This window comes from Theropithecus gelada, chromosome 6 (genome assembly GCF_003255815.1).
Source record: "Theropithecus gelada isolate Dixy chromosome 6, Tgel_1.0, whole genome shotgun sequence".
Classification (NCBI taxonomy): Eukaryota; Metazoa; Chordata; class Mammalia; order Primates; family Cercopithecidae; genus Theropithecus; species Theropithecus gelada.
The window spans coordinates 115,810,901-116,047,348 of record NC_037673.1 but is presented as its reverse complement, the minus strand read 5'-3'; the positions used below and the strand labels follow the sequence as shown (position 1 = coordinate 116,047,348).

Here is a 236,448-nt window from a genome sequence, read left to right as displayed (position 1 = left end):
GAGTCTCGCGCTGTGTCACCCAGGCTGGAGTGCAGTGGCGCGATCTCGGCTCACTGCAAGCTCCGCCTCCCAGGTTCAGGCCATTCTCCTGCCTCAGCCTCCGAGTAGCTGGGACTACAGGCGCCCGCCACCACGCCCGGCTAGTTTTTTGTATTTTTAGTAGAGACGGGGTTTCACCATGTTAGCCAGGATGGTCTCGATCTCCTGACCTCGTGATCCGCCCGCCTCGGCCTCCCAAAGTGCTGGGATTACAGGCTTGAGCCACCGCGCCCGGCCGGATACTAATCTTTATAACCTACCTCAGAGGGTATCTTAGCTGAAGTATCAGATGTTGGTGCAAGGTCCACATATGCATTTGAAATGACAATGTCTCCAGTTTCTTGGACCTCAGGAGGAGAAGAAAAAAAAAAAAGATTTATTCTGATTACAATGGAAGTGTAATTTCACTGTGAAACAGTACAAATTCTAAAATTTATATTTTTTCCTCATATGAAAAAGAATATAATAATCCAGATAAAATAAAAGGCTGATAAAGTAAATGTCAAGATGAATAAACACAAAGGCTTTCTGATTTCATACAACTGTTATTAACCCTGGCTTTATAATCAACTGGAGCCCTTAGAAAAAAAAAAACCTTGTGAGGTCCCATCCCCCAAAATTCCAATGTAAATACACTGATAGAGACTGGGCCTTGGTATTTCGGGCATTTTTTTAGGGGGAAGTGGGGATCAGGGGATGAACTCTTATAAATAGAATTCAGTCCATGCTGAATCCTTATAAATAGTAAAAGGCATAGCACAATAGTCACATGAGGCAGTGGTACTCAGAGTACATTTGTTCTGCTAATATAGAAAAAAATTGGCTAGGAATAAACCATAATAGTGTTTTTTAAGTAGTAATTCCAGGTCTTATTTCAAGAGGAAGTGTACACAGCATAAGTTAAATGCCTAAATAGGCTTTTATCAAAATGGTCATTAAAGGAATTCAAATTCTGATTCCTAGTCCCTCATTTCAAATTATTCCAATGGCTATTCTTTCATAAAAATTGTGGTATTGCTACAAATGTATAGGATAAGTTTCTAAAGTTTAAGGTAGCATTTATTAAAACTTTGATTTTTAACAATCAAGAAGATCATTCTCTTGACTACATCTCATCATATTTTGGAGGAAAAAAGACCTTTCAAGTAATTTGTTCTCTTTACTTCAAATTACATACATTGAAAAGCATGGAAAGAGATAATTAATTCACAAAATGCACTTTAGTAAATTATTGTTAAGTCAAACAAATCATTTTAAAACACTGGTTTAAAATGTTTCTTATATCTTAAGAATAGAAAGGAAAGGAGGAATGGAAGAAGGGAGGGAGAAAGTGAGAAAAGGAGGAAGGGAGAGAAGGAGTCCTAAAACTAATAGAAAAAGAATATCGATAATCACTGAAGAAAAATATAGCAAATATGCTGAAAAGATAAAACAGCATGCTTAGGATTTAACAAAATGGCAAGAATACTTTATATTTAGACATTTAATCATTTCTTAGCCCTTCAAGTTTGTATCCATAAAATTATTTACATACTATTCATCACCAGAATTGCAGGAAAATAAAAATCTGTAATATAGGCATGGTCCTTAACACTTTTAGAGTTCATAATCTCAATCAAAAAGCAAAACTTACTCATACAAAACAAATTAGAAAATGTGAGGGCTCCAAAATATGTGGCACAGATATTAGCTGCAAAGGCTTACAGAGAACACTAATTTGAGTGTATGTATGGGTAGGAAAGTGGGGAATAGTAAGAGACTGTCTCTAAGAGCAAAGTGGAGCTTGAACTTAAGCCTAAAGGACAGGAAGAATTTGAAAAGTAAAATAAACAATATGTACAGATTAAGCAGGAAAATGATACTGCAACCAACAGAAAGGAATTAGGAGTAAGGCAACCATGTAAGAAGAATTTTGCAGAGTTATCTATTTGTGAAAGAAAACATGATACAAAAAAGATATTTGGGGCCTGGAATCAAAGCTTTGAAGCCATGCTGATCTGGTTTCTATCCCAGCTCAACCACTTGCTGTGTGACCATGAGCAAGTTATTTAGGACACCTAGATTAGATCTTCTTAGGAACCTAGATTTTCTTATATTTACATGCAGATTTATTATGCATATTAAAGAAAATACTATTGCCAGTTTATAGGTTCTCAATAAATGAAAGCTAATACCATTATCATTGGAGTTGTTTAATATGCTCTATATAGCATGAAATGATCAAGCCAAAAAGTATTACCCTGGTCAACTGTGTTAACAAAAACTGTCTTTCAATAACTTGCAAATAAAACAATGATTGCATGTCCTTTTAGTATTTTACTGGAGCATTGCTAACAGCCTCACCCCAAAATAACCTCACTCTATAGGGAGGTACACCTTTATTTGGCTTGTCACTTACTATTTGCTAGGCCCAGACTCTGTGATGTACTTGTTAATTTGTGGATTTTTGTGTAATCATGCATACGATTTCTGTCCACAGAAAAATCATAAAGGGTAAGATTTTATTGTTCTGCAGGATATTAGCTAATTTTGTCTCTAACTCTGCAAAATTATTTTAGAATGACTTTCCTATTGGACCATATAAACATGTTGTTCTAACTGTGTTTTGAACATATTTTATCATATTGCAAGATCCTTCATTAATGAGTCAAAGATTTCTGTCGTGTTTTCACTGTCTATCTGTCTGAGTCATGCCTTTAAATTTTTTAAGATGGTATTTTGACAATGACTTGATTGACTAGTTGAGCCAAAAAGACATGGTTGGTTGGGTTTTCAGAATATCTGGGCCACTGCTACACAGATAGGTACCAATTTAGTTGAAAATAAAAGAGAAAATAAAACACAAGGTGCAAAACACTTCTTTTTTCTTTTTTAAAAAAGTGTTGCTTGATAAATAAAAACTTTGAAAATCCCAGACAAGATGTATCTTATTTTTAATTAAAAGTTACAAAAAGAAATTTTCTATCCATAGTACTAACCAAAAAAAAAAAAAAAAATGATAAGATGGAACACAAAGACAAAGCATGTGAGAAGGGTGGCAAAGCAAAATTCATACCTTGGTTTGAAAATGAATTCTGTTTCCTTCCTTCCACATCTCAGTTTGTAGAGTTTGTCCTGGATATACTGGTTTTGCAAAACGAGCCTTTAAAAAAGAGTTGTGGGGTTAAAAATGTTTTAAAAGGAAACTCTTTTACTTGTAGGAGAAAAAAATTGGAAAGCAAATTAGAGAGCACAAAAGAAAAAACAACTCGAGGTTTAAAGATATTTAAATTCATAAAAGACCTAAATATAATATGAAAAAAATAGTAAAATAAAGATGTAACTAGCATAAGTAAGCCGATTCTTTATCTTTCAAAGTATGGAATCAAAAAATAGTGTTTTTTATCTTGACAAATCAAGAAATAAAACCATAATCATATTAGGTAAAGTTATATAGGTACCTCAGAACAACTTAAATAGTTAAAAGTAGTACAAATTAAGTCTGAGGAATGAGGCCTGGGGTGAGGATATAGGGCAAAATAATTCCACTTTTTATTTCATAATTGTCTGTATTATTTTCTCTGTGTATATATTACTGGATAATAAAAAATAGTTGTAATAAAACGAAAAGCATGAGAGTAATCAGTGCTAACAAAGGCAATGCACTGCTGCATGAAGAATAAATTAAAAGCTTTCGGAGCTATTTGACAATGCCTTAAACTTTTTTAAGCATACATCTTTTGGCTTAAACTTACACAAAAATAATGTGGGCATGGATATTTTGTTACTTATAATGGATAAAAATTTGAAATCAACTAAAAAGTACAGAGTTAAAACAACAAACAGTCATTATATTGCTGTAGATGTATGTTTATTGGACTTAATCAGCCACTTAACATTTTTAATTAAATTAAGGAAAATGATAAAACAGTTTAAAAAAAAAGCAAACCTTGAGTTTTCAAGGCATATGTACTGATACATATATATATATATATATGCACCTAATTAATTTATAAAGCAACCCAGCTGATGTTAAAATTGCAACTGTGCATCCTTCCTGGTGCATGTGCAACAGAGCCATTTATAGCTACAAAAAGAAAGTGTGCTGATTGCCAGGTCAATGAAATAATAAAAATGTACATTGCTGTAGTACAGTATCTATTTTAAGTTAAATCAGTAAAACCCCTTTTCTTCTCTAAAGATAGAAAGAGGAAGTAATATTCAAATTATATAATAATATACATTTACCTTAATTGCCTTGAATCTTGACACATCATTATCTGCAAACTGCTGTAAAATACGCCTGGCAGAAAATCCAAATGTACATAATCCATGTAATATGGGCTTGTCAAAACCTAGGAAAGAGAGAACACTGAGTTAGATATACGTTCCTTTAAAGTTTAAAAATCAAGTATAGTTAATTCAGGACTTTAAAAATGTCTTTAGACTGCAGTAGCATGAATTATACCATCTATTTTAAGAAACACAGTAGATATTTTTTAAAGAGTATTTCCTGGAGGAAATTATAAAATAAAGAAAGAAAAAACAAAAACAAAAACAAAAAAACAGGAAAAGAATGTGAGAGATCTGGAAACACAATTGTTTTTTTAGTTTTAGTTGTAACCATGAAATCATCCAGGGTCCTCTCAATATCCACATAGGTAGATGATCCTTCCCTACCTTTCAGTTCCTTGCTTTCTCTCCAACGACTTCATGACACCCACCCTCATGGTCCTATCCTAGACCTCGCACTAGCAGGAACTTCCATCCACCATAATCTGAATTTCAAGTGCACTATTTTCTGAACGCATTTCCTACCTTTCCATATCCTTTGCATAAATGTAATAAATAACATTTTTAAAATGTTACTCAAACTACCAGTCATAAGTAGTAGTGTCTTTACATTATTTAGTTAATTAAATATCGAATAGCTAATATTTTTCATTGATACGTATTATCGGCAGCTCACCTGCTAGACTAGCAAAGTTAGGATCAATGTGTAAGGGATTCCAGTCTCCACTGAGGCGGTACAAAGCAGCCTGTGGAGAAAGCATAAACATAACTAGAACTCAGTGTTTTCTTAAAATATATTAGATGAAAAATAGGAAACATGGCTGGTTATTGGTATAAACACTGTATCATAATGTACCTGAGGCTCTGATTTTAAAAATAATTATTTGTAACAATAAAGATTACATATAATGAAATGTTTTTGTAACACTTGCCACTAAAATCAGTGGGAGGGAAAAAAATGTAGAAAGGGAAGCCAAGAATTATATATGGGTAAAACACTGTTACTACTGCCTAAGGAGACATTCACAAAAAGAAGTCAATCAGTCTACTCCCATTTACACACAGATAAGGTAAATGTTTATAGTCTGTTCTAAGCAAGCAAAATTTATGCCAACTTTCTTACTAGGGTGTTTTAAATTGAAGCTTCTAAGACCATATCAGACATAGAAACATCAAAGACTTCTCACTAACTTTCATGCTGCTGGTACACTAAATCCTGAACATTAGTTCACCCTGCAAGAAAACTGACTGAACTGATAGCTTGCTACTATGATAAAACTTCTGCTCAGTCCAGATATCCACATCACTGGTTTACTTAGATAAGGTAGGATTAGCAGTGTGGCCTGGATAACAATAGGGAAAAAGTCACCATACTTTCTGGCATTTAAATGGTACATTCTTCCAAGTTATAAAGCACTTACCAGCACTGAAAGGAAGAAATTCACCAAACAGCTAATAGTAAGTGTATTTAATGTATCTGTAAACTTGACCCTTCTAGGTCAGCCTCAAGACTTCTTCCCTTTCTCATTAATTGCTGTGTTGTTTTCCAAAGACTACTGAAATGTGGTGTAAAGACTAGCCATATATTTTTTAAATTACTGATCTTTTATTACTTTTAAATTATTATTTTTAACAAGTTTTATTTATAGAAAATACTCTGTAATTCATAAGAAAACATGATTTTCTTTTTAATGCTTTGCATAAATCCAATAAGCTCTTTTCCTTCCCCATCACTCCATATAATGGTTCTATAGATTATTCACTTTCTCAATGACTCAATATTCTTTCTTTTACAAGTCTTCTTAATATAATGAAATAAAATAAACCATTATTGAATACTGGTGACTTGCAAGATCCTATAAGAGATGCTAAGGAAGTAAACAATAATTTTTAAAAAGCACTTTATATAATAAAATGTTAGCAAATATATATCATGATGTTGTATACAAATGAAAGAAAGACACATTTCAGGGCCTGAAATTGTGACAGGAAATTGTCAAACACATGCTAGATGATGGGATTTGGTACCAGGCAGATCTCGATTCAAAGCCAGCTCTACCATTAATGGGCAAATTTCTTCACCACTCTAAGCCTCAATTTCTCATTCAGAAACATTTAGAGGCTAACAGAACTTACTCTCACAGAGTAGTTGGAAAAAGGTGGGATAAAGCTTACAAGGTATTATATTTGATACATAATACCTCAATAAATGTTATTTTTAAAGATTATAGCAACAATATAAACAACCAAGTTTCTAAGATTAGTACTAGTATTTTTATCCCACATTTATCATTCCTATAAATGAAAACAATGTTCTAAAGAAATCATATTAATACGAAATATCTCACATTATTTCAATGATGGCATTGCTTTCTATAGATAACAGAGTTAGTTAAACAAAGACAAAAAAGGCTCATTATGAGAAACGACAAAAGCCAACTGACTAGATGTTTGACCCCTTCAATCATAGCACAAAATAAGCACCGTTCAATTAATAATGACCACTGCCAAAGCTTATCTTCTACATATTTTGAAGAAAAGGCATATTTCAGAAGGAAAGCTAAAAGTTTCTTGTTTTGTTTCATTTCTGCCTAGAAATGTCATTATAAATAACAACCACCAAAAAGTAAGAAAAAGACAAATAGCTATATATTATATTGCATATTAAAAGTAGGTGGGAGGATAATCTGTATACAAGTAAACTATTTCTTAATTTGATTTTTTAAAAATTGTACCATTAAGTTAAACTAAATGCTAAATAAATAGGCTCAGGAAACTAGTGCTTTCTAAGTCCTCATATCCTCCAAAAAAATATACAAATAACGAGAACAAATAAAACTACACAAATCTCAAGCCTACAGTGTAACTATAAGACAGAGAACACTGCAAACTTCAAATTCCAGTGAGTCTTAATATAAACACCACTTTTCTATCACTGCTAACTTGTGAGCACCCTCTGAAAGCTACTGCAAAGTGGCAGGGCTGGGGGGGTGCAAAAGCAGTGCATGGAAGAGGGAAAAGGAAAATCACTCCCAGATAAATCCATCTTAAGAGCAAAAATACTGAAATGAATCCTGGAAGATTAGAGCACTGACTACAGTGAAAAGAATTAATAGTACACCAGCCTTCCAGTGGCAGTCCCAGAAAGGTATCACTTTCTGGGAGAAGAATATAAAACCAAGATATCCCCTTTGGAAACTGGATGGTGAAGAAAAAAAGAAGCAAGAGAGGAAATTAATGATCCTGCAAGATAATTTATTTTTATTTTTTTAAATAAAACACCTCCCCACAGTGCCCCTTCTTTAAAGCCACCCACTAAAGAAATTGCATTTTGCTACACAGAGAGAAAGGGCAATTTTGAACTAAGAATCTTGGAAATCATCCCAAACCACAAAATGCACAGAGGTAAATATTCTTCATCTATACAATGCTACCATAAAACTAAAACTGAAAATGCAAAACAAAACCTTTTAGCAAATGAATTCCACCACCACCCCCCCGCCGAAATAAACAAACTACCAAACAGAAGAAAACTGTAACATAACACTCACGCATTTGGGGACGTGAAACAAACACTCTGAATCCAAAATCCAAAACCTAAGAAAATAAATAGATGACATACATGAAGAAATAAAAGAGTAATGATTACATTCAAGAAAGAAATTGAAAGAAAAAATCAAAATCATATAAGAAATGAAGACTAAATTATAAGGTACCCAAAGGAGAACACATTCAAATAAAAATCAAATAAGGGGATGGCAGAAAGGGTGGAAATGAACCATGAGAATGAAAATGAGATCAAGAAGGAACTAAAAAAGAACAGAAGAAAAGTAGTTGAAAGACATAAAAAGATCCAATGTACATATAAATGGAGTATCCAAAGAAAGAAAAACAAAATAATGAGAGAGAACTAATATTTAAAATTTTAATACTATAAAACTAAAAGACCTGAATATACATATTAAAAAGGCCCATCAGTATATAAAGAAGGCTGACCTGCAACATGCAAGACTGAGACATATCCCAGCAAAACCATTAGACTTAAAAGACAAAAATAATCTTGAGGGCCTCAGGGTAAAGATCAAGTAACTTACAGGGGAAGATAATTAGATTGGCATCTGACTTTTCAAAGGCAACATACAAAGTAAGACAACAATGCTGCACCATTTTTAAGAAATAAGATTTTATATCCAACAAAGCTGTCCCTTCAAGTATCTAGGGTAAATAGTTTTAAATAAACAGAAACCAAGGCAACACTATACACATGAGCCCTTCTTGGGGTACCTTCCACAGAAGGAGCTTCATCCAACTAAGAGCTGACTAAGAAGCTTTGGCAAAAGGGCTGACATATTCAATTGCAAACATAAAACTGAAAGATGCAGAAAAGTAGAAATAATATATAAATGTTAAATGCTCTAAACAATAAAAACAACGCATCCCCCAAAATAGGAACAATAAGAGGGGAAAAAGGAAGTAAAATAAGCTCTTTTGACTGTTATACAAGAAACAAATGAAGCCAAGGGACAGCAATAAAAACTAAAAAACTAGACAGTCATGGATTAAATGGGAAAATGAGACACTAAGGGCTTTAAAAAAGGCATATACGACTTTTGCTTCTGGCCATAATATAGGACCAGGAATGGACTTATTCTTCCACCATAAACAACTAGAAAAATTATAAAGAAAAAGGTGGGGGTTACCACTGTTCCTAGACATTGGACAGCAGGCAATGCAGGACTACAATTCTTTACAGAAAAGAAACAAACAAGATGAGCTCTGCAACTGTACCGCTTCCTTCTGACAGCAGTTCCCAGAATGCAATTCAGAAATCTCGAACATAGCAAAGTGGTCTCATTGAGTTACAAATATAGATTAGAATTCTGAAAGGATGATGCAGCTGAATTTGTGTGTACTGAAGAGGAGGAAGTTACACAGAAAAATAACTCCAGAAATCTAAATGGGGGTCTCACTGGGGCCATAAAAAAAGGTCCTGGAAGATGATACACCACATGAAGAAAGAGGCCATGTGGGGAGGATTCGAATCACCCCACCCAATAGCTAGCACTAAAACCCTGGATATGCAAAAGAAGCCATCTTGGAACCTTACAGCCCTGCCCAGCTGCCATCTAAAAGCAGATACACCATTTGCAGCAGAAGCCCTGCCCAGCTGCCATCTAAAAGCAGACACACCATTTGCAGCAGAAGCCCTGCCCAGCTGCCATCTAAAAGCAGCTACAACATTTGTAGCAGAAAGATCACCCAGTCAGCCCAGAGTCTTAGAAAATAATATATCATTGTCAAAAAAAAAAAAAAAAACAGGTAGTAGTTATAAATGTATGGTAATTTTTTTGGTTTCTCAATGATTTGTTTTTGATTCCCAATGATTTATCTCAAACTTTCACCCACAAACAATCAGTGAAGTGAAGGTGACACATACTGGAAACTAAAGACGATGGGTACTGTGGCAGCCTAGACAAAAAGTTCAAAGGAGTCTTCTGGAGCCGCGAGTGGGACCTAGAACACGGCTGTCAGCAATAGCTCTCTCAGATTCTGAGACCAGAGGATGTCCAAGAAGTTTTTTCTTGACAATTGGTGTATCATACTGTGATCGTTTAGCAGAAGCAGAATTATAAAAAATTATTATAATATTCTAGTTAAACTAAATTAAATGCTGGGACTCTTCTAGATGAGATGAATGCTTATGTTGCTTTGATTCTTAATGACTTTACATGAGTTCTTTATGGTCCTAAAGGTCCAAATAAAAATAAGAGAGAAAGAACACTCTAGGAGATATGACTTGGTATTTGCAGCATCTGGAATGCAATCAGTCTCTGCATCTAAAATACAGAGTTGATCAGCAGTTCACTTTAGATGATCCCATCAAATAGTAAGTACTTTCTGGCAGTTATGTGCAAGCGACTCAGATGGTCCAACCAGCATCCACGATCTTTCTAACAGCTTTGTGGCCCCAAAAAGGGGTGTTCTAAATCTGCAAAGATCTCCCACTGGAAGACCTGTTTTTGAGCCTAGGTCTGTTTTCAGTTCAAGATGACAGTAATTGTAATAAAGAATTATATTTTACTGGACACTAGCACTGATATGCCAAATATTAACTTTACTTAATAGGATATGTTTAGTATAAGGTATGTATCTGGGGAAACTATGGATATTTGTTCTCATTTTCCTCAAATACAAAGCCTGACATCTGGTATTTACTTATTGTTTGGTCTTTCTAGATTATTGCAGTGGAATTGTCTATTAATAATTATGAAAAACTACAAAGTACACTTGTATTGTCATGCTCATTTGTTTTGTTATGTTTTGTTTTGAGACAGGGTCTTGCTCTGTTACACAGGCTGGAGTGCAATGGTGCAATCATAACTCACTGCAGCCTCGATTTTCCAGGCTCAAGTGATCCTCCACCTCAGCCTCCTGAGTAGCTGGGACTATAGGTGTACGCCACCATGCTCGGCTAATTTTTTATTATTATTACTTTTAGTGGAGACAAGGTTTTGCTGTGTTACCCAGGCTGGTCTCAAACTCCTGAGCCCAAGCAATTCTCCCACATCAGCCTCCCGAAGTGCTGGGATTTAAGGTGTGAGCCACTGTGCAGGCCTGCCATACTAGTTTGAAGATGAAGAAACTCTCCTGAAGACATTATAAACAGACATTCCAGAAGTGATACTGGTAGAATTAAAAATATATAGTTGCCAGTTTTCTTAATGATTGAAAAGTTACTAAGTTAATATAAATACCTAACATAAAGTTTATGTATAATGGCATAATTTTTCCTCATTTCCATTTCTCTTAAAGATCTGCCCATGCACAATCATCCTACACTAGTCTCCAATGTGAATGCTCTAATTCTTACCCTTATACACACATCATGCTCTTCTCCTCTCTTACACTCCATCATTACTTCTCAACACACTGCGAGCCCTACATACCCAGAGAGAGAACAACCCATATACCATCTCAGCGAAGTCCCATTTTTACTATTGAACCCTTCTATATGTCATTCCCTAATGAGTATCCCTTCTCTGAATGTCTGTTACACTTATACTACAAATCAAAGCCTTGTATTTAAACATTCATTGCTTGGAATAGGTACCCTAGTTATTTCAGATATCTACATCTTGAGTATCCAAGTGTTCCTTCCATTCCTTGACAATAGATGACATTTCTTCTAAGTGACTTGTATTTCTTATAGCATGGATCCAATTTCAGATGTCCCACAAATTCCCTGAAATTTACAACAAAGTTTTATGCAAAATGTTTTTTAGGGAACTGGTATATAGCTTTCATCGTATTTTCTAATTATCATTCAATACAAAATGGCCATGAACTTCCGCCAAATGATGAGTGCCCATTATTCACACAAAAAATATTGTTGATTTAAAAACTGTATTTTGTCATGCAGCAAAATATTAAAACCTACCTTAAAACTAACAAAAAGTTTTAGTCATCTGAAAAAAAAAAGAAATAAAACCCCTCTACTTACTGCGTGTAGAAATTCAAACCTTGTAAACTATTCAGCTTTTATTTACAGCAGATACATTTTTTACTTCAGTATAATAAAGAGGTATTTCTTGGGTTTTCTAAACCATGAAACCATGAGCCTTTTCTGTTTTTTAGTACTCTAACAGAATTAGTTTCTTAATTAAGCCTTATGTAAACATAAATATGAGTGCATTCTTAAGAAATTGATAAGAAACCATAATGGATGGAAAAAATATTTAAAGGCAAGAATAAAGCAATGTTCCCTCCATCACCTGATTATATGATACAGAAAAAAATTACATACGCACCAACTTTAATTCTCTCTGGCTCATGAGATTACATTTCTATTTGCTAGGAAACATAAGTCCTGCGAAGTTTTCATAGCAAACATACCAAAAATATTTTCTTAACTTTCAAGTTCAGGAGTACATGTGCAGGATTCTTACACAGGTAACTGTGTGTCATGGGGGTTTGTTGTGCATATTCTTTAATTACCCAGGTATTAAACCTACTACCCATTAGTTATGTTTCCTGATCCTCTCCCTCCTCCTATCCTCTACCCTCCGGTAGGCCCCACTGTGTGTTGTTCTCTTCTAAAATACAACCGAAAAAAATTTTAAGTGAACTTTATGAACAATTTGTTGTTATTACATGCTCACACACTGCATCACTCCAGAGGTTTAAGGATTTTATGCTATATCTGCATGGTTACTCTGCTGGCCATCTTAGAGAAGAATCTTGAAGTCTCTCAAAAATAAACTTACTTTTCTCACTTTTATGGTTGCTTTTTGCTTCTTAAACAAATTTTTCTATGCTCACAGAATTTGTGAACTGACAGGATATTTTATCTCCACCAGAAAACAAATTTTTTATGTCAAACGAAAAAGATTAAATCACCTACTGCTTCTAAGATGCTTTATTTGCCTGTCCTTTAAACTTGGTATAAAATAATCTGTTTCCAAGCAGTGTGGCATTGCTTTCTTTCCCAAAGAGGAAAGGATGACTAATACTTGCCTTTTAACTATTTTTTTTCCTGCACTTACTCTGAGGCTTTCATGAAATTCTTCACTCTTAAAGTGGGCAGCCTCTCCAAAGAAAGCACTCCATTACCAACAACATGCAATGCTTTTTAAATGGACTAATAAAAAACCATTTTATATTTTATTTTGGTATCTAGTGGGAAAACATTAATAACTAAAAATTTACAAAAAAATAACTTGCAATCACAGGAAACATGTCTTTATGTTTATTATGTTGAACAGGCCCTACTTTTTAGATGCATAATGTTATACAGTATCAGAGTTACAAATTAACAAGTGTCATCAACCAGATGGATTTATCATTTTTCAAAAATACAATCTTACCTGATTAAGAGAAGTGGTATCTGTAAGTACAGCATCAGGAGGTCTATTAGGTATGGCTACAGCTACCTAAAATTAAGACATTACATGTTAAATCTTAAATGCAAATTATCATTATTCTCTTTAACCAAACTAACATTTGATACACAACCATGTTTCAATACAATAAATTCTGCAAATTGGATAAAAGAACTTTAAAAAAAAATTCATGTTCAGGAAATAATGATATTTAAAATTTCATAACTCCTAGCTTCATCTACACTATGATTTGCCTGAAATGACCTTTTTAAATGTAAAGAATTATGTAATCAGATTCGTCCTCCAGGCCACAATGGAGAAAAAGTTAAGGACAGTTTTTCCCTATGTAAAAGAAAAAAACAACTACAAGAATTAGACATACAATTCACATCTAAATTGATTCAGTCTTTAAAACTGGTCTTTTAAATCCTTGCATATTTTAATTTGCCATCTTAACAACAGTCAGTTACCAAAAATATTTGAATTATTATGATCCCTTAATGCCAACACTTAAAACTCCTTTTTGATGAAAAGTTTGCAACATCTACAACGTAAGTATCTGAGTGCCAGTTTATGGTTGATTTAAACCAAAGTAAACATAAAAAATTCAAGTAGCTAATATCTACTTTTCAATAATTTATAACAGAGGCAAAATTTTGTTATTCATTTATTCTCAATTAGGTAAATTTTCCACAATAAAGTTTTTGTCCTTGTAAAGAGTTAAGAAATTAGTGATTTTTCATTACTAAAATGCCACGCTTAGACATATTCCCAAACTTATCCTCACAAACCCCCTACACCCAAAACATAAAAAAAGATCATGGGGGAAGTTGCTGCTTCTAAAAACAAACAAAAGGCAGCCTGCTGTTTTTCAAAAATCCTTGCATGAATTACACTCCTTTGCTTCAGTTGTATCCAGTGTATTTCGCAGGTTTTATCTACATATTTATTTTCAATGCATTCTACTAGGTTTTGGAGGACCTGACTTCAATCTATAGGTCCTGAGCAGTCTTTTAAAATTTCTGAGTACCAAGAGTTCTCTGAACCTGTCTTGATTCTGAGGGCTGCCTGATTAAAAATAAATAAATGAAAATTAAAAATTAAAAAATGTTGAGTACCTTTTATTCCACAAAATCCATTGTATGCCATGTATACAAAGGGCATTGAAGATGGACAGTGCTGCCATGGTAGTTTTACTGTTAACAGACTAGAAACCCGTTTATGGCACAGGGCTTCACCATGACTTGACATCATCTCTGATTTTTTTCTCAAAGCAACAAGTGATACTTGTGAAAAGTGCTCAGAGAATGGTATCTAGTTTAGATTATTTTCTGGTCTACAATAATTCATTATTGCCCAATATTAAAAAGAACATAGAGGGAGCCCAAGGTGGATAGGACACCTGAGGTGAGGAGTTCGAGACCAGCCTGGCCAACATGGTGAAACCCCATCTCTACTAAAAACACAAAAATTAGCCAGGCATGGTGGTGGGTGCCTGTAATCCCAGCTACTTGGGAGACTGAGGCAGGAGGATCACTTGACCCCGGGAGGCAGAGGTTGCAGTGAGCTGAGATCGCACCACTGCACTCCAGGCTGGGCGATACAGCGAGACTCCATCTCAAAAAAAAAAAAAAACAAGAACATATAGTTAAAAAGGAAAAACAAATAGCATGTTATATTTACTTCATCTAATACAGCCTCAGACTTGTATTATTTTACCCTTTCTAAAATAACATCTTCACTAAAAGCTTACAAGTTTTAGGAGTGAATATAACATTTCCAAGCTTTTCATTCAGACAATGCCACTGCATATGTTTGTGCAGTGCATAACTTGCCTTAGGGTTCTTAACAACTCATAATTTGCTACTGGTGAAAAGATACAACCTCACATAAATAATACTCAGTTAATACCTGTCCAGGTAATTTTTTCACATCCAAGCAATAAGAGAGTACAATTTTTTTTTTAAATGTGGGCCCAGGACATTGTTTTCATATAGTATTGATCAATATTAATTTTTCAAACAGCTTTACTGACTCAATACACGTATAATTTGCCCATTTAAAATGTAAAATCCAGTGATTTTTAGTACATTCGCAGAGCTGTCCAACCATCACCAGAATCAACTTAGGCACATTCTCATGTCCCCAAAAGAAAACCTATACCCATCAGCAGTCACTCTCCATTGTCTCCTTTCTCCTCCAGCCCCTGGCAACCTCTAATCTACTTTGTGACTCTACAGATTTGCCTATCCTGGGTATTTCATATAAATACAGTATGTGGTCACTTGCTATCAATCTGAAGAACTTTCTTTAGTATTTCTTGTAAGGCAAGACTGCTAACAACAAATCATCTCAGTTTTTGTTGTCCAGAAATGTCTTTATTTTGCATTCATTTTAGAAAGATCATTTTGCTGCTTATAAAATTATTGGTTTTTTTTTTTTTTCCTTTCAGCACTCTGAATACATTAGCCCACTATCTTTTGACTTCCATTGTTTCTGATGAGAAGTCAGAGGTCAGCTCTTAATCTTATTGGGGTTCCTTTGTAAGTAATGAGTCATTTTTTCTCTCATTATTTTCAACATTTTCTTTTTGTTTCTGGCTTTCAACACTTTTACTACAATGAAGAGAATATGGATCTCTTTAGATATATAATCTATTTGGGGTTGACTGAGCTTCTTGGATGTATAACGTTTTTCATAAAAAGCCATTATTTCCTCAAAATTTTTTTCTGTTCCTTTCTCTCTATCTGATACACCCATTATATGAATGTTAGTGTGCTTAATGATACTCCACCTTTCTCTAAGGCTCTTCATTCTTCTTCCTTCTCTTCACTGTGGTTCTCTCTGTTCTTTAGTTTGTATAATCACTATCAATCTTTAAGCTTTTTTGATTCTTTCTTCTGTCAGCTCAAATCTACATTTGGCCCTTCAACAGTAAATTTGTCATTTCAGTTATTATACTTTCAGCTCCAAAACTTCTATTTGGGTCTTTGTAATAATTTGTATATATTTAGTAACATGTAAGCATGGTTTCCTTTAATTCTTTGAACATAATTATAGCAGATGGTTTGAAGTCTCTCTACTAAGTCCTCTCAAAGGCAGTTTCTGTTGCCTGTTTGTTTTTTCCGTCTATGCATCACACTCTCCTGTTTCTTCCATGTCTAATAATTTTTTGTTGCTAACTGGGAATTTCAGATAATAGATTATAACAACTCTAGACACTAATCCCCCACCCCTTCCAGGGCTTGTTGCTATTGTTTATTTATTTAGCAACTTAGCTAGACTCTTATATGTGAGTCTATTCTCCCAACAATGAACAGCCTCTGATATTGCTCCTCAGAGGGTGCGCCTTGAGTCTGTGCAGTCACCCTAGGATGACACTGGTTTTAGCAGGACTCTCTTTGACTGTCTCTCCTTGGTCTCTCTGTTAAACTGTCTGCCTCTTTTGGTATCATACCCAGTTGTTAGGTTCCATTAATTGCCAGATGACTGTTCTATTTTTTTCAACAGGGTCCTGGGGTATAAATTGTTCAACAATCTGATCCAATTAAATTCAAGCCTCTTTGCAAGGATAGTCGTTGAGGCCAGTCTTTGAGGTTTGTTACAATCCCAGGAGGGCTTTTCTTAGCTATCTCTTTCCCTGGTTCTTTCTAGTAAACGTCTAGCTAGGCTACACTTTAGCTTCTGCTGTTATGGAACTAGCAGCCTTCTCTTAATTGCTTATCACTACAGTCACACCTTGTTTTTGAGGGCATCCTTGAGCTTGAAATTCCAAATACTCAGTTACAAAAAGAGTCTGTTTCCTTGAGAAGAGGGTCAGAGCTTTGTGTTACTACAGGCTTCCTCTCCCTCTAGGTAGAACTTCTGCAGGAATGCTGACATACTTCTCTCCAAGTGATACACTTGCTTTACAAGAATGAAGCAGGGCAGGTGTAGTAGCTTCTGTTCTTCTCAGCCGGCTCTCCAACCATGGAGCCTCTATGCTACGGGAAAGCTAGGGGCAAGTGCAATCAGGGCCCCAGTATTCTTAGCCTGCCACAGGTAGGGTAAAGTTTCCACTCTGTAAGTAGTGGCTGGATGGAGAAATAGAGTCTCACAAGTCAGTCACTTTTACCTGGAATAGAGCATCTGCAATTCAGAGCTAGTGAGAAGGATAAGAAAAGTTAATAGCCTGCCCCTCCTGGGAAGACAGCACGGCAGAGGGCTCCTACATTCTTGGCTGCAAACGCCTGGGGTACAGTTTCTGTCATGCTCAGCCAGGAGAGGAAGAACAAAGGGAGGGGTTGTGGCTCAAATGCCACACAGTCTCACTGTTCTTACCAAAATATAATAGATTTTCTTGAATAAATGTTTCTTTGCTTGCTCTATACCCTTAGGACAATTTCCAGAGACATTAAATAGCTGTGTTTTAAAATAACTTTTTACAAGTCATGGTTGTTTCACTGACAAGAAAGTTCAAGGAGCTTCTTATGCCACCATTCCAGAAGTCTTTTCCCAATACTGCTTTCAATAATACTTTATTTACTACAGAAGAATATTCACTACAGTATAATCTTATTGCCACAAATAATTTAAAGGTAAAGCCAGATTAATGTGAAATCCAAATTATTAAATATTGTTAGGAAAAAAGTTTTCAGAATCTGAGAACAAAAGAATAACCAGAATTATCTTGCATAAGAGAAATACTTAGGTCCGTTAATAAATGAAGGTTTTAATCCATATAAGGATCACTTGTGTTCAATTTTTCTAAAAACTTTTGGGATCTGCAAAGATTATACAAGAAAATAACAAATATTCCCACAATTATTTCAGATACATTATACTTAACTCAGCAAGGCTTTTCTACGTATAAAATATGTTGTATATAGAATACATAAACACGAACAGCACTTCGAATTCAAGGAATGCACTCTAATTCAAAGTACGGATTACCAAGTCTCTACACTGTAAGATTACATATATGGTAATATAAGATCAATATACAGTTGACCCTTAAACAATGTAGGGCTTGGGAGCACTGACTATGCAGTCAAAAATTCACATATAACTTTTGACTCCAATAACACAAACCATCAATTGACACATATTTTGTGTTATATTATTATATTCTGTATTATTACAATAAAATAAGCTAGGAAAATGGCTGCTGCCTCATCCGAAATCAGCACATCCATGGAGGAAGGAGTTCTGCTTTGCTGCATCGTCTATCCCAGGGTTTAATGTTGGTAAATGAGTAACTCTAGCATTTGTACAAGGCTCCCTAGGACTCCTGCAGCCGTCGACCAAGCCCAGGGACATAATTGAATCTGGAGTTTCCTGGGGCCTTGTTTTGAAAAAGACTTGACATACACATAGAAAGAAAGGCATAGAAATAAATGTTCACTTGTCTCTGCGAAAAAAAATAACAACAATAAGCTAGGAAAAAGAAAATGTCATGAAAATCATAAAAGAATGAAAGAATATTTACTATTCAGTAAGTGGAAGCAGATCATCATAAAGGTCTTCATCCTCATCATCTTCACATTGGGTAGGCTGAGGAGGAGGAGGAGGAAGAAGAGGGGTTGGTCTTGCTGTGCCAGGGGTGGCAGATGTATAAGAAAATTTGCCTATAAGGGGGCTCATGCAGTTCAAACTCATGCTGTTGAAGTCTCAATTGTATAGATAAGAATCCTTAACTACACATATATTTTGCTTCTAAAGCCATAGCTTACCTTGACTTTGTCTGATGTCCGTTTTCCACCAAAGCCTCCAGAGCCAACAAGAAAGAGAGAAAACTGATTGTGGCATATAAGTTCCTTCTCAGAATAAGAATAGACTGAAAAGTAAATAAAAGAAAAAATAAAAGAAGTTACTACCAAAAGACATAACTAGTTAACCAAGATAGGTTCAACAATTCCTGTCAAGGTTTCAAAAACAAAATCCAATTACTGAAAGAGTTCAACAGGTACAGGTGTCCAAGTTTGGATTACAAAGCATTCATTTTAATCCATTCATACCAGACTCTGAAAGGCAGAGAGAAGAGGAGCTTCAAAAATCCTTTCTTAACTATGAAATAGCAGTTCTTTCACTTTTCTTAAGGCTCTCCAACTGCTATTCAGATTCCAGTTATTTCCACCTTAAACATTTCAAATAATCCCACTACCTGTACTTAACCACACTCGAACTTACAAACATTCTGCCAAAGCAGTCAAGAAGAGCATGGAGAGGAAATAAGTGGGAATGAAGGTATAAGCCACATGAGGGCAGGATCATGGCTGTTCTGCTCACTCTTTATTTTCCCATCAACTAGAATAGTTCCTGTGCAGAAAAAAGGGCACCTAATAAGTGTTTATTAATTAATAAATCAGTGAATAAATGATATGAGTGAGCAAGTGAGCAAGTAATGAATAAGACAGCTGTCCCTCTATTTACTAACTTACTAGGGACAGATTATTATCTGTTTCATATCTAGCTCAGCAAACGTAGAAATATGATTTTAAATTGCATACTAAAGAAAAATCTAATTATAACCAAAAATAAGGAAAGGCATGTCAATGTATTTCAAATAAGATTTTTATTTTTATCACACAGGCAATTGAATAACTAATTTCACCTATACTTTGTCTACAAATTCCAATATACTAAGGACCATTACCAAGTTGTATTTCAACAAATGGAACAGATCAAGAGAGAACAGTAAAAATTAAAGCAAGGTTTCTGCAGGACTTTTTTTTTTTTTTTTGGTATATTACATTTGGTACAATGGTGAGAAGACTAAAAGAGAACTGGGAGTATAGTAGCCAAGTGTTGGCCAACGTCTGGAATGACAAGTATGAAAACCTAAAAAGAGAAGAGAAAGGAAGAGAAAAAGGAGGAGAAGAAAGATAAAAAACATACATAATATTTAAGAGCATCAAAAATGTTCTCAATTGATTATTAAGCAAAAATAAAGTAAGTTCCAAAACAGCATATACAGTATAACCTCCTATGTATTTACAACAAAAATGATAAACTTATATTCCAAATATTAAATAATGTCAAACTTTATACTGTTCTTAGTTGCCAAAATTACTGACAACAAATACCTACTTTTTGGTTCTTAAACTTTAAAACTCGTAAATTTTAAATTTATAAATCTAAATTTAATTTTTAAAATTTACAAATTTTAAACATCGTATCTTTACCTTATGTTTAATTACTAGTATTTCAACATTTATTAAACTACTATAATCTTTTTTCCCCACTGCAAATAAAATGTGGCTGTGGTGTTTAAACCACATCATAAGTTCAAGTCTAGAAACTTATAAAAGCGTAAGTCTAGGAGCCTAACTACCATTTATAAGAATAATTCAGTGGTCAAATATGTTCCAAGGTCCAAATAACTAACACATTAAAGAATACCTAAAATACAGCCTAACTGTCAAGTGAGGACTATCTAATATTCCTTCCTGCCAAAAACATACTCCAGCAAGCTTAATTCTCCTCTACATTATCAACACAAGCCACATTTCTCACCCTTGTGCTTTGGTTATGTTGTTTTAAATCCAATGAAATGCCTCACCCTTCCCAGCCTGAGCCCAGAAATTCCCCTCCTTCTTCATTTTTCTTAAAGAGTTTAAAAATGCTTATCTTGTTTTCTTACAAATTGGAAAACAAATACTAACTTATTAATCAACTTCTATGGTGAAGTATTATGTCATACACAAAGCCTATCAATCTAATAATATTATAAGAATTGTAAATAAATTACCATCCATAATAATCACTACACCGGATCCTTTATCTAGGACATCAGCAACAACTGCTTCACATTTTAATTTTCCTAGAAAGAAAAGTAAAAGAAATACAGTGTCTTAAAAACCAAAGATTACTATAATAAGCTGTGAAAGAATTTAATAGCATTTCCACTGTAAGCTCAGCAAAACTAAAAAACTATGGTTTGAAATAATGTCCCTGAACAACAGATGCTGGAGAGGATGTAGAGAAATAGGAACACTTTTACACTGTTGGTAGGAGTGTAAATTAGTTCAGCCACTGTGGAAGTCAGTGTGGCGATTCCTCAAGGATCTAGAACTAGAAGTACCATTTGACCCAGCAAACCCATTACTGGGTATATACCCAAAGGATTATAAATCATGCTCCTATAAAGACATTTGCACACGTATGTTCATTGCGGCACTATTCACAATAGCAAAGACTTGGAATCAATCCAAATGTCCATCAATAACAGACTGGATAAAGAAAATGTGGCACATATACACCATGGAATACTATGCAGCCATAAAAAGGAATGAGTTCATGTCCTTTGCAGGGACATGGATGAAGCTGGAAACCATCATTCTCAGCTAACTATCACAAGATCAGAAAACCAAACACCACATGTTCTCACTCGTAAGTGGGAGTTGAACAATGAGATCACATGACACAGGGAGGGGAGCATCACACACTGGGGTCTGTCAAGGGGTGGGAGGAAAGGGAGGGATAACATTAGGAGAAATACCTAATACAGGTGACGCGTTGATGGGTGCAGCAAACCCCACCATGGCACGCGTATACCTGTTTAACAAAACTGCACGTTGCGCACATGTACCCCAGAACTTAAAGTATAATAAAAATAATAATAATGTTCATGAACTCACTAGAAAAAATAATTCAACATTAAAAGCAGTCAGAATACCTGAATCACTAAATTTCAAACATCAATATTTCATACATTAGATTTTTTTAAATAACCATTGGCAATGTCAAGGATCCCTCTTGGTCTCTTTTGACCCTGTTATTCAACAAACATTTGTTGAGCATACAACCAATACCATTTACCCCATTTCTTCTTAAATTTCTATTCAACACAGTACTGTAAGTCCTACCCAGAGCAATGAGGCAAGAAAAAAAAATTTTTTTTAAGACATCCAAATAGGAAAAGAAGTCAAATTATCTCTCTTCACCAATGATATGATTCTATACCTAGAAAACACTAAAGACTCCATCTACCAAAAGGCTCCTAGAACTCATAATGAGTCAAGTAAAAGTTTCAGGATACAAAATCAATGAACAAAAAAAAGAATAGCATTTCCATACACCAATAATATTCAAGCTGAGAGCCAAATCAAGAATGCAATCTCATTTACAATAGCCAAAAAAAAAAATAAAGTATCTAGGAATGCATCTAACCAAGGCGGTGAAAGATCTCTATAGGAGAACTATAAAACACTGCTGAAAGAAATCACAGATAACACAAACAAATGGAAAAACATTCCATACTCATGGGTTGGAAGAATCAATATTGTTAAAATGGTGGTACTATTCAAAGCAATCTGCGGATTTGATGCTGTTCCTATGAAACTACCAATGTCATTTTTTACAGAATTAGAAAATATTATTCTAAAATTCATATGGTACCAGAAAGAGCTAGAATAGTCAAAGCAATCCTAAGTAAAAAAAACAAAGCTGGAGGTATCACATTATCTGACTTGAAACTATACTATAAAACTACAGTAAACCAAAACAGCATGGCACTGGTACAAGAAAAGTCCAGTGGAAAAGAACAGAGAACCCAGAAGTAAATACACACACCTACAACCATCTGATCTTTGACAAAGTTGACAAATACAGGGAATGGGGAAAGGACTCCCTATTCAATAAACGGTGCTGGGATAACTGGCTAGCCATATACAGAAAAATGAAATTAGACTCCCACCTTTCATCATATACAAATATTAAGTCAAGATGGATTAAATATTTAGATGTAAGACCTCAAAGTATTAAAATTCTAGAATAAAACCTAGGAAATACCATTCTGGACATCAGCCTTAGGAAATAATTTATGGCTAAGTCCTCAAAAGCAATTACAACCAAAACAAACATTAACAAGTAGGACCTAATTAAACCATGAACAGAGTAAACAGACAACCTAAAGAATGAGAGAAAATATTCTCAAACTATGTATCCAACAGAGGTCTAATATCTAGAATCTATGAGGAACGTAGTTCAACAAGCAAAAAACAAATAATCTCATTAAGAAATGGGCAAAGGACATGAACAGACACTTCTCAAAAGAAGACACACAAGTGGTCAACAAACAAAAAAAAATGCTTCACAACACTAATCATCAGAGAAATGCAAATCAAAACCACAATGAGACACCATCTCACATCAGTCAGAATGGCTATTACTAAAAAGTCAAAAAAATAACAGATGCTGGTGAGGCTGCAGATAAAAGAGAACATTTACACACTGTTGGAGAGAATGTAAATTAGTTCAGCTACCACGAAAAGCAGTCTGGAGATTTCTCAAAAAACTTAAAACAGAACTATCATTTGACCCAGCAATCTCATTACTAGCTATATACCCAAAGGAAAAGAAATCATTCCACCAAAAGACACATGCACTCATATGCTCACTGCAGCACTATTCACAATAGCAAGGACAGGGAATCAATCTAGGTGCCCATCAATGGTGAAATGAAATGGATAAAGAAAATGTGGTACATAGATACCATGGGATACTACACAGCCATGAAAAAGAACAAAATCATGTGCTCTGCAGCAACATGGATGCAGCTGGACATCATTATCCTAAGCGAATTAATGCAGGAACAAAAAACCAAATACCACATGTTTTCACTTACAAATGGGAGCTGAACTCTGGGTACACGTGGACATAAAGATGGGAACAACAGACAATGGGGACTACTAGAATAGGGAAAGCAAGACCTGAAAAACTACCTGTTAGGTACTATGCTCACTACTTGAGTGATGGGATCTTTCATATCCCAAACCTCAGCATCACACAATACACCCACGTAACAAATCTGCACAGGTACCTCTTAAATCTAAAATAAAACTTAAAATTACTTTTTAAAATAATAAAGTTTTATAAAACCAAAAAAAAAACACAAAACCAGACAGAAAAGAAAGTACTGCTGTGAGGTTTCCTTCACTCCTTCTAGTGGTTATTTTTAACATGATGAGGGTAAGTCAGCCTATGACACTACCACTATAGCCAACAAATGAGCCATTAAGAGATGTTGCTATCAGTCTCCTGATGCTTGACACTCTATGCCTCATCAATTTGTGTGTTTTGTAAACAGTAGTAGATTATAAACAGTAGTCGTGACCTTGGTTTTCTGCAGTTTAAAAGGTTCCAAACCACAAGCATATCATATTTTAAACATTCACATTTACTAGTAAATTTTAAAACTACTTAAAGAAAATGCACAGGCTCTACTGAGAAAAAATAATTCATGAGAAATATAACTTGAGGCTAAGGAGGTAAAAAAAATTAAAAAGTTATTCTCTACACCTTCCTATTCACATCACTGTTCAGTTATAAACACTCTGGAGTACACATCTAATTTCTCTTTTCGTATTTTAAAATCCCGAATAGCAGAAACCTATCTTACACATTTCTACTTCCCTTATAACAATGGTTTCCAAGTGGATCCATAGGGCTGGTTACATATGAAACCCTAGTCACTGTCACCAACACCACCACCCCACCACATACATACATGCACACATACACACACATACACACACACACACACACACAATTTCCAAGGTTGGGATTGAGAATCTACATTTTAAATTAACAGGTAATATAATGTAATAATTCGGGTGATTTTTATATGCTGCCAGGTTAGAAAATTACCTACTACCTAATACTGTGCCTTGCAAATACTGGATATCCAGCAGATACTTGATCAATGTACAATCACCACAAAGTGTACTGTTTCACATAAAAAGAGCTGTTTTGAAAACTTACGCTATAATGCTTACACTGAAATAAAGCTATGAAGCTTCAAGCAATAAAAATCTCATTTTTTTTAGAAAAATAAAAAGGTTTAAGAAAAATATTCAAGTAGGATTCTAGCTACTTGCTGACTTCTACATTGTATAATGTGAAATGACAAATATTAACAAAACATTCCTTTTTGTATTCTACCACCTTATATGACCAGAATATAATTAGACAACATTCAAACATCAAAATAGAGAAACAAATATATCAAATTTATAAATAAAGAGATTTACTAAACAAGATATTATTGAGAAAAGTAAAAATGATTATTAAAGCAGACTTGTTTTTATTTTCTCCAAAATAGAAAAAAAATGAATTACAAGAAATTCTGTATCTTTTAACATTGTTTGCTTTATGAAAATCAGTATAAATACCTGAGAAAAGAACAATAATCCTAAGAACCATAACAGATTATACACAATCACTAAGTTTAGAGCACACACACGAATGTTCCTTTCAGTTGTTAATAACATATACATCAACAGAGATAAATTATGAAATAAATTTTTAAGACTATTAAAGGACAAAGCTTAAGGTGACACAAAACAGGTACTAGTTAACATCAATCTACTCTAATGGCTCACATGCGCATAATAATTTGTGATATGTTTTATTAGGTCACTCTATACCAGTTTAACACACTGATGTTATTTAGAAGGTTAATCAGGAAATAAAAGTATGGTATTATGGAATTGGTATATCAATAACTCACCTGCTCTGGGAAGTGGTTTATATAACTCTAAGTATTGCTCTCCATGAAGAACCTAAGTTAGGGTAAACAAAATTTCATTAGCAAACTTTCTTGCTCCACAGGTTCTGCCTGTGGATACTGCTACTCGCCAGTGACACTTTACTGTCCACAGGTTCACATTTCTTCCCAAGTTATCTATCTCCGTTTGTCTTCTTCTTCTTAATCATGTGATTCAAAAATAATCAATCCCCCAATCTCAAGACAGTCAGCTCTTCTGGAGCAGAGAAGATATATTTGTGTTCTTTCTTGGCATTCATAAAGTCTTGTTGACTGTTAATTACATATTATTTGCCATGAGACAATAAACTAGGCTGTATTCCCAGAACTTATAACAGTGCCTGGAACACAGCGGCCATCCAATAAATATTGATTGAATAAGAGTGAACAAATGGGCCAGTGCTAGTAATTTCAGGTCACATATACCAAATACAAATGACACAACTAAACACAAAGAAAAACCTTACAACCATGTTCAAAATGAAAGCACTGTCAATGTGAATATCCCTTTCTTGTAATACTTTGTAAATTATCTACAAAGAGTAGATACTAAGGATACTGTGTAACTTAATAGCCACTTAACCTCAATGTATCAAACAAAGAATGCACCAAGGTATGTAGGAAAACAACAGGACAGGAAAACCAAAACCTGAAGCATACACTCAAATGACCCCACTTTCACTGCAGAGGGCCAGTTTTCCAGTCTTCCTCAGAATGAAGAAGAAGAAGAAAGAAGAAGAAAGAAGAAGAAAGAAGAAGAAAGAAGAAGGAGGAGGAGGAGGAGGAGGAAGGGGAGGGGAGGGGGAAGGGGAGGGGGAGGAGGAAGAAGAAGAGAGAACAAAGAAGAAGAAGAAAGAAGAAGGAAAAAGGAAGAAGAAGGAAGAAGGAAGAAGAAGAAGAAGAAGAGGAGGAGGAAGACGACGAAGAAGAAGAAGTGGTTGATGAGAAGACAAATGAAGGTCGGCCTTACTGTGTCACACAGCCTGAAAAACTCAAGGTAAGAAGACTAGGATTCAACTTCCAAGATGTATGAACACCATTTACAATTTCCAATTGTTAGGGGGAATTTTGAAACATTTGTTTTAACTTTTTGCATTTACACTGTTCAAAGTATACAGCAACTAACCATGGGAGTGTGAATGAAACAGCAAACTGCCCAGCACATATTTCTTGTCTTCCTCCCAACTTCATGAAACACTCTAATAAAATAAGTGGCCATCAACTTAGAGCAGCAATGAACTAACTGATCCACCAGTAAATAGGTTCTCCAATCAGTCAAAGTTACAGATACCAGCTCACAGCCCCATGATTCAAAAATTATTACCAGGCTCATGACCTGAATCTTACTCCAAGAAATAAAATATACCCTATCTCAAAGAACTTCTCACCATTGTTCACTCCTCTTTCTTGACACACTTTATTCATTTGGCTTCTCAAATACCCCATTCTCCTGATACTCCCCACACCTCATTAACCATTCCTGTTCAGTCTCTTTTTGCTAGTTCCTCTGCATCTCTTCACCCTCTCAACATTGCAGGGCCTCTAAACTCAGGCCTTTTCTCCACTTACTCTCACACATTAGGTGACTTCATCTAATCTCCAGTCTTTAAACATCACCTAAATGCTAAGGACCCAGTTAGACCCCTCCCTGAACTCTAGACTCATATATATTCAACTGTCCATTCTTATATTTCTACTTAAATGTGTAACAGGCACCTTAAACATATTTAAAACCAACTCCTGATCAACTCCACCTTAAAATAAATGTGTATGTATAAATTACACATAATGCCATATGTAACTACTATACATATTAAATACACTATACATAATTATACATTACATACAGATATGTGTAATGTATAATTATATACAAGGTATATATATGCACCCACATATGTGTGTATATATATATCATTCCAGTTATCCAGAACAAACATCTTCATCCTTGACTCCTCTTTTCTAACCCTCATATGCAGCACTTTTACTTGGATTACTATAATAGACTCTTAAGTGGTTTCTCTGCTTTCATGCTTGGCTCCCCTATAACCTGTTCTCCAACAATAGCAAGCTTGAGCCAGTGTGTGAACATACCCAGATCATGTCACTACTCAGCTCAGACTGACAAATGGTTTCCCATGTTCATCAAAGTATATGCTGAAATATTTACAATTACTCCATGGCCTTCTCCTACCATTGGCCCCTTGCTCACTCTATAGCTATGCTGGCCCTATTACTGTTCCAAAAACAAACCAAGTATGTGCTATTTGCCTTACATACTCCTCCCTGGCTTGCTTCTTCACCAATGTCATGAGGTGAGAACTATCATATCCATTTTATAGATAAGGAAACTGAAGCCTAGAGATGTTATTTGTCAAGTAAATGGCAGAGAGAGGATAAATAACATTATGCCAGGGTTATAGGACTACACGTACTTACTATTTTCTTCTTTTTGCTGGCATTTTAAACAAACTCTCCCCTTTTTCTTAAAAAGAAAAATCAAAAGATATGCTAACCTAACCACTATAAATAATTATATAAATATATATATGCACACTACACACATATACATATAAGGTATGACATTTATGAATAATATTTACAGAAATAGAAAAGCAAAATAAAGGTTTCTTATTAGGCATACCTTTGCAAAGTTGATTGAAAGCCCAGGAATTTCTGCTAATCCTCCACCCATTAGAGACTTCTGACCTATGATAACTCCGAAGGTGGGCAAACAGGAGAAATCAGAACTTCCCTCATAAACAAATTTCAAATCTTTTGGATCCTTGATTGATGCTCCCACTCCAAGGGCATACATAATAGCTTCTAGTTCCGTATAAGCATAAGAAAACGGAGGGAGTTTCTGGCCAATAGCTCCAGCCTACAGGACAGTTTTAAAAAGTAATTTATTTCATTGATAACTTTTCAAAACTATTAACTTCTTACATACCTAGTTTTGTTTTTGAATAGATGCGAATACAATGTCAGTGAATTTGATGGAGCATAATTATTGCAATTATATTTGATTTTTTTAATAGAAACTAATTAAGTAATCTGTAGAAAAGGACTTCTTTACAATTAAGAACTTTTTTATTGCTTGCTTCTTGCTAACAGATAGTATGCCTCATACTCAACTTTCCTGGCTCTTATTCAGCAATTATTAGCTACCGAACAAACTAAAAAAAATGAATTTTTAGCTCATAAGATCTAATGTATAAAATTCGCTGTAAACAGATGAGTAAAACGCTGCTTAATGAACGTAAATTTGATTGCCTCATAATGGTTTTGGTTTGTTTGTCTGTTTTGAGACGGAGTCTCGCTCTGTCGCCCAGGCTGGAGTGCAGTGGCGAGATCTTGGCTCACTGCAACCTCTGCCTCTCGGGTTCAAGCGAGTATCCTGCCTCAGCCTCCCAAGTAGCTGGGACTACAGGCCCATGCCACCACACCTGGTTAAATTTTTTTTATATTTTTAGTTGAGACAGGGTTTCACCATGTTGGCCAGGCTGGTCTGGAACTCCTGACCTCTTGATCCACCCGCCTTGGCCTCCCAAAGTGCTGGGATTACAGGCGTGAGCCACTGCGCCCGGCCCCTCATAATGTTTTAAAGTAAAATAAAATTTAACTTGAATTTCCTTCCCAGGAATATCCTTTGTCTAACTGGATATTGTCTTTTTCTACTTAGTGATAATACTCGTAGCTAATAAGTGAAGTACATATTGGGTTATAAAAGAATAATGTCCAATTTTTCAATCATTTTTATTCAAAAGTAGAAGTCAGCAAACAAGCACTAAGAGCTAAAATGGTTTATATAGGTTGACTAAAAATAAGAAAAACAGAAAGAATATGTAATAGAACACAAGCACTGTGCAGCCCACAAAGCCTAAAATATTTACTATATGGCCCTTCATCAAAAAGGTCTGCCAACCCTTATTTTAAGGAAAAATCACATTTATATACTGACTATATTCTCAGGCTTAAAATTAGAATTTTAATTTTCTTTATCACAATGCCTACTATAGGTTACAAAACACCAGAATCTAATATGGCAAATGACTTACTTCCTCCTATTTATCCAGTACAGTTTTTTTTTTAAGAAAGGATACAAACAGGAACAGTAAATAGGCAAATTTCACATGAGCTATAATCACAATCGTTCTCAAATTTCTGACACAATGGGAAGCATTTTACTTGCAGCCATGTTGAAATAGTTCTAAAATACTATATTGATGCTTCCCTTAAAAGAAATGGACCCAAAAGAGCACTAAACTAGATAGATATCCTTTTCTGAAGAGTTAGAAAATGTTACTAAAGTAGGATTATTGATGGTCAAGAAAAAATAATACTTGTCATACAGTTAGATACAGAAATCTAATTGTACTGAAAAAGTAAAAGTTTAATATTTGAGCTTATGTTCAAATTCTATCAATATATAGTACATATTTTATATACAGTTTTATCATCACTCATTTAGCAATAAATAGCTTAGAAAATAATTTTTGTATGTGAAAAAAGTTGCAAAATTATTTACATTTCAAACAAAATGTTGCTGATTATAGGCACTTCACTTTCAACATAGAGGTTTAAAGCCTTGTGTGCGTTAGGCAAAGGGGTAAAAAACACAACAAAGAACCTGGGAGCATAAAACCTCCAGGAGTCATGGTGTCATAGTCTCCCCTCCCAAATACAAATTCCCATACAACTCAAATCTACCTAAAGTCAATTTAAAGTTATCCTTAAAGAGATAAAGAGCTATAAATGGGTAGAATGAGAAATGTATATGGAAGACAGTCCAGGCAGGCATAGATATCAGGACTAGATATCAGTTTAGCCACCAGTCATTTTATCAACAGTTGAGATAATCCCTTTTTTCCTCTTCTATCCAGTACCTCCCTGAGTCAATTTCCAAACAGCATTGCAGAGGGTGAAAATGAGGTTGGCTAATGCACCACTCAGGCAGCTAACTTGATTCGTCACACCCCCTGATGGAGCCTACCAAAAATTATATGTAACTAAGGAGTATCCCTCTGAAAAGTTCATAAGCTTTCAGCAGCTGTTTCTAACCAGGAGAAGAAGCTGAGTGGGTTACCTCCATTCTCCAAGCCCCACTCAGCTACTAGGTAAAACCTTGGAGACTGATACCCAATCGCTCTGATCTCCTTTCCCACTAGGGAAAAGAAATGTATGGTATACAGTCCAGAGAAATCCAAGAGAGGGAAAAGGAGAAATTAAAAAGACGAATAAAGTACTCCGGACAGCGTTAGAATTCATCCTGAGCCACCTCTTCATGTGGCTCAACCATCCTGAATTCTCTGTATGTTGAAACCAGGCTGTATGCTATAAAGTCAATCATAAATGATTTCTCAATAAATCCTCTATTTTAAATTATCTGTGCCACTGCTTCTCTCCATTATTAGTGACTGAAAGAAAGTAACTGCGTCCAAAAGAAAAAAGAAAGAAGTGGGAGAGGAAGAAAGCAGGGAGGGAGGAAGGGAGGGGAAAGTCTCCAGATAAGGCAAAGGCTTTAGGCTTTTTTCCCACTTACAAATCCTGATGTTGCTGTAGACGTTGCATGACTAGTATGATTTGCTGAAACTCCTTCTGAATCTATTTTACTTAGAACTTCAATTATACTGCCAGTTGATTCTAAAATTAAAAATGAAAAACAAAAAAAATAAAGCTTTGTTAAAGATGTGACTAAGAAAAGCTACAATATGCTACATAATTATTCCTATAACATTCAGCAAACCTGCTACAGAGCCTCCATTGCCACTCATGAACTGAATGTATTATGATAAGACTATTGAAGGAAAAAAACTGCGAAAGACTGAAATTGACCAAACATAAATGGACATCTTCAATGAAATACAAGGCATTGTCTAGCATATCCTTCCCTGGTTATCTGATTCTAAGGGGGCTCTAGGGCTTTCCAAAGTCTTTAAGCTATTTTACAACCTTTAAAGAGAAATACTTGTCTATAGACATGCAATTTGTCTGGAGAGATCACTGATTCCTCTTCTCAACTGATTTCCATTCTTTCCAAGATGAAAGAATACTGAGATTACCTCTTCACCCCCGCTCCCAGTTCTCTGTACAAGTAATAGCTCTGAAGATAGTACCAAAAATTCTTCCAGAGAAAATCATCATCAAAACCAATGACTCCAGACAGGGATCAAAAGCGGCTGTTCTGTGGGTCTAAAAGGTTAACAAAGGAGGCTCATGGGGCATCCACATACCATAAGATATTCTGAAGGCCCTGGGACCTTTCTAACAAACCTCAGTGACATGGGCTTCCTTCTGAACTCAGACAAAACCATAACCAAGGCCGGGCGCAGTGGCTCACCCCTGTAATCTCAGGACTTTGAGAGGCCAAGGCTGGCAGATCACTTGAGGTCAGGAGTTCAAGACCAGCCTGGCCAACATGGTGAAATTTCACAAAAATTAGCCAGGCATGGTGGCACACGCCTATAATCCCAGCTACTTGCGAGGCTGAGGTGGGAGAATCGCTTGAACCCGAGAGGCAGAGGTTGTAGTGAGCCGAGATCACACCACTGCTCTCCAGCCTGGGAGACAGAATGAGACTCCATCCTAAAAAAAATAAATAACCAAACTACAGAGTCTGAGAAGACCAGAGATATCTGCCATTCCTGATGACAGCAGTAGAGCAGTTTCTTGCCTATTAATCTTCCCCCTACCATTCCATTCATACTGCTACCTAAAGGGAAGGCTATTTATTTGAAAGGCGCCTCCTTTTAGAAATAGACAACTTGAATTACTTCTTGGCTCAAACAGTGGCTAGTTTAGTTTTTCTGGGATTTAATTCCATCATCTGTAAAATAAAAATACAAGAAGAGATGCTCTGAAACTTCAATTCTTATCAAAAAGATCATTTTTTTAAGTTGTGCTTCAGATAGAGGTATCTTTTTACTTATAATTAGTTATAATAATTCAATTAGTTGGCTTTTTAATAAGTTTAACACTTTTGAGGCAGAAATACTTTTTGAGATAGATATCAGAGGAAAGCTTTTACTATACTTTTCTTTCATTTGTTTTCATGGATAAGTGACTGTTATTCATAGAATAAATTTCTCAAATGTCTAAATATAAAATACAAAAATGTTACCATTTATGACATAACAATCATGTTATCATCTGATTGAGAATAAGTATAATGAAAATTTCAATAAGTATTCCAGTAGGTAGGAAAGTATCAATAAGGAGAAAAAAAAACAGAGTAGTCATTTTTCAAATATATTCTTCTATCAAACTTTAAATATTACATCACTATGAGAAAAAAAGGTTTTTTTAATAAAATGACCCTGACTCATGATCTTTTCAGAAAAATATTTCAAATTTCATATATTACATGCATATGTGAGTTACACTAGAAAAAAATAATCTGACTTTTATTTGGTTATCTATTTCTGTGGCATATTATAGGAGATTAAATAATTCAAGTTAATAAGCAATTATTAAGTCCCTTCTATGAGTTCAGCACTATGCTAACACCAAATATATACAAGAAGTACATACAATCTCTGCCTCAAAGGAACTTACCAGGCAATTAAGAAACCATACATGCATGAAACAAAAGAAGTGGAGAACAGTTATAATTAGATGCTCAAGTGCTAAGAGTTCAGCTAACAGAAAGATCAATATACCCTAGACTAACTGGGCAGGTTTTGTTGAACATCTGGGGCTTGAGTTTTTCTAAAGAAGCATTAAGATTAGCAGAGGAGATAAAAGGTAGAAATAGTATGTTAGAAAAGCAGAGAAACAGTAGCAAAGACAAAGCGCTGAAACAAAGCCACATTTATGCCCCAAACAGAAAAGAGCTGAGTCTAAAAAATAAAAAGGCTTAATCTTTTTGAGAAAGAAAGAAAGAAAAATATGGTAAGATTGGGAGCATATGAGTAGATAATGGAAGACTCCAAAACCAACCACCAGCGCGGATGTCAGTGCATTCAGTACAAATGAGTAAACATTTTATGCCATCCATCCCCCAATCACACATAAACCCAAAAAACAGGATAATAATAAAGCTGAAAAATTGACAGTGAGAAATAACATAAATATCTTAAATGTGAAGAGTTCTAATACCTACTAGAGCAGAAAATATGCTATAGATGATTCAAGTGTCTTAGCACTACAGTTAACATAGAAGACAATTCCATAAGAGAAGAAAATGCTTGCTGCCCCTGATTCGCCAACCAGAGCTAACTGATGGGGACGCTCTTTACCTTGGATACTCTGAGGCTTGCTGGCATTCTCAAAGTCACAGATCTTCTTCCAGTTAGCCTTCACTGCCTCAGGAGTCATTGGGTGATTCTTTTGTCTTACAATAGCTCCAAGAGTCCTCTCCCAGCGTACTGGTTATAGAAACAAAACTAACATACTGAGCACGTAGTTGAGACACAGAAAGTAAGACGCATAAGAACCCTTTCATTTTTTAAGAGAACGGAAATTCAGAAAAAAAGGGATTCTAACTCCTAAAGAGTTTGACTATAACCCTTAAAATGAAATTTTCCTAACAAACGCATTAGGATAATTTAAAGATAAATTTGAAGCCGAAGGGAAAAATTTCTCCTCTAACTATGCTAGACAGTACTAAAGGTAGAATGTTATGCTGTATGTGAAAAGGTTTAATTATATAATAATCACATCAAAAGACGGACTTTACGACCACAGATCCCCCAAGTAATATACTTCATTCTTCTTGTTTACAAAATGAAGATAACTGAATAGAGCTTTGCTGAGTTAGCAAACTGAAGATTAATAGTAAATAATAGGTCAAAGACTTCAGTTAACAAAAAATTAGTGTAACAGGTGGCCCCAAATAATTCTCCCTTACCTTCTCTTTGCTCTACCTCTATTTCCACAAGAAGTCAGTTAGAATGCACAGATTCATAAAAACCATTACTGCTGCATAAGGAGAATTTTTAACATTGTTTTCTTTTTAAAAACCAGAGGAATAAATAACTAATAACCTTATTTAAACATAATAGTCAGACATTGATGATTGTTAAACTGAAGATTTGTCTTTGGGAATGACAGAAATGCCTGTGTCTAGAGCTTTCCTATTGATAAAGTGCCAGATATAGCTTTTACTGTAAAACCTTATGTTCCTTTTTTAAATGAATGTAATAAGACACTCAAAAATGCTTCAAGAATATAAGCCACTTTAACAGAGAAAATGACCATTAATTCTAAAAATATTATACTACTACAGCAATGCCCTCCAGAGATAGCAACTTTTTAAATGATTCAGTTAATTGGATTAATTTTGATACCCATAGCCAACTAAATATAAGTTGAGACACAGACATTTTCACAATTTTTTTTTTTTTTTTTTTTTTTTTTTTTTTTTGAGACGGAGTCTCGCTCTGTCGCCCAGGCTGGAGTGCAGTGGCCGGATCTCAGCTCACTGCAAGCTCCGCCTCCCGGGTTCATGCCATTCTCCTGCCTCAGCCTCCCGAGTAGCTGGGACTGCAGGCGCCCGCCACCGCGCCCGGCTAGTTTTTTGTATTTTTTAGTAGAGACGGGGTTTCACCGTGTTAGCCAGGATGGTCTCGATCTCCTGACCTCGTGATCCGCCCGTCTCGGCCTCCCAAAGTGCTGGGATTACAGGCTTGAGCCACCGCGCCCGGCCTTCACAATTTTTTTAATGCCATAAAGCAATTCTCAAATTTGGAGCTCACAAGGTTTGAGAGATGGGGTAGGAGAGGGTTGAAGCCAAGTAAATTTACTATTGGGCTAAAGCGGAATAATTCCCATAGATCAGCTGCAATTTCTGTCCCAGAAAGTTGTCCAGTGTGATTCCTCACTCCCCTTGACATCTCCTACTTCATGGAAGAAAATAATTACATGGGAAAATTGGAGAACTTGCCTGCTGCTCTAGAATAGGCTCAACCCATCTTTTTCCAAAACAGCTTTCCCTCCCACTCATTTCTCTGCTGAAACAGCAAGAACAAGCATGTGGGAAGTCAAAGACATGGGAGGATGATTATCAATATATGCTGTCTGAAGGAATAGCCAGTTCTGAATAAGACAGGACAAGTCCTGAATAAGGACTGCCTACAGGAAGAATAGATAGGGTCTTCAAAGGGCCACAGACCTAAAGCACAATCACAATGTTTAAAAATAACTGTTGCTATAGCAATGTTTAAGTTTGAATGTGCAAGCACTATATCCAATGGTTAGGCATTTGACAAAAATCTTACCTCAACTAGATATGTAGGTTTAAAGATAAGGAAATAATCTATACAAACCAAAAACTGAGAGAGACTTACATTTTCCAATCCATCCTGCTCCAACCTACCAAAAAGAGGGGGGAAACATTATACCATCTAATGTGAAATCACTAATACAACTTTTTTTTAATTAAAAAAAAGTCAGCTCCTTTACTATTACAATTCAAGGTGACGGGAGATGAAAATAATACAGCTCTATAAAAGTCCACCGGTCTCCATGACTTTGCACTGTTCATGTTATCAGAGCACAAACATAAAACAGCACAATGAAGTAGAAATGCATGTAATAGAAAAGAATGAATCTGATGTCAGAGACCAAGACTTGACACAAATTTGTCTGACTACCCTGGCCAAATTATGTGACCTACCTAAATCCAAGTTTCCTCAAATGTAAAATAAAAATGACAGTACATATTTCATGTGGTTACCATGAAGCAAACAATACAAATAGTACACTGCCTAGCATATCATGAGATCAAAATAAATGTCCCTCTTGAAGGACCTACTGAATTACAAAAAAACCAAAACCAAATAAAAAGAGCATTTGACTTAGTGAACTACATATACTCATTTTAATGAAACATCTGTATGCACAGATAAGACAAATGCCCAAATAATAACTGCTACCCAGGAAGATCAATTTTTCACTTCTATAATTTTTTCTAGAGATCATTCAAGAAAAATCCTAAAAAAAAAAAAAAAAAAAAGTCTGATGTAAAGAAAATCTGTTTGTCATGACTTCAAACACCACAACTACAGTGTGCCCAAACTTACCACAAAAATGTCACATGCATAAGATAGAAGAAACGTATCAGCAGACATCTTAGTGGCTCTAAGTTCAAGGGTGTGGCTTTTCATCACCCTTTGCCTCTATATTAATATGCCTACATCTTTTATGATACAACCAGTCAGCCTTGATATAGTTACAGTAGACAAATCAGCAGTGGTTTTGATATCAGGCAAAATAACCACCACTTTTTACTGTATTTTGGAAGTGAAGTAATAAGTTATAAGCTCCTCTCAGGTGCTAAAAATGATTGCTCCAGCTGAGCCAAAAATATTTCTATCTGCCACTCTAGATATCTATCAGAACTTCAAAAAGTGGCAATTTACTCCCAAGGTTTAAATCAGGATGTTATGCACATCTCGTAGTATATTTTATCAATCATGCATGCCAAATGTTCCTCACTAAAAATGTTCACAATATAGTAAACGAAAACAGCAACATAACAAAACTTCATCTGCAGCATGATCCTAATTGTCTGGGTGTTTTGGTGTATAAAACGCCTGTCTAGGCCGAGCGCGGTAGCTCACGCCTATAATCCCAGGACTTTGGGAGGCCAAGGCGGGCAGATCATTTGAGATCAAGAGTTCGAGACCAGCCTGACCAATATGGTAACCCCGTCTCTACTAAAAATTTAAAAATTAGCTGAGCTTGGTGGTGGGTGCCTGTAATCCCAAATACTTAGGAGGCTGAGGCAGGAGAATCACTTGAATCCAGGAGGCGGAGGCTGCAGTGAACCAAGATCATGCCACTGCACTTCAGCCTGGGCAACGGAGCGAGACCCCATCTCAAAAAAAATAAAAATTAAAACACATATCTAATAAAAGACTGGAAGGAAATACATAAAAATATTAATACTAGTTCTCTCTGGACAGTGATAATGTAGGCAATTTTTATTTTATTTTTTATATGTTCTTATATATTTGAAATTTTCACAAACAGCACATACTATTTTTCTTCACACAGTTAGTAATAAACATACTTGTAAAAGATAAATAGTTTTTAAAAATTCCTTAATGAGGTAAAAGAACAGCAGGCAAAATTTTGGATTACAGATGCCTTGATATTATTAAATTTTCCTCTTCTATAAAATAGAGTTGTAAAGTTCTTTCTACTTCTAATATGCCACAATTCACATTCAATGAGTCTGATTAGGAAAGTGGAGGTGCATATCTCTGCTTAGAGATATGTAGACTGTTTTTTTTTCCTTAACTTACCCATCAGCTTTTCATTCAAATGAAATAAGCTAATATATCCCTCACTTTAAATTGAGCCAAATTTCATCAAACAGTGAACAATGGATCTCACTGCATGATGGGATTATGTGCGGATAATTATTTTTATAATAAACATTTAAAGCTTTGAAATAAAGAAAAATAGAGAAGTTTACTTTTTATGTAAAAATAAATAATGTTATATTTATTGACCTATCACACAAGATTAAATTCCTGCTATACTGATAATTAAAATTGGTGGGTGGTGCTATGTATTAGGCCCTATGCCAAGGGTTTAAAATATGACTTGTAGTTATCACAAGGAACCCCAGAAAACTAAAGCTCAGGAAGGTCAAATCAGCAATTCCCAGAATAAGAATTCAAAATCTGGCCTGGTTAACTCTAAACTCCAAGCTTCATCTTTCCACTTTATCACTCAGCTTCTTAAATAATGAAATTTCCCACATTTTGACTGAACACATCAAACCAGCCACATTTCCATTTGGTAGGAATGTTCCAAATGTAGAACTAAGTGAAAACAGAATTTATAAAGTTGCTATTACTTTCCAAAAAATGGGTATTAGTCACCACTTTTAATTATAACATAGAGACAATATTTTAAAATATACAAGTGATGTCCACTGGTGCAGATTTTTACAAATATAAGCAACTGGAGAAAACTAATAAGAGAAAACAGGAAGGTGCAAATACCTCAAACAAGCCACCATTCTCCTCACAACTCTCGTGACAAAGCCAAAGGACAAGCGGTGCCACATACTCTGGCTTCAGAGCTTCCACGAGATCTGAAATAAAGAATATACACATAACCTTATCAATCATTTTACTTTCTAATAATTTCTTATAAAAATTATAGGTAATTCAGAGACCTTTAAAATAAGAACAAAATTAGTATGTACATAACTAGTTTAACATTTAAGGCTTTGGGAAGAACTTTTTTTAATCTCAACTGAGCCATTTCTAAAGGGCTCTCAAGCTTCTAAAATTGTAAGTATCAGACACACCTTTCCAAGATGAGTAACATATCAACACTGTTCACAAGAAGAAAAGTTAGAACTGCCTAGACAAAGATTGGTGAGCAAAACTGTATTTAACATGAGAAACTTGGGTACCATTCATTCCCAAAATTATTCTATTCTCCCAGCTATTAACAAGAATCTAGAAAATCACAAAACAGCCTAGACCACTATAGTGGCAGAAAATGATTGAGAGTGCTGAATTCTAACCACTAGACCACCAGGGAAGGCAGATAATGATTGAAATAGACCTTGCAGATATCACTGATGAGGGCACAAAGTGTAAAAACTACTTTCCCATTGCATATGTTACTTTTTTGACTTTTTAAAAACTAAAATATACTAGTTATACATATTCTGAAGGTACATGTGATATTATGATGCCTTATACACTGTGTAATGACCAAATCAGGGTAACTGGTATATCCATCAACTCAAACATTTATCTTGTCTTTGGGTTAAGAACATTACAAATCTTCTCTTCTAGCTATTTTGAAATACACAATAAATTATAGTTAACTATAATTTCTCTATTGTACTATCAAATACTAGAATTTATTCCTCCTATCTAACTCTACTTTCGTAGTCCTTAACCAACTTCTCTTTCCCATTGCACTCTTTCTGTGAGTAGCTTGGTGAAGCAGAAAGGTGCTACATGAGAACATGAAGAGTTGGATTCTAGTACTGAACCTGCTATGCAAGCAACTTAAGAACATGAGTCCATCATTCAACTTCCCTAGGCCTCTATCTTCATTAATAAGCTAGTAATTTAAATACTTCCACTTGCTATTCCACTAAGCTGTTCCAAGGCTCCAATGAGATACAATTTGTATCTTTCAATACCTTAAATACCATAGAATTTTATCTAAAAGATCAAATAAATGCAAAAAATGTGAAATGACAAAATACAATTTTGTATTAATGTGTTAAAGTAAAAAAGATGGTGTATATAGTCCCTGTAAATTAAAAAGTAGTTGCAAAAATTCTTCACTTTATAGCCTCTAAAAGCTCTCAAAGTACACAAGCATTCCAATGGCACCCTGTTTTCCATTTTTCATCATATGCATGAGGAAAAAACGAAAGGAAGACTCCAGCCATCTCAAATTGTACAATGAAATAAATTATTAACTTAAATACCCATTCATCTCAATACATAACATTGCTCACATTTCCCATATATCTATTGGCAAAACTGAATGCTAAAGGATATTTATGTACAGGGATTTGGATATTTGAGTTGACTAACTTCAAACTGAATGCAAAATAAGCACATCTATAAAATGCAACAGAGTATCTATTACCTTAGGTGAGAAAAAAGAAAAGAACATAAGGCACATAGAAAAAAAATATGTCTGTCTTGCAGTTTATGTATTATCGCTAATAATATAAGCAAATATTCTTGCTTTCCAGTTCATTCTCAAACTCCTAGGTTAGCCAGCATCTATTAAACTCAGTTTTATAAATAAAAAACCAACCTCAAGAGAGTAAATAAAAGATCAGAGAAGTTCCATAGCTATTAAGATACAAAGTTATATGACACCAAAAATAGAAAGGTTTACTTACTTAACCCAGTGTTTCTTCCACAATACTAGATGTCAGGATATCTAGCATTACAGTGAGCCAACTACTCTTGAGGAATGCTTCTGCTTCCAGAAATGAGATCCTTTTAAAGCATTACTGAGATAAAAAAGGTATCCTCCAACCAGGAAAAAAAAAAAAAAAAAAAGAAAAGAGTCCCTAGTGCCTAAGAATGATACAAATAACAGTACTGATACCTAGGTACTCAGAGGTAGGCCAGCATCAAGATGGGGTCCTAAACTTAAACTGTTCTACACTGAACTTCAACTTTTAAGGAAGACTGAAGCAGACCAAAATTGGCTATGCCTCCTGGTAACCAGCAGTAGCAAAGACAGATCCTCTCTGAAGAAAACATTGCCAATTTAGAACACAGAACAAACACGGAATAAGATCAGGTAAAGAGCTAGTAATTAGAAATCATGAAGGAAAGCCACTATGAGAAAAAGTTAAAGAAACAGCAGATTTAAACTACAATGGAATAGAAATGTTGGAATTTAAAATATAAAGAAAAGTTAACTATTAATTAGCATTTGTACCCTTCCTGACTCAACAATTTTACTTCAAAGTACATATCCAAGAAAAGTTATTGTTCTTGTTATCCAGAACACACGTACAAGAATAAAAGCAAATTAATTAAAAAGCAACACATATGTTCATTAATAAGAATTAAATAAATTCACATAATAGTCTTGCCGCAATAAAATTGAATGAGCTACAGCTATATATAAATCTTAGAGCCCTAAAATTGCATGGAAAGACAAAGTACAATTCCCAAAAATTTTTTTAAATGACAAATGTCATAAAGATCAAAAACAAGAAAACCAAACAATAAAGTGTTTGTCCATGTAATTTTTATTTAAAAAAAATTAAAGGTAAGGGAATGAATATTCTCTTTAAGTGATTACCTCTTTGGGGAGGAAATGGGGTGAGGTAAAAAGGTAACGAAAATAGACACAAGTTATGGAAATGCTCCAGTTGGGGGGCCGCATGACAGCATGTCATCAAGATGATCTTCAATGACTCCCATGTCCTTTAATTTATCCCTTGTTGTAGTCCTTTTTCACAGTGTACCAAGGCTAGTCTGTGTGATCAATAGGATAGGACAAACGTGATGGTACATCTCTTCTGAAATAGGTTATAAAAGACACTGCAGCTTCTGTCTTGGTGGCCCTCTCTTTCAAATCGTTAGCTCTGGGGAAAGCCAGCTGCCATGTCAAAAGCAGTCCTATGGAGAAGGCCACATGGTGAGAAACTGAGGCCTCCTGACAACAGATAGGAAGGAACAGAGGCCTCTTGGCAACTACCATGTGCACAAATGATCTTGGAAGTAAATCCTCCAAGCCAAGTTTTCAAATGACTACAGTGCCAGCAAACATCTTCATTAAAACCGCATTAAAGACCTAGAAGCAGAACCTCCTAGTTAGGCTAAAATTCCTAGTGACCCCAGAAATTGAGTGAGATAATAAATGTTTGCTGTTTTAATCCACTAAGTTTTAGAGTAGTTTACTACACAGCAGGAAATAACTAAAACAGCTTCGAAAGTTAGTTTCTGGATACTCATTATAGGGTTTGATTTTATTTCATGTAAGAAACATGTAAGTTATACACATTATTTTTCATGTATCAAGTATATTTCAAAGGGGAAATGAAATAGCAAAAATGTCTCCATACATTACTCATAATATCTGGTTCTTTAACAAATAATTCCTTTAATTGCCCATAAGGAAATATTTTAGAGGAGGAGAAGAAAAGCTTCAGGTCAAAATAAATTTTCAGATATTCTAAACTGTAAAAGAGTAAGAAAAAAGCAGAATAAAAATAATGGAATTATAGGACTAGAAACAATAGTCCCAAAATTAAAGGAAATTTTAAAATGATCTATAACTCTCTTACTTTGTGGAAGAGAAAACAGATCCAGAAAGATTAAGTCATTTGTCTAAAGTAGACTTTATTTTCTAAACTTCTTTTACTACAGCATGGTAGGCATAAAGGATTAAACATTTACTTAACGGTTTAGTGGTCCAGATCTGTTCAAATAAATGGCAGCATATTCCCAAAGAAAAACAAATTTAAAACCTAAAGTTTTAAGTACTTTCTTGAAAATGTACTGCTTCCCAAAGAGTCTAGAACCCACAGCAAAAAGTGACTAAAGGTAGAAATCTAACAAAGGGATGATCAGCACAAATTCTAACTAGTGGTTTGTCTCTTGATATGAAGCAGGGGGGTAGAAAGAAGGTACAAAGTTAGATGCAAGTTACTGGCAATGTTCCAATTCTTGGGTTGAGAAGTGAGTTTATGAATATTCGATACATTTTTATGCTTTACTTCTTGTATCTATAACCTATACTGTTTTGTGCCTATATAGTATCATACTTAAAAGGAAACAAATAAAGTGTATATCTTTCACATAACATGATTCTTTAACAAGAATTCCTTTGACATGACCATGAGAACATAAAGAGTTTTTAAAGAATACGAGGCTTTAAAAATGGTTCTGCTGTCAAGGAAACGGGAAAAAAATTAGATCTCAGGTCCAAATAGGTATTCTACACTAAAGAAAATTGGTTAGACACAGCTCTTGGCAAAGGCTGCAAAGTACTGCTGTAGTATTACAAGTCCCAAGTTCTAAAATGAATGTTAGTTCAAATATGGAAAATAAATGGTACTGTAAGTATTTGCGTTCCATCGAGTAGCTAATTTTAAAATAATTCCATCAATTATTTTGTACCATTTCACAGAAGCTACTTTTAAAGTATTATGTAAATCTTCTTTTCAGAAATATATAAAAACCAAGAGTACCAAAACCTACAGTTCTCCATAGTCAACTAAGATATATATATATATGTAAAGAGAGGTAGGCTCTCAATTATCCATTTAAATTTTTAAAGAAAGTTGAAAGACTTACACTATCTCATTCCAAGACTTAATATAAAACTAGAATAATCAAAACATCCTGATATTGCTGAAAGGACAGGCGCACAGATCAATGGAATAGAACACAGAAGCCAGAAATAGACCCAGGGGTAAGTATTCGATTGATTTTCCACAAAGGTGCAAAGACAACCTAAATCAAGAATGAAGAATAGTCTATAGAACAAAAGAACTAGATTCTTGAACAAACAAACAGCTTTTTTTCTTTTTAAGGCACGGTCTCAGTCCTTTACCCAGGCGGGAGCGCAGTGGTGCAACCATAGCTCACTGCTGCCTCAAATTCCTGGGCTCAAGAATCCTTTCACCTCAGCCTTCCAAGTCGCTGTGACTACAGGCACAAACCACCCTGTCCAGCTTGACTTTTTTTTAAAAAGGGAAGATGAACTATTATGCGTTAAAGGAAACTTAAGAGCTATAACAACAAAAATGCCTGTGGACCTTGTTTGGATCCTTAGCGGAATAAACCAACTCTAAAAATATCTCTTTCAAGACAACTAGAAAATTTTAATATGAATTTGGTATTAGGGGATATTAGCAAGTTATTTTGTTTGGTTATGATAATGGCATTGTGGTTACGTGTCCATATCTGTTAGATATTCATTTCCAAGTGTTCATTAGGTGAAATACAATGTCTAGGATTTACTTTGAAATACTGCAGAAGAAAAAGGAGAAGGTGATCAAAAAATGAAACAAAATTGGCTGTTGACCATTTGCTGAAGCTGAATAATGGGTACAAATGGTTCTTAACTTTCTTTACTCTTATGTATATTAGAAAGCTACACAAAAAAGTCTTTTTTTACACAAAGAAACTATGACCATAAAAAGCATTTTTTTTAATTATGGAACATGAATAAGGTAAAATATAATGCAACCATTAAAAGATACCCTGCACTATTTTATTAAATGGGAAAATGTTCATGATATGGGAAAAGAAAAGATAATAATAATTAGACTTCCAGTCTGCACTCCAACATAAAAAGAGCTTGGAAGTTGTTACTTCCATCCTCAAACCAAGATAAAAGCTTAACAAGCTAAAAATCAACAACTCTGCTTATCGGCACCAGAGAATTCAGGTCACAGGGCAAATCACCATCGGGAAAACTGGAGACACAGGCAAACGCAGAAAACCCAGCTTCCTGGGAACAGAAGCCTCCAGAGCCCAAGCAGTTAGAACACTTAAACAGTAACTGATAAACTGCTAGAGGCGGAATGTGGACTTGTTTCATCTTAGGAGGACCCAAACTTAGGAGGGGACTCCAATACTTCTATAAGTTTTACCTCCAAAATTTCCCCCTACATAGTGAAGATCAGAGAAAAATCCCCTCATGCTTTGGAGAAGAAAAGGGGAAAGAAACCATTCTGAAATATGCCCAGAGTATTCTGTTCCACTTAAGGCCTGCTCAAGAGACACTACTTTACTAGAGCCTTGTCTGACCTAGGGGAAGAGTGATTAGACAATTGGAACTTCTCTAGCTTTCCCATCTCAAATACGGGAAGGAGAAGAAAAAAAAGCTAAAAAACTCTTCCGAAGGTACCAACCTAGGACTCTGACCCACTAAACAAAATGGAGATTTAATAATAAGAGTATACAACACTTCCCCTCCCCAATACCTTTCCATTCCATCAACAGGGCTCCAGTATAATAACAATTACAAGTGAGAGCTTCAAGATACAAACTCTATTTAACAAAGAGTTTCTAAGGAAACTCAAAGACAACAGAGTATAAAAAAACAAGAACAGAGAGGAAGCAGAAGCCTCTGATACCCATAGCTATAGTAAATAATAAACACGGCCTAATTCCTAACGAGATAAACATAAAACCTCACACTAAAGGCCTATTAATCTCACTTGCTATTACTCAATAGCATTATTTTTTACTTTCAACAAAAAAATTGCAACCCATGTTAAAAGGCAAGAAAAAGCATAGGCTAAAGAGACAAACATTAGAACCTGATTCATATATGGCAGAGATTTGGAGATTACTAGACAAGGAATTTAAAATAACTATGATTACTATGCTTAGGGCTCTAATGGAAAAAGTGAATAATACACAAGAACAGATGGTTACTTTAAGCTGAGAGATAAAACTCTAAAAAAGAATCAAAAGAAAATACTAGAAATCAAAACCACTGTACAAGAAATGAAGAAAGAATCACTGAGCTTGAAGATATGTCAATACAAACTTCCTGAACGGAAACGCAAAAAAAGAATGAGAAAAATGGAACAGAATAAAGATCTAAGAACTGCGGGACAATTACAAAAGATATAACCTGCATACAATGAGAACCCGAGAAGAAGAAAAAGAGAATAAGGAAAAAATATTTGAAGGAATGATGGCTGAGAATTTTCCAAAATTAATGACACGAATCTCAGAGGATACCAGGCAGCATAAATATCAAAAATCTCCACCTAAACACATCATACGCAAACTGCAGAAAACCAAAGATAAGGAGAAAATCTTGCAAGAAGCCAGAGGGGAAAAAAACGCCTTACCTATAGAGGAATAAGGATAAGAATTATGTCACACTTCCTTTCTGAAACCATGTAACCAAGAGGAAAGTGATGTGAAATACAGGCCCATCTCATTGTATTATATTCCACTTTATTGTGCTATGCAAATATTGCGTTTTTCACAAACTGAAGGTTTGTGGCAACTCTACATGAAGCAAGTCTATCAGCGTCATTTTTCCAACAGCATGTGCTCGCTTCATCATTTATCCATATTGGCATTTAACAATAAAGTGGTTTTTAATTAAGGCATGTATATAGTTTAGATCTACACATAATGCTCTTGCACATTTAATAAACTACAGTATACTGTAAACATAACTTTTACATGCACTGAGAAACCAAAACACTTATATGACTTGTTTTACTGCAATCTTAGCTTTATTGTGGTGATCTACAACCAAACCTGCAACATCGCCAAGATATGCCTGTATTTAAAATGTTGAAAGAAAAAAGCCACCAACCTAGAATTCTGTATCCAATGAACTTATCCTTCAAAAGTAAAGGAGATTAAGAGAATAGAAAGACAAGCCACAGACTGAAAAAAAAATTTCTAAAACATGTATCTGATAAAGGACTTGTTTCTAAAATATACAAAGAACCCTTAACATTCAAGAAAACAATCCAATTTAAAAATGAGTGAAAGATGTGAATAGACTTCTCAACAAAAAAGACAAATAAATGCCAAATAAGCACAGGAAAAAAATGCTCAATACCATACGTCACTAGGTAAGTGCAAATTAAAACAAGATATCACTACATATCTATTGGAAAACCTAAAATCCAAAGTACTGACAATAAAAAATGCTGGCGAGGATGTGGAGCAACAAGAACTCTCATTAATTGGTGGTGGGAATGCAAAATGATACAATCATTTTGGAAGACAGTTTAGCAATTTCTTACAAAGCTAAACCTAGTCTTATCATCATAGCATCCAGCAATCACACTCCATGATATGTGCCCAAATGACTTAAAAACTTATGTCTACACAAAAACCTGCACATGAATGTTTATGGCAGCTTTATTAATAAGTGCCAAAAACTGGAAGCAATCGAGATCTCCCTCAATAGGTGTATGAATAAAAAAAACTGTAGTACATTTATACCATGGAATATTACTGAACGATAAAAAGAAGTGAGCTTCAATCTCTGAGAATTCAGGAAGAAAAGGGGAGAGAGAAACAGGTGAAACACAGGGGATTTTTAGGGAAGTAAAACTGTTCTGTATGACACTATAAGAGTGGATACATAACTATATGCATTTGTGAAAACCCATACAATTGTACAACACAAAGGGTGAATCCCAGTGTAAACGATTAACTTTAGCTTATCATAATGGTTCCATACTGGTTCATCAATTGTAATAAATATACCACTCTGACCAAAGATGTTAATAGCAGGGAAAACTGTGGGAGGTAAAGTATATAAGAATTCTCTGTACAATTTTTCTGTAAATCTAGAACTGCTCTAAAAAATAATCTATTTTTACAACAATTATTATGAAACAGGAAGAATATTACCCCATTCCATAAAAAAAAAAAAAAAGACTATCTATACAGAGAAAAAGAATGAAAGTTTTTATCAATGTGGTAGAATTATGGGTCATTTTTTATTTTTTTCCTTTAGGCTTTTCTAAATTTTCCACAATGAACACAATTTACACATAATGCTTTTGAAATTGAAAAAAATAATAATTTTTAAGTATTCAGAAAATTAAATACTTTTGCACAGCTCACTCCACATAGATTTGTAAGTAACAGCACTGAAAAATATAAGCTTGCTTACTAACCTTCAGGCATAACTGTCTGAGTCATCCGTGATCCAGCATTAGGAGCAATGGTGTTACAATGAATGTTGCTTTTTCTGCCTTCAATTGCAAGAGAATTTGCAAGGCCCAGAAGACCCAACTTTGCAGCACTATAATTTGCCTGGCCAAAGTTGCCATATATTCCTGAAGCTGATGAAGTCATAATAATTCTAAAAAGAAAATCAATCTCTCAATATCATCTTTTCCATAATTTGATAACATTGCAACTCCAATTCTGTTTTGGTACTATTGCACCTATCAAAAGCAACTATGTATACTGTCATTAGTTTCTTACAATCATGATTCATGTATCTAAAATAATATTAATATATAAGTAATCTCTCAAAATTCAACTACAAGATTTAACTGTTTTAAAAAGATTTTCTGGCCAGAACCAAATGATCTTACACTTACACTTACACTTAAATGTAAGAATGTATATTCATTATCTATCAAAAACAACAATAAATATTTATAACCATAAAATAACCTGGTAACATACAAGTTAAAATTTTAGCAAGAAATATTAAATCGAACAGTTCTAATTTTTCAGTCCTCATCACTTTGCCTCTCTCCCTTTCTGAATAATATTAAATGCCTCGTTAAAACAATCATCTCAAAATCTGACCCAACCTCACTAACTCTACTTAGGCTAAGTAAAACAAATCATGTCATCTATTCTCAGAAACTGTCAGGACCAGGATAAACTAGAAATCTCCAACAAAAACAGGCATCACAAGCAATTTGCTTCTATTAGGTATGTATGAGCCCTAAATTAAGAGGAATGACCTCAACACTAGAGTGCAAAAGAGAACATGGATTAAGCGTACTAGCACTGCCACAATGAGTTACTTATCTAGGAGCAATCATGAGAGGTCCTACAGTTCTTAAACAGTTGATAAAGACTAACTAATGTCTGACTAGTACCAGTCAGCAGGAAATAGCCATTCATCTCTCCCCAGTTGGGAAGACATGAAATAATATTCAGGTTACAGAATAAGGTATAGCCGAATCCTCAATGTGTGTACTACCTTCTAAAATGCCAGAAACTAAGGCAGGAAGATCACTTGGGCCCAAGAGTTTGAGACCAGCCTGGGCAACAAAATGAGACACCATCTCTACCAAAAAATTAAAAAATTAGCCAGGTGTGGTGGCACATACCTGCAGTCCCAGCTACTTGGGAGGCTAAAGTGGGAGGACTGCTTGAGTCCAGGAGGTAAGGCTGCAGTGAGCCATGTTCATGCCACTGTACTCCAGCCTGGGCAAGAATGAAACCATGTCTCAAAATAAAATAAAAGTTGCCAGAGAACAGCAAGAAAATCTTTAATAACAAAAAGAGGTAAAAAATAAATATAAAGCTGTCCAGCTCAGCCAATCTGTGACTAAGTGATACCAATTTAATGAGGGTATGTGTCAAAACCATATGTTAAAAGCCATATCTAAAGATGTTTTCCTCAATATCATAAATCATTTCACAACACTTCACATCATCTTTCCCTGTACACAAGAACCCTCAGACACAACATCTTCAATCCCCCTTGACAACCACATGCAACTCTACCTTCCGTATTTCTGTTTCTTCATGTGATCCCATGCTGCCCGTGTCACTTGGAATGAGCCCCGCAAATGAACTCTGTGGATTATATCTAAAACAATAAATTATTTTTATTGAATATTTTGTAAAAACTTAGATAAGCATGTCTGAGAATCAACATAAGCAATGTTGTATTTATACAAAGATGTTCATTTTATACCTAATGTATAAAATCACCTACTGTCGCACCCCAATGAGTATTTTGCCTTTGTTTCAGTTATGCTACTAATCGATAGTTCACACCTAGAACTACAACAGCTTTCCTCATAATTTGTAAAATTAATGGAACACCTACATCCAAATATAATGCTATGCCCTTAATTTATGCCTACTTTATATAAAAATTTGCTAATATAAAATCCAAGATTTTTACAAATATAACTGGCACTCAACACTAACATCAGTTAAAGCATAATCATAAACCACATAGCTCATTAAGAAATATTTACAAAATATTCACTAGATCCCTACTGTTACCGTCTGCAAATGAGTTTGTGAAAGAGGCCTGTTTTCACAGATTTCGATCTAATGAAGCACTTACAAAACATTCAGACAGACAACTCTAGATTTTAACTGTCAAACTTTTTAAGCATTCTTAATTTTGTTAAAACAAATGTTTTCCTGTGTATATTAGAAGAAGAATGTAAGAGTGAAAAAAGGAACTAAAAAAAAAGAGAGAGAGAAGGGTAGTCAGGAGTAGTGGGCTTAGTAGGATGGCATCAGAGAAGGAAATACCTCAGTCCCATCGCAGCACCAAGAAAAGCACCAACATAGGCCCCCTTTACCAGCAAATCCTATCTTTCTTAGCTTCTTTTTTATCCCAGTTGTTACAAAGGAAGCAGAAACTAAAAGCTCTTCTTAGCTTAATTGTAAATCAAAGATATTAATTCTTCTTTCAAAAGACAGTCAGGCAATATTCCCCCAAAACACATTCTATAAACAATGATACAACTGTTTCACCTCAGTTGCCATGCCTCCCACTGTCTCAGCCACCACTCTTCATTTTAGTTCTGATGGCCAATGGAAGTAAGGACAAAGAAGAGCAAAAGAGAAAAAAAAAAAACTCTTAACTGTGATTTGTTCATTATCTAAACTCAATCTTTCCAATTCAGACAGAATGGAAAACTTTCCTATTTACTAGAAGCTTCAAAATTATATCCAGGTTTTGTCCTAACCTGTTCTAAGATCGCCATCATTTTTAGTACACTAGACTCCCTTACATATCCTGCTCCTGCTCTTGAGAAAGATTCACACATCTGGATAAGCACATTAAAGGCTGTTAAGAGTTAATACAGCTAGAAAATGCTGACAACCTCTTAAGGAGAAAAAAACGGGAGACGGAAACCTGAAGAAATAAAATCCTTTTAGACAACTTCTAAACAAATGATTTAACATTTTTTAAACGTATTAAATATTTTCTAAAAGAGGCTACTTCTAACTATTTATTGTTTTCAGTACACAGCTTACTCATCATATATACTAGCAGCAAAAGTAGGTAGAAGCAAGTTTTTCCTTAAATGTATAAATTTATCAAATATTAAAAAGGCTAAATGGATAAGTAAGTTCCACAGAGACATATTAAAATCAACTTACCCCAGTCTTCATCACTTATCCTAGCAAAAGAACGATCCCTCAGAATTCTAAAAAATCAATGTTGTATAGGGTAAGAAGAGGAAAGTTATATTTTTTTAAAAATTATATGCACATCACTAAAAATGAAAAAGAAATACTCACCCAGCATTGTTGACCACAACATCTACAATATAAAAAGATCCAGTCACATATAAAAGCAAGCATAGTAGTTTGCATTTGCTTACAACTCACATTTCTCTCAAAACTGGCTTTTTTAACCATGAAAAAGTAAATATAATAGGTAGAGTGCTATTAAAACAAACTCTATACCTACATCAAAAAAATTGACTCACAAAAGCCTAAGTATCACATTATATCAAGCACCTTCCTCTCAAACTAATATCTATAAATTTTCCCACCTCTCTATCAAAATTCTATCCACTTATTTATAGAATTAGCTACTGTACAACTCTTAGGTTCTAAGGAATCAGAATCATAAGCCGTTCTACACTTAACCTCAGAATTCACTTAGCAAGTTAAAGTTAGATTTTTTCCTTGCCACTCAAAAGTAAAAGGCCCAAAAAGAAAACCATTAGAGTTACAAACTGATGCCTTATCTTGATACATAATTATTTTCTCACTATGAATGAAAATAATTACTTTTTAAGGTTCAGCCCTCTTGTGGCTATTTTCACCCTATGATTTCATATTTTTGTGGTTTCTATCCCTGTCAGATGATATGTGAACATGGTTCTTATGAGTTCCATCAAACATAATAAGAAAAATAAATGTGACAGACCAAACAAAAAAGGGGAGAGTACATTCAATTAAGAATAAGTAATGTTTTTCAGATTGTAAACATGTTGGGCTTATCTTCTGTGATGTCTCCATCTAGCAGTTAAATAATCTATTAAGAGTACGTGGGACTAAACTGGGAAGATTAGCTAGAGAAATAACAGACTAAACAATTTATTTCAAATATTTCTTAAAAATTAAGATTTTTATTACAGAGAAATCATCATAAGTAATTTGCAAGATATTGGATCATTTTAATCCAAATTATTATAATTATCCAAAAGAATCCACTGGGTCCTCTATTGCCAAAATATTGGTTTATTTTTTATCTTATAAACATCTTTGAGGTTTAACTGAATTATTTAAAAAAGGACACTGAGTAAATGTTTACAAGTTTTTTAAAGCACTTAAGGTGCAAAAAAACAAACTCAACACTATAGCCATAAACTTGCCACCTCAATGAAGCCCTTTTTGAAATAAGTAAAATAATTAACTTATAAATCAAATTTTAAAATGTGATTATGAGGAAAGAGGTATCTGTTTAGTAAATAAAAGTCAACTTAAAAATATTTTATTAGGAAGGTAGAAGTTGCTCCATAAGAGCCATAACACAAAGAAACATCACCTATTCTTCCAAAAGCATCCAGTGCTGTCTTCACAACCTTCTCTCCTTCTTCCACTGAATCTGAGGGAAATGAAAATTTGTATGAAATTTCAGCAACCTCCCTTCCAAAGGACTTCTAAATTCTGTGGGTCAGAGTACACGACAGATGCTATTCACCCAACAGAACTTAGAACATATCCATATCTACAATAATTTACTAATTATTGTATGTGCTCACTAAGAATTGTAATTATTGTGTGTGCTCACTAAGAAAAATAGTAAACAACAGAACAAAGGTTAGAATCATGAAATAGTCTACATCAAAAGTGTTAAAAATTCTCCCATATATAAAATACGTAGTCAGAGAATTTTGGCAGACTTAGAAAATCATAATTACACTGGAATACTGAGATATTTGCTCAAAGATTATTAATGTGGCAAACAGCATTAGTTGAAGGAAAATAAGTAGTATAGTTCTCTCAAATACCATACCATAGCTGGCCACTGCTTTTCCACCTCTCCTTCTTATTTCTTCAACAACCTTATCAGCAGCCAAGGAGCCTTTACCAACTCCTTTGAAGTCCCCTCCCAAATCATTCACTGTAACGCAAAAACAAACAAACAACAATTAATTATTTTAGACTTCCAATGTGTGTGTGTGTGCGTGCACGCACGTGTGTGTTGAAAATGAAATTCTAATTACTAGCACTTCCCTTCAGTCACCTGCCCAATTCCTTCCTACCCTATCCCATCTTACTAAACACACCACAGGCATTTTCAAAACATTCCTCTTCATTTTTGAATACAGACATAAATAAACAGCAAAAATATTTAAACATGGGTTCTTCTCACGACATTTTTAACTATGCAGTGTTTTTCCTCTTTCAAAAAGTAAAAAAGCCTGGGCATGGTGGTTTATACCTGTAATTCCAGCACTTTGGAAGGCTAAGGTGGGAGGACTGCCTGAGCTTAGGCGTCCAAGACCACCAGCCTGGGCAACATAGCAAGATTTCATCTCTACTAAAAACCAAAATAATTAGCTGGGCATTATGGCATCTAGCTGTAGTCCCAGCTACTTGGGAGGCTGAGGTGGGAGGATTGCTTGAACCTGGGAAATCAATGCTGCAGTGAGCTATGATCATGCCACTGCACTCCAGCCTGGGCAACAGAGCAAGATCCGATCCAGAAAAAAAAAAGGAGCAGGGAAGAAAAGTTAAAAAAAAAAAAAAAAAAAAGATTCAACCCACTTTTCAGCAAAAGAAAAGAAAAAATGTGAAAATCACTTTAAGATTAAATACACAGGAAAACAAAACTACTCTAAAATCGATCAATCCTACTTCCACGTCTTTATCCAAAACAACTGAAATCAGAAGAAAAACTGACTTGAAATTCTCTTCAAATATCAAAGGATATTAGCACTCCAATGTTCACTGCAACACAATTCACAATAGCTAAGATGTGGAAACAACCTAAATGTCTGTGGATAGATGAATCAATAAAGAAAATGGGGTATATACATGCAATGGAATAGTATTCTGCATTTAAAAAGAATAAAATACTGCAATATGTGATAATATGAATACATTCTGAAGACACTATGTTAAAAGAAATAAGTGAGTCACAAAAGGACAAATATAGGCATGATTCTACTTATGTGGGGTATCTAAAATATCAAAACTCATAGAATCAGAAAATAGAATGATGGTTGCCAGGAACTAGGGAGATGCTGGAAATGGAGAGTTGCAAACCAATGGGTATAAAGTTTCAATTACATTTGGCTGGGTGTAGTGGCTCATGCGTGTAATCCCAACACTTTGGGAGGCTGAGGTGGGGGGGATCACCTGAGGTCAGGAGTTCAAGATCAACCTGGCCAACATGGTGAAACCCCGTCTCTACTAAAAATACAAAAATTAGCTGGGCGTGATGACGCACACCTGCAATCCCAGCTACTCAGGAGGCTGAGGCAGAAGAATCGCTTGAACCCAGAAGGCAAAGGTTGCAGTGAGCTGAGATCATGCCACGGCACCCCAGTCTGGACAGCAGAGTGGAAACTCTGTCTTAAGAAAAAAAAAAAAAAGTTTCAATCATGCAAGATAAATAAGTTCTAGAGATCGGCTATACAACATACCTATAACAATACTATATTGTACACTTAAAACCTTGTGAAGAGGATAGATCTTGTAAGTATTCTTACCACAATAAAAAAGTTTTTAAAGATTAAGCATACAATGTTGAAATATCTTCTCCATAAGAAAGTCTTTATGTATAAGAATGGTGATTTTAAAAGCAACAGGCATGAGCTTAAAATATTAAAAAATAGTATTTTAAGTTTTTACAACATACACAGTGTCTAAAATGAAAGAAATAAAAACTATTTATCAAAAGAGGTCAAAAATTACATACAGAACCAGGACATGTTTAGTCACTAATTTATACCATAACTCCATGTTCGTATGTTTAACACCTGATCACACTTACCATATAACATCTCCCTATATCCAAGTATATATTTACAAACATTGAGAATTTACTACTTGCAAGAAAATCTACAGAGGAACACACAAATGTGTAAGAATGGTGTTTGCCCTCAAAGAGTTTATTATTTATTGAAAATTAAGTATGTGACGGTGACAGTGATACACAGATTTTAGCATAAAGCATATATCCAAGCCAACATAATCAAACAAGAACAAATAACAAAGTTAATTTACACAAGAATTTATGAAAAAATTTACAAAATAACATGCAAAAACTAATAAAAAGATACATAGACAAATGCCAAATAACTTGGAAAAACAGAACTTAAGAGAATTATTTGAAAATAACTTGGAAAAACAGAACTTAAGAGAATTATTTGAAACAAAGAATCTGCATTGTGAAATGATCTTCTCCATAGGGTTACTGCAGAGATTTTGAAAACTATATCAATAAAAAAGTTACTAATTAATAAACAGCAGAATTGTATACATGAAAATGTAATAGTTATGATTAACACAATTTTTTGAAACAAGATTTTTTTTTCTTCTGAAAAATTGCTCTTTTTAAAACTGGAGTGCGGGTTGACAGTGGAACTGGATAAATAGGTAATGGGATAATATGGAGAAAAAGCCAATGCCTAAAATCAGCTAAGGCATATATATTTTCACTTAACTTTTTGAAAACAGGAAATGAGTTTTTCAAAATGCGGACTGAGATTTTTTTCTGACAGTATAATATGATGTCTTATTGCAAATAAAAATGTTACAAAGACACAAAAATAATAGAAAGAGGCTTATATTACCCCTTAACAGACGGAAAAAAGTGTTAGGATTCTCAAAACACTGAATTCTTATTAACTGTTCATTTCAATGCAATTATTCAAATGACAGGAAACAACCAGTTAAAAAATATCAAGATTTTAAGACGGCTAACAGTCTTTTATGACCCTTTTTAAGCACAAGAAAGTTCAAAAGCAAGTTAGAATATGTGATACTTAAGTGAAGAAAGCATTGTTTGATTGTGCAATGAAACACTACCCCCAAGTGGAAATTTTACAAACCGCAACCAGGCAGGCAAGCATTGAAAGTTGGATAAATAATTTATTGAGATCAATCATGGGCAGTTAAATAATATTGAGGTAAATTTATCTCAAACAAATCTCCACATTAGAGGCCACTAAATTGACACTGACCCATTCAGCAATCCCACTATCACCAGAGCAAAATCACAGAAATTAAAATCTTAACTAGAAAAACACTGGTTAGACGTCATCAAGATGGCCAACTGGAGGTGCCCAATCCTTGTCTCCTCTGCAAAGAAGGACCAAAACAACAAATAACAGCGCTTCAGGCAGAATGTCTAAGGGAGAACATGACAATTCAGCAAGGAAGTGACAAAAACCTTCTGAGGCAAAGAAACTCGGCATGGCAGCTTAGAGGGGGAAATGAAGCCTCCAGATGTAATCAGCTTAGAGCTGAGAGGGACTTCCTATTGTGGGTAAAAGGTTAAGTGGGAGATACCTAAGAGTCACCATTACCATCACAAATACCTGCAATCCTAGCTACCGAAGAGTTCCACAGTTCTCACAGACCCTGAGCTCAGTAGAGGGACCTTCCTGGAGTATAGACTGCTGAATTGCTCCTTAAAAGGAACACAAGCTGAGTCCTCCCCATCCCATGAGACCCAAGCTGTTACAGTTCGACCCCATTTTAGGAATGGAACCACTGCTGGTGTGCATTCTGACCTGGAGGCCAATAACCCAAACATCTCCATATCCTAGGGGTGCCATCTGTCATCATCCCACCATGCCCACACAGAAGGCTGCAGGATCATGAACCCAGCTAGTTTCAGTGGTACCACTATGACCTCAGTCCATGTAGCACCCTACACTCCAAAAACAAAAACAAATATTCAAGTACAATGGGGACACTGCCACCAGGAAGAGAAGGCTGACATATGCATTCCCCAGAGACTAAGAATTAGCCTGGCCAGCATCTATCGCCTCAAGCAACCATGATCTATCTAGCAGTAGAGAGAAACCATGTGCCACATGTGCCCCATATGGACCAAGACAACTGACACCACCAGCAACCCTTCCCCCTCCCATGGAGGATCTACCATGCACCATGCTCACTCACCAGGGACTGAGAACTAACCCATCTGGCAATCCCTCTTCCCAGCAAAACCGTGCCACTGTCTCCACAAACACCAAAGTCAAGGCCACTGAGGCACATACAGACATTGCTGATGTTGATTACAGCCAAAAAAATCACAAGGCAATTATACTTCTGTGCCCAACCAGAAGCTAAACCAAACACCCAACCTAACTGATATACAGAGAAAAAAGTCTTTCCCTACAAAAGTTACTTCATAAAAGTGGAAGATACGACTGTTCTACTAGACACACAAATATCAATGTAGGAACAAAAGAAATACGGAAAAACAGGCCAGGCCAGGTGAGGTGGCTCACGCCTGCAATCCTAGCACTTTGGGAGGCTGAGGCAGGTGGATCACTTCAGGTCAAGAGTTCGGAACCAGTATGGCCAACATGATGAAACCTCATTTTTACCAAAAATAACAAAAATTAGCCAGGCGTGGTGGTGGGCACCTGTAGTCCCAACTACTAAGGAGGCTGAGGCAGAAGAATCGCTTGAACGGGGAGGCAGAGGTTGCAGTGAGCTGAGATAGCACCACTGTACTCCAGCCTGGGCAACAGAGTGAGACCCTGTCTCTAGGTAAATAAATTTAAAAAAATAAATAAAGAGATACTTTTATTCAAACAATTTTTTTAAGTTAAAAAAAAAAAGAAACATGGAAAAACAAGGAAACATGACACCTCCAAAGAAACACAACTCTCCAGTAACAAACTTAAATAGAAGAAAATCTACAAAATGCCTGAAAGGTAATTCAAAATGATGATCTTAAGGAAATCCAGTGAGATACAAGAAAATATAAATAGATAATACAAGGAAATCAGAAAAACAATTAATGATCTAAATGAGAAATTCAACAAAAAGATATATATATCATTTTTAAAAAAACAGAGCTTAAGAATTCAATGAATAAAGTGTGATGATTGAATGTTCACACTTATGTGTAAGACGTGCCTCCCTCAAACTTTGTCCTGAAACAAGCACATTGCCCATCTGATAGGAAAAAGAAAAAAGAAAAAACAAGAATTCAATGAATGAAATTTAAAAACACAATTGAAAGCTTAACAACAGACTACATCAAGCAAAAGAAAGAGTATTTAAACTCAAAGTCAGGTGTTTTGAAATAACCCAGTCAGACAAAAAAAAAAAAAGAAAGAGGAAAACATAAAAAAGAATAAAGAAACCTGTGGTATTAATGGGACACCATTAAGTAAACAAATTTTTACATATTGAGAGTTACAGAAGGAGTGAAGTTGGGCATAGAAAACATTTTAGCTGAAAACTCCCCAAGTCCTGAAAGAAAGATGGACATCCCCATTCAGGAAACTCAAAGATCTTCAAACGTATTCAACCCAAAAATGTCCTCTCCAAAGCACATTCTCATAAAACTGTCAAAAGTCAAAGACAAAAAAAGAATATTAAAAACAGCAAGAAAAAAGCATCAAGTCATGTATAAGGGAATCCCTATTAGACTAAAAGCAGATTTATCTGCAGAAACATTATAAGCCAGGAGAGAATGGAATGATAACATTCAAAAATGCTGAAAGAAAAAAAAAAAACCTACCAGCCAAGAATACAACTCCAGCAAGCTATCCTTCTGAAATAAAGAAGAAACAAAGTCTTTCCCAGACAAGAAAAAACTGAGAGAATTTATCACCACTAGACTAGTCTTACAAGAAATGCTTATGGGAGTCCTACATCTGAAGTGAAAGGATAAGTCTTACAAGAAATGCTTACGGGAGTCCTACATCTGGAAGTAAAAGGATGAACTACCATCATGAAAATATATGAAAGCTTAAAACTCACTAGCAGAGCAGATACCCAAATGAGAAAGAGAAAAGAATCCAATTTTATCACTACAAAAAAAAAAAACACAAAACTGAAGAGATAGACAATAAAAGATAAAGAAAGGAACAAAGAACATAAAAAAAAGAAAACAATTAACAAAATGACAGAAGTTCTTACCTATTTATCTTGAATATAAATGAATTAAATTTCCCAGTTAAAAGATAGAGATTGGCTGGATAGATTTTTTTAAATACTCAACTATATGCTACCTATAAGAAACTCACTTTACCCATAAAGATACACATAGACTGAAAACGAAAGGATAGAAAAAGATATTCTACATAAATAGAAACCAAAAATAAGCAGGATAACTACATTCACAACTCAGCATATACAAGGCATTTGTTCCAGGACACTCCATGTGCACCAAAATCTGTGCATACTCAAGTCCTGAAGTTGGCCCTGTGAAATCATGTATACAAAAAGTAGGCCCTCCATATATGCAAATTTCACATCCTATGAATATTGTATTTTCTATTGATATGTGGTTTTTAAAATATAAATATATAAGTGAACCTGTACAATTCAAACCTATGTTGTTCGAGAGTCAACTATATACATCAGATATAATAGACTTTAAGTCAAAAACAATGCAAAGAGAAAAAACAAGGTCATTATATAAAGATAAAGGTATCATTTCAACAAGAGGACATAACAGTTGTAAATATATATGCACCCAACACTGGAACACCCAGATATATAAAGCAATTGCTACCAGATCTAATGAGAAAGATAGACTTCAATACAATAATAGTTGGGGACTTCAATACCTCACTCATGGCACTGGGAAGATCATCAAGAAAGAAAACCAACAAAGAAACTTTGGACTTAAACTGCTCTATAAACAAAATGGACCAAAAAGACCACTGCTCTAGAAATGAAATTGTCCTAACAGAAGTTAATAAACTGCTCTATAAACAAAATGGACCAAAAAGACCACTGCTCCAGAAATGAAATGGTCCTAACAGAAGTTAATAGAACATCTGATCCAATAGCTGCAGACACACATCAGTGCATGGAACATTCTCCATGTCAGACCATAAGTTAGGCCACAAAATAAGTCTTAATAAATTTTTTGTTTGATATGTTTTGGTTTTTTAACCACAATGAAATAAAACTACAAATCAATAACAAGAATTTTGGACACAGTACAAATACATGCAAACTAAACAACATATTCCTGAATAACCAATAGATAGCAAAGAAATTAGGAAGAAAATTTAAATATTTCCTGAAACAACTGAAAATAAAACCACAACCTACCAAAGCCTATGAAATATAGCAAAAGCAGTACTAAGAGGAAAGCCTATAGCAATAAACGCCTACACTGGAAAAGTAGAAAGAATTCAAATAAACAATCTAAAAATGCATCTCAAAGAAGTAGAAAAGCAAGAACAAATCAAATCCAAAATCAGTAGATAGAAGGAATAAAGATCAGAGAAGAAATAAACAAAATTCGGCCTAAAAAAAAAAAAAATACAGAAGGTCACTGAAACAAAAAGTTGGTTTTTGAAAAGATAAACAAAACTGACAATTCATTAGCTAGACTAAGAAAAAAGAGAAGACACAAATAAAATAAGAAATGAAAAAAACACATTTACAACTGATACCACAGAAATAAAAAAGATCATTAAAGACTACTATGAACAACTCTATGCCAACAAACTAGAAGAAAACTGGACATAGACATATGACCTACAACCAAGATTCAACTCAGAAGAATTAGAAAATCTGAACAGGTCAATAACAAGGAACAAGATTGAAGCAGGTATTAAAAACTCTTCCAGGAAAGAAAAGAGCAGTATCAGACAGCTTCACTGCTGAATTTTACCAAACACTTAAAGAATACCTAATACAAATTCCTCTCAAACTACTTCAAAAAATTGAAGTGGGGGAATGGATTTCTTCCAAATTCATTCTATAAGGCGGGCATTACACCGATACCCAAACCAGACAACAACAAAACAACAAAAAAAAGAAAACTGAAGTCCAATATCCCTGATGAACACAGTCACAAAAATCCTAAACAAAATACTAGCAAACTGAATCCAATTAGATTATATATCATAATCAAGTGAAATTTAGCCAGAGATGTAATGATGGTTACATGTATGCATATCAATAAATGTGATATATCACATCAACAAAATAAAGGAGAAAAAACCATCTGATCATCTCGAGAGACACAGAAAAAGCATTTGATAACATTCAATATTCCTTCACGATAAAAACTCTCAACAAATTAGGTACAGAAGGAATGTACCTCAATACAATAAAGGTCATATATGACAAACCTGCAGCTAACATCATACTCAATAGGGAACAGCTGAAAGTTTTTCCTCTAAAAACTGAAACAAAATAAAAATGCCCACTTTCACCACTCTTATTCAACATAGTGCTGAAAGTACTAGCCAGGGCAACTAGGCAAGAGAAAGAAAGAAAGGGCATCCAAATTAAAAAGAAGGATATCAAACTGTTCCTATTTACAGATGACACAATCCTATATACAGAAAAACCTAAAGACTCTACCAAAAAACTCTTAGAACTGATAAATGACTTCAGTAAAGTTGCAGAATACAAAATCAACATACAAAAATCAGTAGCATTTCTATACACCAATGTGTCGGGCCACTTCTGCATTGTTATATATAAGAAATACCGGAGACTGGGTAATTTATAAAGAAAAGAGGTTAATTGGAGCATAATTCTGCAGGCTGCACAGGCAGGGCTCCAGCATCTGCTCCTCGTAAGGCCCTCAAGAAGCCTCCAGTCATGGCAAAAGGCAAAGGAGGAGCAAGTGTATCACATGGCAAGAGTGGGAGCAAGAGGGAGAAGGAGGTCCCAGACTGTTTTAAACAACCAGATCTCACATGAACTGAGTAAGAACTCACTTATCATCAATGGGTTGGTGTTAAGCCAATCACATTTCAACATGATTGGGAGGAGAAAAACATCCATACCATATCAACCAATAACAAACTAGTTGAAAAAGAAACCAGAAAGCAATCCCATTTACAATCACCAGAAAAAAAATAATAAAATACCTGGAAATAAATCAACCATTGAGGCAAAAGATCTCTACAATAAAACTATAAAACACTGATGAAAGAAATGGGAAGAGGACACAAAAAATGGAAAGACATCCCACGTTCATGGATTGGAAGAATTAGTACTGTTAAGATGGCCATACCACACAAAGTGATCTACAGGTTCAATGCAATCTCTATCAAAATGCCAGTGGCATTCTTTTTTTTTGCTGTTGTTCCTAGCCACTAGACAACCAGGGAACCAGTGACATTCTTCAAAGAAATTAAAAAAAAAAAAAAAAATCCTAAAATTCACATGAAACCACAAAAGATCCCAAATAACCAAAGCAATACTGAGCAAAAAGAAAAAAACCTGAAAGTCTCACACTACTTGATTTCAATATATACTATAAAGCTATAGCTACCAAAACAGCAATGATAGTGACATAAAAATAGATACATAGAACAATGGAACAGAATAGATAACACAGAAATAAATCCACACATTTAAACCCAATTGATTTTCTACAAAGGTGCAAAGAACATACAGGGGAGAAAGGACAGTCTTCAATAAATGGTGCTGGGAAAACTGGATCTCCATATGCAGAAGAATGAAACTAGACCCCTATCTCTCATCATATAAAAAAATCAACACAAGAGTTATTAAAAAGCTAAACATAAGACCTGAAACTATGAAATTACTAGAAGAAAACATGGGGGAAACACTTCAGGATATTGATTTCAGCAAAGATTTTGTAAATGAGACCTCAGAAGCACAGGCAACGAAAGCAAAAATAAACAAATGGGACTAGATCAAACTAAAAAGCTTCTGCACAACAAAAAAAAACCAACTTGTAGAATGGGAGAAAATATTTGCAAACTACTCATCCAACAAGAGATTAATATCCAAAATACATAAAAACTCAACACCAAAAATAAAAAATAAATAATCCTAATAAATAAATAATAAATAAATAAACAGTATATTTTTAAAATGGCAAATGAACTGAATAGGCACTTCTCAATGGCCAGGCATGGTGGCTCATGCCTGTAATCCCAGCACTTTGGGAGGCCGAGGCAGGTGGATCATTTGAGGTGAGAAGTTTGAGACCAGCCTGGCCAACATGGTGAAACCCCCTCTCTACTAAAAATACAAAAAAAAATAGCTGGGTGTGGTGGCAGGTGCCTGTAGTCCCAGCTACTCAGGAGGCTGAAGCAGGAGAATCGCTTGAACCCGGGAGGCAGAGGTTGCAGTGAGCCAATATCACATCACTGCACTCCAGCCTGGGCAACAGAGTGCGACTCCATCTTTAAAAAAAAAAAAAAAAAAAAAGACATATAAATGGCCAAGAAGTATATCAAAAAATGCTCAACATGACTAATCATCAGGAAAATGCAAATCAAAACCACAATGAGATCATTTCAAGTTAGAATGGCTACTACCAAAGAGGCAAAAAAATAATAATAATAACAAACGATGACAAGAATGTGGAGAAAATGAAACTCTCATATATTATTGGTGGAAATGTAAATTAGTATAGCCATTATGGAAAACAGTATGGAGGTTATTCAAAAAAACTAAAAACAGAACTACTATATGAATTAATCCCATTGCTGGATATATATAAACCAAAGGAAAGGAAATCAGTATGTCAAAGAGATATCTGCATTCCCATGTTTACTGCAGCACTATTCACAATAGTCAAGATATGGAACCTGCCTAAGCATTCATTAACAGATGAATGGATAAAGAAAATGTGGCACACAATACATAATGGAATACTATTTGGCCATTTAAAAAAAAATGAAATCCTGTCATTTTCAGCAACATAGATGAGCCTGGAGGACATTTTGTTAAGTAAAATAAGCCAGGCACAGGAAGATAAATACAGCATGTTTTCACCCATATGTGGAAGCTAAATAAGTTGATCTCACAGAAGTACAGAGTATAATACTGGTTACTGAAGGCTGGGAAGGGTAGCAGGGAAGAGATGAATAGGAAGAGATTGATTAACCAATACAAAATTACAACTAAATAGAAGGAATAAGTTCTACTCAGTGTATAGTACTCTAGGGTGATTATGGCCAACAATAATTTATACTATATTTTCAAATATCTAGAAGAGAGAATTCTGAATGTTCCCAATGCAAACAAAGAACAAATGTTTGAGGTGATGGATATGCTAATTACTGATTTGATCATTACACACTGTATAAAGGTATCAAAATATCACACTGTACCCTATAAATATGTATAATTATTATGTGTCAATTAAAGACAGTAAGAAAAGAAAATCATTGGTTACATGTTGAAAAGCTTAGATATAGAAAGAACATTAAAAATACGTTTTGCAATTACATACAAAGAGAATTGTATCCATAACATGTGACACTGTTACCAGTTAAATGTATGGCTAAAATTCTAGTAGTAATAATAATAACTTATACTGATATGTGTGTACTTCACGTTTCAATAAAACCACTATGTATATTGATGCATTTAATCTCCAGGTAGCTTTTTAAGAGGCTGGCAGTAACAACTGTTCCTACTTTCACAGATAAGAAAACAGTTTGGAAAAGATTCTCTTACCACAGGTCCCTCTAAGTCTGTAAGAAATGGCAAAATTTACACTAGAAACTGGATCTACTACAATACCACTCTGCTCCTCTAATGCTTTAAGCAAGTTTCTTTTACCCTAAAAAGATCATTATTTCCACTAAGTTAAAAAAAAAATCACATTTTTTGTGGATATGAAGGAAAAGATAAACGAACCACCCGACTCAAACAAATAGCTTTCATATAGGTAGCAAAAAATGGTAAGACTATGATAGTCAAGGGTCAAGTCTTATCAGCTGAAATGATCAAAATGTTCCAAAGTGTGATACATTTGCACATTTTCCATATAAAATCCAGTTCATAACCCTGAAGAGCTTTTTTTAACATAAAGCTTTTCCTCATTTCTGTCATTTTAAATAAATCAGTGACTCAGTCTATTCACTACAGAAGATTTTTCCTAAAAAGCATTCCCAAAATTTTATCAAATACATGCTATATTAGGAATGTAAGTATATTGGGAAATCCTTTCTGTTTTTCTTGAGTCAGGGTGTCACTGTCACCCACGCTGAGTGCAGTGGCACAATGATAGCTCACTAAAGTCTCAAACTCCCAGGCTCAAACCATCCTCCTGCCTCAGCCTCCTGAGTAGCTAGGGCTACAGGTATGCACCACCACACCTGATTTTTTTATTTTTATTTTTTATTTTTTTGGCAAAGACAGCGGGTCTTGCTATGTTGCCCAGGCTGGTCTTGAACTCCTGGCCTCAAGCAATCCTCCTGCCTCAGCCTCCCAAAGTGTTGGGATTACTGCACCCAACTAGGATCCAAGGAATTCTAAAACACACTTAGATCCGATAAAAAGTACTCTATAAGTAGGTAAATAGATAACTAAGTACAAGGTACCAAATTATCAGGCATCAATAGCCTGAAAATAGAACCACGTGTTTGTGAGAATGTCTGTTATCCCACATTCTCACAACATTAGTTATTATCATTGCCTTCAGTCTGACAATTAAATGATTGTAATTTGTAGCTCATTATTTTAGTTTACATTTTTTTGAGCACTAGTAAAGTAATATTTTATTTTCATGGGCTTATATTTATAGTTATTATTGTTTTGCCTGTTTAGTTCACATTTTATTTGGGATACTTGTCTTTCTTATAGATCTGTAAATGTCCTTTATTTATAAAAGATGTTCATTCTTTGTTACATATGATACGAATCATAAATTCCTTTACTGAAATGCTGAAACAAAAATAAAGTTCATATCTGAGCATCAATATTACTTGATGAGTATTATGCACATTGCTTTTCACTGTTTTGTAGAAACTAGATTAAGAAGTCTAGATTTGTCCTTAATAATTGTATTTGCTACACAGGTCTTTATTCTTAGAAGCAGGTTTTCTTGTTCTTTCTCTCTGTCCTTGACCCTAGCTTTCTGACTATTGGCTCCAAAGACTATAGCAAGAAATAAGCTTTGAGTCTCCTGATACCAGGGCTGCTAAACTAGCTGAGGGAATATATCTTGTACTTTGTGCACGCGCGCACACACACACACACACAAAAGCAAACCAAACTAAACATCATCTTCCTCGTACTGCCCCCCACCCACTTCTGTCACTTCTCTGCTGGGTGAGACTTGTCCCAGGCACTCTTTCTCTTCTCCCATTTCTGAAAAGCACATGCCACTGAGTCATCAGGTCTTGGCATCAATTTCATTAGGAATCTTCAAATATTTACTGTGTTCCCATTCTGTATCCAGCACTGTGCTGGGTGCTTTGGACTCTTAGATAGTTTATGCAGTGAGAATTTGCCAGTTCTTTTGAGAAATCAGCTATCTCCATTTCTTCCCTATTCCATAATCTCATTCCTAGATTACTGCAGTTGCTGCCCATTTGTACTTTGGGAGGCCTTTATACTATGTCAGCCCCTTGCTCATAATCCACAGTGGATTTTCCTATTATCCACAGCATAACTTTAAAGAGATCTCATAGCCTTGCCTCACTTTAATGCTTTAATTTACCACAGAGTTCCTTCTTTTTGCTGTAGATCAACGTGGGAAATGGTTTATATACCAATTTCTAACTTACCACTTACCATTATTACCAAGAGTAACAATGTTACAAAGCTTTATATTTGAAGAGTGCTTTATAATAACATTTATGCATATTCATGTTCATATAGAGAGACACTCAGTCCAAGGATGTGTCACCAACAAAGTTGTATCTATCAACAATGACATATATATAAACTATTTTATTTCCAAAGTAAAATGTTGCTTCCAATTCTACAAAACTGGGATAGTTTTTATATGTACTAACTGTGACATCCTTTGTGCTGATTAATCCAAGAAGTATATTTAAGGATGAGAGGGTAATATTATATTAGAAACGTATTTCCTTTTTGGAGGGTTTACCTTATACATATACTTTTAAAGCCATGTATATTCAAGAAGTCCTTTTTCACCCCTTGCCCTTACTCTACTCTCTCCCAGAGATACCTAGCTACCTGCTATTAACCATTTCTTGGATGCCCTTCCACACATTCCCATTTTCTGTCTTTTTTTTTTTTTTTTTTTGGAGAGATGGGGACTCACGATGTTGCCCAGACTATTCTCAAACTCTTGGCCTGAAGCATTCCTCCTGCCTCAGCCTCACAAAGCACTGGGAATACAGGCATGAGCTACCACACCCAGCCTCCTATTTTCTATGCTTGATGTATTTCCTCCCATTTTGATAAGGTTTCCTATGGCAGACAATAGCATCAAGAATTATTTCATCAAGGCAGTACGTGGTAGCTCACGCTTTTAATCCCAGCACTTTGGGAGGCCGAGGTGGGTGGATCACCTGAGGTCAGGAGTTCGAGACCAGCCTGGCCAACATGGTGAAACCCCGTCTCTACTAAAAATAGAAAAAATTAGCCAGGTGTGGTGGCTGGTGCCTGTAATCCCAGCTACTTGGGAGGCTGAGGCAGGAGAATCACTTGAACCCAGGAGGCAGAGGTTGCAGTAAGCCGAGATCACGCCATTGCACTCCAGCCTGGGTGACACGACCAAGACTCTATCTCAGAAAAAAAAAAAAAAAAGAATTATTTCATGGATTTTAGAACTGTGGGTCCAATGGAGGTTTTCATTCCTGTATTATGTTTATGTCCTGACTGCTATCAAAACTATTTGAACTGATTTAAATTATAAATGAATGTGCAATAGGACTATTAAAGATGGGAAAAATTAAACAACATGTTATGTCCAGAAAAGACAAGCATACTAAAAGCGTAAGCTAAAGGTAGTTACTCTAGTTGAGGACAATGTCAGGTTTACCTTTAAGTTTCTTGACAGCCAAGAAAATGGGAAAACACAGGACTGTCACACTGTTTTCACTTTTGGTAGAAAGATACAATCACCTTAGTTCATCAGGAATCTTTTCCAGAATGGCCATAACTGTATCTAAATATTTGAAAAACTCCAAAATATGATGGTAGTTTAGAGAGCAGTATCTTAAATTCGGTCCCTTTAACTGACTTTGCCTCAACAATAAGGCATCAAATGTATCCTTAATGGGAGAAGAAAACTGAAAATGAAAGACTGGGTCATTCAGAGTTCGGTCCTTCAACCTCTTTTCCTGTTCATTTGTACTCACTACCCAGATAATCTGATCCAGTCTCCTAGCTTTAAATAACATCTATAAACAGAGAATATTCAGATTTTTCTGTCTAGCTTCAACCTGTGCCCTCAACTACAGTATCCTATATCCCACTGCCTACTTAATATCGCCATCTGAAGGTCTAATAGGATTGTCTCCACTGTGCCAATCTCTTCCTCCTTCAGTCTTTTCTGTCTCAGTAAACGGACACTCTATCCTTCCAGATGTTTGACTCAAAAATCTTGGAACCATCTTGACTTCTCTTTCCCTTATAATCCACATACAAACCATCAAAAAATTTTGCCATAGCTTTCTTCAAAATATATCCAGAATTTAACTTATTTGCACCACCTCCATCCCCATCACATTGTCTAAACCACCACTGTCTCTTATGTGGATTATGCAAAAGCCTCCAACTGGTCTGCTTCTTCTCTTTTTATGGAAAATAACAAAGAATATACAAATGAATTAATAGTTAATAAATCTCAATGTGCCCATCTTTTTTTTCCACTTCCACTCGTGTTCCCCTACAATCTAGTCTCCAAACAGCAATGAGAATGATCTATTTCACCCTTAAATCAGGTCACGTTCCTCTTCTATTCATAACCTCTAATGGCTCCCCATCTCAGGGTAAAAGTCAGTCCTTACTCTGAACTAAAGGTCCTATGTGATCTGGCCTTCTAGGACCCTTCTGCTGTCATCTCTCACTTTTGTCTCCCTTATGACCTTACTCACTACAACCACACTGGCCCCTTCCTAACCCTAAAATATACCATGTCTACTCTGGCCTCAGTAACTTGGCTTCAGCTGCTTCCACTGCCAGGGATGCTTAGGCAGCAGATGTCTTCAAAGCGCACTCCTTCACTTCCTGCAGTCTCTCCTTAAAACACTTCTTTCAGCATTTTCTGTTCCTTTAACTCATTTTTTTTTCCTCCACAGCACCTACCTTTATCTATTATACTTTTACATATGTATTTGCTGATTCTCTGTCCCTCCACTGCCCCCCACTAGAATATATGCACCATGAAAGCAGGGACCCTGTTTTATTCCCACTATATTCCTCCAGCATCTAGAACAGTGTTTGCTACATAATAGACACTTAATAAATACTGGTTAGATGAATAAATCAATCTATTTGATGTTAAGTCTATTAACTTTATTACTTTTTTTAAAACTGGCAAATGACAAAATAACAAATTGCTAAGAACTACTCTAGTTCTTAAAATGACAAATAGCTAAGAGCTACTCTAAATTTATTCAAAGGTTTTCCCCCATAACCCAAGTTGGTGATAGTCATGGAGGTATCTAAGGGAAATGTGGGTATTTTATGTATGGCTCATTTATTATAAGCTGGAATTCACATGTGCCTTCTTATGATCTTTCTCCCTGTATTGTAACAGTTTAACTTACTCAATCGGTATATATTCTTGATCACTAAATACTATACTTACCCTTGCAGAGAGTCATCAGTGCCTAAAGCAGCCTGCTATGGTTTAAATATTTATCCCCTCGAAAACTCATGTTGAAATTTAATCCCTGACGTGGCAGTATTGAGATGTGGGGCCTTTAAAAGATGATTGAACTGTGAAGGCTCTGCCCTTAAAAATGCATTAATCCATTCATGGACTAATGGATTAATCAGGTAATGAATTAAAAGGTTATCATGGGAGTAACAAGTGGCTTTATAAGAAGAGGAAAAGAGACCAGAGCCAGCACACTCAGCCCCTTGCCGTGTAATGCCCTGTGCCATCTCGGGACTCTGTACAGAGTCCCCACCAGAAGGAGGCCCTCCTCAGATGTAGCACCTCAACACTAGACTACTCAGCCTACATAACTGTAAGAAATAAATTCCTTTTTTAAAATACATTACCCAGTTTTAAGTGTTCTGTGATAAGCAACAGAAAATAGACTAAGACACAGAGCTTTTTCTTTAAGCATCTAGGAGAAACATGTATGAGGGGGCTGGGACGTGCCTTGAGTCAACAAGACCTCAGGTTCACTTTGATATATCCAGTTCTTGAGCAGAGTGACTCATATATGGTAAGCAGAGACTGATATTGGTTCCTTTCTCTCCCCTTTCTGAAAGCCTTTAATTTTTTGTCATTTACCCTCACCACAATCCTGGAAGTTAGGTAAGACAGCTACAAACAGAGAGGTCATATAATTAGGCAGCAGAGCCAGGATTTAAAGCTTGGCCTGACTTCAAAGGCAATACACCTTGCCCACTACAGTTCACCTTCCAGCTGTCAAGATCCCATAGTGGTTAAAAACACTGGCTCTAGCATCTGCCCACAGGAAGTTAAGACTCAGCTTTACCACTATTACATAACTGCAGCACGGAAAAGTCATGTCAATCTTACTTAAAAAGACTATAATTTAATTTACCCAAAGATGTTACTTCAGTTCAAGAGTAGAACTCCCTTTCTTTTCCTAAGGAGTTCTTTTTGCTCCTTTTTGTCAGTCTTTCTCGTGTTTATGTCCTCAAAATAAAACTTACTATTCAGAGAACAAGATACAGCTCACCTACTGAGGAAACCTCAAAACTACTGAATTCCCAATATCCTGCTTAAGATATGCACAAGCATTTCCTGAAAGATGTAATTTACACAAAAGCAAATGTTCCTTTTTACAGTATCAGCCTAAGGCTTAGCAGTTCTTATACCAAATTTAAATAATCCATAAGCTTTATATAATAGAATATAAAACATAGCAATCATATTAACCCAAAATTGGAGACTATCTTAAATGATGCCCCTAACTTCCGGCTTAGAAAAGTGATTTCCTTTGGCCGATGAAATGTGAGTAGAAAAGACATGCCACTTCTAAAAAGAGGTCAGGAGTTCAAGACCAGCCTGGTCAAGATGGTGAAACCATATCTCTACTTAAAAATAAATAAATAGGCCGGGCGCGGTGGCTCAAGCCTGTAATCCCAGCACTTTGGGAGGCCGAGATGGGCGGATCACGAGGTCAGGAGATCGAGACCATCCTGGCAAACACATTGAAACCCCGTCTCTACTAAAAACATACAAAAAAAAAAAAAACTAGCCGGGCGAGGTGGCGGGTGCCTGTAGTCCCAGCTGCTTGGGAGGCTGAGGCAGGAGAATGGCGTAAACCCGGGAGGCGGAGCTTGCAGTGAGCTGAGATCCAGCCACAGCACTCCAGCCTGGGCGACAGAGCGAGACTCCGTCTCAACAAAAAATAAATAAATAAATAAATAAATAAATAAATAAATAAATAAATAAAATAAATAAATAATTAGCCAGGCATGGTGGCAGCTACCTGTAATCCCAGTTACTTGGGAGGCTGAGGCAGAGAACTGCTTGAACCTGGGAGGCAGAGGTTGCAGTGAGCTGAGATCAAGCCACTGCACTCCAGCCTGGGCACCAGAGTGAGACTCCATCTCAAAAAACAAAAAAGAAAAAAAAAATGAGTGTATGTGATGCAACTTGGAAACAGGGTGTCTATGGTATACACATAAAAAGGCTAACAGGTAAGACACAGACTTTAAAAAGGAATAGAAAACATCAGTCAAAATTTCTGCACTTCTACATAGATTGAATTCTCCTCTTTAATACTAAACTAACTCTGGCTCTTCATTCAAGTTTAGGAAATATTTTTCTTCTATATTCTTGGACTTTTATCAGGACTTGACACAATTATCATCTCTACTATAATAATGCAATGACAGAATAGATAGACACAGCATCTCTGTTTAATTTTTTCTTAGAATTCAAACACTCCTAATCTGAATTTAAGAAATTCAGAGGGAACAGGGAAATAAAGGAAAACTGATGCACAGGAACATACTGCAATAAAATTTTTTATAAAACAGGTTTATAAACTAAGTTTCTTAGTCAAGAACAAAAAAAAGCAAGAAATGTATTCAACCAATCTCAAACACACCAGCCCTTCCCCCAAAAAGTATATCAACAATAAAAGAACCAATGAATAAAGTACCTTCCTTGCACAAAGCAATATTCTAGGTCCTTTAGTAGATACAAAAGATAAAGCAAGATTCTTGCCGTTATGGAATTGAGCAGAAAAGATGTAAATAAATAAAAACGTACAAAGTAAAAATATTAAGAACTAAATAGCAACATAAAAAGAGAAGGAAAATTAAAAACAGTAACAGCATGTGTCTTTAGGCCTCAACATGAGCTATTCTTGGGAAAATATGACAAAGTGGGCCTGAAATATACACCCGCTGTCCAAACAATACAATGTCAAAATCCATCCCTGCCATAAGCAGCAGATTGGATTAGCAGATAGTGGCTATGATCTTAAACAAGGCACATCCAAAGCGTCAGTGTTCCTTCCATAAATATAAGCTACACATCCACAAGGAAGGAGAAAAGCATCTTAAGTGCTCTGCTTAGGTCTTGTTTAGAAAATCTGGTTGCTTGCTTACTCTTTTGTTATATGTGTCTCCCTGAACAAACTGATGAAAATTCGTCTCTCTGCATTGCCTCGTAAGATGTCAGAAAGCTGAAATTAGAAGGTCATTGTGGGCCTACAATTTTATCCCAGGAAATATGCTAATAAGTACTGGGTCCTACATATACCCTTGCATTTAGCACTCATTTAGTTATTCCCCACAAAGGCTCAGTTGTGGACAAATTCGTTTCTGTGTCCACACCCACTGTCAAGCACATTAGGTCAGTCCAAACCACGTAGATTACTAAAACCTCCCACCTTTGGGATTCTTCAATACAGCATCTTCCATCTGACCCCTCCACCACTTAACAAAAACTCATGTAACCGCCCCCTCAATTAAATCTTTTTAAAAAGCTGCCAGTTGAAAAGTTTTGATGAAAGAAACAAGAAACCCATACTTCAGATTCCTTGACTCCAAACTTTCAGTTCTCAAAACTCAGTTATTTCTTACTTTTATCAATACACTTACAGGGGCTCTCTTTTGATCTCACACCAGTAGATGAACCTCCTGTCTCAAAAAATTACAGCCTACAATTTACTAAAGTCAAGAATTTCCTTTTATACAATAAATGATTGTCCCCATCCTTTTCTGTGAGAAACAGGGCTTTGCGTCATCACCCAGATTGGAGTGCAATGGTATAATCATAGGTCTCTGCAGCCTCGAACTCCTGGTCTCAAGCGATACTCCCGCCTCAGTCTCCCAAGTTGCTGGAGTTATAGCCACGAGCCACCATGCCCAGCCCCAGCCCTTCGTTATCAATTCTGTTAAGTTGGGAATTCTGTGAAACTGGTTCACTTTTAAAAGTAAGTTAAAAAGACAGCCTTAGTTAGGGTAAAAACCTTCTGGCAAAAGTAAAAATAATAAAATTCAACCTTGAAAATTATTTGATAGAAAGACAAAGATAGCTTGTGAAGATTGTATTTCAGTTATCAGCTATGGATTAAAAAGAAAGACACACCAACTTACCAACAACTAACGCTCCTCTTTCTGCAAAAGCCAGGGCATAGGCTCGGCCCAATCCTAATCAAAAACAAAATAATCAGAAAGTTGAAGAAATGTCAGCATAATTTTTTTGATCCACTCAACCCAATCCCCATTTAAAGAAATTGGCGAACAATTAATTAAGTTTTAATGGTATTCTCAAGCTATCCTATCACTGACATTCTCAACCTATCCACTCTCTTCTGCTTGCAGAGGTTGGAAAGCTTAAAACTGTATTTTTCCACCTATTCTACTACCATTTCCTACCATTCTACTTAGCTGCTAGGATGCTGTGAGTTGGGTTCCACCATCTGATGCAACTGCATAAAATTTAGAAGGTGGAAGTGAGACAGAGGCCACCTTACTGGGAGTTCCAGCTGTTGTTGTTAAGCTAATTTTCTTGAAAGTTCCTAGGTATTCAGAAACTGACTATAGTGGCAACTTCTTCATTCAGCTCCCTAATCGCTGGATGGCAGCTTCCATACTTCAGGTTCCTAGTGCCAGTGCTACTTAGGCTGTAGCACAGCTCCAATGACAACCTCAGAGGTAATGCCACCTCTAATGGATCAAATTCCTATTGTTTCGGAAGTCATTCTAAGAAGACCTGCCTAAAACCTAATTACCTGTATTGAATCCTTCACTGCTGAAAATATCTAGTGGTTTCTGCATTCTACACTGAACCTTGACTACACAGTCATCAAACACAAAAAATATTTAATTCTGACTCAAAGCTATAAGGTATAAATTTATATATCCAAAAAGAAATAATACATATATACAGCGAGAGAGAGAAAGTTTTGTTTTTGCTCTTTTTTTGAGATGCAGTCTCATTCTGTCGCCCAGGCTGGAGTGTAGTGACGTGATCTCGGCTCACTGCAACCTCCGCCTCCCAAGTTCAAGAGATTCTCCTGCCTCAGCCTCCCGAGTAGCTGGTACTACAGGCATACGCCACCATGTCCAGCTAATGTTTGTATTTTTAGTAGAGATAGGGTTTCACCATGTTGGCCAGCATGGTCTCGATCTCTTGACCTCGTGATCCGCCCACCTCGGCCTCCCAAAGTGCTGGGATTACAGGTGTGAGCCACTGCCCCTGGCCAAGAGAAAAGTTTTATAGGCATAGAGCATCTCGGGAAAATTACATTAGAAACTGGCAATTAGTGGCACCTCTGGAGAACAGAACTATGTGGCTAGCAACAAGGAGTGGAAGGCTTACTTCTGGACTGTTTTTCTGTATTGTTTACATTTTTTAATATGTGTGTATTTTTTACATTTTAAGATAATTGATAAATTTCATTGACAAATGAACAAATGTAATTAACAATTTATATTTAGTATAAATTAATCAATAAGTATACAAATAAACTGAGATGCATAAATTATTAGCCCCTTCCAAAAACAACCCAAGGCCAGGAGCGGCAACTCACACTCGTAATCCCAACACTTTGTGAGACAGAGGTGGGCGGATCATTTGAGGTCTGGAGTTCAAGACCAGTCTGGCCAACATGGTGAAACTCTGTCTCTACTAAAATCACAAAAATCAGCCAGGCGTGGTGGCATGGACCTGTACTCCCAGCTACTTGGGAGGCTGAGGTAGGAGAATTGCTTGAACCCAGAAGGCAGAGGCTGCAGTCAGCCAAGATCATGTCACTGTACTCCAGCCTCAGCAACAGAGCAAGACTCCCTCTCAAACAAAAACAAAAGAAAACACACAGTTTTCCAAATCTAGAACATTTCACTAAATAACTTATTTTAGAATTTAATACAAGCAGAAGGATCGCTTGAGGCCAGGAGTTTGAGACCAGCCTGGGCAACAAAGAGAGACTCCATCTCTTGAAAACATTTAAAAATTAGCTGGGCATGGTGGCACACACGTATAGTCCTAGCTATTCTGGAAGCTGACGTAAAAAGATCACTTGAGCCCAGGAGTTCAAGGTTACAGTGAGCCATGATCAGGTCACTGCATTCCAGCCTGGGTACAGAGTAAGACTTTTTCCTCTGGAAAAAAAAAAAAAGAAAGAAAATTAATCCACTCTGAATGAATAAGAGAGAATTTAACCAGTTTATGAACAGCAGGTAAGGTGCTAAGTTCATAACTGTCTAGTCACAACTCATTGTTTCACAAAATCAATTTTGTGGGTTGCAACTAAAATTTATAAATAAAACAGAATAGAAAATAAATTTCAGGATGCACTGCCTGTACTACACACTGTATCATGAACTGGTTTTAAATACAGATGTGTGTGCATGTGTAAGTGTACTGAGTCCTCGTGTAAAATGTACTGCATACCATATGTAAGTATGCTAACAGTGTCAAAGGAAGCGGTCCCTATCATTGAATAATTTTCAGATATAGCCCCTGAAAATGAAAGTCTCCTTGCGATGGTAAAAACTTCTTAGAATGTAATCTCTGGACCTCCTGTATGAAAATTATCCAAGAACTGTCAAAAAAGATTTAAAACACCAAGTGTTGTAAAACACATTATTTACATCAAAACCAAGTGTAAACAAAATGTTTTCCTAAAAACATTTAGAAGATACGGGTACACGCAAATACATGCCCATGCAGATATAACCAGACAGCTATGGGTATAAAATACTTGGCTACTAATCAATACTAAAAGCATTTTCTGAAAGGCAGCATAAGAATCCACTTTATCAATCAGACATGAAAGTACATAGGAATTAATTGACAGAATTCCAGTTTGCAACGTTTAATATATAACTCAAATAATTCATGCATTAGGGCCTTTCCAGGTATAAGGTATTACCAGTGGAGAATCAAAGGTGTATAATGTCAAGATCCCTGCACTTGGAGGTTACAGAGGTCACCCACTGGTGAGAAACTTGGGTAAAATCTGACTGCACAGCATCTATGTTGGTATGAATGGTTTGTTTTAATTTTTTGTACTTTAAAAAATGGGGTTATTTCACATAACAATTTTCCATTTTGCCGCTCCTGAAATACAGGCAACTTTCCCACTGGCTGGGCCACTTCGGAAGTCTCTGCTCTCCAGTTCCTCAATGTGCCCATCCAACTCCCATTTTCTTTCTCCATCATACACCTGACCCCTGTGCGCATTTGAGATTACAACCTCTGCCAAGACTCCAGTGGATTTCGAGTACAGTTTGTGACTTGCTAAGCATACAAAGTCCAACGGGGAGGGCTCTTATCAGATGCCCTCTTTAAAGAAGGCCCTCTCACGAACTTAAAAGCGGACGACAGAGGGAAACAAACAGTGAACGACTGAATGACTTTTCAGGAGCTGACAGCTCTGCGCTTCAGGGGGCGAATTCCAGCCCCCGCCCCTCGCGGCTTTTCAGTCCTTTAAAACACTAGGCAAAGAGCTAAGAGAGTTATTTGCAGGAAGACTAACAATCGATGCCCATAGATAAGCGTCAGGGAGAACTTTCACCCAGTTTTGCAACCAGCAGCCCAGCCTGGCCTCTCCCCTCGGTTAGGACCTCGGGAAGCCCACACCGGGGTGCTGGGGAGAAGCGGGCTGTAACTGCCTGACAGACCAGGTGTTTCTGGCTCTTTCCTCAACAGATTCGGTGCCTCAAGAAGAGCCATTCCCCACCCCACCACCTCAGCTGCCTGACCTCAGCTGCGGCTGCGCGCATATACCGGCCTTGGCGTGCCACCTCCAACCTTCGCAAGCTCACCTGCCCCCGCGCCGGTGACAAGTACTACCCGCCCGTCGAATCTCAGCGGTGAGCCCATGAATAAGGCCTGCAGCGACACACACACAAGCACAAGCAGAGTGGCCGGGCCGGACTGCGGGACAGGAGGAGGCGGGGAATGGCCGGGGCGGGACGAGGGTCCGTGACTTGCCAATTTCTGGGAGGAAGACGGGCGCAGTGCGCGCGGCTCCCTTGGAATCCTGGGAAATGTAGTTCAGAGTGACTCCAATAGCTGGAAGGACCTGCCAAAGAGTCTGGGCTTGAAAGGACCATTTCTGCGGTTGGAAGCAATGGGAGCTGCTAGGACCTGTGTAAAAGAATAGTTGACTCCGACACCCTGCATTCACCTATTCACGTATCGTTTCATCATTCACTCAGTAAACGTTTTCTGAGTTTAGCTGCTGGCCTAGAGAAACAGCCTGCGGCCCCTCTCCTTGAGGGGCTTCCAGAGATAGTGAGAGGTGACAACATGCTAGCAGCCCTCGCTCTTGGCGCCCCCTCGGCCTCGGCGTCCACTCTAGCGGCGCATGGGGAGCACTTCAGCCCGCCACGGCACTGTGGCAGTCCCTCTCTGGGCTGGCCGAGGCCGGAGCCGGCTTCCTCTGCTTGGTGGGAGATGGGAGGGAGAGGCGCGGGCGGAACCGGAGCTGCCCACTGAGCTCGCGGGCCAGCGCGAGTTTCGGGTGGGCGTGGGCTTAGCGGGGTCCCGCACTCAGAGCGGCCAGCCGGCGCCGCGGGCCCCGCCGGCAGTGAGGGGCTTAGCACCTGGGTCAGCAGATGCAGACGGTGAGCCGGGTCCCCCAGCAGTGCCCGCCCTCGAATTCTTGCCCGGCCTCAACTGCCTCCCCGCAGGGCAGGGCTGGGGGCGGCAGCCCGCCATGCCCCAACCGTGGGCTCCTGCACAGCCCGAGCCTCCCCGATGAGCGCCGCCCCCTGATCCGGCGCCAGGTCCCATCAACCGCCCAAGGGCTGAGGAGTGCTGGCTCATGCCTTGGGACTGGCCTGCAGCTCCTGCTGCGGCTGTGGTGCAGGATCCACTAGGTGAAGCCAGCTGGGCTCCTGGGTCTAGTGGGGACTTGGAGAACCTTTATGCCTAGCCAAGGGATTGTAAATACACCAATCAGCACTCTGTGTCTAGCTCAAGGTTTGTAAACAAACCAATCAGTACTCTGTATCTAGCTCAAGGTTTTGTAAATACACCAATCCATACTCTGTATCTAGCTAACCTAGTGGGGACTTGGAGAACTTTTCTGTCTAGTAGGATGTGTCTAGCTAAAAGATTGTAAACGCACCAATCAGCACTCTGTGTCTAGCTCAGCGATTGTAAACACACCAATCAGCACTCTGTCAAAATTGACCAATCAGCTCTCCGTAAAATAGACCAATCAGCTCTCTGTAAAATGGACCAATCGGCAGGATGTGGGTGAGGTCAGATAAGGGAATAAAAGCAGGCTGGCAGCCCTACCAGTGGCAACCTGCTAGGGTCCCCTTCCAGCTATGGAAGCTTTGTTCTTTCACTTTTTGCAATAATTCTTGCTGCTGCTCACCCTGGGTCTGCAGTGCTTTTATGAGCTGTAAAGCGCACTGGGAAGGTCTGCAGCTTCATTCTTGAGGTCCGCGAGACCACGAACCCACTGGGAGGAATGAGCAACTCCACACTCGCTGCCTTAAGAGCTGTAACATTCAGGGCAAAGGTCTGCTGCTTCACTCCTGAAGCCAGCGAGACCACAAAGCCGCCAGAAGGAAGAAACTCCAAACACGGCTGAACATCAGAAGGAACAAACTCCAGACACACCATCTTTAAGAACTGTAACACCGCGAGGGTCTGTGACTTCATTCTTGAAGTCATGAGACCAAGAAGCCACCAATTCCAGACACAATATCCCTGGGAAGGAAAGTCCCCCTGAGCGATGGTAAAGATTTATCAGTGTAATAATCTCTGCACTTCTTACATGCAAACATCAGGGAACTGTCAAAATGCAGAGTCCTGGACCCCTACTGCTTACCTCCCAAAATAGAATCTCAAGGGACAAAAACATTTTGACAAGTGTTCCTAAATGATCTTGCATTTGTATGTTGAGAACAGTCATCGTTCATGCAACATTTATTGAGCATCTACTAAGTTTTGATAGGGTCCTCGAGCTACTCAGAGTCAGATGGTAAACTTTCAATAACGGTGCAGCCTAAGACTTGTGACAGGCTGGGCGCGGTGGCTCAAGCCTGTAATCCCAGCACTTTGGGAGGCCGAGACGGGCGGATCACGAGGTCAGGAGATCGAGACCATCCTGGCGAACACAGTGAAACCCCGTCTCTAGTAAAAAAATACAAAAAACTAGCCGGGCGAGGTGGCGGGCGCCTGTAGTCCCAGCTACTCGGGAGGCTGAGGCAGGAGAATGGCGTGAACCCGGGAGGTGGAGCTTGCAGTGAGCTGAGATCCAGCCACAGCACTCCAGCCTGGCGACAGAGCGAGACTCCATCTCAACAACAACAACAACAAAAGACTTGTGACAAATGTGTGTAAGGGTGCTAATGGTGTCAAACAGGCCCTATCCCCACTGGGGAGAAAAAGGAAAAACTTTCTGAAGGAGATGAAGCAAGACCTAAAGTGGTGACCCCTACAAAGAAAGAAGGACATTACAGGCAGCACAAACACTAGCTAGGTTTGGGGAGAAAGAGGGTGAAGCCGCAAAAGTAAGCAAAGCCAGCAAGATCATGTTTAGATATTTGAATTTTGTGCTGAAAATGGTTTTAAGTACGATTACTCCAGAGAGTGGTCAGAACACATTTACATTATGGAAAGATCACTTTGCCCATTATGGAGGATTGATTGGATGTTGTGGGAAGTCAGGAACCCTGAACTGAGGGACCAGCTTTGAGCTGCAGCAGAGGAACATAAATTGTGAAGATTTCATGGACATTTATCAGTTCCCAAATAATGCTTTTATAATTTCTTATGCCTGTCTTTAATCTCTTAATCCTGTTATCTTCATAAGCTGAAGATGTACGTCACCTCAGGACCACTGTGATAATTGTGTTAATTATAAAATTTATTGTAAAACATGTGTGTTTGAACAATATGAAATCAGTGCACGTTGAAAAAGAACAGAATAACAGTGATTCTTAGGGAACAAAGGAAGACAACCATAAGGTCTGACTGCCTGCAGGGTCAGGCAAAAAGAGCCATGTTTTTCTTCTTGCAGAGAGCCTATAAATGGATGTGCAAGTAGGGAAGATATCGCTAAATTCTTTTCCCAGCAAGGAATATTAATATTAATACCCTGGGAAAGGAATGCATTCCTGGGGGGAGGTCTATAAACAGCCGCTCTGGGAATGTCTGTCTTATGCAGTTGAGATAAGGACTTAGATATGCCCTGTTCTCCTGCAGTACCCTCAGGCTTACTAGGGTGGGGAAAAGCTCTGCCCTGGTAAATTTGTGGTCAGACCAGTTCTCTGCTCTTGAACCCTGTTTTCTGTTGTTTAAGGTGTTTATCAAGACAATACGTGCACTGCTGAACATAGACCCTTATCAGGAGTTCTGCTTTTGCCCTTTGCCTTGTGATCTTTGTTGGACCCTTATCAGTAGTTCTGCTTTTGCCCTTTGTCCTGTTCCCTCAGAAGCATATGATCTTTGTTCTGCTTTTTGCCTTTTGAAGCATGTGATCTTTGTACCTGGCCTCTGTTCTTACACCCCCTCCCCTTTTGAAACACTTAAAAAAAACTTGCTGGTTTGAGGCTCATGTGGGCATCATGGTCCTATTGATATGTGATGTCACCCCTGGCGGCCCAGCTGTAAAATTCCTCTCTTTGTACTCTTTCTCTTTATTTCTCAGCCAGCTGACACTTATGGAAAACAGAAAGAACTATGTTGAAATATTGTGGGCAAGTTCCCCTGATAATTGGAGGTGGGCAAGGAGAACATAGAAAAGATTTGGGGGAAATTATGGAGGCCAGGAGTAAGGCAGAGGAAATATTGAAGAAGAAATGTTGAGATATACTATATTTGAAAATGGAACTGACATGGACAGAAGGCAGGGAAATTCTGGGCAGAAGAGGGCAGGTCCCCAGCAAGGGCTCCACCCTCAAGCCTAGAACGACAGCCCAAAGTGAGAACATGCATCCCTGTTTTCCCTCTTGAATGTTGCCTTTTCCAAAAACACCTATCGTCCCCCTGCCCCCTATCCTGTGCCCATAAAAACCCCAGGCTCCACTGGCAGAGAGGAGAGGGAAGGAGAGAAGAAACAGCTTGACTTCAGAGGTATGGCTTGATGGCATTGCTCCTGGGGAAGATCACCTTCTCATTCCATCCCCTTTTCAGCTCCCCTTCCCACTGAGAGCCACTCTCATCAGCAATAAAATCCTCTGCATTCACCATTCTTCAATTTGTTCCTGTGACCTGATTTTTCCTGGATGCCAAACAAGAGCTCAGGTGCCACAGGTATGACACTAAAGGCTGTCACACTGACCCTCTGCCCTCACTGGCAGAGAGCAACTGCCTCACACCAAAAAACAAAGGGCCCACTGAGTTGTTTAACATTTAAGCTGTCAGTGGATGGCAAAGCTAAAAGAGCACTGTAACACACAGCCTCTGGGGCTTCAGGGGCCTCAGGTACCCCTCTAGACACTGCCAAGGGCCACACAGAAGTTTGGTCCTGCATGCGCTGGCCCCGGCTCCTGCACCCACTCAGCTGTGCTCCCCCTCCTGTGAGGGGTGGAACACAGTGGAACCCAATGAGTGGAGTCCACCCCTGCCATAACCAAAGCAGCCAGCTAGTTCTAGATCCTGTGCACTCCAGTTCCTGCCCCCACCCACGAAGGGGTCAGGAAAATTTCCTGCTTCAGAACTAGTCTTTTTGATTAATTAGATATAGATATGAGGAAAGAGCAACTGAAATAGTCCCATATTTTTGATTTCAGAATCTAGATTATGATGGGCCATTCATCAAAATAAAAAGTGGAGAAAGAGCAGCTTTGGAGAGGTTATGGTTCCAATTTTAGACAAACTGCATCTGGGAAGGGGAAGTGAAACTATGGTTAGAGATGTCTAGCAGACAGCTATGGTTCTAGAGCTCTGACAGCTTGGTTTCTGTTATAAATAAATTTCGGTGCCACAAAAGAAATAGCACTTGAATATAAATTTTTCTTTTTTCTTCTCAACAAGGCAGTTTACTTCTATAGAAAGTTGCACTCTCACAGATGGAGCAATGGGGAGCGCACACCTGGACAGGGGAGGGGAAGGGGTTCTTATCCCTGACACACGTGGTCCCTGCTGCTGTGTTGTTCCCCTATTGACTAGGGTTAGTCTACACAGGCTAAACTAATTCCGATTGGCTAATTTAAAAAGAGTGATGGGGTGAGTGGTTTGGCAGGAAAAATGGTTATGGCAGGGAGGAAATCAGAATGAGTCAGGGTGGAGAATGAGCAGGTAATCAGAATGAGACAGGGTGGAGCAGGTAATCGGAAAAGGCTGCTTTACGAGGAAGTTAAGTTTAAAAGTAGAAGGCAAAGAATTGAACACATTGACATATCAATTCTTTTAAAAGAAATTTAGAACTCATATCTAGCAACCCCTCCTCTTGCATTTCCTTACAGCTCTTTCTCTTCAGACTTCTTTAACATGTCTTGGCTTAGTTGTTCTGTTGACTTTCCAAAAGAAGAAGCTTCTCTGGATAAGCTGGAGGATAGTTAAGGGAGGATTTAGTAAGTGCCATTTCTATGAACCTCTGCACCAACTCACAGATGCATGGTATGACACAGCACCTAACAAGAATAAGTACACCCATTATGGCTGCAAGGGAAGTAAGAATTGAGGCTATTATTCCTTTCCATTTACCAAACCACTTTTCTAGCCATCCTGTAAAGGAGTCATTTACCCCTAGTTGCTGGCTAACTCACTGGACAGAGCAGTCAGACCTTGCAATGCCTTTGTTATACTTCCATTAGGGGTGGTGTTGTTTGGGATGAAGGTACAACATTGAGTTTTAATCATGACACAAACTCCTCCTCTTTCTGCCAATATCATCTTTCAGGTTATGCTATTTTCCCAAGTCATCCCAATTAGTAGCCCCTAATTGCTGAGCTATTCCTTTAACAGCATCTCTAGGGTAGTTATTAAGCCACTGTTGATTGTAATAAATGTAGTTTATCCAACCTACATTTTTATTAATTGTCACCCACCAAAATATTGACTCAAATCCTGCAGCTATTTGATTTGGGGCTTTAAACTGATCTGGTATTCCCCGTGGGACTCCATTTGCGTCTAAATAAGCGTGAGAGTTGAAAGACCTATAAGGGACCTCTCTCACTTTATGATGTCCTATTTTTCCTTCCTCTGGTTGATGAAATACCAGAGTAAAAGGGATGGCCAATTGAACTAGACCATAAGTACTGCTCTAATTATTTGGCAGAGTATCCAGTAAAGGTCCTCCATAACACCACCATGCAACCACTCAGGGATGAATAAGGGCAGACTGATGGGTCAGCTCTTGGAAGTGCCTGACTTAACTGCATCCTGTGAAGTCTCCAGGGAATGCCAATTTTTCCCCTTGTCATTGGAGACATGAGGTAAAATTGGTTTTGGAAGATGGAGGCTGAATGCCCCTCAGGGGCTGACCCACAGGGTGTTGAACTTCAGGAAATAGCAGAGAAAGAGCTTGGCACAATTTGTTATTCCAGGTGGCAGAATCTTGTAAAAGAGCTACCGTGTACTCCGTGTCCACTTGATTTGAGGACCATCCCAGTGGAAAGGGAACAACCTGGGCCTCTGGCCTGTTGTGCGCACAAGCGTAACAGTCACTTTTGTTTAAAGTGCGAATGGAATATTTAATCCATTTTAACCAGTCATTGACATCTTTATACCCTCTTTCAATGGCTATGGTTTGCCTTGGGTCTCCTATTTCTACTACTGAGACCTTGCTTTTGTCATTTGGCATGAGGCGAGGCATAGTTTGATTTCATAGGTTTGGGAAAGGGGCAGTTGTAGGAGGTGAAGGAGGGAGAAGAAAGCACATCTTAAAGAAACCGATAGGATCCTTTCCAGTGACCTCTGCTCCTAAACCATAGAAATGCTTTAAAGTGGGGTTAGAGTTGCTAGTGGTAGGAGTAGTAATGGATATAGGCTCTGGGTTCGGAAAGGAAAGGAAAAGATAGATAGATTAAGCTTTTCTTCGCTTTAATTTGGTAGGGCTTGATACAGGAACAATGGCCCATTATTCTGATGATAATGGCGCTTATTTGACTCGGGTGTGATGTGTCCATCCCCCTCCTGCAGTATGAACAGCAGTCTCGGTGGTTAGCAGCACAAGATAGGGTCCTTCCCAGGTTGACTCGAGTTTTCCTTCTTTCCACCCTTTGATGAGAACATGATCCCCAGGCTGATGCTGGTTTACTGGAAATTCTAGGGGTGGTACCTATGCTAAGAGACATTTAGTTTTGAGGGAGAGGAAAGTGGAAGATAAACCAAGTCTATAATTTCTGAGAAACTGATCTTTTGTTTTAAATTTGGGAACACCAGCAGTGGACTTTATACTCCTTAGTGGCTCCTTGCTGAGAAATTTCCTTTAGCACCTATTTTTATTAGTTTTTAGACCAAAGAAAGCCAAACACCATTTTACATTTGACAATACTTCCTGTATGATTTTATACCAGATAAGCTAAAATTTATCTTTATATTAGTGTGTTATTAATGTTAAACTTGATTTTAATAAAACCCTGTAGACATTTATCGAATTTTAATGTCTGACCGTGAAGTAAGATTTCCATAGACTCTTTTTAACCTTTTATAATTTTGTTAAAGATCAGTTAGTGTTTTAAGAAAAACCTATTGTGCTTTTATTTTAATGTCCAGTTCACAGAAAAACTGCATGATACCCCTTTAACTTTAGCTAATATATTTATATACAGAATTTCCTTTACAATTAATGTTTTAAAACTTGCTTAAACCTTTAAAATGAAATACTTTTTAACCTTTTAATGTAGGTAAAAATCCACATTCTTATGCCACTTTATAATCCTTTTACGAAAAGTATATTTTACTTTTCTTATACACCTTGCACATAAAGTGTTTCTTTAATAGTTTTACACTCAGGAGGCCTAATTACCTTTAAATTATACAACATTTCTTGCATAAATTCTCTTTTATAACATTTTTTTCACGACTTTCACAGACAATTCCTCAACATGCCTCAACTTTCTGATGTGTTGCAAACATCCCTTTCTTTAAACAACCAGTTAATTTATTTTAGGACAAGAATCTACCATATAACATTCTTTTTAAAAAATTTTTGAACATTTTTTATTGTTTCCTTACCTTTATAGTGTTGCTATAGAAATATCTGATAATAATCTGAGAGTTATTCATCTTTACTGAGCAATTTTATCTCTGGAACATTTTATAATTTTATCTTTGAAATGGTTATTATAATGTATTTAATGTGGGATATTTAATTATCCATTCTTTCTTTTTTTCTTTTTCTTTTTTTTTTTTTTTTCCTTCACCAGGAGGCGGAGCGTGCAGTGAGCCGAGATCACGCCACTGCATTACAGCCTGGGTGACAGAGCAAGACTCTGTCAAAAAAAAAAAAAAAAGAAAGAAAAAAGGAGTACATAGAAGCACAACTAGTCTCATTACACAAGATATTTCCCAATTGAGTTTAGGCTCACAGACCCTGGTCAACTGGCACAGTATCACCAGTAACCTGGCAAGCAACCTGACAAGCTCAAATAAGTTTTTCTCTTTTCTCCATTCTGCAAATTATCCTAAGTCACTTGGCTGGCAACTGCAATATAGATCTAAATTGTGCTGGGATCTGGGAAATATCATTTTTGCTTGTGATGACTGCTGCTCATATTTTCTAAGTATTGTGGGTGTGTGGCTGCTGCTGCACTGGTCTTATGCATCCTGTGCTCTTTGGAAAAGTAAGACATGTGAGAGAATTGCAGTTGAGTTCATCCTACTTTGGAGATGCAAGAGGAGCTAGCATTCACCCTAGTGTAACAGCACAAGATACGGTGATAGCATCCAGTGGTGACCAGTGTATAAAAGGGATGCTTTCCCTGCATATTCTCACTTATAAGTGGGAGCTGAACAATGAGAACACATGGACACAGAGAGGGGAACATCACACACTGGAGCCTCTCAGGGCATGGGGGGCAAGGGGAGGGAAAGCATTAGGACAAATACCTAATGCATGTGGGGCCTAAAACCTAGATAACAGGTTGATAGGTGCAGCAAACCACCATGGCACACGTATACCTATGTAACCAACCTGCATGTCCTGCACATGTATCCCAGAACTTAAAGTAAAATAAAAATAAATGAATAAATATTTCCACATTTTAAAAAAGTGGTGCTTTTAATAAAAGCAGTGCCATGTTTTCCATTTTAAACTTACCTCTTGGGCACACAGATCCCTATGCAGGAGGTAAGGTTTGAACATGCATACATTCAGCCTTTATTTATTAAGGGCTTGTATTAGTCTGTTCTCATGTTGCTAATAAAGACATACCCAAGACTGGGTAATTGTAAAGGAAAGAGGTTTAATTGACTCTTGGTTCCACATGACTGGGAAGGCCTTACAATCTTGGTGGAAGGCAAATGAGGAGCAAAGTCACATTTTATATGTCGTCAGGCAAGAGAGAACTTGTGCAAGGGAATTCCCATTTATAAAACCATCGGATTTTGTGAGACTTATTCACTACCATGAGAACAGTATGGGGGAAACCGCCCCCATGATTCAATTATCTCCCACCAGGTCCCTCCCATGACACATGGGAATCATGGAAGCTACAGTTCAACATGAGATTTGGATGGGGACACAGCCAAACCATATCATTTCACCCCTGGCCCCTCCCAAATTTCATGTCCTTACATTTCAAAACCAATCATGCTGGCCAGGTGTGGTGGCTCACACCTGTAATCCCTGCTCTTTGGGAGGCCAAGGCAGGTGGATCACCTGAGGACAGGAGTTTTAGACCAGCCTGGCCAAGATGGTGAAACCCTGCCTCTATTAAAAATACAAAAATTAGGCAGGCATGGTGGCACATGCCTGTAGGGCCCGCTACTCAGCAGACTGAGGCAGGAGAATTGCTTGAACCTGGGAGGAGGAGATTGCAGTGAGCCGAGATTGTGTCACTGCACTCCAGCCTGGGTGACAGTCTGAGACTCCATCTCAGAAAAACAAAAAACAATCCTGCCTTCCCAACAGTCCCCCAAAGTCTTAACTCATTTCAGCATTAACTGAAAAGTCCACAGTCCAAAATCTCATCTGAGACAAGGCAAGTCCCTTTTGCCTGTGAGCCTGTAAAATCAAAAGCAAGTTAGTTACTTCCCAGATACAATTGGGGTACAGGGATGGGGAAAATAAACCTGTTCCAAATTGGAGAAATCAGCTGAAACAAAGGAGCCACAGAACCCTTGCAAGTCCAAAATCCAGAGGGGCAGTCAAATCTGAAAGCTCCAAAATGATCTCCTTTGACTCCATGTCTCACATTCAGGTCATACTGATGCAAGAGGTGGGTTCCTATGGTCTTGGGCAGCTCTGTCCCGGCTTTGCAGGAAAAAGCCCCACTCCTGGCTGCTTTCACGGGCTGGCATTGAGTGTCTGTGGCTTTTCCAGGCACACAGTACAAGGTATCACTGGACTTACCATTCTGAGGTCCGGAAGACGGTGGCCCTCTTCTCACAGCTCCACTAGGCAGTGCCCTGGTCAGGGCTCTGTGTGGGGGCCTCAACCCCACATTTCTCTTCTGCACTGCTCTAGCAGAGGTTATCCATGAAGGCCCTGCCCCTGCAGCAAACTTTGTCTGGACATTCAGGAGTTTCCATACATCTTCTGAAATCTAGGCAGGGGTTCCCAAACCTCAATTCTTGACTTCTGTGCACTCCCAGGCTCAACACCATGTGTAAGCTGCCAAGGCCTAGTGCTTACACCTTCTGAAGCCATGGCCTAAGCTATTCTTTGGCCCCTTTTAGCCATGTTTAGAGTGACTGGGGTGCAGGGTATGAAGTCCGTAGACTGCATACAGCAGAGGGAGCCTGGGCCCGGCCCACAAAACCAGTATTTCCTCCTAGGCCTCCAGGCCTCTGGTGAGAGAGGTTGCTGTGAAGACCTCTGACACGCTCTGGAGACATTTTCCTCATTCTCTTGGTGATGAACAGTTGGTTCCTCATTTCTTATGCAAATTCTGCAGCAGGCTTGAATTTCTTCTCAGAAAATGGGTTTTTCTTTTCTATCACACTGTCAGGCTGCAAATTTTCCAAACTTATATGCTCTGCTTCCCTTTTAAACGTAAGTTCCAATTTCAGATCATCTCTCTCAAGTTCAAAGTTCCACAGATTTCTAGGGCTGAGAAATGTCACCAGTCTCTTTGCTAAAGCATAACAAGAGTGACCTTTGCTCTAGCTCCCAACAAGTTCCTCATCTTCATCTAAGACCACCTCAGCCTGGATTTCATTGTTTACATCATTATCATCATTTTGGTCAAAGTCATTCAACAAGTCACCAGGAAGTTCCAAACTTTCCTACATTTTTCTGTCTTCCTCTGAGCCCTCCAAACTGTTTCTATCTATGCCTGTTACCCAGTTCCAAAGCCACTTCCACATCTTCGGGTATCTTTACAGCAGTGCCCTACTCTACTGGTACCCATTACCGTATTAGTCTGCTCTCATGCTGCTAAATAAAGAGATACCTAAGACGGGGTAATTATAAAGGAAAGAGGTTTAATTGACTCACAGTTCCACATGGCTGGGGAGGCCTCACAATCATGGCAGAAGGTGAATGAAAAGCAAAATCATGTCTTACAAATCGGCAGGCAAGAGAGAATTTATTCATGGAAAATTCCATTTATAAAACCATCAGATCTCATAAGACTTATTCACTACCAGGAGAACAGTATGGGGGAAACCGCTCCTGTGATTCAGTTATCTCCCACCAGGTCCCTTCCACGACATGTAGAAATTATGGGAGCTACAATTCAAGATGAGATTTGGGTGGGCACACAGTCAAACCATATCAGAGCTGCTATGGGTCAGGCACTGTTGTTAGTGCTACAAACAAAAAAGAGAAGGTCCCTGCATTTATAGATCTTACATTCTAGACAGAAAAGAGAGTTGATAAATAAATAATTCTAGATAACTGCAAGTGCTAAGGGAAAATGTTTATTAATTTAACAGATGTCATTATTTTCTAGGCATTTTCTTAGTATTTTACACATGTTAACTTATCTGATTTCATAACAACCTAAAAAGTAGATGCTATAATTATCCTCACTTTCAGATGAGAAACCCTTGCACAAAAAGGTTAAATAACCGCTAGCATATAGTGAAGCGAGAATTCAAACCCCGGTGATTTTTGCCTAAAACAGGATAATTCAATTCAAAAGAGACTGGAAGCAGAGGCAGGCAGAGGAGGTACAAATCTATAGAAGGTATCTTGGAAAGGCTTACAAGGAAGTGAATTTTGAGCTGAGACCTGAATGCCAACAAGGAACCAGTCAAGCAAGGATTAGGACAGAGCCTTCTGGGCAGAATGAACAGCACACACAAAAGCTCTGTGGGGAAAACACCTTGACTTCCTGGTCTATGAGGAGGTCAAAGAAGTGGACAAGGACCGGATTGGTGGAGCCTTGTAGGCAACAGTTACGAGTATGGATTTTCTTCTAATTATAATGGAAAGCCCTTGAAAAGCCAGGGAGTAAAATAATCTGATATGTAAAACTACAAATTTCATTACATATACTTGTAAGAATGTATGTGCATAGAGAAAAGCCCAGGGAGAGGCATACCAACTGATAACAGTGGTTAGTTCTGGAGATGTGTTCAAAGAGACTCTGACTTTATCTTTTTTTTTTTTTCACATGAAAATGTACTTGTGTCATTATACAAATGAATAATTTTTAAAACAACAAGTTATGCTCCTTAAAATACCATGTATTGCATAGCATAAAATCTACTCAATTACAAGCAGATGCAGCATGCTAAAGAAAACGCAATATTGTGCAGCTTGCGTAGCCTGAGTTGTATGATGTGTATCTCCCTTAGAGAAACCACAAGCAGCCATGTGTATTGCATAATAAGCCAATCAGCTTAGGAAGCAGAGAAGTTGGGAGTCCTGAGGAGAAGCATGCTAAGTAAAGCTGCATGCTGAGGCTGAGAAATTGCAATTCAGGAATAAGAACTTAGCTGGTTTCTCTAACTGGAAAGCCATGGATGATCTGTGCGTTGTATAAACTATGAAAACCACTTTCAGTGTAAAGCTGAGCTACTGCCAGCATTTTGGTGAAATGTACCTGATGAAGTGTGCATTAGGAGTAAAACTGGCTGACCTCATTCACCTATTCCTTTGACACTGAAGCCACTTGGGATTTACCACCCACTTCACAATTTCGTTATGTTCAGTCTTCCAACTTCCTGTTCATAACCCCTCTTTTATCACTTAGTTTACTTCCTGCTGTCTTGTTCTCCACCTCAACTCCTTTTATTCTGCTTGGAGACTTCAGAATCCATGTGCATTGGACCCACTGAATTGGACCCATCCAATACTTGTATCTGAGTTAATGCTCTCATTTCCAGTGACTTTTTAAATTTAAACAATGCCTAGAACCCTCGCCCATACTCACACCCTGAATGTGTTCATTACCAAGAACCTTACCACTTCTGAAATCTCCTGTCCGAATGTCCTGCCTTTCTAGCACAAGTGCTCCCACTGCAGAATTCTCCAGCACCATGACCTCCAGTGCATCCTTGGCGCTCCTAATACCCAGGCCCTTTTCTGTCTTACTTTCTTGTCTTGCTTAGACTCTATGATCCACCATTACAATCTACAACCTTGCTTCTCTTTTCCTTCTATCATGCTTTCCTAGAAAACTTTGCAGTTTTCCAGTTTAAAATGTTTTCTAACTTCTAACCTTTCTTTCTTGATGCATGAGTTATTTACAAATTATCTTCTTAAAATCAAACAAGGAAATTTCCTAGTAATCTTTTTGTCAATGATTTTGAACTTAATGCATTATTATCAAAAAACATTCCCTGATTTCAAGCCTTTTAAATATAGGGAAGCTGGCTTTATGATCTACCATACTGTCAATTTTAACTAGGATTTCATGTATACTTGAAAAGAATGTGTATTTGCAGTTTGGGGCTCAGGGTTCCATATGTGGTCATTAGGTCAAGTTTGCAGATCATATTGTTCAAGTTTTCTATATCCTTACGGATATTTTATCTGCTTGTACTATCAGTTACTAACAGAAATATGTTTAAAATACCCCACTATGATTCAGGGGTTTTCTAAATCTCCTGTCATTCTTTCCATTTTTTGCTTTATATACATTTGAAGGTTTGCTATTGTCCTGTCATCCACTTCATACTACTGAAGACCAGACCCCAGGAAACTATCTACACCCTCCCGAGGAACATGAGGACCTTAGCAGGTTTACTTTTTTAAATTCTGGAGAAATTGTCTGTTTGGTGTTTCACTGGAATGCAATCACCATGGCCAAGGAGTGTCTTGACAAGCCAATGCTGAGTCATAAGCTAATTCTTTAGGGCAAGACCTAAGACTGTCAGCTTGCACAAAAAACGTGGAGAAATTCCTCAAAAAAAAAAAAGTGGACTACCGTTTTGCACAGACAATACATTTTCACTGCAACTGGCCTTTTACAATTGTAAATAGACAGCATGACAACTCTTTGAAGTTAGTGTTAGCAACTTGGATTCAAAGCAGTAGCCAGTCCAATGTAGACCATGGGAGGGGCCTAAGTATTTAACATAGATTAGCAGAGAATATAGAATCAGAAAATGCAAGAAAAGTTCTGGAATGAATGATACAAGTTACTTTTACTTAAAAGTCACACCTCAGTTTGAATTTCAACACCTTCCCTATCTATATAAACATGTATAAATTATTTACCTACTCTAATTCCCTTCTGAAAGATATAATTTAAGTGCCTAGTAAATACTAACTGCTCAATAAAGGTTACTTTCCTTCATAAGGAGGGAGAGTTTCCTCTAGGACACCACAGTGATTTTAACTTTATATTCTTAGATGATTGGATATATTTATGCCTAATTATGCATAGAGCTCATAGTATAAACTATGGGTTTAGTCCTTCTCATCTAATTCTCAGTTTTAAAAAATCTCTTCAACATTTGGATATAAGAGGTGGCTTAATAGGTATATTAGTTATTATTGCTCTTTAACAAATTACTCCAAAACCTAGACACTTAAATCACAAACATTTCTTTATTATCTCAGTTTATGTGGGTGGGAAATCTGTGCATAGCTTAGCCAGATACCTAAAGCTTGCAGTCTCTCAAAATGTGTCTCACAAGGCAATCAAGGTGTCCACTTCAACTGCAATCATTTCAAGCCTCATCTGGGGGAGGACCCACTCTGAGTTCACTTCTGTGGCAATAGGCAGACCGCAGGTCTTTTCTGGCTGTTGGCTGGGGACATCAGTTCCTTGCCACCTGGATACTCCATAAAGCCACTCACAGCATGCAACTGGCAATTCAGAGTGAGCAAATGAGAGAGCAAGAGAAGACTCCCCCCAAAAGAAGCCACCATCTTAAAAAAAAATAGATTTTATGTTTTAGAGCAGTTTTAGGTTCATAGCAAAATTGAGCAGAAAGTGCAGAGTTCCCATATACACTCTGTTCCCCTCACCACACACACAAACTCTCCCACTATCAACATCCCTACCAGAGGGGTACATTTGTTACAATCAGTGAACCTACATTGACACATCATTATCACTCAAAGTCATGGTATACATTAGGGACAAATGTGTAATGACATATATCCATCATTATAATATCACACAAAGTTTTTCATTGTCCTAAAATTCTTCTTTGCCTATTCATTCCTCCCTCTCCCTAGGGGTGACATACTCTCCCCTAGTACCTGACAACCATTGATCTTTTTATTTTATCCATAGATTTTCCTTTCCAGAATGTCATATAGTTAAAATCTTACACTATGTTGCCTTTTTCAGATGGGCTTTCTTCACTTAGTAATATGAATTTCAGTTTCTTCCATGCCTTTTCATGGAAGTGCATTGACTCCATTGGCTCTCCTAATACCCAGACCCTTTTCTGTCATACTTTCTCCTCTTGCTTAGACTCTGTGATCCACCATTACAATCCACAACCTTGCTTCTCCTTTCCTTCTATCATGCCTTCCTGGTTTTCAAAGAAAACTTTGAAGTTTTCCAGTTTAAAATGTTTTCTAACTTCTTTTTTTTTCCCCCTTCGCTAGTTTTTCTTTAATTATTATTATACTTTAAGTTCTAGGGTACATATGCACAACATGCAGGTTTGATGCATAGGTATACATGTGCCATGTTGGTTTGCTGCACCCATCAACTCATCATTTACATTAGGTATTTCTCCTAATGCTATCCCTTCCGCAGTTCCCCACCCCTGAACGGGCCCCAGTGTGTGATGTTCCCCGTCTTATGTCCAAATGATCTCATTGTTCAATTCCCACCTATGAGTAAGAACACACGGTGTTTGGTTTTCTGTCCTTGTGATAGTTTGCTGAGTATTGGGGGAACCCGCCCCCAATATTTCAGTGTAGGTTCTATGTTCCATAAGTGTCGGCTGGCTGAGAAATAAAGAGAAAGAGTACAAAGAGAGGAATTTTACAGCTGGGCCACCGGGGGTGGCATCACATATGTGACATCACATCACAATCCACATATCACAGGATTGTGATGCCCACCTGAGCCTCAAACCAGCAAGTTTTTTATAAAGGGTTTCAAAAGGGAAGGGGGTGTAACAACAGGGAATAGATCACATGCTTCAAAGGGCAAAAGGCAGAACAAAGATCACAAGGCAAAGGGCAAAAGCAGAACTACTGATAAGGGTCTATATTCAGCGATGCATGTATTGTCTTGATAAACATCTTAATAGAAAACAGGGTTCGAGAGCAGAGAACTGGTCTGACCATAAATTTACCGGTGAAGGGTTTTTCCCCACCCTAGTAAGTCTGAGGGTACTACAAGAGACCGGGGCATATCTCAGTCCTTATCTCAACCGTATAAGACACACATTCCCACAGTGGCCATTTATAGATCTCCCCCAGGAAAGCATTCCTTTCCCAGGGTATTAATATTAACATTCCTTGCTAGGAAAAGAATTTAGCAATATCTTCCCTACTTGCAAGTCCATTTATAGGCTCTCTGCAAGAAGAAAAACATGGCTCTTTTTGCCCGACCCTGCAGGCAGTCAGACCTTATGATTGTCTTCCCTTGTTCCCTAAAAATTCCTGTTATTCTGTTCTTTTTCAAGGTGCACTGATTTCATATTGTTCAAACACACATTTTACAATAAGTTTGTACAGTTAACACAATTATCACAGTAGCCCTGAGGTGACGTACATCCTCAGCTTACAAAGATAACAGGATTAAGAGATTAAAGTAAGATAGGCATAAGAAATTATAAAAGTATTATTTGGGAACTGATAAATGTCCATGAAATCTTCACAATTTATGTTCCTCTGCCGCAGCTCCAGCCAGTCCCTCTGTTCGGGGTCCCTGACTTCCCGCGACAGCTGAGAATGATGGTTTCCAGCTTCTAACATTTCTTTCTTGATGCGTGAATTATTTACAAGTTTGCTTCTTAGTATCAAACAAGGAAATTTCCTAGTAATCTTTTTGTTAATGATTTTGAGCATAATGCATTATCATCAAATAATATTTTCTGATTTCAAGCCTTTTAAATATAGGGAAACTGGCTTTATGATCCACCATACTGTCAATTTTAACAGTGAAGATGAAGCTCTTTTTTTTTTCATTGTTGATTAATAATCCATTGTGTGGATGTGCCACATCAGTAGAAGGACATCTTGGTTGCTTCCATTTTTGGCAAGCCATAGTCATTTTGTAACCTAAGGAAGTGATATCCCATGACTTTTGCAATATTGTCTTCATTTGAAGCAAGTCAATAAGTCCACCCCATAGTCAAAGAGGGGAGATTGTACAAGGGCATGGATACCAAGAGGGAAAAATCGTGCGGACAATTGTAGAGGCTGCCCACCACACCAGGAGAGACAAATGTTTACAGCACCTTGACCATGCCCAAGCAGTCAGGCCAGTTAAACAATGCCCTGTACAGAGTCCGTACCTGTGAAAAGAGTATAGTATTCTTGTTTTAATGTCGCATAATATACCAAAGTACTGAAAACTTTAAGCCACATTGCAGATGTACTTGGCCCTATTGAGAATAATACTAAAGCAATGCATAGCACTTTAAAAATTGCTGCCAGCTCATTTTCCTTGGAAAACAGAATCTATTTCTGGTACATTTTCTTGGGGAGTTGCCCATCCTATTCAAGTTTTCAAAAAAGGGACCTTTCAACTAAATTGTAATTTGTCCCACTCCTGTCTGTGCTGCAGAGGAGAGCACGTTACAGAGAATACAGTAGGCAATAAGTAAAACAATTCCAAAAATGTTACAAACATACATTACATCGCTGAAATGTATGTATGAATGTATGAATTCAGATCCTACATTTTAATTTTTGTAGGGAAATTTTATATTATTTACCCTCAGCTAAAATAAAAGAGTAAAATTCTTTTGCTTTCTTTCCTCCCCAAGTCGTATAATCCCTATACTAGCCCAATATTTGGTGAAAAAGGTGTTTGTGAACCTATATATTGGTGGGAACAATGGATCTACGTGCTAATTTATGACTTTTTACAACCGAATTCTTTAATTCTCTGAGAAGTGTGTCCAGATGCACATAGACCCTCTTTTCTTTGTGTCCTTAGATTATTACATCCAAACTGATTATATTCTCATGTGAAACAACGGATTTATGCAAACATGGGCTGTGATTTAAAAAAAAAAAAAAAAAAAAAAAAAAAAAAAAAAAAAACCACTGGCACCATAGGGCCGCAAGAGGGAGTAAAGAGCCACAGAAACATTAGCGTATTTAAGGCTAGGCTCTACCATTCCCGAGGAAATAGAGAACTTTTGTTGTTTCTATTTCCCCCCCTCTCTTTTTCCTTCTCAGAATTCAGAGACTTTCTTCTGACCAAAGGCAGAGCTAGTATCTAAAGATCTCGCTGTTACGATGAGGCAAAGTTAGTCGGGAGCAGCAGCTTCTCCCGCTGTTGTCCTGACTGACTTCCCAAGGAACACTTTCCCACACCAAACTACCAGCAGTGGGCTCATGTCTCCGTGCTGAGGGCACCCTCCGGTGCCTGTCTCTGCTCTCCGATTTGCCACCAGAGCCCAAATATCTGGTGTATGGGAAGACTTGTTATGTTGAACGCTTCAATCGCTTCTTAAATTGATTTATCATGGCACTGAAGCAATTAGATGATATACAGACCAATGAATCACTTGCGAAGGCTGCAGTAAGCACTCAGCAAGAGGAGAAAAGCCAGACTGAGAGTCTGAGGAAACGCACCTACCTCGGAATGACATAAATGGAAATCCCTCAATTACACTCCCCATCATTCCTGAGTCCTTCGCAACGGGGGACGTTCTAAAACTCAGCCCCATAAATGGTGGCATGTTATACCTAATAACCATCCGGGTGTTTTGGGATTTGTTTGTTGTTGTTGCTGTTAGTTCAGCTTGAACAAAGGAGTGATGAATAGAGCTGAGTAAGATATTTAGTCCCTCAGCAGAGTTACTCAGAAGCTGCAGGCAGTATGTAAGGCAAAAAATACAGGGAGGAGTCAACACAATGGGAGATAAGTTATGACTGAGACAATAGAAATACAATTCCTTGAGTCCTGGCTGTCGCTTATTCACACACATGGATTCATCAGAACAGGTTGCCAAACTACAAGGGAAAAAAAACAAAATAAATTGCCAAATGTCTGCCACGGAGTTAATTTTCCTACTACATTTCTTTGATAACTCTCCTCCAAAGGATTCAAAGAGTTGTGCTGAATGGAAATTTCTTTTAAACACTGCCAGAGATGAAGTGAAGTCTCACCTTGATGGTGGGAGAAAAGATGGGAGAAGGAAAAAACAATAACCAAGATGCCTTAAAGCAGAGAGGACTGGAGAAAGAGCAATGGCTAAATTCTTCAGTGTGCAACATGCAGCTGGCTAAAGGAAGGAGGATGCAGCCAAGGCTCTTCACTACAGCGATATTGAAAGCTTAGAGGAGCGTATTGCAACTTTGGAGACTCGTCACATCCCGCATCTTGTAATCTTCCAGCAGAGTTCAGATCCAGACTCCTCAAACCTCCCAGCTGCCCCTCCCTAACACCCTTCTGCTCTTAACACTGGTCCCTCCTACACAATGCTTATTATTTATTATGGAGAAATCTGTGCCTCCAGCTCACCGTAAACTTGTATTCCTGCCATGGTATATGTTCCTTCCCAGCTTGAGACCTGATTGAATCAGTATCATTTTACACCTGCATCCCAAAGCTCAGGGACTTCTGAGAAGAAGGCCAGCCTTGTACTCTGGCTGAGAAGTCGCTGTGTCAAGTAGACTCATCTCAGAAGTCTCAGCAAAAGACCATGAAGTCCCAGTGGCTTGTCATTATCTGTCTCTGACCCAATCACTGCAATCAAGGGAATGTGAAGCTTTGATTGGTCAAACGTGGGTCACATGCCACCCTTAGAGCTGGAAATCAGCTCCACTGGAACCCCCTGCCTTGGGAGTAGAAGCATAGATTCCCTGAGAAGGTTGGAGGCTATTTTAAATAGAGTAAGTGGATGCTGGGCAGTGAAGAAGCAAGACAAATTCACCTCAATCATTTTTCAGCCCTTCCCTCTCCATAGTCTAGCACAGCCCAGGTGACTATGGAACCTTGTGTATTTGAATACAGAGCAAATGGAGCTCTCGGTGTTGTGTGGTGTGGTGGCCCTGACTCTCAGCAATCATGTGCTGGTTGATCTGTGATGAGGATCATTAGTATTCATTTGCTCAGTACTGTTTCACTCTCTGCCCATATCTTTCATTAATTTCTATAGTCACCAAGTCACACACACACACACACAAATCTCAAGGAGACAAGCCAAGACAGTGACAACATTTGACAACAACAACACAGATCTCAGATAATAACTGTCAAGGTGATAAGGAAAGTTTCAGGAATCCCTGGGGTAATAGAAGATATTTATTACCACTGTCTGTTTTTTTGGGTTTTTTTGGTTTTTTTTTTTTTGAGAAGGAGTCTTGCTGTGTCGCCCGGGCTGGAGTGCAGTGGCCGGATCTCAGCTCACTGCAAGCTCCGCCTCCTGGGTTTACGCCATTCTCCTGCCTCAGCCTCCCGAGTAGCTGGGACTACAGGCGCCCGCCACCTCGCCCGGCTAGTTTTTTGTATTTTTAGTAGAGACGGGGTTTCACCGTGTTAGCCAGGATGGTCTCGATCTCCTGACCTCGTGATCCGCCTGTCTCGGCCTCCCAAAGTGCTGGGATTACAGGCTTGAGCCACCGCACCCGGCCACTGTCTTTAATTCCCTGTCGTACAAGGCATGTTATCAATACAAAATTTACATAAAATAAGTCATTTGTTTCAGGTAAACATATTGAGTTTCCTCTTTGAGCATTACCATAAAATAGAGTAATTACCTTTTGCTCCCGTGTGGTTCTCATATTAACTACATGTAATCAAATCAATTATTAAGTGGTTCATCAGAAAGAAGCAACTGTCCTTCCTAATGAGACATCTTCTCCAAATTTGCAGAGCAACAAGCAGAAATAATGAAAATATAACAATTCTTCCCACGAACAACATCCCTTTTCCTCAGAGCGATTCAGTTCTGTCCCGTCCTCTGTAGCTTGCCCCTGGAAAATCCCACTGTCAGCCTTGTGAGTGATTCTGGGAGTGCTGACTCCTGGAAACTAGGTCTCCTGATGAGCTCAGACTTTCAGTGGACTACTGTGAGCACAGGGGACTCGAGCAGGGGCTTAGGACTTGAATCCTGCTAGATTTGAGTGTGCACAGGGAGGGGGACGGCAGTGTGCACAGTGGCTACAAGAACAGGCGCTGGATTCAAACCAGCTGCCACCATTTACCAGCGGGTGTCCTTCACCAAGTTCTTTCTTTCTGACCCAAGTTTTCTCTTCTGTAAAATGATGGTAAGAGTTCTCACCTTCTGGAGTTGTGATAGAGACAAGACAGTCCGCAAGAGTGTTTAGCATACTGCCAGGCACGTGGTACTAAATGAGGGTTAGTCTGGATTAGGCTTTTTGATTTGCGTTGTGTTAGGTTTTTTTTTCATTTGTGACCAAGAGGCAAAACTTGGCCTGACCCCTTCCTTCCATCAGGAGATGGTCTGTCACTGACAACTTAACTGAGCAAGGGAAACACCATTGGATAACCTGGCCCCTCACTGAGACTAAGAAACAACCAGTATTGAGGTTTCCCTTTGCCTATTAACCTAGAAGAGCTAGAAAACAAATCTGTGAATCTAAGGAATGTTTCAAAAATCCAGAATCCTCTTTCTAGAGAGTTGGAGCTTCTAGTTTACATTTGACTCTAATTCTGACTCAAAGATATGATATGATCCATTATCACTCAATCTGAAAAGGAAAAATTTAAAGCATTATTAATAGCAATAGCTTCTATTTATTGAGGATGTACTTGACATCCTATTCTGAATGTTTTATATAAATCATCTCCTTTAATGATCCTTTGAGATATATCATTTTACAGATGAAAAAACTGAGGGTCAAATAAATGAGTAACCTTCTCAAGCTCCAGCTATTAATACACGGCTTATTTTCTTAACCTGAGGACACTTTGCAGACTTACAAAATACTTTAAATTAATGATCACAAATGCTTAAAAGTGACAAATCTTGATTTGAATCCATACATTCTCATGATATTTCTGGACAGACTTTAATTCTGAGTTCTGGCTGGTCTGTCTCCACTGCCCATGCCAGGTGCTCTCTAGTCTGTTTCTAGGCAAAGTGTTCACAGACTAGAGGTTTCTTAGGTTCCCTCTCTCTTCTCTAAAAGAGCAAGAACTGACCAGGCTCAGTGGCTCATGCCTGTAATCCCAGCACTTTGGGAGGCCGAGGTGGGCAGACCACAAGGTCAGGAGATCGAGACTATCCTGGCTAAAACGGGGAAACCCTGTCTCTACTAAAAACACAAAAAGTTAACCGGTCATGGTGGCACATGCCTGTAGTCCCAGCTACTTGGTAGGCTGAGGCAGGAGAATCACTTGAACCCGGGAGACGAGGTTGCAGTGAGCTGAGATCACGCCATTGCACTCCCCCTGGGGACAGAGCTAGACTCCATCTCAAAAAAAAAAAAAAAAAAAAAAAAAAAAGCAAGAACTTTCCACAGGGAATGCAAAATCAACCTAGCAATCATCCTGTATCAGTAAAGAGACTACTCAAATAGGCTTAAGTGAAACAAAAGAAGCAAAATGTATTGTCTCTTGAACCTGAAGACTCCCAGGGGAAGGCAGACTACAGACATGGCTGAAAGTGCAGCTCAGAGGACTCCCTTTCTGCCCCTCTCTTGGCTCTGCCTTCCAGATTCACTTTTTTTTCAGGCTGGCTCTTTTTTCATGGGAGCACATTGACTGCAAGAATCTCCGGGTTCCTAACCTCATAGTTTCAAGTCCAGTGGGAAGAGAGAGTGTTTTCTTACCTGTATCTCAAGCAGAAGTCCTAGGTGCTCTACAGTCTATCCTGATGCATTATGTATTCACCCCTGAGTCAATCCCTGTGGTGAAAGGGATGAAATGCTGTGATTGGCCAGATCCAGCTCATGTGCCCAACTGTTACCAGAGGTGACATCAGCACATGGATAGAGAGCTGGGGAAGGATGATAGCTCTAAAGAAAAACCAGAATGGGTTTGTTCTGTTTGTGTTTTGAGACAGAGTATCACTCTGTCACCCAAGCTGGAGTGCAGTGGCAAGATCTTGGCTCACTGCAACCTCCGCCTCCCGGGTTCAAGTGATTCTCGTGTCTCAGCCTCCCAAGTAGCTGGGACTACAAGCATGAGCTACCATGCACAGCTAATTGTTTGTATTTTTGGTAGAGGCAGGGTTTTGCCATGTTGGCCAGGCTGGTCTCGAACTCCTGACCTCCTCAGGTGATCTGCTCCCTTGGCCTCCTAGAGTGCTGGGATTACAGGCGTAAGCCACCATGCCCAGTCCAGGATGTTTTTAACAATAGAACAAGGAACAGCTACTGAATAGTAAATGTCAACAACCACAAATATACATGACTATAGACCCAAATGCCCTACAAGTCTAGGGATTCAACCATATATATTTTTAACGAAACTCCAGGCATACGGAAGAACAACAATATATAACATTAGAAATCAGGACAGTCCCTAAAATGCAGGCCAGATGACCAATGCCCATATATGGGCAGAGGTCCTATGTTCTGGCAAAGTACTGATTTAATCCGTTAATATAAAGCACCTTCCACTCAGGAATTATTATGTCAGAATTAATATGTGAATCCAGAGTAATGTAACAAGTGCCAATCATCCCTCTCCCCTCCCACCCCACTACCCCCACACACTTGGTCATTACCTTGGAAATTCCAAGATTTAAACAGAGGAGCCATAATAGAGACTAAAGGGGGCAGAGGTAAGCAGATAAGTTTCAGCTTGTCCTAAAGAGTTAACAGGGGAGAAAGACTCGTGTCAGATGGTGCCCATATGGCTGGTTTACATATTGTGTACATGGAATTTATGTCAAAGCTACACCCAGAAACAAGGGTGACGCAGAAGGAACCGACCAATCACCTTTCTTGGAGCTGGAATCCACCAAGAACATGATCTCAGCCAGACATCAGGGAATGAGAAGGGTCATTGTTGAAGGCAGCCAGTAGAATGTTAAGACGGAATTTGGTGTTGGTCGGATGAAACCGTTAGCACAGCCCTGGTCCCCTTGGTTATTCTGTTGTGTGTTATTATATAATGTGTTATTCTATTCCAAAGTAAAGAGAAAGACATGAAAAATGATAATTGGTGAATATTTTCAAAATGAAGATTAACATTTCACTCCAAATCTGAATCTTCTTCACATAAAAACTGCTCATTTAAAATGGTGCAAGGATTAAGCAAGTCTCCTAAATAAATTCCCTCTGCATCAGAGTTCTTCTTTGAAACAGTCTGGATGATTGCTAAAGTGCATTTCAAATCTAAAATTCAACCACTAGCATATCCTTAGGAAAGGCACCTGCCAACTACAGAGGTATCTCAGCCCAGAGACCTGGCTTCAGCCCACACTCAGCACCACTCCGTTACCTCCACATCCCCATCCACATCCTCCGGGCAATGACAATGATGGTGGTGGTGGTAACAGTAATTGAGCACTTGCTGTATGCAAGGCACTCTCCTTTACACAAGTGCTTCATGTGGATTATATGCAAATACCAAATACTACAATGATCTCTACTTAACAGATGAAAATAATGAGGGGCAGAGAAAATAAGAAACCTGAACAATATCACAGCCAGTAAGTGGCTCCCCCTTCCTATGTTTAACAATCATCTGATCTGTGGATATGATAGTAAGGATCTCAATTTTCTGACTTTCAGCAACAAGCTAGTTGTTACATCTAATAAATATCAGCATTCTAACTTGGATATTTGCATAAGCAAGTCACACATAGGTAAAGACAAGACTAAGGTGAGTTAGATAATTTCTTGATGACAGCTTTCTTTGACCCACCATAGAACATTCTGCAGCTGAACATCTGGAACCAGAAGAGAATACTGAAGATTCACCTCAGCCACCCACCCTTCTGGGAGTGCTAGGGTGCTGTGCGCAGAGCAGGGGTCTCAGTGTCAGTCCTGGGTTCAAGCCCTTGCTCTGCCCACTGATCAGCTGTGTTGTTGAGAAAATGTGTAATCTTCTCAGTGTCAGCTTCTCTTCTGTAAAACGGAATGATACCAGAGATCTCATGGTAAGAGGGTGCTGTCTACAACCTCTAGCAGCCTTATATTAGCACACAGCACACTGTTTGTGATAATGGCATCGTACTCAGGGTGGGGACATCTGAATCCCAATATCACTATGACAAGATAACTGCAGAAGGAACGGAATCGACTGCAGACAGGAAAGGATTAAAGTTAGAGATACTAATTTTATCTCTGCGAGAACTAATCTTGACTACCTCAGATGTGCCACTTTGTCTTTTCTGGAACAAAGAATAATTTTATCATCTGTGAGAACTCACGTCAAAGTGTCCCTTGATACACTCTCACTTGTAAACAAAAGTTTTCAGACTGCAACTTGCAGCAGCCCTGCTACTAGTGAGAAAAAGCAGAGGGTGGAACAGGCAGGACAACTGGCCTCTATCGTCACGCAAATGATTTCAGAAATGTCACTTCTTGAGATACTGAAAAGCTGATGGTGGTGGTTCATTCACCTTGGGGAAACAGCATGTAACCATCCGTGTTTAAGCTTATTAGTCTTCTTGATCATGTCTGCTTCCCCATCACCAAAGTGATCCCTAAAAACAGCTCTTCCTCCCTTCAAAAGATGAACCAAGGGTGGGCGTGGTGGTTCACGCCTGTAATCCCAGCACTTTGGGAGGCCAAGGCAAGCTGATCACCTGATGTCAGCAGTTGAGACCAGCCTGGCCAACAAGGCAAAATGCCATGTCTACTAAAAACAAAAATTAGCTGGGCATGGTGGCATCTGCCTGTAATCCCAGCTACTCAGGAGGCCAAGGCAGGAGAATCGCTTGCACCCGGAAGGTAGAGATTGCAGTGAGCCAAGATTGCGCCCCTACACTCCAGCCTGGGAGACAAAGCAAAACTCCTTCTCAAAAAAAAAAAAAAAAAAAGATGGACCAAGGAGAAACTATACAGAGTAGGGGATTGGTTCAGTTGTTGCATTTCAGCATATACTTATAAGCACCATGATCATCATCATCCCACACAGTATTTGGTGTTTGGTGTTTATCAAGCCTCAGAACTATTGTTGGCTTGATTGTTGACATTAGGCTCAAGTGAGCAAGGAGCTGAGAGTGGTATTACCCTCTTATCTTTGACTTTACAACACACCTGGGAGAGCATCCTCATGGTGTTTGCTGCCTTAAATTGGCAGTCAGTCAGTCTTAGAGATTATTTAAAAATATCTGATGAGTCTTATGAGTAAAAGAAACCAGACACAAAAGAGTGTACATATACTGAATGATTCCATTTACATGAAGTTCAAAAATAGGCAAAACAAATCTCTAGAAGTCAAAATAGTGGTTACCTTGGGTGAAGGACTTCTGGGTGACAGAAATGTTCTGCTTTTTAATGTGGTTGCTAGTTAATAGGTATGTTAACTCTGTGAGAAATTTCTCGAACTGTACACTTATGATTTTCTATATATTGTACTTCAGTAAGTTTACTGAGAAGAAGAGGAAGAAGAAGATGAGGAAGAGAAAGAAGAAAAGGGAAGAAGAGAAAGAGGAGGCAAGGAGGAAGAGGAGGGAAATAAATGAAAGAAAGAACTAAAGGAAATGCATGGAATTTAAAACAAAAAAGCACGCAAAAAAAAATAAGCACCTGAAAAGACATTCAATATCATAATTAAAAATCACAATGCGATGTCACCACCCACTTATTAGAACAGCTAAGTAAACAATAATGGTAATGTCAAATAATGGCAAGCACATGGAGCTACAGTCTCTCATACCTCGCTGGTGTGAATATAAAACAGCACAGCTGCCCTGGAAAATAATTTTTGCAGTCTTTACCATACGATTCAGCAATCACACTCTTGGGTATTTATTCCAGAGAAATGAAAAATTATGTTCACACGAAAGCCTATAGATGAATATTCATAGCAGTTTTATTCAGGCTAGAAAAATACTGGAAACAACCCAAATATCCTTCAATGGGTGAGTGGTTGAATAAACTGTAGTGCATCCATGCAATAGAATACTGCTCCGCAATAAAAAGAAATCAATTACTGATACATGCAACAACCTGGCTGCGTCTCAAGGGTATTATGCTTAGTAAAAAAAAAAAAAAAAAAAAAAAAAAAGCCAGTCTGAAAAGATTACAACCGTATGGTTCCATTTATAGAACAGTGAGAACTAAATAAGTCTGTAGTCTAGCACCAATATACCAGTGCCAATTCCTGGTTTTGATATTGTATTATATTACAGGTCACCATTTGACAAAGCTGGATGAAGGGGCACAGGACTCTTTGTACTATTTTTACAACTTCTTATGAGTCTATAACAATTTTTTTAAGTTTAAAGGAAAAAGAAGAATCTTTGACCTTGTCCAATTTGAATTAGGCCCACACCTGTTTATGAATGCCGCTCCCCTCAGGCAGGGCTGGAACTCCCCAACTCCTGTAGTTTAATGTGAAGCACGGTCAGCGGAAAACCCGAGTACATTTACAGAAAATACTCTCAAACGATAAGGGAAAGGAGCAACCAAACCATGCTTCTTAGACACTCTGGTTGATCTCTTGCTCTTTGGGCTTGCGATGATTTATGTGACGAGAACCACATCAACTTAGAACTTAAGGCTCTTTTCCTAAAATAGGAATCTTTATATATGAATGGGAAGATTTTCTTGGATGTTATGAGAACTAAACAGAGGAATTAAAGATGAGCTATTTAGGGAAAACAGATGTATTGAAATTACCATTGGAAAAAGACTGAAAAGCTTAGTTTGTCTTGAATTCCAAACTCAATTCTTGCTGACAGTAACCAGGAAGTCAGAGCCTCTTACCAAGACAGTAGCTTTCCCTTTCCTTAAGCTGAAAGGAGAGGGGAGCCAACGTCCTGTTGGTGGGGTCGTTTCTTTTAGAGTCTGGGGGAGGGGAGTGGCAAGATGGAGTCTCGCTCTGTTGTCCAGGCTGGGGTGCAGTGGCGTGATCTCTGCTCACTACAAGCTCCACCTCCCGGGTTCACACCATTCTGCTGCCTCAGCCTCCCGAGTAGCTGGGACTATGTAGAGGCGCCCGACACCACGCCTGGCTGATTTTTTGTATTTTTTAGTAGAAACGGGGTTTCACCGTGTTAGCCAGGATGGTCTCGATCTCCTGACCTTGTGATCTGCCCGCCTCGGCCTCCCAAAGTGCTGTGATTACAGGCGTGAGCCACCACGCCCGACCAACATAGGGTAGGTTTTTAAGCAATCAGCCATGTTTATATTATTGTTCTTGGTTGAAATTACACAGTTTAGTCAAGAGCTTACAATTTTTAAAACTAAAACTGAAACTACAAAAGCCCATATTTTTGTAAAATTCTTTCATGAATTAGCAAGTGTCAGGAAGTCTTGTAATTCACTCAAGAAAGAATCTTACACTCCAGCTCTCTGAATGTAAGGGAGAATGCAAAGAAAAAGATCCTTGTCTTGTCTGGAGCCCCAGGGAAAACCACTAGGGATAAGATACAGCCTCAGCCCCACACTGCGCTTCCTCCTCAGGGCTGTGTTCCTGGGCTTGATCGCCAATCATTTGCCAGCAAGAGGACGGATTGTTTTGTTAATGTTTCTTCTGCAAGACTCAGGGAGCTCAGGGTAGTCATAGGGACAAGCCAACAGACAGAACCAAATGGTGAGCAGTACCCACTGAGATCTGGGTTGATGGCATGGCCAGTCACAGACTGAACCTCTTCAACCATGTACTTCCGTGTCCTGGCCTGAGGGGTTAGGGGACACACATATGCTTCACTGGGCACAAGGATATGAAGTCAGAGTTTATGCAGCTTCACAAATCAGGCTGCAATCTAATTTCTAGATAAATGATTTTAAAATGTTAAAAGCATCTCTCATGTTGCTATTACTCAGATAGTCCCAAGAATCAGAATGTTAAATAAGATGCTACTTAAATGTTGATTAAAAATTAGTTGGGTGTGGTGGCAAGCACCTAATGTCCTAGGAGGCTGAGGCAGGAGGATCGTTTGAGCCCAGGAGGCCAAGGTTGCAGTGAGCTATGATCACACCACTGCACTCTAGCCTGGGTGACAGAGCAAAACCCTGTTTTCTAACAAATCAAACCAAAAAAAGTGATTAAAATGTTATTTTACATTCTTCCATTCAGTAGAATTTATAATCTACATTTTGCCAGGGGCTTTTTATTTTATTTATTTATTTAATTTATTTATTTTTTTTGAGACGGAGTCTCACTCTGTCGCCCAGGCTGGAGTGCAGTGGCCAGATCTCAGCTCACTGCAAGCTCGGCCTCCCGGATTTACGCCATTTTCCTGCCTTAGCCTCCTGAGTAGCTGGGACTACAGGCGCCCGCCACCTCGCCCGGCTAGTTTTTTTGTATTTTTGAGTAGAGATAGGGTTTCACCGTGTTAGCCAGGATGGTCTCGATCTCCTGACCTCGTGATCCGCCCGTCTCGGCCTCCCAAAGTGCTGGGATTACAGGCTTGAGCCACCGCGCCCGGCCACTGCCAGGGGCTTTTTATAACCATTATTATTTTGAATGAAAAAAAAAAACAACTTGTAAACTTTTTTTTTTTTTTTTTTTTTTTTTGAGATAATTGTTGCACTCTGTGGCCCAGCCTGGAGTACAGTGGCAAGATCCTGGCTAACAGCAACCTCCGCCTCCCAGGCTCAAGTCGTCCAAGCTATCCTCCCACTTCCGCCTCCAGAGTAGCTGAGACTACAGGTGCACGTCACCATGCCCAGCTAATTTTTGTATTTTTAGTAGAGACAGGGTTTTGCCATGTTGCCAGGCTGGTCTTGAACTCCTGGCTCAGGTGACTCGCCCACCTCCCAAAGTGCTGGGATTACAGGTGTGAGCCACTGGGCCCAGGCCCATTTTTTCTTTAACTTATACTATGTCTCATATACCACCTCCCCCACCTGCCTCCAACACACATACTTGCCATTGATTTTGAAAAAGAAATTGGTCACTACTTTGAACTTACTGCTTTTAAAATATCAGTTTAAAGCTCAAAACACTGTTTGAAAATTCTTACATCAGAAAGCCTATGCTGGGCTAAGAAAGCCTTTCTTAGGTTCATCTACATCACGGGAAGCCCCATTTGGTATTAAGTTACTTGTGCATTGTCAGCGTCCCCACCAGTCCATAAAGAACTAGGTGTCACTGCGTAGTTCCAGGGTACAGCCTGGCATTAGGCACACAGTAGCTGTTCAATCATCATTTCTCAAATTATATAGATTAACTTGTCAGGACTCTCACATGTTCACATGGACAAGAATGTATTTATTAACTACATTCAGGTGAGTCCACGCTTACTTTATATATTTGTTTCCAATTAAAAACAAACAATTGTCCTGAAGAACTCCAGACTCCCTAAGTATTCTGTCTTTGCTGGAGCCAAGACGGTGGGAAACAATCATACAGCATCTAGTCTCCGAAGATGGCCTCAAAGAGCCATGCATCCCAGAATTCACACCCGTGTGTAGTTCCCCCCGTACTAAACCCAGGTTGAGCCTGTGTGCAGTAAAGGATTAACTCAACAAGACTGGGAAGTTCCAACCCTGCAAATTCCAAAGAAAGGACTGGCCCTTGACTAGATCTTGGGAGATAATCTCTAAGCCCTTGGAATATAGTGCTTGACAAGAAGGCCTTTGTATACCTGGGGCTTGAGCCGTGACACGATGTTTATGCTAACAATGTGATTTATGATATTCACCTGGAGCTCTGGGCCATCCTGTTTCAGTTTGACTTCTGGAGGGGCTGTAGCCTGAGTAACTAAGGTTAGTCATGTGAGTGCTCCATGCCTTGTTAACAACCCTGGACACCAAGGCTCGGCTGAGCTTCCCTGGTTGGCAATATTTTGTACATGTTGTCGCACGTCATTGCTAGGAAAATTTTGTGTTATCTATAAAATTCTATGGTCGAGGACAGCTGGAAGCTTGCACCTTGGTCTCTCCTGGCCTCTGCCCTATGCGCCTTCTTCCTTTGCTGATTTTAATCTGCATCCTTTTGCTATAATAAACCATAACTATGGGTATAATAGCTTTTCTGAGATCTCTGAGTCCTAGAGAATCATCAAACCTGAGGGTGTTTGGGGACCCCAGTACAGCCTATGATTTGATTTAACCAGTAGAATGAGGCAGAAATGATACTGTGCCTGTTCTGGGCATAAGCCTTAAGAATGCCTGGAAACTTCTGCTCTTGCACTTTGGGGTGCTCTTAATAAGTAGTAAGTAGAGACCATGGGGAGAGGAGAGGCCCAGTCATCCAGGTGTCCCAGCCAAATCTCCGTAAAACTCCAGTCCCAGCCATGATCTGACCACAACCACATGAGAGACCCCAAATCAGAGAACTGCCCAGGTGAGCCCATTCAATCCACAGAATCATGAGAGGGAAGAAAATGGTTGCTGTTTAAAACCACTAAATTTTGGGGTGGCTTGTAATACAGCAGTGGATAACTAAAACCAGCGTGAATAATCAAATGATTTAAGAGATTCAGAATTTAATTGGTTAAGAGATTATACATACGTAGCTGCTAGAAATCATTACTTTCAACAACTCAACCCAAAACAATTTTCCTAAATTGAAAGTAAAAAACAATATTTTTCTTAAGGAGACTGGAATTGAACAAAATTCTCTCGGGCTGCTGAAGTCTGCTGCTTCATTTATTTTAGACTCAGGCTTCTTTTTGTTGCTGATTTGGAAACAGTGAAAGGCCACCAGTAAACAATACCTCACATAGGAATAGCATTCAGGAGGCCTCAGAGCCTTCCATGTTTTTGAAAATTTTTATCTTTAAAATGAGAATACGAGGTAATTGCTTTTATGCAAATTTCAGAGACAACGTGAGCGAGCTCCCTGGCAGGCAGAAGCTGGATGTCCTGGTTTCCTGACTGCTCCCACAAATGCCCTCTGTACCCTGCTGGGTTCCACCTGGCCACACTCCAGTGCCTCTCCCGGAGGAAGGCATGCCAAATTCCTGACACATGGCGTTTGAAAATACCATGGAACGTTTCCACTCGTGGATTTCACTATGTTCTCCAGTGAGTATTTTAGCAAGCTAAAAATGTGACTCCTCAGTCATGAGAACACCAAATCCATACGATTCGAAAACAGCAATAATGCTGGAACTTTGATCTAATTATCAGCAAGTCCTCTTCCAGGAGATTAAATGTCTTAGAATATTTTATAATTTGCTTAGCAGGTATTTATCCTTTAGTGAAAACCAGTGGTCTTCAAAGAGAGCAGCAAAAGATGCTGACAAGTCATTTAAATGGCTGAGTGGTTACTCTTGCTGGCCTAATAAAAGTCCATTTCTAGGAAGATGAAACCTGAGCTTCTTATAAATCATCAATTATCCCAGATAATGGTAACAATATAGATATTTATACTCTGGGTTTTGATTTCCATGCCTTGTGTTTCAACTTCACATCAGGAAGGTTTTTAAAAGTTTATTTATTTATTTATTTTGAGACGGAGTTTCTTTTTTTTTTTTTTGAGATGAAGTCTCACTCTTGTTGCCCAGGCTCGAGTGCAATGGTGCCATCTTGGCTCCCTGCAACCTCTGTCTCCCAGGTTCAAGCGATTCTCCTGCCTCAGCCTCCCAAGTAGCTGGGATTACAGGCATGTGCCACTATACCTGGCTAATTTTGTACTTTTAGTAGAGATGTGGTTTCACCATGTTGGTCAGGCTGGTCTTGAACTCCTGACCTCAGATGCTCCACCCGCCTCAGCCTCCCAAAGTGCTGGGATTACAGGCGTGAGCCACCGCACTCGGCCTGGCAGTTTTAAATGAATGAATTCATCTGTAAGCTTTTGAATGGAAAAATCAAAGTAGAAAGCAGCATATTGTCTTACATCATTTTACAAATCAAAACATACTTAAATTGTCTTTCTTAAGAACAAACCCCAAGTGCCTGATCAGCTACTTTGTTTCCATGAGGGAGAAATACAGTTATGCAGCTGATGTCAGGGAAGGTGGAGAATTTCCTCAGCCACCCATGAAGAAAGATAAGGGGGCCCTTATCCACTGGCTGTCTAATCTTAGAAAGATCTCATGGAGATATGGTGGACGTAGAGCACAATCATCTATCCCTGAAGAACATTTTCCAAAGCACAGATGTTTTCTCTTAATTGTGAATGCTGGCTGACTTGTCCATATCCTTTCTCAGTGCTCAGCAGATGGTACGATTTGGGACTGACTTGTTCCCTATAACGTGAGGCTGATGTTCTTTGCTACGTGGAAAACACATCTTTGGTGAGACAGAAATGAATCAATATTACACAAAAATGTTTCCATTTCTGGAATTTCCCTGAGATAAAAATATCTTTCTGGCTTTGGGTATACATAAGTGACCGTGAGGACGCTTAGTAAAAGAGAAAACAGATTTTCAAGACTTTGTGGTGATGGTGATTATATGGGATTATAAGTAAAGATTTTCCTGTTGTATCATTTTGGAAACAAAAAGTTGACTCATTTTCTGGTTAATGCTTCAATATTTTCATTAGGGAGTTTCTATAAAGCCTTTATCTGAATCACAGAAAGTACAGTTATTTCAGAGGTAGGATAAAATTTTATCTGTCATAAACAGCACTGCGTACTAAAACCTGCTATGAGTTTAACAAATCACCTAGAAGTCCAGTGCTCAAGAATGCAATATATCAAGTAAAACACTGAAAAGTTCAACTATAATGCAAGTGTGGAAGTGCAAGATTGACTAAAACTTTTAAATATTATCATTTCTATTAACATGCTAATTAAATTCATTTTATTGGAGTATTTTAAGTTCCTAGCAATTGAATAGCACTTTTTACCACAAATATTTCATCATTTGGATAAACATATTCTTTTATTTACCATTTGTCAGGTTTTGTATGCTAAACTGCAACTGCTTATATATGCTGATCAAGTATCTCAAGGATAAATTAAAACTCTTAGTAAAAATCCAACTGACTGGTACAGACCACAAAAAGTACTATTTTAAGCCTTTGGGGGCTTAAAAATTGTGTGTGTCTGTGTTTATTTACATGGTGGGAGAAAAAGAACTTTCCAGGTAATTGTGAATGGGACACTGTTATATAAGAGTTAAAAAAGCACTATTTCTGTACAATTGAAGTTCCTAACTCATGTTTTTTTTTTTTTTATTTTTTTTTTATTTTTATTTTTTAGGCTTTTGCAATTTTTATTGTGGAGATGTATTTATACTGTTAGTTTCAGGATATCTCATAGCTCATTGCCCATGCTGGAGTGCAGTGGTGCAATCTCGGCCCACTGCAACCTCTGCCTCCCAGGTTCCAGCGATTCTCCTGTCCAAGTAGCTGGGATTACAGGTGCCCGCTACCACATCTGGCTAATTTTGTGTATTTTTAGTAGCAATGGGGTTTCACCACATTGGCCAGGCTGGTCTCGAACTCCTCACCTCAAGTGATCCTCCCACCTCGGCCTCCCAAAGTTCTGGGCTTACAGGTGTGAGCCACTGCACCCACCCCTTAAACTAATTTTGAGTTGTACATGAAAGGCTTAATAATCAGAAAAAGACTATTTTTTAACTTACCTGCTCAAATATTTTGAACCTCCGAATCTGGAAAATAATGTTGAAGTTTGAAACGGATGCCGTGCCAACTCTGGGGAGCACAGTACTGAGCTGCTGCTTCCTTGTCTTGGTGAATGCACATTGAGTGCCTTGTCGTCCTCTGAACCCACCACCGCTAGGGACTGCTATGGGGGAGGAGCTCACTGCACCTCAGAAGTCAATGTTCAAAGTCACTGTGAGGACCTGGAAGTGAAGTTCCACAAGAGACACAAAGCTGAGGCACAAGATGCCCCCAAGGTGGGAGTCATGTTGAAAACTTGGAAAAATGTCTTTGTACAAAATCTACGCAGATCTTTAGAGAACAGGCGAGACCTGTGCTGACTTAGGTACTGCCTAAAATGTCACTATATGAGGAACCATTTCAGTAGCATACTACCCACGCTTCTGTGAGCCAAGGATGTTCCTAGCATTGCCTTTAGTCTTATCTTTAAGTGAAAATAAGGTTTTATACATATTCCGGCTGGGACACCTCGGGCACATGTGACCTCGGGAAATTCCTTAACTTCTCTTCCCTTAATTTCCTTATCTATAAAATGGTGAAGATTATGGCAGGAATTAAATGAGTTAATGTGCCTGGCACATAATACAAACTCTGTTAGCTGTCCATTAGTATTTTCATCCACTTATCATATCCACTCATAATTTTTGCAGAGAAACCATCAGCACAAAATAAAATCAATTACAACCCAATTTTTTTCAAAATGTGAAGAGATACCATTTTATAAAAAGGTTCATAGGACTCCCCAAATTAATATAAACTTGGCGCAGATTTATCTACCCTAAGCACATGGAGATTCTTCCCAGCTCCCACACTCCTTGCCACCCTAAATGCTCAAGGGGAGTCCTATTGTATTAGAAATGAACTTGCTAATCACGACTTTGGACCTGATCCTTCCAAGGCATGCTTTTCAGGCACAGGACTGGTAAGGAGATGGGTCCCCTCCAGAAGATGCTGAGAAATGGTAGCAAACAGAATTCCCTTCTTCGGTCTACTCCTCACTGCCTTCCCTCTGTGGGAGATGAAGCATTGCTCCCCACATGCCATGCACATTTGATTGCTAGCTTGCTGGCACAACCCTATGATCCAGTGTGTCCAGATAGATCCAGATTTCTCCCTCCGTACGTTTTCTCTCTCTGGTTGGTCCTGTCTATTGCTAGAGATGAGCAAGAAGCATCCATCGGCTGCTCAGGCCCTTCATTTCCCATACCTCTGCTGAGTGAGATCTGGAGAAAAGATCTCCAGTCAGTAGCTGACACCCCCCATCACATTCTCAGCCTTCACATGTGAGGAAAACAGCTAATCAAGGAACGCTACTGAATTCCATTTATAAGCCACTTAGCAAGTTATGAAGCTAGAAGGGTCATTTCTGTGTTAATGTTACAATATACACTGATCACCTACCGGCTCTAGGAAGTGAGAATGATACTTTCAGTTCAAATCTTAGTGTCAGGATTTAATATCAAACAGGAAGAAACTCTACACCTTTGCTGCTTGTCTTAGCCAAACAAATGAGGGTGTCAGAGAAACTGACCACCCCCTGTAGGCTGAAATGGGTTAGAGCAGATCTCAACTTCTGGAATTTTTAGTTGTGGAACCTTTCCTGGTAAACTATTATTTTAACATCAATACTCTGGAAGGCAGGCAAATTTAAGACAAGAGAGTACACTAAATCATAGACAGAGTAGCTCGCACCTGTAATCCCAACACTTTGGGAGGCCGAGGCAGGCAGATCACTTGAGGTCAGGAGTCCAAGACCAGCCTGGGCAACATGGTGAAACCCTATCTCGACTAATAATACAAAAATTAGCCGGGTGTGGTGGTGCATGCCTGTAATCCCAGCTACTTAGGAGGCAGAGGCAGGAGAATCGCTTGAACCTGGGAGGCAGAGGTTGCAGTGAGCCAAAATTGTGCCACTACACTCTAGCCCAGACGACAGAGCGAGACTCAAAAAAAAAAAAAAAAATCATAGACACAGTGACAATGGAAATATGTATTGCTGCTGGTTGGGGCTGTCATTTCCTAGAGGACACAGCTGGCCAGCAGATTTTCATTTCTTTTTTACAAAATAAGCAAATGCCTACTTTATTATTTACACACAGAAAATTATATAGAAATACCACACAAACTGCTTGAAATGCAAATATTTTTTGGTTTACTCATCAAAGTAAAAAATAACAAAAACCTTATCAGTTAAATAAAAAAGTGACATTCTTTATCAAACCTTCTTAAACACTGAAATGCATTCATTTTTGTGCTCATGTTCTTTAGCAACATCATTTCTCCCCTTTTGCCCCTTATTCCCCTAAATTATTTCAATGAGTTCATCTGTAAAATGAAGATTGTCATCTTTCTTAATGCTACTTACTTTTTATTATCTCAGTATCAAGACCAATCTAGATTTTTCTGTCTCTTACATATGAAATGGATGTAAAAAATGAAAAATTCACCAGCACATTTTAAGATAACATAAAAGAAGCCCTAAGCAAGCACTTCAAGGCAATGACACACCATTACATTTCTGAAAAATTTAAATACCACTGGTACTTAAAAGTAGAACTCAATTCCAGAAGCATATTCTTATATTGGACATTATTCATAATAGATCATATACTTCATTTCCACAGTACTGATTTCAGATAAGCCATTTTTTTGTTTGTTTTTTGTCGAGGATTGACTACCTCAGACTTAAATCTTGAATGTCAATGACTCAATCTTTAACAAAACAGTCAGCTGTAAGCTGTAGACATGAAAATTGAATTGTTTCAAAAGGAGCAATGATAGCAAGAGAAAGTTCTTGGCATTTTAAGAAAAGTACGTATACATAGCAAGAATGAAAGTAAATCAAAATACATAGCTTTGTACATGTTAGAAATATCCAATGTGCCACCAACACAACAATTGCCCTATAAAAAAGTCCTCAGGTCTGGAGCTATCTGTATTTTTCTTTGTGTAACTACATTTGCATTACCCAACCACATATCTCTCCCATGGTCTGTTACCCGTTTGGAAGCTTTTAACCAGAATTTTTGGCAATATGCTTTTCTTCAAATAAAACAAGCCTTCAAATAAATCATTATGTCTGACAACTGAATTGGGCAAAGTCTTTCTGAAATATGTGTAATCTTTAGAAAATTCTTCTTTTTTCCTTCATAAATCAGCAGTGCTCCATCTTCAAATCAATCACGATCAGTCACAATCTTAACTCATGCGCTCATATGTTCTCTTCATCCAACATTTTGTTGATACCATCACATAGTTTTTGTAAGTGGGGTTTAAAATTCCCAAAAGGATTATACAAGGCAGCCAAAAAGTCACAATCTGAAAAATGATCAAAGACATTATTAACCCGTCCATGTGACTTGGCAGTGAGGTGACGCTGAATGATTTGGTGCAGCATCTCTCTGCATTCATTTAACAGCCTGGATAACACATTCCGGTCAAAGGTATAATCCACCTGGTGGAAACTGACCACGGTCATAGCAAGTTGATGAACTTTCTTCTTAAATTTCTCCATCAGTGCTAGCTCATCTTGATTAAACTGATTATTCCTGTAAAGAATGGCCAGCTTGATGACCGTCTTGATAAGGTTCTTGATGATCTTCTCGGCCTCCTTCTTGTTTTGGGTGTACTCCCTGGTCACTCTGTAGAGCTCATCCAGCACCTCACTACTCGTGTCATCTATTAAGGTGGTGGCGATGGATTTGGACACCATTTTACCCAAGATCTTCTTTTGTGCCTGAACGGCCAGGTTTTTGGAATTAAAGACATCTGTGGCCACTAAAAAAATAAGAGAGAGGAAAAGAATTAACAATTTGTAGATATCAGCAAGCGAAGCGAACTAAAAACAGGTATTAGGGAGCACTTTTTTTCCTCATTTTCCCACCATTTGTGGTTTGTCTTCCATCTACTGACATTAGTCTCTGTTCAGAAAAGAATTTTTGGCTGGGTGGAGTGGCTCACGCCTGTAATCCCAACACTTTGGGAGGCCGAGGTGGACGGACCACTTGAGATCGGGAGTTTGAGACCAGCCTGGCCAACATGGGCATGGTGGCGAGAGCCTATAATCCCAGCTACTCAGGAGGCTGAGGCAGAAGAATTGCCTGAACCCAGGAGGTGGAGGTTGCAGTGAGCTGAGATTGCTCTACTGCACTCCAGCCTGGGTGACACAGCAAGACTGTCTCAAAACAAACAAAAAATACAAAATCAGCTCTACACCTGTCATCTGGGCAACAGCAACCAGAAGCGATTTAAAAGAAATTCATTTAAATGGAAGAAGAACAAATGGCAAAGCCATAATACTGAGTAAAATGGCAGATTAAGCAAATCAAAAGGAGAGCCTTGTTTTATAATCCAGTTGCAAAAAGTCAAATTTCCCAAGACATTGGCCAGTGCCTACCAATTTGGCTGTCCTAAGTACCTTGAATTTCAACCTCCAAAAGTCGAGTGTTGGAAAGAAGTGCTCCTTGGAGAGCTCATTGTCACTTGCTATTTCTGATGAATGGCCATTGTTTGCTTTACATTTTTATACATTTTGGAGGAATGACCTTTTTCATGAGCTCATGAAATGTGCTACATGAAAAATATACTTTGAAAAAGCTGTTGCTTAGAGTTTACTTTTGGAATTATAACTTCTGACAGATGTTTACAATATACATAATAATGACTGTACATATTAAATATTAAAGAGACACTATATGTAATCTTCCTAGCTTAGAGCTGGTCAAGTGAAAATGCTCAATAAATGTTTATTCTCCAAACCAAGTTTACTTCTTTCTACCACAATTTTCCCCACTCCATGCAGGTAGCAATCTTTTTTTTTTTTTGAGATGGAGTTTCGCTCTTTTTGCCCAGGCTAGAGTGCAATGGCATGATCTTGGTTCACTGCAACCTCCACCTCCCCGGTTCAAGTGATTCTCACACCTCGGTCTCCAGAGTAGCTGGAATTACAGGCGCCCTCCACCATGCCCGACTAATTTTGTATTTTCAGTAGAGACGGGATTTCACCATGTTGGCCAGGCTGGTCTCTAACTCCTGACCTCAGGTGATCTGCCCACCTCGGCCTCCCAAAGTGCTGGGATTACAGGCATGAGCCACTGCACCTGGCCCATGTGGCAATCTTTAAACTACTCCTCTACAACTGTGCTTTCTCCTGCTTCTCCTAAGGCTTAAGAACTGCAGTTCTTTGGGTGTCTACTCCATCTCTGAGTCGAGTGGCAACTGTTCTCTCCATATATGCCGGTGTTTAAGCCTAGGCCTGGGTGTCGGAAAGCAATCATTTGGTAATGAAAGATTACAAAGTTTAAAAATACAGATACATACAAATGAGTCAAGGCATCAATGATTATATAAGATTATTTCTAGTTTGGATGGGCTAGCATCATTAGGAAGCAAAAAGGCAGCTGCTTCAAAATCCAGACTGGGAGGACATATAAGAAGAGTGACCCCCTTAATCCAGAACTGCCATGTTGGATTTAAAATTGGGGAAAGGTGGGGTGTGGTGGTTCACACCTGCAATCCCAGGACTTTGGTAGACCAAGGTAGTGAGAGGATCGCTTGAGCCCAGGAGTTTGACACCAGCCTCAGCAACATAGTGAAACCCCATCGCAACAAAAAACTACAAAAAAAAAAAAAAAATTAGCCAGGTGTGGTGGCGTGCACCTATAGTCCAGTTACTAGGGAGGTGGAGGTGGGAGAATCATCTGAGCCTGGGAAGTTGAGGCTGCAGTGAGCCTTGACTGTACCACTGCACTCCAGGCTGGGCAACAGAGTGAGACCCTGTCTCAGAAAAAAATTAAATTAAAATTCAGTAAAATTGAGGAGAAGAAGAACCAAATCAGATTTGAAATTTGGACCAAAGTAGTTCGTGGTATATAGTAGAGGTAGCTGCAAAATGGTTCCTTATGACCCGAACATCAATTAGAAATACACAGCGCCATCCACAGTGCCATCCACTGAAAGAATGTCTTCACTGATTGAGAAAGGGTCCCCTCACAAATGTCGAAATTTACACGTCTGAAACACGAACTGAAACTGCAGAAGAACTAAAATATATTTTGAAAAAGAGAAGGAAAGTGAAAATGTGTGAGAAACAGCCAACTTTATGTAGAAGTTTCCATCATTTAATGTTTTATGTTTTTATCATTTAAGCAGAAGTCTGTTTCTATTTCTATTCTTCAATTATTTGCAAAAGAGTATAAAGATTAATTCACACTAAAGAATTTATGTCAAAAGAAATGGCACCCACGTCGGTAACAGTACCACATTAAAACCAGGGACCATATTTCATCTCAGAACTCCTGATATAGACCTTGAAAAAAATCAATAAACTTGACTTATATAGGGATACCCAACCATTTTCAGCTACACAGCAAATAAGTAGGATTTCAGTAATATATTTCATATAAAGTTGAAATGTTATTGTGTTTTTAATGTTTTAGAACATGGCACAGTCTACAAATATCTTACCTGGGATTTACTACAAGTCTATCAGTTGGACATACTTTATGTTGTGAAATATTGAAACCAGAGGGAGAGATATTCATAAGATTTCTCCTTTATCCAAGGCTGGACTTTCACGTCTGCACCTCTTCTCAGCTACTTTTCTGATTAAATCTCAATATTCCATTTAACTTCAAACATGGAAAGCAAAAACTCTATGACACAGCACTTCAACTTCCTGCAAGACAGTGTGTAAAAGGCAAATCTACTGCCAACTAAGCAAGATCATTCCCCGTTTACTGGTAATCAAGTATGAATCAAGATAGAGAAGTTGATCTCTGAGGCTTTCATATTTGTCCTAGAGGAACTTCAAACCCCCTTCCAGAAACAGCAGCTGTGTCACACTTTCCTTTTATTCTTTGGGTTATTCCAGTAAAGTCGTCTTTTTAAATGAGGTTGAAGCTCTTTGTCCCCCTCCACCATCTGAAGCTCTTTCTCCCCCTCCACCAAGAAGACATGCATGAGTAGATTTATTTTCCAGCATTAGAGAAAGCTTTTTTGAGCCAACTGGGGCTTGTGGCTGAGAGTCTCTGGCCAGGGATGTGTGGTCTGTGCTCATGAAGTATGTTTCTTTTTCTTGCGAATTAACTGCTGTTAGTCATTCCTGTTCAAGCTCATTTGTCAGTTCCACATGCTCTACCAGATCCCTTAAAAGTCTGGTGTATCTCAGAGCTAGTCCTAGACCAAGTTTTTCTCCTTCAGTCTATCCTCACCCCTGTGTGATCTCATCCACTCCCACAGCTTCAGATACCACCCAGGTGCCAGTGACTCCCACAGCTATAACTCAGCCCTGACCTCTTTTCTGGACTCATTTTGTAAATACATTCGAGATTTTTCTTTTCCTTGGCTATTTTGCAGGCATCTCAAATGTACCATATGCAAAACTGATCTTTGATTCTCTCCTGCCTCCCTACTAAGTGCTCCTCTTTCGCTCTTTATGATCTCAATTAACAGCATCCCCTCCAACCTTTTGTTCAATCAAATCAGAGACTTAGGGATCATCCACCATACCATCCTCTCCCTTACCCAGTCCATTATTAAGTTCTTTCCATTCCACCTTCCTCCCACATTTCTCTGAATTCTATCCATTTCCCTCCATTTCCATGAACAGCAGCCTAGTCCAAACCCCTTTTCATCTATTTTCACATATCAGCCAGTTTCAAGAAATGAAATTTGCAAATGGGGCCAAGCTCAGTGGCTCATGCCTGTAATCCCAGCACTTTAGGAGGATAAGGTGGGAGGATCACTTGAGCCCAGGAGTTCGAGACCAGCTTGGGCAATATAGCAAGACCTTGTGTCTACAAAAAAAAAACTTCTAAAAAATTAGCTGGGCATGTAGTCCTATGTACTCAGGAGACTGAGGTGGGAGGACTGCTTAAGCCCAGGAGTTCAAGGCTACACAGCGGCAGTGAACTATAATCACACCACTGTACTCCAACCTGGGCGACACAGCAAGACCCTGTCTCAAAAAAGAAAAGGAAAAAAAAAGATGCTTCACTTAAGTTCTTTGCTAACTATCGCACCTCCTTGTTCCTTAAATCCTCATCATTTGCCTACATTTTTATTGCCTGCTTCTCCCTACTGGGATTTAAACTCTGAGAGCAAAAATTCTGTGTATCATGTTCACTGTGTCATCTTGCAGGCCTAGAAAGTGGCTGGTCCAGAAGCAGAAATCAATTTCCCCTATCTCGTCCACAATATAGTTAAATAGTTCTCTATGAAAACATGTTGGCCTGTAAAATGAGAGTTGTAAATACATTAGTGGGTGTTTTTATTTGTTGTATTAAAAGGTAGAGAAACAGGTATTTGTTTTACCTCATTAAACATGTGGTTTTTCTTCCCTCTAAGTGCACTCCAGAGTATGATTTCTCTTACTGATCAACCAATTCTTTTAAAGAGGAGAGATTTGTTGTGCACAATGGGAAAACATCCAAGGACAATAATGCAAATATTTAGAGTAAAAGCAAGGTGTAGTTCTGACTTGAACTGTAGTAGGAGATTAAACACAGGCCCACCTCTGCTTCTGGCTGAATCTATGTTTAAACATGTGCCAGAGGGATAGACCTAATGCATGTCCTGGGAAGCAACTAAGATGTAAACAGGAGATGTTCCCGAAGGAGAAAGTGCTGAAAATATTCGTTCGGTTTTTTGCCTCTTAAGATGAATTCACTTGTGTTTGGAAACAGACATGTAAATTGTTCATTAATGAAGAATAATGCTGTATTTAAAAAAAAAACAACATACAAAGCGTTACCACCACATTAAAACTGTTTAAGACTGTTTTCTAGAAATAAGGTGTACATGCTATTTTACATTACTTATCTTACCTCCCTCCCTCTCTGTCTCTGTATCTCCTCCCTTGGCCATTTCAGCAACATTTGCTATAAGGCAAAGTGATATTTAGGGAATTCTGGCTTTAGCATCAAAATTATAAAGTTAGAGATAAATATGATAAAAAGATACTGACCCAAATATGCAAGAAAAAATGTGCTCAGAAGGAGAAAAGAGAAAAGTCCTTTGATATTAATACCTATAGTTTTATGAAAATTAACAAAAATGCCTCATAACGTAACTACTCCCACTAAGAATTTTCTAATAAAGTACTTAAATCATTTTCTTTACATTCTTACCAGTAAATACGTAATTATTTCCCCTCAAATCTATTATACTTGGGACTCTTTAACAGTGATGACAACAGATGTACATATATTACAAATTCTTGCCTAGTTAAAATTGGATCCAGGGGTCTAATATTAGGAAGGATAGAAAAGATAATAATTTGGAAAGCATGTCTGGCTGTTATCTGTTAATAAAAGTTCTTTAAATAAATATGTAAAACCTTAGCTCTCTTGCATCTAAATAATTCTAAATCTAATGGGACTTAGTAAAAAGTCAGCTTTGGTGATAAGAAAGCGGCCAGAACAAACCATGAACCATGAACCCTGTCATAAGAAGTCAGCAGGCTAAGAGTTGACCTCCCTACATGGAGATTTGGCAGTGCTCCAGAGAAGAGCAAGGAACGCTGGGAGTCGCTAGTGATGTGTCAGTGTCACCAGCTTTCACACTCAAAATCCCAAAGTCAGAAATTCAACAGCACAGAGAAGAAACAACAGATGGAAAAAGAGAGGGAAAAGAAAGGAAGGGAGGGAGGGATAGAGGGAGGGAGCCCCAGTAGAAGCAGCACAGATATGAACTCTAAAGGGGGCTGCCCTGGAAGGGTCAGAAGCAACGACCACGGCAGCAAGCTGTTGGCAATCTTATCATCTAGAGAGAGAAGACAAGTGCCAGGCACCTTAATCCCAAAATTGGCCTTATGCCACACAGATGGAGGCTGTCACACAGAACACAGTCTTGGGAGAATCAATACATCTGAAGTCTTTAACCTGATATGGAATGCACATTTTGGGGGTATATGCACATCCTCCCAAGTGGTTAAGAACCAGTGACACGCGCCGTCACGGGGCAAGTTAAGTCATTCACTCTGCGTCTTATACTGCAGAAAAATACATGCTCACCTTAAAAGGCAACATAGTAAAGAAGACATGTCAGAGAAAATAGTGACTTTGAAATGCTCCTCCCCCCACCACACAAAACAAAAAACACTGGGTTCTTTTGAAGGAGTATTAGGAATTATCTAACACACTCTTCCAGATTCCCTTTATTGTGCTTCGCTTAGCTATTTGTAAATTGTAGAAAACTGATAATATTGCAAATGGCTCTTTTACATACAGACGCAAATAAAATGTGTCCAGTGGAGGTGCAATTGATTCCTGATTTTCTTGTTTGCCTGCTCTTAAGATTCTCCTTTGAACCAAATGTAAGAGCTTACTGGTTCCCTCATTAATAAATAGAGTTAAGTAAAATCTTCGACATGTGCAATATGTATTTATATGAGAGTCATGAGTTTATCCTCTTACAAAACATACCCTGTAACCACATACTAGAATGTTTTCCACCAAAAACATTTTTTTTAAAAAAGATTGCAGTATGAACCTTTAATGCACTAGTGTTCTTTTTCTGCGGCAACTTATTTCCCCAGGGTCCTGGAAAACTAGAGTATACTTATAAAAGTCCAAATACTCTGTAGCTAATGGTTCCACGAACTGCCATACTGCTCAGGCATATTACTGGGACTCGGCTTCCTCATCTGTAAGATGAGTACAACGATCCCCACTTTTTGGAGGTGTTCCAGAGATAAATGGACATGGACCACACAGATGTGCTTCACACAATCCCTGCCACAGAACAGCCTTCTTCATAGGTTGAAGAACACAACAGATTAAACTTCAAATACATTCTGATGCTCTTTAGTACAGAATCACATTTGGTCAAAATTAATTCCTTCTGGTAGAGTATCACATGAACTGAGAAATTCAAAATGTCAGATGGCTGAGTGAAAACAGAGACCTCACATAGTTCAGTTAATAAGGAGTTACATTTTCTCTTTCATAATGACATTTAAAATATATAACATATTAAAAACTTTCTTTAGAAGGGAATTTCTCTTTTTCTAAGGTGCTTACCTTCTTTTTTTTTTTTTTTTTTTTTTGAGACGGAGTCTGGCTCTGTCGCCCAGGCTGGAGTGCAGTGGCCGGATCTCAGCTCACTGCAAGCTCCGCCTCCCGGGTTCCCGCCATTCTCCTGCCTCAGCCTCCCGAGTAGCTGGGACTACAGGCGCCCACAACCGCGCCCGGCTAATTTTTTTGTATTTTTAGTAGAGACGAGGTTTCACCGTGGTCTCGATCTCCTGACCTTGTGATCCGCCCGCCTCGGCCTCCCAAAGTGCTGGGATTACAGGCGTGAGCCACCGCGCCCGGCAGCCTTCTTGTTAGCAATAGATTTAGTACTGCGAGGACTCTGATAGTTAATATAGGGGTATTCTGCCTAGAGAAACTGGCCTATCACGAAAAGAATTGAGAGCCTATACAAGACAAGAGGAGAAGCCTAGTCAACATCCATGAAAAGCTATGCAACAGCAGCAAGATGCAAAGGTAATGGGCCAAAAATAAAGCCAAAGTGAAAACCCACAGTCAAAGGCACAGCGGCTGACAGGTCACTTTAGAAGTCACAGCGTTCTCACGTAGAGTTTCCGAAGCCTCTCAGAGAACCAGAGATCCAACAGCAGCGGTGAAGCCAAGTAAGAAAGAACAGCACGGGTGGAAACAAAAGGCTCAAAGTCAAGAGTCCCAGGTGGTCAACTTGGGTGCAATTTCATTTATTTGAAACACAGTTTTCTCATCTTCTACATTGGAGGTCATTTCAAGTTGGTGTGGCTTAAATGAGATTTAATGACTTATAAAGCTAAAAAGATCCAGCAGCGTACTAGGCCATTTCTCCTTACGTCCCCTATTTGCCAAATTCGTGGACAAGAAAAATTATGCCTTGAAGAAAACAGGATGAAGCCTTTCCCTGTGTGATCTCAGGCTTTAATTCTGGAATCTCTTCATCATGATTTTGAGTTCAACTGTGTATCTTTTATTCCCGTGGCTTAATTTTGTGATGATTTTGAAAATGTTATTTCCTGAGTTTCAACTCCTCTAACTTCATATCAGACCCCATCTCTGCTCTTTTTCTATCAATTTGCCCCAGGAATCATATGATACCTTCTTTATGGCATAAATTCTGACAAAATGTCCCTGCTGCTTCTAGGTTTCCGATACCAGGAATGGAAGAAAGTTTGGTGATGTTTCTATAAAGCAGTATGGTTGGACCTCAAAGACTGTCAGTCTCAAAAATAATTAGAATAGAGGTTATGGGAAATGAATTTTGTGGTTACCCAAAGTCAGAGCCAGAGGTTTATATCCATAAGACTCATTGGTTGCCCTAGGCAATAATGACTACAGTGATGATAATAATAAGTGATAATAATAATAACAGCAGCCCCCATTTTTTGAATTTGTACTACATTATCCCTGGAACTGCCTAGAACTTGCGTTGTCTTATTTATTTTATTTTATTTTTTTAAGATGAAGTTTCGCTCTTTCGCCTAGGCTGGAGTGAAGTGGCACAATCTCGGCTCAGTACAACCTCTGCCCGCCAGCTTCAAGCGATTCTCCTGCCTCAGTCTCCCAAGTAGCTTGGATTATAGGCACATGCCACCATGCCCGGCTAATTTTTGTATTTGTAGTAGAGATGGGGTTTTGCCATGTTGGCCAGGCTGGTCTCAAACTCCTGACCTCAGGTGATCCACCCACCTAGGTCTCCCAAAGTGCTGGGATTACAGGTGTGAGCCACCGTGCCGGGCTGCGTTATCTTATGGAAGCTTTACAGCAACCCTAGGAAGGAGGTTATTATTATTCTCATTTTACAAATGAAGTGACTGAGGCCCAGAGAAATTAAGTTACTATCTCAAGGTCATACAGTAAGTGGCAGAGATTAACTTGAACTCAGATATGTCCAACTCCAAGCTGTTACACTGTAATACATGAACTTAAGAAAAGAAGCTTCTTCTTGAAAGTGTGAGAAGATATATTAATGTCTGGCTAAGTGAAGTAAGATGAAAGAAAAGAAAGGGACCAGGTCTCCCTGCAGGGAAGAAACAGACCATAAGGAAGATCAACCCAGCTGGGCTTGAAATAGCTTCCAGGGAAGAACCTGAGCAGTTTCTAAACATTTTAAAATATAATCTAAAATGACAATATACTTACATTGTTCAAAAGTCAGAATATATGGAGTGGAAAAGCTCTTTCTCATCTTTGCCACCCACTGCAGTTTTGACCCTCGACCCTTGCCCTTACTTCCAAGAGACAACTTAGATTTTTTTCCTCCCTGCATAACTAAGCAAATACATGAACAGATACTGAGCAGTGCAAAGAAGTCTTAGAGGCTTGCAATTCTTAAGAAATGCAACTTTTGAGTGATGAAAGAATATAAACTGTATATATGTCCATAATTCCATATAAAACTATGACATAAAATGGTGAAAGGCTGGAGAAATATGGGCTACGACCTTTGTTCCTACACACACATTACAAGTAAGAGTCCTTCAATGACTGATGAGAAGGTAGCAAGTATGTAAAGTAGGTCTTTATTTAACGGTTGGGGGGCAAGTATTATGATTAGAGTGATCATATAATTTATCATCCAAATGGAATACGTTTGGAAACAGTGCTGTTAGTAATTACACCATGACAACAGATCTGTGACTGACCCAGAATCTAAGTGGTCACCCTATTTAAGACTAAATAAGAAACAGTCAAAAGTAAGGATTTACCTAAATATAAAAGACCCGAGAAATTTCTTGGGAACCGCACAAGGGCATTAGCTAGCTTCTCTTACAAACTACGTTAAAAAAACAAAAACCCTAATTCTTTAATAAGCTAAAGGAGTCTTATGGGGGGAAAATTATCTCTAGTTAAATAAGTTTGGGAAACAGTGTACACAAAGGTTCCCTTTGGAGATGCACAAAATGCTTTTATAACACTAAAGGCTTTGAGGATTAGCGCGATAAAGAAACACTTTAACTTTGCTTACTAAGTTTTGCAAATTAATTTCACAGAGGATACAATAACAAATTTGTAGGATAAAGTCAGTGAAAATAATTGACTAACAAATTAAGTAGGGTTCTTGGTATTCCTCTGGAATGAATTCACAATTATCAGATGTAAATAGGGGAATACAAGACAGGCAGTCGGGTAGACCCAGGCATTACAGTAATTGCAAGCACCGGCTCTAGAGTCAGACTGGGTCAGGGGCCTTGCCCTGCTACTGAGTGCCCATGTCCCTGGAGCAAATTATCTAACCTCTCTATGCCTCACTTTCCTCATCTGCAAATGGGACTACCATGAGGATTAAATAAAAGTAATCCATATAAAGTGCTTAGAACAGCATCAAATATAAAATAATTGGGTCAAATGATGTAAGCAATTATTATTATCATTATTATGGTAGATACTGTGGACGTTCTGCTGGTGTAGGATGCCAGAGGTCTTATGATCAGGTCTTATGAACGGAGCGTGGGGAAAGAGAGAACATAAACCCAAAGACGTGAGTCAGTCAACAAAAACTTTTGTTGAGTGTTTATAATGTATAAGATACTGTGGTTTCAAAGACAAATAACACCATCCCTCCTCTCCACTCAGACTCCCAGGGACTGGTCTGGGGATAGATAAGTACACAGCTAGGCAGAATGCACCATAAATTGTGTAACAAGAACATGTAAAAATGCAATGGTAGCAAAAAGTGGAAACATCAGTTTTTGCTGATGGGGTGATAGAGGGAGGTTAGGTTTGAGGAAAGTTTCACAAAAGGAGATTGACTTCAAGGAAAAAGAAGATTCTGCCTTATAGAAATAAATATGATTGTATTCCAGAGCAGATCTATGGAATTCCTACTGGCTAATTAGGAATTAAAAATTTTGTTCATCAGTGTACCTATATGTCAGAAACCCAAGGATGTATGTGTGTCCTGTGGATTTTAGAAAAAACTGAAACATTATATATAGGTTGTTAAGACCCAGGAAATACTACAAAGGTACCGTTTTTAGTTTTTTGTTTTTGCAGGCTGGAGTACAATGGCGTTAATTTGGGTCACTGCACCCTCCACCTCCTGGGTTCAAGCGATTCTCCTGCCTTAGCCTTCCAAGTAGCTGGGACTACAGGCACCCACCACCACGCCCGGCTAATTTTTATATTTTTAGTAGAGATGGGGTTTCACTATATTGGCCATCCTGTCCCTAGAGAAACTCCTCTGGCCAAAGTGCCACCCTTATTGGAAGTATAACCAAGAAATCTTGGCTGGGACCCTGGGACTGCTCATAGGAGTGGACCTTCTTACTACATCCTAAGAAAAGGAGACAGGGGAATGGCCTCTGCACTGTGGTATATAGTTTCTGCACTCTGTTTTTTTCTTTTTTCTTTTTGAGACAGGGTCTTGCTCTGTAGCCCAGCTGGAGTGCAGTGGCGCAATCATGGCTCACTGCAGCCTCAACCTCCTGGGCTCAGGTAATCCTCCCTCAGCCTCCTAAGCAGCTGGAACTATAGGCACACCACCATGCTTGGCTAATTTTTTGTATTTTTTGGGTAGAGACAGGGTTTCAACATGTTGCCTAGGCTGGTCTCAAACCCCTGAGCTCAAGCAACCTGCCATCCTTGGCCTCCCAAAGTGCTGGGATTACAGGCGTGAATCATGGCACCCAGCCAATACTTGGTTTTCAAGAAGGCTTTGTTTGGCAGGGAGAGGATAGATGTAGCAGGTATCTGAGGCAGAATTCTTAGTGTCATGGGCCATCTACCACAGAAGTGCCGAAGGCCTCTTAGAAATGGCTAAACCAACTGAATCAGAATCTCCAGGATTGCAGTCTGAGAGCTAGCATTTGTACCTGATTCTAATATATAGTAAAGTTAGACCATGCCTGTTCTGACCTGTACTCCTAGAATGCTGTACTTAAAATTTTCAGATATACTCTGGCTATAAAGGCATGCTGTGAGTAGACTATGGACAGATTTAATTCCCTCTCAAGATTTTTTTTTTCCCCACAAAAATACAGATGTCAGCTTGTACAAGGAGTCCAGATAAAATGTTTTCTAAACAGAGCTTATTATATTAAACATTTAAAAATTCTGATAGAGTATCCAAGAGAATAGAAAAGTTAGACCATTCTAGATAATACTGTAAACCAAAGTTGGAACAGGGCCTAACTATACCACGAGGCTAAAAAGTGGGTTTGAAATTAAATTAAAATATCCTACAATTGTTTATACAAAACTGAACTTAGTGAACTATCCTTTGTCTTTTTAAATTAAATGAACCCTTCCCTTATTTATTATGTTGAATTAGGATACATCAGTCTTTCTAAAGAGTTTTCAAGTAAGCTGTATTTATTTACATATTTTCTTGAAGACATGAAACCTTTCCAATGTTGATATAATCCAATCATCTACCAGAATGTAGAGGAAAATCCTCTAAACAGCTCCGTGATTTTCTACACATTTCCATCCCTAAATTCTCCCGTCCTGCCAGAGGCCCTGACTCTTGATGAATATTTATATTCATGCAGGGCTTAGAAAACCAGTAACATTTTAAAATCCAGCACACTAGAGTGAAGTTACTGAACCAGACCCACAGCTGGCATCAATGGTCAACACACCCTTTCTGGTTTCATCAGGTTGCTCCTGGCCACATAACAAAGACAACAAAACTTACAGATGATTTTTGTGTAGCACTCTACAGTTGGCAAGATATATTCACTAACACTTTCAAATGCATTTCTGGTTTGGTCCTGTTATTACCTAACCTTGGGGGAACCAGATAAGAGAAGTGAGGCTCAGAAGTCAAGTGACTTATCTAAGGGTGCATAAATAGTGGCAAAGCTGAGGCCCATTACTTCTTACTATAGCACACAGCTGCTCTATAAGAAAAATGAGATTAGGATAATGTTCATTGTTTATAAATTGCCTACCAAATGCCATGATGCTGCTAGTCAGCTGCAGAATCCCACTTCTTAGAGCCTGCCTGCTCCCCCAGATAAAGCAACTCCTCGAACTAAAAAGAAGGAGGACAGGCCAGCCACAGTGGCTCATGCCTATAATCCCAGCACTTTGGGAGGCTGAGGCGGGCAGATCACTTGAAGTCAGGAGTTTGAGACCAGCCTGGCCAGCATGGAGAGACCCCATCTCTACTAAAAATACAAAAAAAACCCCCCAAATTACCCAGGTGTTGTGTACGCCTGTGGTCTCAGCTACTCAAGAGGCTGGGCTGGGAGGATTGCCCAAGCCTGGGAGGTTGAGGTTGCAGTGAGCTCAGATCACACCACTCCACTCCAGCCTGAGTGACAGATGAGACCCTGTCTCAAATCAAATCAAATGAAAATAAAATAAATAAAATATGAAGGAGCACAGGTCAAACACATCAGGGAACAGAAATTAAAGTAAAGCTATATATCTGCCTTCCCCCTCCATCCCTGCCTGAAAGAGTGCTATTGATCCTGTAAAGCTCAGTGTAAATGCCGCCTCTTCCAAAAGGCTTTTCTAAATCCAATGGCCAAAATAAATCTCTCCTAACCTGCTTTTCTGTCTTGTGAGTGAGTTAAATTCCTCTCTTAATCTATTTAGGATCTTTGACAAGTAAGGTACAGGTACACACCTTTTTATCTCTATGTTCTTCCAAGTGCTTAACACGTGCCCTCCAGCTATCGTGGGGTGCACTAAACCCTATGCTCTAATCTGCCTCCATGGAACCCTTCACTCTCTTTTACAGCAATTCATGAAGGTGTATCAGGAAATCAATTCGATTTCTTCTATTTAGAGCTTAATAAATGAATTTATTTGTACTCCATGAATAAACACATAACACTAAATATGGATACAAACTGTCTTTTGTTTTATTTATTTTTAAAAGACAATGTCTCACTCTGTCACCCAGGTTGGAGTGCAGTAGTGAAATCATAACTCACTGCAACCTCGAACTCCTGGGCTCAAGAGATCCTCCACCTTAGCCTCCTGAGTAGCTAGGATTACAGGGGCACACCACCATGCCAGGCTCTCCTTGTAGAGATGAGTTATCACTATGTCAGTCAGGCTGGTCTCAAACTCCTGGGCTCAAGTGATCCTCCTGTCTCAACCTCCCAAAGCACTGGGATTACAGGCGTGAACTCCTGTGCCCAGCCACTTTTTGCTTTAAAGGGGAGGAACCTATGTAAAAGAAATGCATTTTCATTTTTTTAATCTATTGCTTTTCTTTCCTGCCCTTTGCCAAAACATACAGAATAACCAGATACTTTTGTTTGGAGAAGTGACCATATTTAGTTAATTCAATTCTTACAGCAAATGTTCTGGAATCTTCCATACAAATATCCCAAACCCATCTGTTTGAATATTTTAGGAGCAGTAACCTCTTGGCCTCAGCTTGGGCATCTCTCAAATATGCATCTTGGCACAACCTCTCAACATTCTTGTCACAATTTTTCCTCAATAATTGTATCCAAATGTTGTTAGTCAAGCATTTTATAGCCATGTTAATGTCGGGAGGATAGATCCAGTTAAAGGTAAGCAAAGAGTAAGATGGAATTTACTAGGCTTTAAACTATCTTATTTTAAATATCAAGACACTCTGAAGCTCTGAAATTCTAGGAAAAAACCCCAGAGTTCTATAGAAGCAGAGGTGCCCACCACCAGCACAGCATTTATGTTCTCTGTAAAGTAGTTGTTACCTCTCTTTCTAACCTTTCCTCTCCGCATGCTCAGGCATCCCGTTTTATTTAGATCAGGATGCCTTGCAGAAGTTGTAACCTGGATACCATATTATTTGGCCCATCCAGGATTGTATTTTAGGATTAGTAGTCCATGTTAGAAAATTGGGAAATTTAGCCTCAAAATGTGTGTGTCTGATTTTCTTTGATCAAATCTGACCAAATGGGCCCACGTTCGCACAGGACAACAATGGATTTGAGCTAAATTATGGCTGCCTCCTTTAGAAGACAACCCTTTCCAGCTTACTACATCCCTCCTGGCCGTCTACACATTTCTGTTCACTTCCTGGGTTCTGCAGGCACTTGCATAGGTGATCACTGCCTTACAGAAACAAATGTGATTATACTTCAACTCCTACTGGGTAGTCAGGAATTTAAAATCTGGGCCAGCAGTGTACCTGTATGTTGGAAACTGAGGGGCATGTGTTGGTTCTATGGATTTGGGAAATAATTTAAACACAACTTATGTATAGACAGTGAGGTTCTAAGGAAGGGTTTGCAAGGTGAAGTGGTGGGAAGGTTAAGAGTGATCATGATTTGTTTTCATAACACTTGTCGTAGACTTCAGGAAGCTACATTTGAGTACCAAAATCTCCTTATTTCTATAGAATGTGTCAACTAAGTCACAGAGCGGTGGTACATTTGCCAAATTTATAATGATCCTAGGAGAAAATGGAACTTGGATTCTCCATACCAGTTTGGAGCTCCACACAGTCAAGAGACTTATGACAGAAAAACTTTCCCCCATTCGTTCCCTCATTCTTTCTCCAACAAATTTTTATTTTTTATGTTTTTTAACTTCTTATTTAATTATTTATTTAAGACAGGGTCTCACTCTGTTGCCCAGGCTGGAGTGCAATGTCACTCTGACCTCCTAAGCTTAAGTGATCTTTTCACCTCAGCCTCCTGAGTAGCTGGGACCACACGTGCATGCCACCATACTTGGCTAATCTTTGTATTTTCTGGTAGAGACAGGGTCTCGCTATGTTGCCCAGGCTGGTCTCAAACTCCTGGCCTCAAGCAATCCTCCTGTCTTGGCCTCCCAAAGTGCTGGATTACTGGATGAGCCACCACACCTGGCCTCATTCAACACATTTTTATTAAGCAACTGTTGTGTGCCAGGCAAAGTGCCTACTCCCAGGAAGCACAGGTTCTAGCAGAAGGATACTTAATATATAAACAAACAAACAAACATATATAAATATGTCAAGCAGCAATATAGGCTAAAAGAAAAATGAGATGTGTGTATGGGAGGGGGAACTATGTTATTTTATCTAGGGTACATGATATACTTGGGGAAGGCCTTTCTGAAAAGGTGATATTTGAGCAGAGGCATGAAGGAACCAAGGGGGAGCTGTCTCGAGCTGGTGAAGTCTCCCACAGTCCCTCCCAAATATGACCTTCCAAATATCAGCAAGTCCTCATTGACCATCCCATTCAGAAATGCTCTATCCTGTCTCTAACTGTTGTTGGAAACTGCTTATCATACTTTTGTTTCCATACTCCCTGAAAGTAAATCCTAGTGGTTGGTTACAATTTATTATTTATTCCTTGCAATAATAAATGCTCAATTAATCTTTAATATGTATCTGCTGGATTAAAAGCATTCTCAGGTTGTTTTTGGGGGAGCAGAAAGATGTCGGGGGTAGGAAGGGAATGAATACTGTTTTTTATAAAACACAAACAAAATAAGAGGATACAAATAAATAACATTAGATTTAATTATATTTCAAATACTCTTACATAAGAAATAAATATTCCAATATAGTCCTTTTGAAAAAGTTTATTTTTGCCGGGTGCAGTGGCTCACGCCTGTAATTTCAGCACTTTGGGAGGCTGAGGCGGGCGGATCACCTGAGGTGATCAAGACCAGTTCAAGACCAGCCTGGCCAACATGGTGAAACTCCATCTCTACTAAAAATACAAAAATTAGCCGGGCATGGTGGTGCATGCCTGTAATCCTAGCTACTTGGGAGGCTGAGGCAGGAGAATCTCTTGAACCCGGGAGGGGGAGGTTGCAGTGAGCTGAGATTGCACCATTGCACTCCAGCCTGGGTAACAGAGCAAGATTCCATTTCAAAAAAAAAAAAGAAAAAGGTTATATACTTTTTTTTCATTTTAATTTTAGTGTTCTCTGGGTGGAAAGTGTTTATTCTAAATGGGTCATTTCATTACTAAAGATAGGCATCCAAAAAATCACCTGATAACATTTGGAACTGGTAAAAACTACTGAATAACCCACACTCTGAAAAATAATAATTGTTTTTAGTACAAATGTTGGTTCAATATTTTTAAAAAGGCATATTCTTTAGGTTTAAGTCATAAGAAAAAGGCAGTAACTCTACCTTTGCTAGTTTGCTATGAAAGAAAAAAAGTTGAAGATTAAGGAAGGATATAATCCTTACTTTAAGATCCTAAATTGTACATTTTGCCTTTATTGAAATTGGCAAACTTAAAATTATATTTAAAATTTAATAGAGCCTCCCAAAAGTTATAAAGACAAATTGCTTTGTTAAAATAATTATAATCCTTTGATGTTGATGATATATACTTGCTATATTAAACTCATTTTTCACTTGAAGAAAATAACTAAAAAGATCATTACAGTCATTCCCTGGTAAGAACTGAAAAACGTTTTCCAAAATATACGAACTTGCTGTCTTGAAGAAGAATTACTTCCCTAATGGTTAATATCTTGGTAAAATAAATTTTGGCAAGTAACATAACACAACCAATTTTATAATAGCTGCAAAATAAAATAAATCTCTTCTCTAAAATAGTTGAGCAGCCCCCACCTTTTGTAGCTGTGTCTTTTCACCCACTCATTACTCTAGAAGAAAGGCCACCACTCCATATCTCACCATTTCTATCATCGGTCCTATTTTAGGAGATAGAAGAAGCCATGGAGACCATAGGAAGAAAAACAGAGGCTTAGAGGTTAATGTAGGGATCACAACATGACCCGCATTAATTCCCGATCACTTGCTCCCCTGTGGAAAGGTGCTTTCTGTTGGGATTATCAAAAGCAGCAAATAACAATTGCCCTGTTAGAAACGAAGCTTACAAACTTTTGGCCGGCAACATGCTTTGGCTAGGCCCTCATAGTGGTTTTTTCTTTTTCTAATTAAGATAAAATTCACCACTGTGAGCATTAAAAAAGTCTACAGTTCAGGGGTTTTTATTATATTCACAATGTTGTGCAACCATTATCACTATCTAACTCCAGGACGTGTCCATCAGCCCCAAATGGACCACCAAAATGTTCTAAGTTTTATTTCTATAATTAGTAACAACAACAAAAAAAAAAACTTGTAGAAGTTGGGAACTTTCAATAAAAACTTACATTTCTGGCTTCTCAGAAAAGAATCTGACCTTCTGGCAATACTGATGGAGGAGAGTGGGAAACACAGGGTCCTCTCCAATTAGCCCCCTGGCCATTCCAGCACTTGGGTAATTTCCTGGCTCCTGTAGGGATATGCCTTAGCTACCCCACATTGAAATGATCAGGGACTCAAATCATTCTGAATCACTTTGCAGAGAGCCTAGAGTATAACATTCAAAGAGCTACAGCTCTCTGTTCCCTGCGCTGGCAACCAAGCTGAACTAGAAGGCGTCCAGCTCTGACTCTTCAACAGGATCCCCTGGGCTTCTGCCAACTTCTTACTCACCTTTCTCTCAAGATGTTACCTTCTCCATCCCAGGGTCTTTGCTGGAATCTCTCTTCTCCTGAAAAGTCATGCTGTATCTACGTGAGGAACATCCTAACCCACTTGCCTTGTTTTCTATTTACTATCGGTACAGGTTGAGTATCTCAAATTTGAAAATCCGAAATCCAAAATACTCCAAAATTGGAAAGTTTTTGAGAGCTGACATAACACTCACTAAAACAAAATGCTCATTGGAGCATTTCAGATTTCAGATTTTTGGATATAGGATGCTCAACCAGTAAGTATAATGCAAATATTCAAAAATCTGAAAAAAAAATCCAAAATCTAAAACACTTCAGTCCCAAGCATTTTGGATAAGGGATACTCTATCTGTATTTTACTTTAACTTATGGTTACTTAATGTATTTGTATTAAATAATTGATTCACATAAAAGGAAACCCTACATACTATGTGAATGGAAACTGATACTCCCCTAAATATATCATTAAAAATCATTAAAAATTGTTTAAAACCATAAGAAATAATTCAGTGAGAAAAAAACACCAATGCTATTAGTTTCTAGCTAGATATTGTTGCCTGCCAAAGGCTATGAGCCCCCATCTACCTACATGGCACAAAAGGAGGTAAGCTGGTGTGAGGTGGCAGAGATCACATAGCCCAAAACACAGGCATTCTCCATGAATGTCAAGAATCCCAAGGACACTGAAAAGGAACTAATTTTCTTGTGATATGATTAAAAATGATTTGACACTATGCCTGGGACCTCCTAAAATCAGTCACTGTACTACCAGTGGCATACGTACCATATTTGGGAAACAACCACACATCCAATCTTCCAAAGCTTCATGCCAATCCCTTCCATCTCAACAGTTCTGCCTCAAAGATCTCAGCCACAGACAGCCCTTCTGAAACCTCTTTAACCCCCAGGTAATACGTACTTTCTTAGGTGCATGTTAACTTCTCTAGACTGAAAACTACTCAACAACAGCAACAGGTCTTCCACGTTGCCTACTCCTCCTCTAGTGAAGGTACTGGTATTAACTTATCCCTAGTCACTTTCCCGTTGTATGCCTGTCTTGACGTCCTGGTGAGGAAAGTTTTGAAGTGACTTTTTAAAATTCCAAACAAACTTCTAAATGAATTGAATGAAACATGTCTTAGTAGATGAAGTGCCTAACATAGGGAAAATACCTGCATCTCTTCACTTTCTCTTACATTTTGGGGTAAGAGTAATTTTACTATGGGGAAGTCATTCTTGGTGTACTAACAAGAGCTATCCCACGTAGGGCAGTTTTTATCTTATAGGAAAGTCAGTGTGGCCAGCAGGCTGTTGGAAAGGGGTTGGGTATGGTTTTTAGGCTTTGTGTCTGGGGTGGATGAAGGGGCTGAGTGCCTTCTGTAATGACTTCAGGTGTCATACGTGCCCAAGAAGAATCCATTCACACTACCAAGGTCAGCATGGTAGAGATATAGGACAAAGATCATTAAAAAAAAAAATTAAAAAAAAAAATAAATAAATAATGCAGTGTTAACTAACATAACTTTATTATTTATTTTGTTTTATTTCTGAGATAGAGTCTCAATCTTTCACCTAGGCTGGAGTGCAGTGGCGCCATCTCGGCTCACTGCAACCTCCACCTCCCAGGTTCGAGCAATTTTCCTGCCTCAGTCTCCCGAGTAGCTGGGATTATAGGTGTGTGCCACCACCTGGCTAATTTTTGTGTATTTTAGGAGAGATGGGGTTTCACCATGTTGACCAGGATGGTCTCAAACTCCTGACGTCAGGTAATCCTCCTGCCTCAGCTTCCCAAAGTGCTGGGATTACAGGCATGAGCCATAGCGCTTGGCCACTAACATAACTTTAAAAAAATATGTTAAGATACCATTTATGATGGTCAACTTGTATTTTTATGGTATGTAGGCTACTTTTTTCTAAAAGACTGGAGGCTTTATAAAATCTGCATACATAGTGGTGTCCATTTTACAAAGCTAGGAATTTATTTTACTTAGTCAAATGATTAGCAAGGTTTATGGTCATATCTTTGTTCTTGGAAAATATTATATTATTGATCATATCTAGCAGTTATTTTACATAAGTTCTCATAAATAATAAACTCTAAAACATCATTTCTGTGAAGAAAGACAACCTACTTTATTGAAATTTTCTTCTTGATATTATTTCTAGTATTCTTTTTTTTTTTTTTGAGACAGGGTCTCACTCTGTTGCTAAACCAGAGTGAAGTGGCACGATCTCAGCTCACCACAACCTCCGTCTTCCAGGCTTAGGTGATCCACCTTAGCCTTCTGAGTAGCTAGTACTACAGGTCTGCCACCACAGTTGGCTAATTAAAAAAAAAAAATTTTTGGTGAAGATGGGGTTTTGCCATGTTGCCCAGGCTGGTCTCGAACTCCTGGACTCACGTAATCTGTCCACCTTGGCCTCCCAAAGTGCTAGGATTACAGGCGTGAGCCACCATGCCCAGCCGATTTCTAGTATTCTCACCGCTACAAAAGGCAGAAAGTATCTTAGGAAAATAATACTGAATTTATCTCTCAGATGTTAGACAATGTATATTATAAAAAGTACATGCTTAGGGGAAAAAAATGAATCAAATCTTTTGAATGGGTAATTGGATTCATTTTCTAAATCTGAAAATTAAATCTACCCTAACTGGAGAGTTTCCCCTTGAACTAGTATCCTGTTAATTGTTTAATTTATGCCATCCAGTCTAGCAGTTATACTTTGAAAAGAACAGTGAGGGCAGTTAATGGACTTGCCAAAAAGGAAGGTCTTTTTCTATCACATTTTCAGCATTCATCTTTAATGCTTTTTGTTGGCTTGGGAATGAAGGAAACAGATGCTACTGTTGGACAAGAAATGCAGTGTCATACAGTATTTTTAAGCTGTCAGCTGTACAGTTAGTCTTTATATAGGCAACGAACAAGTGCTTCTCTGTACCTTTATTTCCTTGAAACATACAAATACACAAATGCCAGAACTCTACCCACATTCCAATGCAGGGTATATTCTATAGCAAATACTCAAAATGAATGCTCTCATATCTTCCTTGCTAATGAATCAAAATAAAATATTTTTTCACTACATCTACAGAATAAAATAAAACCATTTATGCTACCCCACCCAAATTTAGAAACCATGTTTAAACAAATGTTTTGACACTAACACGAAAAGGGTATGTAATTCTTGAATGTCTAGCATCTATGAATTAATTTTCTTCCATTAAGTTTACATTATCACAAAACAGAGCAATCTTAGATACAGGCAAAAAAAGGAAGCTACAGAATCCTTAAGTTGAGATTCCAGGTTCCCAAAAGAAAAGATTCCAGGTTCCAAATGTAGGCCTTAATAATCTCCCAGCTCTCTAAAGTTTTAATGGCATCTAACAAAGTATCACATTCTTTACCCTCCATCAGAATGCAGTGAGCAGTAAGTCAGCTCAAGAAAACATGACCCAGTGCCTAAAAACCTGTTAGTATCTGTCAAAATAGTATGATTTTTCCCAAGTTGCTAAGCGGCTACCTGACAAATGAGATTAAGAATGACAAGACTGATGGGAGGTAACTTTTGGGGAAAAACATGCTATTTCAAGTGGACCACAGATTCAAGAAGACAAGTCATGTAGTATACCTGGCACATACTTGCTACTTTTAATTTAAGCTGCTTTATAGGCGGGGAAACATTATTTCACCATTACCTATCTCAGTGGGGTGATGACTTAAAAGGAACTAAACATAAAAGAGATAACAAGGAGAGAATACAGACTCTAGCTGATTCTCATGACTATTCAAATATCCTTTTATTTCATTTTGAAAAACCAAACAAAACACCAGCATCATGAAATAAGTTTCAATCTGTATAATAGAATATGTCAGGTAAAGCGATGGCCTGGAGAAAAATGAGAAGGCAAAGTGGTTGGCTTTGAACTTTAACACTCATCCGACATGTTGAAATGAGTGACAAAGACCTATTCTGTCCAGAAATCCCCACTTTATTTTTAAGCCTGGAAACTGGTTGGTCATATCTATACTGAATACTTCCTGTCCAAGGGCATGCTAATGGCAACAAACTGCCAAGTTTAGTAGCTGCCTACATGTAGTCAATTGAGTCATTCATGGAATAAAAAACAACATCAAACTTTTTTTTTTTTTTTAAATCTGGCTAACTGAAGCTTTAAAAGATATACAATTAAAACGTGTTTAACTAGTTCACAAGACAGGGATAGATGGTGCCATTTTAAAAAATAGAAAGGAAACAACAGACGATACTACCCTGAGATACTTTTGCTGGTAGGTTCTGTATTATTCTAGTACCACTACCAAATATAACAGTTCCCTTCCTCCCATCCTCTACGACTGAACAGTCCAGTTGACATTCTACATTTCATTTGGAAAATTGCCTAAGACTGTAGAATTACTCAAATAACAACAACAACAAAAATTCAAATTATTCCTTTTTTCTTTTAATTTGGTCAAATTACCTTTTTAAGGAAGAGTTATCTAAGAATTTAAAGAAATAGACATGCAGAGGACTAAAACAAATCAGGAATGTAAACTTTATTAATGGGTCTATGGACCATAATGTTACATTAAGAACTCGTCTTTGGGAAAGAGAGGAAAACAATTAAGGATTGCAAGAATGATCCTTTCCCCAGCAACCCTGAGGGCTGGGTGGGCTCAGCTAGGCTGCCTCTCCCAGCAGCAATTATAATTTACCTGATTAACCCTTACACATGTTGAAACAAGCCAGCTAAAGTTCCACTGCTGAGACCTGCAATCGACATCTCCTCTCCCTCATGTCCCTCCCCATTTGCACGGAGGGGCAACCCCAAAGCATGCTGGAATAGGTAGGTGGCAAGGACAGGAATGTCAAGTAATCACCCCTATACTTGTAGGGTCATCAGTCTGATCACCAAGTCAGAGCTATCTATAGCCAAGTAAGCCAAGTAATTTAAACCAGTTCTACCCCTAAAAATCCTCTGCCTGAAATCCTTCAGGAAGCCTGCTTACCATTAGACTTGTTAATGAGGGGAAACCCCCAGAAGTTAGGTGCACCTTCACTGGTTGGAAGTGATGGCTTTAACCCTCCAACAACCACTCCCCACTGGCCGGAGCCAGAAATGGCCAGCACGATGTCACAGGCAGCTTTGAAATGATGCCTGCAGGCGGACACCACTGCTTTTCTACTTCATCATCTGCCATTTTCAAGCTTTTTTGAGGAAATCATTTTTATAACCCAGTAAGAAAGGTGCTAGAAATCCAAGCCAACATAACACAGCCCTGGCTTCCGACTGGCCCCAATTGAGCAGTTGGAAGAGCAGCAGCATTCCTCAATGTCACATCCTTATTTACAGGCCCCTGCGTTAATCCTGCCTGAGAAGCACTGGAGAGCTTCTGTGTCATCCAAATGCCACACTTCATTGGCTCCAAGTCTGCATAGTGCTTTGGAGACCAGCACCCCACTTTCTCTCCTGTTAACTACAAAATCAAACAAAATAAGCAAGCTGCCAAAACTTAACCCAGTTACAACGGTCTCTTGCCTATTATACTGCTGCTTACCTCTAAAGTTTTGCACATATTACTTTTTTTTTTTTTTTTTTTCCATTTTAGAGTTATTTACTTACTCCTCCCTTCCTCTCTCTCTCCACTCCTACTTCTTCCCTCGGAGGCTCTCCTCGGGCCTAGATCCCACTCTGTGGCTCTCACACCCTCCTACTCCCCATCGCTCCCAACCGCTATGTCTCCCTCATTGTTCCCGCAGAACTGTGCAATCTGCCAAACTGCCACTCCCTTAACTTTCTTTGCTATTTTGATTTCCCAATAATTATTTCCTTTCCCTTTCAGTGGGTGCTACTTGACCCTGAATTCTGTCTACCTCCTGGAAAACTCTCGTGAGAGATTTCCTCTTTCTCTTTTCTCTGAAGATGTTGAGTTGAATGTTTAGACTTACGATATTCAGGAGGCATGCATTTTCATTCTAGATATTTCATAACTGATGTAATTCTCATATTAATCCTTGAAAGGTGAAAATAGTTTTGTAAGGGCTTAACAATAAGAACACTCCGTGCACTAACATTTCTCTATCAAACAACTTTACAGGAGGAAAAAGTTTGTCAGAGCAAGCCAACTCTTCCCTGCTTTTTAGAGAACATGAAATGAGGACTTCTTAACTGAATGAATAGGCAGGCCTGGGCAGGGCTCTGTCTTTGGGTGTGATTATAAGCCTCCTTATTTATACAGTACCTTCTGAGTGAAGCTGTCTGAGCACTGAGCTTTACACTAACATTATCTCATTGGTTCTCACAAGGAACAAGCCATCTAGCATATTTCCACCGGCGTAACAACTGCTTACCATCTCAGAGGAAATCTAAAATTTCTCAAAACGGCTCAGCTTACTAGTGCGGCCGAAATCTTAGTTAATGTGTATAAGACTAAAGTCCTAAGAGTTTCAAATTGCATGCCAAATCTAGGGTACCCCGGCAGAAACATCAGTGGTTTTCTAAGACATGCACTCCTGTCACAGGAAGAAAAAAACACAAGGAGAGAGGAAGTGAAAGCCAAAGGGAGGAGATAAAAATTCTCTAATTTTGGCTGGGTATGGTGGCTCACACCTGTAATCCCAGCACTTTGGGAGGCCAAGGCGGGAGGATCACCTGAGGTCAGGAGTTTGCGACCAGCCTGGCCAACATGATGAAACTTCATCTTTACTAAAAATACAAAAATCAGCTAGGCATGGTGGTGCACACCTGTAATCCCAGCTACTCGGGAGGCTGAGGCAGGGGAATCACTTGAACCCGGGAGGCGGAAGTTGCGATGAGCTGAGATGACACTGCTGCACTCCAGCATGGGTGACAGAGCAGGACTCCATCCAAAAAGAAAAAAAAGGGGAAAAAAACCCTTCGTTACTTTAAAAAAAATTATCTAATTTTGAGTGGCCAAAGCTTTCCCCCAGTATGAAGAGCTGTGTGATACTGTTATATAATAAGAAATACACATTTGGTCTTCATCCCTAGCTCCTGGCTACAGCTCTCAAAACTCTTGGAATTTCCTAAATGGTAAGAGTGATAACTGGGCGTGGTGGCTCAACCCTGTGATTCCAGCACTTTGGTAGGCCAAGGTGGGAGGACTGCTTGAGCTCAGGAGTTCAAGACCAGCTTAGGCAACAAAATGATACCTTGACTCTACAAAACAATTTAAAAATTAGCTAGGCAGGTGGTACGCACCTGTAGTCCCAGCTACTTGGCAGGGTAAGGTAAGAAGATTGCTTGAGCCCAGGAGTTCAAGGCTACAGTGAGCTATGACCCTGCCACTGCACTCCAGCCTGGGTGACAGAGTGAGACTATCTCTAAAACAACAGAGTGATAGGCACATCTTTTGTTGTAATATTTGGTCTTGGTCCCTAGTTCCTGGCACAGAATCTCTAAAATTTTGGAATTTCCTGAGTGATAGTTGTGAGAGGGGTGCCTTTTGTTACTCATGATAAGTACCTTTCTTTTTTTAAGTCCCTTTCTTTTTTTTTTTTTTTTGAGACGGAGTCTCGCTCTGTCACCCAGGGTAGAGTACAGTGGCGTGATCTCCGCTCACTGCAAGCTCTGCCTCCCAGGTTCACGCCATTCAGCCTCCCAAGTAGCTGAGACTACAGGTGCCCGCCACCATGCCCAGCTAATTTTTTGTATTTTCTGTGTTAGTAGGGACGGGGTTTCACTGTGTTAGCCAGGATGGTCTCGATCTCCTGACCTCGTGATCTGCCCGCCTCGGCCTCCCAAAGTGCTGGGACTACAGGCGTGAGCCACCGCACCTGGCCAATAAGCCGCTTTCAAATTTACCTGAGTTTATGTTAATGAGACGACTCATAAACCAGAATGGGGAATGGTTAGCAGAGGAACCAATCAGGTGATTAGAGGTTTAAAACTTTTGGTTCCCCCACTCTGGGCAGAGGAGAGGGGCTGGAGACTGAGTTTAATCACCAATGGCCAGTGATTTATTTCATGTCACCTGAAGGTGCCGGGAGGGTGGCCTGCCTGGACAGGGCACGGAAGCTTGCATCCCTCCACTGTATTTTGTCCTATACATCTCTTCCAGTTGGCTCTTCCTGAGTTGCATCCTTTAGAATAAATCAGTAAATGTTTCCCTGAGTTTCATGAGTTGTTCTAGGAAATTACTGAACCTGAGGGGGTATCATACAAACCCCCAATTTATAGCCAGTTGGTCAAAAGTATGGGACGCCTGTCCTTGCAATTGCTGTCTCAAGTTGGAGGACAGTCTTGTGGGACTGAGCCCTTAACCTGCGGGGTCTGCCCTAACTCTGGACAGTTAGTGTCAGAAATGAGTTAAATTATAGGACGTCTAGTCAATGTTCGCTGAGATTTGGAACATTGGTTGGTGTAGGAAAGACCCTCCCACATTCGGTGTCAGCAATGTTGTGAATGTATAGGAAACCAGTTACTTTTCTTTTTAAGGTGAATTAAATTTCCTGTCCATATTCACTTGTTACCCTCATGTACCACTGCATATTTTGTGTGATGCCACAGGAAGAGGCCTGTAGGCAAATGCTCTTCTAAACACTGGTCGGAGGTGATGGTGTGACAATCTGTAAAGGAATCTACTGGCAACTGGGACTTGGAAAGCATGTAGAAATGGAGACGGCCAGCTTCTCAGGAGGCTGGGGCACTTGCTCTCAGCAGGGCAGTCACCTCCTGGGCCCCACATGCCTTCTTTCATGCCGTTGGTCACCTGCTAAATACTGACTGAATACCGATGATGTATTGCCACCCCTTAGAAGATGAGCTCCTCAAACCCAGGCTCCTGGCTTTAGCTGAGGCCCAAAAGGAAGATGAAGCCGTCTTCCGCAGCTCTTCTCTACAAACAGGCTGACCACTGCCTCCACGGGGCTCCCGCCTTTCTGGTTTCCAAGGCCCCATGCTCTCCCTGTTTCTTCCTATCTCTCGAGCTACTCCATTTCTATTTCCTTTATTGGTTCCATCTACCTCTCTCCTTTGTAAAAGTGGATGTTCTCAGAAGCTAAATCCATGGCCCAGCCCCCTCCTTTCTCTACAGTCTTGCCCTCAGAAACTACATACGGGGAATCAACTCTCCCCTTGTGACTGGCTACTCTCACACTTTCTTGGAGAGCCTCCTGATACCCAAGTTCGATCTTGCCCTCGAGACCAACTCATGGTTCTTGCCAGCTTGGCATTACTAAAACACTACTTTGCATCTGCCCTCCTCCATCCAGCTGAAAACCATCCAATTTCTTTTTTCCTTTTCTTTTTTTTTTTTCTTTTGAGACAGAGTCTTGCTCTGACACCCAGGCTGGAATGCAATGGCACGACCATAGCTCACTGCAGCCTTAACTCCTGGGCTCGAGTGATCTTCTTGATTTTCCCAAGTAGCTGGGACTACAGGTACATTCCACTGTGCCTAATTTTTAAATTATTTTTGTAGAGATAGGGGTCACACTTTGTTGCCCAGGCTGGTCTTGAACTCCTGGAGTCAAGTGACCCACCTCCTTTCACCTCTCAAAGTGCTGTAATTACAGGTGTAAGCCATTGTGCCTAGCCTTAACTTTTCCAATGGGGAAACTGAACTTTAGAAAGATTAAGTAGCTATTGAAGGTTGCACAGACAACCAGGAACAAAGTCATGAGTAGGATCAGTCTCCTGACTCACAGGGTCTTATTTATTACCTACATACAATATCCCCCTGGGAATGCCCAGCTTCTAGTCTGACCCCATGTACCACTACAATATCACCACAAATGCCCTCCATGAACACTGCTCTCCACACTTCTGTAGACTTTCTTCCTGATCGCAGCACACAGCACAAGCAGGTTCCCTGTCAATTACACTTTCTTTTCTCTTCTCCATTTGCTTAAAGGATCTAGCTGGAATACAAGTTACCCCTCTTTGAGGTCACTCCTATCCGTCATGACTTTTGGTGAAGACCCGCTCTTCTAGACTTTCATAGGGTCCACTGTCTGATCCTCTGAGCTGTACTCATCCCTCCCCGTCACATATTTTTGTCCTATGGATGCACGTCTGCTGTGTGTGATGTCCTGAACCAAAAATTCTCTGAAGATGGGGTTATCTACACACACATTTTTGCTTCCCCAGGCCCTGCAGAGGAGGTGCTAGCTCAGTTAACATTTGTTGCTAAGAGTACCTGAGGCCCAAAGAAGGCAGCAGCAGGCAAGGGAGAGGGGCTGCACCCTGGAAGCAGGAGTCTACTGGGCAGTCCATGACAGGCAGAACAGCCTGTGCCACTGGGGACACCCCTGGTCCCCAGCTTCTCAGTCTGGCTGAGTGGGCCACATGAAAACACATATTGGAGCCAGGTGAGCTGGCACCAAGCATAAATGGCAGGTAAAACTCGAAGGAAAATTCATGAACTGCTTATTCACTTCTCGACAGTCAACCCTGACTTCAACAAATGTGGTCTGGAGACTTCAGGCACCTAAAGCTATCAGAGTCACATAGGGAATTCTGTTTAGTAGTCTCTTTGCTTCCTCACCTTCTTAGAAGAAACTCTGTTCCTAGTTACTTATAAAATTATTATTCACTACAAAGCTGGAGAATGTATTAAGTCCACAGATGATACTGTATACAGAAACACAACTCCTCCCCTCCCCCATCTTCAAAACCATATCAACACCAACCTAACTAACAGGCTTTATACAGTCTTAGAGATTCCCAGGGCAGCACTCCCTTAGGCAATTTACTCCCAACTCAGCAGTTAGTCACTCAGGACATACTACATCCCTGTAACTCTTCTTCAAGGTTTATAAACTTTTAGAATAAAATATAAGCAATTGCTCTTTCAGATATCTTGGTCAATGGCTGGGGGAGCAGTGGGCTGCAGCCCCATAAGTGCTTCTTGAGAAAGGTGTCCTGACTCTCAGAACGCACCAGGCCTGCTGCAATGTGCTCCAGAGAAAGTGAGGCTGTGGGATGTCCAACTGCTTTTGCAACGGCACATTCTGTATCAGAATGCTGACTCCCTTCCCACCCACACACATAACACACCTTCTCCCCAAGGAAGAGTGTCTCTACCCAACCAGCACCCTCAATAGCTAATTTCTCCTGAATGATATTCTCAAACAAATGAAAACAAGTGAGCTCACTGTTTACCTGCCTCTCACTTGGTCTACAACTTTCAAAACCCGCGATCTAATAGGATCTACTTGCAGAACTAAATTTTATTTCACAATGTTTCATGTTTTATTCTCTTGAGTTACACGTAGGAGGAGGTGAAACAGGAAATCTCCATTTGTTCAAACATTCATCTGGGTTTTATAAATCCCCCTAAAAAGTAGTGAATGACAACTATATAAACAGACTAGGTCTGTCCTACTTCAAGGATACTGTACACAAATACCCAGGATGCTAAAACCTGTGTTTACAAAAATCCTTGCTTGCAGAACATGTATTAAAGAGGGTAGAAAGGGCTTGGCAATTACCTTGCTGGGCTTTGGTGCCTCAACCTCTAAAATGAAGAGGTCAGAAAAGAAGGATCAGCAAAGTTGCTTTTAGCTTTAAATCATGGTGATTCTATGTGTATTTGGCTGGGGGACAGGGACTTTAAATTACAAAAGACTTCTCACTACAGACCTTCCTTAAACATTAAAGATATACACATGATTTGGTTTTGTTTTAATTCAGCTTATACTATGTTTCAAAGAACAATCTTCTCTAAATGAAGACAGGTCTATAACCACACTAATCTCACTGACTTCCAAGCTGCTAGCATAAAGAGAGAAATGCTGACCAAAAAATAGTTTATAGGTAGATCCAGCAATTCTGCAGTATTCTGAAATGAAATCACTGGGTCCTGAGTTTTTCTGGCTCTACTGCATTATCTTTCACCCACTCACTTTTTGGCTACTTCCTGGATCACCAACAGCCAGGAGCAGGAAATTTAATCATCCATATAATCCTGACTGTTCAACGGCATAATCTGGGGGCAAGAAAGGTAGGATGCATATTCAATATGATAAAAATTTCAGAAGTGAGGGGAAAAAGCTCCAAATGCATTTAAGTTTACAGAGCTGGAGGTGTCTGGCAATGCCAAGTTATCAAGTGATGTCCACTGTAGAGAAGAGAGTATGACAGATCTCTAAATGGATTTTCCACTTTTAGTCCTTGTCAGCACACAACACTCCAAGCCTAATGACTACATAAAAGGAAACAGATAAGCATGTCAAAGTCTGGTGTTTAAGAGCATATGTTGTACCTTTTACATTATGTATGACATCAAGGTCAGCTGCACCCCTTGGTTGCATCAGAGCTGAACCACTGCTTTAAACTCCTTTTCTCTTCATTCCCTCTGCAAAGCAAAGGCTGGGGAAGGGCAGGAATAGGGGATAAAACTTACAAAATAGTCCTTAGCGATGAATGATATTATATAAGCTGCCACACCATATGAGGTTAAAACATAACACCACACAGCATGGTAGCTTATACAATATCATTGGGATTCTTTATTATAGAGGAGGATATTAATCATCACTATGGAACAACTAAACTTTTTTTGGCCAAGGATTAACTTTAAAGAATGGAGACCATTCACTCATTCAATCTACAACATTTAATGAGCACCTTTTACTCTGTAGGTCCTGTACATACAGCGGGGAATGAAACAGACATTGTTTTTCCCTGGAGAGCTGTGGTCTAGAAGAGATGTTAAGCAGTGTGGGGAGAGCCAGCAAGGAAAGGAACAGGTGCGCTGAGAGAGGGCAACAGGTGATCTGAGTTTAGGTTCAGAAAAAGCCTCTCTAAAGAGCTGACCAAGAAAAGGAGGTCAGGTGGAGAGAAGGATATTTTGGGCAGGAAGACCAGCAAGTGCCAATGTCCTAGAATGGGGAGCTTGAGTTCTTCTATATGTAGAAAAGAAGGAGCCAGGAAGGACATGGACTGACTGGTATAGGAGGAGCCCAAGGTGGAAGGCGGGGCATTCTGCAGAAGAAATGACACCTGTTTCACAGACACAGAGAGGGTGGGTGTGGACGGAGATGAGTCTGTCAGTCTGGGAACAGGAAGTTGAGGGAGTTCTCTAATGGCTACTGTTTTCTTTGTGAAATAGCAGGCCTGGTGAGGCTTGAGAATAAGAACTGGGTGAGGTGGTGGTGGGAAATGGCTATTACGGGCAATGGAGGAGCAAGCCGGACTCACTCACCTCTCAACCCTCACTCTTTCCCAAGTCCCCACAAAGTGACACCTCGCCACCCCTTAACAGTGGCTTTCTCAATTTCTGGTACCAAAGCTTCGAGAACCAGAGCAAAGGAGCCCAGGATGTCGTGATGCTTAGCATTAGAAAGATTCTCAGAGATCTTAACTGCCACTCACTTTAACTACTTCATAATTAAGCAATTTACTAAGGAAGCAACTAAATGTCAAATAGTTGCTATCAGCCTATAGCCAAACAGGCTATCAGCCTATCTCATCAGGAAGCCCCAGCCACTGGAAACTGTTGATATCCTCTTTTTAATGGTAGTCACCTTTTTAATAGAGTGAGTTTCTTCCTTCATTTCCCCTTCTTTCCTATTCATTCTATGTCTGAATAATTTAAACTCATTCAGTTTTCAATAAAGCAAGACCTGGATTATTTTTCTCTGTTTAATACTCAAGCACAATCACTTATTCATTGGTAAGCAGGAAAAATTAAATCAATTATTTAGGAGGTGGCTATAGGCTGGGGACAAAGATCCAGCACTCTGGGCACAGAGTCAAGTACGTTTTAAGCTCTGATGGCTTAACAATATCCCCAGTCATTTGCTTCTACATTCACGCATATGCAAAAATATGCTGGCCTCCAAGGACTTAAGATTCAACCCCAAAGTATACTAGTCTCTCATTGCAGCTCAGAAAAATGACTTAAAATTATCTCCCCTTACAGCGAATCAGGCATGAAGCATCCAAAGGCAGTTTTCTTGCAATACAGACATTCTTAAGAACTCATGGTGATCTCACACTAAATGGGATACGTAAGTTCATCAGGATGGGCGGGGGAAGCTATGTATAAGAGGAAAAGGATTAGTAACGATAGAGAAGATAGCTTGAGTTATTTACACAACATAGCTCACTTCATAGACATCTGAGTGGTGGTAGCTAACCGGAAGGTTCTAGATTACAGCCAATAAACCGGCCTTGGAGAAAACACACACAAAACACACACCTATCCTTTATTTCCTGGCAGAAGCTATGATGATTCTATCTGATTAATAAAGTGTTCAATCTCCCTCAAGAGTTATTAAGTAACCCACCCTAATTGCTATCAATTTAAAATTCTAGTACTTCAGATTATTTTAAAAGAAACATTCTGGGCTTTCTTTAAAAAGGAGAGAGCCAGATCATTTGTGGTTGATCTGCAGAATGTAAATGATGACAAGTAGAGGGAAGGTGAGGAACAAGTAGAAGGGGCCCCATTAACCTCTTCAAAGGCCAGTCTGCAGGCTGCTTCCAAACTTACAACCAGAGAGCTGGGCCCTCGAAGAGGGAAGACTGTGGATGTTGCTAGGGGAATGTATAATACACACTTTGGGATACTGTTTTTCCACTTTCTCTCCCACTCCCTGTTTCCCAAAAGACAGGGAAAACACACCTGGGAGAAAACGCCAACTTAAGTGCTACTTGTAATTCACACAGAAGTTCACCCTTGAGTTCTCTCAGCCTGGTTCCTATTTGCCTTCAACTACCTTTGACTTTGAATAAACTGCTGTTATAAAGACATAGAAAAGAAAAGCATCTATCAGCACACAGCTCCATCAGAAGAGGCCACGGCAAGAAAACATTACTCCCCCCATACTCCACATCAAGCTCAAAAACAATGCTCCTGGCTATCATTTTTCATTTATGCCAGCCTTGTATTTCTATTAAACAAACCTCCTTTTTATTGACTATTTCCCTCACACAGCACAATAAGGTAAACGTGAGCCCACAAAGACTATATGGTGAAACACAAGCTTTACTCTGGGAGGGGAATCAGTAAAAGGCAGAAGGGGACAAGTTTCAAGGGCTCTTCCTAACTGGTGTCTACCAAATGGAGAAATGATGGGGCTGCTCCTCTGTCTGCCAGAGCTGCTGTGATTGACTTGAAATTAACCAGCTTTCCAAGAGACATGAAAAGAAAGAGGATTTCACAATCTTGAACAGTCTCCCCTCTTACTCTCTAATTTTCCCCAACCACCCTCACTCCCACCCCCCACTTACAAGAGGACTTTTGTATACATAAAGTTTCAAGGAACAAAGCATACAAACACTCACACACAAATAAACTCCCCAAACTAACACCAGCGTATAATTGTGTTTTGGTTGGAGCTTTTCCAGCCCTGTCACCCGTTCTCTGTTAGGAGTAAATGAAACCCTTTGCTTTTGCGAAGTTAGAAACAGACAAACTCTCCTCAGTTTCAAGCTGCACAAGGACCCCCTCATATCTTTCAGCCCCCTTAAATCCCCAACGAAATGAACTCACTGCTGAAAGGCAGCAATGAAAAAAAAAACTAATCTATATCCCAAATACAGATTTTCGCTTCCCCTCACTCAGCTTCCCCTTTTAGCCGGAAACATACAGCGTTTCTAGTTTCTGAAACCCCTTTTCAAGGGACCCTCCATTCAGGGCTCTTCCAGGGGATCCCGCTTTCAGTCGTTCTGATGCAGGCAGGCAGCCCTTTTCCAAGCACATTTTGCATTCCTGGAATCCAAGTGGGGCTCTTTCGTTTCCAGAGAAAGCTAAAAAGCAGACTTTAGTGGGCTGGCTGAACTAGGTCCGACTCTTCCTCCCCTCCCCTCTGAAAGGCTGCGGGGGGAGAAGGGAGCCCGAGATGAGACCTGGGCTCCGCTTATCCAGCTCCTACTGGGCTTCGAAGGCGCAGGGGAAGCGGACAAAGTGCCCACCGCTCACTTTAAAACTCCCATCTGCTCCTACCACTGCCTTCCTCCAAATTCCTCCGCAGAACTTGGCCGGCCCCCAGGAGAAACCAGAATCCTACCTTCCTTGAATTCTTCTGCTTCGGAGTGCATAGTGTCAGGGTAACCAGCTGCAGGGGCGATTACCGCTCACATGTACTCGGACTAGCCTCAAGTTCGCTCTGCAGCGAAATCCGCACACAACGGAAAATAAAAGGAAGAAAGCCACTAAAATCAAAACCTCCCCGGGGCGGGAGAGCGGGTTCTGGTGCAGGGATTTTCAGGGGGAAAGTTCTGCAAGAGTGACGAATCGCGTCTCAGCTGGGCGGCGGGAGTCCGCCCCCGGGGCCGCGCGCTCGGGCCGGCAGCGGGGCGGAGGCAACCTGGCGGGGGTGGCTCGGCCCGGGCGCACGCAGGTGGGGCGCAGGCCCAGACCGCAGCCGATTCTCCCGAGACACAGGGCCGAGAGGGGCAGTCGGCAAACGCACCAGACGGGCGGAAAAAAAAGGTATAACAAAGAAAAAGTCTCATCTCAGAGCACACTGTAGTTTTACATAAATAATAAATGTATATAGGGGAGAAGCAATGCTTGTGTATTTTGGATTACATTTTTTGATGCCCATTTGACTTTGTCTTGTAGTCTTGCACGCCAAAAATTACGGATTTTAAAGCAGCTTGGGTATGTTATTTTTGTAGGAAAGTCGCGTGGATATCGCTCATCAGGTTGGAAGGATCAGCTTAACAGAGCATAATTTCACAAGTCCCAGAGCGGGGCCTTTTGAAGAAAGTGGAGCGGCCTCCACCCTTACCTTTGCACAGCAAAAGCAGACGAGGCTGCTTTCTCATTCAGTATAGCCCCGGGCGAGCACTGTTACTCAAACCCCAGCCTGGGCGCTCACTGCTGCAGTTACTCCCACGGGCCATCCTCAAGGGGAGAGACGGTTCCCTCCCTACCGGCTACTAGCAACAACTGGGGATGAATTCCTTCAAAACGCCAAGGGGGAGGTTTTCAGGATTTGAAATGCTGATAGAATAAAGAAGCAGGAGAGCCTTCACAACAGATCTCAATTCTGCCCCCGGCTCTGGCCCACAGGCCCCTACAAATTGGCTGAGAGGAAGTCCCCTTAGCTCTGTGGAGCCTTGGCTTTCCCTTCTGCAAAGCGGGGACAAGAGCTGCCACTGATAGGCCTGTCTTATGGAGGTATCTTGTAGAACACTTGTTCTATCGCCAGTCTCACGCATAAAGTCCCAAATAACATATCTGAAAGATCCGCTTGGAAATTATGAGAAAAAATATATTCTTTTGACAAATATATTTTCCAGCTCCTTTCTTTTTCTTTATTTCCCATTTTGTATAGGCAGAAACCAATAGAAACACTAAAAAGACATGGATTTAAGGAGTTTGAATTTAAATCCAGTTCTGCCATTTATTATTTGTATGATCTTATCCAAATTAACCTCTCTGAGCCTCCAGTTCCTCATTTCTAAAATGAAGATAAAAATAGTATTATTTACTTCACAGATTTATGTCTGCATTAAATAAGGTAATATAAGCACAAAGCGATTGGAAAACCATAAGGACTACATAGATTATTACTATTGCACCATTAAAAGTAAATTTTTATAAAAGATACTCTTGGGTTTTATTTCAGTATTGAATTTGAACAGAAAAGAGTGCTTATGCTATTCACAAGCAGTGAAGGCTATTATAAATATTAATGTAAGAGGTCTAGATATTAAATCACATCCTACTGCTGAGAGATTCTAATATGCCTTAGATGCTAACATGTTACCTCAATTTCACTGAAAGAGCAGGATGAAGGGAGGAAGACACAGCCAGCCAGAGAAGGGAGAAGAGGAGAAACATCTGGAAAATATCAGTGTTGCAGAGCCTCCCGGAAACTGACCTCGCCACCGAAAGGGTAACAGACTGCACCCTTCCGAAAGTCACAGTTAACTTCATGGTCCCCTCTGCCACACATCCTGAGTCAGGAGCTGCTGATACGTATACCTTGCACTCGGTAATCTCAGACTCATGGGGAGACAGCCTGAGATGAGGATGATTCTGAACCCAAAGAAATGCTCCCTCACTAGTCACAAGTGGCTTTTCCTGTCCTGCCCAAGTCATCATTCTGCCCCCTCTCTCCCTATACCATCTATCCTTGCCCTTCCTCACTGCAACCCAGATGTCCACAGAGAGTCCACAAAGGATCTTAAGGGATCTCACCAGGGCTGTGTGCTACACAAGAGCTTCCACTGATCTATAATTGGGGTAAAGCAACAACTTTTCAAGGTGATGATTATGCAAATCCAGAAAACCCAAATTTCAGGCCCAGTCTGCCCACAGCAGAATTACTTTCACTCTCTTCTTTTAGAAAGTACCCTCATAAGAAATATTTATTAAATGTCATTTTGCAAGTCCAACTGGGGACAAATCACATAAGATATATTAAAATACATGTCCTTTAATGTGCTACTTGTTTTACAACTGCTGAATGAATAGTTCAAGCGCCCCCATGTCAGCCTTATAATTCATTTTAGATAGCAGCTTCATTGATCTTTGAACATTCACCACCGGCCTCAGGAAGCCGGGAGAGCAACTTCTTTTGTATTTAAATGCAAGCAAGCAGTCACCTTGGGGAAGAATGTTCTGTTTCAGCTCAAGAGCAATGAATGCTCAGCTTATTTGAAAAGGCTTTATGTGAATAAGGACATTCCTCAGTCTCCTGTATAACCTCAAAGCCATCTGCTCTGGGCAAGCTACATTGCCCCATATCCCTACCTTGCAACATGGTGACAAAGGGCAGCTGATTCTCTAGGGATCCCCTTGGCCTTCTGCTGCTCTTCTGCTGCTCTCAGATATATACCAGGTCATCTTGATTTTGTTGTGCTTTTATTCAAAAGGGGATAATTTACTTCTTAGCCCCAGTGAATAATGGTCCAGTACATCATAATGATTTGTTATCTCCTGTAGGTGGGACTTGTTGATTCTTGTATGTTTAAGAAACACCCCAACATCCTTCGCATGGCAACAATCTATTATGCCTGCCTGATACAAAATTGCAACTAAGTTAGCAACACTTCTCATTTAATAACAAACTGTACGTAAATACTATGTTGAACTCCTACAAGTGTATAATAATGGAACTCCCACCTTTTGTGTCAAGATGGAAGAATGAAAATGCTGGCTAAGATTCTGAAGGTTTATTCATTCATTGAGGTATAATCAAATAAATTTGTATGTGTCATATCTAAATGGACCCTACTCACGTGGGGCTTGTTGATATAATTTTGTTCATTTGACCACAGACCTAAAGAACTCAACTTTCCAAGTCACTTTGGTTCTAAGGAAGGTTTATTAACACCAACTCTCGACTGAACTTTATCACAGAGCAGCAGAAAAATCTCTTTCCAAATTATGCCTTAAATAAAGCTGTCAAAAGAATTTTTTTAAAGGCCTGACTTTCAGGCCTTTTGCTCACAACCCCCTAGATGTCTGTTAAGAAAAGGGGAGATCAGTGAGTTTTCAGACTCACACAAATTAGAAGGCCGGCTGGCAGAACTGGGAAGACAAGGTACCTTTTAATCAGAAGGTATCAAATATTCCACTCACATTCAAGAATGTTACGTTCTCTGCAGTGAAAAATATGAAGCATCTCTGTAAACTAGCCTCTAGTTCTATAGAGGTTAGTTCTAGAACTATAGCCTCTAGTTCGCAAAAACGGTCATTTTCTTTTTCTATCCTGCTGATATGAGGCTGAATTTGCTTCCTTCAATTTGACTTTGAGACCTTCTTCAACTTTCCTTGTATCATTTTTGTCTACACCCTTGAAAGCCTTCAAAGGCTTCCATGATCTATACAAAAAGTTGGCTTTCACTCCTGTTTCCCCATATGTGGGAGAGATCTGTGTCTTGGTCTCACCTGGTTAGGCCTGTAGGCTTTGAGTTCTTCCTATTATCCTCAGACACGTTTACATTTACCCTTTCGTAACACAAGTAGGCCTAAGTGGGTATCTCTCCATGGCCTCTCCCTGGCCCAGGTTGTTTGACTGTCTTAGCCTTAAGAAAATTGTATTTATGGCTGGGCGTGGTGGCTCATGCCTGTAATCCCAGCACTTTGGGAGGCTGAGGCAGGTAGATCATGAGGTCAGGAGTTCGAGACCAGCCTGGACAAGATGGTGAAACCCTGTCTCTACTAAAAGTACAAAAATTAACTGGGCACGATGGCAGGCGCCTGTAATCCCAGCTACTTGCGAGGCTGAGGTAGAAGAATCGCTTGAACCTGGGAGGTGGAGGTTGCAGCAAGCTGAGATTGTGCCACTGCACTCTAGCCTGGGCAACAGAGTGAGACACCGTCTCAAAAAGAAAAAAAAAAAAAAAGAAAGAAAAAGAAAAAAGAAAATTGTATTTAGTAGACTTGAAGAAGAAGATGCTAAAATGACAGTGGAGTCATTTATGCACCTTTGCAGAAGGTCAAGCTCTGTGCCTCAAGTGGCCTTAAGTGCTGAGTACAAATGCTCCTCAACTTAGCAGTGAGGCTACATCAGGATAGAACCATCATAAGTTGAAAATATATTTAATACACCTAACATACTGAACACCATAGCTTAGCCTAGCCCACCTTAAATGTGTTCAGAACACTTACATTAGCCTACAGTTAGGCAAAATTATCTAGTACAAAACCTATTCTATAATAAAATGTTGACTATCTCATGTAACTTTTTAACACTGCACTGAAAGTGAAAAAAGCAGAGGGGTTGTATGGGTGTTCAAAGTATAGTTTCTACTGAATGTGTATCACTTTTAGTAGAATACAAATAGAGTAAGGCTGGGCACACTGGCTCATGAATTTAATCCCAGAACTTTGGGAGGCTGAGGTGCGAGTATTGTTTGTGGCCAGAAGTTTAAGACCAGCTTGGACAACATAGAGCGATCCTAACTCTACAAAAAAAGTTTTAAAAGATTAACCGAGTATGGTGGTACATGCCTGTAGTCCTAGCCACTTGGGAGACTGAGGCAGAAGGATCACTTGTGCCCAGGAGTTCAAAGCTACAGTGAGTTATGATCATACACTGAATTCCAGCCTGGGCAACAGAGTGAGACCCCTCTGTCTATCCACACACACACACAACTACACACAGAGTTAAAAAATTGTGAGCCAGGGACCATCTGCACTGGGATAAGACTGGGGAGGCTGAGGTGGGCTGAGGCAGAACCACGTGAGAGGAAGACGCTGAGGATGACTGTGGAGATGAGGGAGGGAGAAGGCCACTGGGAGCCAGGTCCTGGGAGTTTGAAGTTATGGGTAATCCCTCTCCTCAGTCTGCCCAGTGACTTCTCCCATACATTCTACACATTCACTAATGCTCTAGATGTGAGTGCCTAATTCTGAGAGAATGGGAAGAATTGCTGACATTGGAGATGAGCACACATAGGGAGACAACAATACATCTGGGATGTGCTTGTTTCCTAGGCTTTCTAGGTGTATTTCTCTCCTAAGAAATCTTCCTTGTTAAAAGCTTTTAGCAGATGATAAAACACAAGCATACTCTCAAAATCAGTTCAGAAAATATTAGCTGAACAATTTATGACTCACAGTCCTTCTTTTATAACACAGTCATTCCTCGGCATCTGTGGGAGATTGGTTCCAGGACCCTTGAGGATACCAAAATCCAAAGATGCTCAAGTCTTGTATAAAATGATGAAATATTTGCATATAACTTACATATATAATCCCATATGCTTTAAATTATCTCTAGATTGCTTATAATTCCTAATACAATGCCTACATATCACTTCATTCACATAAATTCAACATAATACTGGAAAGTGGCAAATTCAAGTTTTGCCTTTTGGAACTTTGTGGGATTTTTTTTCCCCACAGAATATTATTGATCTGCCGTTGACTGAATCCACAGATGCTGAATCCATGAATATGGAATGCACAGATACGGAGGGCTGGATGTATTTAGCAATAACGTCTTGTGTTAGGTTTTATTTAGACTCCCAAATTAGCCCCCTCGGGTCATCATACTTATTTTACAGATATGTAATTAAAGAAATGGAGGTTACGTGATTTGCTCAAGGTCACAAAACTAATAATGTTCTTTAGACCACAATGAATGCAGTCTAAGCCTCCTGTCTCCTATATCCAGACTTTCTCACTCTATTAAACTGTTCCTATAAAATCCAAGTCCCTTAGTTTGCAGAGGAGTAACTCGAAGATTGCTAATATTGGGAGGTCCTCATAGAGCTTATGGCTGGCCATGGTTCTAGCATTGAACCATCGTCAAATCTCTCTGTTCAAATGATTTGATCACAGCCTTAAACTGAAGCCATTCAATTCCTGATATTCAGTGCTTTAAATATGCTATAAATTCAATAGCTTCTATTTATTCAGTTGCCTGAAATTATGAATCTTTTTTTAAAATTAAAAGTTCAGTAAGGACCTTAATTAAAAGTTCAGTAAGCCTCATCGGATATGGGCTGCCAGGAGCAAGGAAAAGAACACCAGACTCAATTTGGGAGACCTGGGCCTGATTACTGACACCACCATCAGCAGAGCAAGCACTGGCTGTCCCTCATTTGCATTAAGATGAGTTTTCTTCCTATTCATTATTTCTTCATTTTTCCTCTAAAAATAGGCAAAGTCATTTAACCTCTCTGTGCTTTTGTTTGCACATCTGTACCATAAGAATGACGTCCCTTATTTAACAAGGTTGTTATAATGATGAAATGAGTAAAGAACATGATGGAACACAGAAAATCATGAGGTTCCCCTCATCACTTTTCCAGATATAATCATGATGAAGGCCAGATTGTCCCAGATTGTTTAAGAGTGTCTATTTGGAGGCCCTAAATGCTGGCTCTATAAATATTCCAGATAGGTGTGGCAATTTAATGTGTGTGGTCTAGCAATGGAAAAGGAAAACAAAAGGGCCGGATTTCTTTCCTGTGCTCAGGTGAATGGGGTCAACATGGAAACAGCATGAGAGGGGCCACAGAAGGGATTCACCAGGAAGAAGAGGAAAGGCAAGCTGAAGTGGCCAGGATGGCACGACATCACGTCTGACCAAGGCATCCTCAGCCTTCCTTCAGAAAAGCAGCAGAAGGAAAAAGGGATCAAAAATCACAGTGTGGAACTCAGGCTTGAAAGAAACCTTAGATATTGTCTATTTTTATTTTTATTTTTGAGATGGAGTTTTGCTTTTGTCGCTTAGAATGCAGTGGTGCAATCTCGGCTCACTGCAACCTCTGCCTCCTGGGTTCAAGCAATTCTCCTGCCTCAATCTCCCGAGTAGCTGGGATTACAAGCATGTGCCACCATGCGTGGCTAATTTTGTATTTTTAGTAGAGATGAGGTTTCACCATGTTGGCCAGGCTGGTCTCGAACTCCTGACCTCAGGTGATCCACCCACCTCAGCCTCCCAAAGTGCTGGGATTACAGGCGTGAGCCTCCGCACCTGGCCAGAGGTTGTTTAATCCTCTACCTGGCTGATGAAGCAATCTCTTATCACATCACTGGCAACAGACATTCATCCAGAATTGCCTTGACAAACTTCATTACCAGAGACAGCCTCCTTGAAAAACCAACCCCATATCCATCCTAACCGTTAGAAAGTTCCTCTGTATACCAAACTAAAATTCAAGTCTAAGGGCAGTAATTGTCAAATTATTTCCACTCTAACCACTGCCTTTACTCCTTACAGCAAGGAAATAATTTTGTGACGAGATAAACATAGGTTTTTAACTAAATTTTATTTTCAACAACCTAGTGGAGACCCCTCACATTGGCTGGCTGATGTAGCTGAATTCAGTGTGAGACAGTTATGCAACTTTCCAGTGCTTGCCACACATCTGCTATTGATTATCGTGAGCATTCAGAAGCAAGAAGCTCTGCTTGAGATGCCCTGTGATAATCTTTCTCCTCAGTGTGCTCACTCCAAGGGGGCAGAAAACAATGCCAAGACAGATTGAGTAACGGGCCCTACTTGACTGCATTTGAGCAGTTAAGAGCTTTATTTAAGTTTCTGAACAAAATTTGAAATGTGAAATGCACAAAGAAGACCAACGTAGTGCTCCATTTGTGGAATCTGGACCACAGACTCCTGGTCTGAGATCTATTTGAAAGTCTAACCCACTTCTAGTTGCCATAATTTGATGTTGGCATTGAGTTTCTGACATGGGTAGAATCTATTAACAATTGTGCCAACTGGTGACTGCTCAGGAGACAGAAAAGGCTGACATAGGCTTGCAGTTGAGAGTAGCCAAGGCTGACACTCAACAGAAAAACTCAGCAGGTGGTGAAAATGTGAACTGAAGCAGAACTTATCCAAACAGGACTTCAGGGAAAATGGGAGGTTATTTTTGCAGGTAGCAGTGAAAGGCATGCATCAGAAGTTTTTCCTCTTGAATAGATCAGGTTACAAAATTTAAGTTCCTCAGCCTCTCCTTAAAGAAGAGCTGCAGAAATATGTACTAGTTTGGATTCACAAAGTTGTAGGCATCATGAAAATGAATGCATTTTTTGAGAAACTGCTCACCTGAACAATGTGCTAGCCTAGCTAAAAAAGATAATATTAAGTCCATAAATTTCCTAGTAGAAACAGGAGATCTAAAATTCACCAACCTTTTCAATCGGAGGTCTGTTTCAACAGATATTTTACTACTGAACTCAGCAAAGCCCCATCATATGCCACTTAATTTTCTCAATTGCAATGATATACAGTCAGCCCACATCAGACAAAGAAATGATTTAAATGGGTACATTGGCTACCATTCCCCCTAATGATTTTATGCTGCAGAGTAAGCCTGAGAAGGAGCTGGAAATTTGCTGTTCCCTCTCTCCCTCTAGTCTCTGTATGGACTTTTACACTGTGAGCATCTCACACACTGATGATGAATGTTGTGTTTAAGGCCATGTATTGTTTCACAGCAAAATGCCTCAAAGACAAGCTAACTCTAGTATCTGGTCTTAAAGAAATAGCAACCTGTTTCAATGCTAAGGAAACAGTGGGAGCAAATCTTATACTTAATAGGAGATGGTATATCAGTCTCCAACCTGGTAACTTCCTAAGAGGTTTTCTAAAATAATACTGACCTCATACAATTTTCACTTTACACATTACTCGTACTCTTAACCAAACTGGCATCTTACAGTCTCATGTTAAGAGTGATGTGGTCAAGAGTTGCTGAAAAAGATACGATTTTAGCTCTGAGGTCCCCAAATTATGTGCCAGTGTACCTCAGGGCACTATAGCAAAGTCACAGAGGAGTGCAGGATATTTTGTCTTTGAGGGAAACAAAGTAATACACAACATTTCTCAGATGCTTGCATGAACGACTATTTCAAGCGAATTCACAGTTTAACATTATATTGGGTTATTTTCCTTTTGATGATGTCATTTCTTTGCAAAGCTAGGTTGTTGGTAGTTGCTGTGTTAAAGGCAAGTATTAGTTGAAAAGTGATGCGGAACAGGAAATTAGGGTATTGGGATTCAACCCAATTTCTAGGTTTGAGGAACTGTAATAAGTTTACTGCCTCACAGCTCGAAATTCACCCTTCATTACCCACTATGTGAAGACGTAAAAGGGACCTTTACATATTTTTTCTTTTGTTAGCTGGTACCATTCTGAGCTTCATCAGTGGAGAGTACTGTAGAGACATTACAGAAAGAAGCAGTTTTACTTCCTGGTTCTGGTACACTCTTTCTGCACGCTGCTGCAAACACGCATGGCTCCTAGAGCATTCACACCTTCTTCAGCAACTGGCTCCTGCTGAACATGATGGTCAGCACCTTGCAGCCTCCAGCAGCTTCCACTGGCATCCCTCTTGGTTAATTTCTGCAGCAGAGTGCAACCAGTGAAAGACTTCCACATGAATAGCTTTCCTCAGCATCTTACAGGGTAGATTTCTAGCAAGTTCTGTCAGCACAGCACCCCAGTGACTTCTCTGCCAGCCAGGGAGCCACAGCAGGCCATGACATCTCCAGCAGGGTCTGGAGCAGAGAGAAGCCTGTGTTTGGGTGCTCTATCAGAGCACGGGTAGGGGCTGCTCCTTATGTCTGCTATTCCTCTGTTATTTAAAGTTCTCGTTACTTCCTATTACCTAGTTCCCATTATAGTTAACTATTTTTCTTTTTCTTAACAGTTTGTTTTCTTTTGTATTTTTAAAAAATTGTGGTAAAATACATACAGTATAAAATTTACCATCTTAATAATTTTAAATGTACAGTTCCGGAGCATTAAGTACATTCACATTGTTGTACAATCATCACCACTATCCATCTCTAGAACTTTTTTCATCTTGCAAAACTGAAACTCTGTACCCACTGAAGGCTAAATCGCCATTGTCTGCGCCTGTCAGCCCCTGGCAACCACCATTCTACTTTTTGTCTCTATAAATTTGACTACTCCAGGTAACTTACATAAGTGGAATTAAAGAGTATTTGTCTTTTTGTGATGGCTTATCTCACTTAACATAATATCCTCAAGGTTCATCCATATGGTAGCGGGTCAGACTTTCCTTCCTTTTTAAGGCTTGGTGATATTCCATTGTATGTGTATATTACATTTTGTTTATACATTCTTCTGTAGATGGATACCTGGATTGCTACTGCCTTTTGGGTATTGGTTTACAAATATCACTTTGAGATGCCTTTTCAATTCTTTTGAGTATATACCCAGAAGTAAAATTGCTAAATCATATGGTAATTGAATTTTTAATTTTTTGAGGAACTGTCATATTATTTTCCTAGCTAATACTTCTTTAAACTTTCCTTTAAATTATTGTGTACTTTATATTCTCATTAGACCCTGACCAATATATGCAATGCCCAACAGTTATATACATTCCATTAAGAAATGAAGAGTAACATAAAAACATTATTTTTAAATATTTCAATATATATGTATTATGTTTCACAACCACAAAGTTAATAATACAGAAATACTAAGTTGTTTGGAACTAAGCACTTAACAAATGAAACTGCTAAGTATTTCTTTTGTCCTAGAAATGGCATGAAAAAAATTACTAAGACCACTAAATTACTGAGACCACTAAGGGTGCATGAGCCAAGAACATTTGGAAGGCTCTGCTCTAGCCTACATGTTTCCAGCTGCCATTAGGAACTGTCTGCTTGAATGGTTCCTTAGGCTCACCCTATCTAGGGGTATCCCTGAAGGCGCAGATGGGACCTTAATATTAACCGTACTTAATACTGTATCTCTTTATAATATTAAGTTTTTCTCACTTAGGGACTGGGGGCTACAAACTTTACAATTATCTTTGACATATCCTGCTCTGTCTCCCCTTATTTCTAATCCTCACATCAAAATGATTGGCCTTTTTTTCTCTCCATTCCTGCGGCAGTCAGTAAAGCCATCATCTCTAGTTAGCATTGCCTAACAGATTTTAAGCTAGTTTCCCTTAAACAAGACCATGGGTTGAAAATTCAAATGCTCATTGAGGCTAGAAATATGTTAATTCATACCTGCCACACAACAATTGGCTGCCCCAGTCCTTGTACCCATGAAGGCAACACCAATAGGACAGGCTGTGGGTGAGGCCCCATTCCCAGGATGCCAGCTGTTACAGTGTGGATGTTTGTCCCTTCCAAGCCTCATGTTGAAATGTGATGGAGGTGGGGCCTGATAGGAGGTGTTTGGGTTATGGGGGTGGATCCTTAATGAGTGGCTTGGTGCCCTCCCCATGGTAATGAGTGAGCTCTTGCTCTATTCGTTCGTGCGAGAGCTGGTTCATTAAAAGAGCCTGATACCTCCTCCCCTCTCTCTTGCTCCCTCTCTGAGTGACACATCTGCTCCTTTTTCACCTCTGCCATGAGGAAAAACTTCCTGAGGCCTCAACAGAAGCTAAGCAGATACTGGTGGCATGCTCGTACAGCCTGCAGAATCAGGAGCCAAATAAACCTCTTTTCTTTATAAATTACCCAGACTCAGGTTTTTCTTTTTGGCAATACAAAACAGACTAATACAACAGCTGAAATACCAACTTCTCTCTCCTAAAGAAAGCAACGGCAATGCAAGTGAGTGTGAATGATGCTACTAGAGGCAAAATCATGAACGTGCGCCCACACACACACACGTAGATATGAGTGGTTTGAAAAGGAATCATTCAGAAATTTTTGACACTTGTTTTCATTAACTGGAAATTACTTGAGACAAACCTTATGATGAATCATGACACCCTGTGTGGCCACACAGTGGGGGCAGCTGCTGCTGGTCTATTTTTTCAGCTGTTATATCCTCTTTTTACCCCTCCCAAAGCCATACTCAGGTCCCAACTCCTCTTAAAAGCCTATTGAAGCCCACAGTCGACCTATACTTCTACAGTGAACTTGTGCTATACTTAAAGTTGATAATCTTGATGTTAGTTGTCTTCTGAGGCAGCTCCATAAGCTATTTAAAACACAAGACTATACCCTGCATTTGTTTATTCTTTCCAGAGCGTACAATGCATGTTGGACACTTTCAAAGCACTATATAACTAATAAAATAATCATTTAATCATTTCATAATATTATGATAGCATATAAGAATAATCTTAATTTCCTCTTCCCCAAAAAGTACCTTACAAGAAACTGTGTACATAAATATCTGCTATCTTCAAAGAAAGAAAAAAAGACAAGAAAATTTGCATGGCATCTGCAGAACCGAGGTTAGTAATTTTCGACAATCTATAAAACTATCAAGTTTACAAAAGTTCTGTCAGAAAAAGGAGCCAAGAAAAAAATAAATCTGACAGCTGCAAACCTTCTGTTTTACAACGTGCACAGAATAGACGCACTTCCTTCGACATCCTCATAAACAGAGTGCCGAGCAAATGCAAACATCCCCGGTAGAAGTTCAGTGGACTCCAGGACTTAACTAATGGATTGTGCTTATCTTTACAGAGGCAACCTTACTAGCCACCTATCAACCCCATCACAATTGCTTTAGGAACCATTAATAAGATGGATTGAACAAAATTCCATTTCAGTTGATGGCATTTCCAGGGCAAGCAAGACACCAGCAGCGGCTGCCCACTGTAAAAGAGTAGCAGTCTCACCATCCTGAGATTGGAAACTGTGTTTCCTTTAAGTTAAGAACTAACATCCGGCACTGGACCACCTGAATATTTAGACTAATAAATCCCAGATGGGAATTCCAGACACCTCTTTACTAAAGACATGCTGCCGATAAACATTCTATTAAGCAAGTCTCCGAGGAGTGAGCTTCCCTTCAGAGACTGTTTTCAGTTACAACATACTGTGTTTTCTAAAGCCAATTTGGGATCCCTGATTGCACAATGTGTAATTAATTTTGTCATCTGTTTTTTAATGGATGAAATTAATCTGTGAATGTAAAAAGGCAGCACCTTGGTTGTTCCTAATATGTTGTTATTGGATCAGAGAAAGACAAAAGTATACTATTTGGCCATAGCCCCAAATTCTGAATCAGCATTCCAGTATAGAACCAAACAATGTATGTGTTTATATTAAGATATATCTTAATATCCTTAGAAATAATAAGCATAATTTATCAAGCACCTATTATGTGCTAAGTACAATCCTAGGTACATAATATAATATTACTCTTACTATGCATCAGCATAGCAGTGTTTTCTAGCTCATGAAGTACTGCTGTATACGTTGCCACTGACCCTCACAACAATCCTATAAGGAAGGTATCTTGGGAATTACTGACTCTCTTTGCTCCTGATAAGGATACAGATTCTCAGAGAAATTAAGTGGCTGGCCCATGGTCACCTAGCTAGGATTGAGTGTGAGCTGAGAGTAACTGTGCGTCTTCTGACCTCACTCCACACTATATTTTCTCTACACTATGGTGTCTCTGAACACAGCACAAAATTATACTTCAAGGCAACTCTGCCATATGCCCCAAGAGAATAGGAAATAAGAGCCAGGTGGCTGGGCACGGTGGCTCATGCCTGTAATCTCAACACTTTGGGAGGCCAAGGTGGGTGGATCACTGAGATCAGGAGTTCGAGACCAGCCTGGTCAACATGGTGAAACACCCTCTCTACTAAAAGTATAAAATTAGCTGGGTGTGGCATCGCATGTCTGTAATCCCAGCTACTCAGGAGGCTGAGGCAGAGAAGTGCTTGAACCAGGAAGGCAGAGGTTGCCGTGAGCTGAGATCACGCCACTGCACTCCAGCCTGGGCAACAAGAGTGAAACTCCGTCTCAAAAATAAATAAATAAATAAATAAAGCTGGGTGTGGTGGCTCATGCCTATAATCCCAACTATTTGGGAGACTGAGGTGGGAGGAACACTTGAGTCCTGGAGTTTGAGACCAGCGTGGGCAACATAGCAAGACCCCATGCAAAAAAAGAGAAGGGGTCAGGCAATAACAGAAGTAAGGGAAGTCAGAGGGTAGTCCTGATTGGGAAGCTCTGAGCTTGGCTGACTTGGGGAAAGAGAGAGGCAGAAATTAATAGAAAAGGGGAAGTCCAGAGGAGGAACAGGTGTGGCCAAGGGGGAGGGCAAGGAGCTCCAGTTCACACATCTGAGCCTGAGATCTCAGCGGGGTAACTGATGTGGGACGAGCTTGAGCATCTTCTATCAGATCTGTTTCTCATATAACCAGAGCTCTTCCAGGGACCACTGGGTCTGCTATAAAGTCCACAGTCTTCAATGAAAATATTTCTAAAACAGATTACGTAGAGTATCTACTCTTAACTACATGAAAGCTATAGAACATACTTTTTAAAAAAGACTGTAGTTAATCACACTGTTTTATAACATACGTATGAATCTACATTTGCTCACTAAATCTGCCTAATAAAGTTGTGCTTTTTCATTGCCCTTACACCCAGTTAACAATTTCTGCCCAATTTCAAGAGATAAGATGCATGTGATCAGGATTCCACATTATTTTTAAATGCTCTAGAAAGCCTGTCCCAATACGTGGTAGATCAACAGAATAGATGTAACTCCCTGAATATAACCGAGTCTGGTTTTCAGAGGTAAGGGAAGGGACCTTGCATTCTAAAATCTGAAAAGTAAAATCGCATATAGTTAAAACTACTTTTAAAATTATTTAAATGACCCAGAAAATTTAGTACTGTCTACATGGTTTTGAATATACACAATACTATATCAGTTCCTCTAACTGTTAGTCTATGTTTCTCTATAGTGGTCAGTCAGATATTCAAGTTCTCCCTTCATAATGATGATCAATTCATTATAGCCCAATTGCCTGGTCTTCTGAACAATGTGCTTCCCATTCTGCTGATGGTCAGAATCCTTAAAACTCATCCACTTCACACATTTTATGAACAGGTAGCGGTTACTTGTTCAACATAAGCAATGCAGAGTTCCTGCCTGGTAATGAAGTGGCTGAATATGAATGGGCAGGATTTCCTGACAACTGTCTTCTTCCTCAGGGCCGGATATCACTTTTTATTGACAGCATCTAACATCCCCTCTACAGTTTCTAATTGGAGGTCTATGGGAACCAGGGAGAATCAAAGGTTGTAAAGGAAACCAGGGATTCATCATCTACTCTAGGGGAACCTGTAGATGTCACTGTTCAGATGTCATCTTTATTTATGTATTTGTTAATTTCACAAACATTTATTGAGCACCTACCATGTACAGGTACAAGGTAAATGATGTAGATACAACAGCCATGATATCTGCCCTCGCAGAGCCAGTCATGGGTGAGGGTGGGGAAGGGGTTGGAAGAGGAAACATATAACATACTAATTAAAATATAGTACAGTAAGTTTAATAGTGGAAAAGCAGGAGGTGTTATGAAAGCTCACAGGAGAAGTACCTCAATCAGGCCTGAGGGAAGGAGTCATGAAGGAAGGGTTCCTGAAAGAAGTGACACCAGCCAAAGAAGGGGAAGAGAAGGAGAAAAGAAAGAAAAATGCCCCCAGGTAGAGAATAACTGGTCAGGAGTGAAGGCTGAAGACCAATGGCTATGATGGTTGGCTGACCACTGGAGATTCTTCGAGAAAGAGAACTTAGTAAAATGACTAGAGATAGCAGCCAAATTGCAAGAGGTTGCAGAATGATCTGGTGTTGAGAAAGCAGAGACAGCACTGGTGGACTATTCATTCAAAAAGTTTTCCTGAAGGTAGTAAGTTGAAAGAGTACCCTGAGGAGAAAGCATTATCAAAAAGCCCCCACAAATCTAGCACAGCTTTAAGTGGCTTTGAGGAAGGAATATGACATTCCCATAACTCTCCCATTGGCCGATACCAAACACAGGGAAGCAGGGTGACATCTAGCTCTTACAAAACCACATTTGCAAGAATTTGTGTGGACTCTGACATAAGTTTGAATAATGCAAATTTAAAAAGATAAAGTCAAAACCTTCTTCATGTTCAGTGGCTGGTGCTGGTTCCGCAGCACTAACCTAAAGGGGACAACACAAGGTGTTATCTCTGAGGGGCTACCAAAGCCCAGATTATGCTCTTAGCAGTACAGGAAATACTCTCATTAGAAGGGTGATACCTTCGGTTAAACTCTGATTTTCTGTTCTATCATCAGGCTCTTTTAAAAACACAAACATCCCTTGGAGGAAAAGCCGGTGGATGACTAACAGCTAAGAGTAAAGAATTCACTCATTTCTTTGTTCCTTCCCTTCAGAGATGAGGACTAGAGGGCACCCCAGATAGGAAACAGAGATACAGAAATTAAGGCTGTTAGGATTGGGAGGAGAATGAACACAAACTGGTCCCATTCCCAGTCCTGCCCTGGCCACTAACCCCATGCCTGCCTAAGACCAAGAAGACAAAGAGGACTGAATATACCCAGTAGACAACTTGCAAAGCAGAAGTGAGAGTTTCAAATGCTTAGGGTTCCTTATCTTCAGTGATGCAAATTTTTTAAAATGATTTAAAATCCTCAGAACTGTTTTGATTGAGATTTCCATCTCTACTTCTCTAAACAGATTCTGCCTCTAAAGGCCAGGAACCAAAAAAAAAAAAAAAAAATGACTTCCATGAAGATATGATTTCTTTTGATGTGCTTCCAATCTGTGGGTGAAAATTTTGGTGGCACTCTTATCCCAGAGATAGCCAGTCTTCTCATCTAAGGTAAAAGCTGAAATCAATTCTATAAATGAAATTATAAAAGGCTCACATCCATAAATACAGTATCTCTGAGACTGAGCAAACATAGCAGTGATAGCTGAAGTCAGTTGGCTTATAGCCCAAGGATCGTAAGCTGGTAGCCTTGGGACTGAATCCAGCTCATGTAATTTGTTTGTCTGTTTGTTTAAGTTTTTCAACTGAACTTCAGTGCCTTTAGATGAGACCTGTTGTTTCTAAATTTACCACAGGTCTCACGACCTGAGATTGTTCACATAGAGCACTATTTACACATTCATATTACTTGCCTGGTTCCTGTGGATATTTGAGTTTGGGACCATTGACTTATATAGACTAACATTAAAAACAAATAATCGACCTCTTGCTTATGTGGAGTTCTGGTGCTAACTGTTTCAGAGCAGAGCGCTGGAGGGTTATTGAGCAACAGGATCACTAAAAAACAATAAACCACAACAGTGTGCAACACCACTGTAATCAGCTTGAAAAAAAAAAAAAAAGCAGGAGACCAAAAACACCAGTGAAGCTCACCAGCCCTGAATAAAATGTGTCTATAGCTTTGAAACCACCTTACAACAGAAGTACCTGCCAGGAGTCACTGAGCTTCCTTCATGTGCACCACTTCCACAGTACCCCGACATCTGGATGTCCCAGAACACAAGCTTGGCGGCCAGTATCCAATTCTGGCTTGGCAAAGGAAACGATCCCTCTATTCGGTGAACTGAGGCCATAAATGCACTATCTGTGGTATTCAAATAAAAATACTCAACTTGGAGCAATTCAAACCGCCACTCAGCCAGTCCAGCCACTTGGTGGCTATTTAAGACATCTGCAGCACATACCACAGAACGTGTGCCATCACTTGTCTGTTCATATGTCCGGATACGGAGGACCAAAGTCCACACTCCTACCCCCGCCTCAGCTCTCCATGACATTTCCTGCCACACCCTACCCAGAACCCAAGAATCAGAAAGCTAATGCTCAAAGGAAGGTTTTGAGGTTATCTTATTCAATCTCCCCGTTCCTCAAACTTGTTCACAAATGAGAAAATAGCCCCAGCAAGTTCATATGATGAGTACCCTAAGAGGAACTATTAATAGAATTAAATCTCCAGGACCTCCATGGTGGCCTCAGGAGCTCAGGGCTCCTTTCTGCAACCAGCCTCCTGGGAGCAGGGCATGCCTTCGGGCACAGTGGTCCTCTGCAGCCTAGCCCAATGTTCCTGAATCGAATTTCTGTGACCCACATGGGCAGTCTAGCTCACTCAAGTTCCTGTTAGGGTTTGGGTGAAAGCCCCCTGGTAATAAAGGGTTCCTTTGCTCTGGCTGGCCCCCCGTGCATATATTTCCATATATTTCATGTGGTGGGGAAGACTGGCTGGCTAGGGACAACGCTCTGGAGTTTGGAATCCTATACTCCAGCCACAGACTTCATCTAAAAGATAAACGGCTACCTCTTCTGCTCCAACTGACTTACCACAAGGTGGTATTTTCTTGTGTCACTGTGACTTTCGTTTTCACCAGCCTTCTGAATGTTGCCCCAGCCCCTTCCCCTGCTCCAGACAGCCATCCTCCTGGAGGACTCATCTAGAGAAAACTAAATGAAACTCTCTATGACTGACTGCCCCATTTCATTTACTTGTGTGCAGCTTCCAAAGCTTTACATTATCCACAGCCCATTTATTTCCATTAAAATAGATAAAATAATTAATCAAATGTGGTGATTAAGGTCATAGCTATGAAATGTTAAGGCCATTCTTTGCAGAAACATATGGCCTTATTAAACCGTTTTTAAACAAAAATTATATTGGACTTCAGTGTTTTATCAGAGCATATAATTACCATAGATTGAAGAGCTGTCTATAATTAATTTTCTCTACTTCTTACTCTCATTGTTCAACTTACCAGACCTACTAGTACCCTGGTGATGCTTTATTGACCTCTGAGAATCCCTTTGTGATCTATAGTGCTACTATGGTTCACAAAATCTGTGTTCTTCTCTCCCTGATAGCATCTGACATTTGTCATCAGGGGTTGGCAATCCCATACACTGGGCCCCATTTACTACGTACCATAGCCAGTCACCAAATTAGAGAAACTCAGTAAAAAACAAAACAAAACAAACAAACAAAAAAACGCCGTAAGAGGAGACCTGTGTAGTAGACATCGTGGCTGACCCAACATCATGTCCATTTCTCTCTCCCTGGGTAGCAATCCTGATCATTTTAAATAAATCACAGAAATCCCATACCCCCTTGCCACAGAGTTATGGGTTTAGGCAACCCAAGCCTAAGCCAATCATCACAGCAGATGCCATAGCCAATAAACTGGTCATTGAGACATCAGAAATTTGTTGGGGGCTTTTGGAAAAAGTCGCTTGCTTCTCTGACACGACCACAAGAAGCCAGTTCTCTCTCTCCTTCTGGGCAGTGTGTGGTGGATATGAAGTCTAGAATTGCTGTAGACTTTTATCAACATCAGAGAAGGCAATTCAGGATGAAGCTCAATCACGGAAGGCAGAAACATGGGGCCTTTTTTTTTGTTTTAAGGGACAGGGTCTTGCTCTATTGTCCAGGCTGAAGTGCAGTGACACAATCATAGCTCAGTGCAGCCTCAAATTCCTGGGCTCGAGACATCCTCCTGCCTAAGCTTCCTGAGTAGCTGAGACTACAGGTACACACCACCATGCCAGGCTAATTCTTTTTTATTTTTTGTAGATAGAGAGTCTCAATCTCACGATGTTGCCCAAGCTAGAAAATAGGTTCTTGACTTCACTGAACTGCTAAATCAAAACTTTGTTCCAGTTACGTGAGCCAACAAAAAAATACCTTTTGTATGAACAAGTCTAACCTGGGGTTTCTCTTTCTTGTACAGTAAAAGCCACAATAGATGTAATATCCTGGGCAGCTAAGGAGGAATAGTGCATGAAAATTTCTAATCTTGCTGCTGGCTTTACAACATTCCCAACACCTGAAGGACAGTGGGTGACGGAGCCCAAGGATGCACAGCTGATCAATGCTTTTGCCCATTTCCTCAAGCCTGCTGTCCAACAAAGGCCAGAGGGTAGCCCGAAAGCCTCCTCTCCAGCAGGGCCATGTCTGGCCTGTCCGGTGACAGTGATAGCAGAGAGCAGAGTCCCAAGGCTGGGGAAAAGTGGGTGGATGCTAAGACACCACAGAGGCACAGATGGGGTAGAGGGTCTGTAAGGCAGGAACTGGGTCCCTGATCTTCCTCCCTGACTCATAGCTTGGTGCTGCCCCACCCTCCCTGATGGCGCTTCCTGATAAACCCCATGTGAGAATATCTTTGTCATATTGAGGGTGGCTGCCTGCCTGACAGGAGCAAAAAGGACAAGACTTGTAGGGTAGGACAAGGTGCTGAGAAGGTGTGTGTGTGTCAAAGCTCCAGATTCCAATCTGGAATAAGGAGCCAGGAATGAGGAGGTCAGGTCTGCCCTGGGGTCTCTCCCAGGAGCTGAAGGTGTGGTGAGGCGCTCAGGGGCACATGTGGTGAAGGGGAAGAACATTATTCAGCAGTTAGCAGGAGAGGGGGCAAATCAGTGGAAAGCCCTGGCCTATTAAGGTCTGGCCAGATTTTTGTCTTAGAATATGCTCAAAGTCCACTTGCGGCTCCGCAGACAGCAAATCGCATTTCTGTACTTCCACTCGGCAGTCTTATAGCTGAGATGCTGAATTCCAACAGAAAGACTTTCTGGAAGCTGGGGAAATCAGTTAGGGTGTTAATGAGGCTTTCTGTGGTGGCAACTTTGAGCACTCTCCTTCTCCATCTCCCGCATGCAGCAAATGCTGTAATGCTCCAGTTTAGATGGTAAACAGGAACTGCAGAAATGTTTCTTGTCAAGCTTTGTTACGGCTTACTGCTCATGGCAGTCCCCCATTCATATCTGCATTTCTGCATGTGCTTTGCTGTCCTATTAGCTTTGACATTTTTTATTTTTATTTTTTTTCTGGCTGCTAACTCCCAAGCACATGACCCTGAGTTTTGATAACGAAATTACCTCCAGCAAGCACTCATTCTTAGCTTCTCATCAAATCCAGCTCAGATAGCTCCCCGAGGAGCACCACTCTCCTAAAAATAGAAACCAAAAGACCTCTGTGGTCTTTTATGCCCTCAGGTTCTAGTGACAGGCAATTTTACTGAAAGGAGAAATGATACCAAAGGATGCAAATCAATGCTAACCCTAATGGCTCAAGCTGGTGGGATGTCAAGCTCATTTATAGACAACATATACAAATAAACACGAAATCACCTTGGTTGGGAAAAAGAAATAGTGTTATAAAAACGAATGTGAGTGCAAGCTATGATGATAAGGTAAATCTCATATAGTCTAGACTGGGAGCTCTGCTATAAGAGGAAGGGTAAGAATGAGGCAAGAGAATTCAGGATGAGTTCTCTCCACAAGCAAATTATTTCATGTCACTTTGTCCACTGGATACAGGCTAGGAGACGATTAAAAAAGAGGAGACAATGCACATGACAACACAAAGTCATTTTCTTCTATACTTAGCACTGGTCTGACCTTCATCATAAAGTGATATTAGAGGATTTGGCCTGTGTCCAGAGGACAGTGGTCATAAGATCTAAAGGAGATAGAAGGGGAAAAAAGGGCTTGAGCTTGTTCAAAGTAAAACAAGAAGACAATGAGTATTGGGCCAAAATGGTCCAGGTTAAGCTGTATTTGGTGGTGAGTTCACATTCTCTCCTCAGCTACTAATCCTGTTTTCAAATTAATTTTAAATACCACTTAATATTCAGTCTTACTAACTTTCAGGGTGAGGGGGTAATACTGAGAATGGTGACCAAACTTCTTAGGACTGTAGAAATTTTATTTTATGTTTATTATATCCAAATAGCTTAAAAATGAATGCAAATAAGAAATAGGGGAGGCCTTATGAGACTGCACAGCTAATGGACATTGGGAAAATCTGAAGGATTTATCTCCATAGCAAAACAAAGGAAGGCAATATTCGGCAGAGTATTCCTCTGAAATAAGAGGTCTGAGCCTTTCTGTGTTTGCTATGAGGCCTCTATAGGTAGATAGGGACACAGCAGGGGAACAACCAAGATGAACCATGTTGAAATACAGCTGCTGGAGGAGCCCACAGCACTTTTCTTCCTCTCAGACCACTGCACTTGGAAGTCTGCACCTGCACGTGGCTATGTATCTCCAGGGCAGGCAGGGTGGCCGGAAGAGTGCCAGAGGCAGGAGGCAGGTTTTCATCCCAGCTCTCGCACCATGAGGCTGGATGATCACGGATACCTGCCTTGATTTCTTTGGCCTACATTGCATTTGTAAATGAGAAGACTGGACTAAATCAAATGGTTTCTCATCTCATGCCCAGTGCAAGTCAAATTCATTATAACTGTCCACAAAGCCCCAATATCTAGCCCCTCACCACCTCTCTGACTCATCTCTCTCCTTCCCTTAAGCTTCTGTACTGTTTCTGGAACACATCAGGCCCATTCTCACCTTAGGGCCTTTGCAGTCGCTTGTCCTCTGTCTGGAAAGTTCTTCCCCCAGGATATTCACATCTGGCTTCCTCACACTTCTCAGGTGAATGTAATATCAATCACATTCTCAGTGAGGATTCATTCACAATTGCAACCACAATTACCTGCCTCTACCCCCTCACCCGCTGCAACAACCCCTATTTCCCTCTTCAGCTTGAAAGTACTTTTTTCTACTTAGCACTTGGTTCTCCACTTACTATATATTTTACTTATTTATTTTGTTGATGTTTATTGTCCCCACCTACAATATCAGCTCTCCAAGAGCAGGGATTTCTATCTGCTTTGTTCACTGCCTTAGTACCTGGAAGGTGCCTGGGACATAATTCAAGAAGTATTTGCTGAATAGATACGTCCATGGATGGCTAGAAGGGAGGGCAGAAGGATTACAGACCTTTATAGTGTCTTCACTCTGGGGTCAGAGGGCTCTCTCTGCCACTGGGATGGACTCTGTAACCACATGACAAAAACAAGCCGGCCCAGGTGAAACATAAAGGGCCCAGAGCCAGATGCGGTATGCTTTCACTCCACTGCAGAACCTCCCAAGCACCGCTTCCTGCTCGCTCCATGCCTTAAGCTGATGAACATGTACACCCAGCACTCTCAGCAGTCATACCCTGGACTCCAGACATTGTCTATGAGAAATTCCTTATATTAGCATTCAGCTCCACATTTCCAGAATCTAAATTAATGTCATCCGGGGAGAGCATAGTTACACCCACCTCCTCTCTCTCACTCTTCATTTAAAATCCCTAGGTAAAAGAGAAGTAAGTTTCCCTATTGCCAAAATATCACACTAGAGTTTATCCTGAAGTGGGAAAAGGTGGTGATGCTCCCACAGCCAATTCAGCCAGTTCCACTAGATGGCAACATGGTCAGGATGTGCTAATATCCAAGAGTGAAATTTACCAGGAACAGAATAGACAAGCTCCTACGCGCCAATCTGCCACGACGGTTCTCAGCTCGGCATGCACAACCTTGCCTCCCCTTCACTTCTAGCCTGGCTATTTTCAACCACTAATTTACAGTTGGTTCTCAAATGGTTCATGCTTACCCTTGAATGCTTATGACTTAATCACTCCAGCCTTGGAAGCTTTATGTACACGTCTTTCTGCCAAAGTACGCTACTTACCCTCCCTTTGGAACTCTACCCAAAACTCATTTCTTCCACAAAACCCTCCCAAGCAAAGCTGGCTCTGATCTCAACTGTATATATGCAATGACATACAGTCACAGAGACATAACCTTTTTTTTTTTTTTTTTTTTTTTTTGAGACGGAGTCTCACTCTGTCGCCAGGCTGGAGTGCAGTGGCACGATTCTCGGCTCACTGAAATCTCCGCCTCCTGGGTTCAAGCGATTCTCCTGCCTCAGACTCTCGAGTATACATACACAAACACACACAGACACACACACACACACGACAGGATTACATGCACAGCTCTAGGCATCTAGTAGATGAACGTACATTTACTATAAATGATATGCAGGTGACCACATTCTATACAAGAGAAGTCAGGACTCTATGAAATAATATTTATTGGCTGCCAAGGGTTCAATAATGGACCAAAAGACTAGATATACCAACACCCTCCTATGTCTTCCAAGTTCTAGTTTTTTCCTAGTATTAAATTTAAGCTCCAAAAAATCTGTTGAGCAGACCAATTTTAAGTAAACCTAAGCAAATATTATACATCAACTTGAACAAAAGTGTATATATGCCAATATAACTTTAAGGGCTATTTAAAACACTCTATTCCAATCCTTGATAACTTTTTCAATTTACTTTAAAAATAAAATTAAGTCTACTTGTGAAACATTAAGTATGGCTAAAAACAAACCTAGGGTGTTATTTTAAAAGTACAAAATGCTTTATATGTAAGGTAAGTTTTTTTTTTTTTTTTTTTTTGGTTGTTAAGAGAAAATGGTAACAGCAATATTCAAACAATTATCCAATGAGATAATAGAAATAAACACCCTTGTGTTTACAGGTTGCCCCACGGTGTTACCACTGCTACCAGACCACTGGGAACCAGAGGTGTCCTACAGTTAATAAATGCATGGAAAATGTAAAAGAGAAACTCTGGGTAAAAAAGCCATCCAATCTTTTCAGAGTCCCATCTCTGAAACATTTCAAACCTTTATCTTTTACAAATGAAACTGCTACATGCAAACTTGAAATGCCATTTTTCCACCCACAGTACTCATACCTCCCTCAGCTTAACACTTGTTCCTCAAACCCAGAGCCACAGCAAAACAAAATAGTGATTTGTTGAACACAGTAGCTCTAAAGCCACGACCAAACATTATTTCCTTGAAGAAAGCAATACCATGTTAGTCATCTGAACATTTTATCAGATTTCAACAAAGACATCACATCTAAACATATTCTGAGGGCCGTTTTAACTCACCTAGTTTCAGCATTTTCTGCCCGTATACAATCAGAAGGACAACTTCACAGTATCTTGGTAGTCATACAGACTTGAGGAATGCACGCAACCACCCTGTTGACGTGTACACTACGGCACCTGCATCACCTTCGGGGAGACTCAGTCCTTCTCAAGAATAATTCAAAATAATATATACTATCCTTTTGAAAAATGTACCATAAGTTTACTACATAAACGCATAGAAGGCGCTGGTCAACAGTCACTTTGAAAGTTGTCTTGCTTGTTATTCTGGGAGCCAGGTTTCGTCACTTGTAGTGGAATGCACTATGTAGCCTTTAATTGTGAGTCCAGAGAGATCTCCACATTCACAACAGGGATGGACTGGTTGCTGCCTGCACTTGCTCCCTGTAAACTACAACTACCTAGAAATGCAAGATTACCTGTGACAAGCAAACAGGAGTATATCCAAAATCAAGCAGAAACAGGAAGTCTAACGTTTCAACATGCTAGAAAAAAGAAACAGATACTTTGAAAAAAAAAAAAAAAAAACTAAAAAAACAGGGAGAGGCCCCATTCGCAGATGCCTGAAAAAAAGAAAATTAAAAAAACACCTCATTCCTACCTGTATAAACATGAACATCTATTAATAACACGTATTGCTCAGAGGTGTTTCTGTTCTCAGGAGAACTAGAGAACACAGTTTGGACAACGCTGCTACTTGAAATCATTAGTCTTTTGCTTTGGAAGAGTATATAAGGTTTTCATAATGAATGTAAGCATGAGTGTATCCAGGCATACACAATACACACGTACACATACACATACACATACACATACACACACACATACATGCATATACACAATCTAATAGTTTCTTTAGGAGCCTGTTTATTTACCTGGGCATTTAGCAGTCACTGCCACCCACAAATCTTTCCTTATCCACTCCCCCAAGTAAGATTCTGCCAGTTCTATGAGATCCACCTCAAGTGCACCACTTCTAAGAAGGCTTTTCCTGGGTGACCCCAATTAGGTATGTATGATCTCAACCTCTTCCTTTAGCCCCTACTGCACCTTGGTTGACCTTTCTTGGTAACACTTTTGGTATCTATCACAGCTGTCCTTATATTATCTTTGGTTGTTTATCTATCTTACTCTCTCTATATGGTAAGCTTCTTGATTTTATTTTTATACTCTGTAACAATAACACTCTGCTTTGAATGTACCAGGCACCTGGCAAAAAAAAGTGGAAGATAGACAAACTCTCCAAGGCCTGGTTCACAGTCTCTTTATGCCACTTTCTGGTTATGTAGATGTGCAAGTTATTTAACACCCCTGAGCAATCAATTTTGCACTTCTTGAGATGAGAATAACATCATCAAATTCACAGAATTGCTATTAAGATTTAAAGAGAACCACGTGAAGCAAATTAACATATTGCCTGATGCACATAGAGTTCTCAAGCAGTAATGAGCATTATTACTGACCTAAATTAAAATCAAATGCCCAATACTAATTTGGGAAGGAGGCCAAAAGAGATACCAAATCAACACCAGTTTACAAACATATCTCTACATTTCTTATTGTCTTTGGCCTACATTATCATGTGACTAACTCAGAGCGATATGACACTTATACCTTAGAAACCATATTTTTGTGTTCTTTTGGGTTATCTCCCCAAATTCTGACTGGTCTTTCATGCCATGTAAACTTCATCGGGGACTAAGGGTCAAAGAAGATGTCAAGCGAAAGCTCTTCCTGGAAGTGCAGGACTCTAAATCACAAGGACTTCCCAGGCTGTGACTCACTGGCAATTCCAAGGGTAAGTTACAAAGAGCAGAAATCCTGCATCTAAACAGAGGAACAGGCCTCTCACATTTCCCTAAAATGTGACCTCAGTCGTGGCCGCATGGCTAGGTGGTCACCAGAAACCACTCTTTCCAGTTCTGCTGGGGGAGGATGGGGCAGTGCAGTGAGGCTGCAGGAAGAGAAGGCTGGAGGAAGAATCCTGCAGTCCTACGTGAAAACAACTGCCATCCTTAACACATGCTCTAGGCCCAGTCGGGGAGGCACCAGCAAGGTGCCAACACGAGGCAAGGGTAGAGGAGGCTGCACATGGGAGCCTCATGTATCCAGTGGGCACCTCTACACCCAGCAGGAAACTCCTGGTTTTGGAGAGAGCTCTCCAAAAACAGGAGAACAAAAAGCAAAGCATCTGCACAGGCATTTCCCTAAGACATCCTTTTCTCTCACTTGAGACTAGAGTGCCCAGGATGTCGCCCGATCTATTCAAAGTGTGCTGTTTAAACCAGTCCCAGCAGTTAGCATCCTGCTTATCCTACTATATTTGGGAAGAAAGAAGAGTCACAGACATAGGCTACAGAGTAGGGAGATTCTCAAGTAAGTATTTGTGAAGCAGTCAAACCTTACAGGAAAAAAAAAAAAAAAAAAAAGCTAATATCTCTTTGTAGATATGACTGCACACAGCACTTCCATGCTTCCATAGGACTTGTGAATTAAGACACTCTAGGTAGGTTCAGGGATCAACATTGTGATGGTCACCCAATGTGAATGCATCACCCATGCTTCAAAGCAAGGAGGAGAGAGCAGGCAGCCAGAACTTCCAGCCCCAGGAGCCCTGCCTGGTGGCCTAGTGGCTGAAGAATCTGTCCAGACCCAGCTTTGTGAAAGCAATTTGTGGTCAGGAATATAGGTGGCTCTTGGCCTCTTACTTGGTGAGCACAGCTCTGCAGCAGAAGCGCAGGGGTAATCTGTACCCCAACCCCTAACCCCCAGCCCCTGAGAGTGCAACTGGCACTGCCAGTCATGGAGGCACTCTGGAGTGTCACAATAACAGCAAATAAGCTGTCATTAGGGAAGTCTGCGGCCATCTTATCTGGTACTTCTCTATCTCTGCAAACACATGATGTCGGCCATGAGAAAATCAGATCCTTCTCTTCCGTGTGTGTGTGCTCCACATTATCTCAGCATCTCAGAGCAAGAGACTATCACTTACATCATTTCACTCTCCCCACACCCAGCGAAAGTGGGTGGCAATCCCAGTTTCCAAAGTGAGTGTCAGAGCAGAGAGGTTAAGCAGCATATTCAACAGGACCCTGCACAATAGGGCAGGGCTGAGAGGAGAGGCCATGAGGCCTAACCCCTACCCTCCCAGAACAATCTCTAGACACACATGCTCTCGCTGGCCTAGTTTCATCCACTGCTTGTCACATACCCCAAGAAAAATGTTTCCTTTATAGCTACCCACATCCTTATCAGCAGCACATTCAACAAATCATCAAAACAGTGATGACATTTGTGTCTGCAAAAAAAAAGACACTTTCATTTGTTTATTTTATCTAATTCTACAGCTTCAGACAGAACTGGAAATGTCTACAAAACACCTTGGCCTTTATGCTTTGGCATTCCCAGGACATTCCCTAATCCCTAGTGCTTAATGCCATGGCTGCCAAGATTAATTTCATTTTCTTTCTGTTCAACCTTTCTCTCTTCCCATCAGTCCTCTCTGTACCCTCCTCCATATGCTGAATCCCACCCATGCTAACTCTTTCAATGGCCTCCCTAAACCATGGTGCTAATCAGAGCTTCCCCCTCCTCTATTTAACTTACTCTTCTTTGTCTCTCTCCTCTTCTTCAAAGAGGAAAGAGTCATTGGTGAAGCAGGGAGGAAGGCAGGCTGAGAAGGAATTATTCCAGGAGACTCGGTGACTGAGATAAACAATATGCTCAGAAGCATTTTCCAGATGTTCTAACAGAGACAGCGGATGGTCAGACTCACTTCTCACATAATGGAGGCCTTGCATGGCACAGGATTTCCCCAACCTTGTCTAGACATGGCCTTGCATGGTCCATGTCTAGACAAGGCTGGGGAAATCCTGCTGCTAAGCACCTGGAGATGTCCACAGTGTGCATGGTGCTCTCACTGTGGTCCATTCAGTCCTCGCCAAAACCCTGGGAGGTGGGCATCATTATCCTTGGATTACAGATGCGGAAACCCAGCTCCATAAAGTTAACGTATCTGTTCAGCAGAATGCTGGGATATGAGCCTATGTCTGCTGGCTTTTTTCTCTTCACATCATATCGCAAAAGCATCCATGATTCACCAGACAGAAAGCACAAAAAGTAAACTGTATGGAAAACAGAAAGAACACGTTTCTATTTAATAGAAAGGCAAAAGACCTCCTGAGGCCAGGTACAGTGATGAGTAAAGCAGTGTGAACAGCTGCTGCTGAGGGCCAGCACTGGGGCAGAGACTGCTCAGGTCTGTCATCATCACAGCTGCCATTCAGGTTACCCACCCAAATGGGCTGCACAAAAGGTAAGTGTGGGAAGGTAGGCCTTTCTATCATGTAGTACTTGTTTCTATGTTTTAAGTATAAATTGTAAAAAATGTTATTGTTAGAAGCAAAAAAAGAAGATTGTCCTCTAATTTCTCTTAGCATCAGATAACTTGGGTGTTGGTAAGACCGCTGATACCATCTAACCTCATTTCACAAGTGAGGAAAACAAGGCCATCCAAGGAGGCTGAAAGGCATGCCCAGAATCCCACCACTAGCCATGAGCAGCACAGCTGCGGCACTCACTGGGTCCTAGGCCTGCAGAATGAGCATCTACGTCTCTCTTCCTATGATTCATGCTCAAGTCTCTCTTCACACTTGCACCACCAATGAAAACACTAAATCAGCATTTAGAAAGCAAAGAAACACTGAGTGCTGGCTGCAATAAACATGCTGGCACTTGAATGTGGTTTATTCTCTACTGAACTGAATATAAACAGAGTCCTGACATTTTATAGCATTCTTCCATCGCAAAACCTCATGTAAAACTGAACATGATCCCTAGTAATAAAATACTAAACTAATTAAACTCTCAATTTGCTAAGAAAAACTATCCAATTGTAAGGTAAATTTCTCTGTAAATTTCTAGAAATTCTGGTTAATAAGGCAACATATGATATTTCCCAAGTTAAATTTCTCATCCTCCCTCCATCACCAACCAGTTATTTTTTTCTCTCTGTTTTAACCTCTCTGGCTCCCTTCACAACCTTGTCACTCGGTCATCACTGATTCCTCCCTTGGTTTGGGTGGTCACTTACTCACCAGGTTCTGCTGGCTTCTCATCTGTGCCTCTCCCATTCTCACTTCCATTTGCATTCTGTTAAACCTCCTTTTGTTTTTAAGGTAGCAGAAGGTGGTTTCTTGAAAAGACAGCATTCCAGAGAATGCTAGCCAAGCACTTCTCATCTCCACTCCCTCTCTAGAGGACAGAGAGCTTTCTCATTATGTAGTTTTACCCATGTGGGTATTTTCAAACCACATTTTTGTTTTGAAAAATAAGTTTCAAAAACTTTTCCAGGCTGGATGCAGTGGCTCATGCCTATAATCCCAGCACTTTGGGAGGCCAAGTTGTCTCTTGGAAGCAAGGGCAAGAGTCGAGGGTCAGAACTGCAGTGGGTGGCAAAGGTGAGAAAGAGCTTTTCCACTCTATATATTTACATTCTGACTTTTGAACAATGTAAGTATATTGTCGTTTTAGATTATATTTTAAAATGTTTAGAAACTGCTCAGGTTCTTCCCTGGAAGCTATTTCAAGCCCAGCTGGGTTGATCTTCCTTATGGTCTGTTTCTTCCCTGCAGGGAGACCTGGTCCCTTTCTTTTCTTTCATCTTACTTCACTTGGCCAGACATTAATATATCTTCTCACACTTTCAAGAAGAAGTTTCTTTTCTTAAGCTCATGTATTATAATGTAACAGCTTAGAGTTGGACATATCTGAGTTCAAGTTAATCTCTGCCACTTACTGTATGACCTTGAGATAGTAACTTAATTTCTCTGGGCCTCAGTCACTTCATTTGTAAAATGAGAATAATAACCTCCTTCCTAGGGTTGCTGTAAAGCTTAAGTAAGATAACACGGCTGGGCACGGTGGCTCACGCCTGTAATCCCAGCACTCTGGGAGGCTGAGGTGGGTGGATCACCTGAGGCAAGGAGTTCGAGACCAGCCTGGCCAGCATGGTGAAACCCCGTCTCTACTAAAAATACAAAAATTAGCCAGCTGTGGTAGTGGGCACCTGTGGTCCCAGCTACTTGGGAGGCTAAGGCGGGAGAATCGCTTGAGCCCAGGAGGCAGAGGTTGCAGTGAGCAGATACCGTGCCACTGCACTCTAGCCTGGGCAACAGAGCGAGACTCTGTCCCAAAAAACAAACAAACAAAAACAAAACAAAAAACCTTTTTCAATTTAGACAGCAATCAGAATTATAATATGTCTTGAGTACTTTCCCTTTGATTTTTTTCCCTAAGAAAAGCACACATCATTTTTGAATGTTTGTGGGGGAAATATGATGTGTCACCCAGTTCTGGGCCTCTTCCCATTTGTGCCCTGAGCCCACATGTTCACGTACTCCACAGTAAACACCCATCCGCCCCCATCTGCCTCAGGCTAACAACATGAACAAATTTACTCAACGACAAGGCTGGCGGCAAATCATTCCCAATGGGGGCCTGGGAACAGACATTTCCAGGAAACATCTCGTCTCCTGGAAAGGAGTTGGAGCCTCATTTCCTCTTTCCACAAATGCAGTCCTCTTCTTACAGAGGAGGAAGAGGCCATGGGAGCCCCCATCCTGTGGTATATACTTCTGTCTCCTCTTTTCTATCTTCTTGTTACCCAAGCCCCTTCAGGACAAAGGAGGGCACATGGGCTGGTTTAATCTGCAAGAGGCTCACTAATTCAGTAAAGGGATGGGTCAAAACTAAATTCATAAGTGTTCTTACTTCCAAACAGCTCTTCTAGGGCTCCATGTCTCATCTTCCCATCAGTCATGCAAACTAAAACTCTCCGGTTCAGTGTCATCGTGGGTCCCACTCTCCTTCCTCACCTCCAAAACACTCCTCTGCCTTCTCCTCATCTCCAGCCCCATCACCCCAACTCCTTCAGGCTCATCCTCTGGCCTGAACTTCCTGTGCCTCTTACTTAGTTGTCCTCATGCTTCCCAAAGCACAGCTTGATCACCCTTAACATTGCCATGTGTACCTAGAATTAAGTTGAAAAAGCACTTCCATATCCTCACTCACCATGTCACCCTCTGATGAGGAACATGCAATGCTTCCCTGCTGCTCAGGGGTCCAAGTCCATGAGTCAACATAGGATTTAAAGCAATCCCCAGGCCTGCCCCCGTTTTGCCTCTGGGCCTCTGCTCACCCGCTTTCCTCAGCCCCTTGGATTCTTTCCATCATCACCAGCTGCAAAACACTGCCAGTCTCCCAAGGCTCAGCTCAGACGAAGCCTTTCGTGACACTGTAGCCAGTCACTGGTTCCCACTTCTGCATCTCCATGATATTTGAACACTTACAGCATTTCCCACATTTTGCTCCAAGAGACAGCCATGTTTGGCTCCAAGAGGTAACCATCACTATACACACATCATCAGCCCTACCCTATTACACCACACATTCCTAGACGACAGGGAGATGTCTTCATTCATTCAGCCTCAATGAATCCACCTGCATTTACCCAGTACCTACTGAATGGCAGGCACTGACTTAGATGCTGGGGACATGGGAAATGAAATATAAGGGGTTGCCTGTCTTACAAAACTGACATTCAGTGGGAAAAAGTGGCAGCAGACCAGTAAGCACATACATAAATAAAGGACAGATTATGAAAGGTGCTAGGGCAAAAATAAACAGGGGGTTCTGACGGAGACCACTCTAGCAGAAGTGGCATCGGAGGTATATGCTGAAAGCCACAGGAATAATGGTCTGGACAGTAGAAAGAGCAAGTGCTACAGCCCAAGACAGGACAAGCCAGGCATGCTTCAGGGGAAGGAGGTTATAGGGCCTGGTGCGGCTACAGTGATGGAAGCAAGGGGAGGAAAGGTGCGGGAAGCAGCTGAGAGTTAGGCAAAGGCCAGAATATGTAGACCATACAAGACATGGTAAGGTGTTTATATTATATGGCGGGAATGTAAAACAGGACAAACGTCTGGAAGGCAAAGTGACAATAAAGATCAAAAACCTGAAAACTTCACAGGCCCTTTGAACCACTTACAGGAATATATCCCATGAAAGAGACAGAAGTGTGGACAAGTGCAAGGAAGCTGCATGGGGTTATGACAATGACCCTGTATGAAAACTTTTAGAGCCTAAGTATCCACATGGGGACTGGGTAAGTAAATTATGGCACATCCATATAATGGCATGTAATACAGTCTTTATTTTTTTATTTTTTATTTTTTAAGAGACAGGGTCTTGCTGTGTTGGCCAGGTTGGTCTTGAACCGTTGGCCTCAGGCAATCCTCCTGCTTCAGGCCCCCAAAGGGCTAGGACTACAGGTGTGAGCCACTGTGCCTGGCCAGTAATGCAATCTTTAAAACTGATCTTGCAGAGTATTAATAACATGAGAACTCTTCACAAAGGCTACAAAATAATACATAAAAGCGAAGAAATTATATTAAACCATAAAACCATATATAATTGTTATTTTTATTTATTATTATTATTATTATTTTTTTTTGAGACAGAGTCTCATTCTGTTGCCCAGGCTGGAGTGCAGTGGCACGATCTTGGCTCACTGCAACCTCTGCCTCCCAGCTTCACGAGATTCTCCTGCCTCAGCCTCCTGAGTAGCTGGGATTACAGGCACCTGCCACCACATCCAGCTAATTTTGTGTGTATTTTTAGTAGAGACAGGGTTTCACTATGTTGGCCAGACTGGTCTCGAACTCCTGACCTTGTGATCTGCCTGCCTCGGCCTCCCAAAGTGCTGGGATTACAGGCGTGAGCCACCGCACTCAGCCAGCCATATGCAATTTTTAAAGAGAAAACTATAAGCACACAGAAAAGAGACTGGAATGACGATATTCACAATACATTTTTTTCTGGGTAGTGACAATAAAGAGTGCCTTTTTTTTTTTTTTTAAATTGGTCAAATTGTAGTTGATAAATACACTACACAAACATGTAATACTGCTGTGATAAGGGGAAAAGGTTTCAAAAACCCTGTGAGTTACAAGGTATAGCAGAGAGGATATCCTATGAAATCATATAAATAAATAGAGGCTGCCAATCAGGAGGCAGCTGGGGCAATCTTCTGTCTTTTCAGGGAATCTTCAAGGCGAAACAGAAAAACAAACCCTAAAAACTCCCTAGAACTTGGGGCAGGAAGTGTGTCATTCCCTTTCTGCTTATCCCTGTGACTCAGCAGTGACTCGGAGGCCCCTCTGATCTATGCAAGAAGAAATTAAAGATAGGAGTTCTGAGAGGATGGAGACTTAGAAACCTCACCCAGGAGCTCCCAGCCCCGAGGCGGAAGTTGGGAATATTGAACTTGGAACTTTTTTTTTTTTTTTTTGAGATGGCGTCTTGCTCTATGGCTCAGACTGGAGTGCAGTGGCACGATCTTGGCTCTCTGCAGCCTCCACCTCCCAGGTTCAAGTGATTCTCCTGCCTCAGCCTCTCAAGTAGCTGGGATTACAGACGCCAGCCAACACACCTGGCTAATTTTTGTATTTTTGGGGTTTTGTCGTTGAACCTGGAACTTCTAAGGAAAAAAAACATTCTCTATTCTTTTTTAGATTCATTACAACAGCAACCAACAGTTTTACCTATATTGTTACAAAGTAAACATGATTAAGCTTTTGTTTATTTCCTTTAAATAAGATTTACTTCACAAGCCCAAACCTACTGTTGTTCCAAGCCTTCTTCCCAAACAGGTTTGAAAGTTTAATAAACAGTCTAGACAAGTCTCAACAAGTCTCAGGTATTTTGATCCTGGCTTACACAAGCTCAAGTTGAAGGAGTTTTACTGCAGAAGTCTATTCAGCCAATTTACGCCCCCGTTCCTCACTGGGAAGCAAAGGTGATTTGGTTCCTGTGTCCCCATCTGGTAGCCTCCTAAGCTCAGCACTCAACGGCCAAAGAGTACAGATTAAAACTGATTTGCTAACAGAAGCCCACATACTTCTTTTAGTTCCATTTTTAATAACCCTCTGGAAACTACAGAGTGGAGGGAAACATACACAGCACTATAAAACAAAACAGCAACTTTTGACTCTGGAAGCCTTTACATTTTTAAGGTAAATTAAATTAAAATTTGAGGACACACAATTACAATCCAGGACCACTGCCTTCCTACATATATGCAACAAATATTTATTGAGGCCTTACTGTGCCCTATGTTAGACTCTAGGGTAAATGACTGACAAGTGGCCAGAAGAGTGATGTGTATGTATGCAGGGTGGGGTGGGGGTGTGCTTGAGCGAGGCAGATATTTCCGAGAAACTCCAAGAAAAGCAGTCAGTTTGGGAACACGTTATTCAGGATCTTATAAGCCCTGTTAAAAAGTTTAGATTTTATCAAAACTCTAATGAGGCATCTTTTTTGTTTGTTTTTGTTTGTTTTTTTTGAGACAGAGTCTCACACTGTTGCCCAGGATGGAGTACAGTGGCGCGATCTCGGCTCACCGCAAGCTCTGCCTCCCAGGTTCACGCCATTCTCCTGCCTCAACCTCCCGAGTAGCTAGGACTACAGGCACCCAACACCGCACCTGGCTAATTTTTTGTATTTTTTAGTAGAGATGGGGTTTCACCGTGTTAGCCAAGATGGTCTCGATCTCCTGACCTCGTGATCTGCCCACCTCAGCCTTCCAAAGTGCTGGGATTACAGGCATGAGCCACCGCACCTGGCCTAATGAGGCATCTTAAGCAAAGGATGATGCAATGAGATGGACATTTTATGAAAGCCAATAGCAGCACAGGACGTTAGACTAGGTGCAACTGCCCTTAAAGTAACCTAGGAAAGAGATGGCGGCAGTGGCTTGGTCTTAGTTAGTGGCAGTGCACAGTGACTGGCGGTATATAGAGTGTACAGCTATTCACCGGGAGAACTGACAATACTGGCAATTGATTGGGCATAGGGGTAAGGCCAGAAGAATAAGCCTTCCAGGTTTCGAGATAGTTACCTGGGTCATTGACTAAGGGGAAAAGTGAAAGAGAAGGCAAGTTCAGCTTTCTTCACATCAAATTTGAGTTGCCTGTGAGATACCAAAGAACATTTTCTAGCTAGACACCCAGGTCTAGAACTTAGACAAGAGCTTGGGCCTGGAATATAAGTTTGGGAGTCACCGGCATGTAGAGAATCTGAAACCCTAGGAATGGGCAAGGTCACCAGGGAGAGAGTGGAATAAGAAGGGCAGAGAATCCAGGTAGAGACCAAGAAATATCAACATTTTGATATTGGACAAAGGGGAAGGAGCCTGCAAAGAAGATCAATGAGGGGCAAAGAGAAAAGGGGGAGGAAAATCAGGAAAGTGGATTATCGAGGACCAGTCTGTCTACAGAAAACGGGAGCAGTGTGGACTCGTTTGGAATGGTCAGGAAGAGAAGAGAAAGGTCCCCACCTAGCACTAAAATGCCAGAGGTTGCTCAACTTCTCCATGCCTGTGTATTTCTGGTAAACAGCACGGGGCCAAATGGGAGGCAGCAAGAAGAGGGTAGGTTCTGAGATAAACTTAGCAGGAGATCCTGGCCATAGCCAGCATGGTCTGCTCAGAGGCTGGAAAAGGGGTCAAGGGCCAGAGAAGTGATGAAACGCCTAGGTCCTGGGACTACTGCTTAAGGAGTAGTACTTCATCATTCAGCCACAAGTATGTATACGTCATCTACTGCGTGTGAGCACTGCTGATGGTCCTGGGGATAGAGCAGTGACAAAAGTTCTAACAAAATAGCCAGAAAAACAGGATTTTTGAGTGAGATAAATGCTGTGGAGGGAAAAAATAAACCAGAGGCAGGGGCTACAGAGTGGGTGGGAGAGAGGAGCATTTTGGATGGGCTTTCTCCTGGGGTAATATCTGAGCAGAAACTGGAGAAAAATTAGGGTGAGAGCCAAGGAACAAAACCTATGGGGAAGGGGCTTCCAGGCAGAGGGAGGGGTGTGTGCAAAGGCTCTGAAGTAGGAGGAACGAGCTTGGGAAGTTTGAGGAACAGCATGGTGGTCAGTGTGGCCTGACAGGCAGGGAAGGAGGGAGTGGGAGGAAACGAGTTCGCAGAATTGGACAGAGGCCACATGAAGGGGAGCCTGTAGTTCCTGGTAAGGAGTGGGGAGTTTGTCCATTGGAATGGAAAGCCATGGCAGGGCAAGGGAATGACTGTCATCAGTGATAAGACCATTCTGACTGCATACGGACTGTGAGAGTGACAGTGCAAGATCATGCGGGAGTTAGGAGGCTCCTGAGTATACCCAGAAGAGAAGTGGTGGTGGGAGAAGCAGTGAGATTTAGGATGTGCATATTTGCTAGGGCAAGTGGAAAGAGCTTGCTGCCTGGTGAGCTGTGTAATGAGGTAACAGAGGAATCAGGATGTCTCCTGGGCTTGTGGCCTGAGAGCTGTGTGCATGAAGGGCAAACCCAAGAAGGAGCCAGTGTGGGGGAAGGGGCACACAATTAAGATGCCTATTTCTAGTGGAAATGTAAAACAGACAACAGAATTATTACGTCTGGAGTCTGGGAAAAATGTGTTAAATACATTAATTTGGAAGTTATTAGTATTTGGTATTTATCCCCCAGGACTAGAAATCATTGATATTCTCAATCCTGGCTGTACGCTGGTATGCCCAGTAACAAAAAAATGAACAAAAAAACCAATTCAAACTAAACCAAAACAAAAACTGATGCTCACAAGTCTTCCCCAAAGGTTCTGAATTAACTAGACTTGGATAAAGTCTAGTCTTTTTTAGTTTAGTTTTTTTTTTGTTTTGTTTGTTTGTTTGTTTTTAGCAGGTTAAGAACCCTAGAAACAGTGTAGTATGGTGAAGAAAGTCAATGACTGAGCCCTGGGGTAATTCCATCTGCAGAGGCCCTTGGAGAGAACAGTTATTGAGGTAGGAGAAAAAAAGGGGATGTGATGCCCTGGAAGTCAAGTCAGGACAGTGCTTCAAGGGGCAGTGAGGGGGCGGGGTGGTTACAAGGGCATACTGCAAAAAGAAAAAGAAGGGGGCCAGGGTGGATGATGCCAACTACTACTGAGAGGCTGAAAAAGATGAGGACTATAATAGGCCATGGAATTTCTTACAATGGAGGCCTTTGGTGACCTTAATAGAAAGGGTTTTTGAGGCGTGGTGCAGTGGGGAGGGGTGGCAGGAAGGGGAGATTGCACACACTCCAGGAGACAAGTCTTCAAGAAGTTCTGCCAGAATGGGCAGGAGAGAAGTGCCATAGCGCTGGAAGGCTACATCAAATATAGAAATTTATTTCACTTGGTTTTTAAGAAGGGTGATAAAAAGGCATGTTCTGATGGTGATAGGGATGTTTCCATACATGGAAAGAAACTGATGTACAAGAGAAAGAGTATAATTGCAGGAGGACTTGAAGAAGTCGGAGAGAAAAAGCCATTAGGGACCCTGAGCCAATGAACCTGAAATTCCCCTTCAAATGCCAGATTTATCTTCACTTTTCATTTTCCAGCGGATATAATGTGTCCTAAAAATCACAGAGTGGCTAGATTGAAATCAGCCTTAAAAATCATCTAGTCCAACGTCTATTCCCAGTCTACTACTTGAATGCCCTGTGTCCCCTCCCAGTAGTCATCATGACAACCTCCACTGAAAGACAATTTCTGCACTCCATCCACCCCACCACAAACCCATGGTTCGTGATCTCTTCGCACACTCCTTGAACTGAACAGAAATCTGTTTTCCCGTACTTCAATCCACTGGTTCTGGTGCTGTGCCTTCGGGATACACAGAATATGTCTAATTCCTCTTTCACATCTTTCAAACAATTGAAAACTAGTAACTCCTGTCCCACCTTGTTAATTATGTACTCCCTAAACCAAACCAGTTCTTTCCACATGCATAGACAAATAGATCCTATTCTAGAAAATATCTAGACAGGGGCTACAAATCCACCTCGGCATGCTTTAACATAAAGAACGTACTGTCAAGCACAATAGAATAAAAGGTACACCAATATACATAGAAATAACCCATACTAAGCCTGGTTACCAAGAAACCAGAGAAGTTCCAGGATAGTTGGGCTTAATCCACTCAATCCTTAAGCACTCATTTAATTATGTTTCTCTCCATCTTGTTCCCCAATTCTAGCAGAGAACTCTCCCACAACATGTATGTACATACACACACACACCACACACTCAACATATGCACACTCACTCAGACTCTCAGATAGGAGAAAATTTGACCGTCAACAGCTGCCTTGTTATTAAGCACACCGTGTAATGGTTCTCATTAAATCAAGTTTTTAGGAAAGGGTCTCTACAGCATTAACTGATTATTTTCTCAAAACCTCATGTTGGACTACAAGCTCCAAAGCCAGAAGAAAAACCGAAATGTTTACATATCCAAAAGTATTATTTTATTTCATCTTATCTTATTTCAGAGACAGGATCTAACTTCATTGCCCAGGCTGAAGTGTAGTAGTGCCATCACAGCTCACTGCAGCCTTGAACTCTTGGGCTCAAGTGACTCTCCCACCTTCACCTCCCAAGGTGCTGGGATTATAGGTGTCAGCCACCACACCTGGCCAGGAATACTTTTAATGCAATTATAAATTAAGTTAAAAGCACAGCTACAAAAGCCAGGATTAGACTATAATTAAAGTATCCCTTGAATTATGTAGTCACTGCTAACATTCAATGAAGAAACAGGTATGTTGTTCCAAAACTGAAGGAATATTCAAGCCAAATATTATATGAGCTGTTATTCTTCTAGTCTTATTTTAAAACATTCCAACCACTGGAAGTCAAAGGGACCTGAACACGTAAGAGTATTGGCTTAGTGTCTCAAATAACCCTATAATAGGCTAAAACAATTTTTAAAACCAGTATAGTAATTAATGCAAAATGCACATGGTAGGTTCTGAAATGTTTACTGAATTAATAAACTGCATTACACTGGAGTCAAGGGTTCATGAGATGGTGAGGAGGAAGGGGAGGAGCAGGAAGAGGGACAGGAGAGGGGAGGGGGCAGGAGGATGGGGGGAAGAGGAAAAAAACTGAAAAACTGTGACAGGTATCACCCCCAGATTCATATGTACATCAATTTAGTTGTAGGCTAGGCACAGTGGCTCATGTCTGTAATCTTGGCATTTTGGGAGGCCAAAGCACGAGGATCACTTGAGCCTAGGAGTTCAAGACCAGCCTGGGCAACATAGGGGGACCCCATCTCTACAAAAAAATAAAAATACAAATAAATTAGCCAAGCATGATGGCACATGCATATAGTCCCAGCTACACAGGAAGCTGAGGTGGGAGGATTGCTGGAGCCTAGGACGTCAAGGCTACAGTGAGCTATGATCACATCACTGCACTCCAGACTCTAGCCTGGCTAACAGAGGGAGACCTATCTTAAAAAAAAAAAAAAAAAAAATCAGTTCTAGAACAAAATGTTGATACAGAGCATTAAAGGTATCACCTGAAATCCCCATTTAAAGGGATAAACTGAAAAAAAAAGGAAGTGTCAATCAATCATCTGTGAAAGATCAATGAATTCAGAGTATTTCAAGAGCTGTGACCATCTATTTTCATCAGTTTTTGGGAAGAAAACAGTTTGATTATAGTTAATGTTTGACTATAATTTATATAATTAATCAAGGTGATAAATCAATTAAATTCACCACGTTGATTAAACACTAAATTTGACAACTGCATACAAGAAAAAAACACAACTTATTTATTTATTTATTTATTTATTTTATTTTTTTTTTTTTGACACGGAGTCTCGCTCTGCCGCCCAGGCTGGAGTGCAGTGGCCGGATCTCTGCTCACTGCAAGCTCCGCCTCCCGGGTTCACGCCATTCTCCTGCCTCAGCCTTCCGAGTAGCTGGGACTACAGGCGCCCGCCACCGCGCCCGGCTAGTTTTTTGTATTTTTTAGTAGAGACGGGGTTTCACCGTGTTAGCCAGGATGGTCTCGATCTCCTGACCTTGTGATCCGCCCGTCTCGGCCTCCCAAAGTGCTGGGATTACAGGCTTGAGCCACCGCGCCCGGCCTAACACAACTTATTTATGACAAAGATCTTTTATGTGTCCCACACTCTGGAAAAGTGGATGTGTCCAGAGGACATAAAGATCATGATATTAATTATATAAGACAGGCTGGGTACCTTTAATGCCCTATATCAGCTTTTTGTTCTAGAACTAGGGCTGTAATCCCAGCACTTTGGGAGGCCACGGCAGGCAGATTACTTGAGGTCAGGAGTTCAAGACCAGCCCAGCCAACATGGTGAAACCCCCGTCTCTACAAAAATACAAAAATTAGCCAGCATGGTGGCCTGTGCCTGTAATCCCAGCTACTTGGGAGGCTGAGGCAGGAAAATCATTTGAACTTGGGAGGCGGAGGTTGCAGTGAGCCAAAATCACGTCACTGCACTCCAGCCTGGGTGACAGAGCAAGACTCTATCTCAAATGATGATATTAATAATAATAATTATTATTATTATATAAGGTAAATATTTGATGATATAGGTCAATATAACCTGCTATGAAAGCATTCCTGAATATCTCAAAATTAAACAAAACTGATTTTGATACAATTAAAAAATGCCTTTCTTAGCCTCCTCTTATCTAATCAAAAGGAAGAAAGAAGAAAAAGAAGTCTCTACAGCACACAAAATCAGATTTCTTATATAAGTTCTTATATAACCACTTTCAAATGGTTAATTCTGTAATTTTAGAAAACTTTATATCAGGCCAAAACAATTTAAAAGCTTATTTAAAAATTATTTATCTTGGCTAATTTCTATGGGTTACATACAAAGTTAACATTCTTAACTTTGGTCTTCTTCCAAGCCATTCAAGTACAATAAACTTATGGAACTGCAAGAAGAAGTCCTACCCAAGAAATCGGAACCAGGAGGTGCACCGGCCACAAGGAAAGGCCTCCGTGATGGCAGACACAGAAGAGACTCAAAGGGCAGAGACGAAACCACTTCCTTTTTATTATCTTGCCAGGTGGCTAAAAATGTAAACTTCTACATGCTATTATTTCCTTACAGCAGGCATATACACTGCTCTGGCATTTCTTTAGCCTGATTTTTCTAGAGCATTGTTTCTTAGCCTTGGTTCTACTGATATTTTGGCCCACATAATTGTTATGGGGAGCTGCTGGGTGCATTGTAGGATGCTTTGAAGCATCTCTGTCTTCTACCCACTGAATAACCCCTCCCACTAAATTTAAATTAATAAAACCCCTCCCAGTTTGCTAAAATTGTCTTTGGATATTGCCAAATGTCTCCTGCGGGCAGGGCAAAACTGCCCCCAGCTGAGAGCCATGTTCTCGAGTACAGGTTCTTAAACTGGCTATATGTTGGAAGCATCTGAGGAGGTTTTAAAAATACTTATACCTGAGTCTCACCCTCAGAGATTTTGACTTAATTAGTCTGGAGTAGGGCTGGGGCACCTGAGGCACCTGGGTTTTTGAAAGAGATTCTCATGTGCAGCCAAGTGTAAGAATCTCTGCCCTAGAGTTTATCAATGACATCAAGTAAGTCATTTAATCAATTTAACCCAACTCAAAAATGCATTGTATCTCTCTAAACTAGGGTCTTCTTTATCTTGGTACCAGAATTAACATAATTAGAGGACACAGAAAGAAGTGGAAAAGGCCGGGGTGGTGGCTCACGCCTATAATCCCAGCACTTTGGGAGGTCGGGAGGCAAGGATCACTTGAACCCAGGGGTTCGGAAAAGAGCCTAGGCAACATGGCAAAACCATTTCTTACGAAAAATACAAAACTTAGCTGGGTGTGGTGACACAATCCTGTGGTTCCAGCTACTTGGGAGACTGAGGTGGGAGGATCGCTTAAGCCTAGGAGTTAAAGGCTGCAGTGAACTATGATCTCACCACTGCACTTCAGCCTGGGTGACACAGGAAGATCCTGCCTTTAAAAAAAAAAAAAAAAAAAAAAAGTGGAAGAACTAGGAAAAGGTCAACTGTAGCTCTAATCTGCAAAGTTCTTTACCCTTTAAGGTGAACAGAAACTAGTGCATAAAGATTTATTTCAACTTTAACATTGCAACTAAAAACACTCCAGTTTGGGAGATTTAGAAAATAAGCCTCACAGGTAGGAAGACAGAATTACCTCCTCACATGGTGAAATGCCAGCTCTACAATGAAGAAACTCTGGAGCTGCCATCTTTTTAATGGGCACCATTAAATCAGCCTCAGAGAAATGCCAAGTTCATTAAAAATAATAAACAAATCTGTGAGTGTGAAGACACCCAGAGGACCCACACGGGAACTGCAATCAAGACTTCTCTGTGTGTGGGTGGTGGAGGTAGGGTTTATCTTCAGATAGATGACACTACCAGGAACCTGCCAGGAGCTGACAGAAAAGCTTGATTCCTCTAAAAAAGCTCCATAGTCATGAACAGCCCACATGCTTCCCTCCTGCCCATTACACCTTGGTGTCTTCTGCCAGCTTCCTCAGTGTGTTCAACAACACAAGGCCTGATTCCAGTTTTTGCAGACAGTGGCACAGCACTGCCCCTGAAGGCACTGTTCCCCTAAGAGCTAGTCTGTGGCTATAGTATTCTCATCAACTGTGTGCCAGCCTACTGGTTATGCCAACACACACTGTTGTTTTTCTGAGTAAGAAAAAAGTAAGGAGACACACACATGCGTACACACGTGATAAGGATTCTTCTCCCGTTTCAGGAACAAGAATTATCAGTAACTTATGGCCAGGCAAGATGGCTAATGCCTGTAATCCCAGCACTTTGGGAGGCCAAAGTGGGCAGATCACTTGAGGTCAGGAGTTCAAGACCAGCCTGGCCAACATGGTGAGACCCCATCTCTACTAAAAATACAAAAAATTAGCTGGGCGTGGTGGCGGGCGCCTGTAGTCCCAGCTACTTGGGAGGCTGAGGCAGGAGAATGGTGAGAATGCAGAAGGCGGAGCTTGTAGTCAGCCGAGATCACACCACTGCACTCCAGCCTCCAGCCTGGGCAACAAACAGAGACTCCATCTCAAAAAAAAAAAAAATTAAAAAAAAAAAAAAAAAATATATATATATATATATATAAATTCGCTGGGTGTAGTGGTGGGTCTCTGTGATCCCAGCTACTGGGGAGGCTGAAGCAGCAGAACTGCTTGAACCTGGGAGGTGGAGGCTGCAGTAAGCCGAAATCATGCCACTGCACTCCAGCCTAGGCAACAGAAAAAAATAAAAAATAAATAAATAATCGGTAACTTGTATGAAGTGCTTAGGATGAGTACAGTACTTTACTATGCGCCATACATGCTTTAATCTCACTAACTCCTGACAGCACTGAAAAGCAGGTGCTATTAATGTCCTCATTTTATAGACAAAGTAATTAAGGCTTACACAGTCTTAAGAAACTTATCCAAGGCAAAGCCAGGACCTGCACCTATTTCTCTCTGGCCCCAAAGCTGATGCTTTTAACCGCCATGCAATACTGTCTCTGGTTCTCAAAAACAAAAAAACAAATCCCAATCAGTGATATGAACTGAACTCTATCACCTGTGAGTGTTTCAAGTTTTCATTGATTTGGGTTGGACTAGGTTAGAAGAAAAGTTAGTGGATATGGACAGGATGCATGATACACAAATTTTCTTCCAGACTCCATCAACAAGACCACAGGGCACTGTGTATGTCTTTGAATCTGTTTTTTGTGTGCATATGTATATGACAGAGAGAGGAAACATCTCACAGAACATATGAACATATTGGGAAAACCTGGTCTTACCACTAGTTTGTAAGTTCCAAGAGGACCTGAACTATTTCTATCAACATTTATTCAGTCAGCAACTAATACTGGATGGTTACCACTGGTTAGACCCTGTCCCATGTGCTGGAGATTCACAAATGAACGAAACAGACGACAGACAAGGGCCTTTTTTTTTTTTTTTAAGAGACAGTGTGTCGTTATGTTGCCTAGGCTAGATGAGAATTCCTGGGCTCAAGTAATCCTCCTGCCTCAGCCTCCTGAGTAGCTGGGATTGTAATCCCAGGCATGTGTCATAACACAGGTCATTCTTAACGACCACATTATGCTGCCTCTACTAGCTTTTATGCTAGATGCATTTACTGTGTCTACAGCATGGAAAACTAATTTAATTTTGTTTGTCCCTTTAACCTCAAAACCTAACACATGAATGCCTAGTGAATAATAAGCACTTCAATATTTGCTGAATAAATGAATTGGTCAGCAGCATACACTTTAGCACTTAATTCAAAAACTAAGCTAGATGCAAAATGTTTCATATGCTGAGTCTTGTTGCTCCAGCTAGTGTATAAACTTTGTAAGCACAAGGATCACAGTATGTCTATGGGTACCAAATAAAAGCATTCCCTCTTAAGGCTGCTTCACAATATACCAGTCCCAGAATTTAAAATAAGCACACATAATTTGTACTTCCATGAAATTATTAAAGGTACTGATAATTCTAATAATAAACATCATTTGTTAAAAAGGAGGCTAGCACATTCTGGAGAGTACTAAACTTTAGCAAATGTATATCTTCCCTGTTGTAGGGCATCATTAAAATAAAATAAAATGTCAAAGCCTGTGCCTATTATGAGACCCTTAGGAACAGTATCACATCTCTGGATTTGGGGGTTTGGTAGCTCTGGCAATGGTGGTCTCAAGAAAGTGAAAGCAAAACCTACCCCCCTTCCTTCTCTCCCTCCACCCTGGCCCCCAAAGCCTCATGTTTCATTACAAGCTGAGTGCCCTCAGACTTCCAATTGCCTTTAAGGTTTCTGTAAAACTCCTTTGAGTTTGTGGCAGATTTCAAAGAGTGGGCTTTTAAAATACTAAGCAGAAGAAGAATTTTCTTTGGAGCTGTTAAGTAGTCTTGAACTCACATATAAATTATTGGCTTTGAACTAATTATCTGTAACAAAAATGACAAATATGAAGCTGACCACTTTTATCCAATTGTTCTGGAAATTTTTGAAGCATTGTCAATCATTTTCACTGTATATAATATCTTCTCAATGTAATTTTTCCCCATCTTCATTGAGGTTCTTTTTTTTTTTTTTTGAGGTTCTTTTAATATAATTTAAACCTTCTTAATATTAAGCCAAAGTAAAGATTATAATAACAATCAAAACAAGTATTTGTCCTGGTTTTTATTAGATAGCCTATTTTCCCAAGTACAGATTGTCCTAGTGAACTTCATTTTCTCTTTTAAAAATGTACATTCTATTCAGAATCTACAGAACTTTTAATTACCACATTTGCCTACTCTGCATAATCTGACAGCTAACCTCTCTGCCCTTTGGTATTCTTTCACTATAATTACCCAACATTTTCCTTCTGAATGTAGATCTTCATATTCTTTTTTCTTTTTTTGTATGTTTTGCAGAGATGGGGTTTCAAACTCCTGAGCTCAAGGGATCCACCCTGCCTTGGCCTCCCAATGTGCTGGGATTTCAGGCGTGAACCACCACAACCAGCCACATTCTTATTTCGTAAACTTTACAAGTTCACACTCTTCACTTTAAACAAATCTGTCCCCTTTGGCGTGTCATTTGAGTCCCAGTGTATGTCATTAAGCTTCTTAACCTCAACCACTACTTCCCACTGAAATAACTCTATTTTCTTTTGTTCTAATGAAAAAGTAAGACATGTTCTATGTGAAAATTAAAATATGGTGAGCACTTACCACTTACTATGTGCCAGGCATTGAACTAAGTATTTTTTTAATCATATTTTCATCCTCATGAGGTCAGTGCTCTGATGAGTTCCATTTTACATAAGAAAGTAGTTAAGTAAATTGCCAAGTTACAATAGCAGAAAGGGCAGGGTCAGAATTTGAATCCAGCTCTGTTTCCAAACCCTAGCTCAAACCGCTGTGTCAAACCAGACTCTTCCCCAATCCATTCCCAGCTAGAATCCCAAATAATAATTTGGTTATTTTTTCCAAAGTTTTAAATACCAAATAAGCATGCCTACCCTTTACCCTACCACCTTCCCTCTTACTTAAACAAGACCATATTATATACATTAGTGTAAAAGTTAATAATATAGTGTATCTTTCAAAGTCAATATATATAGCTCTTTTTTCTTTCTGTCATGGTTCCATACTAGTCCATCCTGTGGTAGTACCGCAACAAAGTTAACCTTAGTTAAACCAGGTTTGGTTAAATTTGATGAGCATTCGGGCTGTTAAGCACCACAGGTCTAAGGATACTTTTATTCCTCTGCTTAACACTCAAACTCTATAAACCAGAGCTTTGTTCCTCCTTCACGGGTGAACACCCACAATGTCCCTTCATCAGCACTTCTTAATAATTTTACTCTGCTCTTGCTAATCACCTTATTTGCCTGTTCCACTGATATGAGTTCATTCATTGGGTGTTTTTTTTTTTTTTTTTTTTTTGAGACTGAGTCTCTGTCGCCCAGGCTGGAGTGCAGTGACGCAATCTCGGCTCACTACAACCTCTGCCTTCTAGGTTCAAGCGATTCTCCTGCCTCAGCCTCCCGAGTAGCTGGGACCACAGGCGCGTGCCACCATGCCTGGTTAATTTTTTGTATTTTTAGTAGAGACGGGATTTCACCGTGTTAGCCAGCATGGTCTTGATCTCCTGACCTCGTGATCCGCCCACCCCGGCTTCCCAAAGTACTGGGATTACAGGCATGAGCCACCATGCCCAGCCCATTCATTGGGTTTTTAATATTTATTTGACCGTTCAAAATTCACACTGCCATTTCAACTTTTTGTTTCCTTTAAAATGAACACCAAGGCTGGGTGCAGTAACTCATGCCTGTAATCTCAGCACTTTGGGAGGCCAAGGCAGGAGGATCACTTGAGCCCAAGGGTTCAAGACCAGCTTGGGCATTATAGCAAGACCCCACTCCTATGAAAAATTTTAAATATTAGCCAGGCGTGGTGGTGCACACCTATAGTCCCAGCTACTCTGGGGGTTGAAGTGGGAGGACTGCTTGAGGCCAGGAGGTTGAGGCTGCAGTGAGCTATAATCATGCCATTGCACTCCAGCCTAGGCAACAGAGCAAGACCCTGTCGAAAAAAATAAAATAAAATAAAATAAAATAAAAACAGAAAAAATGAACACCAAAACAAAGCTAGGAATATTTAAGGCTTTGGAGTATAATGCTTTTGTTTGAAAACTCTTAAGTAGGTTTTAAGAGTATGGGGAAGGAGAAGGGGACCAGACAGGGGAGAGAAGGGCCAACCCCTGCTTTCAGAGCATTTATTTATTTATTTACTTACTTTTTTTTTTTTTTTTAAGACAGAGTCTGGCTCTGTCTCCCAGACTGGAGTGCAGTGGCACGATCTCAGCTCACTGCAAGCTCCACCTCCCATGTTCACGCCATTCTCCTGCCTCAGCCTCCCGAGTGGCTGGGACTACAGTTGCCCGCCACCACACCCGGCTAATTTTTTGTATTTTCAGTAGAGACGGGGTTTCACCGTGTTAGCCAGGATGGTCTCAATCTCCTGACCTCGTGATCCGCCCTCCTCGGCCTCCTGGGATTACAGGCATGAGCCACCGTGCCCAGCCTATTTATTTATTTATAGATGGAGTCTCGCTCTGTCGCCCAAGCAGGAGTGCAGTGGCGCGATGTCCACTCACTATAACCTCCACCTTCCCAGTTCAAGCGATTCTCCTGTCTCAGCCTCTCGAGTAACTGGGATTACAGATGCGTGCCACCACACCTGGCTAATTTTTATTAGAGACAGTATTTCACCATTATTAGCCAGGATGGTGTCAAACTCCTGACCTCAAGTGATCCTCCCGGCTCAGCTTCCCAAAGTGCTGGGATTACAGGTGTGAGCCACCGCACCTGGCCTCAGAGTATTTTAATAAGCCTTCAGGACTAGGCTTTGGCCTAGACCAGGTTTTGCTCTCTCTCCTCTCCAAGTTTTCTGAGACCTTTTTCCTTGTCTCTATTGTGAGAGGTGCCCTGTAGTCCTCCAGTGGGCGCCGTCTTGGCCTACAGCCTCTGACCTTCTCCAGCGAAGTCTCCCTGTTGGGGTAACTGTCCTAGAAGTTCAATTTCTGGGAATTAGCACAGAGTTCCCTCCACTCTCCCAGTTCCCGGGGCTCTCCCAGAACGACCTTACCACGTTTCTAGCCTCAGCCCAATGTTCACCAGCCTTAGTACCTCATCTTGTGGAGGGAGTGGAGGGAGTGGAAGAGTGGCATCTGTTTCCTAACCTCTACATCTGCAAATGCATCTGAGTTCTGACAGATAAAATTAGCCTCAATGCAGCTGATTTCCACAGCTCTAAAATCCATCTCCTTGGGGAAGAAAACCTCTCCCCACAAAAGAAATCAAAGATGGACAGAAGAAGGGAAAAGCACAGCCACTTTTTGAGAACCTACTATGTGACAGTGTGCCAGACATTTTATTCAGGTCTTCCCAGTTGGCCCTCCGCAGTCCTATGCGTCTGGTTTTATTTCTTCCCATTTTCAGTGGGCAAACAGTGACCTAAAGAAGTAAATGATTTGACTAGCCAAGGCCTCACACTTGGGAAGCATTAGAGCTGAAATTCAGGTAATGGTCCACCCCAGACTTCTTGAGCCCACACGTTAACTGCCAATAAGACGAGAGCAGAATTTTCCAACCTGAGGCCCACAGACACCCTAGCAGCCCCTAGATGGGCTTTGGGGTTATCAGAATGTCCTGAGACTGGGGTGATGTGCCTTTTGTGAGTGGGGAGTCACTCTGAATGCTCCCAGGTTGCCTCCCCTGCTCCTCTCATATAGTCTGAACACCGATGCTTCGATCATGTGCAGAACTACCCACCCTGCTCTTCTGCCATTTCCTCTACTGTTATCTTTTCATTAAAGTCTTGAGAGCCATCTTCTTGCCATCTTATTTAAACAACTGTTGAAAGGGAATCACTTTTGGAGAATGTGCTGGAGTGAGCCACAGCTGCCCCTGTGGCAGCTGCCCCTGTGACAAGCAACACCACCCTCAAGCTTTCATCAGATTTTCAAAAGGGTCTAAAAACCAAAAAAGGATTGAAATCTAGTCAGGAACACTTCTACAGTCTTTTTTTCCTTTAACAGATAAAAACAAAAAATGCTGCTGAAAGCATGGTAAGTGTCTTCCAAAGGTGTCCATTCAGAGACGCAGAGGCACCCACAGAAAAGCCCTCAAGTGACCACATTTCAACTTGGTACAATAAAATTATTATTTGTCACTGAAGGTGAGAAAGTAGAATACTAATGCATGTTGCAGAGGCTTTTAATATAGAGGAAGGAAGTTGTGGTTTGAGTCGAAGAGGAAACTGCAGAAAAGGTCTTTGATCTTTGTATTTCACAAAAAGCAACTGAAAATGTAAATAACTGTCTCCTTCAATGCCAGTTGACAGTTAACAAGAAACAGTTTAGTAATTTTATCACACACATGCACAGCTGCTTTTGCCTTTTTACCAGGCTATGATAGATAACTGGAGAGAGCATGAGTCAAATGGAGCAACAAGGAACACGCTGGCTCAGATGTTCTTCCAGTGCAGTATCAGAACGGTCTTTTTTTTTTTTTCTTTTTTTTTAGATGGAGTCTCACTCACTCCGTAACCCAGGCTGGTGTGCAGTGGCACAATCTTGGCTCACTGCAACCTCTGCCGCCTGGGTTCAAAAGATTCTCCTGCTTCAGCCTCCCGAGTAGCTGGGATTACAGGCACCTGCCACTGCACCTGGCTAATTTTTGTAGTTTTAGTAGAGATGGGGTTTTACTATCTTCAAAGGCTGGTCTTGAACTCCTCACCTCATGATCTACCCGCCTCGGTTTCCCAAGGTGCTGGGATTACAGGCGTGAGCCACCGTGCCCAGCCCAGAACGGTCTTAAGAAAGACCAAAAAAGCTTATACAGTCAAGACCATTTATTAAGTGCCAACTGTTTAAGACCTCCTCCTAAGGCCATTCCTGATGCAATGGAAACCTTTCAGTGCCAAGAGGCTGGAAGGCACAGCCTGCATGACGTACTGCACACACAGCTGGAAAACAAACAAATAAAAAAAAAAAACAAGGTGGGCAACGTCAAGGAGAGAAAAATACAGATTTCAAATCTAATTAAACAGAAAGAGAGAAACAGATGTGAGGGACAAAACTTGCCAACACCAAGCCCTTGGGAAATGATACAGATTGCCCTAAGTGAGTTCACAGGTGGCAGATTGCTGGAAAACCTGCAGGAAAGAGGGAACGCTGTGATTTGCAAGAAAGCTATCAATTCACAACTAGTGTGCCTTCCTGTAATATGTATCTAATATTATTTTAATATCAATTATCTGTTGGGCAAGAGCTACAAAATGCCACATGTTGCACCATAAGAAGTTTGCTCACCTGGAAATTACAGGGGTTAGAATAAACTTCTAACTTCTCTAATTCTAAGTAACATGACATTAGTATTTTTCAAGGTGCTGTTTGTGATTTGATTTTTCCTTGATATGAGGCTCTTTAGTAAATGAAGGCTGGCATTTAAATCACATGTGCAGACTCCAAAGGACAGTACTAGCTACCGATAAACATGGCGTGTCTGCAAAACTCTGGCTTGTTTCCAAGATTGCTCCAATGGGAAAGCAATTAAAACTGTATTTTCACCATTAAATTAGAATAATTTCCAAATAAATCTTGAAGGAGATATACACACACACACACACACACACAGTCTTACTAAAATACACTTGCATTTCCATGATTCTAAAATACAGTTGATTGTAAGATGCACAATTTAACAGCAGATTTTTTTGGGGAAAAGACTGTAGCATTATCTGTGCATGTCCATTATACAACATATCTCCAATTGAGAATTGTTAAAAAATGAAAACTGTGCACCTTAGAATTGAAACACGATGGTATGAATGGATACATATAGATGCTTAACTATATGTATCTATCTCTTTCCAGAAATTTTTCTCTACAAGGAACCCTGGCAGAAGCTGCTCATTTGTGTGTTTGGTTTCTTTCTAACGCTGAAAAACACAGACGCTAGCAAAAGATTTTTTTAAGTTGTACAAAAAAAGTACTGTGTGTACACCTTCTGACTCAGCAATTACACTTCCAGAGACTTATAAATATAATTGCTTGTATGTAATGACATATAAACGTGGTTGTTTATTGCAGTATTATTTATAACATAAAAACCAGTAAAGAACAAGAATGTTCAACAATAAGGGAATTCTTAAATAAACCACAGTATATTTGTGGACTTAGAATACAGAATACATATTAGAATATGGAATACTATGAAGGAAAAAGAATGAAGTAGATTTCTCTCCTTCCTAATATGAACTGATGTTCAAAGTATTTAATGTGGAAAAAAGGTGAGTCCCAAAGAGTAATTTTCTGTATGTCATCAACTATAAAATGTACATTACTTCATATTTTAATATATTTGAAATGGAGTATACCAATCAATGGCATCTTAAGAGTCCACAAATGGTAGTTTGATTCTATTTGTATATGTATGTATAAAATGTGCATGCCTTAATATGCATAGGAAATTTCTGGGAAGCTACTTTTAACTGTAAAGCAGAAAAGAGAAAGATGTCTTGTTTGTTTTATTTTACTTTACCCTATAGCCTTTATTTAAGCATGAGGTGTTTCCTTGAATACATATTACTTCTGAAACCAACCAACCAATCAACCAATAAACCAAGTATACACCATTCTAGGCTCCTAAAAGGCAGTGGCTTGGATAATCACTGAGACAGGGTATACCTTTTGGGAAAATCACTCCTAGGAAAAATTTTTATTCATTAAAAAATATATTTCATAAAAAATGAAAAGCAAGGCCAGGCACAGTGGCATGTGCCCATAGTCCCAGCTACTTGGGAGGCCAAGACAGGAGGATCGCTTGAGCCCAGGAGTTCTGGGCTGTAGTGCACTATGCCCATCAGGTGTCCACACTAAGTTCAGCATCAATATGGTGACCTCCCAGGAGCAGGGGACCACCAGGTTGCCTAAGGAGGGTAGAACTGGCCCAGGTCAGAAACAGAGCAGATCAAAACTCTCGTGCTGATCAGTAGTGGGATTGCGCCTATGAACAGCCACTGCACTCCAGCCTGGGAAACACAGAGACATTCCATCTTGAAAAAAAAGAAAGAAAGAAAGAAAAAAGAAAAGAAAAGCAAGGATCAAAGAAGGAAATGTAAGGATTAAAGAAAGGAGACATTCACTAGGAGATCCTAAGCACCTAGCTCTTTTGCTTCTTTTCTGTTTTCTGATCATTCAGGCAAGTTTTGCCAAAAGGTATAGCTTGTTCTCCACACTAGAGGTAGAGGGGGTTGGTAATTCAGAGGAATTCATAGGAAGTCCTGTTTTCTGGGAGGTGTGAAACAGTAATATAGTCTCCTTATCTGGCAGGTGGTGGGCAGCGGGGTTGGGGGGACAGGGTGTGGTGCACGCAGTCCCTGCCAAGGCCAACCACACCCAACACTGGAGGGTGGCCAGAAGGATCCGGAGCCAGGTCCACAGCACAGGTAAGTGGGAACCCTCAGGAGCCCTCAGAGGATGAAGACTTTAGGGCAGTGTTTCTCACCCTGTGGCCCTCCATCAAAGAATGAACAAGGAACCCTTATTAAAATGCAGGTTCCTCTGGCCTACCCATACCTCAGCAAAGTAATTTCCACAAACATTCCAACAGTATACCCGAGCTATCATGATTTGGGTATGTGTAATGTGTCGTTTATAAAGCGAGGTCCAGAAATTCAGATAACCTTTATAATGTGTGAAAAGTAGATTTGAGGCAATGGAGTTTGATAAATTTTGTTTCAAATGACTTCAAAAAAAGACTCTTTACAGATAGGATCTCACTGTGTTGCCCAGGCTGCAGTGCAATGGCTATTCAAAGGTGTGATCAAATGCACTACAGCCTTGAACTCCTGGGCTCATGTGATCCTCCTGCCTCAGCCTTCCTAGCAGCTGGGACTACAGGTGTACACCACCGTACCCAGGCCCAAATGACCTTTAAAATTAGAATCGATACGACCATTCAAATAAAATGCATCTACATATTCTGAGATTAAACCCTGTATATTTTAATAGTTGTTAGAAACTGAAACAGATATTTGGAAATTTCATCTCCTCCTTGAGAATTAGAAAACATGGATCTTCCCCAACATATTCAATTAAGAAAATAGTCATCTGAAAAATCGGTTCATTTTTGAGGGGAGGAAGCCCTAAAACGACTATCCAAGAGGTTTTATAAGATACCCCATATTTTCTGAAACCTTTTATTTTCCTTCGTAAATCAGCTTATTTTGATTCTGCTTATAGAGTGATCTGATAACTGGGAGTTCACAGCACTGTAATCTACACTTCCAATAGCTCTTCCTCTGTTGTTCCAGTTTGGAGTTTACAGATTGATGTTCACCTCCCTCCTCCCTCCCAGGGATGTGGCATTTTCTCTTTATGTCAAGCAGAACGCAGATTGCACTGACTCATTCATAAATGATTTTAATTATATATCACTTTTCAAAGATAATTTTCACCTCACCATTCCTTTGGGACTTTTCTGTTCTGGTACAATGCAGCTTCAAACACAGAGTTAGAATTTATCACTTCAATTAATTTGTATTAAACAGAGATATGCTGATTTGCTTCCTGATGCATCCAAAAGGGAAACCTGTGCTACACAGTTGATACAGAAGATAACTGAAAATAATTTCTAAAAGGATAGTATCAGTTTCATTGACAGGAAGTTATCCCCTGAAAAGAAAACAGGAATAGTTACTTTCATCTCATAGAAGTGAGCTCATGCAATCGTGGTCTTTGCACAACATTCCCAACAAGAGAGTAACTGTGAGGACTACACATCATATTCAGATAATAATTCTAAGGTGAAAGTTTTAAGGACTTTGCCTATGGTGTGTGCATGGCAGCAGAGAAGGAGATCAGGTTTCCCTGTGGGTCATTGAGGGACCATTGTAGAGAATTATGTGTTTAGTTTAGAGGTAAGAAACAGTTCAGAGCAGCAAAAGCACAGAATGAGTGCCTTTGGAAAAGCAGGAGGAAATGAGGCTGCAAAGTTGGACAGGAACCAGATAAAGAGGTCTTTAGTATGTTCGGTGAAACAGTTTGAACTTGATCCTGAAAGCAGGAGGAGCACTTTTAAGAATGTCAAGCTGGGTTAGCCAAACCACCTATAATCCCAGCTACACAGGAGGTTGGCGCAGGAGGATTGCTTGAGGCCAGGTATTTGGGGCTGCAGTGAGCTATGATCATGCTACTACACTCCAGCCTGGGCAACAGAGCAAGACCCTATCTCTACCAAAAAAAAAAAAAAATTAAATTTAAATTTGAAAATAAGGAAAAAGTTAAGAAAATCAAAAAGAATTTCAAGCTGGGGAATGAGAGGATCCGATCTGTATCATAGAAAGATCACTCAAGCCATAAGAAAGGAAACTCAGGAGGGCAGTCACTCCATTTATACTCAGAAGACAGAGGGAGAAAAGGCTGAGAAAACCTCCATTCAAATACTAACATTTAGAACTCACTTACCTGGTACGTTTACTTAGGTGAAATATTTTACCCTTTACAATAGTGGGGAACTATTGCACGAGGTTCTAGAAACTAAGTGTGGCTGTCTTATATTTACTTCTTACTATTGGGTTCACTTAACGTGACTAAAAAACTGGGAAGGGGAAGTGTCTCATGAATCTGTGTGGCACTGCTTGGAAGAGGCTCTCTCTTTTTCCCTATCGTTTGTGTTGCTGCTCGTGGTCGCTGCATAGAGCTTCTACTTGAATTCAACTTGTTTTCATGTTATGTTCTACTTGCCTGAAGCAAGCATTCAACCTTTCTGGTTAATATGCCATTACACATCTTTTTGGATCTACTACACCCACTTCCACCCACATGATGAGGGAGGCGAAAGCCCTGTCCCCAACCTTTGAGAGCTCTGAGGTGCAAGTCAAGGTGTGTAGCTTTACTGACCCACAAGAGGCCCAGGTCCTTCTAACTGAGCCCATTACAGAGCATACAGCACTGCTCATACTATACTAGGAATGAGAGAGCAGAGGGAGGAGGAAGGAGGTGAAGCACCTTCTGCATAACATGTTGTCAGTGGCAAAACATTAACTGGGACCCAAGCCTCTGGCTTCCAAACTCTGAGCATTTTCTACCAGATGACATACACTTTAAACAAAACACAATACTCATTAAAGTAAGCATATTCTTCATGATCTCACTGGCATGGGTAATGGAAAACCAAGAAGTTATCTCTAACTGAATTGGAATGTTTACACTGGCTGCATAGCTGCTCCCCTAAAGGAATCTGTGGGGAAACCAGGCTCTGGTTTCCTCATTTCCTAGTGTGTGGTTTTTTCAGGGCACTAGGGCACATGAAGGGAGTCTTTCTAAGAGGCAGGAGGAGCTGAAGAGTGTGGCAGACATGAAAGGTCCTTCCAAGGAAAGTTCTAACACATGATAAAATCAAATGAATGAAGGCAGAAATTGTACTTCTAATGGCTGACTGCATAACAATTCACAGTAACGTCTCCACTCAGGAGTGGGAAATCCCAATTAGGAAGCATCTCTCCTTCAACACTGATGCAAAATTAGGGCAGGGAGAAAGTCCAGGAATATAATAAAAAGCATTCTCCTTTTCGTCTCAGCATATGATAAGAGAGTTTGCTGTCTGGGGGTTTTGCTTGTTTTGGCAGGTGAACGATCTTAGATCATAAGCTTTAAGTGTTAATTATGAATGGAAATTAACACACTGATCCAGCTAACCTAATGAAAAGATGATGGTCAAGTGAGCAACACCCTCCAGATGAGCTCATAAAATGTCCACTGAAAGACTGTGGGGTAAAGGAGTGGCAGAAGACGATGTTGTTCAACATGATAAAGGTGAATAATTTGACAATTCAGCAGAGCCATTCTCAAGAGAAAAATAAATCATTTTCAAAACATCCTTCCCAAAGACAGCTGAATTTTTACTTTTACATTTACCCAGTGACTAGCTGGAAACATACTAAAAGCAGAGGAGAAAATGGGATTCTAGCAGGAAATATACTAAAAATAGAGGAGAAAAAACTATTTAGTGTTCTCTAGAAATCATTTTCTCTAATAAAAGGATGTCCATATTTCTGGATTATCTCTCTTGGAATGTAAGTTTTTTGAGGTTGTCACCCTTGAGAGCACAGATCTTCCATCTCATAAAGTACCAGTGAGCAATTACAGGGAAGCTATGCCTTAAAACCAAATGATGTGAATTCAACAGGTGGTTTGAAGGTCAAGTTCAATGCACTGGACTGTTACCCTGACCCCAACTAGGACAACTAAATAATGGTCCTATGATTCAAAATATCTGGTGAGTGAATAACCAACCCCTCCCTTATTTGCTAAAAGATGGAGACTGAAACAACTAAAACTATTTCAGAGCATGACAGGACCTTGGAAATTATGTAATCAAAGTAGTACCTTCATTCCTGAAGATAAACTAGAAAATTTATAGGAACATCTGTTTCATACCTCTTCAGTTCCTAGACTTTCATTTCTCCTATATCTTCCCCAATACAAAAATGCTAAATGAGATCTTGGAGTAGGGAAGGTACAGTGGGAATATCCTTAGTACCTGGGTTGGCACTGGAATACATTTTATCCTAAGAAATAGGACTACGCTTCTGGTCCATTACAAATATGTGCCTTAATACTTCCAGGTTGATTCCTGGTTGTTTTTTTCACATAAAGATGACTTATTAAATGTATTTTTATTTTCTCTAAGATTGCTCATTTCAAAAATCATAAATCATGCTACTATAAAGACACATGCACACGTATGTTTATTGCAGCACTATTCACAATAGCAAAGACTTGGAATCAACCCAAATGTCCATCAGTGACAGACTGGATTAAGAAAATGTGGCACATATACACCATGGAATACTATGCAGCCATAAAAAAGGATGAGTTTGTGTCCTTTGTAGGGACATGGACGCAGCTGGAAACCATCATTCTTAGCAAACTATCACAAGAACACAAAACCAAACACCGCATGTTCTCACTCATAGGTGGGAACTGAACAATGAGATAACCTGGACTCAGGAAGGGGAACATCACACACCGGGGCCTATCATGGGGAGGGGGGAGGGAGGAGGGATTGCATTGGGAGTTATACCTGATGTAAATGACGAGTTGATGGGTGCTGACGAGTTGATGGTTGCAGCACACCAACATGGCACAAGTATACATATGTAACAAACCTGCACGTTATGCACATGTACCCTAGAACTCAAAGTATAATAATAATAATAAAAAAAAGAAAAGAAGGATAAACGTAATAACTTTAGACTTTATTAAAAATGTACAATTAAATATGATTGTTAAAATTTTTGGAATATCAAAAGAGTAGAAAAATAATCTATAGTTCCAAGCCAGCAAATGAAGAAAAGTAGGACTATAGACAAATATATTAGTTTGATGAAAGTCAAGTAAAGGGATAAAATTAAGCAGAAAAGTATGGAAAACAAAAGACACAAAATAAAATGAAATAGATTCAAATATGTCAGTAAACACAACACATGAAAAGAGATTAAGCTCATCTATTATTGATCTCAAAAACATGATGTTGGGCAAAAAAACCAAGATGTATATTAACATATATATAGATATAGGATAATAACACCATTTGTGTAAAGATTAAAACATTATTATGTAAAAAAAAAAAATCATAAATCACAGTTCTACAAAAAAGTTAATTCCACCCATATTCCCTGAGGGCCTACCATGTGCTAGACTCAGACCTGAGTGATGAGATATAGGTGGGACTCCAAGGTCTCCAGCCTGAAGAAGCTATGACATATAAATAACGGCAAAACCACATATAATCAAGGTGTGCAGAAAGTGTCATGAAAACCCAGGGAAAGAAGCAGCTGGTGCTGCTGAGAGAGGACTAGGGAAGGCTTCCCATAGGAGATGATTTTTTTTTTTAACTGGGACTTTGAAGACTGAATAGGATCTGGCCAGTAAAGAAGGGGGACAAGGGAATTATAGTCACTGGGAACAAGCCAATTGACAGAGGGGTAAGAATTGTGGAATATTCTAGATGGCATAAGCAGAGAGTGCCCAATGGGGAACAGTAGAAGGGAGGATAGAAAAACAGCCTGAAGGAAGACATGAAGAGCTCTGAACATCAAACTACAAAGTTCAGATTTTAATCTGTAGGAATGTAAGGCCATTCATTGAGGGCTTTTACACAAGTAATGCAACTGGGTGGCAAGTCCAGGAATGGACCGGAAGCTAGGAGACTGGTTAGGAGACTTATGATAATCTTGCCAATGAATAAAGATCTGAATTCTGAATTACAAACAACTGCTTCCACTACCTTCAAATTAAAAGCTTGGGGCCCAATTGTAATGTTTTTAGCATGAGACACCCTAAAACTGTGACTCGGAGATGGTCACTGCCTTTAACTCCCATCTGCACGTGCAATTCCTCCCCCTAGGAAAACATCACCTCCTCTTTCTCACCTACCTCACATAGATTCCATTAAACTGAAGTTTGTGGGAAAAAGGCTTTTAATGAAAAGTATGTTCCAATGCAACCGTAAAGGGGTAACAGCATAGCCTGTACAGTCAAGCAGTGCCAGCACTAACACTGACTAGCTGCTGGATCTCAGGCAAGTTATTCAGTTTCTCTGTGCCTCAACTTTCCTCACTGTAAAATGGGAACAAAAAACTACCTTTTTAAGAATGTTAATTATGAGATTGGAAAACAGATCCTTAGACAAGTACATAGTAAGCCAGAAAAAAAATGGTAACTATCACTCTTATATACACTTTGACAACAGACTGAGTCAGGAATGCAATATTCCTTCTAAGTTTCAAGGACATGTAAAAAAAATTCCTTTACTCAGTGCTATTACAAATAACATTTTTTTAAGAGGGTCTATTTTTTAAGACTGAAGATTCTCCTGTAAAGCAGTAAAGCTCATTGTAATTTTATCCTTTCTAAAATGTACCATACTTAAAGAGAATACGCTGAAGAAAATTTAACTTTCTTTCTGAGGATGTGATTACCATGATTTTCTCAAGTTCCTGCTAAGGTATTGGGAAGAGCTAACACATTAAAAATGAATTGATATACTACGGATTTGGTTCCAATGGAAGTAAAATTATGTCCCAAGACTGCCTAGAACATCCACCATTGTAAAGCGTTGCAAGTGTTATCTGACATCCACACAATAACAGGCATGTGACTGCCCTTTTAAAAATTTTTTATTATTCAAATTTTCAAGCATTCATGAAAGTAGAAAAAGTACAATAAACTCTCATCTATAACCCACCTTCAAGAATAACCAGTATTTTGCCAATCTTGTTTCATTTGTACCTCTCTACCACTCGACTCTTGTTTTGTTACCTTTTTCCCCATAGCCTTATTGAGAAATAATTTATCATTGTAAATGTACAATTCAATGATTTTTTAGTGTATAAAGTTGCGTAACCATTACCAGAATCCAATTTTCAGAACATTTCCTCATCCAGAATGAATCGGGACAATATAGGATACATACACAATGGAATACTGTTCAGCCTTAAAAAAGAGGAAATCCTGTCATTTGTGACAACATGGATGAACCTGGAGAACATTATATTAAGTGAAATAAGCCAGGTGCAGAAAGACAAACACCACATGATCTCACTCATATGTGTAGTAAAAAAGTTGAACTCAGAAATGAGTAAAATGGTGGTTACCGGAGGCTGAAGGTGGGGAGATGGGGAGATGTTGGTCAAAAGACATAAAATTTCAATTAGACAGGAGGAACAAGTTCAAAAGGATCTACTGTACATCATGGTAGCAACAGTTAATAACAATCTAATGTATATTTGAAAACGGCTGAAAGAGTAGATTTTTAAGTGTTTGTACCACATATGAAAAAAAAGGGATGTGAGGCTATGCATGTGTTAAATGGCTTGATTTAGCCATTCCACAACATACACATATATCAAAAATCATCTTGTACACACAAATATATACAATTTTTAGTTGTCAATTACAGTAAAATTTAAAAACAAAATTAAAAAGGACTCCTGCCATTGGTCATAACACAGATGAACCTGGAATGATGCTAAGTGAAATAAGTCACACAGATAAAGATAAATACTATTAAAAAAAAAAAAAAAAAAAAAAAGAACATTTCACCATCCCACAGCACCCATTTTTAGTTAATTCCCATTCTGACTTCAGCCTCAGGCAGCACTAATCTACTTGCTGTTTATAGATTCCCCTTTTCTAGGCATTTCACATGAACAGAACCACACAATATGTAGCCTTTTGCATCTGGTTTATTTTACCTGGCACAATGTTTTTGAGATTCATCCATGCTGTAGTAGGTACAGTACTTTGTTTTTTTTTATTGCTAAATAGTATTTCATTGTATATATATGCCACATCGATTATTCATTCACTAATTGGTGGATATTTGAGCTGTTTCCAGTTTTTGGTTCTTATGTATAATCTTGTATTAACATCTGCTTATAAGTATTTGTATAGACATGTTTTCATTTTTCTGGGTAGACACCTAGAAGTAGACTTGCTGGGTTTTGTACTGTCTTTTACCCAACAGAATAACAAAATACCATATGATCCAACATTTTATTTAATGAATGAGGAAATGAAAAGTCCAAAGACATTAACTAATTTCCTCATATTCACAGTTCATTGGTGACAGAGACAGAATTCAAACCCAGGACTTAACACTCTTCCTTTTTTCTTCTTTTGTAATCAGTTTCATTCCCACACCCCCCAGAAACACTCCTCCTGGAGCCCTCCTCCTTCAGCTCTATTCTAGATGGGCTTTTCTCCTTGGGCCAGAGCTGCAATAAGGAACTTCCTTTCTCAAGTCCTTCTGGGGCTCCCCTTTACCTCCTGCAGACTTCCCCACCGCTACTCCCATCCTAAAGCCTCTGCTTCACCTATGCCTCTGCGGAACCTGGGAACTCTCATTTCTGAGCCTTCCTGGCATTCTGTGAGCAAATCAATCACTTCCGGTCCTCTCCCTGTGAGCCCTGCAGGCATTTTATTCTTGATTCCACTTCTCTCTGCAAATGCAGTTGCCATCACTTCATCTGCTTTCTATCTTTAGGTCCTGTACGGGTCAGGGTTACAGATGTCTCCAAGGTTTATAAGGATACAGTCTGCATTCCTGGTTTTCACTCTTTTAGTTTGAGGGAGATTTTCAAGAGACAAAAGCAAAAATGTCTTTGCTAGTTTGACGCAAGAAATCTCCAACTTTCTTGAAATTATCTCTTGAGTGAAATACTTACACGGTCAATGAAAACACAAGGACAATGAATGACAATTCCATTCAAACTAAGGGGCATAAGAGGGAAAAAACTCTGCCCCAAATCCTAAAAAGGAATTTTATCCCATAAATGTATGCATGAAAGAGGCTGCCTTTCACTATTCAAAGATGAGAGCAGCCCTTCCTGCACACTGTGGCTGGTACTACCCCATTAGTTTAACTTAAGCAAAACAAGAACACTCTTTGAAGCTAAAAATAATCCATGAGTTTTTAAAAATAAAATTATTATTCCAAATTTCCTAAAAATGTTATGGCAAATGCCAAGCACACAGAAATGATTCTGAACACTTTTTTCCACTTACATAAATCAAATCCACTGCAACTGCTCCTCTTTTGAAAAATGCTTAACTGTAAATTATGCACGACAGGCCGGAAACAGTGGCTGTACACACATGTAGTAATTGGCTGTTATTATCCAAGTAGCTAGCAAGTAGTTATTGGGCACCCAGTGTGCTAGACACAGCAGGGGAAATAGAAACAGATAAAGACATGGCCCTATAGCCCTTGCAATCTACTTGTGATAACAAGATAAATACACAAAAAGTTAAACAGCACAAGGTAGTATGTGATCAAGGGACATGGGCAAAAGTGTTACACAATTTTAGAAATTAGAGAGCTGACTACTTGGATAATACCAGGAACAAACGACAAGGGCACCAAAACCCTAAAGGTCACACACAAACTAAAGCTAAAATATGCCAATGATTATGTCACTTGCCTGCTCAAAAACCTTCAAATACCTATCACTAATAAACAAAGAAAGTCCAAACTCCTTAGCTTGGCATGCAAGACCCCACAGGCCCTGACCCCTTCCTACCTGACTGGGTTTTACTCCAGCCACACTGCTCCATTAATGTCCCTTGAACACACTGACACCTGCTGCTGTCCACCCTGCTTTGCTCCTGATGCTCTATCCCAACCAACACCCTTTCCCTCAACCTCAGCTACTAAAAATCCATCAATTTTACATTCTGCCTCCTTCCTTTGAGGCATCCCAACACTTCTTTCCATTATTATGCAGATCTCCGCCTCTTCATGCAGCCAGTCTCCAAGATGCCCCCAATGATTCCATATTCATTCCTTTGTGTAATCCCCTCCCATATGACCTGTGTAACCAGTAAGTCACACACCAGAAGTGTGTCTTCCAAGGCTTGATCACAGGAGACATCTGAGGCTTCCACCTTATGTTCCCTTGGATCACTCACTCTAAGGAGAGTCATCCACCATGTCATGAGGACACTCCAATAAACCTATGAAGAGGTTTATGTATCGAGGGACTGAGATTTCCTGCCTAGAGCGACTACCAACTTGCCAACTGTATAAGTGAACCAGCTTGGAACTGGATTCTCCAGCCGCAGAAAACGTTCAGGTATCTGTTGACCTGGCCAGCTCACTGACTACAGTCCTATGGGAGACCTCAAGCCAGAACCACCCAGCTAAGTAGCTCTCAAATTCCTGACCAACAGAAAATATATGTAACGATAGATGTTTATTGTTGTTTTTAGCTACTAAGTTTTAGTAATCTGTTATGCAGCAACAGACAACTAATACACTTCACTTATGTATTCTGTATTGCATTCCAATTATTTCTGTCCTAACATTTTTCTTAAAACTAGATTAATAGGTCCCAGAGGGCAGAGACTTTAATATTTTCAACTCTGCATGCTTTAGTAAGACATTTAGTAATCATTAGTTGATTGAATAAGAGCATTTTAAAACTTAATGAAATCGTTGGTGAAGCTGTGTCTTGGACTGACTTCATATTGGTTTTGAATGATTTTGTAATTTATTTTTAACTTTAAGGACATTTAACTTTATGGGCATTGGAGCAAGGCAAAAATTAGTGATGGGAATGGGAGGAAGAGGCTGGCAATAATAAACAGCAGCCACATACAGGGTTTGGTGTCAGTCAGCCATGTCTAAGCAGCTTGAACCTGGTAGAATTCCCTTGTGCCAGGCACCCTGTCCCAGTCCCAGAAACTGATAGCATTTCATAAGTTTTTATTTGAGAAGATTTATTCTGAATTCTCTAATATTTAAAAGAGGTTTCCAGCCCAATACAGGTCTTCTCTTGAAGTCATGGCTAAGCTACAGCCTAGCAGAGTCCTTCTCTTACAAACCTAACAGTCCTCTTAGGTCTTCTTGGAATCCAGTGAAACTGGTCTGGGTGACTAGTAAGACCGAAAGCCTCTCTAAGTCATAAATAAAAACAGAAACAAACCTGGACCAATCTTTTGGCAGTTCTTTCATAAACAAAACCATAGATACCACAGAAAGATACACACTACTGGGAACACAAGTCTGATAAGCATCCCTTTGTGAAATTATAGGAGATTTGATTGTATACAATAAGTATAGTAAGGTGTGATCATGATATAAAATACACTAATTCCTAACAGGTAAGCTGGCCCAGAAGGTAAGTTTGCTTTGAATCAACATTTGTATTAATGACTCTGCATGATGAAAGAAATAGCAAAACAATTAAGAACCTCCATAAAAGAAGGCTACAAAACCGTGCTAGGAAGCAGTTGGTTCTCATTGTAAAAAGGAGTGAATGTGGCTTTAAGCCAACAAAAGGAACACAAATCCAGTCAACTTAGCCTAGGGCCAAAGCAAGATTCATTCCAAGAATGAGTAGTTAGTGCTTGTTATAATTCTGTGCAGTTTAATTTTAAATGCCCTTCTCTCTCTTTGGAGACTATATCCACAAACCTCAAAGAGATTCTGGTATTTAGTCTAATTCTTTCCATATGTTAAACACACCTCATTGCCTATAGGCACCAGTCAGATTAGTTTCTTCTGAAAAAGGAGGTTAGAGATTGATCCTTCTATGTAAAATTATTTCATCCTATTAGTGTTAGGGACCTGAAATTTATTAGCAAACAACTTGGGGCTACTTATACAAGCCTGTCGATAAGGAAAGACTGCCTTGCAGCTGTTCCCAACTGCTTTTCTAAATAAGGAGCCATTGCTTGAGTGAAACTCTGTCTAATCTCTTAAAGATGTATATTTAATTAAAGAAAACTTTTTTCAGCGGCCGAAGGCCTTAATCCCATTGATTGTGCTGCAAACATCAATCAAATCATTTATTAATGTTTTTGCTCCTATAAAATTTAGCAACATCAGAATAAGACCATGCCTTTTAGGAATATACGATGCTTACATTCCCTCAAGTACATCTTTGTTTCACACTCTCCATTTATTTCTCAGGAAAGGCAACAACCAACTAAACTCCAATTGTTTCATTTAGAAACACATCAAGTGTCCATAAAAACATGCAAAACGGTGTACAAAATAATGTTAAGAGGAAACAGAACATTAAATTGTGTATATTCTATGGTCATAGCTATATATAACCATAGATGAGGATGGAGAGGAATACGAGAAATGAAACATATGTTTTCACACACACCTCTATAACCTTACTGCTTTTTCTTTATAAATTTCCTTTACTTTTGCTGGGAGTTGTCTTAGTAATGGGTGTAGTATGTTTGCTTTTTAAATTATCAGGTTAACATCTCACCTCATCAGACAAGAGCTTATGGGCCAATTACTCACGTACAAGGTGGTGACTGTCTAGACCAACCGAGATAAGACGCCTGCCTGGTCTCCTCCTAAAAATTCCTCAGGCTTAGTAAAGCCACAATTTTCAAGTTTAATCCCTGCAGGGGGAAAAAAACTGTGTCTAGCCCGCTAAACAGAGTGGATTTCAAGGAAATGTTCTCATTTTTAGTTGAAACTAAAATAACCCCTTAAGTAAAAATGATATTTAGGCAAATCCTAAAAATGAAGTCATTGGTTAACACATATTTACTGAGAACATGGGCACAAAGATGAGTTCCAGAGATAACAAAACTGAGTTACTTCCTAGAAGCAGACAGCAGAATAGCAGCTGTCAGGGGCTGGGTTTGGAGGGTGGGGAATGGGGAGATGTTGATACAAACCTTCAGTTATAAGACGAGTAAGTTCTGGGGACCTAATATACAGCACGGCGACTATAGTTAATAAGTCTGTATTGTTTACTTGAAATTTACTAATAGAGCAGATTTTAAGTGTTCCCACCACACATACACACACACACGGTAACTACGTGTGGTGAAGGATTTGTTAATTAACTTGACTGTGGTAATCATTACACATCAAATCATCACATTCTACCCCTTGAATATATACAATTTTTATTTGTCAATTATATCTCAGTAAAGCTGGAAAAAAAAAAAAGCAAAACAAAGACTTGGTTACTGCCCCCGGGAAGCTATCCTAGTAAGGCACAGAAGGCTGCAAACTAAGGTGGAATGCTGTAAGTGATAGAATCAATATAAAGAAAGGAAACCAGAAAGAACTACACAAAACCTTAAGAGGAAGAGATGACTTCTGAACCAGAAAAGGCTTCCTGGAGGAGGCAGCATCTGAACTGGCTCCTAAAGGGTAGGCTAATGTTGTCCAGGAAAGAGAAGCAATGGGCAACGCAGGAAAGGGGCGATACAATCAGGCAAAAGAAGGGATGCGTGCGATGTGTTCTGGAACAATGCAGGGTTTAGAAATGGGAACCAAAGGAAACACTCAGAGGAGCAGTAGGCATCACATCTGGCCTTGGGCATGGACAGAAGGATGGGGCAAGTGAGCAAATACTGTCCTCTGGGCTCCGTGCATTTGTCGTTCTATTTAATCCTGACAACTTGTCTTGTAAGTGGGAAGACTGAGGCTAGAGGAAGTTGCGTACAGTTTCACAGCACGCAGTTCACCTCTGTATTCCCGCTCTAACACTGTGACTGGGGCATGGCAGAGCCACCACAAACATTGCCCCAAATGCAAGATGACAAACTCACAGGCCAGGGCCATCGCCTGCCTGCTCTGCCATGATGCTCTTTGGGACTTTTTTTTTTTTTTTTTTTTTTGAGACGGAATCTCGCTCTGTCGCCCAGACTGGAGTGCAGTGGTGCGATCTCGGCTCACTGCAAGCTCCACCTCCCGGGTTCACGCCATTCTCCTGCCTCAGCCTCCAGAGCAGCTGGGACTACAGGCGCCCGCCACCTCGCCCGGCTAATTTTTTTGTATTTTTAGTAGAGACGGGGTTTCACCGTGTTAGCCAGGACGGTCTTGGTCTCCTGACCTTGCGATCCGCCCGCCTCGGCCTCCCAAAGTGCTGGGATTACAGGCGAGAGCCACCGCGCCCGACCGGGACTTTTTAAAATGTACCCTGGGAATCATTGACTATTCTGGGTTAGAGGAATCAATAACCAGAGATTTGTGTTTTGAGAAGAGGATAGTAAAGGCTGGGGAAGTGCAGTGTGGGAGTTACCCAACACTGGGAGCCTGAAGAGTTTCCAGACAATGCCTACCTTTTTTCAGCACGCACTTTTTATACAGATTTTTCTAAGAAAGCACTAGAATGCCTCAAAACCTCAACTGAAATCTAAATTCCCTCCTTTGCCAAATATATTTTTATTATACAATTTAAACACATAGACAGTATAAAATGAAAAGTTAAACTCTTTTCCTCTCTTTCAACTCATAGTTCCACTACTAACAGTATATTGTTCATTCTTCTAAAAAAAAAAAAAGGCTTATATACTCATAAACTTACAATATGCCTTTTTACACATGATGAGATCAGTATTTTGTTTTTTGAGTTAATCTGTGTTGGAGATCTTTCCGTATCAGTGCACAGAGACCAACCTCGTTCTAAAGCTGCAGTGTTTCATCTCAAGGAAGCGCCCTCATGTATGTAAAAGCAGCTGACCCATATTTAAGTTGTTCGAGTTTTTGTTTTGTTCATTCTTAAAAACAATGCTGTACTGAACCCTTTTTGTATCAAAATGAATTCACTTGTGGTCACTTGTATCAGCTTCTTGGATACTTTCACAGATAGGCTCTCTTGTGTAAAACATAATTTAGCAAAGTTTCCTTGTATGTTAGTAGAGTTAACAGTCACTTATCTTAGCAATGAGAGGGAACACAAATATAGCCTAAAAATAAACCTACTCACAAGATTATCTCAAGGCAAACATTTTGTAGTTCTGGAGCCTCCTGGGAAGACTCTGGGGCCAGAGTTCTTCCTGGCTTCCCACCCAAAGCCACTTATGCAGAATTTCTCATTCCATACTGGGGCAGTCAGCACTCCTTCCCACAGGAACCCAGGATACTACTCTTCTGGCTCCACCAGTAGCTTCGGACTCCCTGGTTCCCATGCTTCAAATGACAATGAAAAGTACATGTGATAATTATCGGAATACAGAATTTTCACACTGAGGGATTAGAGATGATTTATAGTTGACAACTCACGTTTCTTAGATATACCAATTACAGCCCAGAGGGGTTGAGCATCTCAACAATATTACATACCCAGTCTCTGCACAGACCACCTCCTGCTCACCTGTCCAGAGTTTTTCCTATTACCTAGTACCAAATAATTGCTGCATCCTTTGCTTAACTATTTCAAAAAGACCACGTAAGCAAAATTTCTCTATGATATTCCGCTGGGTATAAACGATGCTTTAAATTAGAAAAAAAAAAAAAGATTCTGACAACATATGGAGAGATAGCACAGATAGTAAGAAATTCAAAAACCTTATTTCTAGATAATTTTAACTTCTTTCTCTACCAAACTCACTACTAGAATGCCTAGCAAGTTTCAAAATTAGCACATTTAAGTTTCACCTCCCTTCTTCTTGTCCCTTATTGAGGTATTGTTAACAAGCAAATGCTAGTAACACTGCTGACTTGTTATCAGCAAGACAGGTTGCTCTCAAGTTGTCTGCAGCCCTGACAATGGATGTATAAACCTGGGGCTACTCAGGCTGTGAGACTTGGAGTCATGTTTTTATGCTACAGAATTTTTTTTTTTTTTTTTTTTTTTGTAGATGGAGTCTAGCTCTGTCACCCAGGCTGGAGTGCAGCGGTGCAATCTTGGTTCACTGCAACCTCCTCATCCTGGGTTCAAGTGATTCTCCTGCCTCAGCCTCTCAAGTAGCTGGGACTGGAGGCATGCACCACCATGCCAGGCTAATTTTTGTATTTTTAGTAGAGAGGGGGTTTTGCCATGTTGGTCAAGCTGGTCTTGAACTCCTGGCCTCAAGTGATCCACCCATCTCGGCCTCCTAAAGTGCTGGGATTACAGGCGCCTGGTCTAAATCAGGGATTTTTAAAAAGCTCTGAGAAAAATCTGTTTAAAAGTTTTTTTTGTTTTTTTTTTTTTTTTTAGTTTAAGAACTGTTCTACAATATTCAAGATCACTATCCTTTAACTCCTGGATCCCAGCTCTGTTACTACCCTCCAGCAAGCCCTTGCAAGCTGGCTGGGTGGCATAGTTCCTGTAAGAGGAACTACGGCAATATGGTTAGAAACCACCGGATTTGAATATCCGATTTCCTCTGACCTTGGGTAACAACTTAAGCTCTTGCAGTCTGTTTTCCCATCTTTAAAATGGGAATAATAATGATAGAACTTATTTCAAACTGTCATTGAAGAATGTGGCAACGTATACAGAGATCTTAGTACAGTGCCTGGCACATAGTAAGTGGTCAAAAACTACTGAGCCTTTACTGTCACACTTGGCACATACATGGGCCAACCAGAGGCAAAAGGCAAAAAGACAGCTGAGAACAGGAGAAGAACAAGTCTTCAGTATGATTTCTGCTGAACTAATAAAACAGAATAGAAAGTTTTGTTTTTGTTTTTTTTTTTAACCCAAGTACTTATTTGTCTCAAAGATTCTTTGGAGCAAAGAGTCATTTCCAGGACTGTTTCAATTGTGACCTGAAAAACTAGATCTGGGAAGAAATTCACTAGAGCAGTCAGGATCATGAGCTGCCTCCCACAGGCCCGGCCACAGAGAGAAGGGCCCAACTCTACAGCTCCTCACTTCAGGGCACTGACCAGGAACAGAAAAGGAGGGAGTAAGAGCAATTTCTCAAGTCACAGGCAGCTTTTCCATATCACTGACTCTCTTACAGCAAGATCTCCTTGGTGTGACCAAGGCTAAGAGTTTCCCTTTTTCTTTATACCTGCAATAAGAGATCACCTAAGCATTTACATCCATCAGGGAAGAACCACTATTCCATTACCTTTTTTTAATTAATAGAAACAGGGTCTTGCTATGTTGCCAGGCTGGTCTCAAACTCCTGGGCTCAGGGGATCCTCCCACCTCAGCCTCCGGAGTAGCTGGGACTTCAGGTGTGGGCCACTATGCCTAGCCTATCACTCCTTGATCATTTTCATCGTTTTTGTAGAGTGAAAGCTTTTAAAAGCTAAGTGTCATACGATTGGTTTTTTCCTATTATTACATGTGACTGGGATACTCAAGAGGATGAAAGAAAAAGCTGGAATGGCCCACAGGCCAGGACCTAACAGGGTGAGAGAATCAGGGCAAGAATGTCTTACTAAACTAGTGCAGGCCATGAATAAAACAGGGCAGCCCAAGGTCATCACCATATGGTCAATGCTTTGAGAAGCAAGAGATACCAAAGTTCAGAGGTCACCAACTCACCTGTCTCTAGGAGTCAGGCAGATAAATGAAATGCATGACCTTCCAGGAGGAACACAATAGGGAGCAGCAGAGTCTTTGGCCAAACTGGCACAAATGCCCCGCTAAGTGAGATGGCAATTTTAAAAGCTGAACACAGTGTGTAAGTTGAGCAAAATGCATCTGAGTTATATCTTGGCCAAGGGTCTCATTTTGTAGTGCCCTGCAAAAGGTTCTGATGGGCAAGAAATGAAGACCAAAAAGATCAGTCAAGAAAGGAAAGGGCAGGAAGGAAGAAAGGGCCTGTCTGGGCAGGTGGAATCCCCGGCACCCACTGATGCAGTGGTCAGAAAAGGAAGGTCACAGAGAGGCTGGGATCTATGTCCCACACGCCAGGGGCCTGGGCTATAAAACCCAGGAAAGAATAGATCAAGGTGTAGACAAAGAAAAGGGCAAGCAGGCATGGGGACCACAGTGGCCTTACTGTGGAGTCAGATACTCTGTGAGCCAGGAGTTCCCAACATGCTAGTACTGAAAATGCAATACAACAAGAACACAGTCTGAAAACCGGACACAGGACAACCCATAACCAACGAGTGCTGCACCCACACACCTTCTGCTCAGGGGAAGGGCCTGTCTCAAGGAACACAAAGGCAAAGCCTCACCGGATCAGAGGAAAAGAGGCAAAGGGATGGGACAGATCCCAACAGGCTAATAAGAACAAGAAAGAAGCCCAATCCTTCCACAGCATTTATTTCATAAGCAAGTATATATTTAGTGTTAATTCTGTACTATTTACAAGGTCCAGCGGAGGTTACAAAGATAAAAAACCTACAGTTACTGAGAGTAAGTGGCTTATTCTGGGTCAAGAGCAGAGAGAGATTATTTGGCACCAGAGTTGACCAAGTCATACACTCAGATTTGGTAACATAACAGTTCACTAGTTACAGTACTGAAATGCTCATACTCTGTCAACTGAATGAAATGATATATAGTTGATACTCTGAAAAGTGCTAAAAGAGTAGCTCGTATAGTGGGAAAACATTGAGATCATCATCATTAGACTTTCGGACAATAGTTTACATCAGAAGAAAATGGAGTGACATATTTAAAATTCTCAAGGAAAGAAAATGTGAGCCAAGGATTTTATATCAGACAACAGTGACCCTTAATTATAAAGGTCACAGACCAAGTTTTATCAAGAAATTAGGGAATATTGTTCCTATGATCCTTTCCTATTAAATCTACTAAAGAGCTTCAATCAAAATGTCTAGAGACACTGATATGAGGACAAGTAATAAGCATGATGTATATACAACAACCTGTACAAATAAGACCAAATGAGTATTAAAAGGGAGATATTTTAATATATAACAATAATAAGATCTGATGATGCAGAAGTACTAAACCTTTTTTTTAACGTGGGGCAGAATTAGTATGGCATATGCCAAAGAAATTATTTTTATTGTTTTCATTAATCATAGCTGGTAATGGTAGTATTAATGTCATTATTTGGAGACTACTGTGTGTGTAATATGGGGTAATCAAATAGGTAATTACATAATAGTCTATTTCCCTTGTGACCAAAAAACCCGGATTTTAAGTGCAGAAGGAAAGGACTAAAAATGTAATATATAAGAGGTTAAACAAAAACCCTATAGTCTTGAACTTGAATTGGAAATAGCATTATTAACTCACAAAGTATTTTATCTTTATATGAGTATTTATGTTTGCGTGTGTGTGTGTGTGTGTGTGTGTGTGTGTGTGTGTGTGTTTCCCAGCTCTGACCAATGAAAGGCCTATACTAACCATTCCAGTGAATGAGGATTCCCAGTGTCTGGATTATAGTCTTGAAATACCATTTCTTACTAAAAAAAAAAAACCAGGGTTTCTTGGGAAAATGGTTGACTCCAGGTATAGGCAAGAAATGTACAAGACAAGCATGGACCACCTTAACAAATCAAACAGCAGGAAACTAACAAGAATACTAAGGTCAGATCAGGAGGACTTAGGGGCCAACTGAAGAGGCTCCCATTCGTCAAAGATGAGACAATTTGAGTCTCGGTAAAAACTAAAATTTCAATGGAATAAAACCTATAAAATAGATTTAATTCCATGAGCTCATAACAATTAAAAAAAAAAAAAACACCCTAATCAGTGATCTTCTGAGAATGACATGAAATTAATTCTTGAAAACTGAGTAAATCAAAGGAAAGAATCAAGCATATATAAAATATATCAAGCATAGGAAAGAATTCACATCCCTTTCCTATGTGAATTGTACCACTGGGCAATCAAATAACAGATTGAAAAGGCATCTATCCTTATAAAATTATTCCAGCTAATAAATAAAATCAAAATTATAGAATTAGAGTATCACCATTCTGCAATTGCCCCACTGACTTAACAGATTTAGACACTGAGGATCAACAGCTGCTAACATCAAAAGAGTGGAAAAACCAGACCCCATGTGTCTCCCAGTGAAAGAATACACCATCATCTGTAATCTTGCCAAAGCGATCAGACCTGAATCTGATCAAGTCTCTGGATCCAGATACAGGAAACAGAGGGCAAAGTAGTAAGTTAAACTGTACCATGAGTGTGCATCTTTCTTGTTATCAACACTGTGGGAAACTCTACAGATTAAATAGCCCAGGTCCTGCAACAAATTAAAAAAAAAAAAAGTTAAAGGAAGGAGACTCCGGTAGAGGGATCTGTAGATTAAAAGAGACTTAAAATACATTTTTTTTTTCTTTATCGGTAAGACTAAACTCAGTGGGTCAGGCTGCTCATTTGGGTAATAAAACCATAAAGACATGCAAGGAAGTAATTACTATAAAAGTCAGAATGGCATTTACCTTTGGAGGAACAGAGGGAAATGTGATCAGGATGGGATGTAAGATTTTGGTCCCTTTGGCAAAGTTCTATTTCTTGACCTAAATGCTAGTGATATATATGAGTGTTTGCTTTGTAATAATTCACTAAGTTATGTACATTTGTTTTGTGTGGCTTTTTGATATTTATGTTTTATTTTACAATAAAAGTACGAAAAAAGCATTAAGAAAATCTATCAGGCATATCAGCACAGTCGCCAACTGACGGAAAAAGCTGCAAGGTGTCTCTCAGTGCTAGGTGGAAAGTGCAGGGACCCAGCAATAAATCAGACAGGAACCAGCATCTTATGATCTCTGTTTCAATGAACTTTTCACTTTGAAGGTAAATAACTGAATCTACATTGTTTAATTAAAATTTGCCTTATAACCCTTAAATTATTTAAAAAAGTGTATAACGAATGACATGCTCCAAAATACCTCAAGAGCAATCTCAATTCAAAATGACTTCTTAGAGTTGGGTGTGGTGGCATGGACCTTTGTAGTCCCACAGCTATACAAAAAGTTGAGGCGAGAGAATTGCTTGAGGCCAAGAGTTTGAGGTTGTAGCGTGCTAGGATTGCACCTGTGAATAGCCACTGCACTCTAGCCTGGGCAACAGAGCAAGACCCCATCTCTAAAAAAAACACATATAACAAATAAATAAAATAAAATAAAAAATAACCTCTTAGATATCTACCAGAATTGCAATGAGCAGCTGGGCATTGGGTTCTCACAAATATAAGATGACACATCTCACACTCCATGAGATGTGGTGTGACCAGCTCTGCACACCCCATGGTTCATCCTTCTACTATTTGTTGTTGAATGAAACATGGAGACAAGCTTTGTAGCAGAACCAGGCTGGTTGGAGAGGTAACAGCCTTTGAGAGTTCACAGAAAAGGAGGGTGTTTGTGGCACTATTATTGAAGGGTAACACCCTATAGCACAAGTATGGGAGGGGAGAGCTATGCCACCAGAGTGTAAATCCCAGCATGGCCAGGCACTCACAGCATGTTACTTAACCTCCTTAAGCCTTAATTCCTTATCTGTAAACAAGGATTAACAATAGTATCTTTCTCACAGATCCCTTCTGAAGATGAAATTAAATAATGTGTATAAAGCACTCGGCACAGTACCTGCTGGCCCACCCTAAGTACTCAATAAGTGTTTGCCATGATTACTGGGATAGTAAACATTTCTGGAAAATTAAGGAACTCTCTATATGATGAATACCTTTCTGGTTGGAATGCAGGATGCCTTCTCCAAAGTAAGTAGTGCTATTTTATAAACCTATGATCTTTAACATTAAAAAATCACTGCTTCAAGATACGTCCAGTCAGTTTTAAAATGAAAAAGAGTAAGAAAAAGTCACAGCTACTAGTAATTAAGTATATGTGATTTTCAACAACTTCCATATCATTATTTGGTTTTCTCCTCCCAACTACCATTATGGGTGGTTAGTTTTAACTCCAACGAAACCTGGGATTATTAGTATCAGGAATACTGATGGCTGTAACTGGCCTCTAGGGAATGGGAGCCCAGGGTTAGTATAGGTGCTTCTTGTCCACCCTGTAACCATGCCCCTTCCCTTCTTCTATGGGCACAGCCAACCTCCCACAATAGAGGTTCTCCCTCAATGCCCAATACTCACTTTTACAGCTTCCCTTAAGGCTGTGACTCAGTTCTGGCCAATGAGGCCTCAGGAGGCTTCAGGAAAGATTTTACTCCTGGATGAAAAGGGATAAACACTACAGGAGAACCAAGTTATTGCTGCCCTCTGTGTCCACCCTTCACACACACACACACATCTTCCTGTCTTAAAAAGAGGTTGGCAGGAACCTGTGATACCTGTTGCTGAGAAAGCTATTTTCTGCCCACAAAGTGGCAAGTCTGCAGATAAAAATGTAACATGCTAAGGATGAGAATAGATAGAACTGATCCCTGATGACACTGTTTAGCCAAGGATCCAATCCTGAATCTACCCAATCCCAGATTGCCCTTCATATAAGATAATTTAATGTCTTTACTATCAAATCACTGTTCATTGGCATTCGCTTAACTGCAGCCTAAAGCATCCTGATTGTAATGATTTGAATTGCGTCCCTCCTGCTATGGTTTTGAAGGTGTATCTCCCCTCAAAATTCGTATGTTGAAACCTAAACCCCAAGGTGGTGGTATTAAGAGGTGGTTAGAAGTCATTAAGTCATAAAGGCTTCACCATTATGAGTGGATTAGTGCTCTTACAAAAGAGGTTGAAAGGATTACCCCAGTGCCTTTTGCCCCTCCACCTCCCGTCTCATCTACCATGTGAGGACACAGCAAAAAAGCACCATCTTGGAAGCCCAGAGCTGCCCTCACCAGACACTGAATCTGTAGGTGCCTTGATCTTGAATCTCCAGCCTCCAGAACTGTGGAAAATAAATTTCTGTTATTTACAAATTACCCAGTATCAGATATTTTGTTACAGCAGTACAAACAGACTAAGAAACACCAAAAAGTTCATATGCTGAAGCCTTAACTACTAATGTCTCAGAAAGCAAATGCATTTGGAAACAGAATTTTTAAAGAGGTGACTCAGTTAAAATTAGTCTTACGGTGGGCCCCAATCCAATTTGATTGGTGTCCTTGTAAGAGGAGAGCTGGACACACAGACGCCAGGTGTGCGCACACACAACAAGCTGAGAGAATCTGTGGCCAGCGGATGTGAGCTAAAATATTAAAAATTTTTACTCTTCAGCCAGAAGGACAAAAAAAAAAATCCCTGATGGAAACTTGGGTGTACACTAAAAAATCAAAAGCCCCACACACAGTAAGTGGGTATTTTTCTTCTGTTTTAATTTCTTCAAAAGATCACTGTTTAAAGAAAAAAATAACTATAATTTGTGGGGATTATACATATATATAGAAATAAATCATATGACAATCACAACACAAACAGTGTGGTCTCCTCAGTAGGCCCCCATATCTATGGTCTCGGTTTCCACAATTGCAGTGTGATCATAGAGCATGCAGTCTGAAAATAGGTGAGTGCAGTATACAAGATATTTTGAGAGCAAGTGAAGAGAGAAAGACCACATTTACATAACTCTTATTATAATATATTGTTATAATTGCTCTATTTTATTATTTGGTATTATGGTTAACCTGTTACTATGCCTAATTTAAAAATTAAATTTTATCATAGGTACACATGTATAGGAAAAAGTATAGCTTATATAGGGTTCAGAACTACGTGCAGTTTCAGGCATAGACTGGAGGTCTTGAAATGATCCTCCCTGTGTAAAGGGGAACAACTAATATCTTTTATAAAGGCAATTGTTACAGACTGAAATATAGCCCCCAAATTCATATACTGAAACTCTAATCTCCATTATGGCTGTATTTGGAGACAGCCTCTAATAAAGAATTAAGGTTAAATGAGATCATAAGGGTGGGACCCTAATCTAATATGACTGATATCCTACGAAAAGGGAGAGACACCAGGGATGTGCACAGAGAAATGTTCTTGTGAGAATACGGCAGAAACATGGCCATCCGAAAGGCAAGAAGGGAGGCCTCAGGTAAACCAAACCTGTTGACGTCTTGATCTTGAACTTCCAGTCTCCAGAACTGTGAGAATATAAATTTTTGTTGTGTAAGCCACCAGTCTGTGGTATTTTGTTATGGCAGCCCCTGCAAACTAATACACTTATGTGGTACACTATCATCACTAAAGGCAACCATAAAAAACCAGAACTTTCAGGCCAGGTGCAGTGGCTCACGCCTGTAATCCCAACACTTTGGGAGGCCAAGGCAGGTGGATCACTTGAGGTCAGGAGTTTGAGACCAGCCTGGCCAACATGGTGAAACCCTGCCTCTACTAAAAATACCAAAATTAGCCAGGCGTGGTGGTGTGTGCCTATAATCCCAGCTACTCGGGAGGCTGAGGTAGGAGCATCGCTTGAACTCGGGAGGTAGAGGTTGCAGTGAGCTGAGTTTGCACCACTGCACTTTAGCCTGGGAGAGAGAGCAAGACTCCATATCAAAAAAAAAAAAAAAAAAGAGAGAGAGAAAAAGAAAGCAGAACTTATGAAAGACTGATTAAAGGGTAAAATTCAGTGTGGATATGCTTACAGGACTTGGGTGGTTAATCCTCTGCCCCTGCCACCTGTCTCCACAAGTCACTGCCCAACCTCCTCTATCTGCCTCATTTCCCTAATGGTGAGGCTGGAAGGTCCTGGTGTGCTCAACTCCAGGGCAGCAAACTGGGGGATGGCTGACTACAGAGGAAGGCAGAGGCCAGACCTGAATTAGTCAGTTTCATACCTGTCATTCTCTGTTCAAATATTTAAATCTGGAGGGAAAAAAAAAAGCTGTCATTCTTCTAAAATTAGTACTATGTATCATCAGTAGCAGACCTTTATTATTCATAATTTCCATGGCCCCTGTAAGAATAAATTAAAAACTGACTAAAATTCAGAAATAGAGAAGTCTCAAGTACTGGCAAAACCCAAAATGCAAAAGCAGAGGGAGGAAGTTACAGAATATGGCTTCAAAGAAAAAAAATGGTCTGTTTTTCATTTTCTCGTTTTCTACCATTATAAAATGAGGGGTCACTCTGAGAACAGAATAGATTCCTGGAGGTACCAGGACCTCAGGACAGGGAACAGGCCTGGGGTAGGGGAAATGGTCCGCTTGGCAACTCCGAGTCCTGAGTTGGGTGTGGGCTCTTCCAAACATGTGCCCCTGTTGAAATAAGGGCGCCCATCCCAGTTCAGTATCTACAAACCACCTGAGTTATCCTTAAGTCAGCCGCCATACTGGATTTATGATGTCAGCATTGTCAGTGACTCAAAGTCTAGATTTTCAACTAATGAACATTGGGCAGACTCTCCAATGTCTCTGTTTCATGGCCTTCAATTCCTGGATCTATTTGTGGGACACCACTAATTGTTTCGGTTGTTATTTTTTGTTCTTGACTTGGTTGCTTGTCAATATTTTTCCACCCAGTGAAGACCTATAAAAACAACTTTGTTATTTCTTAAGATGGGTACACAGGTGTCCATTTTATATGCTGTGTTCATTTTATATATTGTGTTCATTTTAATCTTTAAACTTTAAAGTCATTCTGTACTTTCAAGAGCTCTTTCCACTGCCAAAAAAATAATAATTAAAAAAAAAAATCCCTACAGCTAGCTGCTGCCTGAATAAGCTTCTTTCTAGAACAAGACAGGAAAATGAGTCACATAAGTATCCCAGGCTAGGGGTTCTCAATTTGCATCAAGCTTCACTGGTGATTCTGACTTACAGTCAGGTTCAGAGCTATAAGTCCCAGATGAGCCCTCAAATACAGCACATTGGATAAGTTCAAAGTTTCATTTGGTGTATCACTTTTGTGGCTGCCCAGAAAATGATGTCCTCAAACTACCCTACCTGGGCAGAGCTTCCCTGCCAGGGAGGTGATAAGCACCACAGGTACACAGGGCAGGGAATCCTTGCTTCTTCAGGAGGCTCCCTATTTACACAGGGTCTCTTACCCTGGCAAGTAATAGCAGCTGTTCCTTCAGGCACTATCAGTCATTCCAGGTCATAAAAGCGAAGGAGCAAAGTGGCTACGTGTGTGCAAACAGAGGTCATCACCGGATGTTGGGAAGGCCTGAGCTCATTCACCTCTTCCAGGTATACTTCATGAGTCACTAGCAGCCTAATTCTGCCTCAAGACAAAAGGAATTCCAACACTAAGTGAGGACTGCTCTGCCTTTCAAGTGCAGTGAAACAGGATTTAACCAAACACCTGCCATTTTCCAGAAAACAATCTCAACCCTTTAAAGAGTGAAGAAGGAAAAATAAGAGAGTAGTTTCCTGACCACTGAATGATGGAATGAGGTACTGCACTTACTTCCCAAAGATTTACGTGACCAAAGTTTGTTCTGTAACTTTCACTCTGTCACCAACACTGTCCATGCATTTTTTTCTCAGAAGACCGTGGCATTTCTTTTCATGTCTGCATGGGTGTGAGGGTCTGAACACAGTCAGATGAGAGCTCAGGACAGGAAAGGATGAGTGTAGTTAGGCCTACATGACGCACACCACAATCTCCGTCTCCCCTATTTTTGTTGACAGTCATGTTGTAAAAACAAACAAACAAAAAAAAAAAACCTCATTTTGTTAAACAAATGATAAATAAGAGTAATAAATAAGAGTTGGGAATGAGGAAGTCTTGAGCTAAATGAATTTGGTTTGAAGCCAGGCTTAAAGAGGGTATTGACTGAGTGGGCTGTTGCTTACTTTTTGGCTCCTTTAAAATATCCAAGAGTCACTGTGTACCTTGCTGAGTACTGTGTTCCCAAAAGACCTTGCCCTGGTGCCTAATCCTGCAGATGCGGTCCCTGTCCTGGGCCTCCCGGAACTCACGCAACTTCCCCTGAAGACACGCCAGCCCGATTCCCTTTGCAACACCAAGGGCAGCTGTCTGTCTTAGATAATCTAGTTTCATTCACTACCTGTTTTAAACATGGGAGTTGTGAAAGGCCAACCCACTGCTCACAATTTAACTGTAACAGGTCTTTTGAAAGCTTCTCTCATGCAGAGAAGCTTAATGGGTACTATGGCTCTTCTTCGTTCTCAGGCACATAAAACTCGAATGCCCTGCTCTGGCTCACTTATCTTTGGCAGCAGTGGCAACATTTCCCTTATATAATCATGTGACCCTGCAGCTGGCAATCATTGAAGTTGTGCTACATTCACCCCATTCTCTGGGCTCCTCTGGCATCGTTAAAGGAAAAAAGAATTCATGCTAAAATCACATATGACACAAGTTACTACTTTCCCTCTCTACTCCACTGTGGCTCAGTACTAAGGCTTACTGGAACGAGACCTATTTGGCCAATCTAACCAAGTCCTCCACTTAATAGGTGCCTTCTGCACACTGACACAGCAGAGGAACATCTGCTTTAATCTGCACAACAATCCTACAACGTAAATACTATCCCCAGTTTTTACTCTGGTGAAGAAACAGGCTCAGAGAGCAAAGCAGATTGTCCAAAGCCACACAGCCAGCAGGGGCTGAGACAGGAGGTGCTGATTCCAGCAAAGTCATTGGAACCAACTACTTCTTGACTAAAGTCATCTTTATTCCCGATGTTTAAGGAAACTACAAGTGGAATTTTGAACTTAATTTAATTATCTGTTATTAAAGAAACTAACCCAGAGGTGTTCACAAGTTAACCCGGAGTCTCATTCCTGTGACCACCTCCCCGCAACCCTTGTTTTTGTTTTTAGTGGAAAAGATCTGTACACCTAGCCCCCAGTCGTCTTGACAGAAACATCACCGTGTTGGTTTTTAATCCCCCTTGTCCTATATGGAAAAGGGCAAGCCTAGGAAAACAAGCTTTTTGGCACACACCCAGCTTTGCAGCCGGTTCTGAACCTCAGCTACTTTGGTTCTGAACCATAAACACTTGCTTCCAGAGATAAAGCAACTGCTCTCTAAAAGGATGGGCTGGGTATGATTTGATTATTGCTGAGCCTGTGACATTTTCAAACAATTCTCAGGTACCTTCTGTCTGATGTAAAACAAAATCCTATGGAATCAGGTTTGTTTCAGTAATACCACTGGTTATTTGAAACAGATGTTGGAAGAAATGTGCTTCTTTGAGTTTCTTATTGTTGAGAAAGACAAATATTTTGAATATCATTCTACTGTCCTGACTAAGGAAGTACCTTTACTTTCCTTGGTGAAACACAAGAGACTTCCAAACCCATTATTGCCATTAGCAACTTACCTTCGGGGACTCCTTCTTATCAACAGGCATCTTTCCGCAAGTTACCTGCCTTCTCAAATCCCAAGGCTTTCATGTAAACATGAGAAGGGTGTGCTGTACCAGGCACAAAGCAGGAGCTCAGTAAATGCCTGCTGTGTAAATGAATGGTGCTCTCCTCCTGCAAGCTGGACTAAGGAGGTGGACACCTCCAAAGCTGAGGAACAGCAACCACAGGGTATAAGGCCACAGACCAGGTGGTTTCCAAGATGCCCCTTGGCTCTGCCATTCTAGAATTATCTACACTCCACTTGTAGCTCATTTCCTCCTCTTCAGGCCAAAATGTAGGCTAAAAATGAGCTGACCTCCTTTACATTTTGCAACATGGTTCTCTGTCTCTGTTTTTGTTTTTTACCCTCTACAAATCACTCATTTTCAGCTACTGGGCAGCACAGCTGAAGTATAAAAACTTAGAAACTGCAGTTGGCTCAGACTCCGGGGCCACAGTCATCGAAACCAGACACAAGAGTATAGGAAGAAAATTCTTAGCCACAGGGAAACACAAAGATTGGGTGTTACGAGGGCCTTTTCAGTGTTTGTTGAGTTCTTGTTGTGTGCATTTGGTATTAAATGCAGGATGCGGGCAGTATGAGGAGGGGTGAGGTGATAAAAGTTAATCTGGCAGCACACAATTCCTTCCCTTAACTTCTGTATCAGAGCCAGAGATCCCGGAGAATGCCAAAGCAGGGGAAATTGTCCATTTTGTTATCCAGGTTGGCCCCTGTGCGTGTCGCCATTGCCAAAGTCAATGCCCCTGGCACTGGGATTGTACTAATAGCCCCTATGCCATTCCCCTCTGTGAAAAAGCAGGTGGCCCTTATTTATCATCACTGTTTCTCCCCTGTCTCCTGGAGGTTATCTCATGTTCAGCCCCTTCAACTGCTATCAGGCATAAATGGAAGGCGTGGGGAATGGACCATTCTACATGAGGTAGAGCAAAGCTCAATTCTGAGAACGAATGAAATCTCCAGGGTGTTACTACCACATTGGGCTATCTCCTGCAGAAGAGGATTAACTGTATCAATTAAATATGAGACCTCTGCAGTGCCTGGCACTGCAGCAGACTCAACTTTAAAGATTACCTCTGTGAAGTTCTCCAAGCCATAAGTCACATAGAAATTCACTCCTCCTCCAACTCAGCATTTCCTAATTAGTACTGTTTGGATGCAATCATTCCTCTCCACACACCCTTTCCTCCATTTCAACAGAATGAGAATTGCAAAGAACTGGCCTCATAAAATACTCTGTTCCTGGCCTCTGCCGTGTGTTCACCCCCAGGTTTCTGCTATTCTGTTTAGGATCCCAGGACAGCCTGTCCTCACAACAGCTCAACACATACACAGCGACTCTGTCTAGCAATGTAGTCTGAAATAGAAAATCAAGAGACAACAAACATGAGATTTCTCAACTCACACCAACTTTTCTTGGTGAGTTTAAACACACTGGAACAAAAGGCACACAGAGTAAAAGTTGCCCTTAAAGAAAATGTTTAAGAGGCCCATTTGTGCAGGATCACTGTGATTTTGGTAGAACCTTGTTTTATTCATTGATTTATTAATGATTCTTAAATCATCACATAATATAGATTAATATAATGGTTTATAAAGTCTACATATGTCAATCCAAAGAGCTTAACACAACACATTCAGTATCTAAGGGATTCCTATTTTACAGAGGAGTAGGTGCTAGTCTACTTCCCTAAACTCTATTTACTCAGATTACAAGTAAAAACTCAAAAGATGGGCAGTGAATGGGGGAGGCAATTAAATGTGTATGGAAGAGAAAAGGCATCCAAAAATCCACAACAAAGCAAATTGTGTTATTAGCTAGAATATTAACAATTACTTGAGGGCCCCTGTAGTCCCAGTTACTCAGGAGGCTGAGGCAGGAGGATTGCTTGAGCCCAGGAGTTCAAGACCAGCTCGGGCAACATAGCGAGACCCTATCTCTAAAAACAACAACAACAATAGCTTGCTGACTTAACTCCTCATGACAGATCTAATTAGACGGTGGCAATAAATGTGTCTAAGTGTTTAATTAAATGTGATAATTATTTCTTTCCTTAAAGAGAGATGCAGTCATATGTTTACACTGCAAAGCATAATGTTTCCTTAGTGAAAACAGTGTGGAAACACTTCTGTGTAACACAGGATTCAAACCAGGATAAAAATATCGGCTGCGATAAGCAGCACTTAACAGTGATTTATTAACAAAGCCACATAGCTTTGTTATCCTTACCCTCAACGAATAGTTTCTACTTAGAATGTGATTTGAGCATCTCTTAAATGGATTATTATCAAGGAAGTAGGAGAATATTCTACTTTCATAGCAAGACAGTAGCAAGAATAAACTGAAATGTAGAAGAACTCAGAGCAACTATTAAAATTAGATAGGACCCCAGCAACCAGGCAATCACTTTATAGATGAAGAAACCATTTGTATAATACTGCTGTTATGATAGCAAAGCTTCCAATTAATTTTTTAAATGCAGAAATATGTCCTGCACTGAGGAAGTACTGATCCCCACCTCCCCCTACAAAAATAATTATGTAGGGATAGAATTATCAGTCTTAAGCAATCCAAGGATTTTCTTGTTTCAACACTGGGCACTGAACTACTGTTTGATTCTTTCCATGATTCCTCTAGGGATACTGCTCTTTCTACATAGAGCTTCTGTGTTTTAGAAAATCTGTTGGTTTAGGAATACAGTGTCACTGAAGCAATAAACATATTCGAGGTGCCTAAGCCTGTTGGGTCAGCCTGGTCTTGAACGTGCCTATCAGTCGCCCGGAGTCCGAAGAGCCTGGGCGCTCATCAGGTGTCTTTGAAGCAGGTGCTGAGGGCTCCAGTGCCACATGTGCAGTCATGTACACACACACACACACACACACACACACACACACACTTTCTTCCTCAAAGGAAGTCTCCATCGAATGATCTCAAAGCAGGGCTCTGGTCTCTGCCTGTTTTACAATGCAAGGTTGGATTACAATCTCAGGCCAGCATCTCAGTCTGCAATCTGGGGCACCCTGATAACCCGGGCAGTGCTTTCGCCAGCATGTGCGGTTACAGGAGGACGTGACAAATAGCGGGAGCCGAGTTACAAAGGGAGGGAAGGAATGAGGCTCAGAGCAGGAGGTGGTGAAGAGGTCGCCCTGAATAGGTAAGGGTTCCTGGCAAGGGGTCTTGGATCCTCAGTGCGGCACTGGAACTGAGTAAAATTACGGGGAGTTTTTTACTCCGAGGCTGTGCGCTCCCGCACACACTCGTACGCACGCCCACCTACACAAGTTGTTCAAACGCACCCACTCACACTCACTCACACTCGCTTCCGAAACTCTCTGAGCCGGAGGCGCGCCCCAAGAGCAGCCCGCAGCCCAGCGGCGGGAGAGGCGCGCGGGGGTGTGCGCGGGACTGGCGCTCCCAGGAGCCACTTACTCGGAGGACTGGCGCGGCGGCGCCGGGACGCTGAGGCACGAGCTGGGCTGTTTGGCGGCGCCGAGTTCTCTACTCGTTCGGTGGCTCGCGGGCTCCCGCGGACCTTAGCCAAGCGCGGTTTAGAGCTGGCGGGAGAAAAGGAGCCGGGGACCAGGGGCGGAACTTGCAGGAGGGTCCAGGGGTGTGGCGGGCAGGCCAGGGACGAGCCGGGAGGTCGGGGGCGGAGCGTGCAGGGAAGGAGGAGCCCAGCGGCTGGGGCTGGGCGGAGTGGAAGAGAAGGAGCTAGGGGTCGGGACAGCAGGGGTCGGGACAGCTGGGGTCGGGACAGCTGGGGTCGGGACAGCAGGGATCGGGACAGCAGGGGTCGGGAGTGGCCCAGGCGCAGGAGAGCGCGGAGAAGGGCTGGGCGGCGGCCTGGGAGCCGGACTGGGACCGCGAGGCCCAGACCGCTGGGGCGCTGGAGAACAGGACCCGCTTGGGAGATGTGCAGAGGATACGCTATTCCTGAGCCCCTCAGTTTCTTCCGTTGCAAAAATGAGACGCCAACCCTCGTAGTGTGTTGAGATGGTAAAATGGGGCCATACACATGTGCATTGTGCCTTGCACTTAAGAAGGCGTGAATGTTAGTGTCTGCTGCCATCATTATTGACTATTACGATGATGATGATCCGTGAAAGCCCCTAAATTCCGCCTGCTCTTTTGCTGTTCATTTTCTGCTGGCGTGAAGTCTACCCGATGATAGCTGACGCACT

At 39.8% G+C, this 236,448-nt stretch overlaps 2 protein-coding genes and 1 non-coding gene across 9 annotated transcripts in view; 1 reads left to right on the top strand and 2 right to left on the bottom strand.

Annotated features, from left to right (window-relative positions):
* The window catches only part of HSD17B4 (hydroxysteroid 17-beta dehydrogenase 4), an 89,164-nt gene extending 11,813 nt beyond the window's left edge, over positions 1-77,351 (bottom strand). The window contains exons 1-22 of one of the 4 annotated variants that reach the window (XM_025387211.1): positions 77,012-77,073; positions 73,488-73,544; positions 55,220-55,302; positions 52,876-52,983; positions 52,405-52,464; positions 51,147-51,168; positions 51,006-51,052; positions 49,380-49,464; positions 47,801-47,988; positions 38,673-38,764; positions 36,003-36,027; positions 33,954-34,082; positions 31,259-31,359; positions 28,361-28,597; positions 25,681-25,732; positions 20,920-20,991; positions 18,902-19,005; positions 13,176-13,241; positions 4,988-5,057; positions 4,267-4,373; positions 3,095-3,181; positions 300-386 (exon numbers count right to left, since the gene is read on the bottom strand). In XM_025387211.1, the coding sequence (XP_025242996.1) occupies positions 300-386; positions 3,095-3,181; positions 4,267-4,373; positions 4,988-5,057; positions 13,176-13,241; positions 18,902-19,005; positions 20,920-20,991; positions 25,681-25,732; positions 28,361-28,597; positions 31,259-31,359; positions 33,954-34,082; positions 36,003-36,027; positions 38,673-38,764; positions 47,801-47,988; positions 49,380-49,464; positions 51,006-51,052; positions 51,147-51,168; positions 52,405-52,464; positions 52,876-52,983; positions 55,220-55,302; positions 73,488-73,544; positions 77,012-77,073 (1,941 nt within the window). Of the gene's footprint in view, positions 1-299; positions 387-3,094; positions 3,182-4,266; positions 4,374-4,987; positions 5,058-13,175; positions 13,242-18,901; positions 19,006-20,919; positions 20,992-25,680; positions 25,733-28,360; positions 28,598-31,258; positions 31,360-33,953; positions 34,083-36,002; positions 36,028-38,672; positions 38,765-47,800; positions 47,989-49,379; positions 49,465-50,147; positions 50,331-51,005; positions 51,053-51,146; positions 51,169-52,404; positions 52,465-52,875; positions 52,984-55,219; positions 55,303-73,487; positions 73,545-77,011; positions 77,074-77,165 lie in introns of those variants that run through there. The other 3 variants (XM_025387212.1, XM_025387213.1, XM_025387215.1) reach the window with 3 other exon arrangements.
* Positions 57,915-58,013, top strand: LOC112627298. Its single transcript, XR_003120140.1, has one exon. It is a non-coding gene; the product is annotated as a small nucleolar RNA U13 (small nucleolar RNA).
* Positions 77,352-114,555: 37,204 nt separating the features above from the next.
* TNFAIP8 (TNF alpha induced protein 8) lies at positions 114,556-235,906 on the bottom strand. 4 transcript variants are annotated; one of them, XM_025388525.1, is made up of 2 exons: positions 235,697-235,906; positions 114,556-116,357 (listed from the first exon to the last, which is right to left on the bottom strand). In XM_025388525.1, coding segments are annotated over exons 1-2 (567 nt in total). In that variant the 5' UTR covers positions 235,698-235,906; the 3' UTR covers positions 114,556-115,791. The 4 variants fall into 4 exon arrangements, with proteins under 4 accessions (XP_025244310.1, XP_025244309.1, XP_025244307.1 ...); XM_025388524.1 differs by lacking the exon at positions 235,697-235,906 and adding an exon at positions 175,870-176,510; XM_025388522.1 differs by lacking the exon at positions 235,697-235,906 and adding an exon at positions 151,661-152,231.
* Positions 235,907-236,448: the final 542 nt, after the last annotated feature.

Coding starts and splice junctions, on each gene's coding strand:
- TNFAIP8 (XM_025388522.1), bottom strand. CDS start 151,697: ATGAGAAAGCAGCCTCGTCTGCTTTTGCTGTGCAAAG. Junction 116,358..151,660: donor TCTGCTTTTGCTGTGCAAAG/GTAAGGGTGGAG, acceptor TTATTTTTTTAG/TGGCCACAGATGTCTTTAAT.